This window comes from Megalobrama amblycephala, linkage group LG5, assembly GCF_018812025.1.
Source record: "Megalobrama amblycephala isolate DHTTF-2021 linkage group LG5, ASM1881202v1, whole genome shotgun sequence".
Classification (NCBI taxonomy): Eukaryota; Metazoa; Chordata; class Actinopteri; order Cypriniformes; family Xenocyprididae; genus Megalobrama; species Megalobrama amblycephala.
The window spans coordinates 8061220-8322571 of NC_063048.1; the positions used below are offsets into that span (position 1 = coordinate 8061220).

At 38.8% G+C, this 261352-nt stretch overlaps 5 protein-coding genes, 1 long non-coding RNA gene and 1 pseudogene across 15 annotated transcripts; 3 read left to right on the forward strand and 4 right to left on the reverse strand.

Annotated features, from left to right (window-relative positions):
• Window positions 1–2499: 2499 nt before the first annotated feature.
• Window positions 2500–20265, reverse strand: mocs3 (molybdenum cofactor synthesis 3). 2 transcript variants are annotated; one of them, XM_048190550.1, is made up of 13 exons: window positions 19998–20262; window positions 19515–19647; window positions 19326–19418; window positions 16653–16773; window positions 16507–16581; window positions 16288–16405; window positions 13362–13470; window positions 11350–11412; window positions 11070–11233; window positions 10302–10349; window positions 9962–10058; window positions 4716–4823; window positions 2500–2718 (listed from the first exon to the last, which is right to left on the reverse strand). In XM_048190550.1, exons 1-13 carry the CDS (start codon window positions 20088–20090, stop codon window positions 2561–2563), a joined length of 1380 nt encoding a protein of 459 aa, XP_048046507.1. In that variant the 5' UTR covers window positions 20091–20262; the 3' UTR covers window positions 2500–2560. The 2 variants fall into 2 exon arrangements, with proteins under 2 accessions (XP_048046507.1, XP_048046508.1); XM_048190551.1 differs by lacking the exon at window positions 4716–4823 and having other exon boundaries at window positions 9933–10058; window positions 19998–20265.
• Window positions 20266–21097: 832 nt separating this feature from the next.
• qpct (glutaminyl-peptide cyclotransferase) lies at window positions 21098–42426 on the forward strand. The gene is made up of 7 exons (XM_048190552.1): window positions 21098–21275; window positions 27274–27420; window positions 27500–27781; window positions 33543–33710; window positions 34129–34228; window positions 41156–41272; window positions 41576–42426. Exons 1-7 carry the CDS (start codon window positions 21180–21182, stop codon window positions 41749–41751), a joined length of 1086 nt encoding a protein of 361 aa, XP_048046509.1. The 5' UTR covers window positions 21098–21179; the 3' UTR covers window positions 41752–42426.
• Window positions 42427–48577: 6151 nt separating this feature from the next.
• Window positions 48578–141330, forward strand: LOC125268391 (connector enhancer of kinase suppressor of ras 3-like). 4 transcript variants are annotated; one of them, XM_048190553.1, is made up of 25 exons: window positions 48582–48940; window positions 76589–76752; window positions 86455–86657; window positions 90550–90637; window positions 94215–94256; window positions 98711–98830; window positions 102026–102085; window positions 104096–104164; window positions 104464–104610; window positions 107022–107146; window positions 107802–107983; window positions 108364–108450; window positions 111129–111382; window positions 115212–115249; window positions 118104–118149; window positions 126700–126753; window positions 126876–126915; window positions 127027–127196; window positions 127441–127514; window positions 127700–127771; window positions 130020–130081; window positions 130864–130982; window positions 131952–132303; window positions 132526–132722; window positions 140635–141330. In XM_048190553.1, exons 1-25 carry the CDS (start codon window positions 48889–48891, stop codon window positions 140815–140817), a joined length of 3000 nt encoding a protein of 999 aa, XP_048046510.1. In that variant the 5' UTR covers window positions 48582–48888; the 3' UTR covers window positions 140818–141330. The 4 variants fall into 4 exon arrangements, with proteins under 4 accessions (XP_048046513.1, XP_048046512.1, XP_048046510.1 ...); XM_048190554.1 differs by having other exon boundaries at window positions 118107–118149; XM_048190555.1 differs by lacking the exon at window positions 132526–132722 and having other exon boundaries at window positions 48581–48940; window positions 140635–140773.
• A 1557-nt stretch (window positions 141331–142887) lies between these two features.
• On the reverse strand, window positions 142888–155242 carry LOC125269401 (annotated as a pseudogene).
• Window positions 155243–170938: 15696 nt separating this feature from the next.
• Window positions 170939–187972, reverse strand: LOC125268392 (B-cell receptor CD22-like). 5 transcript variants are annotated; one of them, XM_048190558.1, is made up of 13 exons: window positions 187409–187972; window positions 187278–187316; window positions 178808–178915; window positions 178352–178705; window positions 178014–178262; window positions 177690–177944; window positions 177345–177602; window positions 177007–177258; window positions 176676–176918; window positions 176482–176596; window positions 176278–176323; window positions 173523–173780; window positions 170939–173396 (listed from the first exon to the last, which is right to left on the reverse strand). In XM_048190558.1, the coding sequence occupies exons 3-12, from the start codon at window positions 178866–178868 to the stop codon at window positions 173523–173525; spliced, it is 2091 nt and encodes a 696-aa protein (XP_048046515.1). In that variant the 5' UTR covers window positions 178869–178915; window positions 187278–187316; window positions 187409–187972; the 3' UTR covers window positions 170939–173396. The 5 variants fall into 5 exon arrangements, with proteins under 5 accessions (XP_048046515.1, XP_048046517.1, XP_048046516.1 ...); XM_048190560.1 differs by having other exon boundaries at window positions 178361–178705; window positions 187409–187969; XM_048190559.1 differs by lacking the exon at window positions 187278–187316.
• A 5146-nt stretch (window positions 187973–193118) lies between these two features.
• On the reverse strand, window positions 193119–224383 carry LOC125268393 (zinc-binding protein A33-like). Its single transcript, XM_048190563.1, has 6 exons — window positions 223745–224383; window positions 220935–221030; window positions 220472–220702; window positions 220372–220394; window positions 220172–220290; window positions 193119–193978 (listed from the first exon to the last, which is right to left on the reverse strand). The coding sequence occupies exons 1-6, from the start codon at window positions 224144–224146 to the stop codon at window positions 193485–193487; spliced, it is 1365 nt and encodes a 454-aa protein (XP_048046520.1). The 5' UTR covers window positions 224147–224383; the 3' UTR covers window positions 193119–193484.
• LOC125268394 lies at window positions 201172–207714 on the forward strand. Of its 2 annotated transcripts, XR_007184874.1 has the most exons (4): window positions 201172–201209; window positions 205987–206023; window positions 207295–207370; window positions 207513–207714. It is a non-coding gene; the product is annotated as an uncharacterized LOC125268394 (long non-coding RNA). The 2 variants fall into 2 exon arrangements; XR_007184875.1 differs by lacking the exon at window positions 201172–201209 and having other exon boundaries at window positions 205967–206023.
• Window positions 224384–261352: the final 36969 nt, after the last annotated feature.

Below are 261352 nucleotides of genomic sequence, written 5' to 3' on the forward strand. Positions count from 1 at the left end.
CACAGCTCATTTAGAGGGAACGCCTCCCAAAACTCGTGCACGAGTATCGGAAACACGAGTGTTTACCACCGGCATTCGCTGTGTTATTAAGCCGGGCACACATTTAACGACTAGCTAAAACATTCTGACTATGCTCAACAAACAGCGATTGTTTCCTGCTCCTGAAGCAGATTTATATACTTTCAAATGGAATTTGAACACCGACTGTAATCGCAGACTGAAAGCAACTGGCTCTGACTGGACGCGTTTGAGCGCGATCAGTCATAAGTATCAATTTACATTCATAATCGGCCTTACAATCGTTAAGTGTGTGCGCGACTTAAAGCCGTGGATTCATTATGTCGGACTCACCGCATGTAACTCATAATCTGCAGTTGTTACTCCTGTCTCCTGACAAAAACATTGCATGCAGCGCCTGTGGAGTGTGGAAAGTTACTGGAGCGCGCAGCCGCACGTCTCTCACATGGATCGTCATGGCAGTGATTGACAAGCCAGAGGGCCAATCCGCGCACGTCTCTCACAAGGAACGTCATGGCAGTGATTGACAAGCCAGAGGGCCAATCGTTTACACGATGATCGCGTAAACGATTGGCTGATGTTTTTAAGGCCCTACCTCGTGCACAGATGATGTATATTAATATTATCACTTTCAGTACACCTAATAAATAGTCTTTTATCAGTTAGTAAAGACAGTTTCAAGTAATATTGCAAAAATGTATAAAACAAAACATCCTCTTTAGCACCTTTAATATGACCATAGATTGTCCTTTTTATGTTCTCAAATTGAATTATGTCTCATGTTAAACCACTATAAGAGCCAGCGCTAAATCCCCGAAGCACTGCCCGAGATGAAGCTGTTGTTGGTGCATACACGATCAATGAACGTTAAATATAAGTCACATAATTCAGGTCTAAACAACTACATTCTCGCCTTAAAAAACTATTAAAACTACAGTTCGTGGTACAACAAGTAGTATTTGTAAAAATTACGGTTGATTTGATTGGCCGCCATGACGGTCACTTCAAGCGGAGTGATACAAACGGTGAAAAGGTAGGAGTGCTGTTATCACTGAAATATCGCACGGCTATCAGCCAATCAGATTCGAGAACCAGACAGAACTGTTGTGTATATATATATATATATATATATATATATATATATATATATATATATATATATATATCATCACACACACACACATCAGGCTTTTATGGCATATATATGCAATTCATTGCAAATCAATAGTAATTGGGAGATGGACAAATAAATGTTCCCCAAAAGTCTGTTGTGTCATATTTGACATTTACATTAACATAAAAAAAAATGTCAAAAGAATGTTTAAAAATTCATGCATTAAAAAATAATGCATGAATAATCAAGTAAACTCAAGTTTCTTCAGTACAATAAATGTTTATCTTATATTTACTTCATAAAAATCATTAAAGATTTCTGAGCAAAAAATGATCAATCAGAGGGCAGAAGGCTTGAAGTAGATTGCGTAAAAATACGTTTTTTCAGCAAAGTTTTGGTCGTAGGTTTTAAGTTTTATAGGGCTTAGGAATCTGCGTATTAAATATTATACAGCATTATACAATATATTCATAAATAGGCATTATACTTATTGTTCAAAGATTTTTACAAAGAATGTTTAGTTAAAGTTATGAGAGAATAAATGTTTAAAAAACCTGGCTATGTTGTAACATGCATTGACAAACATGCATTCTGTTTTCAATTGATTTATACTCCCAAACGGCAACGTCACATGGGTGATACAAACATTTACAGACGAATTATGAAAAATGTAAAAATTAAATTCATAAAATTTCAACATTAATGTAATAAGTTAACACTCAACAACAACTTTTTAAACATGTAAGTCCCCTCCAAATATTGTAAATATGTGAAATATATCAACTTTTATCAGAAGGTTAGTAGATTTCCCACTACAGGTGGTCATGCTGTTTTTAAATGCTGCCTGTAAGGTAAACAAAAACTGTATGAACAAAGTCAATATATCTAAATATTCAAAACAAACACCCTTTCAACATGAAACCAAGTAATGAGACCTAAACGTTCCCTTCCTCGCCCCACAGCCTCTCAAATGTTTGTATCCCCCATGTCACGTCGCCCCTTTTAGGGTTAATGACCTGATGATAGCTATACTCAAGTAATCATTATAGGTAAAGTTTACATACACTTAATATTGTAAACTCCTGATCACAATTACATTGTAAATGATCACTACAGATGTACTTTATAAAATTTACCATGGGATAATAACTATAATGAATATTTATTTGAGTAGCTTAGTATGAAATTAAATTAAATGCAGAGTAAGAATAACTACTAGAATCAATATAAATGAGAAATCAGATTGTATTACACACATTAAATGACACAACAAAAAAAAGGCAGGGGAGTGATGAGGTGCCATAAAAAGAATCAAACCAATAATAGCATAAATTAAGTAAAATGACTAAAAGTAAATAGACTAAAAGTGAAAATAATTCGAACTTTATTGCTTTCGTTCATGAAATCAGCACAGGCGATTAATGACGGTCAGTATTGAGGAAAAGAGCGGTCTATGTTCTTCGCCCAGGCCATCAATCCTCCACTGATGTCCTTCACAGTGATCTGCTCAATTTCCAGGCCAGACATTTTCTCCAGGAGCTGAACTGCCTTCTGGGAGTCATTGCCAAGTTTGCACACCACAAACACTATAAGACAATAAAAGAAAACATACAGAAAAATTAAGATTATTCAGTCCAAGCTCATTCACTCCAATAATACAGCACAAGAAGCGTTTTATCAAAAAATTATTTGCCAAATTATATATATACGGGTCAATGATGAATAAGGTTTTTAAAACTGTAAAAAAAAAAAAAAAAAACATAATGGAGATATAATTAATTTCGAAGTTTTATTTATTGTTAACAATGAGTTTAACACTGCTTTTAGTCATTTTTTACAAGATGGACAAAATTTGTCACCAAAAAAAGTCATTCGGTTTAACCAAAATTTCGGTTTTACCAAATGACACTTTTGGTTATACCGAATGACGATATTTTCAAACAATGCTAACAGGCTGATATCTAGCTAGCTAGCAAAAGGACAGTCAAACATTTTATATTTAGTACAAGTTTTTAAAATATTACAACATTATCCATGTTTTATAGTGGAGGTACCGAATGACCTGATGTTTAGGGACATGCGCATGAATGAAAACATGAATTTTTCAAATAGTAAAAAGAGAGTTAGTTACTCTGCTTCACGACCATGTGGTCCTTTGCAGGTGTCTGAGTGATGTCACATCCTGTCACATGATATTGACCGCATGACTTGGTCATTTTATATTTGGTTACTCTCAATGACATTCAATGAAATTCATTTTTCCGGACATTCTTTCTCATAACAAAGCAACGACTTCTACACATAATTTTAATACCATTTTGCACTATGTTGATATATGATGTTATAAAATCATGCCAGAATAAAAAATATATACATTTATTACATTTTAAGATATTTTAATCACAAATTAAATGACTGTATTTGCCTTTGTACGGTTAAACCGAATGATCTTTTGACTCTTAAAAATCTTTAAAATACCTTTATATGGAGCAAAATATAATTAAAAACATTTTGGATTCAATAAAAGAGATTGTACTACCTTACATACTTTTGATGTCATATCTTTGTTTATTATTATTATTAACGCCCTTGGACAAAAAATTACCCGTCATGTCATTGACCCATATACAGTGTGTGTGTGTGTGTGTGTGTGTGTGTGTGTGTGTACAAGCATACATAAACTCTGGAATAATTCACATTTTTTAAATGTTTTTGAAAGACGTCTCTTCTGCTCACAAAGGCTGCATCTATTTGAGCAAAAAAAAAAAAAAAAAAAAAAAAAAAAACAGTAATATTGTGAAATATTATTAAAACATAAAATAATTGTTTTCTATTTTAATATATTTTTCAATTTAATTTTGTCCTGTGATGGCAAAGCTGGATTGCCGGTCACATGATCCCTCAGAAATCATTCTAATAGGCTGAACTTGTGCTGTTACCAATTTTTATTGATGTTCAAATATTGATAATAGTTATTATTATCAATGTTCAAAACAGTTATTAGTGCTTTATTATTATTGCTTTATAAAATTAGATTTTATTTCAGTATTCTTTGATGTAAAGAAAGAAATCAAGGCTTATACGATTAGTTTAAACAGACTCATCTCATTTTTAAACAAATCTAAAAATACAAGACTAAAAACTACATGATTATTCAACACGAGGCCAGCTTTATCTGATGACTAAGCCATTTCTGTGTTGGAAAATAATCGCTTAGCAACCTCATCATCACCACCTTCATCGTCCATCCAAGAAAATCGAGGTAGCTGTCAATACTCTGCCCCAAATGCTTAATTAGCTTGAGAAAACTCAGATTACGCCTCCTCTGTGCTCAGAATACTCAACACGTCTAATGAGGGATGGCATTTGGCATACAGTCGAGCGCTTATTGTGGATAAAGATAGGATCACTATGTACGGCTCAACACCATCAATTTCCATGCCTGCACATAGTGGCGTTCAGTGCGCACTTAATTTTCACCACCACGTTTGTTTGAGCAGAAAGAACTGAGATGCAGGAGAAGGGAGTGTTAAACATTAATGACCAAAAAATGGAATATAACTAAAACGATGTTGGTTCTTACCTGGGACTTGAGATTTGATGTTCATCTGTTGTTTGAGGTTGCTAATAGTATCTTTTAAAAGTGTGATGTGCTCAGCCTTTCTATCCTCTAAACTAGCAAGTGGAATGTCTGTCATGCAAGGTAAGAAAATTAAACTGAAGGAATTAACTCTCACGCCACCTAAAAAAATCACACACTAAATAACCAGGCGAAATAATCACTAAATCTGCTCACAGGATTCTAAAGCACCAAGATTCTGAACCAATCAGATCTCTTCTCGCACTACACAAGGTCTACTACAGATCTGGCTCTTTACAGTACCGGACCAAAAACATGAAGAAACGAGAGTACAAAATGAACACCCGCTAAGTGAAATGGTCATTATGGTGGGTGATCATTTCAATAGCCAGGTTTCCATCCAAGGATTTTGGAAGCTGATTATCGATAGCCAATTATTGATAATTTTTTGAAAATGCCAACACAATCTTTTTCCATTTATCTTTAGCATATAAATTCTATGTTGATACTTCAAATGTCGTGCAAAATTAGTTTGGAAACACTTTTTGTCAAGAAAAAGGGCTTTAACGCAAATAAATTTGGTGTCACATGACAGAATTAGCCTATATTCTGCTCCCGTTAAAGCACCGTTTCTGTAATATTCAAAGGCGCATTAAATCTATTACATTCATATTATTAAATTGTATAGGCATAACAATTTTTTTATTACAATTGGTAAGAATACACTGTAAACCAGAATAAGTTGGGCTAACTCAAAAAATCTGAGGTAATCAGTTACAACAATTTTTTGAGTTATGATGTTCCCAATTTTAAGTAAGCAGAAATATCACGTTTTGAGTTTGTAGTACTCATGCATGATAACTGCTCCTAACTTGAAGTACTGAGTTAGCTAACTCATACATTTTGATAGCAATTAACATAAAATATTTAGTTAATTAACTTTTTTATTTTGAGGTCTTCCAAATCAAATGAGTTATTTACTTCATTGTCAACCCAAATAAGAAAATTTTGAAAATGCCAACTTGCTAATTTGCTAACATGTTAACAAAAGCATGGTGCACTTATTGAATGAGTACAGAAACTTAAAACATGTAACATACCTGATCTCAAACCAAGCCGCATGCGCTACTTGTCACCATGACTGAACTAATTTGTTAAATTTAAGTTTGTCCTACTCAAATCAATTAAGTATTTTGAGCATTTGGGTTTACAGTGTAAGATGCACCTCTCAAACATCATTCATCCTTATTTTTGTAATTGTATGTTTTTTCTTGATTGCACATCATAATTTGATGTTCCATTTAATATGTATCATTTGTTTTATTCTGAAGATGAAAAAGTCAAATTGCATTCTGTACACTACAAAAAAATGTCTTAACTTAAAGTGTTCATGCTGCCTTAACATTTTAAATTTAGTCAACTTAAAATGTGAAAGTGTATTAAGCGACAACTTGGATATTTGAGTTATTTTAAGTTAAATCTGGGAAAGCTATTCTGATGATAATTTTTAAGTTGCGATAGCTAATTGCAACAATATTTTTTACAGTGCATACATTCTGAATAGGCAGACGTTGCTCCCATTTTAAAAATAATAGTCTAACCCTATTTCCAAGCATTCTTTTCAATCTACAATCTAATAAAAGTTCATCAGAAAAATAACAGCTAAAACTGCACCTGTTTCTGAATATGGCTTGATGATCAAGTATTGATCTTAATAGTCTTTATAATGAAGTACTTGTTAATAAAATAAAGTTATGTAGGCATATACAATTTAATAATAGCCTATATAATAAAGTTTTGTTTCAAATGGATGAGGAAAATATAGTGCCTTGAAAATCTCTGCAGCTCGTCAAAAATACGTTTCCAATGCAGACAAAAAGAAAAGTAAAATACACGTTACTTCTCTATCTGAATAAAAAAAATTAATGTCATAAAACTATGATTTCATGCTCAGAAGCTGGATACTTGACAAATGAAAATCACAAACATGCTTGTCAATAAAATAATTTTATAAACAGGACTACTCTTTATTAATATGTAATATAATTTTATCTCAAACAAATTAGGATAATAAAGTGGGTTGAATCCAAAAAGCTCTAAATGAATTTAAGAATTGTTAGGATTGCATCAGTTAAGCTATATCATTTAAAAAAGTTACATTTAGGTCTAAACAAATAAAAGCTGCATCTGTCTATGAAGAAAAAAAATCTGAGAACAACTCTGAAACCAGACCGAATGGGCACGGCCACGTCAAACCGCGATTGGCTTGACTGCAAGTTTGAGGCTTACAATAAAGATGCCCGAACATTTCACTGTACCAATCTTTTTTATAGACCCTAAAATTGTGTACAGGACAAATGAGCTGCCCTGTGTCCAAACCCATGGGCTTCGTCACATAAAGGCACTTGTTCCATGCTGTCCCACTTCGCCGTGATTTTTGATTTCCTAATATTTCCTAATTTATTATTAGGCTTATTATTCATGAAAATAGAAAATAGTGAATTCCAATTGTCTCATTACTCTCTGTGTTTTACAAATATTTGGGATGCAAGAGATACGATATAATTTGCGATATACGTGAAATTATGAATGGAAATGAATCAAGGGCAGATTTTTTTAAGCACTACAACAAAACTTATCTGACAATGTGGGTTTTTTTAGGGATGCCATCATTATTATACAAACCATTGTATCGATAAAAGGCCAACTGGGTGGAAACAGTCTGGAGACTGAATCTTTTTTTTCACACATTCACTTTGTCGATAAAACAGCGCAAAAAGTGGATGGAAACTTGGCTACTGTCAACTAGTTGAGTATGTGTGCTGTAGCATGAAGAGCCTGTAGCGAGAAATTAGCCCAAAAATTTAGCTTAAAATATGCATTTTCGTGCATCATAAACTTTACACAAGAATTTGTAATGCGATCTTAATAAAGAGTCCCTTACATTAACAGGAAAAAGAAATGACAGTAACATGTTACTGTGTTGAGTTGAGAGAATATGGGTGTTCCTGCAGAACCACCTCTGTTAACAGTTAGACTGTGCTTTTGTTTTCCTTATATATAATTTAGTGAGTTTAAATATTTTAACATTTATGTATTACACTTTTTTGCAGTGATAGTGTAAAGAATACATGTAAAATATTTTTATTTTACTTTTTTAATACATTAGCCAGTATGAAATCTGACTCACTGGTAAGTTGTCTGAGAGGCAATAGCCACACAACTAGTCAAACGTTTGGAACAATTAAGATTTTTAATGTTTTTAAGTCTCTTCTGCATTTATTTGATCAAAAATTCAGTAAAACCGTAATATTGGGCACTATATTACAATTAACAAGAACTCTTCTATTTTAATGTATTTTAAATTTCTGATTTGGTGCACAAGAAAGACATGACACTTATTAATATCACTGTTGAAAACAGTCGTGCAGCTTATACTTTTGTGGAAACTGTGATAGACTACTATTTAAAGTTTAAGAAGAAGCAGCAAAAGAAGAAGAAATCAATCATTTTATTCAGCAAGGATGCTTTAAATGAATTTAAAGTGACAGTAAATTTAAAATGTTACAAAAGATTTCTTTTACAAATAAATGCTGTTCTTTTTTTTTTTTCATCAACACATCCTGAAAAAAAAAGGTAACATGATTTCCACATAAATATTAAGCAGTACAAAAGTTTTGAACATTGATAATAATAAGAACTGATAATAATAAGTGAGCAGCAAATCAGCATATTAGAATGATTTCTAAAGGATCATGTGACAGCTTTGCCATCATAGAAATAAATTACATTTTAAAATATATTCAAATACAAAAGTTTTTTTTTTTTTTAAATGTAATATTTCACAATATTACAGTTTTTACTGTATTTTCGATCAAATAAATGTGCATAAGTCTTTCGAAAAGATTAAAAAAATCTTAAAGGTTCCCTAGAACGTTCTTTCACAAGATGTAATATAAGTCTAAGGTGTCCCCTGAATGTGTCTGTGAAGTTTCAGCTCAAAATACCCCATAGATTTTTTTTAATTAATTTTTTTAACTGCCTATTTTGGGGCATCATTAACTATGCACAGATTCAGGCTGCGGCCCCTTTAAATCGTGCGCTCCCTGCCCCCCCCGAGCTCTCGACTATAATACAGTGTATAAACAAAGTTCACACAGCTAATATAACCCTCAAATGGATCTTTACAAAATGTTCGTCATTCATGCTGCATGCATGCATCGGATCATGAAAGTATATAGTATTTATTTGGATGTTTACATTTGATTCTGTATGAGTTTGAGGCTATGCTCCGTGGCTAAAGCTAACATTACATACTGTTGGAGAGATTTATAAAGAATGAAGTTGTGTTTATGAATTATACAGGCTGCAAGTGTTTAATAATGAAAATAGCGACGGCTCTGGTCTCCGTGAATACAGTAAGAAACAATGGTAACTTTAACCACATTTAACAGTACATTAGCAACATGCTAACGAAACATTTAGAAAGACAATTTACAAATATCACTAAAAATATCATGATATCATGCATCATATCAGTTATTATTGCTCCATCTGCCATTTTTCACTATTGTTCTTGCTTGCTTACCTAGTCTGATGATTCAGCTGTGCTGCTCCAGACGTTAATACTGGCTTGTCTAATGCTTTGAACATGGGCTGGCATATGCAAATATTGGGAGCGTACATATTAATGATCCCGACTGTTACGTAACAGTCGGTGTTATGTTGAGATTCGCCTGTTCTTCAGAGGTCTTTTAAACAAATGAGATTTACATAAGGAGGAAGCAATGGGGTTTGAAACTCAATGTATGTCTTTTCCATGTACTGAACTCTTGTTATTCAACTATGCCAAGGTAAATTCAATTTTTGATTCTAGGGCACCTTTAATTATTTCAAACTTTTGACCGGTAGTGTAGCTAACCAGTATAGATGTGATGAAAAGCTTCTAAAAAAAGTGCTAGTACACTTTCTAGTACAACATTAATCATATAGGTAATTTGCAGCATTAACATAAAATTAAAAATGAATTGAAAATGAATGAAGGACGAGTTACAGTAGGTTTTTGGTTAGGGATTTGAACAAACTCATAATAATAATAATAATAGTATAACACCTTAGCAGGCGCAACTAATTAGGAACATTTGAAATTCTGTAGTGCACTTCTGACTCACTTGGTTAAACTTATGTATATTTTAATGAAGCAAATATCTAATACTAAACTGTTGCAGGGAGATCATGGGAAAGGATACTGATTGAGGTTGACAGATGGCAAATGTCCACCTCTACTTTGGGCCGTACGTCAAGGAGGAGATGAGGGGTTGAGCTGTCCAAAATGGCTCTATACTCCTGTAATGAAAGACAAATATATGTGCAATATTTGAGGCGGGAAGCTACACAGAAATGCAAGGTGACAGACCAGATCTGCTTTATATAATGACCAGCTGCACACACTTCCACAAAAATCAGTAATGAACTGGCTAACATAGAGCGGTTCTGCTAAAGATATAATCTAAACTACCAAATGGAAATTCAAACTCCCCTCATTACATTCCTCTGCATGGCCAGAATTATGACAAATAACTGTACTACCTGCACAGAGACTCTCTGTTCTTTGGTTAGAAGATTCAGCCTCCGACACTGTAAATGAAATGAAACAGAAATAACAGAATAAATCAGCAGCGGTTTTCATTACACATCATTTAAAACAAATCAGGTTCCCGTCTCAGACTTTACCTTAAACCTTTTTGGTTTTAGAGTTGATTTTTGACTGAATGTGTTTGCCGTGGATGAAAAAAGTTTCCTTTTCCTAAGTTTAATAATACTTATAAAATTATTTTCCTATGTTTAATAATACAGTTACGTTCAATGTGTGCTGCAGTGTTGGGGGTAATTACACTACATTACACTTAACGAGTTATGTAATCAGATTACTTTAAGTAACTAGTAAAGTAATGCATTACTTTTTCAATTTACAACAAAATATCTAAGTTACTTTTTCACATTTATTGACTGATATCTTTGAGAGAAATAAGGTGTAGAGGTGTTGTGTGCACTGTGTGAACATGATGGTTATTGTAGTTCTAGACTAAATGCAAACATGAATTTATTATCTCACTTGCATGAAAACATTCAAGAATTCTTCAAAATGAATAAAAACAGTGAAATGCAATCTCAGAATTTTATGCCAACCTGTAATTAACTATATTACACAAATATACTTCAAAGCTCAAGAGTGGCATTTAGCCGCAACGCAAGCAATCTCTGCAAAACACACTTTCCATAATAAGTGTGTGACATAATCAACCACAGCTATTATGACTATAGGAAGGAAAGTGGGAGATTTCCTCATCCTCAGACCTTATCCGTAGCGGCGGAGCCACAGAACTGCTCATAGTCCTGGAGCTCTGTGACCGTGGGCGTCTCTCCACACACCGCGCACTCAGCCTGCCTGGGCCGCAGCCGTATGGACCGGAAACGCCCCTCCTGGCCATCAAACATCAACAGCTGCTGCTCAAATGAGGCTGAACTGAGCAGTTAAGGAGTTCGTTCATTATGTTATGCCTACAGTATGGTAATAAGTGTGCTTGAAAGCTGTAATTGTTTCAGTTTAGGATGTCATTAAGAGTAGAAAGGATACATCCTTGGCCGGACGCAATTTTCAGAACTTCTAATGCTTGAAGGCAGCCCATTATACCAGGCACTGCAAAGTATCAAAACAAGACACTTACAATACAGAACATTGCAACATGAACTTATAATAATGGGATTATGGGATCATTACAGAAGAAGAATTCATATTCACTTTTTTAAAAGTCAGAGATAACTTAAAGTCCACTTTTAAATAAAATTTTCCTGATAATTTACTCACCCCCATGTCATCCAAGATGTTCATGTCTTTCTTTCTTCAGTCGAAAAGAAATTAAGGTTTTTGATGAAAACATTCCAGGATTATTCTCCTTATAGTGGACTTCAATGGCCTTCAGACGGTTGAAGGTCAAAATTACAGTTTCAGTGCAGCTTCAAAGAGCTTTAAACGATACCAGATGAGGAATAAGAGTCTTATCTAGAGAAACGATCGGTCATTTTCGAAAAAAAAAATGTAAATGTATATGCTTTATATAGACAAATGATCGCCTTCCAAGTGTTTCCGCCAAAAGTGCACTTTCGTATTCTTCAAAAAGCTTACGCTGAATGTCCTACGCCTTCCCTATTCTACTTACGGAATGAACGCAGCGCCAGTTCCATTTTTTCCGTAATAGAATAGGGAAGGCGTATACATTCAGCGCAAGCTTTTTGAAGAATATGGAAAGCGGAAGCGCATGCCAGGCGATCATTTGTGTTTATAAAGCATATACAGTCATATTTTTTTGAAAATGAGCGATGGTTTCTCTAGATAAGACCCTTATTCCTCGTCTGGTATCATTTAAAGCCCTTTGAAGCTGCACTGAAACTGTCATTTTGACCTTCAACCGTTTGGAGTCCATTGAAGTCCACTATAAGGAGAAAAATCCTGGAATGTTTTCTTCAAAAACCTTAATTTCTTTTCGACTGAAGAAAGAAAGACATGAACATCTTGGATGACATGGGGGTGAGTAAATTATCAGGAAAACTTTATTTGAAAGTGGACTGATCATTTAAAAAAAGTTATCAAGGTAAGATCTACAGCAAAAAAAGGACATATCAGTGCTTGCAAAATAGGAACAGTATTGTCGTTTTAGATCATCAAAGAATTTAGGCTTCAGTTTTGTGTGAAAGAAAGAGAAGCTTCGCCTTTGTCGAGACACTCAGCATACGCCATACAAAATTCAGTATGGAAGACCAACTACAATTTAGTAAGTAAATGTTACAATGACATCATTACTTTCCGTTGTCTAGCGAACAAAGTCAGTGAATTTCAAACTTTATTCTTAAATTACCTTAAATAGGACCCATTATGCTTTTTCACATGTTCAACTCTCTTTAGTATGTAATGTGCTGTTTGAGCACAAAAAAGCTCTGCTAAGTTACAAAGTCACTTCAGCAGGGAGTTATTCTCTATTCTCTACTCGCTATTCCATCATAGTCTTGAGTTTTCTTCCGGGAATAAATATGTCACAATATTCCTCATTTAAATAATTTACGCCCAAGGAATACGCAGAATAAAGGGCCGGGGCCTGGTTGAGTTAGTTAGTAGTGTGTTTAAACTGGTGGTTATGGTTTCCCAAACACGAATGAAGCACTTGACCATTCACTACACACTGGTTCAGCCGACCAATCAGAGCACATTGTGCTTTTCAGAAGATTCATAGAGACCGGAACTAAACAGAGCGTTACTGACAGACTGGGAAGAGAGGTTCTGAAAATATGAAAAATATGTGAAAAATAATGTATTTTTTTACCTATTCTAGTAGAGCCCAAGAACAAAATCAAGACTTTGTAAAAGGGCATAATATGGCCTCTTTAAATTGAACAATTATGAAAACCAACAGCAGATGGCACACTACAGATGACTGAAACTATCTACAAAACAAAGTTTGAATGGACTCTGTGCAATAAGCCAGTAGTTCTGGCTAAAATAAATATAGAACACTGTGGTGGAGAAGATGATGATGAAGAGGAAGAAGCAGCAATCTCTGAAACTAAAATCGTGTCAAGTAGAGGCAGACTGACCCACTCCCAGAACCCCTCCATCAGAGCAGTTGGTGACAGTCTCAGGAGGAGGTGGTGAGGGGTACAAACACCTGTAACACGGCCCTCCTCTGTAGTTGTACACTGTGAGCTACAAGAGAAACATTTAAATCATCAAGATCTCCCCATTAACTCAAAAGACACTGAATCAAATTGCATATATACTATCGTTCAAAAGTTTGGGGTCTGCAAGATTTTGTTTTCTTTTTGGAAGAAATTAATCATTTTATTCAGAAAGAATGCATTAATTAATCAAAGGTAACAATAAATACATTTACATTCCTACAAATCTATTTCAAGTCTATTTCAAATAAATGCTGCAGGGTTTTTTTTAGAATCCTGGAAAAAAAAAGTTTATTAAGAAGATATTAAACTGATTTCCATATTGATAATGATAAGAAAATGTTTCTTGAGCACTAAATCAGAATACTAGCATTATTTCTGAAAAATCATATGAAGTAATAATAATTTGATTACAGGAATAAATTACATTTTAACATATAATCAAAAAGAATAAAATAAATAATAATATTGCTGACTTTACTGTATACTTCATCAAACAAATGCAGCCTTGGTGAGCATAAGAGACTTACTTCAAAATAATCTCAGAGACCCCAAACTTTTGAACAGTAGTGTGTGTATGTACAGTGCCTATAGAAAGTCATCATACCCTGTGAAAATCTTAACCCTTTTGTCACATAACCCTGGAAAAGAAATTAAGTCTAACTTTTTTGAGCTGTATGTACGTTATAAACCTCATCATCAGTGTGAAAATAAAATTAATTAGTGAAATACCTGGTTTGGTAAAGTCATCAGGCCCTTTAGGGTATCCCATTATAAACTTGCTCAGGTGCAACTTCCAGATCAAACACCAGGCTAATTGCCCCACCTGACATCAACTGAAGTGGTTTTGATTACTTCAGAATAAAACCAGCTGTTTCTTGATTCCACTGTTAGTAGAGCATGGTTCTGCAACGAATTCACCATGGTCAGGAAAGTGCTTTCAAACGGCCTCCGAAATAAAGTTGTAGAAAGTCACACGTTAGAAGAAGGTTATACAAAAACATAGTTGTCCCTCTGAGTACTGTTCAGAGCATCATTAAGAAGTGGAAAGCATATGGCACCACAAACACATTGCTTAGATCAGGCCGCCCATCCAAACTGGATGACGGAGCCAGGAGAACATTGATCAGAGAAGCTACCAAGAAGCCAAAAGCAACTTTGAAGGACTTGCAAGGCTTTACAGTTGGGACTAGTTGGTCAGTGCATGTGACAACTATCTCAAAAGCTTTACACAAAGCTGGCCTGTATGGCAGGGTGGCAAGAAAGAAACCTTTCCTGAAAAAATGCCACACTGAGTCTTGTTTGCACTATGCAAAAACACACCTGAAAGACTCTGATGCCATTTCTGTGCTATTGTCTGATACCAAAACTGACCTTTCTGGACTGAACACCAAGTGCTATGTTTGGCAAAAAGCAAACACAGAACACCACCCAAAACACACCATACCTACTGTGAAGCATGGTGGTGGCGGCATTATGTTGTAGGGGTGTTTCTCTTCAGCAGGGACTGGGCGATTGGTCAAGATTTAAGGGAAAATGGATGCCGCCAAGTACATCCAAATTCTTGAGGAAAACCTGTGTCACTCTGCTGGACATTTAAAGATAGGCATGTCATTTACCTTCCAACACAACAATGATCCTAAACATACCGCCAAAACAACAACGCAATGGCTTAAGGATAGGAAAGTGAATGTCATTGAGTGGCCAAGTCAGAGTTTTGACTTAAATCCCAAAACCTGTGGGTGGACTTGAAGAGAGCAGTCCATTGCCGCTCACCACGGAATTTAACTGAACTTGAGCAATTCTGCAAGGAAGAATGGGCAAATATTCCCAAATCTAGTTGTGCAAAACTAGTACAGACATATCCAAAAAGATGAACGGTTGTAATTAAAGCAAAAGGTGGCTCTACGAAGTATTAAATGAGTGGACTGATGACTTTTCCAACAACGTTATTCTTTTTTGTTGTAAGGTAAAATTTGAAAATAAAGCTGGCAAAGGGTTTTTTTTGTTTGTTTTTTTGGAATGGGTTTTGATTTCAGGATGTACGACAAATAAAGTAGCTATTTCAAAAGGGTTTGATGATTTTCTATAGGCACTTATAGAAAATTACACTCAATGTAATAACACTAATATCAAAAGAAGTGGCCTTTTTTGTAAAGAAAGACACTGTTTATTTAAAACAATTCACGATAAAATTAGGTTACAAAAAAGTTGCTAGACTCCTTGTGTATACAAAACTCTTACTAGATTATTACAAATAATGGTAAAATTAATGTTTGGAAATGTAAATTGATATTTCCTACTGACACACTACAGCAAAAGATATAAATAACTGGCTTTTCTGGTGAAAATACTAGACTTTTACATAGTACTGTAAATAATTTAATATATTAAGTTATATTATATAATTTTTAAATAATTTAATCTGAAGATAATTGAGGCTGCAGAATCGGTATCTGTATTGGACATGAAAAAGTGGTCCTTAATGATTTTATAAATACACTAAAATTCATCTGTACTTTCTTTGTTCTTGTCCTTTCTTTCTTTCTCAACTTTCTTTCATCGGAACCACACAAACGAAGATATTTTGAAAAAAAACATTGCAGCCCATTGACTTCCATTGTATAGACAAAAAAAACAAGAATTTTATGTTCTACAAAAGAAAAAAAAAAAGTCTTACAGTTTTGGAACAACATGAGGGTGAATAAATTACTACAGGATTTTCATTTTTGGCTGAACTGTCCCTTTAAGAATGTGTAATCAAATACTGTAAATAAAAACTTCAAATATCAATGTACAGCTCACTGGCTGCAGGTTTGATTCAGATACTGAAAACAGAGCTCACCTGTCCTTCCATTCGTAAAGCACTCGCTGACACTAAAGGCTTGCGGGCCAGAACACAGGCATCATTCACGAGGTACCGTGTAGGAACGTTGTCCGAACAGTCTGCCACAATGTCATACATGAAGACGCAAAGTCAAGGAGCCACATGAATGGGTTTTACTGTACAGATCTGTAGAAAAGTTCAAGATGCACTTTTCAATAGCAGGTAATGAGTGGATACTGTTGAATGAGCTGTACGGCGTTCTCTCTGGAGAGCTGGAGGTGATACGGAACACACTGAACCGTCGAGTTCAACCTGGAAGAGATCACAAGCCGTCAACTCTCAGTCGTTCACACCTCTCCTTGTTTTGTGAGGTAAGATGGTACCTGCTGATGGCCTGGGCGGCAGACAGGGCTTTAGGCTGACCTTGAGTCAGTTCTGAATGAAGCACCTGTCGGTGCAGGTTACTCAGCTCCACCACATCATAGTCCAACAGACCCAAACGTCCTGAAAACACAAACTACATTAACAACTGCCAACTAGTGCCACAGTACTACAATTACAGCTGTGGCCTGCGTCTTCATGAAAGTGTTAGCTTTGGGACACAAACAAAAAATTTATCTTAAATTAAAGGGTTAGTTCACCCAAAAATGAAAATAATGTAATTTATTACTCACCCTCATGTCGTTTCACACCCGTAAGACCTTCGTTCATCTTCAGAACACAAATTAAGATATTTTTGATGAAATCCGATGGCTCAGTGAGGCCTGCATTGACAACAATGACATTTCCTCTCTAAGGATCCATAAAGGTATTAAAAACATATTTAAATCAGTTCGTGTGAGTACAGTGGTTCTACCTTAATATTATAAAGCAACAAGAATATTTTTGTGCACCAAAAAAACCCCAAAATATCGACTTTTCAACAATATCTCGTGATGGGCCGATTTCAAAACTGCTTCAGAGCTTTACGAATCGAATCGAATCAGTGACTCGGAGCGCCAAAGTCACGTGATTTCAGCAGTTTAGCTGTTTGATAGGATATCCGAGTCACTGATTCGATTCGTAAAGCTCCGAAGCAGTTTTGAAATCGGCCCATCACTATATTGTTGAAAAGTCTTTTTTTTTTTTTTTTTTTTTGGCACACAAAAATACTCTCGTCGCTTTATAATATTAAGGTTGAACCACTGAACTCACATGTTTTAAATATGTTTTTAGTACCTTAATGGATCCTTAGAGAGAGGAAATGTCATTGTTGTCAATGCAGGCCTCACTGAGCCATCGGATTTAATAAAAAATATCTTCATTTGTGTTCTGAAGATGAATGAAGGTCTTACGGGTGTGAAATGATATGAAGGTGAGTAATATATATATATATATATATATATATATATATATATTCTTTTTACTACTGTTAACAAAGATTAAAAAATGCTTATAAAATATATTGCTCACTGTTAGTTCATGCTAGCTAATGCATTAACTAATGTTAACAAAAGACAAAAGAGACCCTAAAATAAAGTGGGTAACACTTTATTTTACAGTGTCCTTGTTACACGTTACATGTAATTACTATAGTAATAACTATAAATTGCCCTAATCCTACCTTAAATCTATAGATAGTACAATTAGTTAATTAATGCTACTCAGCGAGTTAGTACTGCCACAAATAGCCAGGGGGATACATGTAATTTAGGATCTCTTTACACCCAGTATTAAGATGCATTTTGTATGATCGGATCACAAGTAGACGAGGCAGACACATTCCTGTTTACACCTGGTGTTTTAATCAATTTCTTTTGTCCACTTTCAACCACTTCTGTCCTGATTTTTTCTTTGGGCGGGTAAATGAATAGGCTTTTTCAGATCTTTTGATCTAATGTACAATATGTTTGCACTATTTACATACAAACGTGAAAGGACACTATGAAAAAGCATGGAGAGCAGCTTTCGTTTTCAGACCTCAGCGAACACTGTGAGCGTGTGTTAGAAATCAGGAATGGTGAGAGAACATTGTGCTTGGTATGTTTTTTGTCTTCAAACCAAACTTGGGTCTTCAGCCGACAAAGTTTAAACCCCGTCTGGCCAGCGTGCTTCCCATAATGTTTACGCACTGTGTCAGTAGCCGGAGAGTAGGTGTCTTTTGTGGCTGTTCGAACACATTCGATCACATGGGCATTTCCACTATGAATGCAATGCGGTTGAATGCGTTTTCAACTACCTCTGGAAGTGGACAAGCGAGAAAACGTTTTACACCCTGTTTACACCTGTATTTAGTGTCGTCCACTTGTGATCCGATTGACGAAAATGCTTGTTAAAGGATTAGTTCACTTCAGAAATAAAGTTTTCCTGATAATTTACTCACCCCCATGTCATCCAAGATGTTCATGTCTTTCTTTCTTCAGTCGAAAAGAAATGAAGGTTTTTGATGAAAACATTCCAGGATTATTCTCCTTATAGTGGACTTCAATGGGGTTTAATGGATTGAAGGTCCAAATGTCAGTTTCAGTGCAGCTTCAAAGGGCTCTACATGCCTTTTTTGTAAAGGGCGTTTGACTTAGTCTTTGCATGCTCGCTTTGTAGACACTGGATTGGTACTTCTGTCTAGGTCACGCATGACCTTTCCAACATGATTACGTAATGTGTGGCACATCGCAGAGCAGTGCAAGATGAGCATTTGTGGTTAAAAAGTATATCATTTTTATTATTTTTTAGAAACTGACTGATTGTTCCTCCAGATAAGACCCTTATTCCTCATCTGGGATCATGTAGAGCCCTTTGAAGCTGCACTGAAACTGACATTTGGACCTTCAACCCATTGAACCCCCGTGAAGTCCACTATATGGAGAAAAATCCTGGAATGAACCTTAATTTCTTTTCGACTGAAGAAAGAAAGACATAAACATCTTGGATGACATGGAGGTGAGTAAATTATCAGGAAAATTTAATTCTGAAGTGAACTAATCCTTTAAAACCAGGCATAAACAGGGTCTTACTTGTACAGATAAACTCCTATACTATACAGCACTATGTACATTATAAACACACGTTCACTTTACCTATTCCAGCTGCCGCCAGATACTGCGCAAGAGGACAACCTAAACCTCCACATCCCACAACCAGAACAGATGTATTACTCATGGCAACCTGGCCTGTGGAGAAAAGATACTTGTTTATATAATGCAAAGAAAAGAAAGGAAAAGAAAATGAGTTACATAATAAAGCTTAAAGCCAAAATATAGTTTAACCTTTAACCCCCAGTTCTGGTAGGAGAAGCTGTCTGCTGTATCTCATGATGTCCTCATTGTTCAGTGTTGCGTTTGATTTCAGCGGTGAAAGATTGGCAACTTTCTCCTGTAACTCTGTTAATATTGAGTTTCCCTGAAAAAAGGGAGAGAAGCAGGACACTTTTTCAGTTTTCAGACAAGAAAATGCTCTGCACTGAGAAGAGCTCTTCTTATATATTTGACCATAATTATCTCTGTCATTCTATGGTGCCTTTCTATTTTAAAAAATATGATTCTGTCCAACAAATAATAAATAATTTGAGCTGTTCTATTAATCCATGCCTTTAGTATATGTTCCAATGGTATGCCTTCAGAAAGATAACTGTAATAAGGTTGAGTTTAAGTGTCTGACATTAACATACACATAAAAATAATGGTTAAACAGTAAATAATCACACAAAGGCTTTGCTATCTGAATATTTGCTCAGAATAACGACTGCAGACCTTTTCCACTTGATGAAGTTTCTTCTTTAAAGCTGCAATCTCCCTCTCTCTTTCCAAGAGCTGTGTCTTCAAACTTAAAATTGTATCATCCATCACGAACAGTCACCTCGATATCAGTTTATTGTTAAGAAGCAGTTATTATAACGAGCAATTACGAGTGTAGCGTCTATAAGAACAGCACAAGCAGAACTAGAAATCACACTGCAGAAGACTTCCGGGTTCCACGCGTGTGCGAGCACGTGTAGCGCACGTACTGCGTGATTACAACAGACCCATAGAGAGAGATAATGCAGACTGTATAACACACTCAATATCATTAGATTCATTTTGAAAAGACTATATTGAGTATTAAAGGGACTCCGAAACAATAAGAATCTCGATTTGTAACACGAGGGTTGCAGTTGAACAATATTACTGAGATTAACAATTGCTCTTTTATCGCTGTATTTTGCTTCAGGCGAACTGTTCCTACAACAGTTAGTGTTTTATACACTGATTATGGGTGAAAATCGCCTGCTAAATGGGCAGTCATGTCACAAGATCACTGGCATTATTTTTAATATGCACTTGAGTTTTCGTAAATAGCATATGTTTATGGTATGGTATGGTTCACTAAAATAAACAACAGTTGGGGTTGAATTCATTTTACTCGCTTTATCGTTAGAAATGCACCACTTTATCTTTATAATTCTTTATTTTTATTTTTTATAATGTTTTTCTATCTTTGAAAATTAATTGAACCATTAATACAAAGAAAAGAACTCAGTATAATATAAAATGTTTCGTTATTAAAGGACAGGAAAAGGAGTCGAAGTAACAAAACAAAACTCCAGCGCGAGATAACAGCTGGTTCTTTGTGCCGAATCGAACTCATGAATATTAATAACGCCGCTGACGTTGCCGAATCGAACTCATGAATATTGATAAGGCCGCTGACGTTGCTTGGTAACCTTCATTGAGCGGTCTGTCCTGTTAAGTGATTAATATTCATGAGCCAAGCCTTCAACACGCCCGCAGCTAGAAATGTCCGTCTTTCAGCAAATCAGCTTGTCGAGCGTCACGGAAGGTTATTAATATTCACGAGTAAGGCTTTCTCCATAGTAGGATTTGTAAACTGTTCTCTCACATGATCCGAGTTGTCTGGAGTCTGCGGGAGACAGTCGCGCGGACACAGCGGAGGAGATGGCCGAAAGACGCTGGAGCACGAGACTGCTGGCTTTGACTGGCATCCTCGCGACACTGGCGAGCTGCGACACTGTTCCCTGGCAGGAGAAGAAGGTATCAGTCTTCACACAACTGACTCTTTATTTTGCATTATTTTAACCATTTATTTTAAGAGAGCTGATATAGAGAAGATATCTAAACAATGTTGAGTTAGACTTATTTATTTTTCGGCGTCATGAATTCTATTATTTTCATGAAGGGAGGGTGTTTCTGCCTTTAAATGTATTATATGGAATGTTTGTTTGTCTTTAATACACACCATGAAGCAGTTTAATGATTTACAGTCTGTTTTATTTATTCATACATGAATGCATTCATCTATTTGTTGTATGTCTTCTTTTATAATTTCAAATCTCCAATAGATGTGTGACAGTGATCAGGAAAGTAAGGTTCATTGGCTTTACAAGCACATGATCTGGTCACTCGCATCTTTAGACTTCAGTTCATGTCTCTCATTGTCTAGTTGCTATGGGAGCAAGATCTCCGTCATTGATCCACCAGCAGGAGATCTTAATATAGACTTTCAAACTCTTTTGAATTGATTCTCTGTGTTCAGTTCTAAAGATCAGATCAATACTCAGATCAATATTTTGGGGAAATTTATTATCAATATTTGTATGATGCTACTGTTGCACTAATATTATTTCAGCATATGATCAGATAAGTGAAAATGTCAAGTTATACTGTATTTTCCTCACCTTGACACGTAACTTATTATATTTTTTGTCAGTCAAATGACTACAATGTATAAAACATATCTGATCTGCCAGATGTTATTAATAACAAGCTACATTTATTAAAGGCATAGTTCACCCAAAAATGAAATCTTATACTAACAATATTGAAATGGGTGATTCAGAACATCCCGTAAGTAGATGAAACAATAACATTGTGAATAAGTTGAACATTTTGGATGAAAGCAATGGCTTGCATGTAGCCTATTATAAATGTAATATTTTCGATAACACTTTACAATAAGTTCCCATTAATTAATGCTTTTACAGACAATAGCAAATAATGCGCTATTCTAATCTTCTTTCAGACCTCCAAATAGTCCTCCAATGTTTATAATGGTTGTGAATGGGGGGCCATGTTTTGAAGCTTGTTTACTGCCATTATAAAGCTTGGAGGACTAAGGATATTTTTAAATCTATCTCTGATTGTGTTCATCTGAAAGATGCACCTAGGATGGATTGAGGGTGAGTAAATCATGGGGTAATTTTTATTTTTGGGTGAACTATCCCTTTAAGTGACTCAAATAACACATGCAGAATCAATAATCACGGCACAATTGGACTTTGAGACCAAACAAAACCAAACATATTTGTCATCAGAAGAACAATATCATGTTTAAAGCAGAAGTAGTTTGATTAGGTGTTTCTATCCATCTTAACATCGTTATTCAAGAAAGATCATACAATCAGAAGCCTTTCAGACTCCTCTATGAACGTCCTCCAGCTGCGTCATTTCAGAACCCTTCTGTTGCCATGTGTAGTGTAGTTTGAACACATAATTATCCTCTAGACATATATGCGGTGTATAATTTCTCCTACAAAGAAAACTACATAGTTTGGTTGCAACATTACCATTAAGCAAGAGTATAATCGTCATGTTGTTTCTGACTGTAATAGGAGTCACTGAATTAGATTGTATTGTAAGTTGGGTATTTTGTTTTTTCAGCTTTGTATATTGAGTAAGAGTAGACTTTTTAATATATGATTCATTACAAGTAAAGAGCATCACGAATTCATTTAGCTGAAGATGTCCCAGCCACCTAAAAGGGTAGTCAGCCCAAAAATAAAAATAAAAATCTCTCATTAATTACTCACCCTCATGTCATCCCAGATGTATATGACTTTCTTTCTTAGGATGAACACAAAAAAAGTTTTAGATAAAGATAATGCGAGAGAATGGGTGCCCAAATGTTGTTGCTCCAAAAAAAAAAAAAACACATACAGCCATTATGGCGGTAATTCTTACGACCCCAATGGATGAAACTATGACTTCTGAAAAAAAAAATAGTTGTATGTATGGAAAATACTAATATTTTAAACTTTTTGAACTATAAACCATTGCTTCTGGCCAACTGTCCACATGTCCACATTCACCAGAAGGTTGAGTTTATGCATGATTTAAAAAGCATGTTGTGAAATTCCCACAAGAAGTGACACAGGAGCGCAGAGGATGTCACTAGTTGCTTCAAACCATGTGCAAATTCATATGTCAACATCATTGCTGAGTATGTTCTCCTTAAAACCGCAATGATCTAAAGACAGTCTCAAACCCGTGGTTTGAAGTCGCTGGTGTCTGTGATATCGCAAACCTTGTAACCAATCACGTCAACATGCCGGCAGGCTTTAGCATATCATTAACAGTGAACTTCAACAGCAAAGTCTCGAGAGAAGCCAGGTTATACTGGTATATTTTTCTGTTGATATGAAAAATCGTGTAGATTTAGCAATGTAACGGGTGTTTGACGTTATACGATGTTATTACGATGTTATGATGAACTATATGCCTTTCTCCACTGATGTTCTGAGTTGTTCAAAGCGTTTTTAAGGATACTGATTGTTAGAAGGCAGCCGTCTGACTCTGAGATGGTGAACGGGAACATGGTTTGTGTTTAACACATTATTAGCTGTTTGATAACATAGTCAAACAAAAGGCTAAACATATTAATTACAGTTATGTGTCCGATGTTGTAAAAAGCGATACTATTGTGAAGCGTTTACCTCAGTAAGTTGACCGAGTGGATCTATCGAGCTCGTGCGAGTGAGTGGAGGCGGGGCTAATTAGCATATTCATAGATCCCTGTATACTAAATGAGGTAAGGGTGCATGTAACTCTAGCATGAAGAAATTTTTCACAGGAAAAAACATTTAAATATGTTATTTTGGTGATCAAAGATGAGTTTTAAGTGCTACATTTATTGACTACAGGGGGACTTGAAAATGAAAAAGAAAATGTGCCATTCTTTGTAAAGGCCAATTCACACCGCACAAACGCCAGCAAAAACCAACAAACATGTTGGCCATTGGATATATCATGTTCACATTGCCACAACAGACACCGACAAACGCTGATTGATTGAACATGTTCAGTTGGGTTAAATAAACCCCGATCAACACCAACAGACGCCGACACACGTAACACACTGATCCGACAAAACCAACGTGTTTGTTGGGATTTAATTGGCCTTAATCCAATGAGATTTTATGGTCTGTTATGCATACATTTAAGAATTAGAATTAGAATGGGTTGAGGTATTCATTTTGGCAAGTGAAGGCACATTTCAAAATTGGTTTCCCCACACTACTTATTCCACTCTGCCCATTGTCTTCCATTGTTCAGACAAACTATATGTATGTAGTTGTCTCTGCACATTAAACTGGTATAGGAGAAAATATTGCAGCCAGGGCTCAATCTATTAAAATATTTAATGACACAATTTTGTAATAGTTAATGCGTTAACACTAAAAACTAAATAAATGGTCTTTTGAGGTTTTTAGGTTCATCAATTTGCATGGATAGGATTTATTGTAGCAGAGCTCCTAAATCCTCATTTATTATGTCAAATTATATAAATGTGTTAGTTAGTTAGCTAGCTCTGGCCATTAAATGCAGTTAGCAGAGCAATGTTTTTACTGTTTAATCCTGTGAAGTAGTAGTGGGAATTTTACTCCAGTAGATGGCAGCAAGTGACTGTATGAATGAGTCACTGAATGATTCACTCAACCGATTTCATCAAAATACTGATTCATTCAGGAATGATACACTACTGCTGTGCTCAGGGATGCAGCGCTTCATTCTGCTTTGGAACTATTTTGGCGAAGCAAAAATACTTAAAGTAAATGGCAATAAAAGAAGCTACTTTAAGCTTACTAAAGTGTTATAAAAGCAATATCAGACTCACAGTCATGCTGATGCTCTGAATATCAGCACGACTATGATTACCTGCAGCCGAATCACAGCTGTGCTGATATTCATATACACTAGAGCTACCATTGTCGGTTTTGACTTGATGACATACCTGAAAGGAAAGCTGACAAATATGTGAGAAGAGCTTGACTGAGGTGTTTATGATGCTTTTCAATCCAATTGAGCCATCAGTCCAATTACTAATAAATTATTTAGGTGCCTGTAAACGTAGCTAGTGTGATATTGCTTAATTTTGTTCTGTTTTATCAGACAGAGGATGTTTGCATTAAATGTTATTTACAAGTGAAAATAGCAGTATTTTCTTTGCACTAAGTGTAAATAGTTGTTGGATACAGATACTATTTGCACCACAATGTATTGTAGAACATTATAAAATAGTATGCAATAATAAATAATCAGTGTATATAATTCTATTTATTAAAATCATAAATGAATGCAGTCTTAGGACATTACTTGTCCCTGTCTCTAAAGCCCACCCCTACACCTACCCGCTAAACATATTATACCCACTATTAAATACCTGTTAGGCACTTGCACTTTTTTTTTTTTACTTTTCAAATATTTTCTTGATTGTTATTTAAAATAAATGCCTCTCCGAGCTGATATGCAATGGGAAAAGGGTGAAGAATGAGTTCAGAAAAAGGCAGATTCAAACCCACGTCTATCCCATCAAAAGCCAACGGCACCCGCCTTACACCATATCATTATTTTGTAATTCTGTCTCAACCAGACACTCCCTATTCTTCCGTTTCTGTAAAAGAAATGGAAGATTGCCTCAGTACAGATAATCTTGCAGAATATAGTGAACGCACACAAACAGTGTTGTAGTCGAGACCAGCTCATTTGAGTCCAAGTCAAGACCGAAACCAAGGGCGTTTTCAGACCTGTAGATCGTTTGCTTTGTTCCGAAACAGGGACTTAATTTGCAACAACGTTGCATTTTTTTCTTGGTTCGGTTCGCTTTCACAAGCCAACATTTCAAAGCATACTAAAATGTGTTTATGCAAGTCACATGTAAGTACAACTGTCCTCTTATTGGTCAGAGTTTCCTCTGCGTCATCCATCGGGATGATTGACAAGTTCGCTCCATGAGCTTATTGCGTCTTATTTGTAACTGTCGACACACACGCAAACACTATACAAATGTAGCTGTCATTCCCACTGTGAAATTATATACTAATTTCATATTAATACTCCGGCAAATTCAAACATGCTCTCTCTGGATCTCCCAGAGCTGTCTGGTAGGCTAACTGTGTCAAGACCATATATCAGTGTTACAATGCAGTAGAACAGGAATCAAGGCTTCATTAGGAAAGCACAGAGAAGCACAATTAAACAACATTTTAAGATCAAGAGGTCCGCTTTGGTTTTCAACTACAGTAATTAATGTACTCACTCACAGAATCAGACACTATTGCTTTATATATAACACATTTCCCATTATTGCTGTTTATAAGTCTATAAATATATGTCTTGTTTAAGTTTCTAAATATATAAATATATGTCTTTATATTATTACTGCATTCAAACCTGCCCAAACGAACCACACTAAGGGGGAAAACAAACTCTAGTGCGATTCAGCTGAACTAAGTGAGGCAGGTGTGAAAGCCTAAACATACCAAACTAAGCGAGAAAACGCACCAGGTTCAGAAAGAAACGCTCCAAACGAGCCAAGTGTGAGACACAGGCTCCAAAGTCCATGACAATACAGAGACCATGAAAATATGGTCTTGGACACAGACCATATTTCAATGATCTTGGTCTTTTCATTGACTAGGAAGCATTGTGGACTTGTGATTCAGACTCGACCGTCTTCTGGTGCCAGTTGCATAAACACAGTCACTCTGTTAAGACTGTCTTAAGAACCATTCAGCCAAACTGTCAGTCTTGCAGTTTGTCCTAACTTGATCTCAACGCTCTTCTAGTCTCAGCTTTTACTCAGACTCAAGTATGCTGGTCTTAACCACAGCACCGCTCAAAGATACAAATACACACAGAAAGAGTGGATACACACCACAAGCTCAAGATGGATGAAGATTGATGAGCAGCATCTGCAAAAATCCACTGTGCAATAAATCAACGAATACAATTTTTTAATTCCTTTTCTCTTCAGCTAAAACATGAAGCAACCACACTGAGCTCCAGTGAACTGAGCAGTATCATAGCTCATACCGATCTGGACCGAATGTGGAAGAAAGACCTGAAGCCCATGCTTGTTGTGCGGTACCCTGGTTCAACTGGAAGCCAACACGTTCAGCAGGTCAGTGTGTGTGTGTGTGTATGAAAGCTCATGTTTAAATGTGACAGTGTAATCAGTTTCTGAGTTTTTCTCTCTTCAGCATATTAAATCAACCCTCGGCTCGATGAATGCGGGATGGGAAGTGACAGAGGACGCCTTCTACGCTCATACTCCTTACGGCCAACTTCCCTTTACCAACATAATTGCTACTCTCAACCCTGCTGCAAAACGTCAGTTAGTGCTGGCCTGTCACTTTGACTCCAAATACTACCCTCCGCAGTGGGACGGCCGCGAGTTTTTCGGAGCAACGGATTCTGCTGTGCCCTGCTCAATGATTCTGGAACTGGCAAGAGCCCAAGATGACGAACTAAAGACCCTGAAGGTATGGCACTGTACACAGAAATTAGGATTGGGTCACCATGGTTGAACAGCTGACTAGTTGATTAGTAAGGTCATCTAATGTATGTAGATTTTTTTTTTTTTTTGCTTATATTTGTTTTTAGTTTTAATATTTTTAGCAAATGAGCTTCGATGACAGAAAAAAGCACTGCCACTTGTTTTTATAATAAAATTTTCTTATACTCCATTAGAGGTCTGTGCAGGATGGATTTTTCAATCGCGCTTCTGCAAGATTATATACTGCTTCCACCAAAAATTGCGTGGTGTCAACAAATTAAAAAATGCTGCGTGAACTCAACCAATAAGCATGTTCAGAGCCCAAGTCCCACCCCCGCCCTCCTGAACTTTGAAAAAGTACTACCTCGTGAACAGGGACTTTCTGAGGGGGAATTTTTTTACCCAGAACTTCATTTAGACCCTGGTCCCTGCGGTCGAAACACACATACCCCTTTTCCACCAAGGCAGTTTGAGTGCTGGTTCGGAGCCAGAGCCTAGTTTCAAATCAGTTCTTTGTCTTTCGACACACAAAGCACCAGCTCCGAACCAGGAAAAGTGGTTCGTAAGTAGCACCAAAACGTTGCTGGGCTAGAGGTAAGAACCACTTGCGTCAGGGGCTGGGGGCGGGGTTACCGTGACCAACAAGACACCTGTGACCGCCATTTTTGAAATAGCAGCTAATCGAGCTAATAGCAGCTCGATCGCTTGTTCGAGATGCATCGGAGCAGCGCGGACCGATTCGGCAGGTGACATCGAAGTGCCGCGGGTCCACGGGAGCGTTTGTAGAGCATACGACTCCTTGTACTTTTGGATCGTTCTCACAGTGCTTTGATGCCATGCGCCGATCGCTCTGCGGGAAACCGATGCATTTCGAACAAGCTTGGTGTATTTGTGTTTGGCGCTGTGGCGCTAGCTTTGCTGTGAAATATGAGACGTATACAGTGACGTAAGACCTGGCTCTGTGCTGCTCTCTAGCCCATGGAAAGGCAAACCGGTTCTTAGAAGCCTCGTCAGTTGAACCAACTCCGAACTGGCACTAGCAGTAGCTCTGAACTAGCACCCGGTTCGTGCTTGTGGAAAGGGGGTAACAGAGTACCACCCCAAAGTCCCTAGTTCCTGGGGAAAGTTCCTGTGGTGGAAACGCGGCTTAAAGGTGCAATATGTAATATTTTCTGTCCGCAAGAGAGGTCGCTAGAGGCCTGTTTAAAACAAAGGCGTAGCTTGATGACATCAAGTTTGAGTGCAGAATCTTGGGACATGTGGTTCACCTCAACGGCCAGTGGAAAAGAATTGGGATAGGACTTGGGAAGAAATCATGTTCATGGATGCGATTATTAACATTACTGTAGTATGAACCAGAGCAGGACCGAGTGTTGTGGGAGCTGAACGAGGCCGCTGGAGCGATTGATCAACACACGCCTCACGAGCAGCGGAACTTTTATTATGCCACAGTCGCCGCGCCGTTTCCGCTTTTCCGGTCATGAGTATGAGGTAATGCAGCTCTGTTTAACATATTAGCAGGGTTCCCACGCACTTTGAAAGTACTTGAAAGTACTTGGATTTCAGACACATGAATTCAAGGCCTGGAAAGTACTTGAAAACAAATATTGGTCCTTGAAAGTGCTTGAATTAAATTTGAAAAAATTTATTATAAGATGCCCCTCTTAGTCCTAGTATATTTGTTTTGGAAAATTATTTTACAATCAGTTTCCTAGTGTTTTCCATTGCGGTAGGTACTTCCCCTTGCTTGTTATTTTACATTTGAGCTGTGACACTTGCTGTGTCCAAAATGAACATTCTTATAGGGATGTGCGATTTTGATCGTGGACGATTAAAATGTCTCCACGATCTGCTTTTGAAGAAATGTTGCATCATGCTATATCGCTTTCTGTCAGTTGCAGTCCTGGCGCCGTCTCAACATACTGTGTAGTACAAAAAGCGACATACATTCACATCACATGTTAACACAGCGGTAGAGTTATACTCACGGAACACTGCAGTTATTCACAATCACAAAAGTTTATTGTTTGCATGCGTTTTAAAGCCTTGCCGGTTAAACATTTTATCTGCGTGCTCGTGTGCTTTTCTGAGCCGAAGCGCGCACACTCTAAAACCTTGTCAAACACTGCATTTGCTTCGCATCTTATTGTGCTAATACTGTCAATACACACAAGGTTTACACCACTGGTTAAGTGTAAAGTTAAACAGTTGAGAGAAAATCAAATCCGTGTCAATATATTAAATGCGCGCAAGAGCCTTAAAGGGACAGACAACAAATGCTGCGACTTGTCCTTAAAGGTATAGTAAACCAAAAATGAAAATTCTGTCACTCTAAAGTTGATCCAAACCTGTATTAATTTGTCTTGTGCTGAACACAAAAGAACATATTTTGAAGAACGTGGGTAACCAAACATTTGCTAGTACCCATTGACATCCATAGTATTTTCTTTCCTATATGGAACTCACTGGGGACCAGCTGTTTGGTTACCCACATTCTTCCAAAAAAAAACTTGTATGTTCAACAGAAGAAATGTATTTGGGTTTTAAACAACTTCTACGGTCGGTAAATAATGACAGAATTTCCTTTTTTTTTAAATACAGTAGCTTTAACAAGAAACTCATAAGTATTGTGATATATAAATTGCAATTCTGATTTTTTCTTCTCAGAAGTGCTCATTTATATCTCTCAATTCTGACTTTCTTTTCTCAGAATTGCAAGCTTATATATGATGTTTTATTAACAAAGTTCAGGAGGAGCAAGTTCAGATAATTAATCTAATTAGCACAGGTGGAGAGCTTTCAGTTAACTCAGCCATTGTCAAGAGGTATAAATTCATCAGACTTACCTCTGTTCATCTGAGAGTTTATAATTTGTTACATTTATATAGCGCTTTTCTGGGTACTGAAAGCACTTTACATATAGTAGGGGGAATCTCCTCAACCACCACCAATGTGCAGCATCCACCTGCAATTTATCAGCATCCCTCCTCCACCCCATCTCCTCACTTCTAGTTCTATCTACTTTTACCACACCAGGGGGAGTACTCTGGGTTCGGGCCACAATTTCGAGCTTGGAGCCCTCTCCCCGGACAGCACACCAAATACACATAACTTTACTCTATTTAATTATATGGATATGTGAACTCGTGAACTATAATATATTGTATATATTCTGACTTTAAGCCACAATTACGATCCATATAATCTAACCAATAATAACCAATAATTTTTTTTTCACTCAATTGCAAAATGTATTTTTATAATATTCTCTCTATATTTTAATGCTTTTACTCAAGTAATTATTCATAAAAAAATGAAAACCAAAACTAGTATGGAATAATTATTAACATTAGGGATAAGAAAGCTGCCAAACAGTTTTAATATATTTCCAAAATTAATGTACGAATTATTCTGTTCCTCTTCCGGGTTAAAATGGATGCAAATGCAATAGGATGATTAAAATGTTAAGTACTGCAATAGGTCTTTCATGACGCTTTATATGTAATGTGAATTTGATAGGTGCTTGATATAAAATTAACGGTGCTTGAATAAGTCCTTGAAAGTCCTTGAATCTGGTGTTAAAGGTGCCCTAGAATTAAAAATTGAATTTATCTTGGCATAGTTAAATAACAAGAGTTCAGTACATGGAAATGACATACAGTGAGTCTCAAACACCGTTGTTTCCTCCTTATTATATAAATCTCATTTGTTTAAAAGACCTCTGAAGAACAGGCGAATCTCAACATAACACCGACTGTTACGTAACAGTCGGGATCATTAATATGTATGACCCCAATATTTGCATATGCCAGCCCATGTTCAAGGCATTCTGGATGTGCACAGCTGAATCATCAGACTAGGTAAGCAAGCAAGAACAATAGTGAAAAATGGCAGATGGAGCAATAATAACTGACATGATCCATGATTACATGATATTTTTAGTGATATTTGTAAATTGTCTTTCTAAATGTTTCGTTAGCATGTTGCTAATGTACTGTTAAATGTGGTTAAAGTTAAGTTTCTTACTGTATTCACGGAGACAGGACTGTTGTTATTTTCATTTTTTAAACACTTGCAGTCTGTATAATGAATAAACACAACTTCATTCTTTATAAATCTCTCCAGCAGTGTGTAATGTTAGCTTTAGCCACGGAGCACTATCAGACTCATTCAGAATCAATTGTAAACATCCAAATAAATACCATACTTACGCGATTAGACATGTTGCATGACGAACACTTTGTAAAGATCCATTTTGAGGGTTATATTAGCTGCGTGAACTTTGTTTATGCTGTTTAAGTCAAGCACAAGCTCCGTGGGCGGGGAGCGTGAGCATTTAAAGGAGCCGCAGCCTAAATCGGCTCATATTTAATGATGCCCCAAAATAGGCAGTTAAAAAAAAATCTATGGGGTATTTTGAGCTGAAACTTCACAGACACATTCAGGGGACACCTTAGACTTATATTACATCTTTTAAAAAGACGTTCTACGGCACCTTTCATGAAAGAGTGGGAACCCTGTATTAGATACATTTGAGTGTTATAACATTACTCTGTGCGTTCGCTCGGCGGCTGCTGTGAGACACACGCAATTGACAGGCGACTCCTCACACGTCCCGGAGCCTTGGCTAAAATTGCAATTTTCTCATGATTTACAAATAGTTGAAAACATTTGGGATATTGTAAGTACACAAGTGAACAAAATATGTAACACTGGCCTAGTGGTTTTTGGATATTTTACTGCAAAATTCTTACATATTGCACCTTTGAGGTGATTTTCAGACCTGGTCCGCTTAGATCCAGTTAACGCGTTTCAGATCTCCAGTTACAGACTTATGTGTGCTGTTATTATTAGAAAATTATATTTTGTGGGAGCCCACGAGTCATTTCTTTCTCCTGCTTCCTGCGCACATATCAATATCTTCCCTCCCGCTGTCAGCCATTCAAAACTTGTCCTGTGGTGCATTATGTTACGTCAGGTCCTGTGGGATTGCAGTGCCACTACAAACATAACCATGAGCACTGAAATTAAAGAGCAACGCAAGCTCATTGGAAATATGTCTGTACTTACAATTTTGCAAAACTTAAAAAATGTGCCTATGCATACAATTCACTGCAGTTTCTAGCTGAAATGAACACTAAAACAGCAACAAATTACAGAGGCAGATTATCGATTAATGAAGACTTATTTTTGTGCAGTTCACTGCACAATACTGTGTTATGACGTCAAAACACTTGTAAACTAATACATTTTAATGTTTGCATCACATTAGCAGCTTCATATGTATGTCTTTATGTAGTAAACTTGCTACTGTAGCTCACAATGATTCGGAGTGCTCAGGTACGAGTCCAAGCAAAAATGGCATTGTTGCCTCAGCATAAGCATTTTTATCTCACATTTGCTTTTAACATTATCGGTTAGGTTTAGGGCAGGGTTAGAGTAGGTGGTACGTTATTTTCAAGCACCACTCACCAGACATTTTATTTCCGAACTGCTGCGATTGGGTGTTCTTTGTGGTTGCTTGGATGTGGCAGCGCGGTTGCTGAGTTATTTTCAGTGGTTCAGTACAGAACTCTCTTTGTAAATTGGGAGCTTAGCTTTATTTTGTGCCAAATTATTTAGTCCCATATTAATTTGATTGGAATCATGGGATTGATTATGAATATAAACATTAAATGATATTATTTGTGCTGTATTCTGTAGTGTCACAAGTAGATGGCAGTATGTATATGTTTTTTTCTTCACAGGACTCTGGGTCAGATCTGTCTCTGCAGTTATTGTTCTTTGATGGAGAGGAGGCTCTTTATCAGTGGACCTCTGAAGACTCTCTGTACGGATCTCGTCATCTAGCCCACAAAATGGCGACAACACCACATCCACCGGAAGCCACCAACACCAGCCAGCTCGACAGCATTGTACTGTTCTCTCATAAACAAAGATTAATACATAAAAATAGTTGACATATAGCCAAATTGACATTCCTCCATGGATTACAAAATGAGATATTTTGATATTTAGCCTGTGTAAGATTTCTTAAACTTTGTATGAGGAACAGACCAATATTTAAGTTGTTATTCACTGATAATTTGTACATTCATACTTCCTCATGAGATTTTAAGACCGTAAAAGACTTCAATTTAGGATTACATACTGCTGTGCTATCAGCAGATATACATTTAGATGGCACATGTACACCATTCACCATGTCAATAGAATTTGAATTAGAATTATGTGTAAATGAGCAATCATATATTGAGAATGTATACAGCTAAAAAATATGAATGCAAGCACACAACAAAACTGGTTAAAGTCCTTCATTCAATTTCTCCCCAGGATCTGTTTGTTCTACTGGACTTGATTGGAGGTCCTAATCCACGCTTTGGTAATCAGTTCTCTAGTACGACCCGATGGCTTTCCAGACTACAAAATATTGGTTTGTAATTTTTCTGCTCTGTTTTCTTGTGTCACATGTTTTCTCTTTCTTTTCCTCTGAGACTTTTAGTTAGGTTTGGTTATGGATGACAATAAGTCTAAACCAATGTCTATATGAAAATAACTGATGCATACACTTGAATGGTTCAATTCAATCATATATGTGAGTCATTGAGTGAATCATTCACTCAGTTATTTATTTATTTTTTTGACCAAAAACACTGATTCATTTAGAAACGAAACACTGCTGCCGTGTGTTGCTTTTGTGCAGTTGATTTTCATTTGCCTTCATTCAGAGCTTTTTTCATTAGCAGACCCTTGTGAAAAAAGTAAGCTTTTGCATACTTGCATACTAAAAAGACTTATCACAGAAAAATATACTTTCAAAGGATATACTTACAGTGGGTACGGAAAGTATTCAGACCCCCTAAAATGTTTCACTCTTTGTTATATTGGAGCCATTTGCTAAAATCATTTAAGTTCATTTTTTCCCTCATTAATGTACACACAGCACCCCATATTGACAGAAAAACACAGAATTGTTGACATTTTTGTAGATTTATTAAAAAAGAAAAACTGAAATATCACATGGTCCTAAGCAATGTTCCCTCTAATTTTTTTTTCTCGCTGAGCAAAACTTTTCTCTGTTGAGCGCACATTTTGGCCACCTGAGCAAAAACATATTTTATATCAGACCTGTACAATGAACGTAAACACACACACAAAAAAATTGGTTTTATCATGCAACTGTAACATTTAACTTCAATGTGCCGTTTCTATTTTATTTGACCCTTGATGTAACTTAGTGATTTATTAAATAATATGTTTGAAAACAAGCAGTTCAGTCACTAAATTAAGCACATTTTAGGTTACTTGAGATTTGTCACATTGCTGTATTAAAGGCAGGGTAGGCAAAAAAATGTATAAAAAACTTTTTTTCAAAATTTGTTTAAACTTTATTTATATATCAATACATAATTAAAATGTAAGTACTCTGAAAAAGAAAGTATAAAAATCGAGTGTCTGTAGACCTCTCACGACTGTTTTAAAGACAGCTCATTATTTCCATTCACTCCACCCCTCCCTTCTGGGCTCCTTCCAAAGCCACGCCCCCAAAACGCATGAACGTGTGACTCCGACCACTGAGCTGGAAGACGCATTATTTACCTGAGACGAGCGGAGAGGAAGGAGCACAGTGCATGTAGTGACATCATGTCAGAATCACATGTAATAAAAATAACTTTAAAATTATGAAGATAAACAAACAAGATGTATTTTAGTACTCACTATCAAGCTAGCATATTGATATTGGTAAAGTTTAAAATATATATTTTTTGATTCGCTAACGAGCTAGTTATCTATAAGGCAAAGCTAAAAACAGGTTGCATGATACACGTTTTTCCATTACCATCATTTACACTGTGATGAAGATGAATTTCGTGTAAGATTCATAACATATACGTTGTTCTACAGATCAACAGAGTAACATACACTCAAATATCAACTCACAACTGCATTGCAGACACAAAATAATAACACACACATACAACAAAGTGTGTACGACACACACAGATACAAGATAAAGACATCAGTAAACATAGGTAGAGAATATAAAAACAAAACAAAGGCGAAAAAAACGTGCAGGTAAACTTGCAGGTGAACATGGTAAAAGACTTAGACAGAGGGTAAAATTATGCACAATTCAACACTATAGCTATCATTATTTATCGTCTCTACTACGGCTCGCTAAGTAATGTTATGTTAGCTATATTACGCAGCTACGTGTGCTAATGACACATGCTTCATGAAAAAATAAACAAAAAAATATGTATGATCAAAATACAAAAAGAAAGATTTACCTGTCCAGCAGAAATAAAGCCATCAAGGAGTCACTTTTCAGCCCCTTGAGTTCCCTCAGTTCTCGCCATCGCTGGAAAGCCACGCCGATATTAACTCGCGTTTTATTTCTTTGTTTATCCAAAGACTTTTTGTTCATTGCCTTTTCTTGTACTGTTACTGTCTTCCTTTTTTTGCCTGGTTTGCCTTCACTAACTGCATAGGCCGATACTGTGAATTTAGCTTGCTGTTTCTCTGCCATTGTTTTGGTATTCCTAGGATCCGTGCCTCTTGGATTCCCCAAATCAAACGTGCGCGCGCAAGTGGGCAGGTCATGTGTGGCAAAAGGGTGGTTGCCATGGTTGCGAGAGAGTGACAGCCGCCTAAGCCAATCCTATGTTTCGTCCCGGATGGAAATAATGAGCTGTGTTTAATACAGATTAAACGGTCTAGAGTCACTCGATTTTTATACTCTTTTTATCAGAGTTCTTACATTTTAATTATGCATGTATATATATAGAAAGTTTAAACAAATTTGGAACAAAATTTCTTACCTACCCTGCCTTTAACTGTACCAGTCTTTACCAAGAAATTCTATTAAAAAAAAAAAAAAATTCTTCAGAACAGAAATTTTTTGGAAGCAAAAAAAATGTGGGTGGGTCCTCCCTCCAAATTTTTTTATGCAATTTATATATATATATATATATATATATATATATATATAGATAGATAGATAGATAGATAGATAGATAGAATGCCATCAATCGGTAGTTATTGATTTTTTTGTTTAATAGAACAACGAGACACAAACCTTTACATTCAATCGCGTTTTTGCTCCCATTTATTTTGACACACTAGTGCATATAAAGTGCGCACAACTGGAGAAATACACAATTACCTTTGATTTCGTTAGATAGAAAAGAAGCAGGGCCGTACGCAGGGTTTTATATTTACCGAAGTCACAAAATATATTATGCTAGGGGGGTTCGGGGGCATGCTCCCCCGAGAAAATTTTGATTTCCTTGGTGTACATATATGCATTTTAAGACGTTTTAAGGCCAACAAATTGGATAACAATAGCTTTAAAACCATGTCAACAAATACATACATGCACGCAGTTTTGAGGCAGCTTTAATCGCATGTTTGGTAATTCCATGACTTAATTTACCTCAGAATAATGATGGCGCATACCCGTAGTTTATTTAGCGCTTTAGTTAAACTATAATAAAGTAATATGCAGCGCGCGCCGGCGCATTTGCGCAAGCAATTCTTGAGTTCACGCTTCGAGCACGGTAGGCTATAAAGTGCGTTCACGCGGCCTCGTAATTCCTGTAGTTACGAGATTCTAGCTTGTAAAATGCGTTCACGTCCTCGTAGAGATCGTAATTACAGCTTATAAGCTGGGGGTTTTCTGAAAGCTCCCACATGTACCACGTGGCCGCTGTACCACCTGACCGTTGTAGATTCATTTAGGCGTTGATAGTGATGCCATGGAAACGCTTAATTCCCAGTCAAAGGACGTGAACAGCTCCGAATATAACGTCACGTGTTGCCATTTCAAGATACCGGTAAATACGAGGTGACGTGAAGGCAGCTATAGCCTAACGGCTGATTGGAGCTTTACTGACATAGCCTGACAACATCTCATCTGACCGCAGTTCACTGTTGTTAAACTGAAGCTACCTTTTCCGCGCTCGTTTGACTTGCGCCTGGCGCTGAGGCGGTGGAATGCGCGTCTGAAAAGTGTCCCGTTTGTTGTGGTCGTAAAGAGACATTTCTTTATGAACGCAGCGTTTTACTTGGCGATGTTTTAAAAAATATTTTTATTTTTGGTATTTTTTATGCTCTGTTGGTGGTTTGTGGAGTAGCATCACCGGAGGGGGATTAGACAAATGCTGAATTAGAGACGGTAAAAGTGAGTGGGTCCAATATCATTGGTCTTAAAAAGTGGGTGGGTCTTGTCCCACCCACATACAATGGTTCCGACGCCCATAATATAATATGATCAGTTACAATTATGGTTTGGAACAACCATAATGTGTTTTTGTACAGTCAGTTATTAGCAACAGACAGTGTTAAACCATCAAAATTACATGTTTATTGCTTATGAATTTCCCAGATTTTATATACCAGGAGGTTAAGAGTTTTCGTGGCAAGGAGCCCTAAACAATCCCCTTGTGAGATCATTTTTTTTATTAGGCTTACATTATAATATAATAAAATATAATATAATATTTAAGTATTTAAACTGATATACAGTATTATATCAGTTTAAATGCTTCCATTTGTTTTAATATATTATATAGTGAAAACAAACTGAAGCATTTAAACTGATAGCTAAATATTTTTAAGAAAAGTGAACGTTAACTCGTTTAGTTATCTAAACATCCCTGAAACCCACACCATCACACACAAAAATCTATTTAAACTGAGGTATATAACTGATGTATTTTGAGTTTGCAAGCTACACCTGTGGTGGGTGTGTGATTGTAAATTCTGTGCCCATCATCCGTTATTTCCACCACTTTTCATTAAAACATGATGTTTTATTTCACATTTCTTTTCGTTTCGCGTTGCCTCTCGTATTGATGTATTTAGTCCGCAAACATGACAGTATTCTTACCGCGACTGATTTGGCTCAGGGCCAGCCAGCTCACACGCGCTCAATCGTTCTCTTTCTATGAAACCTGTAAACCGCATTCACCGGTTCTAACTCTATAGCGACAATAACTCTATAGCGGTTGTCCAGAGCACTGCAATTATTTCTCATTTAAACTACTACAATCATTTTCATGTCTGTTCTCTCTCTGCGCGGCAATTATTTCTTCTGCGCGGCCGCGGCTTCAGAAGTGCGCGGCCGCGCACGCGCGCAGCTTAGAGGGAACATTGGTCCTAAGTATTCAGACCCTTTGCTGTGACACTCATATATTTGACTCAGGTGCTGTCCATTTCTTCTGATCATCCTTGAGATGGTTCTGCACCTTCATTTGAGTCCAGCTGTGTTTGATTATACTGATTGGACTTGATTAGGAAAGCCACACACCTGTCTATATAAGACCTTACAGCTCACAGTGCATGTCAGAGCAAATGAGAATCATGAGGTCAAAGGAACTGCCTGAAGAGCTCAGAGACAGAATTGTGGCAAGGCACAGATCTGGCCAAGGTTACAAAAAAAATTCTGCTGCACTTAAGGTTCTTAAGAGCACAGTGGCCTCCATAATCCTTAAATGGAAGACATTTGGGACGACCAGAACCCTTCCTAGAGCTAACTGAGCTATCGGGGGAGAAGAGCCTTGGTGAGAGAGGTAAAGAAGAACCCAAAGATCACTGTGGCTGAGCTCCAGAGATGCAGTCAGGAGATGGGAGAAAGTTGTAGACAGTCAACCATCACTGCAGCCCTCCACCAGTCGGGGCGGAGTGGCCTGACAGAAGCCTCTCCTCAGTGCAAGACACATGAAAGCCCGCATGGAGTTTGCCAAGATAGTGAGAAATAAGATTCTCTGGTCTGATGAGACCAAGATAGAACTTTTTGGCCTTAATTCGAAGCAGTATGTGTGGAGAAAACCAGGCACTGCTCATCACCTGTCCAATACAGTCCCAACAGTGACGCATGGTGGCGGCAGCATCATGCTGTGGGGGTGTTTTTCAGCTGCAGGGACAAGACGACTGGTTGCAATCGAGGGAAAGATGCATGCGGCCAAGTACAGGGATATGCTGGACGAAAACCTTCTCCAGAGTGCTCAGGACCTCAGACTGGGCCGAAGGTTTACCTTCCAACAAGACAATGACCCTAAGCACACAGCTAAAATAACGAAGGAGTGGCTTCACAACAACTCTGTGACTGTTCTTGAATGGCCCAGCCAGAGCCCTGACTTAAACCCAATTGAGCATCTCTGGAGAGACCTAAAAATGGCTGTCCACCAACATTTACCATCCAACCTGACAGAACTGGAGAGGATCTGCAAGGAGGAATGGCAGAGGATCCCCAAATCCAGGTGTGAAAAACTTGTTGCATCTTTCCCAAAAAGACTCATGACTGTATTAGATCAAAAGGGTGCTTCTACTAAATACTGAGCAAAGGGTCTGAATACTTAGGACCATGTGATATTTCAGTTTTTCTTTTTTAATAAATCTGCAAAAATGTCAACAATTCTGTGTTTTTCTGTCAATATGGGGTGCTGTGTGTACATTAATGAGGAAAAAAAATGAACTTAAATGATTTTAGCAAATGGCTGCAATATAACAAAGAGTGAAAAATTTAAGGGGGTCTGAATACTTTCCGTACCCACTGTATGTGCGAACTGAACTTAATGTTTTCCAACACTTATTTGCATGTTATTTGCAATTTAATGAAAATGTATTATTGTATAGTTTTGTTTAAATTTATATTAAATGCAGTTTTTTGATCCACCTACACATTATTATGTGTAATTTCATAATGACTTTTATTGTTTTAGTTGGAGGGTACATTTATGCTAACTAAAATCTTTTATGCCATTTTTATTGGAATTTGTATTTAAATATATTTTTAATTATACATTTGTAATAATGAAGTTGCAGTTTATTACATTTAAAATATATTACGTTTAAATATTATATTTAATAATGCATTACAGTTAAAATTATAATCAAGTACTATAGTCTACACATCAAAAAATCTTTGAAGCACAATTAAACATAAGATTTAAAATATATTTTATGGTAAAACTTTTAATTTGCACTTAAGTGGCTTTTTATTCCAGTAATATTTTACAGTACAGTTCAATACAATGAAGCACACTTTTTTTCTAACAAGGTGAGCAAAAATATACTGTAACTGGTAATATTCTATCTAAAATCAAAGATACTCAGAATTAATTTGCCTTATAAAGATTTATCTCTGTAACTCCTCTCTAGTACTCTGTTGTTTACTGAGAGCTGGTGCTTTTGCATGTACACCACTAGGTGTCAGTATAATCAAAGACAGCTGCCATATTAACAAGCACAACATAAACAAAAACACTACCATATGCACCTTTAACCTTTATAAAATAATATATGAAATATTCCAACTGAACTGATTTTGACAGGAAAACTCTTTTCTGTTGTCTAGAGCGTCGGCTGCATGCGCTCGGTCACCTACAGAATCACCCTAATGAGGTTCAGTACTTCTGGCCTGGCCTGCATGTGGGTCTAATTCTGGATGACCACATACCATTTCTCAACCAAGGTAAAAGACTTCCTGAGATTAATATGAATGTTCATATAAAAAAGCATTTATAGTAAGCTTTATCAACATATTTTGTGGGACAAAATTTCTGTCTGAAAATTGAGTCCTAACCATATCTATACCCCTAAAATCAGAGGGAAATGATAATAACACTGAAGTTGAAGCACCTAACCCTGGTTGTAAGCCTAAACCTCACATAAACTGTAAACTTGTCCCCTCAAATCTGATTGGTTGATTGGAACGTTGATCCAGAAACATGTTGTACTTGGCGAAACCACGTTCACCATTTCTCTGCCCTCACAGGGGTCCGAATTCTTCATCTCATTTCGACTCCTTTCCCTTCTGTGTGGCACACTTTTGATGACAACGAGGATAACCTGGATCGTACCTCCATCGGAAATCTCAACAAGATCCTGCAGGTCTTTGTTCTTGAGTACCTCAACAAGAAAATTCAGAGCCCTGTCGCTGAAAGCTCCTAATACTCCCAAACCTGACCATCAGACCCCTATGACATTTCTCATACTAAGCATTACAATTTAGCCAGTTTCACCAATTCCAGGTTGTTTTTGACACAATTTTTGTCACACAATCAGTTTTGGTCACATAATCAGTATGTTCTTCTGTAATCTTTGAGTTCCAACCAGATGCACAATACTGCAACTGAGGCTGCATTTGTCTTTGGACTGTTAAAATTCAGAAGACATTTAAGTGATTCAGGATCTGACTCGGTATGCAGGGTTCACTGTGTGTCAGGAACAGTGTTTGTTTTTTTGTCCCCTTTTCATGCTGTCCCTGTGCAACAAAACCAGGACATGACGGCAAAACGAAATACTTACAAATAAAATGTTGGTACTTAATATCTTATTTTTGCTGGTTATATACATAAATAATAGAATTTATAGTAGCCTTATACTGTGTAGCCTTTTTGACTTTAAATGTACATTTATGAATCATCAAACATGTAAAGAATCACAGTGTTTCATGATGCCCATGTGGTTCTGCGAGCTGCTGCTATTGTCATGTGTTTCAGGTGTCAATGTGTTCCTCACTGTCCGGTGAGGTCTGAAATGTTACTTTAAACATGTATCCATTTTAAATAGCTGATTATAATGCAAAACGGCTAATAAACAGTTTACAAAGCAGTGGTAAAACCATTCTTGGCTTCTGAGTGTTCATTCATAGCTTTAGTTTCATTACGGATTTAGGCAAATGTGTATGGTTACATTCATTATGTAAATCTTAAAGCATTTAATGGGTGTTTTTTTTTTTTTCCTAACGCATATAATATATTACAGAACAATATTAAGTAGTCTCAAAAAAAAAAAAAAAACTTTTTGAGTGAATTTGTCTTTAACTCCATTAATTCCTATAGCTGTTATTGATTACTTTAAATATTTGGATTAGATATTTTTCTTAATTCATACATTTTGTTAATAAGCTGAAATTAAAAAATATATATAAATACTATATGGAAAAACTTGACAAAACAAAATTAGAAAATGAAATAAGTTTAATTTGAAGCAGTAACTGGAATAGTGGTATATTGCTAAAACTGGAATATTGCTATTTAAAAAAAAAATACGGCAAAAGCACATACAGTAAAATGACTAAAAAATTTAATTATGATGAAAACTGAAAATATATTTAAAAAAGCTAATTCAAAATATTAATAAACTCTATAATAGTATATAACTAATGCTAAATAACACTGATCTGGAGCATAAAATAAAAGGTAGAGTATATGTTGTTTAAAGAAATAAAGTTGATTTATGTTCACTTCCAGTTCTGATCTGTTTTTAGGACATGACTGATTGCAATTATTTTGAATGTTTTAGTATGTATGGTTCATTTAGACGGAAGCGTGAGTCTGAAAATGTCTATAGGCAGGAAGCTCTTAATGTCTATGTTTGTCTATAAACTGTAGCATAGACTGGTGTCATCCCCCTGGAACTGGGTGTTCCCAGCATAAGAACTTACAGACCACATGATCATGATGCTGCCATGAATTCCAGTGTCAAAAGTCCACTGATTTATTGTGCCCTCACATAGAAATAAGGGTTTTCATGTGCTGGGTGTAGTTATAGTATTCATTTCAAAAATGTAGTCACTGCAGTGTGGTAAGATTAAAAATTTACTTGCATACTACCACAAATCTGCAATGTTCAGTCCAGTGTTATTTTAGTGTTAATCATATACTGGTTTAATTTTATGAGCTTTGTAATTTTTATTGTTTTCTATTTAGCTTTAATTTATTTTAACACTTTATTTTTATTTCAGTTTTAGTATTTTTTTTTTTAGTACTTCAGCTTAAAATTATTTTAGTTCCGTTAGTTGCCAAGACAACATTTCAAATTTTCTTTTAATTTTTTTTAAGCTTATTTTTTTCATCTCATTATATACTTTTTATATATATACTTTATACTTATTTTTATACTTATATACTTTTCGATATAGTTTTATTAATTTTAATATTTTTGTTTATTAACAAAAACAACACTGGTTCAGTTTAATAAGGGATATACAACCTCATGAGTGAAGCGACATTTGATGGGATGAAACATATGTCATTGTAGGAATATTCATTACAGTTAACATGATACAATCAATAAATCAGTGAATAGCTCAAAGGCTTTGAATACTTAAACCACACTTAAAACATAGCCTATGCATTTCACTGCATTAAATAGCAACATATAAAACTAAGGGTCATCTGAAAACAATTGATGTTATAGTTTTTTTTTTAGACCTAACTTGACTTTTTTTTTTTTTTTTTTGGAGCAATTTTACCTAAAGTAATAGAGCAAAATATTTAATTGTAATTAGTTTGGACTAACATAATGTACTAACATTTAAATGAATCACTTGATACAATGCACTTATTGTATACTACATGTTTTACATTCTACAAATAAAAAAAAATACATCTGAATCATGATGGTATTACAGCTATAAATAATTTATGTAATTACATCTATGATTACACTGTTTACCCTTTCCTAACCCACCCTTAAACCTAACCATACCACCAAACCTGTCCCTAACCTCACCCGTGTCCCACCTCAGTAACAGCAAAAGTATTCAAAACATCAACACTATGGGCGAATTCCAATTAGAAGTGAGCATCCATGCCTTACTTAATCCGAAGGGTAGAGCCCTTGAAGTGAGGACTTTGGAGGGAGCAGGGCACTTGTGTGTCATAATGTATCCATTTGTAACGCATTTGGTGAAGGGATTAGTGGAAGACCATAGCTAGGTCTCATTCCGAAGGTCGCACTTGTCGGCTGCATACGTCATTAAGGCTGCTTCATTTCAGTAATCTTACTACTACATTTGAAAGTCACTAAGAAATTACATCAATTTATACTAGAATTACGGTCAATTTTGTAATGGTTAAATGGCAGATGACGGCGCCCCAGGAAGCTATGAAGGACACCCAGACCAAACATTGTCAGCTACTGTATCTTCAGGAAGCGCTCTGTGTGAATTGTTTGTCTTATTTGGTGTTGTTTGAACCTTATATTATCCTGAAGAGAACAGCATAAGCAAAGCATCGCTACTTGAGCCCTCCTCAGAGACACTGGGGGTTGAGCAGCACACCCAGCCAAAGTCCTCCCTGGGCGGATGGATCTCTTGAGGAAGGCTTCAGTCTTGATGCCGCAGGGCTCAGGACTTCGAGGGCAGGCCCGTTTGTAGAGAAGTGGTCCACGGCAAGTTTTAGTGTGCCCACTTCTCCTCTGTGCTCTCGGGAGGCCGGTCTGCCAACCTCGAGCACCTTTGGTGTTTCAGGGTGCAGTGGTTTCCAGTGAGTTTTTGGCCCAGTCTCTGCCCCGGAAATGTTGCAGAACTGGGAAGCTCACTCCCTCCAAGGAGGGTGTTGGAGAAGCCGTTGGGAAGCCGTTTCAGGGGACCGGACATATTACTGATTCCTCTTTCAGACTATCATTCGGCCTAGCCTTGTCAGGGCATTCCTGGGCATTCCTGTACTCAACATTTATGACAACATTTAATATCATTTATTGTAGCTCAGTCTGGGAAGATGGCGGTTCGGCACCGAGGTGTCACCCTCGCTCACATAGGTGTAAACTGCAATAACAATGTGCTTTCTCCATTACAGAGAACCAACATTTCTAGGAGTGATATGGGACTTCACTACGATGCAGGCACGTCTGTCTTATGCTCACATCAAGTCTCATGGCAATCATTTCCAATGTGATTCTTTTGGGCCTTCTAAACATGAGACCATTGCAGTGGTGACTTAAGCCCAAGAAGTTTTCCCTAGGGGCAACCCATTTCGAATCATCAGGGTTACGTGCAGATGCCTTCGTACCCTAGAGATGTGGAAGAAGCCTTGGTTCTTGGCCCAGGTTTCTGTGCTAAAGGCCACCTGTCATCTCAAGATGCTAACGACAGATGTTTCCCTCACAGGCTGGGGTGCAGTCCTAGATGACCACTCGACTCAAGGTCTGTGGAGAGGTCACCATCCTTTATGGCACTTAAATTGCCTAAAAATGATGGCTGTATTTCTAGCACTGAGATACTTTCTCTTGGATCTCAAAGGCTACCATGTCCTTGTCCACTCAGACAACACATCAGTAGTCTCATTCATCAATCACCAGGGGGGTCTGCGGTCACGCCCATTGATGCAGACTGGTGCATCAGATACTCCCCTGGGCCCAGGGTAAACTAATTTAAATGGGGGCAGTATACATCCCTGGGCACCTGACTCATGGAGAAGACATCCTATTGAGGCAGGAGCTGAGGCCCGGGGAATGGAGACTCCATGCAGAAACAGTGGAGTTGATTTACTGGAAGTTTGGCCAGTTGGACTCCAGACAGGGTTCCTCAGTCTCCAAGCAATGCATAAGCAAGTAGATCGTTGAGGCAATTTCTGTGGCTCACAAAGCATGTGATCTTCCTTCACCTTAGTCATCAGAGCCCATTTTACTAGGCATATGGCTTCCTCTAAGGCAGTGGTTCTCACTGTCCTGGTGTACCACCAGCCCTGCATATTTTGAATGTCTCCCTATGTCTGACACCCATTTCAGGTCTCGGAGTCTCTACTAATGAGCTCATGAGTTGAATCAGGTGTGATAGATGAGGCAGACATACAAAATGTGCAGGGCTGGTGATACTCCAGGATAGGGCTGGGCGATGTATCGAATGCTTTTGTCACGCGCATTTCTTCAGTAAAGCCGGTTCCCTGATTACCGCTAAATCGCCATCACCTGCTTTCAAATGGAGCGGCATTTAATAGACAGAGCCGTAGATCACTGATAAGCCACGCAATATCGCGTTCAATATCGATATGTATCGCCGTCGATGCGCGTGACAAAAGCATTCGATACATCGCCCAGCCCTACTCCAGGACAAGTTTGAAAACCACTGCTCTAAGTGGTTTCCCCTCAAGATGTTTATGATGCAGCAGGCTGGTCCTCTCCGCACACCTTCATCAGGTTCTATAGCCTGGATATGGAATCTGCTCCAGGCTCTCAAGTGCTTGTGACTCAAGTTTTGTGCTCATTATGATTCACAACTTTTGGGCAGGCATTTGTTCAGTATGGCTTAGTGAGTATGAACATTCTGATGCAGTGTTGAGTTCCTTCAAAAGCAAACGTCTCGGTTACTTGGTTCCCTGAGAAGGGAATCAGAAGATGTGTCGCTTTGCCATACTTCTTGCTTGCCTGAGAGTGACTTATTTCAGCCAGTAAGAAGCTGACAATGTTTGGTCTGGGTGTGCTTTATAGCTTGCAGGTGCACCGTCATCTGTCACATGACTATGTTTCGCCAATGAGATTGGAGTGATTTCAGGAGCATTCCCATAGTGTCAACATTCTGACACATACCCCTTTTCCACCAAGGCAGTCTGAGTGCTGGTTTGGAGCCAGAGCCTAGTTTCAAATCAATTATTTGTCTTTCGACACCCAAAGCACCAGCTCTGAACCAGGAAAAGTGCTTCGTAAGTAGCACCAAAACATTGCTGGTCTAGAACTGAGAACTGCTTGCGTCAGGGGCTGGGGGCGGGGTTATCAGAAACTTGTGACCACCATATTTGAAATAGCAGCTATTTTAATCTCTGTCTATGCAAATTACAGTGAGCCGTGTTTGGATGCCGATGTAGGTTCGCAAAGCCATAAGCGTCAATAGTAGCAAACGTCTGCCATTGTTGATGGAAGGCTTGTTCGATCGCTATGCGAGAAGCCGATGCATATCGAACAAGCTTGGTGTGTTTGGCGCTGCAGCGCTAGCTTTGCTGTGAAATATGAGACGTATACAGTGACGTAAGACCTGGCTCTGTGCTGCTCTCTAGCCTGTGGAAAGGCAAACCGGTTCTTAGAAGGCTCCTCAGTTGAACCAACTCCGAACTGGCACCAGCACTAGCTCTGAACTAGCACCCGGTTTGTGCTGGTGGAAAAGGTGTAACAGAGTCTTGTTCCCTTCTTAGGGAACCAGGGTTACAGTCGTAACTGAGACGATTCGCCACCCTGCATTACATGACCGTAAAAGTGACCATCGCATGTACCCTTTGCTAACAGACTTGTTGAAGGGATTTAGTTGTTCAGTTGCCCCAACAAATGACGTCCCCTTCCCGAAGAGCTCTTGAAGGATGCAATAACAATGTTTGGAATTCGCCCTTCTTTTTGTCAAGTAACAGAAGTTGTGATAGTCTTTTCTTCCCTACTGTGACGTATTTTGAAAGAAACGACAAGAAAAAAAAACTTGATTTTGTCCATGGGGAATTGATTGGATGGTTGTGGTTTACTACTGGTCAATCTCCTGTGAGTGACAGGTTGTCCCACCCTTGTGCCGGTAAACACTTCATCAAGAGAAGATATGTCGCTGCATGAGGGAGGGGAAGTTATTTTGACTTATATTATGAGGCACTTGATTTTTTAAAACATGATGTGCACAGATAAAACTTAATAAATACTGCAATATTCCATTAAAAAAAAAATAAAAAAAATAAGAATTGGCCATTTTGATTTCATGGTGACTTTAAAAGACACCTAAGTTGGACTACTAATTTAAATTAAATTCTGTCTTAACAATACAACAAATATTGTAATACTTTTTTGCTTTTACTTTTTAAAGTAAAAGCAAAAAGTAATAGTTAAAGTGAAAAGTAATTTCCCTCCTCCACAAACATCTGATAGCCAGAAGTTTGGTACTTTACAAGGAATCTCCCAAATAAATTCCTTTGTTTGGATCACTATACTGATGTCATACCTTTGACTCATGCATTCCTAATTTGAAAGCTGATGATTAACTGAAAGGTTATATACTATATATAAAAGCAAACTCTGGAGACACAACTACTAACAGTGGGTCCCGACAGTAGCAGATCTCCATGCTGCTCCTCCTCCGTTCGGCTGAGGGGAGGATCACTCACTGAAATCTGATACATGTGCTTCCTCGTGAGTTTATCCCGATCGCTCAGTCCATGTGAGAGAATCGGCTGGTTCAAATGGAGATATCTCGTGAGCCGTGCTTACTCCTGGATTTCTAGAGGACAGACTGAAAGAATGATCTCATTTCACAGTGCCGATCACACACTGCTGCTTTACGTGCTTCATTGTTAATCTCCAGCTCTTGAGAAGGACTGGACTCAAATTAAATCAATGGATCCAGTAACGAGGTGGACACCAAAACAGGTTGTTGACTGGATGAGAGGTGAGTTCAAGATGTGTATTTCCTGCATGATATGTATGCTGGTCGTTTAATATTAAATATAAATGGCCTCTCTCTCTCTCTACATAGCCAGTGTAAGAATCTAGTGTGCTTTGTTTACCTGTACTTTCGACGAAACCAAGATTAGTGTGTCAGCAATATTCGAGCACCAACAAAACAAACTCCTGTGTTTAAAGAAACTATGGTTCTATCGCGTGGCAGAAAACACAATAGCTACATTTATGAAAATAACATCCCGTTTTTTTATTGTTATGCACGCATGTTATGCAGGAGTATTTTACTCCCACAGTTCTTATTATTGTTTTACACAGATTTATCAAACCGTTGATCGTTTTTCACTTCCAGAAAATGATTATACCCTGCCAATTGTGTAAATGATTGACACACAAAAGCCCATTTTCAGTGTTGAGAACTTGTTGTGTAGCTGTGGATTACAAACGAATTAAAAGTGAGTGCCAGTCAAATCTGATCGGTCATGTGTGAATTCGAGTCGTGGTGTTTCACCATACAATCAGGAAAGATTAATGTAATAATAGTCATAATAATGTAAGATTCAAATGTGAACTGGCCACCTGTCCTTGCATGAATTGGAGTAAAAATGCACTTATTATTATAAATTGTTTGTGTCTGTTAAGGTCACTTTGGAATCTGACAGTTGATGTGACATCTTGTTTGCACTGCCCCTCCATGAAAAAAAAGATATTAAAATATTTAAGTATATCTGGAGAACAGGTAAATAATAATGTATAATTGTATTATAAGTTTCCAGCTTTCTTAATATGTCTCAAATTTTAATCGTAATTTTGAGAGAAATATGCATCGCTCTCAATTCATAACTAGTTCTGCTAATGTTTTGGTGAATTGGTGACAAACTTATTTGTATGTTGTTTTCATGCAGTAAAAATGTGTTTTTACTATTCAAATTGCAAAGTGCAATACATAATTACCAACTCATAAGAATTTTCTCATGAGATCGGGTTGGAAATATGGAAATATAGCCACCTCTAGCCGTCCCATGTTTTTAATATCTCAATAAAATCTCTCAATGAATAATAACAATCATTATTTTGTTAAACTCAAATGCGTGTGCCATTATATCAGTGGGTTTTACTGTCTTAAAAAGTTGCTCTAGATGTGATTCATAGGTGGGACAATGTAGTTGGTTAATTGGTTCACTTATTCCTAAAGTTTTTTTAAATAATTTTTTTTTTCTTGCACATCTCTTGAAGTTTACTAAAAATATATGATTTTACCTCTCAAACTACCCAAAAACAATCATACTGCATTACTTTATCATTAATATTAAGGTCCTGCTTATACTAATTACTTAATTTGATGGACACAAGTGAATGCGTTTGTTATCTGACAGTACACTATTGACTCAGTAGGATATCCTGGAGTTATAACTTGGGGCACAATGGTGACAGTTAATGGATCAACCGTCGCAGGGTTTGAACCAACAACATTTGGTAACCAACCTGGATGTTTAGACTAGACTGCTATGCCACATGACTCTAAATGAAATTTAAATACACTTTGAGCACTATGTTAGTGTAAACTGTACTACTACATTGCAAACATACAGAAACAAACAAAACAACAAAGAGCATCAGTTCATCAGATGAATAAAATGCCCGAAGGCTTTAAAGGTTTGTAGTGGTTCTTGTTGGGCTTTTTTTTTTCCCTCAGCGCTGCTTCATTTATTAATTATTGGATTTCTTTATGCTCACGAAAGTCAGTTACATTAAATTTTTTTTTTTTTTTTCCATTGAAAAATAGCCTACCTGCCAGATGTAAGTAAAATATACTTTATTTTTGCCAAGATGCATTATGTACTTTGTCTCGTGTTATGCCAATATCCGCTTTAGATCTGTATCACTTTTTATTTATTTCTTCTGGTGCAAACATGCGTGAACAGACAGTAAAAGTTGAATGCCAAGTCTTTAAACCTTTTGCTGGTTTGGAGTATATGTTCATGGAATGCTCTGCAGAAACTGCAGTGAATAATTTCACACTTACGAATTGAGTTTCATTCCTCCCCTTCTACTCCCACACATGTTGAGGGACAGCTGGGTGCCTTACATTCTTTTTCAAATCTTCAGAAGCATCCAAAATGATGATTGAGTTACAAAACCTCTAAATGACTTAAAAGTACCATAAAAGTATTATAAAAATGTAATCCACTCTTCATGAGCACTATATGTGTGAGGAACAGACTAAATTAAATTCATTGTTCACTCATTACCTGAGCTGTTAACTGTTCCAGTTCTCAATTTGAAAACCTGATCCATTTTTTGATTAGTGAATGAGTTTCAGTAATATTTTTTTGTAATACAGTTTAGCTAATTCATTGCAATGGTTCTACTCAGAGCAATTAATCTACAAATTGGGCATCTCCGCTTTTCTTGCAAACTTTTATAAATGCAAAAAGTGGATGTCAGTATTGTAATTCATGTAATATTTAAGGGTTTGAGTCGCATTGACTTGTTTTATTCTGTTTTTGCCTCATTGTTGAAGATTGAAAGGTCTAAACCCCATTAATTTAATTGCATGAAAAAAATTATCCATTAGTGTGTTCTTTTGTTCTACAGATGCAAGAAATTGGTGCGGTTTTGACATGACGTGGGTGTGTAAATAATAAAAGAATTTTCATTTTTAGGAACTAGTCCTTACTAGACATTCAAGGTCTACACTGATTTTGACCATTACCCAAGATGGTGATTATTGTAAAGACTAATTATATTAAATTATCCAATTACTGAAACTGTGCATTGTGGATATAGATGGTTCTTTATAAAGTGTGTACTTTTTGTTGCTAGCAGCACCAAATGGAGTTGCAAAAATAGTTTTTTTCAAAAGTAGTTTTCCCAAACCCTCCCCAGTTTCAAACAGAATTCTTGGGCCCACTTTATATTAAGTGTAACATTTAAATTAATTATTTGATTTGAATTATTAGAATTATTAGATTTTAATTTGAATTACACTTAATTTGCACATACTTGTTTTTACATTGTGTGTGTGTGTGTATATGTATATGTGTATATATATATATATATATATATATATATATATATATATATATATATATATATATATATATACCTGCATATAATTACATCTGTAATTCATTTCTGAAATTACATATATAATTACACTGTTGACCCTTTCCTCAACCAATGCTTTAACCTAACTATACCACCAAACCTGTCCCTAACCTTACCCTGCAATGATGCTAAATGCTAAAAGTAGAAAACTGTTTTAAAAGCAGAAATGCAATCATGTGACTGCAGAAAGTTCTTAAAATTTCTGAACCATACGTCTGTGTTGTTGTGTTGTGTTGTTTTTATGGATATCATAATGAAGGGGAACTTCTAACAATGATCTCATTGTTGAAAAAGCCTTCTGTGTGGTGCAATTTAGTGGATTTCCAAGGCTTGACATCTAATAGACGTGTCAGTCCTAGTTTGTTAACAGTTAAGAGACCTCCATCAACCTGGGCATGGTTGAAATTGTTAATATTTTCTTTGCTGTAAGTATGATTACTTGCTTTCACAGACTACACAGTTACCATGCAGACTTCAACAGTGCATCACTCTACAGTAAATATCACCAGATCTGTAAGCTTGAATGATAAGAATATATTAGTGATGAGGAACCACTGAACCAACAAGTATACCTTTTCCATAGGTACTGTTAATTATATTAATGCTTTAATCCAGTGGTTTCCATCCATGTAACCACAACACCATATGTCAACCCTTAGATCTTGATATCGCCATATGGCGTCTTCATGAGATTCTCTTAAATATTTAATGGAGACTCTCTGTTGAAGTTTAAATGGAAGAGGTGCCTGGTATTTCCTGTTCTCTTCTTTAATTTTATGGGGCTGCATTTTTGGAGCCTGCATTTTTCTTAAAGACAATGCAAAGTCGCACTTGCAGACACAAATACAAAACAAAATTGTATGCCGTTGATCTTTTCTGAGATGCTTCCACAAAAGACATTTGATCCCTCTTTGACAATCCGTTGATGTTTGCATGAATCCATGCTCCGTTTAAAACGGCACTGAGGTGACGAGGCGTGATCCTGCTGGCTTTTGCATTCAGAACTGAACAACCCAATGCAAATCTCCCAGATCACAGTAGCTTAGTAGTGCCAGAATAAGAGCAGTGATCTCTACAAACACGTAGCTTAACTCAACGTGGGAAATGCAACCTCAGGTAGCACATCACGCACAGTTCACTGCCTCACCATGAGTGCCTAGCCAGGCAGAAAGTTGGACGGGACACTATGGGCACGTTGCTGCAAAAAGCCTAATCCTCAGGATCAAATGGAATGCCTATTAAACACACAAGTTCACCAATGAAAGGCATAGAATTGAGCTCTGGGCAAAGTTAGATTTTGATGACCATCTTATGTTCTTGTGTAGAAAATCCCTTTATTATAGGGGAAACTTGGTGTTCATGTAAATTTCATACAATTGCAGAAGCTTGAGGTTATCTTTAAAGGGTGGTTCACCCAAAAATGAAAATTGTTTCATCAATTATTCTCCCTCATGTCATTCCAAATCCTTTTGACTTTTGTTCATCTTTGAAACACAAATTAATTAGTCCATTCTACCAAAAAAGAATCCATGTGAATCGAGCAGTTTAATCCAAGTCTTCTGACAAGACAAAGTTGCTTTGCATGAAAAACGTATTTCATTTAGAATTTCGTATCAACATTGATCATTGCACTACTACTATGGTAAAAGAAGCTCAACCCCACTTGCTTGACTTGAATCGTTTTCATACGCAGTTATGATTACAGGGTTAGATTATGGATTAATAAACACTTGTTTTCATGTCTCCTTGCACAATATTATGTTATGATCTCAAAACACTTTTTAGGAAAGTGCATCATTTGTAAACAAATACATTTTGGACTTTGCATTGCTTTACCAGCTCTATATGTTTCACTTTTCTGCTGGTATGAAATTTTACTTAGGAAGCCTTGGGTATTTGAAACATGACTCACGATAAAAGAGCTCAGAGATGAGAGATCAAAAACAAGCTAAAATGGCATGATTATGATTGTGTTTTATGTCACATTTGCTTTTGTTAACACTATCGGGTAGGTTTAGGTGTAGTGTTGGTGGTACGTTATTTTAAAACATAATGGAGCATTAAGTTTACCGCCAATCATGGGACATTTCAAATCAAAACTGCACGATACGTATAAATTCAACGTAATAAAAATGTACCATATTCATGTTCATCTACATTTGCATGTTCATGTACAGCACTTTGCTACCCATTGTGTTTTTTGAAAGTGCTTTAAAAAAGGAGTTGAGTTTAATCTGTTTCGGAATAAAGCTGGACATGCTTTTGGTGCCACTCAGTGGACATTTCACATTGAAACGTCACAAAACGTACGTGGCGCTATGTATTTTTGTTTTGCAAAAATGTTCCCACATTTACGTTTTTCTTATGAGCCTAGGGTGGAAGATTTGCACAGCAAAGAGTCACACCTACCTATTACGTAATCACCACGCACCAATGGTAGTTCGAAGGTGTTTAAAAGCCGTTGCCAAGCTGTTTCAAACTCCTGGAACAAACTCCAAACAAACTTTGATTTTGTTTGAAATGATGTCACACTAGTTCGTTCCTTGATTTTGTAATATGGGTGATTGACGAATAAAGTTTTTAAAAGTGTAAAAAAAAACATAATGGAGATATAATTAATTTTGAAGTTTTATTTATTGTTAACAATAAGTTTAACACTGCTTTTGTCATTTTTTTACAAGATGGACAAAATTTGTCACCAAAAAAAGTCATTTGGTTTAACCAAAATTTCGGTTTGACTGAATGACACTTTTGGTTATACCGAATGACGATATTTTCAAACAATGCTAACAGGCTGATATCTAGCTAGCTAGCAAAAGGACAATCAAACATTTTATATTAAGCACAAGTTTTTAAAATATTACAACATTTTCCATGTTTTATAGCGGTTGTACCAAATGACCTGATGTTTCGAGACATGCTTATGAACAAGTGAAAATATGAATTTTTCAAATAGTTAAGAGAGAGTTGGTTAGTTTGCTTTATGACCATGTGGTCCTTTGCAGGTGTCTGAATGATGTTACATCCTGTCACATGATATTGACCGCATGACTCGATCCAAAATGGTCCCTTTATATTGGTTACTCCGAATGACATCAATTAAATAAATTTTTCCCGACATTCTTTCTCATAACAAAGCAACGACTTCTACATATAATTTTAATACCATGTTGCACTATGTTAATATATATTGTTATAAAATCATGCCAGAATAAAAAATATATACATTTATTACATTTTATGGAATTTTAATCACAAATAAAATGGCTGTATTGGCCTCTGTACGGTTAAACCGAATGACCCTTTGACACTTCAAAATCTTTAAAATACCTTTTTATATGTAACAAAATATAAATAAAACATTTTGGATTCAATAAAAGAGATCTAGTTGTACTACCTTACATACTTTGGATGTCATAGCTTTGTTTTTATTATTATTAAGGCCTTTGGACAAAAAAAAATGACCCGTCATGTCACTGACCCATATATCGGGGCTTAATAGTTATGCTTTTCCTCAGCAAGTCACGCAATTTGTGGTATCATTCATGTCTGTAGCACAAATAGTATGAGCAATAGAAATGGAATGAAAAAGTGTATGTTCATAAATATTAAATCAATATATTATAACAATTATACTTAAATCTGAGAACAGTTTAAACAAAATAAAAGTTCAGTTGACTGCGCTGGAGATTTACAGTGCTTATGTTCCTCTGCTGTGTTTCCACTACTTGCAAAAACACAAAAGAATTGGGCCTCCCATTGCACGGTGTAAAGGTCACATTATAATACCCCTCATCCAGCACCTGCAAATGGGTAAACAGAGGAAGGGTGTTACTGTGCATGCACAGACAAAGAGCCTTAACTATATCAGGGCATCATGGGAAATCCTGCTCTCGCCTTCATGTGGCCACTGCTGTAAAAACATACCTTAATTTATAGAATCTTTTTTTATTGCATGTCTGCATATAATCATTCGAACGCCTGTATTCTGACAAGGTTAAAATAAATTTGCTTTTTATTTAAACATCTTTTATTAAGGAAAAATCAACATACATATTGCAGAAAGACCAGTCCAATATGTCATATTCATAAATGCATGTACATGCTTGACATCGGTCTCCTGTGAGTGGTTTGTGTTTTTGTGTGAGATCGGAGAGTAACAGCATCACAGGGTTTAGTCAGCCATGCTGTCAATGACTGAGAACAGCTTGGTGGATGTGACTCATCTACAGCAACAACTTTCACACACTTTGAAAGACACCAGCTATAATATCCTTTGTCCATTCTCTCATTATTCATTCAGGATCTATTCAGACCATATTGATTTACTGTATTTTCATACTTAAGTATAAGGAGTTAACTTTCATAACTTCAGTGAAATTGAATATGTCCCTAGAGTACTTCATTATGCACTACAATTGATCAGTAAATGAAGACATTTTTCCTTTGTTACACTGTAGTGTTTAAAGTAGGGTGACCAGATTTCTCATGGGATGGATGGGAAACACCCCCCATTTTACGTGAGTGCTTCTGCTATGTGTCATTCAGCGAGATAACGCAGAGTTTTTTTTTCACAACTTACTACGCATAATAACTTGATAAACTCTTTTTGAAGATCCTTGTTAAATGACCACACACACACTTCTTTTACATCTTCGCGTCTGACTTGATCTCCTCCGTGCTCTCTAATATCCTGCCTTCACTAATTGTAAGTTAATTGATAACGGATTTTAATTGGATGGTAATTTTGTTTTCCAAAATATACAATGATGAGATTGGCTTTCTTTGATTATAGACTATCTTTGTGTGACAGAAGAATTGTTTTTATGATCACCTAACAAAGACAATGTGGGAAGGAAGAAATTAAGGACAAAACATGATTTTTTCATAATAAGTCGGGACACTAAAAATAGGGCTAAAATATGGGACTGTCCCAGGGAAAAACGGGATGTCTGGTCACTCTAGCCTAAAGTCCATTTTTCATGGGAGAGAGCTAAAATAACAGACATAGCAGATCATAGTATTCCTCATTTAAAGGGGACATCGGATGCAAAATTCACTTAAATGTGTGTTGACAGTGTGTCTACACAACCACCCTATAATGATAAAAACCTGCCCAGTGCTTTTTTTTAATTCCCACAAATCATAAGCACTTTGTCAGATCAAGCCGTTCACAGATTCTTGGCAAAGTGATGTAAATTTGCACAGGCCCCTCCCACGACTCCTGATGGACGCTGCCGTTTTAGCATAGACCCGCCCTGAGTGAGCTGTAAACAGTCCGCCATTGTTTCGACGCCACACAGGTGTAGACAAGAATGTCTCCAAAGCAGCTCAGGCGTTTTGTTATTGGATATAAGAATGAACACAGCAGTCGTCCTTTACTCTCGACATCTGAGCTGCTTAAGATGCAGTGGATTCGTTTTATTTTTGAAGGGAATGCGCCCCCGGATCTACCTATATGTGTTTATATCGGCGCTAAAACGTTTGTTTTGCTAAAAAGTTCCTGAAGGATGGATCGGTACCTCCAGAAGATGCGAGTAACCTTTATAGGTTTTTTTATGAATCTTTGCAAATCGCCTTCCTAATGTGCTAGTTAGCAAGTTCCACGACGAATCCGGCTAAAGTTAAAGGCCAGTTCACTGTTGCTGTTGGTCGGAGTTTGTTTTCACCCGACTGAACATGTTTAACCCTTATAGGGTCTTTGGGGTCCCAAACGACGTTTGCTCAATTAAAAAAAATGTTCTCTTTGTCCAAATGACATGAAACTTTGTACAGTTGTTAACATTTTCTAGATCTACAAAGAAAAAAAAAATTGGAGTGATATCTTGTTTTTATGTTAGTGTAAAAAAAAAAAAAAGGTCACACTCAGGGTCTTCGGGGTCTCCACAGACCCCAGACAACAAAATGTAATTTTGTAACAAATTAATTATTTTTTAAAAAACAAATGTAATTTTACTCTGTTTATTAATGAGGATTTGTCATATCTTTTAAATTTATATAAATAAATAAATAAATAAATAAATAAATAAATATTTTTTTAATACAAAAACAGCTTATTATGTAAAATTCACTTTATAAAAGACCCACATTTCTAACTTTCATTTATGGGGATAACATGGATAATTTGACATGGTTTAGTGTAAGATTTTTGCCCATCTTTTGGAAAATGCAGTTTTAAATGTAAAAAAAATATCACTTTTACCAGTAGACGGCTGCAGAGCTCCACTATTTGCTATGTGCTATTTGACTGACGGAAAGACATCTTTTCACAAGTATTTTTCAGTTGGATTTATATCTAAATATTATGAAATCACAATTATGACAATAAAAGACAATAAAAATGACTTTTTGTCAAAGTTTAGCATCTTTTTATACTGAAAAAAATAAGTTTTTCAAAAATGTTGATTTTGAGGATGAATATTGTCCATTCTCTAAGTGGAGTCTCATCATAATGTAACAATATTTAAAAACAGATTTTTTTCATTACAAAAAATACTAAACTTTGACAAAAAGTAGGCTTTCAGCCTGATTTCAGAATATTTAGATATGAATCCAACTGAAAAAAAACTATTTAAAAAAATATTTTTAAATTTATTTATATAAATTTAATAAATATGATAAATCCTCCACAAACATGGAGAATAAACAGAATAAAATTACATTTGTTTAAAAAAAACAAACAAGTATTTTGTTACAAAATTGCATTTTGTTGCCTGGGGTCTGTGGAGACCCCTGAGTGTACTTCCCAAACGAAGACCGCACAAGGGTTAATCAGCGTTTGTTGGGTCGGGGAATGTCTGAGCAGTGTGGTATGATTTTCCAGCAAATGACAACAAACTGACGTAATTTGACCTGGCCACGAACCGTTGCCATGAAGATGAGGAAATCCCTTGCAAAGACTACTGTTTGATCGCGCCGGCGCCTCACACATGCACAACAAAGCACTACAAACATGACATCGCTGCTTGTTCATTATCAAAATAATACAGTCGAATAAACATATGTCATCATTTCTATTTAGAACCTTTTCACTGTAATTCGTATCTGCACGTTTATAATGAACAATGCATTACGGTGATTGTGTAATTACAAACTGTACATTTTATGTAAAGATAACATGGTAACACTACAAAAGGTGTTAGTTAATGACTAAGTATTTTCAAATGTATTTTAATCATTTTTGAGCATTTGTAACTGCATAAAAAAGAATGGTGAGTTCAATGCAATACCTGCCATATAGTGTTTACAGCCCGCCCACGGAAGATAGGGGTGGGGTGAACAGTAGCTCATTATCATTTAAAGGGTCATGCACCGAAACGGCTCGCTGTGAACAGAGCTGTGTTTGACAAGGTAAAAAGGGTGTTTTTTTTTTTTTTTTTTTTACACAACCATTCAGAAATTTTAATCAAAGGATGTTATAGACTTTTAATGAAGACCCTAAAGAATCATACTAACTTGTGGAAAATTGGCATCCGATGTCCCCTTTAAATAATTCCCGCCCAAGGAAGCAGAATAAATATGCAGAATAAAGGGGCAGGGCAGTTACTTGAAACCAAGTGGAAACCTCCCCCAGTTTCTCTTGAAGCCAATACAGAAGTGACTTAAGCTGCAATTCATCAAATGGCCGCTAGGGACAGGCTCCAAAAGAAAGCAGAATCTCATTGAGTCCCATGTTAAAATGCCCAACTTTACAGCAGAAAAAAACATGTTTACAGCCTGGTACAAATTGTGGTTTAGGTCTATACTGCTAATTTTGCCCTTCATGACAACTCTGAGGGGGGGTGGATGTTTTTATAACTCATCTGTTTAAATTATATTAAGCCTCTGCATAATTAAGGGTGTGGCCACTTGAGTGACAGGTGGATTGCCACTGCTCAGCTAATTCCAGCCACTGAATTTGGCATCACTGCCGTATTTGTGCTTTTTCTGGATTATTTTATACAATTATCAAATAGTATAGCTTGCTGTGCGGAGATAGGGTCGAGACAGATGTACGTCTGTGTACGTGTGCACACATGCGGAAGATAAACAGAACACGTGTTGTTGGATCGTCTTGGCATTGGCTAAAAGATTTGTCCGTCAGATTTACTACAACGACAATGGCTGGAGAATATGCCTCTCAAGACACCACAAAATCCGACAGCACTGCTTGGATATTATAACTAAAACTGCTGCACTATTTTGAAAAATTATACTTTGGACGCAGGCTCATTTGTTTGTCAGAATCTAATGTATACGATCGTATACAGTTTTACAAAATAAACGCTGCTCAGGTTGTATAATTTCTTGAAGAACAATGATTTTGCGTGTTGTCATTTGCACAGCACACCCAACACAAATTACTGTTGCTGGAGCATCGATATTGTAAAACAGATACCGTAGATTGACAGTAAACCTTTAAAACTTTCAAATGATATAACTTGTTATCTTTATTAATATTTTAGATGGTATCTAAGATAGACACCTCAGTTCCAACCACGTCCCGCCTCTTTTCCCATTTTCAGATACGCTGCATTCACACGGGGCGTCAGCATCAACGCTTGATGGAGGGTGTGTCTGAAGCTTATGTTGACGCAAACATTATAGTGATAACGGCCAATCACATTACTTTTCAGTGTTGCACGAACGCAATTGGCTAGCGACTGCTGTAGGGTATTTGCATAGGGAGATCTGATTGGATGACATCTGCGTTGGCGCTTGAAAAGTTGAGAAATCTTCAACTTCTGCTGCTTGCAACGCGAGTGATGCGACGCGACGGAACCCACAATTCAGTTCGGCAAAGCATGACGAATTATCAAAGTAAATGAGAAGCGTTAACGCTGGCGCCCCGTGTGAATGCAGCGTTATCCGGGAGTGATGCGCTGCCAAGATAGCCTACAGTGGGCCGTCGCTTCAAAAATGCTCTTCAGAAACTTACGGGTGACATCACGGACGCTACGTCCATATTTTTATTTACAGTCTATGGTTGAAACTTGCAGTTATGGTAAGGGCTGTGACATTTCCCAAACAAGCTCGAAACGCTTGACCAATCACAACACACTGATCCAGGTGACCAATCAGAGCGCATTGAGCTTTTCAGAAGGAGGGGCTCCATAAAGTCCGAAATTAAACAGAGCGTTACTGACAGACTGGGAAGACAGGTGCTGCAACAATGTAAGAGGTTTTTTTAACATTCAAGCATGAAAACCTATTCTAGTTTGCAGTTTGCTGAAGGTCAACAAATGGACTGTGGTCACAATGCACATTCAGTTATGACATGTCCTATCCTGATATCTTGGGCAGATAGTAGCAAAGGTGACAGGCTTTACTTTTTAGCTGGTTATGACATGAGCTGAGAGATTGAACAGACAAGGATGATAACAAGTCTCATGAAAACATGTGTAATGTGTTATACTTCCTGTCTTTCTGTCCTAATTTTGTTTGTTGTTGTTGTTGTTGTTTTGTGATAATTAACAATCTGACACCCTATTTTCCATTATTTTTTTTTTTTTCCCCTTCATTTTCAACCCATATTACATTGAATATCATTTAACATTTTCATTGTTATTATTAAAGGCATTAAAAATTCTGTGGAGTGGAGTCACCAAATAGTAGGCTGTAAGATTTACACACATTACTGTTGATTCATTATTTTTCTTTCCTTATGGAACTAAAAATGAATCAAACAGTGTGCCTCTGGTTGGAAATCACTGCAGACAATTCACAATTTTCACGCAGAACAAAATTACTAGGGGTGTGCACGAGATCTTGCAAGATTAAAATGTGACAAGATTGTTGGTCGGGGTGAAAAGCTGTCTTGTGATATTGCCATGACAAAGTGTGAGCGTTAATTTAGGATAGAATATGCCACGCTATGTTTACATTACTCCTCCATTGTCATTTTGCTTTTTATAGAAATAAAACTCATTTAATTCAGTTTGATAACGGTCGCTTCAGTCCCATCCAGATCGTCCAAAATAAGCAGCAGAGTCATACTTAGTGCAGCAGGAATCAGAGTTCACAGATCACGTGACTAGAGTAAGTGGCGTGATGACTGACAAGACCATGGCGAAGGATTCGTTGCATAACAGAGCCTAAAAGCATCTAAAAAAGCGTAAACAGAGCCTAACTAACATCTTATCTTGTAGAGTACATGCTCAGCATTTGGTTTCTATTTGCACTTTGAATATTGATCAAGTATTTTGATTATGGTTGCACACTTGCACTTATTGTTTGCACTTAATAAGACTAAGAGAAGCCTGTGTTATTAATTTTTATTAAAAGTGTTTTTATTTCTATGATCAATTTGTGGAAAGGAGTTCAGTTAGGAGGTCAAAAGTTGTAGAAGCTCATAAATCATGTACAGATCTGAAGAGACTCAGGTGAAATCATACAGGAAAGAAGCCAGTCTGTTGAGTTTGTGGCAAAAACTTTTACAGTGCTTGCGTATTGTTGTCTTGTACTGCATATGATAATTCATACTCAGAAAGAAGAACTGAAATGACATTCATTACAAGATGATCAGTTAAAACATTTCAAATGCACTTGCAGACTATTTTTCTAGTCATGTATTTTGTCATTCAGGATTTCTTTAAAATACTGTGTAAAAGTCTTGTCTCATCACGTTCTCGTGAACTCAATCTCGTGTCTCGTCTCGAGCTAATTGTCTCGTCACAACCCTCAAAATTACCCATTAAGTGTGGTGCATTTTTCTTGTTCATAGATTTGTTTTCATCAGTTATTGACATTACCGAGCTACCTGTACAGCTCTTGTTTTGGGTTTGGAGTAGTTTTTCTGTAACTGTAATGACACACTTAAGTAATTTTGTTTAAATACAACAACTAAACAGAAGTGCAGAGCACAGTGTCGTCGCCCGTGGATACGCAAAAAGAAATTGGAGTATTCTTTTATATTCATTATTGTGTCTTGGCCTTTCAGCAGGAAGATCCACAGCACATTCCCTCTCCTCAGAGGAAAGGTTTATGTTATCTCTATATTGGGTCTGTTTGCAACATGCAAGTTAAAATATGATGCAGGAATTTCATAATTGTGATCTTTTCCATTGGTCCACTGCATGTTTTATGCTAAAATAAGGGTGTGACAAAGTAGTTGTTAAGATATGGGAAGGTTTGTCTCTGTAATTATGGTTTGGCAGAAGGCGATGTGGCAAAGTTTGGTAAGGGTAGACCCGGTCACAGATGCCTTTTTGTTTTCAAAGCTACTTCTGATTACAGGTCTTTCATCCCCTAGTGTCTGCACTGTTCAGCCACAACAATTACTGTATAAGGAGTTAATGAGGAGATTTTGGCAAGTGTGTGATCACTAAGCGGCTCTTACAGGCAGAAACCCAGTTTCTGTGTGCAGACAAGTGGAATGTGTGAAACCACCTGCATTGTATTATGTAAATTCAAATTCATATAAAGAAGTGATTAAATGAAATCAGGAATTGCTGTTCTCAAAATGGAAGTGAAGTAGGGAAGTTCTGCCAGTCACCTTAAGCACCTTTAGTATTGTTTTTGATGTGCGTGGTTAGCATATAGACATACAGTCCAATGCAAAGCCTTTTGAAGTATACTTCATTTGAACTCATGCTTAAGCACAGGCGGTCCACGCATGCCCACTAAAAAGTTTTATCTTTGTTCAGTGTCTGTGCTATTTCTCTTCAGAAGTTATGACCGATAAAATGTCTTTGTACTTTTTTTGAAGTAGAGTTGCAGGATTCTCTCTGCATAAATTGTTTTTGTCTTCTTTTCCATTTCTTCTTTGACTGTGAACCAGTGGCTGGGACTGGGGGCAAATAATACTAGAAACATTCACAAGCACAGTGCACAGACTGGTGTAGGCCCAAAATATACTTCATTTTTGATGCAAATGCTTGGCATCCGGAGTGTACAGCTGAACACATGGTCTTGTAAAGTGTATTCTGTTTTGGTGCACGAACGTGGGCACTTGAAAGTTTCATCCTTGTTTAGTGTCTGGGATTTTTCTCTCCAGAAGTTATGACCGATAAGAATGTCATTGTACTCTTTTAAACTAAAGTTGTGAGAATCTCTTAACCCTATAATACAACCGTTCTTCAGCGGGGCATCTATTGTTGTTGCGTCCAGAGTAGGGCTGCACGATTTATTGCAAATTTATCGCACACGATTTGGCAAAGGCTGCGATTATTTCATGCGTAGTAGGGCTGGGCGATATATATCGCATGCGATTGTCACGCACATTTCGTCAGTAAAGCCGGTTCCCTGATTACCGCGAAATCGCCATCACCTGCTTTCAAATGGAGCGGCATTTGAAAGCAGGTGATGGCGATTTCGCGGTAATCAGGGAACCGGCTTTACTGACGAAATGCGCGTGACAATCGCATGCGATATATCGCCCAGCCCTAATGCGTAGCTTGTCAGAGTTGTACGTCTCTGTGATCAGTAGTAAATGCTTCTCAATCTGAAAGCCAGAGGGCGCTCTTGGGCAGAAACTGCAAATGTGCCTTGCTGCCGAAGTAGAACACGCATCATTCCAGGAAATCTTATACAATCGCTGTAGCTGAATAAACAGAAGATTGAAACGTTTTGATTGATTAAACATGATTAATAAGCACACGACTGCCATATTCTGTGTAAGAAACCACTTCATCTGACAGAAGGATGCTCAACTGTTATGAAGTGAGTTTGGAGTAAAACATATTATTAAATGTTTTCTTTTGTTGGACATGATGTTAATAAATGTCTGGAAAGATGTTTGACGTGTGTTGTTTTTTCAATTGCACATTATAAGCGATTCAATCTTTCAGATGTTTTCAGATGGATTAGCATTTGGAGCCATAATTCATTGACAGGCCACGCATAAAAAAATAATTGCAGCTATGCGATTTCATAATCGCACTAAGACAAATCATTTAAGCGTGATTTCAATGGGTTTTTTTCAAATCGTACGATTAATCGTGCAGCCCTAGTCCAGAGTAGATTGTTGTTATTCCATTTCTTAAGTTTTTTTTTTTTTTTTTTTTTGACTGTGAAACAGCAGGCCAAGACAGGGTTGCCACCTTGTGGACCTTGTTGGATTAGAGCAAAATAATTCAAGGCATATGCTCGAATTGTAGTAGTGTTATCAAAAGTACCAACTTCGGGAACTAAGTCGGAACTGAAATTTTAAAAATGTGCCGATACCAGCATTTCATTCATTCACTGTTGAGTGGATTCTTAAACAACTCTGATTGGCCATTGTGTTCATGCACATATATGTCTATGATTGGCTACAATTATCAACGCTTCAAAAACATGTTGTAAATAGACAACTTTGATACTGTTTACCGAGCGCTTACACAGTTACACATGAAGCATTTTGAAAGCAGGTGTCTTATCAGGGGATCCGTCTATCCATCTATATATTAGGGATCCACTGATAAACGCCTGCTTTCAAATGCTCCCGTGTGTATCTGTGTAAGCGCTCATTCCAGAGCATTAAAAGTTGTCTATTTACAACAAGTTTGATCATTGTAGCCAATCACAGACATATCTGTTGAGTGTGTGAACACAATGGCCAATCGCGATCTGGTCGCCCGATTAGCAAAGAATTTAACAATATTCTATTAGTTATTCCACAGGAAATCTGTTTCTTTTCCTAAATCTTCATTCACGCCGGGGATTATAAACGTTTCTTTCGTTCGCATTTAGGCCTATTATATTTGCATTATTTACTGTGGTAAAGTAGAAAAAACACTGTAGGACAAAAACCTTTTTGCCGCTCGTGTCCTTCATCCCTCTCAAAGCGCAGAGCAGTAGGCTAAGTTATATCAAAGACTATAATAACGGGACTTTGGCTAGGCCTATATGACGCATCTTTGTGTGGAAATAAAAAAACGAATGCTTTTTGAAATAATATTTAACTTTCTTATTATTTAGGTTACCATTATTTACTGATATTTATTTCATAGTTTTCAGGCTGTATGTGTTGTTAAAATAAACATGCACGTCTGTTGCCCCTGTTGAAAAAAACAGCATATGTTGGTAAGGTAGGTTTTGAAGCTGGTATGCTGGTTTGAGCTTGTTGATGCTGGTCCTACGCTGGGACCTTCCAGCATATGCTGTTTTTTTCAACACTATACGGATGTTTGAGCATTTTTTTTTTTTCTTTTCAAAATTTATTTAATTGAGGTAGCCTATACATACACACACAAACATAAACACACACTCCAAATCATATTTAATTTTAGTTTTTAAAATAGGTATATAAATAGGTATTTAGCTATATAAAATAGTAAAATAGTTCCAACAGATTTTGCTGTGGTACCGAAATTGGTACCAAGAACCGTAAAATTTTCATGGTATCGGTACCAACTACTGGAATTTTGGTACCGTGACAACACTAGTTCCAGTACCACCTACACTAAGACCTCCCCTAAACCTAGCTGAAAGTGTTAACAAAAGCAAACGTGAGATGAATAAGCATTTGCCGAAGCTAACTATGTCATTTTTGGGTGCTTCTGCAAGACTTTGATCTATTTTATCGTGACTCGTGTTTCACGAGACTCATATTCAAGCACTCTGCAAGTGCAGTGCTGTATCAGGTGAGCTACGGAGCAAGTTTACTACATACAATTGGTGCTGATTATGTGAAACAAAGGTTAAAATGTTTTAGTTTTCAAATCGTGCACTATGGTCAAAGTGTTTCGAGGCCTATATTGTGCAAGGAACCGTGCCTCTAATCATAATTTGTATGAATAGGAATAAAAGTTTTTATTTTACTGGCTCTAGTGTTCATTTTATTTTTAGGGGTTTTACAAAAATGTAGACCTATTAAAAAAAAAAAAAAAAACCTAAAAAAAACTTTGTCTATTATCAGTTAGGATGTTGCCTTAGAAGGTTTGACGGTACAAGAAATAAGACATCAAGGCAGCTCACAAGTTTTTGGAACAAAGCTTGCTTCTTTACAGAATAGTAGGAAAAATAAGTCTTTAAAAAATGTGCTGTATTAAAGGACCTGGTCAAGAGGTAATTCTTAAACTCACTGACGCAAAACTAGTCCTCCTTCTTGTCAGTTAATCCTGAGAGAGTTTATGCATGTAACCCTCAGCAAACCTGTCAGTTTGTCCTTAAGGTCTTTTTTGCTTCTCTTCCACCCTGTCTTTTCATCTAAAGTGACAAACATGATAGCAAAAGCAGCCATCTGCCCAAGAGCATCTTCTTTATGCCTGTCATTCGAAAAGCTTTTTGTTTCTCTTTATCTCTTTTATCTTTCATTTCAAGGATGAGGGTTTAAAAACCCTACCCAAATGCCTTTCTTTTCTTTGGGATTTGTATTTTTGCCAGCAAATTTGCAAATCAGATTAATGGCATTGATTGTTACATAAGCTGCTGTACACCAATCAATACAAGTGACTTTTTGTTAGATCGAAGCTCCATGCCAGGAAAATTGGATCTAGTCTCTTTAGCAGATCCCGTGAGAAGATATCCATTTTGTTTGATATCCAGGCAGCAGAGTTTTGTCTGATACCCAAGACAAAAATGTTTTTTCAAAGTTGTAAAACAAAGATTACTGGGGTATGTTTTTACAAGAAAATACTAGGGATGCATGATATATCGGCCACCATATCGGTATCGGCCGATTATATGTTCATTTGTAATGCTATCGGCCTGATAAGAAAATTTGCCCGATATATTAAAGCTAATAAATAGTGGATTATTTCCTTTAGATAAGACAATATATATATATATATATATATATATATATATACACACTGTCCTCCATTATGGTTTTGAGTTGCATGAAATATGATTGAAATAACTTCACAAAGAAAAATACAGTTAAGTGCAACATGTACAGCGCAAGTCTGTCATTAAAGCTACATAATATTATAATCATGTGATTGGGACATGGCTTTTAATGATTAGACTTTTGATTTTGTAATCAGGCTCTCAAAAATTATTTAAAAGTTTTGATTAAATTTATCAGCCAATATATTGGGTATCGGCTTTCAAATAGAAAGTGTTATCGTTATTGGCCAAAATTTTCATATCGGTGCATCCCTAGAAAATACTATTTTAGTCTTTCTACTTCAAAATTTCATTTTTAATTCAATGTGTTACTTGTTACAGTTAGTTTCTTGTTATCTGTAATTAATTAGTTGTGAAATGTTCCAGAGTGAAAATTGTTTCAAATGAAATGGTACACCAAATCATTTTTCAGTGTTAAAGTCTTTGCAATTGAAATGAAGCAATGATTATAAAAAAATGAGCAGGGTTTATTGAATAATCTTAGTTGTGTACTGAGAATTTTTAGATCCATAAATTTTTCAAATCTTGACACATACAATGGAATTTACCACTCAGCACTTGTCTTTTTTATTTGATTTATTATATTTTTTTACACTAACCATATCTCTGCTGCTCTGTTTACTCATTTGGTTGTTGCGTCTAATGAGAGGTTTTGCACACAAAGGATTTTTTTTCTAATTATTGCCTTCACAATAACAAACGTCTATCGAGATAGCACCATTGTGGAATTCCCACAAAGGGTCAACGCCCAAAAACAATGGACATTCCTTCATTCCCCTCAGGTTTACTGGAAATCTCAATAGAACGAGAGAGAGAGAGTTCCAGTGGCAGTGGCTATTGTACACGCTGCTTATGAAGGCACGGAGTTTGTGTGGAGAGAGGGGTCAGAGTCCCACTGGGAGGCCCTTCATTCTGGATGGTGGAAGGGCTTTCTCTCTCATGTAATCAAACCCCTGAGAACCACAGCCTGCCATTCTGTTGACATGGGGCCTGTGTGAGCGAGTCTCACACTAAGAGAAGGGTTAGATCCGCATTATACAGAGAGCTGGGGGCACATCCCGTCAGAACAGATGTGCAGGTTTTAGTTTCAGAGCACAAGGTGTTGGGTTTATCAGTGATCACATCAAAGTCTGTTAGAGCAAGAACAAGGTTTGCAAAAACATGACTTTAGACTGATCCAACTGTGTAATTATCCAATTTTGATCAGGAACATGATACTTTAACAAGACTCAGACAAAAGCCACAGTTGAGGAAAGAACATGGTGTAGCTGAAGTAAGTGTTTTTTAGTAAGGGCTAAGGTGAAAAAACAACCAGGCCCTTATTTGCTCTGCAGATATTTGACCTTTTTTTTTTTTTTTTTTTTGCCGGAGACACACAAAATTCATAATAACCCTTGGTTCTGTTGTGGTGTTGGGCGACGCAATGGGAGCCTATCTCAAAGCAATTTGTACGTATTTTACGAGGTGGCTATTTCGTACGAATTCGTACGACCCTACATATATTTTTGGTACGATTTGTCTTGAACCCAGTGACTGGTAGGTTTAGGGGCGGGGTTAGGGGAGGTCCTTCCTTGTGACACTTTTTGGAGAGTGAGGTCCTACGAATTAGCTACCTTGTAAAATATGTACGAATTGCTGTGAGATCAGGTTGGAATCATGAAATCCAGTCATAAAAAAATGGAATTGACTGTATAATATGGAATGTTACAGAATTTGGGATGAATAAATCAATATCTTTAAGCATGTTTATAAATGCTAAAAACTAGGGATGCACCGATACCATTTCTTAAGGACCGAGTATGAGTACCGATATTTTTTTTTTCTGGTACTCGCCGATACTGATTGTCTCAAGATGCACACCAGTGATGTGTTTTTTCTTTGGCATGTTTATAAAAGCTACTTAAATGTCCTAATTTAACTAAGGCCTAATCCTGGCTTAAGGGACTTCCACACCGAATAGTTCTAGGAACTCAGGTATAGATAGTTCCCCAAGAACTATTTACTCCCCCGGGCCATGTGGTTGTATTCGCACCCGGGAATAGGAAATCTGAAGCGTCCGACAGCGGGCATCTTTAAGCGAGGCATTTACCAACACTAAAAACCGGTGTAAGGATCGGAGCTGTTTGTTGTTTGTCGTGGGTTTCGTGATAACGGAGATGGAATGTAAAACGCATTATTTACTTGACAAAAAGAGCAAAATGTAGGGCAGAAGCCTGGGACACATTGCACGATATTTGTCTGTCCCATACAAAAGATTGCCATCGTGAAACAATCGTGGCTCTAATCAGTGATCTTATGTCGTAGAGTGAGAGAGGTTCAAAGTCGGCCGTTTTCCCGGTCTTGCGAACAAAGATAGCCTACGATCATTTTCTGTGAGTGTCAGAAATCCAGCATGATCAACGCACAGTGTGTTTGCTGCTACGACCAGCCAATAAAAATGTGACATGAAATAAACGCGACATGGCGCCAAAACTTAAACCCCGCTTACCTCAAGCTCTTTTCCCTTCTTATTTTGCTGCTTGCTTTTTATTTTCAGCACATGTAAAATCTGCAACTGCCAAAGTGTGATTCAACCATAGACTGTAAAAAAAAGACATGGTGTTTTTGTTAACCACTAGCGCATGCTGATGACATTTTATTCTTCTATAGAAACTTGCATCGAAGCCTACGAGTCAACAGGTGTCATCATCGTACAGTCTACATGCATGTCGTGCCCAAGTTTAATGGATCCATGTGGCACAGTGTGATATGTAATGATCTTAACGGATTGCAAAAATTGTGCAGTGTATCCCAGGCTTAATAGACGAAATCTCAAAACTTTTAGTATTACATATCATCGAGGAGGAGAAAGAACACAACCCTGCAGACAACAGATAAATGCCGTTATCGCCGTTTTCCATGTTCGTGAAGTAAATATGTTTACACGGCTTTTTAAAAATGCCGGGTGCTGGTGTTTGACGCTCACGTCACTGATAGTTCCTATAGTGCTGGTTTAGACCCAAGTCTAATTTAGTTCCCTAAAAGGAGTTCCTAGAACTAAAATCGTAAAAAAGAGCAAAATCCGGGTACTTCAGCCAATAGTTCTAGGAACTATGATAATGTTCCTCGTGTGCGAAAGCCCCTTTAATCTAAAGGCAGGAACACACCAAGCCGACGGTCAGTCGTCGGGCAGTTTTTGTTCGTCAGCCGACTAAGTTTTCTCAGTTACCCCATTTCCACCAAGGCAGTTTGAGTGCTGGTTCGGAGCCAGAGCCTAGTTTCAAATCAGTTCTTTGTCTTTCGACACACAAAGCACCAGCTCCGAACCAGGAAAGAAGGTTCGTAAGTAGCACCAAAACGTTGCTGGGCTAGAGGTAAGAACCACTTGCGTCAGGGGCTGGGGGCGGGGTTACTGTGACCAACAAGAAACTTGTGACCGCCATTTTTGAAATAGCAGCTAATCGAGCTAATAGCAGCTCACTTGTAATCTCCGTCTATATACAAATTACGGCGAGCCGTGTTTGGATGCCAATGTAGGTTCGCAAAGCCATGAGCATCAACAGTAGTGAAACATCCGCGATTGTTGATAGAAGGCTTGTTCGAGATGCATCGGAGCAGCGTGGACCGATTCGGCGGGTGCCGCGGATCCGCGGGAGCGTTTGTAGAGCATACGACTCCTTGTGCTTTTATCGTTCTCGCAGAGCTTTGATGTCATGCGCCGATCGCTATGCGAGAAGCCGATGCATCTCAAACGAGCCTGGTGTGTTTGTGTTTGGCGCTGCGGCGCTAGCTTTGCTGTGAAATATGAGACGTATACAGTGACGTAAGACCTGGCTCTGTGCTGCTCTCTAGCCCATGGAAAGGCAAACCGGTTCTTAGAAGCCTCGTCAGTTGAACCAACTCCGAACTGGCACTAGCACTAGCTCTGAACTAGCACCCGGTTCATGCTGGTGGAAAGGGGGTAAGTTCCGCACCGTCGGCTGAAGTTGGTCCTCGTCGCCTTTTTTTTCAGCCGATTCGAAATGTTGATTCGGCGTCGGAGCTCGTCGGTCCATCTGATCATTCTGATTGGCTGTTCAGATACTGCCACCTGCTGGTACAGAAAGGCATTTCATCTCACGCAGGCGCAGAACTGATGTGCTACTTGGCCGTCGACTGTCTAGCGTTGGTTTAGTGTGTCAGGCCAACTTTGGACACAGACGCTGTTGACGTGAACCAACCCCACAGTCTGCTTTCATCGCCACTAGTTCGTCGGCGTTGGCTTGGTGTGTTCCAGCCTTAAAGGGTTAGTTCACCCAAAAATGAAAATTCTGTCATTTATTATCGCCCTCATGCTGTTCCACACCCGCAAAACCTTTGTTCATCTTCAGAACACAAATTAAGATATTTTAGTTGAAATCCGATGGCTCCCTGAGGCCTCCATAGGGAGCAATGACACTTCCTCTTTCAAGATCCATTAGTGTACTAAAAACATATTTAAATCAGATCATGTGAGTACAGTGGTTCAATATTAATATTATAAAGCGACGAGAATATTTTTTGGAGTGCCAAAAAAAACAAAATAACGACTTATTTGGTGATGGCCGATTTCAAAACACTGCTTCAGGAAGATTCGGAGCGTTATGAATCAGCGTGTCGAATCTGCTGTTCGGAGCGCCAAAGTCACGTGACTTCATCCGTTGGCAGTTTGACATCTGAATCATGATTCGACACACTGATTCATTATGCTGCGATGCTTTCTGAAGCAGTGTTTTGAAATCGGCCATCACTAAATAAGTCGTTATTTTGTGTTTTTGGCACTCCAAAAATATTCTCGTCGCTTTATAATATTAATATTGAACCACTGAACTCACATGAACTGATTTAAATATGTTTTTAGTACATTTATGGATCTTGAGAGAGGAAACGTCATTGCTCCCTATGAATGCCTCACGGAGCCATCGGATTTCAACAAAAATATCTTAATTTGTGTTCCGAAGATTAACGAAGGTTTTACAGGTGTGGAACGGCATGAGGGTGAGTAATTAATGACAGAATTTTCATTTTTGGGTGAACTAACCCTTAAAGCCCTGTCTGTGAAACCAGGCCATAGAGTCCTATCAGACAATCCACACACATCACAATGAGGGTGATGTGCACACCGTCTATGCGTCACTTCATGTGTTTTCTGATCAGGTGGCTATCAGATCTTGAAAAGACCAGGTATTTTCACATTCCAGACAAAACTGGAAAAGTGTAACCTGGTTGTTGAAGTCACATATGTAAATTTTACTCTTCCCAAAATGGTAAAGAACGCTACTTCAGCACGCATCACCACAGATCAACACGAAATCTGCTGCAAATTAAACTGAAAGTTTGGCATGGCATCTTGAAGCTCAACACAGAGTCGTCTTCATTCAGAGTACTGAGAATAAATGATCTTACCAGTGCTGATGCCGCTTTCTCTCCTATTGCAGACAATCTTTGAGCTTGAAGTTAGCTGATGATTAATAAAATGAAGCTAATATATCTGTTGCTTTCATTGATGTCAAATCCATGGAATTTGCATAAAGCATGGAATTGAAGAACAGATTCCTTTTCATTTTGCAGAGACACATTTATGTGGTAAAGTGTAAATGGAACGTTTTAACTCATTGGATCAGAAAAACACATTAAGAAATCCCACTGGAAATCTGTTACTCAAAGTCTAATATAAACCTGAAAACAAACCAACTAAAGGATTTTGACAACTTTAAAACAAATTGGCAGAGAGATTTACTCAGAAACTTAAAACTTCATGACAAAAAGGTTGCCGACTAGTGTCTGAGTATTAAACCGCAAAATTGATACTGCCATTTAAATATGAAGTCTGCATGTTTTGTGTGTCTGTGAATGAGCAGCATAGTTTTGTATAAAGTATATTTTATATAAAGTGCAACTTCATCATTACAAAAGTTTATCATGGATGCTTCTCAGCACATTCAGCAGTACGTTTTAACCATATTTCAGACAAGACAATAGAAGCAATTATGAAATGACAAACATGTACTGAACTTAATTAGGTCAGAAAAACACTCTAAAGTCCATTTATATTAACATTTAATATAAATATAAACTATAATACATTTTCATTTAATTGCTAAACTAACATGCAATTCAGTGTCCGAAAACATTCACACTTAAGTATAATCTTTTAAAGTATATAATTTCCATAATGAGTACTCTTTGTAAAAGTATACTGAAGTGTACTTCTTTTCCACAAGGCAACGTTCACTGAAACAGCAGAGCCTCAACTTTGTTTGAGATTTCCAAAGATAAATGGAGGTGGACTGTGTATTGAATATTAAGGTCAGTGATTTTGTCTGGGCTGTCAAGCCGTTGAGTCCGAGGGCACAGGGCCAGACCTTTGCAGCTGCTCTCTCTGTAGTGCCTTTGACTGGGTGAACAGTGAACGCCCATCCCCCTCTCGTCCCACAGGAACATCCTTCACCGTCCTTCACTGGTGGTGCAGCCTGGGTGACTGAGTGCATTGTGTGTCTGTTGGATGCTCTTGTCAACATGTCAAGAAATCAGACATACATTCCTTTGCTAGCTCAGCAAATCCTACTTGTAACTAAGTTTCATGTGATTTACATCAAAAGGAAACAGAAGCAGGAAATATTTCCCACATTTCCAAACGGATCTACACGTAAAGAAACTGAACAAGGCATAACAAAGCCCTGAAGAATCCAGCTAAACCAGTCCGCTGACATTAGTTTCCTTTGAGCTGTGCGTTCTTTGAGTTGGTAGGCTTGCTGTAATTATAGTTGACCCTTTGCAAAAACAACAAAACCTGTCGATTGTTTAACCAGCTTGACACACATGTACACACTCTAGCAGGTGGAAACAACATGATGTTTAGTGTCTGAAAGCTCTACACACCTGTTGCAGTGTCAAAGAAGGAAGCACGTTGTTCTTATAAATACCTTATGTAGCTATCTTACTTAAAAAGTCTCTTATACTCACCAAGATTGCATTTGTATGATCAATAATGCAGTAAAAACAGTAATAATGTGAAATATTATTTCAATTTAACTGTTTTCTATTTAAAATGTAATTTATTCCTGTGATCAAAGCTGAATTTTCAGCATCATTACTTCAGTCTTAAGTGTCACATGATCCTTCAGAAATCATTCTAATATGCTGATTTGCTGCTCAAGAAACGCTTAATATTGTTTAAAACAGTTGTGCTGCTTAGTGTATTTGTTTAAACCATGATGTTCTTTTGTTCTTTTTTTGACGTACAAAAAAACTTTTATTTAAAACTGAAAAATTTTTTAACATTACTGTCACTTTTGATCGATTTAATGGCTTTCTTTAAAGTATTAATTTCTTTCAAAAACTTTTTTTTAATACCTTTTTTTTTTTTAATTTTCCAACTCCAAAAAGGTCTTACAGTGCATTCAAGTTCATTGTGTTTTACAGGTGTTATCACCGTTCCCCCATAACTTTTCTTAGCAGTCCTTAACAATCCTTAAAAAGTCAAAAGTCTTACATTTTATGGGCCATTTACACAACACCTTTTTCAACTAAACACATAAAACTTTTTATACGTTTTGGTCATTCATTTATATGATAACAGCGTTTTGGGGCTTTAAAATGCAAACTTTTGTAAACTATACCATTATCATCTCCGTGTAAACTACAAAAACATCAATTTGTGAAACTGGTGATGTCATGCGAATACGTGTTCAGTCTATATGTGCGTAGTGTTTCTTTACAAAGTGACATCGCCAACTACTGGCCTGGCATGACAAATACAGCATTTTTAGTCATTTTCGCGGATCCATGTGAACAATGTTGTCGTCTGCACGTGAAAAACTTTTCCGTTTTTAATACATTGTTGACGTTTAAACTTGCACTAAGTTTGATGAAAGTTGAGGCCATAAAAGGTCTGAAATGGTATAACAGAAGTCTTAATTGAAATTTTAAGATGTCTTAAATTTGGGGGCGGAGAAACAGGAATTCAGATATGGCCTAATATGATTATTATGCTTCAAAGGGAAATGATTTAATTCAATATGAGCACTGCACATTTAAGTCAAAACAATTAACACTTTCCAGTGCCAATTTTTTTGGAGGAAACTTTCAAACTTTCAGTGCCACTTTCCAATGCCCAGAAAGTTACTAAAGACATATTATGTTATTAAGCAACGAGAATACTTTTTGTGCACATTTCCCCGCAGCATTTTGAGCATTTTTTTCACGCACTCAACAGATATGACTGTGATTGGCTTCAATGATCCACTCAATTATCAAGCGTTTGAAAGCACATGAAAGTGTATGAAAGCATTTTGAAAGAGGGAACCTTTGAAAGCAGGACCAGTGGACCAGTCCGGTGATAGACACCTGCTTTCAAATGCTGCCGTGTGTATCTGTGTAAGCGCTCCGTGAAGAGCATCACAGATGTCTGTTTACAACATGCTTTTGAAGCGTTGATCATTGGAGCCAATCACAGGCATATCTGATAAGCATGTGAACACAACGGCCAATCAGAGGTGTTTAAGAATACACTCAACAGTGTTCAAAATGCTAGAGGGAAATGCTGGTATCGTCACATTTTTAAAATTTCAGTACCGACTTGTTACCGAATTCAGTACTTTTGACAACACTATAGACATTTTATTTGTGCAAGTTTTAAAAAAGGGCTTAAATTTATTTGATAATTCTGCAGATACCCTGCAGTGTAAACAGTGTGGCGCTATCAGAACAATGATCTGATGTTTGTGATGCAGAAGTTACATTCTTTACCTTTCTCTTTCCTCTTCTTCATGTGAAGGTCTGGATGACAGCCTACAACAATATGTGCACAACTTTGAGAGAGAGAAGATTAATGGAGAACAGTTACTGAAGATCTCCCATCAGGACCTTGAGGAACTGGCCGTTTCCCGCATTGGCCACCAGGAACTGGTTTTAGAGGCTGTAGATCTCCTCTGTGCTCTGGTTAGTGTTCTTATTCACATTTGTTGTGCCTCTAAATTATGACCTCTTTATTACATATTTACTGTTGTAAAAGATATTTAACTCCCTCGGTCGGTGGTCACGCCGGCGTGATCACCGCGTTTTTTTTATAACCAGTGTGAAAGAGACTCAAAATACTCTGTCAATGTTGTACATACAATTAAGAGTTATACACCATTTTAATCTGTGGAATATCTTCTTTGTGTACACTCAGAGTAACAACAAAATGTTTTTTGTAAAATAAAGAAAACTAACATGATGCGTGATCTCTCGTCTCCCTCTGAACGAACTCCAATCTGATAGTTCTCAGAAAATGAACTGTAACTTAGTGAATACTAATCACAAAAAAATTAGACTTACGTCTAAAAAAAACGTTGAAATGTCAGGTTTTAAATCGTGTAAGTCAAATCGAAAACAAATATTCTGTGTTTATGTAATCTGTATGAAAAGAGAGCCATGTCAGAAGTCCGTGATTCAGCTCATTATCCGCTAATGCGGCCACGCCCACGGAGCCAGCGCTATTCAGAGGCAAATTCAGAGGCAATACATGCATACATCGTCTCAATCGTGTATTTATTGTCTTGAAAAGTGTTTTGAATAGCCATAGTTAGCGATCTCTGGCCTCTGTTAGTTCGGTTAGTTCCTGGATTGCCTATTCTTCTTTAGCAGGCAATTGTGGACAAAAGGGGCAGAGCGCCCTCCGGCTGCAAGTATGAATTGAAAACACAGTATCCAGCACTCATAGTAATGACAATAAATCCTGAATAAATATTACTCCTCTGTATAGAAAATTGACAAACATATGAGAATCCATCAATATTTCTCCAAATGTGCATGCTTTTAAGCTAAAAGGCTATATGAAATGCCATAGAGGTAACATAATTGTTCAGACACTTTGCATCACAGAAATACATTATATTTTAAAGAATATAATAGAATACCATTATTTTAAATTGTAATAATATTTCACAGTATTGCTGTTTTTTCTGTATGTTTGATTTACACCATGATGAGATTTGAGACATGATCAACAGAGGGTTTTTTCACAGCCTACCTGTCTGGAAGAGCTCATTATTTATGCAGCTCATTAGAGCTCTTTATGCGATTCTTTTGTCTTCTCAGGTGAGAATCACCCATTATTCATGATTATTCACGCCTCCACGCATACTGTGTTTCTTGACCAAAGATGTTTTAGAAAATTTAAATCTCTCTATTGTTTTATATGAACAAGCAGGCAGCATAATTTTTACCTCATTTTGAAGCAAAAACTCTAGTCTACAACCTCAAATACACAGAAGTCTTGTGAACAAAGATTTAATATATATTTTTTGGCTTTATTTCAGTGACTTAAGTTTTTTGTTTTTTCAATAACCACGCATAAACGTTATTCCTTCGAAAACACAAACATGCATACATCGTCTCAATCGTGTATTTATACATGTTCCTCACATATTATTGTAGCCTAGTTTGTGCTGAATACAGTGTAATGACACTTTTTCCATTAATATGTTTATGAACAACTGAAAAAAGCACAAATGTCAGGGCATGTCAAAACTTCTCCAGGGCCCCAAAAATCCTCAGACCCCTGAGGGTTAAGGACTGCTAAGTTAAACTTTACTAACCAACTTTATATTAGGCATCTTTTACTACTATGTACAGTGTGTTTGAAAGCCTTGGTGAGCATAAGACATTTCTTTCAAAAAAAAAAAAAAAAAAAAAAATTGATCGGTCAGTAGTATTCAGCTTTAGAAATCTGCTTAAGACATGTAATGTGCACTTCTGGCTTTGGAATAATAATGCTGTTTACCACAAAGAACAGTATGATTTTGAGCGGGGGGAAAAAAGCAAACAAGGAAGTCATTACATGAGAATTGACTATGGCTCAGACAGACATTGTTTTCTATGGATGGGTGTTGTGTGGTAGAAAATTCAAAGACGTGATATGAACACATGGAAATGCTTAGGTAGAAGGTCTTGGTGGCTTTGACTGATGGTCATGTCAGTGCTTGTAAAAGATACCGTACATCCTACTGTCCAGCACTGAATGCTATAATTGTGCCCAGACCCCTAGCATCAAAATCAGACAGTGGCCACAAATCTGTTTTGGTTCCCCAAAGAAACTTTCAGTCAATGGAGTGGGATTTTTTTTTTAAAATAATCTAAAGAACCTTTTTCCACTTTAAAGAACCTTTTGTGCAATGGAAAGATTCCTTTGATGTTAAAGGTTATTCGTGGAGATTGTATGTAATTTCACATCCATTATTCCAAATACTCCACCACAGAATGCCTAATTGACCAGCTGCGATCAAGCATCCCAGGGAGCCATGGAATAAATCTTCAGATAAAATAATGTAGTAATATACAGGCAGAATCTCAGGAATTTACCAAGATGTCAGTTAACACGTTTTATGAAATGCATCATGGCAAGGATCATTGTCTAAGTAGAATTAATGATTTAGAATGAGATGCATGATGATTTTTCCAGATCATCTCCCCAAACCTTATACATCTGTTTTGTCCCTCCTTGACGTAAAGAGTCTTCTATTGTCTCATAGCACTGGAAATGATATTAAAGGCACTCAGGCCAAGTATTGGATGCAGAAGTGCAACGTGTTAGCAGCAGTGCTCCAGAGCTCTCCCTGATGAGGTGTCCTCAAGTCTGTTTCATGCTGAACAGGAAACAAATTCCCGCCCCCATCTGTGAGAGCGTCTAGGAACTTTGTCTGTGCGTTGATGGAGGAAACCAATCTCTCATTTCCTGTAAACCATATCAGGTGTAGGTAACCCTATCATTTGATAAATAAAAACCCTCAAAGGACCTTGGGGAGTTATAACACTGTCTTATTTCAGGACCATTTCTGATCATTCTATTGTCTGGAATGAACGTTAACTTGTCACCAGCGTAACATTGCCTTGCTAATATTAATGTTGAATCCAGTACCTCTAGGAAGCTAATTACGCTGGCTAGCTTTGTCTTTGTGCAGCATTATGGGACTGTTCAGAGTATCCGTGAGAATCCATATGTTCTCAGATGAACATGATTTGGCAGTGTGAGCAGAGACTGCAGTGCTGCCATCACCAGTGGTCAGAAGGCAATAGTGTTATCCTTAGGAATATTAGACTTTCTTGATGTGCCATATTCATATATTGACAATCAGGGCAACTATTTAAGCTTCTGAAAAGTTTGGAATAATTATGATTTTTTTTTATGTTTTTGAAAGAAGTCTCTTATGCTCACCAAGGCTGCATTTGTACTTGATAAAAAAAAAATACAGTATACAGTAATATTGTGCAATATTATTACAATAAAATAGCTTTTTTTCTACTTCAATATATTTTCAAATGTATTTCTGTGACATTCATATTTATCAGAAAATCCTAAAAGAATGTATCATGGTTTCCATTAAAACTTGAAGATGCGGAACTGTTTTTAACCTTGATCAAAAACATAAAAAATAATTATTAAAAACTGATTATTCTAAACTTTTTTTTTTTTTAAAGGAGACCTATAATTCCCTTTTCACAAGATAAAATTCACAATAAGTCTCTGGTGTCCCCAGAATGTGTCTGAAGTTTCAGCTCAAAATCCCCCACAGATCATTTATTATAACTTGTCAAATTTGCTCCTATTTGGGTGTGAGCAAAAACACGCCGTTTTTGTGTGTGTCCCTTTAAATGCAAATGAGCCATCATGTTAATCCAGCGTTGAATTGACCCTCGTTTGTGAACCAGTCCGGCGTAAAATGACAGCATGTCAACAAAACTCTACTACAAGAACTCTTCCTCTTCTCTAAAGCAGCCCAACATGGCCTCACCCCCTTTGTTACGTGTTCTCATGGGCGGGGTTTATGTCAATTTTAGGGTTAGTGATGTCACTAACCCAGGAAGAAGCTCATTGTAGTCCCTACCAGCCTTTTGTTGTAGTCCTTCAACGGCAAAGAAAATATCTCCGTTTGCATTGAACTTTGAGCATCGTTTTTGAGCGTGCAGATGTTGTTTATGATCAAACGGCAACATTACACACTAACTAAAGTTAAAAAAGTGAAATAATAATTAAGGACTCCTTTAAAGGAACAGTTCACCCAATATAGTTCTATCAGCATTTACTCTCAACATTTATTAGTGAATGCATGCAGAGACCAGTGGTTGTCCAGAGCTATAGTAAAAGTCGTTCATGTACTATATCAAAAGTTATCAGAAGCCATATGACCAAAATTGGTTATTTAGTCTTTTACATCTTGATCATTATACCTCAGAAAGCCTTGCTTTAGTTTTTACATCAGTAATGATAAGGTTGCAAGAAATGTGAACCAATTACATTTGATTTTATTGACATAAGCCTGGCATTTTCTGAGGCGCCACTCTGTGAGGAGATGATGATTTTTATTAATGGGTGAACTATCCTTTCTAGACCATAGCATATAAACCTGAAGCAGTTTTTGTTTTTTTCTTTTTCTTTGGCTTGGATGCAGTATACTTTTGCAAACTGAGATTTGCCAGACCAGGAGGAACGCTCTTGTCCTTTCCAAGATATTAAAAGTAGAGCACAGGGGATGCCAGGTTTAGCAGCTAAATCAAGAAGCACACTTTCTAAATAGGGCTGTGAAATTTTAAACAGTCCAATTGCTTTACATCATATAACAGTTGAGCATGGGGTGTTGAATTTAATACCTTCTAAGTGTGGATTGAAATTGCACTGTATGCAATACAGTCTGTTTGCTTTTTGCTGCATCTGCTGAACAAGCCTACATTCATTGCATTCCAGAAGTGGATAAATTGCCTATACTAAATACATGGAATTGGACAAGTCAAGTATCGAGTTTTTATTTACATATCAAGCATTTTAAATCAATGGCATACAAAAGGACGCCATAAAAACAGAAGTGAAACGCAAACATGTTGTTTATATCCATTAGGTGGTGTAATGTGCACATCTCTTTGGCATGGAGTGCAACCTGAAGAATGTTTCACTGCTGAAGCAATTAGATTTATTGCTCTCTCTCTTTAAACTAAAATGAAATAAATAGTGAATAAAGGATACAATCTGGTTAAAGAATGTTTCTAGTAGAGCTGCTTACTGAATATATTTGGAACAAGAGAAAATAGAATTGGGATGGGCATTTTTATTCATTTTAGCTGCTTGAGTACTCAACAGATAAATCATCTAAATGCCTGTTTTGGGAAGGTGAAGCTGCTCAATGCGTCAGACTTGCACCGTTGCTTCGTGCCTTGCTGTTTTTTCAGCATCTCAGTCCATGAGCACTGCATTTAAGACAGAGTGTCAAGTGAAAAAGCTGTTCAGCTTTCAAAAACGTATCTCAAGACCACTGTGGTCTGTTCTACTCTGTCAGTTGTGTTGTGTCAACTGTTTTTGAATGCATGACCGCATTCCGTGTACCTTTTGCATTCTGTATCCTCTGCCACCTGATGTCACCTGTTGGAGTTTGGGTTCCTTGCCGCTGGCGCCTTTGGCTTGCTTAGTTGGGGACATTTGACTCGACATTCGATATTCAACAGTGCTTTGATCTGCCTGCATTGACACCATTCTTTAAGAGCTGCTGTGCAGCCAAAATGATATACCAGTTATCAATGTAAAGCTGCTTTGACACAATCTGCATTGTAAAAAGCGCTATATAAATAAAGGTGACTTGACTTGACTTGACTCTGCAAATAGTGTTGCACTGGCATATACAGTGGGTACGGAAAGTATTCAGACCCCCTTAAATTTTGCAGCCATTTGCTAAAATCATTTAAGTTAATTTTTTTTCCCCTCATTAATGTACACACAGCACCCCATATTGACAGAAAAACACAGAATTGTTGACATTTTTGCAGATTTATTAAAAAAGAAAAACTGAAATATCACATGGTCCTAAGTATTCAGACCCTTTGCTCAGTATTTAGTAGAAGCACCCTTTTGATCTAATACAGCCATGAGTCTTTTTGGGAAAGATGCAACAAGTTTTTCACACCTGGATTTGGGGATCCTCTGCCATTCCTCCTTGCAGATCCTATCCAGTTCTGTCAGGTTGGATGGTAAATGTTGGTGGACAGCCATTTTTAGGTCTCTCCAGAGATGCTCAATTGGGTTTAAGTCAGGGCTCTGGCTGGGCCATTTAAGAACAGTCACAGAGTTGTTGTGAAGCCACTCCTTCGTTATTTTAGCTGTGTGCTAAGGGTCAACCTTAAGGTAAACCTTCGGCCCAGTCTGAGGTCCTGAGCACTCTGGAGAAGGTTTTCGTCCAGGATATCCCTGTACTTGTCCGCATTCATCTTTCCCTCGATTGCAACCAGTCGTCTTGTCCCTGCAGCTGAAAAACACCAACACAACATGATGCTGCCACCACCATGCTTCACTGTTGGGACTGTATTGGACAGGTGATGAGCAGTGCCTGGTTTTCTCCACACATACCACTTAGAATTAAGGCCAAAAAGTTCTATCTTGGTCTCATCAGACCAGAGAATCTTATTTCTCACCATCCTGGAGTCCTTCAGGTGGGCTTTCATGTGTCTTGCACTGAGGAGAGGCTTCTGTCGGGCCACTCTGCCATAAAGCCCCGATTGGTGGAGGGCTGCAGTGATGGTTGACTTTCTACAACTTTCTCCCATCTCCCGACTGCATCTCTGGAGCTCAGCCACAGTGATCTTTGGGTTCTTCTTTACCTCTCTCACCAAGGCTCTTCTCCCCCGATAGCTCAGTTTGGCTGGACGGCCAGCTCTAGGAAGGGTTCTGGTCGTCCCAAACATCTTCCATTTAAGGATTATGGAGGCCACTGTGCTCTTAGGAACCTTAAGTGCAGCAGAAATTTTTTTGTAACCTTGGCCAGATCTGTGCCTTGCCACAATTCTGTCTCTGAGCTCTTCAGGCAGTTCCTTTGACCTCATGATTCTCATTTGCTCTGACATGCACTGTGAGCTGTAAGGTCTTATATAGACAGGTGTGTGGCTTTCCTAATCAAGTCCAATCAGTATAATCAAACACAGCTGGACTCAAATGAAGGTGTAGAACCATCTCAAGGATGATCAGAAGAAATGGACAGCACCTGAGTTAAATATATGAGTGTCACAGCAAAGGGTCTGAATACTTAGGACCATGTGATATTTCAGTTTTTATTTTTTAATAAATCTGCAAAAATGTCAACAATTCTGTGTTTTTTCTGTCAATATGGGGTGCTGTGTGTACATTGAGGAAAAAAAATGAACTTAAATGATTTTAGTAAATGGCTGCAATATAACAAAGAGTGAAAAATTTAAGGAGGTCTGAATACTTTCCGTACCCACTGTACAGTTCTCGACTCCAGTTGAACTATCAGGCATCGCCCAATATGCTATTGTAACCAATCACAATAATGAAAAGATTTTTAGTTCAGAGTTCTGACATATGCCCATACCTATATAGCTGATAGTATATGTGTACAGCTGAACATGAAGCCACATGGAAGTATATTCCATTTGATAGCATGCACAAACACAAGCACTCAACACACGCACACTAGAAAGTTTAATTTTTGTCCAGTGTATGTGCTATTTCTCTCCATAAACAATTAAATAATTAGTTCAGAATTAAAATTTCCTGTTAATTTTTTAATTTACTCACCCCCATGTCATCTAAGATGTCTTTCTTTCTTCAGCTGAAAAGAAATTAAGGCTTTTTAGGAAAACATTTAGGATTTTTCTCCATATAGTGGACTTCACTAGGGTTCAATGGGTTGAAGGTCCAAATGTCAGTTTCAGTGCAGCTTCAAAGAGCTTTAAATGATACCAGATGAGGAATAAGGGTCATATCTAGCGAAACGATCGGTCATTTTCTAAAGACAAATTAAAATGTATATACTTTTTAACCACAAAAGCTCATCTTGCACTAGCTCTGCGATGCACCACGCATTACGTAATCACGTTGGAAAGGTCATGCATGACGTAGGTAGGGCTGTCACGGTTAAGTAATTTCCCTTGCGGTATTTTTGAATGGCTCAATAGCACAATATGCGGTATTACCGCCGAGGTCATATTCAATAACGAAACTAAATCGAGCGTTGAAACAGGAAGTGAAGTAAACAGAAGAAAATGTCAATATAAGGGTCTACATAACAGAATATAAACCTGACAATAAGATCGTAGAGCTATTGTTATATGTATAATAGTTAGTTCCGATCCTCGAATTTGACTAAACAAGAGTCTTTCTGCTGATATTTCACGAGTATAAGCAGAATTACTCATCTGCGCGTTCTAGATGGGCTGTCAGTCAGTGCAGTTACATTGTTGCGCCACAAGGTGGCGGCAAGGGACTGTCTTTGAGTCTTTAAATAGTTCATTGAACTACATGTTCAAAACGCTGATTCATTCAAAGAGAGATGTAAAGAAACAAGCTGTTGAAATCACTTTAACTTTGAGTGCCACTTTATAAGTCTCAGTTGACCAGTAATGCGTCGATGCTCAGGCAGAGATTTCGCTTTCCTTGGACACGAATATATGTCTCGGCCTGAAGGACAGATGCAGGTGATCGCACGTGCTCAGTCGATCTCTCTCACATTCACTGTCTGTTTAGGCTTGTTTAGTCCAAATCTACGGAGCCTCTGTACAAATCACCATGGTACACATTATTCTATCATTATTAACTTATTTAATATTTAGTACGCATGCATGAAGTGTAAAACCAGAAAGACATAATCTTTCAAAAAAATAGGTAACATGCAAAATCGCGGTTGCTGCGGTTTTTGCAGTCCTCTGCAGTTGGCTCGCCAATAGCGCGGTATTACGATATTGCGGTTATCGCGACAGCCCTAGACGTAGACGGAAGTACCGATCCAGTGTCTACAAAGCAAACATGCAAAGACTAAGCCAAACCGACTTTACAAAAAAAGGTAAAACAACTATGTTGGACGATTTTGAAGGTTAAGGAGAAAATGAGTTGGAGTTTTTCACCCTACAGTGGTACTTTCACCTACATCACACGTGACCTTTCCAACGTGATTACGTAAGAGCATACGCTCAGTATGGCTGCACGATTTGGGGTAAAATCGAACTACATTTGTGATTTTTTTTTTTTTTTTTTTTTTTTTTTTTTTTTTAATTTATTTTTATTAAAGGTTTGTGTTGTTTGTAAGGCTGAGCGATTTTTCCAAAATGTTATGGCTATAAAATAATAATAATATAAAAATAGTAGTAGTAGTAGTAGTAGTAGTAGTAGTAGTAGTAGTAGTAGTATTACTACATTTTATCAAAAAAGGTTTGATGGTTTAACATTTGAGCATGAAGGAGATAAGACAGCCATAAATATTTGTATTGTAATTTAATCTTATCTTCATGTTCAAATGTTAAACCATCAAACTTTTATTTTATTTTGAACCCTTAACTTCTCTTTTGTTGATAAGCTTCTCATTACTAAAATTGGAAGATGATTCACAAATAGACATTAGAATGACCCGAACGCTTCACTCTGAAACATGCAACATGTACATTTAATTAATTCACAGCCTTTTCGTTTTCATAATCATGATTTAGATTTTATTTTGATTAATTGTGAAGCCCTAACATGTGGTTCTGGCTGTGAGTGTACAGTAAGCATGTACTATACTGATAACGATATTTACATCATGCACACTGTACGCATTTCCTAGCAGATGCGCAAAAAGCAAGTATACTTTAGGCTTTACAGTAATGTATGATTCTCTGCCTCTTCCTCAGAACTATGGTGTGGAGACGGATAACTTGAAGAATCTGGTGCTGAAAATGAGAGCTGTGACCAACAGCCTTCAGAATGCAACGTCAGAACGCAGGAAGAGTCCAACGTATGAAAGCAACACGTCGAGCAAACTCCCAAATGAATTCCTCTCCTCTGTGGTTGAACTTATTGGAGCAGCCAAAAGCCTCCTGGCATGGCTGGACAGGTACAAACATCCATATTCATCATTTCTTTACATATTTCTATTGCTCATTTCTATTTCTATTGCTCCTTTATTTCTGTAAAGGAGGCGTATGGACAAGAGTTCCCAGGGAATTTAAGCATGTAAAAGGCTATCTTGTGTTACGCACAGATGATTTATAAGGAGCTTTTACTCTTAAAACTGATGGTAATCCTCTGGAAGGTCATATAATTGACTGCAGAGTCTGAACTTAGACTTGCATGAGCAGCACTTACATTTAGATTTTTCCAGACAGGGCAGACAGTTGTAACCAGATACAATCCGCCTTTCTTTCCTAACCACTCTGTGCACAGCTAACCACATCTTTCTTATGCAGGGTGAACAAAAACTCTGTTTCAAATCCTAGTTAGCTGCCTTGTTATATCCTCTCTACATAGGCAGCATCCTTAAACCCTGGGTATACTTTGTTTTTTACGCATACGCTTTACTTTATATACTTCACTTGACTTGTACGCATACACACGATTGACGCATGCTCAGTTTTGAGCAATCTCTCTCCGTGAGTTACAACCCATATAAACATCTTTGTGTTCTTTCATGCTAGAGTTGTACAAATGAGGGAACTGTCTAACCTCTTCACACAATCTCTTGTCTATGTAGGCCTCCATCGTCGCTGTAGCTTGCATGTGTTCCAGTTTGTTCTGTGTATCCAGTTTTTCTTCGACTACCTTGTGAATCGGTGCCCCCAGGGCACGGTTGCCACCTTGTGGATAAACTAATTACTGCAAAAAAAAATTAAATGCACATCTGCATCCTGTACGTACAATTATGCATGGTTATAAAAATCCGACGGTGCGCGTAAAGTATGCGCATACTCTCATCACGCACACGTGTACGCGTAAAAAGTGAACTATACTGTGGGCTTTACTGAAGTAGAACCTGATAAGTGACTGAATTGCAACACTCTATATACACTAAAAAAAATGTTGTAGGATTTATTTTGAAACTATTTTTCACTTGAAATTGCTAGTAAATTTCACAAATAATTACAAAGAAATGACTAGTGACACATTGGAATAAATATGGAATTTTGAAGTATAAAAGACTGGATAATCTTTGAAAAATCATAGTTTTACAGTGCAGCTACTCCAAAAACCACTCAAATGTTCCTCTCAAGATTCCAGAAGATTTTGACTGTGAGAGAGATGGTCCACCCATAAATGCATATAAATGTGAAGAAAAAAAAATGCGGCTGTTTTCCTACTTTAAATTTAAGAGTCAGTTGTGTTTTTCACAGAAGCATGGCTGTAGTACAGTGCATTGAAAGTTGATTTTGTGTGAAGATGCAGAATGCCATAGAATTGGAATCCAATCTACAGAAAAAATGTAGTATTGCTTTTTTCCTATATCGACAAACAGTTTACAGAGTCAGAGTCCCCATTCAAGTAAATAGTTGCAGTACTTGCATGACTAGAAAGTGGTGATTTAATTCATTAATAAAGCAGCCATATCACCCTGTAGCCCAAGACTGGTTGCCCACTGAAGTTAAGCAGGGCTGAGCCTGGTTAGTACCTGGATGGGACACCTCCTGGGAAAACTAGGTTGCTGCTGGAAGAGGTGTTAGTGAGGCCAGCAGGGGGTGCTCACCCTGTGGTCTGTGTGGGTCCTAATGCCCCAGTATAATGATGGGGACACTATACTGTCAAAAAGCACCGTCCTTCAGATGAAACGTTGAAACAAGGTCCTGACTCTCTGTGGTCGTTAAAAATCCCAGGATGTCCTTCGAAAAGAGTAGGGGTGTAACCCTGACATCCTGGCCAAATTTGCCCATTGGCCTCTGTCCATCATGGCCTAATGATCCCCATACACTGACTGGCTTCATCACTCTATCTACTCTCCACCAATAAGCTGGTGTGTGGTGGGCGTTCTGGCGCAGTATGGCTGCCGTCGGATCATCCAGGTGGATGCTGTACATTGGCGGTGGTTAAGGAGATTCCCCCTTCCATATGTAAAGTGCTTACCCAGAAAAGAGCTATATAAATGTAAGGAATTATTATTATTATTATTATTATTATTATTATTAATTAGTTTACCAACTTAACCTTAACATTTGCACATGCTTACATAAGTACTTTTTAAAATAATTACAAATTGAAAAACAATTGTATATTAAGAATTTGAAACTAATATAACTTCAGAACATACAAGCAAGTAGCAAATAATAAAGAGAAGCAATGAAACATGTTACAAGCAATAAATACTGAAAGAACTCTTGTTTAAGATTATCTGAACATTTTCTTCCTCATGTTTACTGTCGTTTGATTGTTACATCATAGACAGCGGGAGATCTAGTAGGTTGCGTTCACGCACGGATCTTTTGAAATATAAACCATTTTTAGACTCAAGTACATTAAACCACTTACACGGAGTCGCGCACTGCCGCATGCGCGAGCACTCTTCACAAACAAAGCGTCAGAATTTGAAATTGAAAGCAGCCTTCTGTAAGTGACTTTAATATTTTAAATATATAAGTCCACTGCATTCCAAACGACATAAATGATGCCTTCGTAGAGCATTTGTAAGGAAAATACAGACGGGCAAGACCGCGCACAGCGACATCAAACATCCTGTTCAATGAAGCCCTCGAAAGTTGTTGTAATTCACTTCAACCTTTCCGATCTTTATGAAAGATTTTATGGAAAATTTGAGTGGTGTATGTGTGTGAGGAATCGGAAGCAAGCAGAATCCGAGTGTTTCTAAAGCACACTCAGCGCCATTGCGCATCTGAATAAAAACTCAGAAATTCTCAGAATCGATTTTTTTTTTTTTTTTTTTTTTCCTCCCTTCTCCCACCCCTAATAAATATGGCCACAGAGTGAGCTGACTTTCCTTAAAATAATTTTGGTTTGACGTAGCATGTTGTTTAACTAAGATACTAATCATATGCAGAGCCTAAAATTAACACTGGCCTAGCGCCAAATGTGAGTAAAAATCGCTGTTGGCGAGTAGATGAACGTGAACAAACGTAAACAACACTCTGTACCATTGACGGGTCAGTGCTGCGTCATCTCGAATGTTTAAGCCTTTTTAATGAAAATATTTAAGTTCAACATCCGAAACATCCGGAGGTGGTAAAATAATTTTGGCCTGTAAATTTTCGTAAGTCACTGGCCATTGGCAGGTGGCATTATATATATTTTAACTGAGCTTGTCGCCACATATTCTGGCAAAAAAGGGGAAAATTCCCAACACAAGAATTATGCTGGGTGTGAGTAAGATTTTTTTTGTCTAGTTTCATCTAGTTTCTTTCTAGAAGTTTGTCCACCCAAAAAAAAAAAAAAGTAAAAAATTGTCCAACCGCAAAAGGACTTAAATATATATATTTTTTCTTTCTGAGAAAAAATATTTAAGGAAGAATTTATGCAAGTGTTTTAACAAAAATACAAGCTTTATATTTCTGCTTTTAAACCCTTGAAGTGCAAGGCCCTGTTTTCAAGTGCCTTACGGTAACCACAATTTAGTGTGTATTTTATGACACAAAAGATACTGACTTTAAATTCAGAACATTCCTTTAAAGTCAAAGCCACTGGTACTATTATTACTATTATTATAATGTTTTAACCACAGAAATTCAGTGATATCTTCTCAAGTTATATGGTGTCATTGTTCTGATCTGTCTGGAAAAAACAAATGGAAACTGTTTGACTGCATTTAATAGGTTTATAGGGAGCTACATGGTAATGTGTTTAATCGCAGCTCCAGTTTTTATGACCACCGATTCAGAAACTCCAGACACGCAGTGATGGAAATAAAGTTCTTTGCTATTGTAAGGCCACATCAGAAAATCCTGTGCAAGAAGTTTGTTGTCCTGTCTTGGTATTAATTTGATCTTTTCAATAATTTCCTCTGTCTGCAGAACTCCATTGACGGGAATCAGCGATTTCACCACCACCAAGAACAAAATCATTCAGTTGTGTCTGGAACTGACCACTACAGTTCAACAGGTCAGTATGATTTTTAGGACAGACACACTAGAACATAAACTAATGTTCATTTTTAAGCTCTAATGCATTTCCCAGTGCGGGATTTAGAGCTGGAAAGCTGGATTCAATCCAAGCCTGAAGCTAGTTATCTGGCCATGTGTTGCCTTGCTGTGTTTGCTTTGGGGGATTTACTTCAGACAGTAACAAGCAGACCCCCCATCACATCAGTCACAGGTTCTGAGTTTACAGTTTCATTAAAACAAGCCAGGATGCTTTTGTAACATGGCCGCCAACATTCCTCCATGTTATCTTCCTTGCTTGTGGTTGCCTTCTGCAAGATGTTCTCAGTGGGAGTCTTGTGTTCTGTGTGCTTTCAAAGCTGCCATTATCAGAGATGCTTCGAGACGGATGTTGGTTTGATAGGAACTAGAGCTGCACGATTAATCGTTAAAAGATTGCAATCTCAATTCGAACTCCCACACAATCTTATTCCTAAATGTCAACGATTCTCCCGTGTCTATTAAACCTTTGAGAAGTACGATCACAGCGAGCGTTCAAATCTGCGTTGGTGCTGCCGCTGATCCAGAGAGATCATCATGCATAGATATGAAACAAACAGTCTTTCAGCCACACAGTATTATTATTTCTGTCTTTTACAATAATTCATATTATCACAGAAGTACTGGAGTAAATTTTATAGTTCGAATGTCTATGGTAGCGATCAAAATATTGCAATTCACCTTTTTGACACATCAAATAAAGATTGAATCAATTACATCGTTACATCAGTAGGTGGCGACAAGTGACTGTTAAAAAAAATTATATGTCATTGAATCATTCATTCAAAAGATTTGTTCAAAAATGCTGATTCATCCAGTAATGAAACAAAGGAAGTCTTTATTCGGTTGTTAAGTCTGACGTCACGCTGCAGCGCTTCAGGGTCCAAACGCTCTATCTATACCACAAGAAAACAACAAATGGTGCTAATATACACACACAATGTGGTGTAATACTTCCAAAACATTATAATCATAACCTTTATCTCCATACCAAAATCCCAGATGGCCAGACAGTGATTCATCTTTTATAAATCATTAAAATATTAATGTCTGTGAGGCTGTGAGCACAGGAGACTGTTGTGTGGACTGTAAGTATTTTAAATGTTTAACTTTAAAATGTTAAATGTTTAATATGAATAAATAGCGCTCATAAACGGCCATGGAGATTCTCAAGTGAAACGAGTCGAGGCTTGGACCCAGAAACGGCGTTCCTTACGTCACGATTTAACAAGCGGATGAGCAAGTCATTGAATCGTTCACTCAAACTGATTTAAAAAAAAAATAAATAAATAAATTATTTTTGTAATATACTGTATTGTTTAGTTGCCAATCCAGAATCGTGCAGCTCTAATAGGCACATACTCTCTCCTGTCCACATTCTTTCTCGCCTAGTATTTATGTTTAGGTGGTTAAATAGTATGTTTCAATATTGTTAAGTTTGATTTTTTTGACATTGACAAATTACAAATTTCTTTCAAGAACTTGTTTTGGTGGATTTGACAGCCCTGCATAGATTTGTTTTGAAAATGAAGTATTCTATGGAAGCTCTGGAATGACTACATTGTTTAAGTTTGATCTTGGCTGTCTATGTTGGGCCCTATGATTTCCACAATGTAGAAAACGTGGTCAGAATCGTGTCTCTACTACACATACTCATACTCATGCACACATGATGCTCGTTGTGCTTTTAGTGTCTGTCATCTCACTATATGAACACATGAACACATGAACTTCATCTCCAGAGCTGCTTGGAGAGTTCACCAGCATTTTACCATTTAATTTGATAAAACCATCATCATATTCATGCAGAAACTTATAGGATTAGTCCACTTTTAAATACACTTTTCCTGATAAATTTACTCACCCCCATGTCATCCAAGATGTTCATGTTTTTCTTTCGTCAGTCGAAAAGAAATGAAGGTTTTTGAGGAAAACATTCCAGGATTTTTCTCCTTACAGTGGATTTCAATGGCTACCAAAGATTGAAGGTCAAAATTACAGTTTCAGTGCAGCTTCAAGGGCTTTAAACAATACCAGATGAGTAATAAGGGTCTTATCTAGCGAATCGATCGGTCATTTTCGAAAAAAATACAACCTGAATGTTCTACGCCTTCCCTATTCTACTTACGGAAAGAACGCGGCGCCAGTTTCGTTTTTTTCCGTAACTTGAATAGGGAAGGCGTAGGACATTCAGCGTAAACGTTATGAAGAATGCGGAAGCGGAAAGTACGTTCAAGGCAATATTTTGAAAAATTTTAAAAAATAAATAAAACAGATAAATAACATATATATATATATATATATATATATATATATATATATATATATATATATATATATATATATATATATATATATATATATATATAACAATCACTGTCTGTGATAGTTGGGATACTTATTAATTATATTTATTTTTCATTTATACTACAGGGCTGTTAAATGCTTGATTCTAATTGGCTGATGAACGTTCTAAGTTGTGCAATTATTTTTCATGAAACGCACGGCTAAAGTAGTTCCGGGCAGGTCCTGAGCGCATTACAGTTCCACATCACTTTGACCAATTAAAGTTTTGTATTAGTGATCGGAAAGTGCAAGTAGTTGGGAGAGAAAAGAACCAAGTTTTTATAGAGAAGTAAACTGGAGCCAATAGGGATCTTGCCTAGGACCGAAATGGTCAGAAACAGCATGGTTGTTTTCAAGAGTGTCTGGTACTCCATATTAAAGTTGAGTTTCCAGCCCAGTCAGGAGTTTAATGATATGGGATAAAATCATTAGAGTGCATAGCCTCTTACTGGAGAACAGGAATGCAGCCTGACAAATGCGGAAGAGTGACAGATTAACACAACAGCTTCTGACATCTCCCTCTGATTCCCAGTCAAGTGGAGTCAGAAATAAGAACACAAACACATTCCAGACATGAACTCTTGTAGTGGACTGAATTTAGGACACATGTAACTTTGAGTGGCTTCAAGTAAATTTACTCTGAGCCATGTTAGGTCATGTGACATGCGAGAACCAATGAGGTTTGCACTTTAGTTGATGTTTGTTTGTATCAAGTACTGTATGCATGTGTTGTTTATCATTGCTGGGTGAAATATCCCTTTAAAGCTGTCATAGGGAATGTCCAGCAACCATTGGACATTTAAAAATGATAAACTTCTTTAGATCAGGACTGCTTCCTTTTCAGTGTACCGTCAATTTGAGCTCCGTATGTGGAATCTTAGATATCAAAATGCCTTAAGTGAAGCTTTCTTTCCCTTCTACTCTTAATGCACCAGACGCTGGGTTATTGTCTTGTGTCCTCTTCCCTTCCTCACTTTGGTGTACTCCCACGATGTGTTGTGTAATTATCTTGTCTTGGAGTGGACATGGAGATGTATTTCAAGGCTGAAAGCTGTTTATTTGAGGCTGGAGGTCATTCACTGTTGCTGTGTCAAGCTCTGTAATTATACAGCATTCCTGAATCTGAACTTTTTGTTTTTATTATTCACAGTGGTTCAAACATGCTCTGCGATTTTTCTTTCTTTCCTGCACAGGACTGCACTGTGTATGACATGGAAGAGAAGGTTTTGGATGTTGTAAGTATCTTTTTGTATTTCCATTATTACTTTTTTAAATAGTCATAAAGTTATTGGTTTTATTTCTTTCACTTGTGTAAATGGTGATAATGTGTCTAGTTTTGGTTAGATTTATGTTTCTCAGGTTGTCAGGCATCTGGGTCAAATGCGATAGCCTCATTACCTTTTATCGTGCATCATTTCATGTTAACAAAAATTTAAGCTCAACCCCCAATAAAGACTATTTTTGTACCAAACATATTTTTGGAACAACATTGATAATAATAAAAAATGTTCCTTAAGCATCAAATGGTTTCTGAGGGCCTGTTTACACCTGGTCACTTCATGCGTTTTCTCTGATCAGATTTATAAAAACGGTTGCATTTACACTTAGCCACATAAATGTGTCCCCGCCAAAAACGGATATAAATCCGATCTTCAATTCCTGCGCTATATGCAGATTTCATGGAGTTCACGTCACCAAAAGCAAGAAATATATGCTGCATTTTATTGATCATCAGCTAATTTCAATATTAAAGACCGCAATAGGAGAGAGCGCAGCAACAGCACTGGTAAGATCATCACATTATCACATTTTGATTAAAAATTACAAGCTCAAACAAATTAAAAATAAATGAAACATATGCATTGATGAATTGTTCACACCAAGACCAATAAAATGCATTTAGAAAGTAGATAGGGGGAATTTCCATTTTATACCAACTTTCAATTAAAGGTGCCCTAGAACTTTTTTTTAAAAGATGTAATATAAGTCTAAGGTGTCCCCTGAATGTGTCTGTGAAGTTTCAGCTCAAAATACCCTATAGATTTTTTTTTAACTGCCTATTTTGGGGCATAATTAGAAATGAGCCGATTCAGGGTGTGTGGCCCTTTAAATCTGGTGCTCCACGCCCCAAGAGCTCGCGCTTGCCTTAAACAACATAAAAAAAAGTTCACACAGCTAATATAACCCTCAAAATGGATCTTTACAATGTGTTCGTCATGCAGCATGTCTAATCGCATAAGTACAGTGTTTATTTTGATGTTTACATTGATTCTGAATGAATTTGAGGCTATGCTCCGTGGCTAACGGCTAATGCTACACTGTTGGAGAGATTTATAAAGAATGAAGTTGTGTTTATGAATTATACAGACTGCAAGTGTTTAATAATGAAAATAGCGACGGCTCTTGTCTCCATGAATACAGTAAGAAACAATGGTAACTTTAACCTCATTTAACAGTACATTAGCAACATGCTAACGAAACATTTAGAAAGAGAATTTACAAATATCACTAAAAATATCATGATATCATGGATCATGTCAGTTATTTTTGCTCCATCTGCCATTTTTTGCTATTGTTCTTGCTTGCTTACCTAGTCTGATGATTCAGCTGTGCACATCCAGATGTTAATACTGGCTGCCCTTGTCTAATGCCTTTCATAATGTTGGGAACATGGGCTGGCATATGCAAATATTGGGGCGTAACAGTCAGTGTTATGTTGAGATTCGCCTGTTCTTCGGAGGTCTTTTAAACAAATGAGATTTATATAAGAAGGAGGAAACAATGGAGTTTGAGACTCACTGTATGTCATTTCCATGTACTGAACTCTTGTTATTTAACTATGCCAAGATAAATTCAATTTTTGAATCTAGGGCACCTTTAAAGGATTAGTTCACTTCAGAATTCAAATTTCCTGATAATTTACAAATCTCCATGTCATCTAAGATGTTTATGTCTTTCTTTCTCCAGTCGAGGTTTTTGAGGAAAACATTCCAGCATTTTTCTCCATATAGTGGACTAGTGGACTTCACTGGGGTTCAACGGGTTGAAGAACCCATTTGCAGTTTCAGTGCAGCTTCAAAGAACTCTACATGATCCCAGATGAGGAATAAGGGTCTTATCTAGAGGAACAATCATCATTTTCTAAAAAAAATAAAAATTAAAAATTATATACTTTTTAACCACAAATGCTCGTCTTGCACTAGCTCTGCGATGCGCCACGCATTACGTCATCACGTTGGAAAGGTCACGCGTGACATAGGTGGAAATACCAAGCAAGTGTTTACAAAGTGAACGTGCCTTTGACTACGTCAAATGCCCTTTACAAAAAAAAGGTAAAACAACAATGTCTTTCGATTTTGAAGTTGGAGGAGAAAATGAGATGGAGTTTTTCGCCCTACTGCGGTACTTCTGTCTACATCACGTGTGACCTTTCCAACGTGATTACGTAATGCGTGGTGCATCACAGAGCAGTGCAAGACAAGCATTTGTGGTTAAAAAGTAATATATATATATATATATATATAATTTAGAAAAATGATCAATTGTTTCTCTAGATAAGACTCTTATTCCTCGTCTGGGATCATGTAGAGCTCTTTGAAGCTGCACTGAAACTGACATTTGAACCTTCAACCCGTTGAACCCCATTGAAGTCCACTATATGGAGAAAAATCCTGGAATGTTTTCCTCAAATCCTTAATTTCTTTTTCGACTGAAGAAATTCTGAAGTGAACTAATCCTTTAATGTTATTGCACTTAATGATATTGATAATAAAGAATGAAATCAATTTTTTCCTCTTTGTATTTTATATAAAAATGGTAAGATTATTCTATTCAAATATTTGTGATTTAAACAATTTGGTTAAAAAGTAATCAAAAAGTAACCAAAAAGTAGTCTGAATACATTACCGAAAATGTGTAATCTAAAAGATTGCATTGATGACTATAATTTTCTTAATGTAATTTGGAATCAGTAACAGATTTTAATTAATTTGCAAAACATTGTAAATTAGAATTCGTAAGTGCAGTAAAATGTGAACATATGCAGTTATACATGTGTAGTATTTGGCATTGGGAAGGGTGAAGGAAGTCTGGAATTTACATGCAGGCACACGTTAAGTCTAGGCATAATAGGCTGGCAAAATCAGACACACAAAGCATGAATGGGTCAGATCCTGTTATGTATTCCTTCCCTGTCACGCATCTGCGACAGAAAGAAAGGCGGCCCATTCATGAGAAGTCGATTAGTATAATTGGTCTAGTATAATTCCTGCGATCAAAGCTTAATTTTCAGCATTGCTCCTGTCTTCAGTGTCACATGATCCTTTAGAAATGTGATTTGGTGCTCAAGAAGCAAGTCTTATTATTGTTGAAAACAGTTTTGCAGCTTCATATTTTAGTGGGAATTGTGGTACACTACACTGGAAAAAAATGGTAACACATAAAATAACTGTTTTTTAGTCAAAAATATTATTTAACATCACTGACCAACCTATACCCATCAATTTATACCACCTAAACTCATTTTCATAGGTTATTGTCATAGGTTTCATAGGTCTTTACTGTAATAATTGCAGCTTAACACTTTTCACAGTTTACCATTCAAAAGTTTGGGTTACGTGAAAGTATTAAAGAAATTAATACTTTTATTTAGCAAGGATGCATTCAACTGATCAAAAGTGTCAATAAAAACATAATGTTTCAAAAGAATTCTATCTCGAATAAATACTGTTTAATTGAACTTTCTATTCATCAAAGTATCTTGAAAAAATGTATCACAGTTTCCACAAAAATATTAAGTAGCAAAACATTGATGATGATGATAATAATAATAATAGGAGCCATTATTAATAATTGAGCAACAAATCATCATATTAGAATGATTTCTGAAGGATCATGTGACACTGAAGACTGGAGTAATGATGCTGAAAATTCAGCTTTGATCACAGCAATAAATTACATTTTAAAATATATTCACACAGAAAACCGTTATTTTAAATCATAATAATATTTCACAATATTACTGTTTTTACTGTATTGCAGCCTTGGTGAGCAGAAGTGACTTCTTAATTATTTCAAACTTTTGACCGGTATAGTGTAGATGATTTGTGTCTTGTGTTATGTTGTACTCTGGCTATGTAGAAAGAAAAAAGTGATACTCGTCAAAACCATCTGGCTGAACATTCAACTCTTCAAATTGCAACCTAGGTTAAATTTTGAAAGAATTCCGGCAGTGACTTATTAATAAATCAAATGAAACCGGATTGTTTATTGCTGTTCCCTCCAGTGTTTGATCCAGAATGTTACTGTTCGGTTTGCTTACACTCCTGTCCTTGTGCACTGAGCGGAAAATTAAATCAAAGCTCAGATAGCATGTCGTTTGTTTATGTGTGCCCTATGGTTTGTTGGACTTATTTATGGGCTTGGCTTGGCTGAATTCATGTGGAATTTTTTCATAACTGAAAATTCAGATAATAGCTATTATCTCAACTCCTTCCTCTTGGGACTTTACTTCTGTAATATTCTCCCTCCACCCGATACTTTGCCATGCAAACGTGGAGATCAGCTGATATGCTGAATTATCTGTATTTCTATTGCATAGCCATTATGCACAGAAATCATCTTGACTGACAGAATTTGAAGATGCCGCCCATTCATGCAGGACTAAACACTCTGTTCTCCTAAATTACAGTCAAAGGTGTTGAACAGTATTTGTGACCAGACTGTGAGAACCACCTCTGATCCTCTCATGAGCCAATCAGCGTGTCTGGAGGAAGTTCAACTGACCAACATCAAACCAGGAGAGGGACTGGTGAGAACTATTATTTATATATTGATATTCATAATGTTTTTATGTCATTCCTAAGAGGACATCTCAAAACAGGTCATAACGACAAAAGTTAAAATTTTCAGTTCAGTAAAATGAGTACTCAAATTTCATTAAAACAATTATGACAAGAAAAAAATAATACAGCTAGATTATATATCATCAGTGTTTCTGGGAGAAACATATAAAAGGAATATGATCGTTTTAAATGAAATACATTTTTAAATAATTCAATATTATACAAGTTTCATTTAATTCATTCAAACTAATAATTCTAGATTATCTAATCTAATAAGATTATATAAAAAAAGCATAAACATAATATTACAAATTCTATCTATCTACACAAAATGACACGAATGCATAAGTGAACTTGAACTGTTACATTCTAGTCAAATACATTCATACAACTTAAACAACTTAAAGGGATAGTTCATCCAAAAATAAAAATTCTGTCATCATTTATTCACCTTCAAGTTGTTCCAAACATGTATGAATTTCTTTCTTCTGTGTAACACAAAAGAAGATATTTTGAAGAATGTGGGTAACCAAACGGTTGATGGACCCCATTGACTTCCATAGTAAAAAAATACTACAGAGGTCAATGGGTGCCCATAAACTGGTTAACGACATTCTTCAAAATATCATCTTTTGTGTTCAGCAGAAGAAAGAAATTCATACATGTCTGGAACAACTTTAGGGTGAATAAATGATGACATTTTTGGGTTAGTTCACCCAAAAATGAAAATTATCCCATGATTTACTCACCCTCAAGCCATCCTAGGTGTATATGACTATCTACTTTCAGACGAACACAATCAGAGATATCTTTAAAAAAATATCCTTAGTCCTCCAAGGTTTATAATGGTTGTGAATGGGGGGGGCATGATTTTGAAGCCAAATATAATGCATCCATCCATTTAAAACAAAGTAATCCATACGACCTTCTGAAGTGAAGCGAAGCAATGCATTTTTGTTAGAAAAATATCCATATTTAAAACGTTATAAATTCAAATAACTAGCTTCCGTCAGACGACCGTACGCAGAATGTGCAAGTCGATTTGTGCCAAATGAGTAATCCTCTGACGCGATGTATGATGCAGGATGTAGGAGTATTGTAAGTTTAGACGCCTCTTGTGGTTCAAACAAATAGAGCTGGGCAACAAACTCAAGCTCCTCTTCTCTTATATCGAAATCCTCCATCATTTCTCTTTAAAAATGTTCATTTTAGACTTATAATCCGTGACTATAATTTGTTTTGCTCTATTTGCTCCCTGTTCATCATTACATTGTGCATCATGTCAAAGGTTGCTCTTCCGCCACAAGTCGACTTGCACATTCTGCGTACAGTCATCCGCCAGAAGCTAGTTATTTGAATTTATGAAGTTTTAAATATGGATATTTTTCTTACAAAAATGCATCGCTTCTCTTCAGAAGGCCTTTATTAACCTACTGGAGTCTTGTGGATTACTTTCTTTATGGATGGATGCATTATTTTTGGCTTCAAAACGCGGCCCCCCCATTAACAAGCATTACCTTGGAGGACTAATTATATTTTTAAATATATCTCCGATTGTGTTCATCTGAAAGAAGATAGTCATATACACCTATGATGGCTTGAGGGTGAATAAATCATGGGATAATTCTCATTTTTGGGTGGACTATCCTTTTAATATTAGAACTTTCATCTGCACAAAAGCACACTAGTGCCATGGACTTGATTTTGCTAGTTAGAATGCACAACTCCTGTTGTGGATGCACTCTTCTAACAGCACACTAAAACAAGGGCAACCAAAGCACAAATAATTTGCAAAATTTAATTGCAATATAGTTCTCGTTATAATGTCATGTATGCGACAGATTGCCACTGTATATCTTGCACTTAACTAGATTTTCATTATCAAAGTGATTCCAGGCATCGCTGAACTTTCATAGTCATAGTTGCACTTCAGTTGTCTGGTCTGGACAGCATGTCTCCCCAACACTAACCAATCAGACCTCAAGGTACCGCCCAAAATGCCATCATAACCAAACAGAATAAAGTTTCACTTCCACTTCCAAACATTTCACTTCCAAGAACTCAAGAACTTGTTCCCATTCCTAGAATGTAGTGCACATTTTTTTTTTACATTCTGTTCCTATTAATGTGTACTGGAGAAAAATCAAGCTTTGAAATTATGAATTCAGAAGTCTTAGAAAACAGTAATGTGAACAGTTTTTATGACTCTTTAATGGTGCTTTTGCATCAGTCAATGAATTACATGGAAAAATTCTTCAGAATGTTTCCTTTTGTGTTCAATGTAATGAAAAAAAGGTTATATAGGTGTCAAAAGGGGTCCAAAATGAACAGGGGCTTGGGGCACAAAAGCTACCAAAATGAACAGAAAATAGCTGGGTTTCCATCCAAACATGAAGCGAATCTTTTCAAAGTTCGCAAAAAAAGAAAAAAAGACAAATGCGAATTAGGTGCGTTTCCATCAAGTTGTTCAAGCGGGTGGATTGGTGACCTAGTAATCAACAGTCAATAAAACATTGTGACTGAGCGTTCGTGAAGGGTTCGCATAAACACTTATGAAAACAATAGAAATGAAGAAAACGATAAACGAGAGCCGTCTTAACTCTTCTCGACTTTATTAAGCGTCACACACATGAGAGGACAAGCCTGAAAATCCTGTTACTTTAAAATGAAAATTACCCCAAGCTTTACTCACCCTCAAGCCATCCTACTGTAGGTGTAATGACTTTCTTCTTTCTGATGAACACAATCAAAGATATATTAATAACTATCCTGACGGATCCAAGCTTTATAATGACAGTGAACGGGACCAACAAGTACGAAGAAAGCGCCTTCATCCACATAATAATTATTTTTGTCATATTATTGCAGCCCTAACCTATAATGCGTTCCTGTTTTTTAATGTTCTGTAAAGTGATCAAGCTGGTTTTTGGAACTTTTTTTTTTATTGCTGGTCAAAGATGGTCTACCAGTATAACCAAGATGACCAGCTAAGTTAAACCAATTGCGTCAGAAAATGAAATCAGCAAGTAGAATATGAATCAGATTTCTATTTTCTCTGTATGTTTGCAGGTTCCTGTCTGCCAACTTTATATAGTGCTGCTCTCTCTCTCTCTTTCTCTGTTGTTTTTCATGTTTTCTCTTCCTGTCTTCCTGTTACTCAGGGGATGTACATCAAATCCACCTACGATGGGCTTCATGTCATCACTGGCACCACTGAACATGTGAGTAAGGGCTTCAGTGACGAAAGCCTTTGATTCATCGCATTTCGCTTTTTGATGCCAATGGCTGAGATAAATTTAGCCTCTTTGTGCACGTAATGTTCAGTCCAAATGAACAAACTCAGAGAAAATAGATGGGGCTTCTTTTAGTTTGCAGACTGAAGGTCTACAGATGGCACACAGGAAGTTGTGGGAATTGCACTTTCTCAGTAAGGATGTTGCCATACATGTTAAGTTTGCTTATTCTTTTTTTCAATTAGAACTGATACTGCAAAATCTTGAATGCAATGCAAGTCACTTTGAATAAAAATGTCTTCCACATGCATAAATGTAATTTCAGAGGTTTTTGAGCACTTTTCAGCTTGTCTGTGGATTCTTAAAGTATTTAGATTAAATTCACAAAATAGAAAGCTGGTAAAAAGTGTTAAATAGCATAGAAAAAGTATAAAGATGGTTGTACTGATTTATATGCCTGCCATCATTGAAGACCACAATTAGTAAATCATGAATGTTAGTTTAGTCTTAAAATTTGCATCAAAAAGTCTTAAATTTCATTCCCTTAAACATACAGATGACTTTTTGTGACCTGTTTAACGACAGATATTTTAGACAATGCTTTCAAAATTACACAACGCTTCTGCTCCGAAACTAAACTCCCACTGCTCAAGTGATGATTCATCCACCACAAACCACATGATGATTAATTACAGTCTGTTAATCATGCTGACATTTGCTTGACTGTCATGTTATAGTTTTTTTTTTTTTTTTTACAAAACAGCAAAAGCTTGTATTTAAGCAATATCACTTGTAAAAGTAGTTTAATGAACAAGCATGGCTGTTTCATCCATCAGCACAAGGCTTCAGGTGATTGATAGCTGTTCTCATTTTCAGTCCTAAAAGCGTGATTGCAAATGTCCTTTATTAACAATAAGTTAAGGGTTTGTCCACTTTTAAATACACTTTTCCTGATAAATTTACTCACCCCCATGTCATCCAAGATGTTCATGTTTTTCTTTCGTCAGTCGAAAAGAAATTAAGGTTTTTGAGGAAAACATTCCAGGATTTTTCTCCTTACAGTGGATTTCAATGGCTACCAACAGGTTGAAGGTCAAAATTACAGTTTCAGTGCAGCTTCAAGGGCTTTAAATGATACCAGATGAGTAATAAGGGTCTTATCTAGAGAAACAATCTGTCATTTTCGAAAAAAATACAACCGTTTATGCTTTATAAACAAAATATCGCATTGAACGTACTTTCCGCTTCCGCATTCTTCATAACGCTTACGCTGAATGTCCTACGCCTTCCCTGTTCTACTTACGGAACGAACGCGGCGCCAGTTTCGTTTTTTTCCGTAACTTGAATAGGGAAGGCGTAGGACATTCAGCATGAATATAGCATATATTTCTTAGTAACTAAAACCCACAGCTTCACTATCAGTAGAGAGACGCTGCCAGGTAGAATTAATTCACACACAGTCATTCTCTCACTAATGCATTCATATAAATTTAATCTTTAATTAGAATGAGCAGAAATCTGTGAGAAATATAATGACCCAAAGACAAAAGAACTGATAAAAAATAAGCTGTTATGTAGGAGCAAAAGCCATGTGGGCAGCGCTGTGTCATATGCCATAGCTGTGCACAAGGCGACCCATGTTTGTGTCTCAGCTCGAGGTTATGACGTCATTAACGACGTCATCAGTGACTAGTGTGTGTATAATATATATATATATATATATATATATATGTATATATATATATGTATATGTATGTGTGTGTGTTTGTGGTGATGCCTTTTTATGAACCCACAACATAAGCTTAACAGATCTGCTATAAATGTAGATTTGATTCATAAGTAATAAAAAGGGGGATTTTTTTAAGCAATCTTTTTTATTATTATTTATATATTTAGTGATGGGACTAGGATTGCATCTTGTTCACAAAATTTACAAATGATTTTGACAGAAATGTGAATATTTAAAGAAAACAAATGCTCATAGAATGTCCCCTCTAGTCTCCAGCAGATATGACACGTAAGATCCACGCTGGAGATGAGGTCATCCAGGTCAACCAGCAGACAGTGGTTAGTATTTCTATGGTATTTTCTATTAAAATAAACCTTTCTTTTTCATCTATACATTTTAAGTACTGAATGCAATGCATGTTTATGTAATTTCTCTCCACCCCGTCTGCTATGTTGGATCATTTTCTTCACGATTTGTTGTATTTGTGAAGAATTAATGCACTGTTGTCTTAGATTATGTTCAGAAGTGCATTCTCTGTGGGATTGTGCCTCATGCTCACCAGGCTTTGTTTTAATCTGAAAAGCCTGAGCAGTATTCTTTTCAGTAGTGCTTAAGGGCTTGTGCTGGTTTACTTCAGGTGGGTTGGCAGCTGAAGAACCTGGTGGCCAAGCTGAGAGAGGACCCTAAACGTGTAGTGCTTCTTTTAAAGAAAAGACCCACAGGAACCTCAGGATTTACCCCAGCACCTCTCAAAAACATGCGCTGGAAACCGCCCGTGCCTCAGGTGTGTCATTCGTAACGGCTTAACCGTCATTAACTCAACAGATGAACGGAGAAGTCAACTGAATTGTGTTTTCTGATTGTACAAATATTAATCAAAGATGACATGCATGAAATATTTTTATACTATATGGCCAACCATACACTATTGGTCAAAAGTTTAATGTTTTTGAAAGAATTTTCTTATGCTGCAAGACTGCATTTACTTGATCGAAAAAAAAACAGTTAAAAAAAGTAATATTGTGAAATATTATGACAATTTAAAATATTTTAAAATGTAATGTTTTCTTGTGATGACAAAGCTGAATTTTCAGCATCATTACACCAGTCTTCAGTGTCACATGATCCTTCAGAAATCATTCTAATTGTTTAAGGCCTCTAGCAACACCAAAGGAATGTCAGCAATATTATTTGAACAAAGTGCTGTGGTTTATTACAGAGCCCCACACATGACGTGCAGGGGAAAAAAATATATCGTGGCCATGAATTAAGAATTCATTCCCACACCACGACTTAATAATACATCAGCATGATTAACTAATTTGTTCCCTCATTTTAAATAAATTGTGCACACAATATAATCAATCCATTCATTTTACTTAATTGTTGGCCTCGTTGTAATAATTCGTTCCTTCAGAACGTGTGGCCATGATTTACTAAAGTTAAAAAACGAATTCTTAAAGAGGTCCTTGATTTATGATTTCACTTTTTTTAACTTCAGTTAGTGTGTAATGTTGCTGCTTGAGCATAAACGGTACACTCTAAAAAATGCTGGGTTAAAAACAACCCAAGTTGGGTTGAAAATGGACAAACCCAGCAATTGGGTTGTTTTAACCCAGCGGTAGGGTTAAATGTTTGCCCAACCTGCTGGGTAGTTTTATTTAACTCAACTATTGTTTAAAAATTACTGTATTGCTTAATTAAAATTAACCCAAAGTATGTTGGAAATGAACATTTATTAATGTTCAATGAATAATTATTAAACAATAAACATTTATTAAATTGCTTATTAGTAAATTTATATTAATAAACTATTAAACTATTAAATTTATATTAATAAAATATTAAAGCTTATTAATAAACATTCACCTTTTGTCTATTATTGTTGCCTCTAATTGCATCTGTTTTTAATTTCCCAACTATTTTGGGTTCATTTTAAGCTAGCCATATAGCAATTTTTAAACAATAGTTGGTTTAAATAAAACTACCCAGCAGGTTGGGCAAACATTTAACCCAACCACTGGGTTTGTCCATTTTCAACCCAACTTGGGTTGTTTTTAACCCAGCATTTTTTAGAGTGTATCTGCAAAGTTACGACGCTCAAAGTTCAATGCAAAGGGAGATATTTTCTTTTACAGAAATCACTTTTTAACGACTACAACTTGTAGGTTGGTGACATCACAAACCCAAAATTTACATAAACCCCGCCCCCGAGAACACATAACAAAGTGGGTGAGGCCAGGTTGGGCTGCTTTAGTGAAGAGGAAGAGTTGTTGTAGTAGAGTGTTGTTGACATGCCGTTATTATACTCCGGATTGCTTCACAAACGAGGGTCAATTCAACGCTGGATTTGCACAAAACATTATCATGACGGCACATGCTAGTGGATGAGTTGAATCAACTCCACAGCAACTACATAAATTTATCCACTAACCATTCAGAAACGTCCAGTTTCATTCTAAAATGTAAGGCTGAACACCGTTACTGACAATCCTCATTTTGGCTGCATGAGATTCTCCTGCTTTGTTTTTGTTGAGCAACAGAAGCGTGAGCTGTTAAAGCTCCGCCCTCTTCTGGAAAGGGGGCTGGGAGCAGCAGCTCATTTGCATTTAAAGGGACACACAAAAAACTTTTTGTTTTTGCTCACACCCAAGTAGGGGCAAATTTGACAAGCTATAATCAATGATCTGTGGGGTATTTTGAGCTGAAACTTCACAGACACATTCTGGAGACACCAGAGACTTATATTACATCTTGTAAAAGGGAACTTAAAGGTCCCCTTTAATTTGTGGCCACGACATATACATATACATATACATATACATATACATATACATATACATATACATTGTTTGTTTGCATGTCATGTGCGGGGCTCCGTAGTTAATAAATCTTCAAATCAATTTTAAAACTTAAGTGTATATGCCATGTTTTAGTTTATTCAGTGGCCTATCTATTGTAGATCTAATAGATCTATTGTTATATAATTTGAACCATATAATTAATCAATATATTATAATGTATATGTATAATTAATTTCCTAATACACATCATATTAAATATTTAGTTTGAACAAATGTTGCTGCTTTGATATATCAGTTTATTTTTTGGCGCCCTCTTTAGTGATGTCTTGATGATATATGCCTTTTATTTATGAAGAGATGTTTTACAAGATGTTTTCATCATGTTCTGCAGAGCTCCACCTCTCCTAGTAAGAGTCAGTCACCAGACGGATCTGCCCAACTCTGCAGTAGGAAGGACAAGCCTGCCATCCTGGACCTGTACATCCCTCCTCCTCCCTCAGTGCCTTACACTCCACGGTGAGCCTGAAAGCTAAAACCTCCGTCATTGTTCTCTTGTAACATGATGTAACAAGATATTCAAATACCTTGTAAATATCATGATATTTTGATAATGGTAAACATTCTGTACATTGGATCTATGAAAGTGTAATGGTATTTGGGGCCGCCCCTAACGATTATGTTGGTAATTGAGTAATCGGTCGATTATTTTGACGATTAATCGAGTAAAATGTAAATTTTTATTACCACCAAAAAAGTGAACAATAGCTTTTAAAATGACTTAAAATGCATATATAAGATGATACAATAAATACTGGTTCAAATAAAGAATCAAAATCATATGGTTTTATTGAACAACACTGTTAAAATACTTAAAGTAATATACATGAAATAAACAGAATCAATTTATGTACATTAACAAATGCCTGCAGAGGGCACCAATGGCATGCTGATTGTTGTTACCCTCGACAAGGGAAAATTGCAATCAAGGATTTTTTAAAACTGAATTGTTTTGATTGACAGCCCTAAATTACCATCAGATTCCATCACTTAATACCAATGCAGTACTTTTATATAGAATTCAGACTTTTCCAGGCTCTGTATTTCTGAAATTACAGTAACTATATTATTTAATTGTTCCTGCTGATTAATAAACATTTGTCTGCTGTTATAGGGAAGTACGGAATGGCTCGTACAGCAGTCTCAATGCCAGGCCTAAAGGCTCAGAGTCCCCAAACTCCTTCCTGGACCTGGAGAGCCACCGGCGCTTCACAGTTACAGACTACGATAAACTGTCTGTTCACCCAGTCGAGGTCAACGTGCAGATGCGTCCAAGAGGAACATCCTCATCACAAGGTCAATATTTCAGATTTACAGTCATTCATTTTTTTATTTTCATCATTGTCAAATTTTATTAATATAGCACCATAAAAATACAACATAGGCTGACCAAGGTGCTTTATAGTGCTAAGACAAATCTGTATTACATCACATACCGTATTATAGCATACCGAGAATTAGAATAATAGTAAAAAATACCTGATTTATAAAAAATCAAGAAACTAAACAAGTTTTTTAACTTAAAATCACTAGAGTTGATGCTGTTCTAATAGATAATGGTAGTGGTATCGTTGCAGTGTATCTTAAATCAAACAGTACCTTTGGCTTTGCAGGTCGTCTTGTATGTTTTCATTGAGTGTGACTGTAATTGTCTGTTTTCATGAATGTACACACAGGTAAACCGCGACCTCTGTCTATGCCAGTGGATACATGCTTGAGCGTGGCAGACCTGTATGCGAAGCCCTGGACACAGGGACGGAAAGGTACAGAACATGTGCCACATTATATAATCTGGTTTAGCCACTTCACAGGCCTCAGAGAATCACATGGAGAATTTGAGGGTTTTTTTACTGGAGAACTTGTGTGTGTTCACACTTACCAGGTTTGGTTCAATTAAAACAAGCTTAGTGCGGTTCATTTGAATAAGTCTGAATGCTGCCATCTGAACCCAAAAACAGGATGCGATATCACAAGATGCAAACCTAAAAAAGACAGAATGCTCAAGCATACCTGGTTCTTCTCATCATAGGATCGATGTTGCCCAACTGCCATCTTCTTGCAGCAGAGCTTCATTTGTGTGTGTAACGGAGGAAATCCTGGCACTGGTTTGACTCCTTTACACATTTTAGAAGCTCTCTCTGAGTTCTCAGCTGGTAAAAAATACCACCATTTGCACACAGATACCACCAGCAGGGTTCCCACTCGTCCTGGAAAACCTGGAAAATTGATGACAAATGAAAAATGTCCTGGAAAATCTTGTAGTTGTCCTGGAAAATTATTTTTTTTAAAGTTCTTGGGTTTTTCTTTAGAGACCAAAGAGCTAAAAGAAGCCAAAAAGAGATTTATCTCAGACTGAAAGGTCAAAAAATATTAAATCCCCACAAGAAGGATACAATATTAATGCAATACTAGAAATTGCAGTTAAGGCATGACCATTGGACAGCAAAATTGCTCAGTGAAGAATTAAGTGTGAAACCATCAGGAACCCTTTAGTCTCTAGCAACCTACCTGCAGTCTCCAGAAGTGTGAGGTGTCAGGATCTCAGAGACTTAGAATAGGTAAAGAATCCTAAAAAATGCCCCCCATTTAAGAATCACATACTGAACTGTAGTAAAATACAAGACAGATTTTTTTATAGGCTTTATAGACAGACAGATTGAGAGTGACTCTTGAAGGACCAGCACCACATCCTCTTGTACCACTGAATTTATTTTCCAGAATCTAGCTGTAAGGTGTTGGAGTTTATTTTTAGTCCATCTCTTACCCTGAAAAGTCTACCTTGCAGAGATAATGATCTTCCAAAACGTACTGCCAAAAAAATAGAAATGTGCATCAGTAGTTAAGTAATGACAATAAACTATGGAATCTTGTTTCCGCCACTGAATAATAAATAAAAAAAGTCTAAATATTTTTCTTACAATTGCGAGTTTACATTATTGTGATTTAAGCTCGCAATTGTGAGGAAAAAAAGTCAGAATTGCGAGTTTATATCACTCTCTCATCTTTTTTTCGCATTTATTACTTTTTTCTGGCATTTGACAGTTTATATCTTGCGATTCTTACTTCTTTTCTTAGAATTGTGAGATATAAACTTCCAATTGCGAGAAAAAGTCAGAATTATGAGGTTCTATCACGCAATTCTGACTTTATATCTTGCAATTGCGAATATCAAATCACAATTATGTAAACTCACAATTGCGAGGAAAAAAAAAGTCAGAATAGGGAGATAAAAAGTAAAAGTTGCAATTACCTTTTTTTTTTTTTTTTTTTTTTTAACAGAAACAATCTTCCATGGTCATAATGTATGATTAAGAGCTCATATTAAAAACTGATTTTATAGTTAAGTCATGGCAATAAACCTTTTAAAGACTTAGAGAGCAATATATTACTTTAGGGCGTAATCCCAGTCTTTTATTCCCATTGTTGTAAAATTGAAAATGTCCTGGAAAAGTCCTGGAAAATGATCGCTGAAAAAGAGTGGGAACCCTGCACCAGTGACAAAGAAAGAACCAAGAAAAAAAAGAACCAAAAGAAGCAAACTACAAGTGTGAACACACCATAAGAATCAATATTATTGTTCCTCCAAAAACTAATTTAGACCTGTCCATCAGATTGTAAAAATCAAGAAAATCAGATTCCGAACTGTAAAAAGCCTTCATGTGCTTGTGTAAACTGGTAATTTTCTGAGAGCTATGACTACGATCTGTACCACCAATGCAGATTTAAGGTGTGTTCGACTTGAACCGTTTGGTGTATGACATTAAAGTACCGCGAGAGCGATTCGAAAGACATTGCTGCGTTCACGCCATGTCTTAATTACCGTAAAACTTCATATATTTTTTAATCGCTCTCACGGTACTTTGATGTCATACACCGATCGGTCTGCACAGTGCCGCTTCAAGTCGAACACACCTTAAATCTGCAGTGGTCAGGTGGTACAAGTCGTAGCTCTCGGAAAATAACATGGTTATACATTGTTATGTCCTACAAGTGCATGAAGGCTTTTTACTAGGGGTGTAACAGTACATGTATTTGTCCCAAACCGTACGATACAGACATCACAGTTCAGTTCATGCAATCAGACGACGAATACAGTCAGTCACAGGCGATCCACACTCCAATCCAGAAGGGGGCGCATGCGGTAATACGCCGCTGTTTGCTAACTGCCACAACAGGAAAAAGAGCTGCAGAAGTACAGCGCATACGTAATTGACTTGAGCACTTGATAACAAAGTCCACTAGCTAGTGCACAAGCGTCGAATGTGTCTTTCTGCGCTCATGGACAAAGGAGAATCATTTGAATAATTCCCCACTGCAAATAGTGGATTACACATTTGCAGATCAAATAATAAACATTTTTTACATACCATATGATTGTTGAAACATGAATTTGTTCAAAGGATTTTAAAACATCTGGGATCTTTTTAATCTTCTGGTGTAGGTGAAGATCTTCTGTACAGATACCTTAGCAACGAGCGCATACCGACTATCGCCGAGGAGGCCTCGGGGCCGGGCTCGTCGTACAAGTTCACCGCCGAAAGACCCGCTTACGGGATGGACTGCTCGCGGAACAGCCGATTCCTCGTCAATGCAGATCTGCACAACAGCGCCACCATTCCTTATCAGGAGGACTTAGTCAAAAAGACGCCCATGACATCCACCCCCAAACGGCCGCCCGCGGAGCCCTCGCTACTGGTCAGTTGGATCACACGGCTTAAGCTATTGACTCACTAATGTCAGCTTGCCTTCTCCCTTTGTCCAGCTGTGTGCGGTGACTCTTTTCTCATGTACTTTTTCATGCTTTCGCTCTCCTTTTCTTGGGATATTTCTTTGTGCCTCTTATATTACTACTTGACTAGATTGCCTTAATGTGTCTAAAATGACTAGAATTTAACCTCAGAAATGTATGTTTGGAAACACGTGTGGGGAAAAAATGAAATGCATTATCTCTGGTTTGCTCAGAAAAATTGACTTGTATGCCACAGTATTAATTTGTATATGAAGCCATTTGAAAATGTATATCTACCTCAGCTATTTCCACTGTGGTATCCATGAAATTCTTTTACATAGCTTATGGTTGGAAAAAATCAATCTGGTGCAAAAAAAAAAAAAAAAAAGAAAAGGAAAAAGTGCTTTCCAGACATTTTTTTTCCTTTCATTTCTGCTAAACCCCCATGTGTTTCCAAACAGTTTAGTTAGTCAACTAATTTCTAATCAGAGAAACAAATGCATCATGTTGTTTCTCTTGTCTTTTTGCTTTGGATGTGTAACCTTCAATAGATGTAATTGGAGGGTTGAGCAAACTTTTTTTCAAAGTTTCTATGAGTTTCATCATGGTTAAACTGTGTTGTCTCCTTTATGTGTTAGGAGTATGAGTTGTAAGTAAATTATTTTGACAGATTTTTTTTTTTATCATTACATTACACCAAAGTATATCCGTATCCTTTTTGGAATTTGTGGTGCTGTGCTTTGCTTTTGTGACATGGGTAACATGGGTATATTAACAGTATTTTTTTTTTTTTTTTCAAATGCTTATTATTATTTTGTAAAAACAATATTCTTATTTTTCATTAAAGGGTCAGTTCACTAAAAAAAAATTAAATTCTGATGTCATTTACTTACCCTGTGTCATTACAAACCTGTATTAATTTATTTCTTCCATGGTAAACAAAAAGGAATGTATTGCAGGTTGTTTGAAGTATTCTGTACCACAAAAGTGGACACTGCATACAGTCAAGCTCCAAAAATCCACAAGCTTCGTCATTAGAAGACTTGGAATATAGTGCACACTAACACTCAGTTTCACAGACAAGGCTTAAGCTAGTCCCAGACTAAAATGCATATTTGAGTTGTTGTAACTGAAAGCAACTGGACCTGACATAAATATGTCAGTGCCATTGTTTTGTCTCAAGATTCACACCAGTAATGTTTTTTCTAGTGAACGTTTAAAAATAAAAGCTAGTTAAATATTGACCTAAGGTCTAATCCTGGCTTAATCTAAACCCTGTCTGTGAAACCAGACCTATGTTTATGATATATACATATAGCTCTGGGATTATTTTAAAGAAATCTCCTTTTGTGTTTCACAGAATAAAGAAAATAAGGTTTATAATAAAGGTTTGAGTTAAGGGTGAATCAGTTATGACAGCTTGTCACTGTAAACTCTATGCTTTTTAGCCTGTGCAGATATTAAATTGTATTTGCTTAGGATAAATAGTAGCACAGTTTCAAAAAATAGAGAGAGAATGAACCAAATATTGCATATAAGATAAAATTTAGATTTTAATTTTTTTCTAAATTAACACAGTTCAGCTGCGACAACAGCTGTAATTGTTTTTTAAATGCTGAGTGTTATATCAGTATTTTGCCATATCTAGATTATGCATTATTAATCTACACTGTAAACCCAAATAAGATGTCAAAACTCCAAACATTTAATTTTTAATAAAATTGAATTCAATTCATACATTGAACATAAAATTATCTATATATATATAAAACTATATATATATATATATAGGGAGTGAGACATCTAAATGACATCTTAAATTATATTTTTAGTAGTGGAAATTTAGCTAGCTATAACTTCTAATTTAACAAATGCTAATTGGTAACACAATGCTTTGATAACATTAGCATAGCAATTGCTGAAAGAGTACGGCAATATAGAACATTTAACATATACCTGTTCTCAAACTAAGCTTGTTATCCATTTGTCACCATGATGGTAACCCCCTAAAACCCCAACATAACAGAAACTCTTCTAAATTAGGATGGCAAAGCATTAAACACTAGTAAATCCTCCATTTAACAATGATCTTGCACAAAAAACAAAACAAAAAAAACATTATATAACACTTAATGTTAGCATTTATTCTCCTTTTCGGGTGTCATGGCAAAGCATGCTGGGAAATAGAAATCCCAGCCAAGTTTTAGGTAAAAATTTGTCTAAATTAAAAGAAACAAGTTCATAAAACTCAAAACAATGAACAATTCAGATTACTTAAAATGTGTCAGTTTCATGAATTTAAAAGAAAATGAAAGTTGTTAATACTCAAAAAAAAGTTAATTTGATTAAACTAATTTGTTTAATTTGAGTTTGTCCAACTCAAACCAATTAATTATTTTGAGCGTTAGGGTTTACAGTGATAAGCTATTGTTCTTCACATAGAGTTTTAAACCACATTTATACTTTGTATCACATTATTTGCTTCTGCTCATTAAAGCTGCTATTCCAGATGTTTTTGTTTTGTCTTCATTTGAATTATAGTTGTCTTCATTTTAAAATGATGCACCGTTTGTCTGTTACGTCAGTAACAGGTAATACTTTGGCTTTTACTACAGATTTAACTCCATAAGAGAAGACCCAAGCAGTGAGTAACAGATGTAATCGCAGCAGTTTAAAGATTTATTAATAATAACAACTCGAAACAAAACACACTTGACTGAAACCTCAAATAGAACAACCCTATAAACCTGACGAGAACAGACAGAAACACAGAGCTTAAATACAAGCAAAACAAACAACAAAATGAATGACAGGTGCGCATGTTAATCAAATCAATGAGAAACATAGAAACGAACTGGAAAACTAGGAAACAGAACTAAAACATGTGACAAACCCACCCAAAACAGAAACGAACACAGATTACCCGTAACAAGCAGAAGGTTTTCATTTGTGTGCAGTGATGCATGATGTAATAGTATTGTAAAGGTTTATGAAATTACCCAAAATTATATTCATGACACATTTTTGTGACATTTTTCCACGACGTGCTGATCTTAAAAATATAATAATTGTGTGGCATGGTACAATATGTACATTTTACAAGAATTTAAAAGTAAAACAACTTCAGTAAGTACTTAATTACCAGTGATTGTTCCTTCTGAAGGCAGCTGGGAGTGGTTTTGTTCAGAATGATACAGTTTTCTCTCTTTTCTCTGCTCCTTTCCTTTTACATTAAGGTTACAGTCTGTTTCTGTGCTCTGCCTTTATCTATTAATCCAACTTACCCTAATATTTTCACCTAATAATTCATTCATACTGACCTTTTCATATTTGTTGCATTACCCTTTTTCACAAAAACTAAAATCTGCTTGTTGGCAAAATGCTCAATGAAATGTACTTTTATTGAAGAAATGCACTGATCTTTGCTGAGAAAATTAACAAATAAGCAATGTCCTCTAGCTTTGCATGGAATTCACTCTTTAAATTATATTATTATATTATGCACACATAAATATGAAGCATGTTTTGCGAGTGATGCATGGGAATAACACTTTTTGCTTAGAACCTTGTCTTTTGGACTTTTTTTAATCTGATATATGTATATGTATATATATAATTAGTCAGCAAAAAACCTTTGCTTGTAAAGGGTAGCCATCCACTTCTACAAGAACTGATTGTTCAGCAAAAACTGAATGTTTAAAAAGTTATAAATGCACAGAGTCAGTAAGTCATTAAGGATCAGTGGCATTGTCCATGTGGAAACATATATTAACTGTTCTTTGTGTCCTGCCACAGGATCCTGACTGGGCCTCCAACAGCGCATTCATCAACAGGTGGGTGCAGAACTAAATGAGCAGCGTCCATCCCGGAGCGCACAGCCACTGTGAGCCAAAACAAAAGCACGGGAAGAATCTTAGCTCAAGTAGTTTATGCTCGGTTATCAGGAATGTGCTCTTCCTGCCAGGATGCGAGAAGCTCTGTGGCTTTGCTTCTCCGTCATGTATATTTTTAGCATGCACTAGTGTGGTGACATGGTTTAAATTCCCCATGGATCAAAAAAAGAGACAACCCCAAGATCTGGAACAGTAACCATTACATGTGGAGGTTGATTATTGTACATTTTCTCAGATAGTACCTTTAAATGTTTCTAGATCAAATGTTCCAGCCTATGGCAAGCCGTTTTGACTTTTATTCACATCTCAGGATATGAATTCTTGATGTCAACAATTCAGTTGTTGATATCAGGAATTACATTTCCACTAGTAACAATGTTAATTCTTGATATCAACATTTGAATTTCCCCTAATGAATTCTTCATATCTGTAATTTTATTTTCACTAGTGAAATGTCACCATAGGCTGCCATTCAAATTCAATTGTTGATATCAAGAATTGATTTCTTACTAGTTGAAATTCCAATTTCACATATCAGAAATACAATTCTTACTAGTAAAAATCGTAATTTTTGATATCAATAATTACATTGCTACTAGTAAAATGCAAATTTTTGATATCAAGAATTCAATTGTAACTAGTTGAAATGTCAGTTCTTGATATAAACAATTGAATTGCTACTAGTAAAAATGTTCATTTTTGATATCTGAAAATGTATTTCTGATATCAATATAATTTCAGATATCTAAAATGGCTTTCTTACTAGTAACAATCACATTCATGATATCAGAAACTAACATTGTCACTAGTGACAATTGAATTCTTGATATCAAAAATTCACATTTTTAGTAAGAATTGTATTTTTGTTATGAGAAATTTGAATTTTAACTAGTAAGAAATCAGTTCTTGATATCAACAATTGAATTTGAATGGCAGCCTATGGTGACATTTTACTAGTGAAAATACAATTGCAGATATCAAGAATTCTAGTTTTTACTAGTGGAAATGTAATTCTTGATATCAAAAATTGGAATTTAAACTAGTGAAAATTGAATTGTTGATATCAAAAATTAACTTTGTTACTAGTGGAAATGTAATTCCTAATATCAAGAATTATCTTTTTAACTAGTGAAAATTGAATTGTTGATTATCAAGAATTCATATCCTGAGAATGAATAAAAGTCACAACGGCTTGCCATACCAGCCCAGGATAAAACTAGTGTCAAAGAAATCATTAGACCTATTACCACATCTTACATAAATGTTAAAGTTAAAAATTAAACCTTTTAAGCAGCAAACATTATTTTTATGAGTTCTGTTGACATAATGTTGATCATGACGGCAACTTAATATTGTGTGTATTTTAAACTTAATTTTCTGTAACTTAAAGGGTTAATTCACCCAAAAATGAAATTTCTGTCATTAATTACTCACCTTCATGTAATTCTACACCGGTAAGACCTTTGTTCATCTTTAGAACAAAAATTAAGATATTTTTGATGAAATCTGAGAGCTCTCTGACTCCTCCATAGACAGCAATTGAACCACTACTTTCAAGGTCCAGAGAGGTAGTAAAGGCATTGGTAAAATAGTCAATGTGACTGCAGTGGTTCAACCTTAATGTTATGAAGTGACGAGAATAATTTTGTGTGCAAAAACAAGAAAAAATAATGACAACATTATTCAACAATTCCGTCTCTTCCCTGTCAGTCACCTATACACAGCTCATTGTTGGTTCATAGATGATGCATTAACTAATGTTAATGAATGGGACAATACTGTATAGCGTTACAAAAATTTTAATGTCATAAATTGTTCTTGAAGGGCAAAGCAAGCTCAGTAATCTAGTGCTTGGTTAAAAAAACATCTTGAAAATGAACAATATTGGGATGGTTCAACACGAAAATAAAATTAGGGGTGAAATAAACACTGCTGGTCAGATGAAATGGGACTGAAGTGATTGTGATTTTCCTAATGTGTAGTAAGCTTTTTGTCTTATAATCATTCTCTTTTTGTGAAACCATAAAACGATTTAAATATAAATTTGCAACATTATGGAAGACATTGCCAAGTAGCATTTGTGAGACTTGTAATACTTTCAGTCATTTATTTATTTCTAGTTTGCGTCTATTAATCATATATCTGAAAAAACAGTGAGACACACGTTCATAGAAATACAGCAGACAGAATACAAGAATGTGTGATGGACCACAAGGAAAAAATTACCTAGAAAAAAATGTCTTTGATTGCAAAATAACTCAATATGGTAATAAAACAAAAAAATATATGAACTTCTTAAGCTACTTGTAATATCTATTCAATGATTAATTCTGCCACAATATTACAGGATAATGCCTTTGAATTATATCAGTTTGTTGGCTTTTTATGTTATTAATTGTTGTACTTTTGCATATGTAAAAGGAATAGATGATTTGAAAAGTCTTGCATAATGCATGAATCTCTAGAAAACAGAGAACAGACAATCAAATATCTAGATGAACTGTATGTAACACTGAAATGTAATACATTTTATGTTTATAATGAGAATGTGCTCTGAATTGCTCTTGGAGTTCATTGCGTACATCTGTTTACACAGACACAAAACAATCTCATAAACCACAGTGTATATACATATACAAAAATATATGAGCTTAAGGAAAATCAAATGGATTTCATACACCAAGTGATTTTTACTTGACATAACCTCCTGTTTGTGTTCTAGTATATTAGCTTCAGACATACAATTTATCTTGCCATGTCTGCTCCTGTATTAAATCCGTCATCGTCTCCCCAGCAGGTACAGCAACAGTGCCATGCGGTCCTGGTCGTTCTCTCAAGCGGTAAGAGCCACATCTGTACATGCTTCTCTTTTTAGAGCAACAGATAGTTTGCAGATAGTGAGCTGCAAATCTGTGCAGACAACTGAATTATTATGACTTCATCTTTTCTGAGAATATCTGAACACTACAGTTTTCAAAATATTTGTATCTGGGTTTATATTAAACATGTCCAAACTCACTCAGGCTAATATAAACTCATGCAGTCATGGTGTTCCAAATATCCACGCACAATGCATGTTTATCCAAACTGTCCTCTGATTCTGTAGGACAGCCATTATTATTTCATTGTCATTCTCCAACCCATATTTTATCCTGAACTCAGACAATGAACTATCATTTTTCTGAACCCTCACATTCACTGTTAAAAATAAAGGTTCCAATAGGGGGGTTTTGCAGTGATGCCATAGAAGAACCATTTTGGTTCCCCAAAGAACCTTTCAGTGAACAGTTCAGTAAAAAAATTTTTTTAAATCTGCCAAAAAGGGTGGTATGGTTCATGTGAAATCAGATACAGTTCACTGATATGAACACAATCGTACTAAATCGTGGAAGTGAACCGCTATTGAAGTAGTATGATTCAGTTAAACTGTGTTTGTGTGAATGACACACTGCAAACAGAGAATATATAGGCTATCTCATTTTTGCTCACCTTCAACAGAAATGGACTCTTGCAGAAAAGAGATGCAAAAGAGATGCAAGTGCCAATTTGCGCTCATGCTTTGGTTTGAACCGAGCAATCAAGTGTGAACCAAGTGTGAATGCACCCTTAGAGGGTTTCTTCATAGTTGTCAAAATATCAGATCTATTTTGAGTGTGAATGTGTGTATATTTCTCCAAAGATCTCAAAGTGGGGAATATGCCATATAAAGGAAACAAGGCTTTTTCTAGACAATGGTCATGCTGGTGCCATCCTCCTCTTGAGTACTCAGTGAGAAACACTGGTGTAGAAGCAGCTCTTGCTTTGAGAAACAGCACACAGACAGAGCAGAAGAATGGACCCTCTGTGCCTGGCAGTGACATGACTTTCCCTCAGGGGGATATTTAGTTAAGTGGTGTGACAATCACTTGTTCAGAACATTGTGAGAAATTAGTTAATCCCATGAAGTCAGAGACGGCAGAGATAGGGGTTTCTCACTCACACAGACACCATTTCAGCCGAGACATAAATGTTAAATATGAAGACACTGGAAAATGGGCTTTGTCCACTTTTCACCAATATCTTTCAAAGCATCGACAATATCACAATGTTATTGTGGTCCTCCTGGAGCATTAAAAGAGAAACATCCACTTCTGAACCTCTGTAGTTTGCGGACTTTGGTGACCTCTGGTGGTGACTTCTGGTAACTAAACTCTTCAATCCAGCAAAAACAATTTGTTGGATGAGAAAATATTTTATTTGCTTCATTAAAATGTATATTCTATGTTTGTTAAAGTCTATAGCCATTTGCCTTGTGCCATATGAGCGGAAATACATTACAGTGCAGCGAAAACTTTAGACTGTAATTGAGAAAATTACATTTTCTCAGCATTGCAAACAACATAATTAGCCTGGATGCCAGCCGAACTTAGCCCCGCCCACAACATTTTGAGGTCGGGGAGTTCGGTCTGGACTCGATCCGTAGAGGAGTAATTATGCCCGAACAGAAACTGTTCGGACCAATCACATTGTCAGGGCGATGATTGACAGATTATCACCAGAAACGTGACCAGCCACGTCATCAAAGAGCGCTTGGGGAGTTTGATTGACAAGCGATCTAACCAATCAGAACGCCGCATCCGCCATTTTGTCCGACAAAGCAGTCAGGAGTTAGAAGATTAACCTCGGTGGAGTTAAACTTGAAAAATTGTGCATATTGACGTCTTTCCGCGTTTGAAACAACATTCATTCTCATGTTCATTCATGTTTATTTGATGCTATAAATGAACTAGTAGGAAGAGATGATCGGTTCACGAGCCTCTTGAGCTGAGGCGCTACAGCAATCTGTCACGATCATGGTCACAACACATTAAAGAGCCACAAAACGTTTTTTATTGTTTGAATTTTTTTAATAACTACACAGTTTGAAAGCTGTGACTTTGTTTAATATCATAAGTAACCTGCTCTGTCTCGTCTGTCGATGTGTTGTCAGTTTCCTCTTTGCTCCGCGATGTATGTTCCACTCTGTGTGGCGTGACAGCGCCACGACTTGTCGGACAAAGCAACAGTAACTAAGGGCGGCGGGTCTTTGCGAAAGGTCAATTAGTTTACAACAATGATGGCTGTTGAAGAACTGAGATGTGTAGATTCCGCCATCGCATCCGTTATAGAAGATATCGACAGCGCATTAATTTTAAAAAAGGAACAGAGGACCGCGATCAAGGCATTTGTAGATGGGAAAGATGTCTTTGCCGTCCTTCCTACGGGATTCGGCAAAAGTTTGATTTATCAGCTGGCCCCGATGGTCGCTAAAGCCGAGTTCAGACTGCACGATTTTCAAAGTAGTCGGGTCACTGTTCTTTTCACACTGCATGACTATCTTGGCCAGCATTCAGTCGCTGCTGTGTTCAAACTGCACGATGGATCGGCGACAGAAGGTTTCACACTGCACGATAGGAAGAATCGCCGACAACTGTCTGGCACGCAAACTACGTTTCACAACCAAAAACACGCGAGATGTGACAAGGAAACAACGCGATATCACGCATGCAAGACCGGAGTTATTATTATTATTATTATTATTAAAAACGGTAGCCCGCAAGAAGCTTGCAATACGAATTGCCTGTGCGCTGATTTGCAGCGAAAACAAGAAAAAGAAAAGAAGAATATGGAGGAGGAAATGGTTGGGGAGACTGTGATTGTGTGTTCTGCAATGAGAGTTGGAGGTAAATAAATAACTTTTCAATGTGCTGCTGTTGGATGGTCAAGCAAATGTTTGTGCTTTGGTTCTGTTTGATATAATTGTAATGTTTATGTGTACAAAGCCATGCTTGCTGATATTGTGGTCTATAACTCCTCCCCGAACTCCACGCTGTTCTGTATCTTGCTCTCTCATTGGCTGTCGGTCATCGCCGATGTGGTTTCCAGTCAGAACACTTTTCACACAGCAGGATTTTGAATCGCCGACAGGTCCAGATATTTAGCATGCCAAATATCTCACGGGTGTCGGCGACTCGTCGGCGATTCTCTCAGATTGCGTCTTTGCTCATTCACACTGCGTGACTGTCACTCACGTGAACGAGCACCGATTTGCCTGTGATTTCGGGCATTTGTCGGCGATTTCTCAAAACCTGTCGGCGAGCCAAAATCGGGGCTAAAATCGTGCAGTCTGAACTCGGCTTAAGAAGAGTTCTGTTGACAACTATGCGTCGCTCAACATACGTCACTTACTCTGTAGCTCTGATTGGTTGTAGGTCTATCCAATTGAGGACTTTCCTGGATCGGTTGAAATACGCCCCCATAATCAAAGCCCAATGGAGCAGTATCAGACTCATATTCGAACTAGAATTGAGTATGACCACGTCAGGCTACAACATAATGGCATCAGTAATACAATATTAATGACAGAACTTTGCACAAAATACATAGGGGAGACTGGGGCTACTTGTCACAAGGTTCTTGCATTCTCTATACAAGCATTTGTTTGTTGGTATCAAATACCTAATCAAATATAGAAAAAAAGAACACTTTTCATGAAATCTTTCCCTCCAAAATTCTAATATCACATAATTCTAATTTAATGTTACAAGTAAACTGTAGTAATCCAAGGGAGAATGACTTTTAATAAACCCTCGGCAAAACAACATACTACACACTATAACATAACGTTAACACTAGACAAGGAAAACTCAGGGATTAAATACACAAGGAGGCTAATCAACAGAACTAGAGACAGGTGTGTAAAAAATAATCAGTAACCATAGAAACAAACAAGGATCAGGAACACAGGCAAACCGAAACAGAACAGAACCAAACCAAAACACAAAGAACTTATATTTATACTTTTTCATAACAGTCATAAATAATCATACACAGTTTTGGGGAAAGTTACTTTTAAAAGGAATGCATTACAATATTGTATTACTACCTAAAAGAGTAACTAATTATGGTACACTTTTTATGGTAAGCAATGTGTTACGTTACTTTTTCTCACCTGGGCTGGGCTTGCTTGTTTGTTTTTTAATAACAACCAAAAAGATCTAATTTTGGCAAATGTAAAAAGTGAAATGAATAAGCCTCATGCAGAAGGAAATGCATATTTATGCCTGTACAGTAGAGGGCGCAGCTCAAACAAACCTTTCAGTTACAATGCCATTCTCAAATAGGACACAGGAGAATAAATATCATCACTCTTACTTCAGCAATAAAGTGAGATTAAATACATAAAGTATATTTGTTTAATTTAATTTAATTTAATTATTGCAGTTATGTGCAATATTCTGAGATTGCATTTCACTGTTTTTATTCTTTTTTTAGGAATACTGACTCTGTTTTTATGCAAGTGAGATGAGTAAATACATGTTCACATTTAGTCTAGAACTACAATAACCATCATGTTCACACCTCTGCACTTTATTTCTCTCAACATAAGGACAGGAGAGCTGTCAGTCAATAAATGGGAAAAAGTAACTTGGATATTTCATTGTAAATTTAAAAGTAATGTGTTACTTTACTAGTTACTTGAAAAAGTAATCTGATTACATAACTCAAGTTACTTGTAATGCGTTACCCCCAACACTGATCATACATAACAAGGATTTCTAGCCATGTGTTTTTCGAATAAAATTTAAGTTACATTTATTTAAAAGTTTAACTGCTGGATTTGGCTGATTCACTGAACCGTTTTACACTGTGACGAGGTGTTTCGGCCTTAATTAACAATGTAATAAGCAATCTTTCTCATATTTTCAATTTTTAATGAATTAGTGTATATTTATGACATTTGTTGTATTACAGAGGAATGGTAGTTTGGCATCTTTCTCTTTTATGACTGATGTCATTTACCTCTTATTATTTATTTCCTCTATTGGAAAGATATGGATTTTTGATGTTGGAGCCAATAGGAATGCAAAAATTATATCTGCTGTAGTCTCCCGTTCCACACAATAGAAGTTTACTTCTGAAACCCCTGAAAATATGATATGGGTCGATTTAATTTAAAAAGCCAGAAACAGTCACTGTTTATGTTTTTGTTATTTGTTCAGTTTGCTTAAGTTTTGCCAAGGCAAAACAGTTGTTGAACTTTCTATTTGAAACTATAAAATGATATTGGCTTGGTAATGGCTTTGCATTGGGAGAATAAATGTTGAAATTGTCTATTTTTGTGTTTTTGAGCAAGATGAATGAATGAGTGAACTTTGTGATTAATGTTCTGTTAAGTTGGATTTAAATGAGATTCTGTTGTTGAAGTTTTGGGGTTATCATTGTGCTGAGGAGTGATGATTGAGCTTCAGAGTTTGTGTTTTTGGTTATACAGGTCCTGGTCATATAATTAGAATATCATCAAAAAGTTGATTTATTTCACTAATTCCATTCAAAAAGTGAAACTTGTATATTCTATTCATTCATTACACACAGACTGATATATTTCAAATGTTTATTTTGATGATTATAACTGACAACTAAGGAAAATCCCAAATTCAGTATCTCAGAAAATTAGAATATTGTGAAACGGTTCAATATTGAAGACACCTGGTGCCACACTCTAATCAGCTAATTAACTCAAAACACCTGCAAAGGCCTTTAAATGGTCTCTCAGTCTAGTTCTGTAGGCTACACAATCATGGGGAAGACTGCTGACTTGACAGTTGTCCAAAAGACGACCATTGACACCTTGCACAAGGAGGGCAAGACACAAAAGGTCATTGCAAAAGAGGCTGGCTGTTCACAGAGCTCTGTGTCCAAGCACATTAATAGAGAGGCGAAGGGAAGGAAAAGATGCTGTAGAAAAAAGTGTACAAGCAGTAGGGATAACCGCACCCTGGAGAGGATTGTGAAACAAAACCCATTCAAAAGTGTGGGGGAGATTCACTAAGAGTGGACTGCAGCTGGAGTCAGTGCTTCAAGAACCACTACGCACAGACGTATGCAAGACATGGGTTTCAGCTGTCGCATTCCTTGTGTCAAGCCACTCTTGAACAACAGACAGCGTCAGAAGCGTCTCGCCTGGGCTAAAGACAAAAAGGACTGGACTGCTGCTGAGTGGTCCAGAGTTATGTCCTCTGATAAAAGTAAATTTTGCATTTCCTTTGGAAATCAGGGTCCCAGAGTCTGGAGGAAGAGAGGAGAGGCACACAATCCACGTTGCTTGAGGTCCAGTGTAAAGTTTCCACAGTCCACAGCTTCTGGTTTGGGGTGCCATGTCATCTGCTGGTGTTGGTCCACTGTGTTTTCTGAGGTCCAAGGTCAACGCAGCTGTATACCAGGAAGTTTTAGAGCACTTCATGCTTGCTGCTGCTGACCAACTTTATGGAGATGCAGATTTCATTTTCCAACAGGACTTGGCACCTGCACACAGTGCCAAAGCTACCAGTACCTGGTTTAAGGACCATGGTATCCCTGTTCTTAATTGGCCAGCAAACTCTCCTGACCTTAACCCCATAGAAAATCTATGGGGTATTGTGAAGAGGAAGATGCGATATGCCAGACCCAACAATGCAGAAGAGCTGAAGGCCACTATCAGAGCAGCCTGGGCTCTCATAACACCTGAGCAGTGCCACAGACTGATCGACTCCATGCCACGCCGCATTGCTGCAGTAATTCAGGCAAAAGGAGCCCCAACTAAGTATTGAGTGCTGTACATGCTCATACTTTTCATGTTCATACTTTTCAGTTGGCCAAGATTTCTAAAAATCCTTTCTTTGTATTGGTCTTCAGTAATATTCTAATTTTCTGAGATACTGAATTTGGGATTTCCTTAGTTGTCAGTTATAATCATCAAAATTAAAAGAAATAAACATTTGAAATATATCAGTCTGTGTGTAATGAATGAATATAATATACAAGTTTCACTTTTTGAATTGAATTAGTGAAATAAATCAACGTTTTGATGATATTCTTATTATATGACCAGCACCTGTATAGTGGGAATATGTTGATTTTTTTTTATTATTATTTTTTTTTTATTTGTTTGTTTCATTATAAGTTTGAAACAATTTAAGTGTTTCATTTATCATTTTAATTTTTTTTTTTTATGCAGATGTTTTGGTTCATTCATGAACATTAGTCATCTATAGTGGCAGAGACTACACATAACACACGTTCAGACTGTTGCACAAGTTAACCTCTACTTCATGTGAAAACCATTCACCAGTAATAGTTTGTTAATCAGCTTTCATGTGATCATGATTGCTGCCCTTTGCCTCTGTATAGAATAAGAAGTGGAGGATGTTTTGTAATGTTTCTTGCATAAGCAGAAGTCCCTTTTTCTCTAAAATGATCCGGCTGTGTGCTCGACCTCTTAACACTGACTGTGGTAGGAGGACAGTTACATGCCATTTCAGAGTCTAAACAGACGGTCAGACACTCCACCTTGCTCAAGTCTGGTGAACAGGTAAAACAGATAATTCATTAATATATTATATACATGTACTGTAACACAGTATTATTATCAATTGCAGGCTGAAGAGCATAAAAATGTCTCTTCTTAATAATCTCATCTAATTATCTAAACATCTAAATAATTAAAAATTATTTTATAAATAAATAAAATTATTTAAATGTTTTAGATATAGACAGCAGATTTTGACACTTAAATCATATAGTGTGACTTATAAGACCCATTATTGTAGCCTATATTGTTTATTATGGTTACAATATAGGCATATTGAATAGGTACAGTTTATTCATGTTCTGTTCCAACAAACCTTCCTTTTTGGATGATTATCAGGTGTGAAACATGATATATTTGCATGTGAAGAAAATGCTCTTTCACAGTGTCTGCTATTCTGTTAAACATGAAAGAGGAACTTGATATGTTTGAGGAAATTGAGCAATAAGTTTCATTTAGCGTGTGTCTTTTTCCACTCTCAGTTTTAATGCATTGTTTTCTACTCTTTTTCATAGCTTCTTTATTGTAAATACATTTTTTTGAGGTTGATAAAGCAGAGAAAATATGCCTATTAATGAAAGAATTTTTTTTTTCTTTGTGGCCATATTTCAGTTTAGCTTTCATAATGGATGTGCATAATTTGTATTGCATAACAGTTAAGTTTTGTTTCATTGTGCCAATGTGCTTTACTATCAGCTCAAAACATTTTAATCACAATTAAGTCCTTAAGGGCCGTGTTAAGAGAAACTTGCAGAAAGACAATCATCACTGCAACAGTCCATGGATTTTGGTTTCCATCTGGCAGAGCGGCCAGATGGAAGCCCCTCCTCTGTGAATAGATATAATTGCCCACTTGGAATTTGAAGGAGAAATATAAGCATATTTACAGTTATTGCAATTACTATAGTAAATACAGTAATATGAACATGCCGGATAGGACTGTAAAATAAAGTGCTACCAAGTGCCCTGACTGAAACTGATCATAATGATCACTTTGAATGTGTCTACTTTGGTCTCTTTCCAGGCCTCTTTCCCCATTTCTCTGGCTCCCCGTCTTGCTACTGATGAGTACAATCCGGTAATTCTTGTGAACCTATTGTACATTCATATTATCATTTTTGTCTGCATTGTGAAAGTGCCAGAAATCATAATTACAAGATATGGTGTGGTCATGATAATATCAACATATTTCATATTCAGGTGTCTCTCAGACAGAAGTCAAAAAAGAAAAATTGTGGAGGTATGTCTTGCACTGCACAAACATCTCAAAGTTTTAATCAAATATGATGCTTTTTTTTTTCTGTGTCATCATTTCTGTTTTATTGTGGCATTTGTACACTTGTTCTAATAGGAAGTCTAAGAATGAGCAGAAGGAGAGTTTCAGTGAAAGATCTGGACCCAGTGGACTATCAGGGCTGGCTCTATAGGAAAAAAGATGGGAAGGGATTTCTGAGTATTAAGTGGAAAAAGTATTGGTTTGTGCTAAAGAAAACCTCTCTGTATTGGTACACAAGTCAAGTGGTGAGTATCTGAATGCCATCTATGTGCCAAACTCTTATCACGCTGTTATATTAAATATTATTTATAAAGGTCAGCACAACATATTTTCTTAGATATTTTAGGATTGATCTTGGTAAAATAAGAAGTATATACAGCTTCATGTGAGATGATGAAAAAAGCATTTAACTTTAAATTTTTTTCTCTGCTTTGATAATAATGACAAAAGGATATAGTACAGACAACTTTTGTTTTGTGTTTTTCCCAGGCCGAAAAAGCGGAAGGCTTCATAAATTTGACTGATTTTGTAATTGACAGAGCAATGGAATGTAAGAAAAAATAGTAAGTGGCATCATAATTTCTGTTAATATTCTGTTTAATTGCTCAAAATGATTGGTTTTCCCAATGAAAGGGCCTTCAAGTGGAATATAATGTGGTTCTTTTCTCTACTGTTTTTTATATAATAATGATTATGAAATGTTTTTCAACTGAACAACCCTTCACACTCTTTTTTGTGTTTCTCACAGTGCGATCAAAGCTTGCCACCCCAAAGTCATGATGTTTTACTTTGCAGCTGACAGCAATGAGGAGATGAACTTGTAAGCCCATTGACACAACAGTTTGACAAAAACGTATATTCTTTTGGTAACACTTTATTTTACAGTGCCGTAGTTACATGTTACTAGATGTACTTATGCATAGTTACAAGTAACTAACCCTAAACCAAACCCTAACCCTAACTGTAACTCTATAGTAAGTACATGTAGTTAATTAATAGTAGCCAGTACTTATTTGAGTAATTACAATGCAACTACGGCACTGTAAAATAAAGTGTAACCATTCTTTTTAGTAACATCCATGATTGTATTTACAGTAGTTACAGTAATGTTTTGCATAAAATACTGATATAGATAGTTAACACATTCAGTTCCCTTTTAAAGGAAAAAACACGATGATGGGTGTAATTATTGGGTTTGGCAATTTGCGTGGATGTCACAAGAATATGTGCGTAATCTAATAAGTAAATAATATAGCATGCACTTAATGTTAAATGTGTAACAAGCTCTGATCCATCCACTTATCCAGAATCAGGTGATAGTGGCAGTAGGCTAAGTAGGCCCTGATACGCCTCCCTTATTGCCCACCACAAAACACCCTGGGGAACATGGTCATAAGTCTAAAAAACACACATAGAGTCAAAAAGCAAATTTCCATGCCTTCTCCAGGATCCTTGCTAGGGTAAAAAGCTGGTCCACAGTATCTGCATTGTCCCTCTTCCAGGTGAGGTTTGACGATTGGACGGATTCTACTTTCTAGCACTCTGCTTGCAACCAGGCTTTCCCCTGGAAAAGTCCTTCTCCATGGCTTATCCATGGCTTCTCCTTGGGTTGCTGGTGGATTAACAACTCTCCAGCCACAGCTCCAAGCAGCCTATTCGCAGTGGAAGTTTTGAACAGGACCCACTCAGACTCTGTGTTTCCAGCCTTCCTTGGGATGAAGGAATAACGTAATGTAAACACAGAACATAGTCAGAGTCTTTTCCTATGCATCATGAAGTTGGCATGAAACCATGGCACAGTCTGGGACTTGTCTCTCACTCTGGGTTACTATATCTATATCTACCTGGTGTCGTAGTATCCTGTGTGTGTGGGCCCCCCTCAGCTTCTCCTTGCAGGTGGTGATCCCACAAGTAAAGGCCCCACATTATTCTTTCAGGCTGAGCCTGACTGGGCCCCATGGGCCAGAGTCTGGCCACCAGGTGCTCGCCTTTGAGCTCCTTTCCCAGACGTGGCCCCAGGGAGAGGGCTCCGGTGTCCCTCTTCTGGTCATGGTCTTTCTCTCTGGGCCTGTTTACACCTGGTATAGATGTTTTGTTCGATTGGATCACAAGTAAACGAGGCAGACACACTCATGTTTACACCTGGTGTTTTAATCCGTCTCTTTTTTCCGCTTTCACCCACTTCTGTCCTGATTTCTTCAAAGGGGAGGCTCTATGGGCAGGTAAATGTATGTTTTTTTTGTTGTTGTTTTTTTTGATCTAATGGACAAAATAAGCTTGCACACTTTTCTTATGAACGCACACGGAGACCATGTAAAAACATACAGAGAACATCAGCTTTTGTTTCTGCTCTGACAGCCCCAAGTGTGTTAGAAATCAGGAATGATGAGAAAACATTGTGCTTGGTACGTTTTTTTTTTTTGTCTTCAAACCAAACTTATGGCTTCAGCCGACAAAGTTTAAATCCCATCTAGTTAGCGTGCTATTTACGCATTATGTCAGTAGGTGGTCTTGTGTGGCAGTTTGAACACATTAGATCACATGAGTGTTTACACTACGAAAAACAATCTGGTCGAATGCGTTTTGGACTACCTATGGAAGCGGTCAAAAGTGGACAAATGTTTTAGACCCCGTTTACTCCCTTTGTGATCCAATCGTCCAAAATGCATCTTAATACCAGGTGTAACCAGGGCCTCTGTTATCAAATCACTTTCAAATAACGTATTAATGTTTCTATAGGGGACGTATTGAACCACTCTTTGTCTCCCCTCTCACCTGGGACCAATTTGCCAAGGGAGAGCCTACCAGGAGCTAAAGCTACTCTGTCATTTGGCATGTTTTGCTTTGCTGACATAGAGTCTTTTGGGGGGGTTTACAGAGAAGGCATGTGGTTGAAGTTGAAGGAAGGTGTAGGAGGTTAAAACAGAAGGAAACTTAAAATTAAATGTTTAATTTTTAAAAAGAATTGTGTTAGACAGTTTTAATTAATCGGTTGTATAAACACATTTATTTTAACAGTCCTATGGGTCATTGTTGATGACTTGTTGTGATGTTTTTTTTTATTTCAGATGGTTAAATAAACTCGGTCTAGCATCTATTCAGTATGAACCCGCAGAGGGTCATACAGCAGGTAAGTTGTAAGTGTGCTAGTGTTATTCCTTAAGGCCCGCTCACACCAAGATTGATAACTATAGCGATAACTATATTTGCATCCACACCAGCAAGTGATAACGGTCTGTTTATTGTAAGCTCACGCGCTGCAGTTTCAAAGTGTGTACAACATGTTTTTGCTGTTTTTGTTGCATTTACACAGCTTTAACCAGCAGATGTCCTCAGCATGTTATGTTTCAAGTGTAATCCATCTAATCTAACAGTGAATTTAGCTGACGAAGTCAATAGTAGAATAAAAACAACACCTAGTCTTTTTCACTGCAAGACAAAGTTGTCGAAACTAGCGATGGATATCTGAGGTAATGTTATGTTACACTGTTTGCTAGCCTGCCATAATGATCTCATTTCACCATTTATTCTGAGGGTACGACCAATTGTTTTCCATACATCCATTTTCTTTAAAGTATCCTTCAAAAAGGAGGGACTTGTCAAACATTTGTGGCTTTTTCTGGACCTTGGCGATTAATTTCTCTGCAATGTTGTCTGCCATTTTAAATGCACAAACCCTTGAATTAGAATGGATTCTGATTGGCTGTCAGTGTTTTATCATTCAATCATTCCGAATGTGATCCCAGCAATATTGTTTCTCTATATTGTTATTGTTATAGCTGTGGTGTGGACAGTGCTATTCTTTTATATTTAGAATGATTTTTAGAACTTGGTGTGAACGGGCCTTTAGAATATTCATCTATTTATTTACGTTTCCTTTTTTTTTTGCATCTTTGTTTTTCTACTGCACAGAATGCTACAGTGAGGCCAGTGATCATGAGGAGTCCACTGACACACCTCCTCCACCATATTCTGAGCACCGAACCCAAGCTGTAGCAAGTGTGAACAGACCATCGGCTGCTGTGCACCAGGCAAGTTCAGAGTTGCATAATCTATAATATTTACTTTAGTCATCATCACTGTTGTTAAAGGTATTATTCACTGCTATTAGGAGAACAGGTGTGTCCAATCCTGCTCCTGGAGGGACAATATCTAGCAGAGGGTGTCTCTCAAACCACTCCCAAGTTCAGTAGTCAGGGCACTGATCAGAGAGTCTCAATTGTAAATCATTCCATGCACTGAAACGTTCACTCCCTAAAAAGTCCCACAATCCTTGCAAAACTAAGGGATTTGAAAACTAGGGAGCATCAATGCTCACTCTTCCCTTCTGAAGGGGATTAGGAAACTCACTATTCCCTCAAAAGAAAACTCTGAAGTGCGAAACATAAAACACACAAGCCATCTCAATACACATGACATGTGATAGACGTTTTTTAAAATACAAACCATTATTTAAATATATTTCAGAATCTATATACATTGTTGAACAGCTACTGAACATAATCAAGCTAACATTTACGGTTGAAATATTGCAGGTATATGTAACGATCAAAGTATTTATCATAATGTACTTTTAAATTACATTTAAAAAATTATGTCAGTAAAATATCTGCTGTTTTTCTAAATACTAGTAAAGAAGTACGAGGACATTGTCATATCGCCAAAAATAAAGTGATCATTGTCCCAATATGTGGTGAGCCAGGGTCCTTACCAGTGGCCAAATTCGTGTACATGATATACTGATTCACGACCTAGGCTGATTGAGATGGACCCAGAGTTTAGCTATAGCCCTAATTAAACACACCTGAAGGCTTTAGGATCACCAAAAACTTCCAGGCAGGTGTGTTGGAGCTAAACCCTGCAGGAAAGTGGCCATCCAGGAGCAGAATTGGACACACCTGATCTAGAAGAATTGTGTTTGAAGACATTTGCACCAGACATGTATTATAATAGAGCATGCTATTGTCCCTGCATTACTCTGATGTATCTTTCCCATTTAGGAAAGCCTTCCTCCTCCATATTCCTCCCCTGTTCCTAGTGAAGCCAATGGAACCCTATCCTCCCCCGTCAGTACAATGACCTCCCACAGCTCCGTCTCCTCTCTGGCTAAGCATAGACGCTCTTGGTTAGACCTTGTCTCCCAGGCAACACCTACTGCTGGGGAAACAGTGGTCTGCTCTGCTGTGGTCCATACAGTGAACCCCACAGTAAAGGAAACCTCACAATGCAGGGAAATCACTGCTCCATCTCAAGGCCCCTTTGGATGTTCATCAAGAACAACACCTATGGCAATATCCACAGAGCCACAGAAACCAGAAACGCTGCTGACATCAATTGACACCAGGCCTGAAAGTAAGCAAGTTGGGGAACATCATAAATAGATTTAAGTATGATAGGAAATGACATTGTTCAGCCAGTGACATGACTATTGATGAATTTGGAGCATATTCGAAATTTATTATTAGAATATTTTATTATACACTATTTATTATCAATAATAAAAACTTCCACAGAAGTTTGATTGTTTAGGTTTAAACATAATTCTTGCTATAAAAGTTATAATTGTTTTAATAGCTCTAGATGGACAGGATGGAACTGATGATGAGATGGAAAGATTGTACTTGCATTTGAAAAGAGCAAGCCTGTCCCCAACGGGCGAGCGGAAGCCATCATCAAAATGGGAATTACGAACCTCCTTTATAAAGCGTTGCAAAAACCAGACGCTCAATGAGAAGATACATCTCATCAGAACCCTCAACAGCACTCTAAAGGTTAGAGGTTCAGATAAACCTTTTCTAACATATAAAAAATTTCTTCTTAAAATCTTAGTTTTTTACAAAAAGTATTAAGGTATGGAAGCCCGTTTCTGCCACTAAATAAAAAAAAATAAAAACAGTAATTGCGACATTTTATCTCAGAATTCTGACATTTTATCTCAGAGTTCTGACTTTTTTATCTCGTAATTGTGAGTTTATATCTCAAAATTCTGACTTTTTTTTCTCACAATTCTGAGATATAAACTCGCAATTGCATGATATAAAGTCACAATTCTGAGACACAAACTCACAATTGCATGATATAAAGTCACAATTCTGAGACACAAACTTGCAATTGCATGATATAAAGTCACAATTCTGAGATATAAACTTGCAATTGCGTGATATAAAGTTTATATCTCATAATTGTGAGAAAAAGTCAGAATTGCGAGAAAAAAAGTCAGAATTGTGACTTTATATCATGCAATTGCGAGTTTATATCTCAGAATTATGACCTCAGAATTGCGAGATATAAAGTTTCACACAATTGTGAGTTTATATTTCATAATTGCGAGAAAAAGTTAGAATTCTGACTTTATATCACGTAATTGCGAATTTATATCTCGCAATTCTGACTTGATAACTCGCAATTGTCAGAAAAAACGTTGGAATTCTGAGATATTCGCAATTACCGTTTTTATTATTTTTTTTAGTGGCTGAAACGGGCTTCCATATTCCATAAGGCCTATTTACATCAACTGTGAAACAAAAACACTAAACAAATCACCAGTGAAAGATCTATGCACACCAAGACCAAAACATATAGTACCAAGCATGTGTACTAAGCATTGGGTTGCATTATATTTTGTGTTTTGATTACCTTGACCTGATCTGTACAGCAGTATTATCATCCATATAACATTTTTGGCTTCTAGGCCATGCATTTCACACTGCCACTACAAACTCCAACAAACAGTTGTTGGGTGAATGGGTTAACCCTCTTGTTTCTGTGACATTGAAGCCTTGGGTATGCCTCATTTATAGTTCCAGTACAAAGCAGCAATATCTCTTTTCAACATTGATACTATTATTAATAATTGAGCCTAGCACTAGTAATAATATGAGCACCAAATCAATATATTAGAATGATTTCTGAAGGATCATGTGACACAGAAGACTGGAGTAATGATGCTGAAAATTCAGTTCCCTTTCGAAAGGGAACTTCTACTCTGCACTGACTGCGCTAGGGGAACGTCCTCCGTGACCCGTGCTCGAAATGCCAAAAATCACCACACTCCAATCCTATTGGCCGGCGACAGCCTATCACGTCAAACGGCGCGAACCGTGACGTATAAAGGGAGCGCCTGGGGAAACAGCCGACATCCTTTTGTCTTTTCGCGACTGCTTTTGCTCGTGCCTTTTTCACTCTGCCTAAAGAAAATATGTCTGCTAAATCATTCAGGAAGTGTGCTGATCCTTGTCCCAGGTTTTCTGACACCGGAGGACACACACGACTTGTGCGTTTTCTGTCTGGGCGAGGAGCACGCACGGTCAGTACTCGAGGGTGCTGCCTGTGCTAACTGTGAGCGTTTTTCTATGAAAACGCTCCGTTCTCGTTTGGCCCTCTTCTCGAGGGGAGAAGTGCCACCACCACTGCCTGGTGGTTCCGGCCCCGCTCGTGCTGAGGCTTAGTGGCGAGTGAAATCATGGGGCTCGCAGGTGGAGCTCGCTGAAGAATTTGAAAGGGGTGTCTGTCTTTCTCAAGCTGAAGCGACTGACGAGGACGCGCTTCTGGCGGATGACGACGATGTTTATCTTTAACATCCTCGGACCCAGGAGCGAGTGCTCTCTTGGTCCAAAGCCCCGGAGAGCAGAAGATGGCCGAGGTGGGGGAAGCGGGCGAGCCCGCGGCTCCCGCTCGGCCTCCCTGCGCGGCGTTTTTCGGAGTTGATGGAGGTTATGAGACGCGCCTCGAGCAGACTGCAGCTGCCCTGGGAGCGCGTGAGGAGGGAACCCGCTCGCAGCAGGTTAGACGATCGTTTTCTCTCTACCCATGGCCCGGCCACTCCGGCGAGGGCCCTGCCATCCAAAGCGTTGAAGGTGATGTCACGTTTGAATGGCAGGGCTTACGCCGCTGCAGGTCAGGCTGGTGCGGCGTTGCACACTATGACGGTGCTGGTAAGCCAGGTCCATTTTTCATTCTCAATATAGACCTTGCTTTTCCTGTATAGCTTCCCGTGCATATAGTTGTCATCTGTTCATGTTTTTAAGGGGTTATTTGGGCAAATAACTGTATGTTAGGCTGACTGTTACAGGCAGGCTCTTTTTGCTGGCCGTTTTTCTGCCCTTATTTCCCCTTCATATGTTTATGCAGGCGTGTTATGTGAGCGTGCTTGTGCTGCCACAGGTTACACCTGTTTTTTTATGATAGCAGGCTTTATCCGGCCTCTATATATGAATACGGTGTTGTTGTTGTACTCCCCGGTTAGGGTTTGTGTTTCACTGAGTGCATCACCTGTTGGATCGCACACTCAGGATGAGTGTAGGGAATTTTGTTTACCCGACCTCTCCCGGTCGTTTGCACCACAGCATCTGGGGTTCATTGCTGTTTGATTGTTGGCTACTTGTTTTTAGCCTCTCTGTATGCAGCTTGTTTGGATACAGCGCTGTTGGTCTACGATGCTGGTTACGCTCACGCTGTTTAGCATGATTAACATTGCCTGCTGGAATGTGTATGCCTAGGCTCAGGTTGTGTAGCTAGTTCCCTTAAATTTGTCATTTTAGGTTATACTGGCCCTTCCTTGTAGCAAGGGGCCTGTCATGACCACGGGCTAGTGCCACATGGTTCTTTAAATAGCAGGCCTCTCCAGGCCTCTTTTATAGCTTCCTGTTGGCCCAGCTACGCTGGTCATGTACGGGCATCATTCCATGATGAGTCATACGTCACTCTGTTGTTGCCAGGTGTTTATGGAAGTTGTTGGCCCCCGTTGGGGCCTCCTTTCATGTTTTATCTAGCATGTTGGCACTGCTTGTATGGGTTTCTGTATGTCTCATACCCCTTGGGTGTTGTATTAACGCACTAGCTATCGCCGCGCATTTTTAAGGTTACAGGCCGTTTCAGGCCTTCCTTTGCTAGCATGTCGGAGTTTAGCTTGGTACTCCTCTCGCTGAGAGTAAAAATTGTTTTTACTGAGTATTTTGTGCGTTTATTCCCTTTAGCTCTAGTCGAGCTAAAATATTTTCCCTGTCTAAATTAACGGGTTCTATTTTTGCTCCTAGAACTTTAGTGGCTGATGTCGCGTGTGACGGGTAGGCCGTAAAGGCCTCCTGTGGAGCGTGCTGACCTTCGACAGTAAAGGGATGGTTTCGCCGGCTGGCCGGGTCTCGGGTTGACTATGACCTCCTGTGTAGTCGGTCTGTTTAGCCTGAACCCTGATAACACTGCCACGAGCTGATGCCACGTGCCTGCTGGGATTATAGGCCCATGGGGCCTTTCCTTAGTGCATGATGGCGCATGTTGTACTCCTCTTGCTTAAAGAGTAGAAAGGTACTTCACCGAGTGCACTGCTCGTTGGTTTGTGTTGGACTGGCTGTCTCGTGGGCACTTGCAGCTATGATCTCCTGTGTAGTCAGTCTGTTTAGCCTGAACCCTGATAACACTGCCACGAGCTGATGCCACGTGCCTGCTGGGATTATAGGCCCACGGGGCCTTTCCTTAGCGCATGATGGCGTATGTTGTACTCCTCTTGCTTAAAGAGTAGAAAGGTACTTCACCGAGTGCACTGCTCGTTGGTTTGTGTTGGACGGGCTGTCTCGTGGGCACTTGCAGCTGTTATGTCTTGGTGTTTGCTCCACCTTGTTATGCAATAGGGTGTGGCCCTACAGGCCATCCTGGGCTACCGCCGTCTGCATTCAGTTCTCTGGTGAACTCTGGTTATGTTGCAGGCCCTTTTTCCCGGCCTCCATGACTATGTGCCCGCTTTACGGTCTGTCTGTTAGGTTGAGCTTTGTACTTCCCTTCGGGGTTAACTGCGTAATTGTGCTTAGCTCCCTAAGCTGGTTTGGTTGTAGACTTCTATGAAGTCTCCCGTTAGACCGGCCCCCAGGCTGATTTGTGCTCCCCTGGGTCAGGGGTCTTTAGCGCACAGCCTCCTCAGCACCTTGTTAACGGCTGAGTAGATCCTTGGATGAGTGGTTGTACTCCCCTCATACGAGGGTCCATAGCGTTTAGCTGAGTTCCGCTCTCCAGGATGCCCGTCTCTGCGTGTGGGTTTGAGTTGCTTACTGCCTTTTGCAGTCGCTCTTTCCTGCTCTCCTCTTTGGAGTTTGCGCTTGGAGATTCTGTATATCAGACAAGGTTGGCTTGGCCAGATTTAGCTTCGCTGGATCTGGCTAGGCCTCCTTGGTGGCAGCGGGATGGATTTCCCCCCCGAGTGACTGGCCGAGGTTCCTTTGGTTCCTTGGCCACATTCCCTTAAAGGGGCCACCCCCCTCTCGGGGTGTTGGTTCCAGATGCTCGAGCAGCCTTGGTAGGCTTTTTTTGGATGGCCTCTTTTAGGCTCAGCTTGGGCTGTTGGCCGTAGGGAATGCTGTCACTGACAGCCTTGGAGTTCTGCCCCCGGTTTTTCCCTGGAACTGCCGGATGTGTGTCCAGACATTTGGACTGGCATTCTCCTCTAGCATGGCGGCGTGGGTATATCGTTCCCCTAGCGCAGTCAGCGCAGAGTAGAAGTTCCCTTTCGAAAGGGAACGTCTCAGGTTACGTATGTAACCATGGTTCCCTGAGAACAGGGAACGAGACTCTGCGCTTTCATGCCATGCTGCGGGATGCCTGCTACAGTCGCTCAAAGACAAAAAGATGTCGGCTGTTTCCCCAGGCGCTCCCTTTATACGTCACGGTTCGCGCCGTTTGACGTGATAGGCTGTCGCCGGCCAATAGGATTGGAGTGTGGTGATTTTTGGCATTTCGAGCACGGGTCACGGAGGACGTTCCCCTAGCGCAGTCAGCGCAGAGTCTCGTTCCCTGTTCTCAGGGAACCATGGTTACATACGTAACCTGAGACGCTTTGATCACAGGAATACATTACATTTTAAAATATATTAAACACTCCCATGAAAATCAAGTTTTTAATGCTGTTTATATGTCTGTGTGGTGTTTTTAATATGCTTTAAGACAAACCATGTGCAAATTCATCAGTCAAAACCATGGGTAAATTTTTTTCTCCTTAAAACTGCAGTGCACCAAAACACGGTTAGAAAATCTACCATCACAAACTGGTAACCAATCCTGTCAAGAGTTTTTCCTCCTTTGTTTAAAAAAAACATGAAACATGAAAATGCAAAAACATGCTATGAAGCACGGTCAAGAGCATGGCAAACCAACAGGTGGCGATATAACCCTAACCGTTAAGCCATATTGGCCAATCAGAAGCCTGGAAAAAAAAAAGGTTATTACTGGTTCTGGTTCTGATGTCACAAGCCAAAATCTCCGGTTTCACCGTCTACACAACATCACTGCAACTGGAGTTTCTAAAAAATTTCACCCTGGCAGGAGTTTTCAAAAAAAGTTCGGTTTCAGTGACCGGATACTGCGTTTGCATGTAGACAGACGGCCAAACCACAGATTTTTGGAAATCCCCATGTTCGTATGGATAGGGATGGTGAAAGGGAATGGTGAAAGGGAACAGGGTTTGTGTAACATTAGCAACACATTATTAGCTGTTTGATAACATAGTCAAGCCAAAGGCTAATCATATCAACTACTGTTATGTGCTGACATATATTCAAATTCTGAATGGATTATATTATAAAGCATGCAAAGACAGCACCTTTTAAAACAGGGGTATTCAAACTAGGTTGGGCTCCACCTTGCCTCAACACACCGGCACACTTCTAGTATGCCAAGTCAGACCTTGATTAACTGGTTTAGGTGTGTTTAATAGGGGTTTTAACTGAACTCTGCAGGACAGTGGCCCTCCAGGAGCAGGACTCGACACCCCTGCTTTATAATCAATAAAAAGCTGTCACTCTTCTCAGTTCGCGATTTCACAAAGATCCATTATATTCAATAAAGTTGTCTACATTGCACAATTAATCTTTCATTTAGAGATTACACTGTGTCTTTGTTTGTTAATGATTTATGAGAGTGCAGAACTTGGCACTGAACAAAACCTGTTTGTTGACATTCTCCAGAGCGCAAGCACAAATATGCATTGGAGCATTTACCAACTCTTTTGCTTTTGTTTGTCCCTTTAGCACCCCAGTTCCAGTTAAAAGATAGGGTAGGAGTAGGGTATTTTTGGAGAGGCTAGCAATAGCAAGCTAACTTTGAAAGCATAAGATCCCACCCTCCCTTCAGAGCGTCTCTAAAGCCACGTCTCCTCCAAAACACATGAATGTGTACAGCAGGAAGCAAACAAAAGCGTCACGAGAGACTGCGTTAAACTACCTCATCTCTCAAAGCACTTAACATTACAATAATAATGAACATAAACAACTTAAAGAGCTCTGACCTGTACCACCTGACTGCTGCAGATTCATTTCAGTGTCGATACTGTTGCCATTGAAACGCAGCTGTTCAGTCAGACTCGGTATTATGTGTATCCATGTCAAAAGTATCAACACCGAAATGAATCTGCAGCAGTCAGGTACAAGCTCTCTAAGTTGTTTACATTCATTATTGTTGTAATGTCATGTACTTTGAGGCATGAAGTAGTTTAACGCCGTCTTTTGTGAAGCTTTGCCAAGAGCAGCTATGTGTGTGTGCGTGTGCATTCCTGTGTTTTGGAGGAGGCGGGGCTTTGGACGGCAATTTGCTGGGAGGGTGGGATTGAATGCTTTCAATGCTATCAGGCTAACGTTGGCATTTCCCAGATCACCTACTGCACCTTTAAGGCATGAAGAATTTATTTTCACAGAAAAAAAGCTTTTATTTATTATCATATAAAATGCAACTTTGGTCAGCATAAGAGACTTAAAAATAGATTAAAAAATCTTAATTACTTCACACTTTTAACCAGTAGTGTATATAAATGGAAAAACATGAGGTATCACATATTATAATAATAAAAAAATACAACACATGATGTATCAACTTAATTACAAAAATATTTTAAAGAAAGCATTGGAATTTGGAAATTAATTAATTCTGTAAGGTGTAGGGAAAGTTGCTAATTATGCAGATTTGCTTGCAGTTTTTGCATTTATGCACCATGATGCAATCTTAGAAATATTTTTGATCATGGGACAAATAAAAGAGCACTGTTGCAGGAATACACCTCTGTCTAGAGCTTTTATGTTTATGGAGTGATTATTCGCACATATAGATATTATATTCATTCATGTTTATGATATGCACATATATTATTAGAGGACTTTAAAAAGAGACCAGAGTTAAGCCTGTGGTAAAAAGGGTGAACTGCAACTATTTGTAGACAATGTCTTCAGGCTTGTGCTAAAAAAGGTGTTATGCAAAGACAACAGCAGCTCTATCTTCAGTACCAGTACTGATTCTTGCTGGTTCTTTCATTGATTGGTCAAATTTATTTTCCAATTAACCTTGATCTGAATAGGTTTAGTTTAAAATATTATTCATGCTTGGTGTGAAGAGGCCTTTAGAGATGAAAAAAGTTCAGTTGGTGACACCAAATTTTCGCTGTATACGGAACTGTCCTGCATTAGTTTCTACAGTTTTTAGTGTTGGTAGAAAATTAATCAGACATCATTTGAAAATTGAGGTTACTGACACTTGGCAGAACGATGTCAATTCCAAAACCTACTCAACATAGTTGGATGGACAAAGTATATTTTAATAATTTTTACAAAATATTTTGTAAAATTAAATTTTGTGTTCATCCAATTTGACTATTATATCATACAATCTATTGTTAACCACTAATTTTTAACAAAAAAATTGTCTTTGATTTAGGCTAAAGAAGCAGATCTGCAGACTTTGGAGCAAGTACTGGCTGACTCCGCTCTCACTGCAAGTAAATTCAGGAAGTGGAAAGAGACCAACACAGTTCTGCTGCAGGACTTTATTTTGAACCACCCCCTACAGACTGAACCCCTGAACACCCCTAGTGCCTCAGATGTGCCTCCCTCCACATAACAGTCTTCTGTACACACTGAAAGAGTATACACCAGAACACAAACAATGCAAAAATTGAGTACATTTTTGAATCTTGATGTAAGAATTAAAACCCTCTCATGAACATCTTATCTAAGATTACCGTTACTTTCACTTGCCATCATTTTTCTATTTATTTTTTACTGATGTCAAATCGGTCTGTTACAAATGTAAAGTTGTTGTAAAATCCTTGTTGTTACTAAAAGACACCATTTCCAAACCTGTGAAGTCTCACTGATGTTAAGATACATTCTTTTAAATAATTTTAGATGTCATGAAAAACCAAATGTGCTCAGTCAGATGGTTAATATGTGATTTTTATTGCTGATATTTTTTAGTCTACATTCAGTGCAAACAATTAAGCTGGTAGTAAATGAAAGTGCTGTTCACGTGCAGTCTGTATAGTTTGTCATGTTTCCCCCCCATTTTTATTATTGTAAATACATCTGTTTTGATATATTTATTGATTAAAAGTATGATGCCACTGTCTTCAAAGCCAATTTAAAGCTGCTGATAATGGTTGGAACCCTTGATATGCTAACTTCCATTTTCTTCAGTAAGCATCTCCACCTCCCCTGCAGCTGTCCAAATACACATTCAACAGTCATACTTGTATGGCTCAAACCTCTCTTCACTAGACAGATGACCGTGGTCTGGAAAGCCGTTCATCAAGAGTGGGTATTCAGGTTGAAGACATGTCTTACGGTTGGGAACAGGTTGCCATTCTCTGCCAACTGAAACAGGGGACTTCTGTAGCACTCGGGCATCATGCACACTGCCAGGCCACCCCACATTAATGTTGTAAACCTGTTGATAAGCAGACAGACTTTTTAGCTTGCTTAAAAATAAACAGCATAAATCAGCAACTAAAACAATATAGGTGAATTACTAATTACTCACCGTGATCTGTGATCGGCAACTGTCTGTAATAGGATGGAGTAGCTTCCTTTTCTGTTGAAATAATCCTATGCATCCTTTTATTAGCTAAAAACACAAGCAGCAGTACTCTGATGTACTATTAGTGCAGATCGAAATTTAACCCTCCCGCTGGTGTTTTGACGAAAGCAGAGGGACTGCATCAGAGAAAAGCTAGATACCATCAGGGAGAGATAAATAATGGTAAAAAGAAAGGGAGAACGTTCCATTGTTTTAGGAATGTTATCCACAATTTTAGCTCAACATGGCATGAATGAGTTAGGAAGACTTGGTCCTCTACCGCAGTAACAGAGGACGTAAGTGAGAGAAGATGCAAAATAAAGGGGTGGTCTTGCAGGGATTATACACATAGCGAAATTTAGATTAGGGGGAATTAGGCTGTTAATGCTTGGAAATATGGCTGTTAATGTAGCCACTCCAATAGGGGTGATATGGAAAGACTCAAACGGGGGTGTTTCAAAGGGGCCAGTCATGAAGCCTGGTTCATCTTCTTTTTGAAACAAACTATACTATCAACTATATCTAGTTCAGTGAGAGTGGATTAAAGATTATCACAGATAATGCTTGGAGAGGGCAAACTGTCTACACTGGAGTTGAAATCATGTTTGAGAACAAATAACAGGTAGTTTGAGAAATTGTCAAGGTGGTCAAACAATTCAACAGCAAGATTAGAAATATTGATAGGAGATAGACAAATAGTTTTAGGGTCTTTATTACTGATGGCAGACTTCAAACAGTAATTACAGACATGTAAGAAACGGCAATGGTGTATAGTACATTTCACATCATTGAAATTGTTGCAGACCTGTCTGCCTGATGAAAAATGAACCACTCTGTCCTTATCGTTGAAACTGGTGGAAGGATTTATATATACGCACACGATTACAGTTATTCTAATTCTCAGTGTTAAGCGTGATGATATGGAAACATATTACACTGAAGTAGGCTGCTTTTAAATGAACATTTATTTAAATGCAAAATTTCTTCTTTGGCAAAATTACATTTCCTTAATAGCCAAAAAACAGGCTTTACTCCCTTCAAACTTGACATTCCAATTTAATGTTTCTGTCACTGCAACTTCCTGAATACACACATAAAAAAGTAAAAGGCTGGATATGGGCTTTACTGGTTTATTGTCTTATACATACAGTGCTTCACAGCTATTACATAGCACATACCCAGCACTTGATTCATCCCGATACTGATACTGTAATCTTTATTAAACCCCAAGGGGAAATTTACGTCACAGCAGCACAATAATAAAATAAATAAAAAACATAGAAAACAGCAACAACATGCTCCCTCGCCACACTTTTCTTTCTTTCCTTCCTTTTGTTTTGTTTTTAATTTTTTAACAGTGACTCCATTGGGCTGTGCGGACGGTGCACTTATCACACAGCTTGTTGTAAGTATCAAAAGCAAGCTCTGCAATTATAGATAACGATACAAAGCGGGTTGAAAACTCACTCAAAGTAATTGAACTAACATTACCACAGAGTAGAAAGTAATACACAGTCATTCTTAATTATGAGAATATATAACTATTTACAAAAGGTTGGCCAGGTCACAGACAACACTGTGCCTAAGTGTCTTAGGCAAGTCTGTACACTGACAAAATTTGGCGTAGATACAAAACTCAGAAACTTTTTTTTTTTTTTTTTTTAAAGTGGGGGTCTTTATTCACCATCAGCTGATCCTGATGAAACTGGACTGACATCTAAATACAGAGAGTCCTACAATAAAACACAGTCACATATGAGACATTACTGCTGTCACATCACATCAGGAGATCCATTTTACAGCCAGAGATATTAATTGAAAAACTGCTAATACCAACTGTTATCAAATTACCAACATCCCTCTCTTTACCACTTACACAAAGAGACACTTGTAAGAGATTAAAACATTTATCTATTTATAGATCAGTCACATCACAGAATTAAACAACAGAGAACAGAGATGAAGTGGAGCAAAATTATTATCTTTTATCCTCCGGTTACACACATACGAGGCCCATCACTGAACCTGGGTTCATTTAAAAGCTTTAAATAAAAATATACTCACAATAGTATAGTTCCTTCAGTTTATAAAGTCGATCATCCTTTAGATCACAAAGTAACTTCACTTCGGACTTTTGAAGTTTATTCTTAGACAGATCCAGTTGTCTCAGGTGTGAGGGGTTTGATCTCAGAGCTGAGGCCAGAGCAGCACAACCTTCATCTGTGACACCACAACACATCAACCTGTAGAGAACAACTGACAATTTGTAGTTCACGTGCCTGAAGAATGTTATTCCTTTATTCAATCAGCTCTCAGGGTGACAGTAGGTATCCATTCAGAAAAAGACACTGACAACACACAGACAAAGTAGGAGAGGAGATATAATGGTAAGCATTGCCACATACTGCTGCAGGATTTTACAGTTGAGCCCAAGCCTCCACTACGCATTCTAAAACGTCACTTTAGAACTAGCAATGAAGGAACGGTGAGATGCTTAATTGAAGCTATTTGTATTATGTAGAGTTTTATGAGAGAGGTCGACGAAGCGAGTGTATTATCTGCATGTGATAAAGCATTCATTCTTCAGGTCAATCATATATCAATAATAATTAGGGCTGGGCGATATATCGCATGCGATTGTCACACGCATTTCGTCAGTAAAGCCGGTTCCCTGATTACCGCGAAATCGTCATCACCTGCTTTCAAATGGAGCGGCATTTACTAATAGACATCGCTCCATTTGAAAGCAGGTGATGGCGATTTAGCAGTAATCAGGGAACCGGCTTTACTGACGATCTTCTTGAAGAACATCTAACTGTTGTATAAAATAGAATAGTCAAGCGTCAGAATAAATTGTTAGACATTAACCGATAATCAATTAGCATTTCAACCTAAATTCAAGCTAATAATAAAATTTAAGTCAGATAAGGGTTTACACAGGAAACCTTCAGCCACACCATTGGACTCTGATGTTGGGCCAATTGGGTGGACCTTACAATAGTGATATAAGGATGATTTTGTTTTGAGAAACAATCGCTTGCACCTCTAATAAAACCTACAAGAGGCCATTTCCTTTATAGGACTCACATGTTACCCATTACATATGATTTATTAACTCTTGTGATCAAACACATAATTGTGTCATGTTTGTTCTCATCTGGCAGCATACACACTGAATAGAAATGTGATGAACTCAGTAGAGATATTCAAGGTCTTAATGAAAAATGTAATTATGGAATTATTGCCTACACATGCACTGAGATCATGTTCATGAGCTTCTTTTCCTCCAGATCATCACCCATTTACCTCCAGGTTTATGGTCTTTGGTGTTTGTATTCCACTTTGATCAACTTTCCTTTCTGAAATAATGTTTTGCATAGGATATACAACTAAAAGGAAACTATTGATGGAGGAGAAAGTATGAAACTCTGCTGTTCTCAGACACAAGTGTGTTGATTCATACAGATGTGTTTCTATACAGTATGTTGGTTCATTCTACTATACTTAAAGGCAGGGTAGGCAAAAAAATGTATAAAAAACTTTTTTTCAAAATTTGTTTAAACTTTATTTATATATCAATACATAATTAAAATGTAAGTACTCTGAAAAAGAAAGTATAAAAATCGAGTGTCTGTAGACCTCTCACGACTGTTTTAAAGACAGCTCATTATTTCCATTCACTCCACCCCCTCCCTTCTGGGCTCCTTCCAAAGCCACGCCCCCAAAACGCATGAACGTGTGACTCCGACCACTGAGCTGGAAGACGCATTATTTACCTGAGACGAGCGGAGAGGAAGGAGCACAGTGCATGTAGTGACATCATGTCAGAATCACATGTAATAAAAATAACTTTAAAATTATGAAGATAAACAAACAAGATGTATTTTAGTACTCACTATCAAGCTAGCATATTGATATTGGTAAAGTTTAAAATATATATTTTTTGATTCGCTAACGAGCTAGTTATCTATAAGGCAAAGCTAAAAACAGGTTGCATGATACACGTTTTTCCATTACCATCATTTACACTGTGATGAAGATGAATTTCGTGTAAGATTCATAACATATACGTTGTTCTACAGATCAACAGAGTAACATACACTCAAATATCAACTCACAACTGCATTGCAGACACAAAATAATAACACACACATACAACAAAGTGTGTACGACACACACAGATACAAGATAAAGACATCAGTAAACATAGGTAGAGAATATAAAAACAAAACAAAGGCGAAAAAAACGTGCAGGTAAACTTGCAGGTGAACATGGTAAAAGACTTAGACAGAGGGTAAAATTATGCACAATTCAACACTATAGCTATCATTATTTATCGTCTCTACTACGGCTCGCTAAGTAATGTTATGTTAGCTATATTACGCAGCTACGTGTGCTAATGACACATGCTTCATGAAAAAATAAACAAAAAAATATGTATGATCAAAATACAAAAAGAAAGATTTACCTGTCCAGCAGAAATAAAGCCATCAAGGAGTCACTTTTCAGCCCCTTGAGTTCCCTCAGTTCTCGCCATCGCTGGAAAGCCACGCCGATATTAACTCGCGTTTTATTTCTTTGTTTATCCAAAGACTTTTTGTTCATTGCCTTTTCTTGTACTGTTACTGTCTTCCTTTTTTTGCCTGGTTTGCCTTCACTAACTGCATAGGCCGATACTGTGAATTTAGCTTGCTGTTTCTCTGCCATTGTTTTGGTATTCCTAGGATCCGTGCCTCTTGGATTCCCCAAATCAAACGTGCGCGCGCAAGTGGGCAGGTCATGTGTGGCAAAAGGGTGGTTGCCATGGTTGCGAGAGAGTGACAGCCGCCTAAGCCAATCCTATGTTTCGTCCCGGATGGAAATAATGAGCTGTGTTTAATACAGATTAAACGGTCTAGAGTCACTCGATTTTTATACTCTTTTTACCAGAGTTCTTACATTTTAATTATGCATGTATATATATAGAAAGTTTAAACAAATTTGGAACAAAATTTCTTACCTACCCTGCCTTTAAGTGTCACTTTCTTGTTTTAAGGGACTTTCCATATTCAAAGCTATTCAAATTTAGACTCTTGTCAGTTCATCTCTAAAACTGAGTTAATTGTCCCTGAATCACTATTTTACACATTAATGTCATCTAAACATTAGAGTATTAGATGCAAAACCAGGCATCAGGTCATGTTATGTGATGGAAATTAATGACATTAATTTCCATCTGAACATTTATTTTACAAGCTTTTAGTCCTAAAATTTACATTAAAGGACAAGTCTTAGTAAATAGTACATATATATGACCTAGTAAGAGATATGACCTTACCACAGTTTCTCCAGTTTACAGTGAAGATCCTCCAGTACAGCAGAGAGAAGCACACCAGAATCTGGTAAATTATTCCCAGATAGATTCAGATCGCTTAGGTGTGAGGGGTTTGATCTCAGAGCTAAGGCCAGAGCAGCACAACCTTCATCTGTGAAACCACAATTACTCAACCTGTAGAGAACAATGACACACTCCAGTGTCAGTTCAGATCAGTTTTGCAGTGAATATAATATGAGTATGTGTGTGAAAACAATTATGTAATTACCCAATGTTAATATTTTCTTATTTCTTAGGCTCCACTTTTGACTATTCTTGTTTAAGTCTGCCCTTGTCTACCTTCTTTCTGTTATGTTATGTGCACACCATGGACAAATTTAGACAAAACAAGCACTAGGCCTCGGACACACTTATACACTTGCAAGCAAACAGGAACTCAAGACACGCACATACATTTGAACATCTGACCTCTCTTACTCATATTTTTTAATATGCCATATAGGGTAGAGGTTGATCTTTGAGTATTCTGATTGGATGGCCTGGCCATCATGGATGATTCTGCTTTATCTTATGTATAAATATGACCATTCTTCATAAACATGAGAATTCTTCTTCATAAACATGAGAATGTTAAGGTATTACACTGTCTCTGTGTCTACTTGATCATTCTCCTGAGATCTCACACTGCTGAAGCCGCAACACAAGAAATTTTAATGTTGATTGTGATGTAAAAGTGTGTATTTCATTGTTTGAATCTTAGTCTTTCAGTATCATGTTACTGAGGAGCAGCTCATGTGTTCAACCATTTAGAGCTCAATCAGCTGAACTCACAGAAACAGAAAGTATATACTTTACATTGTGTGAGAGTCATACATGATCTTACCACAGCATCTCGAGTTTACATTGAGGAATACTGAGTACAGAACAGAGAAGAGTCACTCCAGAATCTTCTATTTTATTATCAGACAGATCTAGCCGTCTCAAGTGTGAGGGGTTTGATCTCAAAGCTGAAGCCAGAGCAGCACAACCTTCATCTGTGATACCACAATATCTTAACCTGTAGAGAACAATGACACACTCTTTACTCTCTCAGATCAGATCAGTTTAGCAGCAAATCCATTATTAAAGTGGAAGTAAAAACTTAAAACATTCATGAAATAGAGAACCAAAATACCCATATAAGAGGTTACTCTACAACAGTGGCGGCTCATCAGGGGAGGCAAGGGAGGCACAGCCTACCCAAATTTTGAGGAGAAAAATGGGAGAAAGGATGATTTAATGTAGGCCATGATTACTACACAGCACACATAAAAACTACAATTGCCAAAGTGTGGTTCAACATGGTCTTTTTGTTAACCACTGACTAGCGCATGCTGATGACGTTTTATTCTTCTATAGAACTTGCATTGTAGCTCACGAGTCAATAGGTGTCATCACCATACAGTCTACATGGGTTGTCGTACCCAAGTTTAATAGATCCATGTCGCACAGTGTGATTTATAATGATCTATAGGATTGCTAAAATCGTGCAGAGTATCCCAGGCTTTAGAGACATTGTTCTGTCAATGGATGTATAGAAACTCCAAAAACTCCCAAAACATAGCTTTCCTAAATATCTGAGCACTGCAAATGCATTTTTTTGTTTGTTCTTCACATTTCAGAATGGCCTGTTTTGTGAATTATTCTCAACATGCTGCTGGTTTTTCAAAATATCTTTTATTGGAAAATAAGAAAAAATACAGGTTCAATCCTCAATACCAACGGGAAATGACCGAGGTGCCCTTGAGCAAGGAACCTAACCCCCAAAGAAAATTTCTCCACCTTAAGGTACAGATGATATTCCCTCAGCCTTTCCAACACAAGCATGACATGTTGATGTTGGTTGGTCTCATTTCAGGAATACACCAGAATGTCATCAATGTAGATTAGAATGAACCGATGGAGATACTCCTGGAACACCTCATTCATAAACTTCTGCAACACAGAAGGTGCATCGACCAGGAATTTCTGCATCACCCAGTATTCACCGTGGTCTGTGGGGGTCACAAAAGTGGTCGTCCATTCACCCCCCTTCCAGATCCAATTGAGGCTGTATGCACTACAAAGATGCAGCTTGGGTGACTACTCTCAAAAGTTCCAGGGCTGCTGGGATGAGGTGAGGCAGATAGCAGAACTTGTTAGTAATCTTGTTGAGGAAGTGGTAATCTATGCAAGGCTGCAAGCCTCCATCTTTGCAAAAAAAAATAAAAAGCTTGAAGCAGCAGGGGATTTGGATGGATGAATACAGCCCTGGTTGAGGGCCTCCTCAATATACTCCTTCATGGACTTTTGCTTGGGGATGGAAAGATAAAAAATAAAAAAAAATAAAAAAAAATAAAAAAAAGGGAGTAGTAGGGTGGTATCGCCACAAGAGTCTGGATCACTGAGCTTTCAATGAAAGTGGTATTCAACTGAAGAGGAGGTGACTTGACTGGAGGTGTGGTTCTTGGAACAAGATTGGGAAAGCAGGCAGGAAAACCAGCACTTTATCACATCTCTGGTGGATAAGGAGATACAGGAGAATGTTGGATTAACCAGGGCTGGCAGCTAGTATCACCTCAGATGTGGAGCTTTCCAGAACCTTATGCAGACAGCCCACTTGAAGCCTGATGGGACTAACACAGTGATGATTCTTCTCCAAAAAGGCTTTCCTATTATGGAGTGAATTTTTTATTTTGTTTAATTCTTATGGTGATGATCTGTGGGACGATAGGTCAGTATCAACAATAGCATGTTGCAGTGTCAATAGATAGCAGAATAATGATGTTTGTCTTTCATCAAGAATTGGAGAGTCTTTGATGAGCCAACACACATGAACAGCAGACTTGGACACAAGGAGAGGAGAGATGAGAAATGGAGATTGCTGGAGTGGAAATTAGGAAACGTTGTTAGAGATCCCTGGAGTGGAACAGATAAGTATCACTGGAGATCATCAGAGAACAAGCAAGTAGCCGGTAAGTGAGTCTGTATTCCATTGGAGACCAGAAATCAACTGAACTGTTGCTGCGTTCACAGCATTAAATAATCATCGTAATTTCAAGATGACAGCAAGTGACGGTCTACTCAGAGCTGTTCACATGGGGGGTGTTGGGGGTTTGAGCCCCTGCCCCTTTGATCGCTAAACTGAAAGTGCCCTTTGTGGTCGCATTGCGGTGCCCCCGCGTTCCCATTTTTTTCCCAGTGTTTTATTCAGACACACCACCAAGTTTCTACAACTCTGACGAACTTTGGATATTTAACATCTGATATCCAACACTTAGTTCTGACTGTTGAGGTCAAGAGATTAAAATGTTAAGTGTGATGTGAAAGTGTGTATTTTAGTGTGGCTCTTAGTCCTGCAAATGTAATTTTACTGAGGAGCATGATGTTAAAGTGGTGGTTCATTGCGATTTCACTTTTTTTTAACTTTAGTTAGTGTTTAATGTTGCTGCTTGAGCATAAACAGTATCTGCAAAGTTACAGTTCTGAAAGTTCAGTGCAAACGGAGATATTGTCTTTTAAAGTTATGGCAGTTTAATGCCTACAAAAACAACTGGTTTCGACTCCAACAAGCTTCTTCCTGGGTTGGTGACATCATAAAGCCTGCAAAACACTTCCCCCAGGAACACACAACAAAGTGGGAGAGGCCATGTGGCGCAGGATAATGGAAGCGGAAAATTGTGTACACCGGACGCGAGCGACGCGTCAAAAGATAACAGAATCCATTATAATCAGTGATATCTTCTACACTGGATGCAGTGCTAAAGACAGCTTCCAGAATCTACACGAGTTCAATGCTGGATTTGCACAAAGGCTTTTACTGAAAGATGGAGCAGTTCCCACTTTAAAAGCAAAAGCTGCTATTTATTGGCTTCAAACTGTAAGTACGTTTTATTGTTTGTACATGTCTTTTAAACATATAGTTCTGTTGCCATTTTTGGTTGCATCAAGGATGTAAACAAAGACCAACTCGTTTTTGCTTCACTAGCCAGTTAGCTAAAGTCTACTGCATACTTCGACAAATGCCAACAAACACCAACAAACTTTATGTTCATAGACAAACAGTTGTTCATGCTATAAATTAAATGCTACCTTTACAAAAATGCTACTACTCATTCATGTATTCGGCTACAGTAAAGCTTTAGTCAGGATAAAACTGTATATTGAAATCTAATAAACAGCAGTGACAGCATATCTAAACACTTTGACACAAATACAAAAATGAAATACCATTCATAAACGTCCTTTAAAAGCCACGATTACAGAGGTTCTGCTAGACCCTCTTCATCTGGGTCTCCTTCAGGCTCAATTTGATACAGCAATATAGTTGCCATTATTTACATTTCCACTGATGCATGTAACAACAAATGGTAAGGGGCGTGGTGTTTCTGGACTTTAAATATACTTTACATTTTGTTTCACGTGCGAGAGTGTTATGTGATATATGATCTTACCACAGTATCTCCAGTTTATAGTGAGGATTCTCCAGTACAGTAGAGAGTAAATTCACTCCAGAATCTTTTAGTTTATTCCAAGACAGATTCAGTTCTCTAAGGTGTGAGGGGTTTGATCTCAGAGCTGAGGCCAGAACAGCACAACCTTCATCTGTGACACCACAATAACTCAATCTGCAGAGAGATCATACTTGTAAAAACTATGAACTGAAAATAAAAGCAATAAGATAACTGCAATAAACAGCAACTTATTATAATGCAATTTATAAACACAAATGATCGCCTTGAACGTACTTCCACTTTCTGCATTCTTCAAAAAGCTTAGGCTGTATGTCCTACGCCTTCCCTATTCTATTTAAGGAACGAACACGGCGCCAGTTTCGTTTTTTTCCGTAAGTTGAATAGGGAAGGCGTAGGACATACAGTGTAAGCATTTTGAAGAATGCAGAAATCGGAAGTACGTTCATGGTGATATTATATGTTTATAAAGCATATACAGTTGTATTTTTTCCAAAAATGACCGATTGTTTTGCTAGATAAGACCCTTATTCCTCGTCTGGTATCGTTTAAAGCCCTTTGAAGCTGCACTGAAACTGTAATTTTGACCTTCAACCATCTGGAGGCCATTGAAGTCCACTATAAGGAGAATAATCCTGGAATGTTTTCATCAAAAACCTTAATTTCTTTTCGACTGACGAAAGAAAGACATGAACATCTTGGATGACATGGGGGTGAGTAAATTATCAGGAAAAGTTTATTTAAAAGTGGACTAATTCTTTAAAATCCTTCTTAATTTTTTGAAGAAATCTTACCATGCCACTATAGAAAACACACCAAAAATACTGACTAGTAAACTCTGGGCAACATCTGCAGCACTGAAGATTTATGAGCTTTTAATTTTTCTTTGAGTTTTAACAATGAAGCATTTTGCAAGTGATACTTACTGAACTGATCTAGATTCTTTAATCACAGGCAGCAGCTTCAGAAAAACTTCATTTTTTTCGGTTTTATTGTATCTTCTAACAAGTTTATCAGGATCAAACTCATCCAGATTCTTGTCTGATGTCAACAACACAAAAACTATAGCTGACCACTGAGATGAAGAGAGTTTGGCTTCTTTCATTTTTCCAGATGTCAGATACTGTTGTATTTCCTCCACTAGTGAATGATCACCCAGTTCATTCAGACAGTGGAACAGACTGATGGATTTCTCTGGAGAGTCAATGATCCTGATCTTCTGCTTGATGGATTCAACTGATTTGTCATTTCTGTCAGAGCTGCCATTAGCTGTCATTAGTTGTTGTAGGAGAATCTGATTAGACTCCACTGACAGACCCAAGAGGAACCGCAGGAAAAGGTCCAGGTGTCCATTTTTACTCTGTAGAGCCTCATCCACAGCTCTCTGATGCAGCTCAGAGAATGAAACACGTCTAAACAGGAATTGAAACCAGTCCTTAAATTTAGAGAACAAACTTTGTTTGGTAATCTGGTCAAACACATTGATGTTCTTGTTTATAAAGGAGAGATGCACATATAGAGCTGCTAGATGTTCCTGAATGCTCAGATGAACAAAGCAGAAGACTTTCCCCTGATACAAGCCCAACTCCTCTCTGAAGATCTGAGTGCACAATCCTGAGTACACTGATGCTTCTGTCACATCAATGCCACACTCTCTCAGGTCTTCCTCACAGAAGATCAGGTTGCCCTTCACAAGCTGTTGAAATGCCAGTTTTCCCAGTTTGACAATCATGTCTTCATCTTTCACTTTCTTCTCATAGTCCTTATCATGTTTGATGTTGGTCTGAAGGATCAGGAAGTGTGTGTACATTTGAGTCAGAGTCTTGGGAATCTCTCCACTCTCTGCTTCACTCAACATCTTCTCTAGAACAGTGGCTGAGATCCAGCAGAACACTGGGATGTGACACATAATAAAGAGGCTCCTTGAGGACTTCAGGTGTGAGATGATCCTGTCGGCCAGACTCCAATCACTGATTCTCTTCCTGAAGTATTCCTGCTTCTGTGTGTCACTGAAGCCTCGTACCTCTGTCACTTGATGGACACACTCAGAGGGGACGAGATCAGCTGCTGCTGGTCTGGAGGTGATCCAGATGAGAGCAGAGGGAAGCAGATTCCCCGCAATGAGGTTCGTCAGCAGCACGTCCACTGAGGCTGATTCAGTCACATCACACAACCTCACATCGCTCTGAAAATCCAGAGACAGACAACACTCATCCAGACCATCAAAGATGAAGGAAACTTTATACTTATCACTGGATATTTCCATTTCTTTTGTTTCAGGGAAAAAGACATGAAGAAGATCTGAAAGACTGAGTGTTTTGTCCTTCATCAAGTTGAGCTCTCTGAAAGGAAGTGGAAATATGAGCTGGATGTCCTGATTCTCTTTCCCTTCAGCTCAGTCCAGGATGAACTTCTGCACAGAGACTGTTTTTCCAATGCCAGCGACTCCCTTTGTCAGCACAGTTCTGATGGGTTTGTCTTGTCCAGGTAAAGGTCTAAAGATGTGACTGCATTTGATCTGTGTGTCCTCTGTTTCTGCTCTCCTGGACTGTGTCTCAATCTGTCTCACCTCATGCTCATTATTGATCTCTCCACTTTCACTCTCTGTGATGTAGAGCTCTGTGTAGATCTCATTCAGGAGTGTTGGGTTTCCTTGCTTTGTTGTTCCCTCATACAAACACTCAAACTTCTTTGTCAGATTTGACCTAAATCTGTTGAGGACTTCATGGCTGTAAAATGAACATACCACATTATTACATGAGTGCCAGAGGTAAATGTATAAAGCAAAATGTCTCTTTTGTTTTCTGTATTATGGGTTTATAAAATGTGTCAAGTATTATGTATTTTTGAGTAACAAATTATGATGCATCGTAACAAAACAATCCCACAATTTACCTGAAACCAGGATATGTGCTTTCATTAAAGTCCTCCAGTTGATTCATAGACTGGTCATTATTTTTACAGATGGGTTCTGTTACGACTGATCTGGATGGCAGGACTGACCTTGAGCATCGTGAAGAAAATCAAGAATCAGACACTCTGTTATTGGTGGAATTTTTGTCATTAAACAGTTTAATATACAGTTGAACTGAAAATATACTATAATAATAATAATAATAAATAATGGTATACCTGTGTCTAAGTTTTGTGTTAAAATTAACTGGAATCCAAATAGACCCACCACTCCTCATAGACACACAGCTGGGCTCTGGTTCTGATATCTTCTGCTGAACTGGACTATAACAAAGAGAGAATGAAGTGAATTATTTGAGTTACTGTATTCATATTAATTTATCATTAAAACACTTATGATATTATCATTTAAATTATGTTGATATAAAAACCATAAACCAAACTAAGTTCTTTCATAGACATGTCTCTTTGCCTAAGATCTAAAATGAATACCATAACAACATGAATACCTATTATAAAAACGGCATAATTTATGGTTCGGATTTCTTCTGCTGAACTGAACAGATTATCATTCTATATGATGATAATTATCTTAATATAGGACCAAACAATTTCATTTTTAACTTAAAAACAGACATAAAAAACATAAATGGAGACTGCAGTCTTTTTCTATGATTTAATGTGATTTAATATAGTGTTTTTACCTGAATCCTGGAGAAAAATCTTCACCTGTAGAAGTCTGTGTCTCATCCATGATGAAGCTGAACAGTTGAAATGGAATCTGATCTCCACCACTGACTCAACAAACACAATAATTCATCTTAGCGGATCCTGTGATTTGAGGAAACATTGCCCAGTTGTTCAAAAAGTTTAATCTGACAAATTACTTTTTCTATATTACCAACAAAAACAAATATACATGCAATAAGGGATGCAGTTGTTGTAAACTAATTTTGACTGGTTCATCTCTGATGTTTGTGCCAGTGTAGTTAAATACAATGATTTAAATATATGAAATATATTATTTTTGTTTGATATGAATGCTGTTTGGGGGGGCACTTATTTTATGGCATCAAAATCTCTTATAACTTGACTTAGCTATAGTATAACTATCTATACTATTATGTTGTATTTTGTTGTAAATTTAAATTTTAAAGTTACATTTTTGTTCCTAAAATCCACCCTTCTACTGGGATCATGATATTCCTGATTTTTTTTAATCAAAAGTATCCCAATCATCTACCTAAAAAGTTTTAAACACATCACGTGACAGTTTGATCCAGACCATAACCAAGGGCGGATTTTGTGATTAATCGCATTTCAGAATCCTTTTAATTTTAACAAAACGGTTTCAAAATCTGAAAACCAATTAAACTACATTAGTTTGCTTTAAAGTAAAACTACCAAACATATTTAAGAACTATACGTCTTGAATGATGAAGTCACCTTGTAAAACATTTCGACTGACCACTCACCTTGATCAACACGTAGCCTACAGATTCACAAAATCCACCACCTTTGCTCTCAAGTAGCCACATGTAAATTCATTATAAAGGTTCCGATAACAATTATTGCTCACTTAAGATAAGCCTCGCCTCACGCCCTCACCTAGCCTGAAATGTAGGTGAAAGTAGGCGCTCAGACGACTGCAATGAGTGAGAGGAGGAGTGAAAAAAAGTGCAGATATGTGTGTGTGTGTGTGTGTTGACACAATCTACATTGTAAAAAGCGCTATATAAATAAAGGTGACTTGACTTGACTTATTAAAATGTATATTTTAGAATTATTCGCTTCTATTACGTTCCGTCTGTTTAGCGCGCATGCGCGCAGCAGCGCTCGTTCACTGAAGTTTAGCAGCAAAATGGAAATATTTGCATGACTTTCTAACATTTACAGATGAAGAATAAACTTGTGAAAAGTAAGTTATGCACTGAGGAAAACACCATGTCTGAAACGCATAAAATAGCACAAAATGTATGCTGTTCCCTTTCGATATTTCACTCGTACTGCGTATGGGGGAAAAGTCTCCCTTTTTCCCCGCCACTGAAGCCTTTTCAATAACGCAGTGTAACTGCACCGTCATTGGTTCACTCATAGACAAGTTGTTGAACCAATGGCGGCGCGGCTCAGCTGCGCGGCTTATGAGAAGAGAGCGCGCGCACTTTCCCGCCAAAAGGGCCGGGGTAATGTGCTATATAAGCGGGCGAGTCGCCATAGGCCATCAGTCCTTTCTCCTTCAGCGACGACTGAACTTCTCTTCGCTGATCCTCGCCGAAGCCTGCTCGCCGGGAAAGAAGCTCGCCGCCTGAGAAGACGCTTCGCCGCCGTTGAAAAGGCCCTGCAGCGGACCCAGCCGACTCGCCGGATCCTTGCAGCGCCCGCGCCCTTGCCGACTGCCGCCTTCGCGCTGTCGACGAGCCGCCGCCTCCCGCTTCCTGCGACCGGCCGCTTCTCAGCGGGTCTCCTGCCGCCATCCGGCGCGCCCTCTCTGCGTCCTCCCCGCGGTTACAGTAACTGCTTTCGAGCATTTTTCCAGCGGTTTTCACCACTTTGAGCACCGGCCCTCGCCGTTAGAGCCTCCCAATCGCCGTTTTCACGGCGCACGGCATTTCTAAATGCCACACCACTCTTGTGGTATGTGCAGAGCCCCTCTGCACGAAGAAGACGGACACAACGAGTGCATCGGATGCCTGGGCAAGTCTCACGCGGATAACGCGCTCGTTGGCGGCTCATGCTCGCACTGCGAATCCATGAGTCTCGCGTCTCTGCGCTCTCGGGCCGCCTTCTTCAAACAGGAAGACCCCGCCGCTCGCGCCCTCCCGTCCCCTCTCTCTGCTGCAAGGAAGAGACCGCGGGGCAGAGCGGTTCAGCGCATGGAGATGGGCGAGCCCACGTCGGCTCAGCACCCGCGTGCCTCGCCCTCTCCCAGCAGAGAGCAATCCCCCGTCTTGTTCTCCCGCCCTGACCAGCGTCCCTCAGCAGATGCGAGCGACCTCGTCTCATTTGGCGGATCCGACGAAGAGCCCCTCTTCGACTCTGTGTCCATGGCAGCCTCTGAGCCTGAAGCCTGGGTTGGCGAGTCGGACGACCCTGCCTTCCTTGGAGCCCATCGACCACGGTACGGGCATGGACGCCGAGCTCTTCCGTGTCCTGTCCAAGGCCGTCGAAGACCTCGACCTCGATTGGGCCCCCCCAGAGGAGCCATCTAGGAGCCGCCTGGATGAGTGGTTACTCCCAGGTCGTCGTCAGGCCCCTCGCCAGCGCTCCGCTCCCTTCTTCCCAGAAGTCCACGAGGAGCTAACGAAGTCGTGGCGCGCCCCTTACTTTGCCCGCCTGCATACTTCACACCGCTCAGCCCTCACCTCTGTGGACGGCTCGGAAGAAAAGGGCTACGAGCATCTGCCGCCGTTGGATGAAGCAGTGGCCGCTCACCTCTGTCCTCCCGCGGCTGTGGGATGGAAGACGAAGAGAGCCCTCCCGTCCAAGCCCTGCAGGACGACCTCCGCCCTGGCAGGAAGGGCCTACGCCTCAGCGGGCCAAGCCGCTTCAGCACTACACTCCATGGCCATCTTCCAAGTATTCCAGGCCAAACTCCTCCGCTCATTGGACGAGTCCGGCACTGATGCGCCTGCTTTTCGGGACCTCCGCAGCACCACAGATTTAGCCCTGCGGGCCACGAAAGCCACGGCCCAGGCCATTGGCAGATCCATGGCCAGCCTCGTTGTGCTGGAGCGCCACCTATGGCTGAACCTGACGGAGATAAAGGATCAGGACAAGACGGCCTTCTTGGATGCTCCCGTCTCCCCGTCAGGGCCGGCAGTGGAGGGTTTCACGGAGCGCTTCACGGCTGCACAGAAGTCGTCTCAGGCCATGAGACACTTCCTACCCAAGCGCTCAAGCTCTGCGTCTGCTTCTAGCCGCCCCAGGCCTGCGCCGGCTCAGCAGACGAAGCCCGCTCCCTCCGCTTTCCAAGCAGCGCCGCCCAAGGAGCACCGCCAGCGCTCGCGCCCTTCTAAGCGCCCACCCTTCCCGAGACGCCAGGGACCCCGGCCCAGGATTGCGCTGGACCCGGCGACTCCAAAGTCATCCTGATCTGTTAAGGAAGAGGACTGGGGCATGTCCCGCCGCGGCCGGACCACCCCAGAAGCTCCTTCGTGCAAATTCCCCTCCGCCTCATTTATCTCCGGGCGCGGGAATAACACAGCCTGCTGCCACAGGGCCCACAAGTATTGCGCCCTCCCCAACCGCCGTTTTAACGGCGACCCTATTTTTAAACATTTCACAAAAGAGCAAATTTCCTCTTCCATCACTCCCGGTGTCCGGCCCGCCCTCTCTCGGGCTGTCACCCGACGTAATCCTCCCTCTTGCCACATGGGCCGAGGCTTGGAAAGCCATCCCCGGGGTGTCAAGATGAATTCTAAAAGTCGTAATCCAGGGTTACTCGCTCCAGTTCACCAGAAGACCTCCGCGATTTGGAGGGGTCATCCAGACCGTGGTACAAGCGGACGACGTTCACGTCCTCCGAGCCGAGGTCGTAACTCTCCTCAGAAAAGGGGCTATAGAAACAGTCCCTTTTCCAGAGAGCGAGTCGGGCTTTTACAGCCGCTACTTTCTGGTACCCAAGAAAGACGGCGGTCTCAGACCCATTTTGGACCTCAGGTTGTTGAACCTTTCCCTTATGAAGCGAAAGTTCAAAGTCCTGACACTGAAACAAATCCTCGCGCAGATTTGCCACGAGGATTGGTTTTGCTCGCTGGATCTGAAAGACGCTTACTTTCACATCCAGATAGCCCCCCATCACAGGCGATTCTTGAGATTCGCATTCGAGGGTGTGGCTTATCAGTACACGGTCCTTCCCTTCGGGCTCTCCCTGGCCCCCCGCACTTTCACGATGTGCATGAATGCGGCTCTTTCCCCTCTGAGACAGATGGGAATACGAGTTTTGAATTACCTCGACGACTGGCTCATCCTGGCCAGCTCGCGTTCGGAACTAGAACACCACAGATCCGTGCTCCTCAGCCACTTACAGTGCCTGGGTCTCAGGGTCAACCTAGCCAAGAGCTCACTACTCCCCACTCAACGAATTTCGTTCCTGGGTGCAGTGTTCGACTCGGTCCGCATGACGGCCGTAGTCTCACCAGAGCGCGCTCTGGCTATTCAGCAGCTCGTGGCTTCCGTCAAGAACAAGGCCTACCTCCCTCTGAAGCTCTTCCAGAGGTTGCTAGGGCTCATGGCTTCTGCCTCCCCAGTGCTCCAGCTCGGCCTGCTTCGCATGCGGCCCCTGCAGTTCTGGCTGAAAACCCGGGTCCCTCCTTACGCTTGGCGTCACGGGCGCCTTCGCCTCAAGGTCAATCAGGCCTACTTGATGGCTCTGAAACCATGGATGAACCCTACTTGGTTCACTTTAGGAGTACCCCTACAGGCAGTAACACGAAGGACGGTTCTCTCGACAGACGCATCCAACTCGCGTTGGGGTGCCCTGTGCGAAGGCAGCCCGGCTTTCGGCTCGTGGACACACGAGGAAAGCCACCTTCACATCAACTGCCTCGAATTGTTGGCAGTGATACGAGCCTTCCAAGCCTTCCATTCTCGTCTGACGGATCGCCACGTCCTAGTCCAATCGGACAGTATGACAGTGGTCTCATATATAAATCGCCAGGGGGGTCTTTCGTCCAGCCGCTTATGCGCTCTGGCGAAACGCCTTCTGGAATGGGCTTCCCCAAGTGTTCGCTCACTCAAAGCGACTCATATACCTGGGAAAAGCAATCTGGGAGCAGACATGCTGTCTCGGAACAACATCCCCTCGGACGGGTGGATGCTCCACCCCCAGACTGTTCAAACCATATGGGAGTTCTTCGGGAAAGCAGAGGTGGACCTCTTTGCCTCAGAAGACAACTCTCATTGCCCAACTTATTTCTCCAAGAAGGACGACGCATTGGCCCACATCTGGCCCAATACCCTTCTTTACGCCTTTCCTCCGATCGCCCTGATCCCTCAGGTCGTCAGACGGATCAGAGAGGACAGACACAAAGTTCTGTTGGTGGCCCCACTCTGGAGGAGCCAGATTTGGACCTCGGAGCTGTTTCGGCTTTCCACAAAAGCCCCATGGCCAATTCCCCTGAGAAGGGATCTCCTCTCTCAGGCGAACAGAACAATCTGGCACCCACAGCCAGAGCTTTGGGCTCTACATCTGTGGATCCTCGACGGGAGCCGTCTAACCTCCCCAGGAATGTGCTAGATACCATTTCACAGGCAAGAGCTCCATCCACGAGATGCCTCTACACCCAGAAGTGGTCAGTCTTTGCTAGCTGGTGCTCTACACGCAGCATAGACCCAGAGGAATGCGGAGTATCTTCCATACTAACCTTCCTCCAAGAGCGACTGGACTCGGGTCGAGCCCCTTCCACGCTCAAGGTTTACGTAGCAGCCATTGCGGCGTTTCACTCGCCCATTGCTGGACAATCTGTAGGGCGGAACGACTTGATTATTAAGTTTCTGAGGGGTTCTAGGCGATTGCATCCTCCTCGTCCCCTCACCGTTCCCCCCTGGGACCTCTCTTTGGTCCTCAGGGCTCTTAAAGGTCCTCCTTTTGAGCCATTAAGTCTAGCAGGCCTCAAGCCCTTAACGTTTAAAACCGCTCTGCTACTTGCTTTAGCATCGGTTAAACGCGTTGGCGATCTGCAGGCACTCTCCGTGAGCCCTGCATGCCTTGAATTTGGGCCTAACGACTCCACGGTCGTGCTCAAACCAAGGGTTGGCTACGTTCCCAAAGTGCTCTCTACGCCGTTTAGAGCACAAGTGATCTCACTCTCTGCGCTCCCCCGTTCATCGGACGAGCCAGGGCTAGAATCACTATGCCCCGTTAGGGCTTTGCGCATCTACATCGAGCGATCACAGCCCTTCCGGCAATCTGATCAGCTATTCGGTTTTTTGGTGGCCGCACCAAAGGGTCTCCGGTCTCGAAACAGCGTCTATCACGATGGATCGTTGACGCCATAGCCCTTTCTTACTCCTCTGCAGGCGCTACATGCCCCATTGGAGTTAGAGCCCATTCCACTAGAGGCATGGCTTCTTCATGGGCCTGGTCCTGTGGAATCTCTATCAAAGACATCTGTGAGGCGGCCGGCTGGTCCTCGCCGTCCACTTTCGTCAGATTCTACCAGTTGGACGTTCCGACCTTGCATGCTCAGGTCCTTTCAGTGTAAAATTGCGGTCCCTTAATATTCCGCTTTTTGCACATCACGAACTCAGGAGTTCTCTCCTCCGTAGTGTAACAGGGTACGACGGCTTCGGCCTTCACTTGTCCTCGGCCCCTTCTGGTGCCTGCTCAAGTTCAGTCGTTCCCCAGCCGTGGCACGGCGCGGTTGAATTCGTTCCCCCATACACAGTACGAGTGAAATAACGAAAGGGAACGTACTCGGTTACTAACGTAACCTCGGTTCCCTGAGATATGGAACGAGTACTGCGTTACTTGCAGTGCCACGAGGCTGCGGCTTAGGTCGTCGCTTCAGTCGATATGGCCTGATGGCCTATGGCGACTCGCCCGCTTATATAGCACATTACCCCGCCCCTTTTGGCGGGAATGTGCGCGCGCTCTCTTCTCATAGGCCGCGCAGCTGAGCCGCGCCGCCATTGGTTCAACAACTTGTCTATGAGTGAACCAATGACGGTGCAGTTACACTGCGTTATTGAAAAGGCTTCAGTGGCGGGGAAAAAGGGAGACTTTTCCCCCATATGCAGTACTCGTTCCATATCTCAGGGAACCGAGGTTACGTTAGTAACCGAGTACGTTTCCTATGGTGGATCGATTTGATCCACGATCGACCTCTAGGACTGCTTAAAAAAACGTGCACGCGAAATTATATTGACTTATTAAACCTGGATCAAATTAGTGGGACTGCGTGAACTTCAGTTATCTTTTATGAAACCGTTTTAGCCCCAGCTCATTTGTTAGGTTAATTCAAGTCAGTTTTTTGAAGTTTAATCCTCGCTTTTCTTAGCATCTTTTATGAAACAGCCCTCAGGTCTATCATTAGGATAGGCTCAGAGTAAATGAGGCAACAGCCATGGTTTGTTTTTAGCCTATAGGCTACTGCTGTTTTGTTTTTATTGTCTTTTAGTTTGTTTGATAAGATAATAAATGTATCTGTGCTGGCATGATAAAGTTTCAGTTGTGATTATTTTGTCATTCCCTATTGTAGTTTGTAGGAGCCAGTGTTGTGGATGTATTTCGGGCTGTCACCAGGTGGGGGCAGTGTGTGCACAGGTGTTTCAGTACAGTAGTTTTTTTACCACACACACAAACAATAGAAGCCACACATTGGATGTCCACTATCATCGTCAAAGTATGTCACCATGTTTGCATTATGTTCAATAAAGTAGTCAAAAAGTTAAGATTAGACTACAAGAGGACTTTGGTGTGCGTAAAGCGTGCGTTGTATAGATCCAAGCCATCAGCAGCTATAGGAGCTGCTGTATCACAGTTGATAGCCTACATAGCTTTATTATTAAAACACAATGAGAATGTTAGATTTATGTTATGTTTATGTTTTTGACATGCATGAATTAATGCATGTAAACCTTTTTCACCTTTTTCTGCAAATAACACAATGCACTATATGATTAGAAACATGCTGAGATGGTAATAGCTTCTCTGCACCACTTTCAAAAGGTTGTAGTTCAATTCTACAACAATTCAGATGTTAAAATTGAATTACAAGTGGATAATGGATCAACTAAAAAACTAAAAGTTACTAATGGGGGTTTTATCTATTTATGTTTATATGGAGAAGACATAATTGGCAAAGTATTATTATGGGGATAATTAGACATATACACACTGCTGTGATTGTTCTGTCATTTCTCAATTGCTTGCTGAGTTAGTAAATTTCAGACACTTTATTAAATCCTAAAGTAAAGCATTAAATCTGAAATAATATGAAGCACTGTGAATCAGGATTCAATTTAACACAGCGGCATTGGAGCTAAGTTGGGAAATGAGAAAACCTGCAGTATATTCACAATGAAATGTTTTAGTTTCCATAACAATTAAAATTTATATTTTAATGATATTTTGAGGCTAAATCTTGCTTATCTGTAATATCAAAGATAAGTAAATAATGAGAGTAGTTTCATTTTGAATTAAAAAAAGCAACTGATTCGGTGTTGAAATTTTATTCTCAAAGAAGTCATGACATATAATTAGCAAAAACACTTCCCTGTGTACCGCCAGAGCCGGAGCGTTAGCATTAGCCGTTACACTTTACTGGCTAAAGGTTGAAGGCTTGTCTTCCAGTGGCTTTTACACAACATCTATTGTTGTATCTGTAAACAGTAATGTTTAATATTGCTGTTGGTAATGCCGTAAATACCTGTTGCAACCTTTACTAGTCTGCCTTCTCAAAAAAACCAAAAAAACACACACACACACAGACCACAACAACAACAAAAAAACATCAGTTCATAGAAAAACAACAAATAGTCCAAGGGGGAGTGGAGGGTGGGAGGAGGCAAGGGGAAGCCAGGAGCAGGAGGAGCCGGATGTTACCCCAGATGTCAGCCAGGACGAGGCCCCAGGGTAGAGTCGCAGGTGGGAGCCATGGTGGAGTCAACTTGAGGGCAGACGACCAACGGAGATTCAGCTGGAGACCCAGATGTAACTGATGAGTCAACGAGCCCACGCGCAGCCGATGGTCCTGAGACCGAGGAGGAGCCATGGTGACGAGCGTCCGAGGAGGCGGGCATCCAGAGGGCGGAGGCTGAGCCGGTGGGACCGAGGATGTAGGTGGAACTGGAGGGAAGGAGGAGCCAGACAGGACCGTAGGTGCAGGCAGGTGGACGACTGACCAAGGCGAAACCGGAAAGACGAGGGAGCCCGGAGAAACCGTATGGCCGATGGTGTCTGGTGGAGCTGAGGGAGGGAGGAGCCAGGGTGACACCAAAGCGTCGAAGGGCCAAGGTGGAGCAGGAGGCGTGGAGGCTGGAAGAGGAGGCAGGGTAGGGACTGAGGAACTGAAGGGCAGAAGTGATGGTGGGACTGAGGAACTGGCTGAGAAACTGGGTGACGGAGGAGGCGGTAGAGGGAGGCTGGGTGGGCAGACAGGGAATTCAGGAGATGTAGGAGATTTAGAGAACGCTGGAGAATGGTCCTCAGGAAGCTCAGGGAGTACAGTAGATTCATTAAAAACAGGGAAACCAGGGGAATAGGAAATCTCCGAAAAAAATCAATTAAGGCAGCCATAAAAATGGCTTTCAGTTCCTCAGAATATTTACCAGTGTCAGTCATTTCAGCCATCGTGGTGGTGATGTGGGCGGAGCTTTTCTCCCAGCCCTCGAGCTCCACAAGCACTCCCTCGACGTCACATGATGTAACCGGCTCGTGCACCTGGTCAGACCCTTGCTGTGAGGTTGGCTCCGGGGCGATGGTACCGTCTGATCCTTTCCTCGGTCCAGGCTCATCCATCGCGGCAGGCTGGCCTCCTCGGTCTGCGGTGGGCACGTGAAACATCTCCGTTGCGACGTTCGTCGGTGGTGGCTGACTGGCTTCTGGCAGTGGAGTGGGACTGGTGGCAAAGTCATCCTCCGCGGGGCCGACGGTGAAGGGTGAGAGGATGTATAACAATCAAGGCAATAATTTCCACTCACAATGTCTCACTGTAGCACTGACTTTTGCATTTTCTTTATGTGAATGAGTCAACATGTGTTGTTGTTTTTGTCTTAGCTGATAAACATTATGGCAGTGGCACAAACTTCTGTGAACGAAATTCAAATTTCATTGAATCGAGAATATTTTATGGGGATAAAAAAAAAAAAAAAAAACACTTTTGAGGGGGAAAAGGGGAGGAGGGGGCTGTTTCTCTTGCAGCTGCAGCCCGGGACGTGATCAATGCGGTCTGAGCCATGTAGGGGTGCTGCTGGTCATCGGTGGGCCTTCTTTAAAGCTGCAGTCCATAACTTTTGCCTCTTGGTCGCCATCTCTGTTTGAAACCTGAAACTGCAGTTATTTGTGGATTTACCTTCTTTACGTGGGTTGTGCATCGGCACACTCCTCAGCATGTAGTTTTGTGTCGAATGTGTGAGTTGTCATATCAACGCATTGGTGTGGACCTTCACTGTACTTTGGAATTACAGACAGACTACTACCTCTTGGAAGTATGAAATCTAAAATAAGAAGTTTCAGCAGAAAATGTCATCTGAAGAAGTAAGTAACATGTTTGTCAGTCAATCAGTTTCTTTGTATAATGTGTAACAAATGAAAGACTCAATTTCACATTCAGACAGTTTGATGGAAACAACAGATTACATGGCAGAGCAGATAACATGAAACAAATAACATAATCATAGTGCTATGAACTGAACTGTGTATGAACTGGTATGAACTAAATTCATGTTATGCATAAAAAGTGTTTTACATAATACAACTCTTCCACAAACATCTTACGACAGGAATAAATTTATCTGATTCAGCTTCAGTTCTTGACAACGGAGGCGGATATGCTTCTCTTGGATTAGAGGTGAATTGCTGTCTCTCATAGCTAGCTCAAAATAACTAAAATTTACCATAATGACCAAAGCAAGAAAAAAAGCACAACAAAGGAATGCTATGTGGCCAAGAGAGCAGGGACCAGCCAGGATTAGACAGAACAACGGTCAGAGGAGACAAATTGAGTTGTGGTGTGAGGAGAACGAGAACAGGACAGGTGTCTTGGTAAGAGACCAGTGTTAGCTTATAGATAGGCTATATACAAGTTAGCTAACAATATGTAACACTTTGCTTAGATCACAATATAATGCAGATCATTATCATGTATCAGGCAATAGCAAAGCTAGTATTGGTCATCTAGGAGTATTGATACTTACCAATAACAGAAACTAATAAGCTTTGATCAGGCATATGTCAAATTCAATTAAAAAATTAATATCTGTCCACACTAACGTTACTTGATAGAGCAGTTTCTCATCGCCACAGAAGAGAGAGAGAGAGAGAGAGAAGGAGATAAACATTTTCCTGATACACGTTTTGTTTAACGAGTTTGTTTGCCCATATAATCTTTAGGGTATTAGGTTAGCTAATTTGGCTTGCTGTCCACTGAGGAGGGGCTCGATGAAGCAGCTTCAACTCGAGCTCTGATATACCCCCCCAGTGAATAAATATAGGATATGATTACATAGGGCAAGGTACCTGAGATGAAGGTGGAGTTTGGGGAGGTGGAGGGATGCTGGAACAGCTGAGACTGAAGAGAGGTAAGCAGCTGCTTATATACTCTGGCTGTTGATTGGAAGATTAGATGGGCTCGCTCCTCCCTAAATTACGTTTAGGAACTTCACTTAAATATTTTTATTAGGAATTTTAGCAGACAGTCAATTATTCTAATTGTCTAATAATTACATTCTAATAGGCATTAAATAAAAGAAAAAAAGAAACAATAGAGTTCTAATACATGTTTTGTTTTCATAGGTGGTAAGTGCGAGGCCATGGCCACAGCTGAGGAAAGTCAGTGCTGCAGGGAGATGGATGCTTACTGGGCCTTTTAGGCCATAAGGTGAACTAGGAAAAAGTGGCTAGAAAATTATTTTCGTTCCCACACCTGGGCACTACTTTTTAAATGCATTTTTTCATAGACAACACCCTTATGGACTTTATGTTAAAAGTTCTCCGCAAAATATCCTGCAGTTTTTTGTCACGATCCAAAAATGAAAATCTTATGCTGCTGTTTTTGCTTATAACTTTTGTAACACAGATCGTAGATACGGGAAGGAGGAGGCGGGAACTGGCGAACGTTCAAACGTAACTTTAATACCAAAATAAACAAAGAACAAAACGAAAGTAATGCCACACAAACATAATAAAACATAAAACAAAGTCCAGGCCTGGTCCTCTCTCGTCCTTCACTGTCGTCGCTCCTCCTTTTATGCTCCTGGAGCTCCTCCGTGAGAGACTCAAGGCTGGTGCGCCTCGCAGGTGGAGCTCGTTATCTCGCGCCGTTCCCTCACGGCTCTCGCCCGCCCTGCTCGCCACAACTTTATTTATATTCATTTTAGCAACACAAAATCTCTCTCAAACTGACCTTTATACATGTACTTAAACATCTGAGACAGGTATTGGTGCATTATATACTAAAGTGTGAATGTAGACAATGAAATATGGCAAATTTGTAGAAAATACACTTCAAATTCACGTATTGCTACCAAGCAAAATTAAATACATACATTGTAAATTTAGCAAAACTGTGATGTATTATACATCAAAATTTTCAGTAGGCACTGTGTAATCACAGAAATATAAAGAAGCAGCACACTTTGGCCCAAGTTGGCTGAAATGACTCAAAATGCGACCACACCCCCCTTAATAATGAATAATGCAAGTCAATGCAAGTCAATCCACACAAAATAATTGTTTGGCTTCGTAATATTTAATCAAAATCTGAAAATGCTCCTCCCCTCTGCAATGGTGCCCCTTCTCTGATGACATTAGTTTGATGGCTTGGGTTGAAATTGCTTAAACCACTCCCCTCCAATCGTTAGTCTGCTATGAGCGATAGATGGAGAGGAGGAGCGCTAAAGTAAAACTCTGCCCTCTATTCAATATTCTGTTTCACTTGGAAATACGTCACAGCACTGGAGAAAAGTTGTTTGCAACTTCTGGTTCACGCAGACTTTAATATGCAATTCTGTCATTATTGTGCTCTTATGACAGTGAGAGTTTGTCTATGTGAAGATGCTGAAGGTCTTTCCCTTAGACTCACAGCTGCTCAGTCACCTGAAGGTGTTGGACCCAGCCTCTTGCCTGGAAATCTCTCCTAAAATAGGATGACCTTGTTATTTTGTGATTTACCTACCTCCTCAAATTATCTTATTATTTTAAGAATACCAGCTCTGTACATTTAAGTATGAAGTATTTAACCTAACTGATAATGTGTTGGAAATCTGTTCATTCCACATAGTGACAAGGCTAGGTTGCATGTTTCCACAACTGAGGCTTGTTCCAGATGAACTGAGAGAGGAGTTCACAGACTACCAGGTCACAGACAGCAAAGAGTTAACCCAGGAAGAGAGAGTGGACAGATTCTGGGGCCTTGTAGGGAAAAGTGAGACGGAGACCAGGTTTAGTCAGCTGGCTAGTCTGATGAAGGCACTACTTTGCATTCTTCATAGCAATGCCTCCTCAGAGAGAACCTTCTGGTTAGAAAGATTGTAACAGAAATCGAATGAGCATGAATAATAGCACACTTTGTGCTCTCTTGTGCTGCAAAAACAACTATACAAACCCTGCACAGAAGTACACTCCCTCCAGGGGGGCAGCAAAGTCATGTAAGATACATTAAGCCATACTCATGCAACACATACTGAAAGCACACAATGTTAAAGGATTAGTCCACTTTCAAATTAAATTTCTCATAATAATTTAATTTCTTCTCGACTGAAGAAAGAAGGACATGAACATCTTGGATGACATGGGGGTGAGTAAATTATCAGGAACATTTTATTTAAAAGTGGATTAATCCTTTAATGGATTAGTTCACTTTCAAATGAAAATTACCCCAAGATTTACTCACCCCTCAAGCCATAGGTGTATATGACTTTCTTCTTTCTGGTGAACACAATTGAAGATATTAATAAATATCCTGACGCATCCGAGCTTTATAATGGCAGTGAGTAATACCAACAAGTATGAAGCTGAAGAAAGTGCCTCCATCTACATCCATCCATCATAAACGTGTACTCCACATAGCTCAGAGGGGTTAATAAAGGCCTTCTGAAGTGAAGTGATGCGTTTGTTTAAAAAAATATCCATATTTAACAAGTTACGAATTTAAAATATTTAGACCGCCTTCTGTATTTAACTTGTTAGTGGTATCATAAAGTGGTAGGCCACGTAAAATCACAGAGCGGGGTCAGCCCATGCTGAGGCGCATAGTACGCAAAAGTCGCCAACTTTCTGCAGAGTCAGTAGCTACAGACCTCTAAACCTTGTATAGCCTTCAGATTAGCTCAAGAACAGTGTGTAGAGAGCTTCATGGAATGGGTTTCCATGGCCGAGCAGCTGCATCCAAGCCTTACATCACCAAGTGCAATGCAAAACGTCGGATGTAGTGGTGTAAAGCACACGCCACTGGACTCTAGAGCAGTGGAGACGTGTTCTCTGGAGTGACCAATCACGCTTCTCTGTCTGGCAATCCAATGGATGAGTCTGGATTTGGCGGTTGCCAGGAGAACAGTACTTGCCTGACTGCATTGTGCCAAGTATAAAGTTTGGTAGAGGGGGATTATGGTGTGGGGTTGATTTTCAGGGGTTGGGCTTGAACCCTTAGTTCCAGTGAAAGGAACTCTTAATGCTTCAGCATACCAAGATATTTTGGACAATTTCATGCTCCCAACTTTGTGGGAACAGTTTGGGGATGGCCCTTCCTGTTCCAACATGACTGCACATCAGTGCACAAAGCAAGATCCATGAAGACATGGATGAGCGAGTTTGGTGTGGAGGAACTTGACTGGCCTGCACCAACCTGATAGAACACCTTTGGGATGAATTAGAGCGGAGAGTGTCAGGCCTTCTTGATAACATCACTGCCTGACTTCACAAATGCACTTCTAGAAGAATGGTCAAAAATTCCCATAAACACACTCCAAAACCTTGTGGAAAGCCTTCCCAGAAGAGTTGAGGCTGTTATAGTTGCAAAGAGTGGGCCAACTCCGTATTAAACCCTATTGATTAAGAATGGGATGTCATAAAAGTTCATGTGCATGTAAAGGCAGGTGTCCCAAAACTTTTGGCAGTATAGTGTATAACCTGTCCATAGGGTCCCATCAATGAACAGTAATTCACAGATCAAGCACTAAAGGTCCTACTAGTGCTGTATTCCAGTAAATACACTACATACTTAAATGGCTTGAAGGTTAAGCAGGTTAATCGAAGCATTGTAAAAACATACAAAGTAAAACATGCAGAGGAAACTTCTAATACAATACATTAATAAATCAAATAAAACACTTAATGCATTTGAATATTGATAAGTTGTGCAGATATCTAGGGCTTCATTTATGAAGTGTGCGTACGCACATCTATGAGTGTGTGTATGCTTAAGTGTTCCTGTGGTTCAACTTACCCTAATGTATTTTAAAAAATCAAAATTCAGAATGTCTGATCTGTTGAAAGAAAGTATTGTTGGTGAATATAATCTATTAATAACAAATAACCACTTTTGGTCCGGGATAAGATTAATGAATTATTTTACTTTATGATGCTGAAAAGCATATCACCTGATCATCTTTGTTTTAGGGTTTCATTGCAACAAATTATGTGTTTTGGTAAACACTGTTACAAAAACCACAAACTGACCAGATATTTTCAATGAAACTGAAATTTCATAATTCATATTGTAGTACTCCTGAAAAGAAGTATAATTAAGATGAATAAAGAAAAATTAAAGAAGAGCGCTGCAGTGATGGCTTCCTTGATGGCGTATTTACTCTGAATGAATAATGAAAGCATATGCACATTAAGCTCAGTACATTACAGTATCAACACGCCACTTTTTCACAGTAATGACTGAATAATGATTTCAAACACTTTCCATCACAATAGAAAAATTAAGAAAATATGATCAACAGGTTATTTAACAAACTTAGTTCACATGCTCTAGTCCTAAAAATACATTTGTGGCATTGACAACTAGCACAGTGACACTCAAATCTTATGTTCTTTGCAAAAAGAATAGAATGTTCGGAATGTACACATAAGCACCAAAACATATATAACATATTAATTCATATTTACTCTCAACAATGGAATAAAATAACTAAACTGACGATACAACAATATAGCTGGGAATGGATATTAACCACATGCTAATTTTTAAACGCTATTCAATCCTTTGTATCTGATGTATTTCATACAACATAAAGACACATAAATTATTAATTAAGATGCACAACTTAGATACAAGGGGGTTAAATTACCTAAATGTGCAAGTTTAAGATAACTCATAAATCTGAAACAACATCATGAACTTTTATACACTCAAATAACATCGACATGCTGACCATTTATCACATGTAGCGGCTATCGCGCTAATCGTGAGGCACCCGTGCTAACCATGTGCTCAAGCCTGCTAAACTCATGACACACTATCAGTATAGTAAAATGAACAGCTTTAAACACACTTAAATCATCACTATCGCATTACACAGTGTTTATATTTACATAAAAGTGTTTTGTATCTTGATTTGCAGTTACCAGAAAAGAAGTATAATAAAGATGAATAAAGAAAAATTAAAGAAGAACGCTGCAGTGATGGCACATCACGGTATGCAGGTATGCGAAATGAAAATAATTAATTCAATAAATGCACATAACACTTTTGTTTTACATAAAGCACAAATAGTAAATTAGACACTATTTAGCAATATTAGAAAAATAACATTTAACAATTTTATAATGGATTTAAAGAAAATGTACCACATAAACATAACTTGTACTCAATAGTTCAGAACTTGTATTCAGTATATCATAACTTGTATTCAATTTCACTATATCACAATATCACCAATTTCACTATCATTTAAAAAATGAATACTAGCCTAAAAAACTCTCAAGTTTACTGAAGACAAATAAACAGTGATAAAGAAAGAGCAAAGAAAACAAACAATAGAACAAAGACACAAATGAAATAGACCTACCCGAAGAAAAAAACACTTCAAGCCCTAGAAATACTACGTAAAATGTATAAAGTAATCAAAAGTATAAAAACAATGCATAGTCTTTACAGTGTAAATTAAACATACATTTTATTTTTATTAAAGTTACAAAAAGCAAGCAGTGAGAGATTTTCTCTCTCTTTTGTTGTTGTTGTTTGTTTAGCATTAATAATGACAGAAAGTAAATTTGGATGCTGTCCCTTTAAGACTGACTGCACCGATCCATTATACTCAAGCCTTGTCTTTCTCAACTGTACCTTCACCTAAGACATAAATGGCTCAGTTTACTTCCAAAAACATGGTCACTTTGACACCTAGGTATGTGTATTTAACCGTTCAAGCTCAATTAGGTGGCAAAAAGCACTCAGTTCAGTCCTTGCGCATTGCGTGTCTCTCAGAGAGTGCGTGCATATGCTGAAATGAGTTGTCTTTCGCTGCAAATTGCACTTCAACAGTTTAAAACCACTTGTTTTTTTAACCGTAATGCTTAAAAACTCATGCAAATTATAAGCTTTCATGACCGCGCAGCATAGCAACCTCACGTGAGTGTAACCATGACAGAAATGATAGCCCAAAATCTCTACCGGTTGACAAATTTCTACCAGCTAATCGTGTCTACCAGATTATCCCCCACCCCTACTTATTGTGCTTAATAACACTTTAACATCAAGCACGTCCCTAATTCACAATCTCTTTCTGAGAGTTTCAGGTTTCTGTGCACACACTTTGGCGGTGTGTCAGCGTGAGTGCTGCACCGAGTTCCTTTTCAGGATATATTGTGCTTATAACTCTTTTTAACATCAAGCATTCATTCTTTTGTGGGTGCAAAAGTGATGTTGATTCAGTGCAGTTAACATTGACACATTAACACAGATTTAATGTTGTTTTGATGGTTGCTTGCTATCTGGGTCTATAGTACTAACAGATTAAACGCAAACAAACTTAAAATGAGTCAAATTAAAAAATATACACAAAACAAACATAAAACAAATAAGAGACTGTCATTCTCTCACAAAAGTTCAAAGAGAACAAATGAGTCTCAATGTGGGTGATGAACATGTTTATATCTTATGGTTGTGATCTGAACAGATGGATAAATTATTTCACAACTATCCAGTCCTCCATTTCCCAGCAGTCCAGGCTTTACGACACTCACTTATTTGCTGCTGTAGATCACTGATGTTTCTTTCACATTTTCAACAGTTGATCGTCTGAAAACACAGAACATAAAGAAATAATGTTACATCTCAGATTATGTAATCTGTGCAGATTATATGATCTGTGCTGGTTAATTTGGTGCAGGTTAAGATGGTGCTGGTTAAATTGTTCTTCCTCACCTAAACGGCAGCCTCAGGCAGATGAACTCTTATATCGTCATTCTGACATTCAGTCTCTTCCAGTCTTTTCTTCTCTTCCTTTCTGAGATGTTGGGCAGTTGTGTACTGGTCCTCCTCAGTGTCTCTAGATTCGGGAGTTTTTCCTCCAAATCTGTTTGGTTTCACACTGTCATACGGAGCGTCATTGGCTGAATCCGGTTCAGAAAGAGGCTCGTCATGGACTGAAACTCTCTGTGATGCGTCAGAATGGAGATTATTCTGAAATACCAGAAAAGACATACATCAGTCTAGAGCAGTTTTCTCAAACTTTTCAGATCAAGTACCACATCAGAAGATATCAGATCAATGTACTGATGTAAAATACAGAAATATAATTGTACAGCAGAGGAAGAAAGGAACAGAATCAGTATTTAAAATACAATACACTGCTGATGTGAATGCTAATGATTATCAAATGATTAAGCAACCAGTCTGCATCAAAATATATTAAATATATTGGAAATTAGAATTAAAGGGTTAGTTCACCCAAAAATGAAAATTCTCTCATTAATTGCTCACCCTCATGTCGTTCTAAGACCTTAGTTTATCTTCGGGACACAAATTATCTTAAAATCTTAAAAGATTCAAAGCAGTGTTTTGAAATCAGCCATCACTAGATATTGCTATAATATTAAAGTAAAACCACTGTAGTCTCATGAACTGATTTAAATATGTTTTTAGTAGCTTTCTGGGTGCTGAAAGTGTAAATTAACTTGTTGTCAATGGAGGCCTCACTGAGCCATTGGATTTGATCAAAAATATCTTTTTTTGTGTTCCGAAGATGAACGAAGGTTTTACGTGTGTGGAACGGCATGAGGGTGAGTAATTAATGACAGATTTTTCATTTTTTGGTGAACTAACCCTTTAAACCATGGAAGAATAATGCTGCATTTATAGCTATTGGAATTATCACAAATTTGAGTTACAATTACAAAATATAGCTGCAAGCAGCAATTACGGGGCAACCGCAAAGTTTGGTGTCAATATGTCAAAGCATTGCAGAGATACAGCTTCAAGAGTGTGTTTTGCATCATGCCTCAAATTCATTGCTCCGGTATACGAAAACGGTTTGACTTATCAACTTGAAATCCATAACTTTTTGTCAGCATTGTCTGAAGATGACACGATTCCCCAAATCCAACGAGACCAAATTTATGATTTTTGGACAAACCCATCAGAAGTTATAAGCAAAAATATCCATTTTTCATATCTCCGCACCAGCAGGTGACACTGCGCCCAAACACTGCATGATGCCTCAGGTCATGCTTGTGATGACATGTACCAAGTTTGGTCTGAATAAGATAAAGCATTGCGGAGATACAGCCTTACTTCTATTTTCGCAAGCACTATGTACAATTCGATCATGTGTTTTTGGAAAACGGTTTGAGGAATCAGCTTGAATTCCATAACTTTTTGTCGGCATGGTCTTAAGATGATCTGGTTCAATTTTCGTGAAAATCGGAGTAACGGCCTAGGAGGAGTTCGAAAAAGTAGGTTTTTCCAGAAAATTCAAAATGGCGGAAAAATTTTCATGACAGAAAATGACGTCATATGGTGCATTCGATTCGTCTTGTTTCTAGCCCTTACGGTTCAAAAGTTATTAGCATAAACATAAGTGCAAATTTGGACAGCTGGTGGCGCTAGAGGGATTGAGTTAGAGACTCCAAATTTGCTATGGACAAAGGTCAGTCTGTCCTCTAACTGTGTGCCAAATTTCACAACTTTCCCGCAAGTGGTTCTATGGGCTCTCATAGACTTTCAGAGTGGAAGAAGAAGAAGAAGAAGAAGAAGAAGAAGAAGAAGAAGAAGAAGAAGAAATAAAAAAAAGAACACCAACGGATACAATAGGTGCCTCCGCACCTTCGGTGCTTGGCCCCTAATTACACATGAACACCTTCTCAAGTTGTATACCATTGGGAAGCATGCTGTATGTTTATATGATTGTCAATGAATGGGACACTATATATCATTGTGACTTTAAGAAGATTCTTCCAATAAATAGCCAATAATAAACCCAGTGTCCTCCATGATTCCTGTTCTTTCGGACAACAAAGCACTTTAATGTGACAAGCTCTTATGCTTATACTTCACGTGCTATCGGAAATTTGATAATTCCCACTTCTCAAGTCGTGATTACGAGCATATCGCATTCAAGTTTCTAATTGGGAGAGCATTCATGTGCAATTTTTACCTAGGAAACTCGTATTTACGATCATTCCGAGAGTGTGTGAAGGCTTTAGAAGTAGGAAGTAGGAAATTTCTGATTGCACATGAAGGCAGCATTAGGGGTTTATTTTTTTTCTCCATGGGTCACACTACATGAGGGCGCTTGACAGAGTTTAATATTCATTTAAAGCAGGGGTTCCAATCCTGCTCCTGAGAGCTACTGTCCTGCAAAGTTTAGCTCCAACCCCAATTAAACACACCTGAACAGCTAATCAAGATTATACTAGGCATACTAGAAACTTCCAGGCAGGTGTGTTGAGGCAAGCTCGAGCTAAACTCTGCAGGACAGTGGCCCTCCAGGACTGAGTTTGGACACCCCTGATCTAAAGGGAGGAAAATTTTAGATTATGAAAGTTTTTACACATTGTGTAGATAAAGACTTTGATAATGTTAGTTTCCCATCTATTTGTACAGTTACAGTCTGAAATACTGATAACAGCTGATCGATTGATTATCTGCATCTGTAAAGTCATGTGTCTGAATGATTTACCTGTTTCGCTGTAGGATCTTCAGTTTTAACACTCCTTTGTTTCTTTCTGTTATAATGACAGACATTAACAGCATATGGACAACTATCAAATTAATACAAACTATGTATATTAATTTTTAAGAAATGGTCTGATAATCAAACATAAATCAAACATTGTCTTCGACATCAGACCAAAAAATGAACTTTTTTTTAAACAGAGCTCACAATATAAAGAAGATGATGATGATGATGATTATGATGAACATGATGATTATGATTACAATGAATCCTCCAGATGCCGCTGTGTTCTCAATCACATTCCTACCAGCACCATGATGAACTGAAAGAGGAAACCATCATGATCTCTCCAAACTGATGAATGATGTGAAGATACAGGAGTGTGTTAATAAAAGCTTCACCTGTGACAGTTACAGCGTCTGATCTCTGAGATCCATGTTGATTGTGAGCCTGACAGTAGAAGCGTCCACTCTGTAGTGCACTGAAACTCTGTCTAGATCCAACAGCTGAGCTTTCATTCTCCTTAAACCATCTGAAGTTCAGAGCAGGAGGGTTTGAATCACTGCTGCAGATCAGAGTCACTGAATCTCCTGGCATTATTTCACCAGATCTCTTTATCAACACTGAGACGTTCCTGGGAGGGTCTAATAATAGACAAAAATGACAGTTCACAATAAATATTAGAAAATGAACTTGGATTTGTGAACAATGTGCAGATGATCATTAACTCACACATGACGTTTAAAGTCACAGCATCAGAATATTTCTCTCCATGTTTATTGATGGACTTGCACTTGTATTGTCCACTGTCATCAGAGCTGATCTTTGAGATGCTGTAGATTCTTCCAGATACAGACGTTCCTCCTTTATACCAGCTGATTTCTGCTGGTGGGTTTGAATCACTGCTGCAGTTCAGAGTCACTGAATCTCCTGACACTATTTCACCAGATTTGTTTATAGACACTGAGATGTTCCTGGGAGGATCTAACACAGGCAAAAATGACAGCTCGCAATAAATATTAGAAAATGAACAATATTTGTGAACAATGTGCAGATGATCATTAACTCACACATGACGTTTAAAGTCACAGTATCAGAGTTTTTCTCTCCATGTTCATTTCTGGATCTGCACTTGTATTCTCCACTGTCATCAGGGCTGATCTTTGAGATGCTGTAGATTCTTCCAGATCCTACAGACATTCCTCCTTTAAACCATCTGAATTTCAGAGCAGCAGGGTTTGAATCACTGCTGCAGTTCAGAGTCACTGAATCTCCTGACACTATTTCACCAGATGGACTGATGGACACTGAGACGCTCCTGGGTGGATCTAAAACAGACAAAAATGACAGTTCACAATAAATATTAGAAAATGAACTTGGATTTGTGAACAATGTGCAGATGATCATTAACTCACACATGACGTTTAAAGTCACAGCATCAGAGTATTTCTCTCCATGTTCATTGATGGACTTGCACTTGTATTCTCCACTGTCATCAGAGCTGATCTTTGAGATGCTGTAGATTCTTCCAGCTCTTACAAAAGTTTCTCCCTTAAACCAGCTGATTTCTGCAGGAGGGTTTGAATCACTGCTGCAGTTCAGAGTCACTGAATCTCCTGACACTATTTCACCAGATGGACTGATGGACACTGAGATGCTCCTGGGTGGATCTAAAAAGGGGGAAAAAAATCCTTAAATGATCTCCAGTTTATAAAAAGAACAAATGAATCTGTACTCACACATGACATTGAGCTGAACAGCAGGAGAGGTGTGATTGTGTCCGTGTACAGCACAGCTATATCTGCCTGCATCCTTTCGTCTGACTGACTGCAGCAGGAGTTCATTGTTTCTGTCTCTTCTCTCAGTTAATGGCTGTGAGTTTCTGTACCAGATGAATGTTGCTCTGTCAGTCAGAGTGCAGCTGCTTTTACATGTCAGACGGACTGAATCTCCCTCTGTCACTCTCTCAGGAGACTCCACCTGAAGATCTGAACACAACACACACATTATATCTAGTGCTGCTGTCATACACTGATTATTATTCAACATAATGCACGGAAGAAGAGAGAAACCTCACCAAAGTCATCTGTGACAGTAAGAGTCACTCCTGGAGTGCCAATCCATTTACCATCAAATTTATTAGTGATAAATCTGAAATAGTACTTGTTTGAATCCTTCTGTGTCACATGACTCAGTCTCATTGTGCAGTTCTGCTGTTTATCTCCCAGATACTGAAGCCTCTGACTGTATTCAGGGTCCTCAGACAGATCTGGAGGCTCTTTACCCCTTACAGTGTCTTTAGTCCAGAACACTTTCGAGATCTGATGTCCAGTAGGGTATGTAAAAGTGCAGCTCATTATCACTGATGAGTTATTTAGTGCACAGATGTGTAAAGGTTTGTAACTCACACCCCAGTCAGCACTAGAAACCCCTGAAACACAGAATTCCTACTGAACAAAAGTAGCAGCAGCTTGTACATAAAAAATTCAGTATGCAAAATCTATAGAGTTTCTGTATTGTAAAAGAGACTTACCGTGAATCATGAGCAGAAAGATCAGAGGAACAGGAAGAGCCATTTTGAAGCACATCAGCATTTATTTCTTATAAACTCCCACAGTAATTTTTATAGTTAGTTAAATACCTAGTAAAAATGAAAATCAGTTAGTTGAGTGTTTGGTGGTGTTTTGCACTAGTGTTTGTTGAAGTTTAGGCAGAATCACTGTGACTCATCCAAGATGTTTACATCTTTCTTTCTTCAGTCGAAAAGACATTTCTGAGGAAAACATTCCAGGATGTTTCTCCATATTGTGTAGTTCACTGGGATTTAACGGATTGAAGTTCCAGATGAGGAATAAGGGTCTTATCTAGCAAAATGATAAGTCATCCTGGAATGTTTTCCTGCAAAACCTAAATTTCTTTTGAACTGAAGGAAGAAAGAAAAGAAAACATCTTGGATGCCAGGGGGGTGAGTAAATTATCAGGGAATTTTCATTCTGAAGTGAACTAATCCTTCAAGAGAGGTTTAGATGTTGATGTTTTATTGAAAATATTTGGTCATCATTTCTGTCACGTTCCTAGTCATTCCTGGACTCCATTTCCCATAATCCTCCCTGGCTATCACCTGCACTCACTCCACCAATCAAAAATCACCACACCCAGCTGCAGCACATTATCTGGACTATTTAAACCGCTCACATCCTCACACATGTTGCGAGGTCTTGTTTACTCTGGTTGCAACTCTGAGCGTTAGTTAGTATCTTGTTTGTCTGCCTGTTACTAATCCTGTCTGTTTCCCGTGTACGATTCTCTGCTGCCTGCCCTTTGGATTATCTGCTCTGTCTTGGACTTGTGATTGTTATCTGCCTGCCCTGATTTATTGCCTGTTCTCCGATTACGATTCTGCCTGCTCTCTGCCATACCTGTCTGCTGTTGTTCTACCATTGCCTGTCTGACTACGAACACTGTTTAATAAAAGCTTGCACATGGATCTCACCTCGTGTCCCGCCTCATTACAATTACGGTAATCGGGGGTTCCTTTAGTTGAGCAGTTTGACTCTTGGCTTTTTATGTGAGTTATGGTTTTTGTAACAGTGTTTAACAGAACACATAATTTGTTGCAAAGAAACAAAAATGATGATCATATGATATAATTTTCAGCATCATAAAGTAGAATAATTGGCTAATCTTATACTTGACCAATAGTGGTTGTTAACAGATTTTATTACACAGCTCTATGTACTTGATTCTGATTGGTCAATCGTGTCATCCAGCAGTATGTTATCACCAGATAACAACCGCTGAAAACAGATAACACAGGCTCATCCGGGTTACTGAAGTCAGCAGCGCTATATGCTTGCTAGGAACGGCTTTTCTTCATCAAATTTTGCATTTGCTGAGCTAATGAAATATTCAAACTCAGCCAAATCAATATTTTGTATACAGTTATTTAATTGTCATCCGGTATCACAGACTCTCTCTCGTGTTTCACACAAATGCAGCTGCTGCCATTTTGCGACTATTGTTTTGCACACTGTTGGATTATAAGATTAAAAACAGGTATGATCTCAGATCAATATCTCTTATCCCCATAATTATTTATGTGGCAAAATGCTGTTTAATAAGCAGTGTTGGGGTAGTTACTCAAAAAATGTAATTAGTTACTAGTTACTAGTTACTTCTGTAAATTGTAATGAGATTACTTTACTAGTTACTGCATTTGAAAAGTAACTTCACTACTTATTACTTTACTTTTTCTTAATTTACCGTGTAGATACATGGACAAACATCATAGCCCTATCATCACTTAATCTTTCTGCATAGAGTTTATTGTATAAATATTGAACCATATGAAAGAACAATAACCCCGTCTGCACAAAGAAATATGCCTCACCGTAAACAACAGAAATAAAGAAGGCTATGGTGGGGTCATTTTAAAATGGTGTCAACACACAAGTTTCAAAACACAGGCTTTGAATCGCTAATTCAAAAGTGAAAGTATAATGCTCACGGCCGCATGGGCATTCATAACGGCACCGCGCCAGTGGACACGCACGGTTATGAACGACCGTGAATGCATTTTAATGATGGGTTCATTAATGATGAGTTTATTATTATTCTTAATAAAAAAAACAACAACAACAAAACAATACAATCAATGACAAATTCGCTTAAATAGGCGCTCAGTCAAAGGTGAGGCGAAATGGGCAAAGTTAGGTGCGACTCTCGTTCAGCCCACTTTGAATTGAGCAGACGCGTTCAGTTCTGTAACTGAATGGTCACATGCAAAATAAAGAAATAAAATATTAAGTTTTGTTAACCAAATTAACAAAACCAAATTTTTTATTTGAATATTATTTAGTCTATTTATTTGATTTGTAATGATTTAATTATAATTTAATTAATTGCTTGTCATCAACTTGCAATTCCCTTGCGAACCCCCGTTTGGGAAACCCTGTTTTTTTAGAACATTATTTACATTCATTCTGGCGACGCGTCATGCAGCCAAGCTACAGGTATCGCGTTTATTTTGTTTTTCCTTTTAAAAATATTCACACTTGTTAACTAGGCTATATCATGAATTATATGATATTTTCCGATTGTCATATATGTGGAAGTGAATGCGTTTTGTTTAAACACCTATAATGATCATGTTAGTTGATAAAACAGAGTATCTGTCGGTATCTGTATCTGTTTACATTACATAAATTCATAAATTTTTCCTGAAATAAACGTAAGTGGCTGGTGAACTGGGATGAGAGAGTAAACTTTGTTTCATACGCATTGTATCTGATATGAATAAACAACTTCGTCAAATTATAATTTAAAGGATTATAGCAGCTTCCATATGAGTGTATGGAATCTGCATTTAACAAACTATAAATGTCTTTTTTATATATAGCTTAGTCCTCATTCAAACATCTGAAACCTCAAATAAACATGTGGTTGAAAACGTATTTGTGAAATATGAAAAGCACAGAGCGCGCCAGTCTCTGGCTCAGCGCCAGCAGCGGGAAAGCAGGTTTGAATTTAGCGTATTGAACGTTCTCATCACACCGGTGTTATCGTACACGTTAAAAAAGTTAAAATCGATCGGGTGAAAGGAGACAAATTGAAACTGAGGGGGCACAAATCAGATCTGAGGGGGCAATATGCCCCCTTTTGCCCCCTCGTGGCGCCGGGCCTGCTGAAACCCCCTGTCTCCATCTCCATTTCCAGCTCCAGCAGCTACGTCAAATCGATCTCTATGGCAACGGCACACATACAGGCACACGCATGCACGCACCACTTAAACAGACAAAACTTTACACACAGGCAAACACGGCTTGGGTAACGAAGGAAAGCGCGTTCCTATAGTCTAATAAAGTAGTGTAGTTACCAATATTATTAGTGTAATGCGTTACTTTACTTCGTTACCCAAAAAAGTAATATCGTTACTGTAATCCGTTACTTTGTAACTCGTTACCCCCAACACTGTTAATAAGTGGTGTGACTATACCATCATTTAAATGTCTGTGTCCGTCTAGTTTGAACTTGCCATGCTAGCAACTGCTAGTGCTCTAAAGAGCTAATAAAATATTTCAACTCAGATCAATATTTCGTGCTTAATTATTTACTTATGTGGCAAGTAGCCGTGTAATAAGAAGGGATAATGTACATCCAGCCGGTTGTTATCTCAGAATAAACCCCTTCAGGCTGATAGAAGACCCCTCTGCTTCACGTCTAGATGTATACAAAAAATTCTGGCACACAAAGACATCAAGAATCAGCATATCAGTCTCAACAATGGTGACAATACATGCTGGGAGTCATGAGTTTTATACTAAGGTGGCTCCCAGCATGCATTGCGGCATGAAGCATGTCACCATTGTTGAGATTTGGCATTCTTCTTGATGTATGTGTGTGTCTCAAGATTTATTCACATAATGTATTTAAAAATCAAAATTTAGAATGACTGATCTGTTGTAGGGCTGGGCGATATATCTCATGCGATTGTCACGCGCATTTCGTCAGTAAAGCCGGTTCCCTGATTGCCGCTAAATCGCCATCACCTGCTTTCAGATGGAGCGGCATTTAATAGACAGAGCCGTAGATCACTGATAAGCCACGCAATATCGCATTCATATCGCAGATGAATCGCCTTCGATAATGAACGCGATATTGCGTGGCTTATCAGTGATCTACGGCTCTGTCTATTAAATGCCGCTCCATCTGAAAGCATGTGATGGCGATTTAGCGGCAATCAGGGAACCGGCTTTACTGACGAAATGCGCGTGACAATCGCATGCGATATATCGCCCAGCCCTAATCTGTTGCAAGAAAGTATTGCTGGTAAATATAATCTATTAATAATGAATATCCACTTTTGAGATTAGTAAACTATTTTACTTTATGATGCTAAAAACTATATCAACTGATCATCTTTGTTTCTGTCTTTCTTTGCAACAAATTACGTGTTTTGGTAAACACTGTTACAAAAACCACAAATGCAAAAAAACAAGAGGAAACCCAACTAAAGGAAAAACTGATCACCATAATTGTGACCTAAAATATTTAATAAAACATAAACATCTAATCCAGTGTTTCCCAACCACTGTGCCATGGAAAATTATCAAATGTTTGTGTAATTTTATTTTAGTGTTGATGTGCCGTGGGATTGTTTACTTATCAAAACTGTGCTGTGGCAAGAAAAAGGTTGGGAAACACTGATCTAACCCTCTGTTAATTCTCAAAAAGAACTTCTGTAGATGTATGACAGAAATAAAGTCAAACTGGTTAGTAATAAGGGAAGCTGGTAATGCTCTTTTTGGAGTTGTTTAATCCTCCTCTGCTGTGATCTTGAGAGATTTATTGTCTTCTTCTTATTTTCTTCTACATTTCAGGCTGTGTGGCTTTAAGTGAGTTGTAGTTGTTGTGTTTCATTTTCTGAGAATGCAAGCATGATGACACCTGATGACAAGCAGAATCACTGAAGGAAAGAGTAACACAAGAACTACAACTGACTTCCAGCCACAACCTTAGATTAAATCAACAGAAAAGACATTAAATGTCTCTTATTACAAACCAGAGTGATTTTTTTCTGTAATTCGTCTACAGTTCTTTTTGAGGATTAACAGGTTTAGATGTTAATGTTTTATTGAAAATGTTTGGTTGCCATTACGGTGATTGGTGTTTACTTTAGTTGGGCAGTTGCTCTTGTTTTTTTCTGTAAGTTTGTGGTCTTTGTAACAGTGTTAATGGAAGCACATCATTTGTTTCAACGGATACTATAAACAAAAGCAATCAGGTGTTATGGTTTACACCAGTGGTTCCCAACCACGTTCTTGGAGGCCCTCCAACACTGCATATTTTGTATCTCTCACACCCATTACAAGTCTTGGAGTCTCTACTATTAGCTGATGATCCAAATCAAGTCTGTTTGATTAATGCCAAGTTTACACTGCAGGATTTTAAGCCTGATTTAAGCCTGATTTGCAAGTTAACGAGCTCGCCGACAGGTCGGGCTGTGATCAGGGGAAAATCAGCGAGTGATCTGCGCTCGGCAATCTTTATGTGTGAACGACTCAACAACGCATCAAAGAGGCTCGCTGAAACATCGCGACACCTCGCAGATGCCAGACAAATATCTAGCATGCTAAAAATCTGGAGCTGTCGGCCTACTCGATATCCTGTGGTGTCACATGTTGCGATGCAACATTCATTGAAATATACACTGATGTCTATGGAAGCAGCAATAACAGTCCATTCAAACATTGTGTCCTGAAAGCGCATCCTCTCTCGCACAGAAACATTTGGTCAGCGCTGCTCTGACGAATTAATCAGTAAAATGCCTCACCAGCAAGGTAATAACTGTGTGATTCTTGAGGTAGATAAACTTATAGTTTCGTTTTCGCTATTAGTAGAGACACTGCTGCTGTGAGAGAGGCACAGACACTTGCTAATTCGCATATGCTCTCTCCCTCTGTCACAAGTGCGTTAATAACTGTATCAACGGTATTATTCTGCTATCAAGGCTCAAGCCACCATTACTAGTTCTGAAATTACTTGTACAATTAGTAACGGAGGCTTAGGATGAGATGCGTAAGAAATTAGTCACACACACAAAAGTGTTTTAAGGACAAAAACCTGACAAATGTCTTGAAATACACCATCAAAACAGTGTCTTGAGGTGTGGTAACTGTAGTATAAGCGGAATAATTGACTCCGGGCCATTGAATTCTTAGAAAATAATGCACACCCGAGGAGAATTCAATGGCCCGTCGTCAATTATTCCTCACATATACTCCCAGCATGCATTGCGGCATGAAACATGTCACCATTATTGTGATATATGCTGAAAACTAAAGGAAACTAAACTAAAGGAAACACACCAAACATTTTCAATAAAACATCAACATCTACCTGTTGATTTCGAAAAGAACTACGAATTACAGAAATAAAGTCAGTCTTTGTAATAAGAGACATTTAATGTCTTCTCAGTTGATTTAATCTAAAGCAGCGTTCAGACTGCATGATTTTCAAAGTAGTCGGGTCACTGTTCTTTTCACACTGCATGACTATCTTGGCCAGCATTCAGTCGCTGCTGTGTTCAAACTGCACGATGGATTTGCGACAGAAGGTTTCACACTGCATGACTTTACAATAGGAAGAATCGCCGACAACTCTGTCTGGCACGCAAACTACGTTTCACAACCAAACACACAGGAGAAGTGACAAGGAAACAACGCATTATCACACGTGCAAGACCGGAGTTCTCACGTGAGACTGGGATTATTATTAAAAACGGTAGCCCGCAAGAAGCTTGCAATACGAATTGCCTGTGCGCTGATTTGCAGCGAAAACAAGAAAAAGAAAAGAAGAATATGGAGGAGGAAATGGTTGGGGAGACACGAGGAACAAGGATGTGTGTGTTCTGCAACGAGAGTTGGAGGTCAATACATAACTTTTCAATGTGCTATAACTCCTCCCTGAACTCCCCGCTGCCGTCTATTTTGCTCTTTCATTGGCTGTCGGTCATCGCCGATGTAGTTTTCAGTCAGAACACTTTTCACACAACAGGATTCAAACACCGACAGGTCCAGATATTTAGCATGCCAAATATCTCACGGGCGTCGGCGACTCGTCGGCCATTCTCTCAGATTGCGTCTTTGCTCGTTCACACTGCGTGATTGTCACTCACGTGAACAAGCTCCAATTTGCCTGTGATTTCGAGCATTTGTCGGCAATTTCTCAAAACCTGTCAGCGAGCCAAAATCGTGGCTAAAATCATGCAGTCTGAACTCAGCTTAAGGATGTGGCTGTAAGTCAGTGGTAGTTCTTGTGTTTCTCTTTATCTCTTTATTTCTCGTTATCATCAGGTGTCTTCAATAATCAAACAATCATCACTTAATTAACCACCTAAGTATCTAACTAACTCTAACACTTCTTCTGTGTTATTTTAACACTATGGGGCCAGTTGTTCAAAAAGTTTAATCTGGATCAGAATGATCTGGATTTGGAAATCCGATCTTTTGCTATCCAGGATCAGGTAATCCCTCTTACTTTTGTGCTGGTTTTTCAAAGCAAAATTGGATTGGATCACCCTGATCCAGATACACACTTTTTCAGATTACCAAATCTGGATTACTAGTGCTCTAAGGAGTCCCTAAAGGGACATGATGATAGAAGGAATATAGAAAGGAAATTTAATGATTTTGCGTTCTCTCAGAAAATTTCTGCATAGTGTTCACAGGAGAAACTTTGCTTTCGCTCACAAAGAATTTTGTTCCTGAAACCCACCCTTCTGATGGGATCAGTATAATCCAGATTTTTTGGAAATTTTTTTTTTGAACAGCTCAAACCGATTTTATCCAGATCAAAACCAAGATTGGATTATGTGATCTAATCTGATTTTTTTTTTTTTCCTTTTAAACAACCCATTTTCAAGATTTGATCCAGTCCGATAGCTGAAATCCTATCAGATTTAGATTTAGATTCACATTTAGTTTATTCATTTGTTTATGTTAAAACTATGTAATCCAAATGGATGGAAAATTTATTTGCAATCCAAATACATAAACCTTAAGTTTGGTTCACATTTTTATTGAGTGTAACCTTCTAAGTTCCTCTAACCTCAAGAGAACTGGACATTTTAACATTCCCATAACCAAAACAGAATGTTTGGAAAACGTTCATAGAACAACAATTTGTTAACTGAGTGCACACATACACATGAGGATGTTTGTCAGAATGTTTCAGGAACATCATGCTAACCTTACATTCTATTAACATTTTAGGAAACTGGACATTTTTATGTTCTTGGAATGTTAATCAACATTCCTAGAATGTTGAGTTGTTAATCAAAAAGTTCAAAGATCGTTTTAGGAACATCATACCTTTGAAAACAAGTTCAGCTAACATAAAAAAAATAAATAAATAAATCTTATCGTTCCCAGAACCAAAACGAAGAATTTGCAAAACTTTTTTTTGGGGATGACACAGAAGTGAAATGACTGAATAGGTCTTACCAAATGATTTAATGCAATCTTCTTTTGAAATCAGAGGTTCTATGAAAATACAAAGACTTGATATTTTAAAATAAATATATATAATGAATTCATATAGGATACATGCAATGTATAATTGTAAATGTACTCACCTCTTTAACTCATTTTCTTTCCAGCTGATGTTGACTAATTCAGAAAACTTTAAATACTTCAATTACTCATTTGTTGTTATTATTATTATTATTATTATTATTATGAACACAGAGTCTGTTAAAGACACACAAACAACCTAACCTGAGAGTCACTCCAAATGGAAGTGAAAAATATTTGTCTTTTTATCTGGAAATTCTTGTGAATGCACATCCCTCATGCGACTTGACCAATCAAAACATGACACTAAGATATGAGGTCTTTTGTGCTGTTTTTTTTTTTTTTTTTTTTTTTTTTTTTTACGAACGAATGTGACTGTACAATCACTATGTAATATCCCACTTGTACACTGAATTATTAAAAGATAAACTTTTCTATTTTATTGTCAGTGACAAAATAGGAACGAAAACGCAAAGTGTATCAGGAATATGTTCTATTTGAGACTGAGATAAGAATATCTATGTTTTATTTCTATTTTTTTATTTAGAAAGATGACAAACATTGATTTAGTGATTTCTTGGTTGTTAACCCTACTGTCATTCAGATGTAAGAATAGCCAAATCTAGCCTAAACCTTGAAGCACTCACCAGAAATGATGTAAAAATCTCCCCTTGTAAGGTTCTGGCTGAGAATGAAGATGAGGTTGATGAAGCAGATCAAAACTTCGGCATGTGCTTTATTAAAAAAAAAAAAAAAAAAATGACAATGACAATGAGAAAACTGAATAGAGGGGCAATATTTACATCATCAACTGATGATGAAAGAGGAGAATAAATGACTGAATGAATGAATGAACTTTACAATCAATGACAGATGGCAACATAAGAACTAAGGAAATATGAAATAATGAGAATCAAACTGAAATCCATGAAAATGAATATGACATCCATGTTTTTGTACTTGTTTATGACTTGGTTTGTAAAATGTCAATGTCGTTGCATTTTCAAATTAGATCATTTATTCTCAAAGCTGTTTCTGCCACATATGCACCATCAGCTGAGAGGGAGAAACCATCCTTATTATTATTTTCACACATACTCAGATCATGAGACAAATTTTATTTCTTGATGAAGACTTTCTTAAAATCTGAGCTGGCAAACCATTTGGACTAATGTTCATAAACTAACATGCAACATATTTCAAGCAACCCTTTCATTCCCAAAGCTGAAAGCTCTTACAAAGCACCTACCAACATGTTACCACATGCCATGTTTGTAATGGAAAATATGAACCTTCAGGAGAGCAGATAAGAGTTATTTTGTTTTGTTTTGATCATAATCATCATCATCCAAAAATTTAAAAAAATACCATGTCGTACCACGTGCTTGACCCATCAGGACATCACATATCGTGTTTTCACAGAAGTCATTTCACAGTTAAGAAGCAACTCCTGAGGGTAGACAAAGGTATTCATTCTGCTCTGCACAACTTTGTTTGTCTTATGTCCAAAATAAGTAATGCAAAACAGCTTCCTAAAGCACTTGGACCCCAAAGCCTGAATTCTCTTCTCAGTGTCTGCCAGAATGGTCCTGACACCTGTAAAGAAGAGATTGTTTAGTTTGGTGCTGCATTTTAGAAAGGCAATAAACAACACCAACTAAACGGGACTGGAAAAACAGACTGACAAAATGCTGTCCACTCAAGACATCTGGAAATCTCTTTGAAAAATATGTGAAAAAATATTACATTTCAAATCTTGTTTTTCATGCCCTAAGAGCAATAAAAACATGTAGGAAAAAAATCCTGACAGAGGTTATCATAATTCATGCATGAAAGGGTTAATGTGTGCTAAAAACAAACTCATCTCTGACTGAAACACATGCTTGCCTCATCTTGAATATGTATTATATTCATAAATGTGACCCCGGACCATAAAACCAGTCATAAGGGTACATTTTTTAAAAATTGAGATTTACAACAATTTACAACAATTTACATTTACAACACCTGAATGCTGAATATATAAGCTTTCCATTGATGTATGGTTTGTTAGGAAAGGACAATATTTGGCCGAGATACAACTATTTGAAAATCTGGAATCTGAGGGTGCAAAAAAACCTTTAAAGTAGTCCAAATGAAGTCCTTAGCAATGCATATCCACTCACAAAAATATTTTTTTAATATATATTTACGGAAAATTTACAAAATCTTCATGGAACATGATCTTTACTTAATATTCTAATGAATTTTGGCATAAAAGAAAAATGGATAATTTTGACCAATACAATGTATTGTTGGCTATTGCTACAAATATACCTGTGCGAATTATGGTTTTGTAATCAAAGGTCACAAATTAGGTTTGGGTAGCACTAGTAATATTTGCAAAATGCTCCTTAAACTTATAATGGTGGCACACTCTGGCCTACACTGTTGTAAATCAGTGGCGCAGACTACTGCAAGGAGAGAGAATAGTTGTCCAATTTTCATGTGGATGGACTAAGGAATAATAAGGAATAATAAGGAATAATAATAGTTTACTCAATATTCATAATTATGTAGGCTAGTTGTCTCTTCCTAAGGTCTGTGGGCCCGTATTGATTTTAAAATTTGCACCTCTTCTGTGGCTAATATTAATTTCATAATGATTCTTCAAGTCAAGCAGCAGAAGTTAAGTGACAATGTGCAAATACTGCTGGCCCATTTGGAGTTAAATAAATATGCAAGACTGGTCTTACATGTCACTGTTTATAACACAGGTGTTCATCCGTTGCTGGGCCGCTTAAAAAAAAAAAAAATGGGGGCCTAAATTAAGAGTATCCCCACTTCTCTTAAGAGTTTTATACGTCCTGATGGCAGGGGAATCCTATGATGTATGAGGGAATCCCTAGTATTAGCCTACAACACAGTGTGGTGATATAAAGTTAAGGAAACTAAAGAACAGAAAGAAATATATGTCTACCTCAAACTTAACGTTTGTTCTGTACATCAGCATCGGGGAATAACGTTATAATCTCGTTCACTGGAGAGAAAGCTGCTTATGTAGAACAAGTTCAGTTTACTTAAAAAATGTTTGGAAACCGATTGCCTTATTTTTGCAACGCAAACTTAAAGGGAAAACTGAAGTTAAGTTAATAATCTATTAAAAGTAAAGAAATCTAACTCTTCCCAAGTAAATTAAGTAAATAAATATCAATAAATATTTAAATATCAGTAATAAATATCAAGTTAGTTTAATGTCAACTTCTAGTTAACATACTCTAGAATATTTACTAATCTTACTTAAGATTTAATAGTAAGATTACACAAGAAATTCCATTTAACTAACAGTGTTATATTGTGTTCTGCAAACATCTTAAATACTATTATTCTCAACATGGCTTTAATCTGCCATTTTATGCTACGTAGACTTAAAAAACTATGTGCAATCGGTTTCCACATTTTCTTCAAGTAAAGTGAAAGAAGAATAGTATGTTGTACTGACAAAAGCTTTGTTAGTATAGTTCACTTACACGAGAGTACTACTAACTAAAAGAAGAACTGTAGAGAGTACTTAATTTACTTTAAATAAAATTTTATTGTCACCATTGTTATGGTTTGCATGGTTTGCTCAAGTGGTCAGCTGTAAGCTACTGTTACAGATACTCATTAAAAGTTTAACAAGATGTTGATAACATAGTGTTGCACAAATATTTTAAAACATTACTACTGAATACGAAAATTAAACATCTAACTAAACAACATTCAGTTAGAAATCAGATCATCTCTTAAAAATTATCTTTTCATTATTTATCTTCCTTTGAAACCACAAACAATGATTTCTTGATGCATGGTTGCACCAAAATGGAGAGAATTATAAAATCTTTAACAAAGTTCCAAGTGCCCAACCAAAGGGAACATGAATCACCATCATGGTAAGTAAAAAAAAAAAAAAAAAAAAAAAAAAAAACTTTTTTAGGAAAATCAACATCAAACTAATTGATCTTAACTTGGGTTTTCTGAGTAAACAAGCCATTAATAGACAGCAAGAATAGCTTTTACTTTTATTTCACCGAAGTAGATCCACTCTGCAAACATAACGTTGAATCCTCAGTCCGTGTGATTCTGCACTGTGTGGAGGGATGTCTTGGCATGTCTTGAAAATTTTTTGTAATTTTAATCAAATTACATTAGTTATGGGAACTATCTGTTCTAAAATTTCAGCAACAATTACAAATTTGTAATAAAGTCAACATTTTGGTTAAAGCTGCAGTCCGCAACTTTTTTTGGTTAAAAATGATCCAAAGTCAACTTTTGAACAAGTACATAACCAGCCAGTGTTCAAAACTATCTAATTATCTTGTCTCTATTCACAACAGTAAGCTTGTAATAATGTTTTATAATAAGAGCGACATGGCGGATTTCAGTGGGAAATTCAAGCATGCAGCAGTTCCTCTGTGTGTCATTACATCACGTCCGTAAACAAAGGAAGGAGTCCTGTCGAGTCAGTTATATTGTGAGGAAGCTGGCAGTAGCGGCACATTTATAGCCTTTTCTCACAGCAGCTGAAATAATTAAACTTATCATTTTGATGGCGGATTGTAAACCAGAAAGGTCCAAATGACAATCATCAGTAACAGCTGGAGATTCAGCCATAGTCAAAAAGCAAAAGACTTTGGACTGTGGAGTGGCTACAGAAATTGAAATCTACAGGTAATGCTAATACACACTAAATACACAGTCACACAGTGCTGATGTTGTTAACATTAACAATTTGAGAACAATATAACAGTAATAATAATTTGCACGGTTTGGCGTGATCCGAGCTAAGCGATCGTTAGATTTAATCATCATTGGCAGTGTGATTTATTGTAAGCCTAATGCTTTTTCCTCAGTTGGTCAAAACAAAAGTGGCAGACATGTTACTTACTTGTTCAGATGATATTTTCCAATGAAAATTCTTATATTGGTCATACTTTCAAGACGTAGAATCTGTGATTCTGAAGTTCAGTATCCACACCGGTGCGGTGACTGACAGCAAGCATTAGATTCATCCGCGATGACGAGCTGTGCCGAGGCACAACGCACGTACAGATAACTGTTCCGCATATGACTGCAATCGCATGTTTCAAACAGAGATGGCGACAAAGAGGAAAAACTGCGGACAGCAGCTTTAAAATCAAGTAAACATACTAGTGTTTTTATAGTAAGGAATACTATTTGAATTTGAATTAAACATAAATGCAGCTTTTGTGTCTTTATCAGCTTTTCTGCATTTATACTGGCCCTGATAATCAACACACATTCACTTACCACTTGCTCCAGTTCTGTAAATCTGTTTTTATGAATGAATGATGACTTACTAGCAGTTGCTCTGGTCTTTGTAAACAGCCACTAGCGGCACCTGCTTGTGAAGCCAACTAACAGCAGATGGAGATCATGCATCGGTACTCTACTGCTTTTCCTGCAGTTCTTGGATGTGAAATGTTGAATTTTCTGCCGAATTTGAACCACTGAATTTGTGGAAGCGAATTTGTAAAGCGAAATAAAACGGACCAAAAATTGCTAGTCGAATATTATAGGTTGTATTTTTAAACAGAATGAATATTTTGGAAGTGAAATCTGAAAGGTGAATATAAATTACTGAATTTTTAATACTGAAAATGTGTGTGAAATATTTTGAATTGAAATATTCACAGCTTAAATATACGACCATGTTGAATTCCAGCCCATAAAAATGCAAGCTTTAAAAATACAATGCATCAAAATGCAAGCACAGCTAATGTAATGCTTTTTTTTTTTCAATTAGTGCAATTCAACAAGCTTTTTATTTTAAAAACATTTGGCATTAATTTACTTCCATAGAAAATTAGCAAAGTGACAAACTTCACTGAAATAATAATCAGGTAAATGGTTATTATCCCAAAATTGTAAAATAATTGATTGCTTTTTAATCTTCTTCTAAACTCTAATTAAATAAACTTTTTGTTTATTGATCTGTTGTATTAAAGCAATATGAGAGTGTGTGTGTTGCTGTAGTGCTGATATCAGTCATGTGATCATCACGGCCCAATCACAGACACAACAGCACTCTTACTCATGTGATCTGGATTAAATAAAACACGATGAAAGCAGGAAGATCCAGACCTACAGGAGTAACGATTACTGACTATTGACTGGTAAGATCCTGAGAGAGGGAGAACTGTAACACCAGAAGAATGGAAAGAGTGTGTGAGTGAAGGTGTGTGTGAATGTGTGTAGATGTGTGTTAGTTACAGGATCAGAGAATGACACCGTTCCTCTGTCATAGTCCAGATTCACTCTCACACGATCACGCTTCTGTTTGACACGAAAACTAGAACCTACAGTACATCTGTACGACACACACCAGACATCAGTGTTGAAGAAAACACCTCCCTTCCTCTGGTTTGATGCTGTAGTTACTCCAAGAATCCAGACTGAACTCTCTTTAACCTCCACATCCCAGCAGTGTGTTCCTGAGTTAAAACCCTCTGAACCCAGGACACAGAAATGACAGTCAAATCTCTCTGGATTATCAGGAAGAGGTTGATTGATCCAGCTGTATCTCACTCTGGTCAGATCATCAGACAGGACGAGATGTGGATAAGCCGTGTTTGGATCCAGAATAACAGGAGCTGATGAGACACAATCAACAGATGCTTTTATTCTGATGTTCATTTCACAAGTTCACACTTACAGATAATCAGATAATAAATAGTATTTGTAATTGTATGTGTATTTGGCATGCTGTCCGAGGAGAGTACTCCGAGCTCAGTATTTGGCCTGAACCCAGAGCCTTTGATAAGAAGGAATGTTTGTGAATTGGCTATTTCGGAAGATGGTGAGCCAAATATATGTTTATGGAAAAACTGGATTCCGCTTAGGTAGCCCTTAATGGAGCTGGCTTGGAGTTTCCTAATGCTGTTTAGGTAAGATATAAATGAAGTAATAGTGAGGAGAGAGAAATCGGGAAAAAAAAGACTGTGTGTGAGGTGGAACGACTTAAAACATCTCCAAGCAGTCAAATACGATTGTGGGGTTCTAGGAGAGGCAGCTTGAAGAATGTAGTTAAGAGAGGTGTGAAGGAGTGTTTTCAGTGGGTGGTTTATGGGAATATCAGCTCTGAATAATAAGGTACTGGGGTTGGGAATGGGTCCACCTTTGGTGCCAACAGCTTGAATTTCTGAGTGTTCTGATGTTGTTGGTAACAGGGTTTGGTTCCAAGGCTGTAGCATTTGGTGGGATTGGCATCAGCATTGCAGTGGACAGGGTGAACAGCGTTTTGCTTGTGGGACAGTGAAAGGCCAGGACCGAGGCTGTTAGCGGAGACAGCCTCACGCTCGGGTCGGCTCCTGGAGCAGGGGAGGGATGAGGAGGTTAGAAAAGAGGGAAACTGAGGAGGAAAATGAGGCACCTGGGCCTGCACCGTTAGCGGAGGCAGCCTCTCGCTCGGGTTGGCCCCTGGAGCCTGGGGAGGAGCAGGGTGGTAATAAAAAGAGGGAAGCTGGGGAAAAAAATAGGACGTTTGGGTCTCATGCTAGGTTGAACTGTAGACCAAAGACAAAAGAGGTAGGGTGAGAGACGGCGGGTTGAAATGGCTGAGACAGCTGAGCTTGCATCCTCACGCTAGGATGGAAGGCATTCGCTGAGAGGGGCGGGCATTGTTGGATGGGGTACGGTGCCAGGGACAGCCACGGTGTGTGGCTAAGTGGAGGGAGGAGAAAAGTGGGGAATCTGGGGCATGACCCAGGCTTGCTGCTGCTGAATTGAAGATGCAAGAGTGAGGAGATGTGAGGCTTCCATTAAGATGGTGGTGTGAGAAGTCCAGAAGTTTTCTGCTCCGCACATTTCGTATTGTTAATGATTTGTTTATCATTTATTAGACGACGCAGTTTGAAAATAGAGCTTTAGCGGAACAACATGCAGAGAAATAATCCAAAAAAAACCAGCTGACATTACTGAGGATGTTGGCGATATGCAGTGTATAGACGGGACCGTCGCAGGCCAGGAGGATATCAGAGAACTCCTCGGTGGTATTAGATCTGAGGTATCGGCGCTCAGAGTTGAGATACTTGCAGAGCTTAAATCATCTATCTCTGCAGTGAAAACCTCATTATTAGAGCAAGAACAGAAGCTGAAAGATGCGGAGGAATCCCTTACCGACGTAGATGGTCGTGTTACGTCCTTGGAGTCTATGTGCTTAGCGCTGTTGAAAGGTAACGGAAAAATAAGGGTCAAACTCGAGGATTTGGAGAATCGATCCAGGAGGAATAACGTTTGTGTGATCGGTATCCCCGAAGGCACAGAAGGGAATCATCATCCTTCTGCATTTATTAAAGCACTGTTACTCAAGGTATTCGGTGAGCAAAGTTTTACCAGAAAGCCGGAAGTGGACGGGGCTCACCATTCCTCAGCACCCCCGCCGAAGCCAAATCAAGCCCCTAGACCATTCATCGTGCGAATTCATCACTATCAGATGAGGGAATTGATTCTCTGCCTGGCACGGGAAAAGGGACAGGTGTTGTACAAAGGATTGCGTATACACTTTTACCATGTCAGCGCCAAGGTTGCAAAGAGGAGAGCGGCTTTTAACCAGGTCAAAGCTCAACTCAGAGGAATGGGTATTGAATTCCGATTGCTTTTCCCTGCACGTCTAAAGCCTCGTTTACACTGCACACATGTGCGGTGCATTATGGCTGCGACGCGGCTACCGGAGCTGATATGCGGCCAGTCAATGCTCGCGTTTACACAAGCCGCGTCGCGGTGCGTTTGAGAAGCGCCCCAGAAGCGGCTTGACGCGCCGCTTCGCTAAAGATAGGCGCAGTTTAATTCTACTGGAGCAGAAACTTGAGCTGGTAAGTTATGGTAACGTTATACCAGCAGTTGTTTGTTTGAGGTTGTCATTGTGACAAGGGTGGGTGGTGGATGGTGGAGATTGTACAGCGTTTTTCTTTTTAGTTCTCTATATATTGTTCAGAATCAGTATGTTTATGTGGTTTTTGACAAATTCAGTATCTTTTTGTTATTCATTTAAAATTACTTTTTGATAATGTTTAGACACTGAATAAATGTGATGTAAACATTATAACTTGGAATGTGAAAGGCATGAACAATGTCATTAAAAGAGGTAAAATTCTTTCTCACTTAAGGCAATTAAATGCTGACATCATTTTCCTACAAGAAACTCATATTTTGAACTCGGATGTAATTAAACTAAGGCGGAGTTGGGGAGGACAGGTATTTCATTCAAGCTTTAATGCTAAAGGCAGAGGTATGGCTATTCTTATTAGGAACAACATTTCTTTCACTAGCGAAAAGGTCATTAGCGACTCATCTGGTCACTATGTTATTGTTGCAGGTCGCCTGCTCGACAAAGTTATTTTTGTTAACATTTATGCCCCAAATTTTGATGACGTTAACTTTTTCCGTAAAGTCTTCACATCTATTCCTCCAGTCGATGATTATGCGTTAATTATAGGTGTTCTGGATACCCATGGATAGATCCTCTTCTAAAATTATACAGCCCTCTAAGGCTGCAATATATATTAAGAATTTCTGTGGTCAATATGGACTATTAGATCCCTGGAGAGTTCTTTTTCCCTCATCCAAAACTTTTTCCTTTTTTTCTCCTGTTCATCACTCTTATAGCCGCATTGATTTTTTTTTAGTCGATAATAATCTTTTGCCTTTGGTCTCATCCAGTATGTATCATAGCATTGTTATATCTGATCATTCCCCTTCCTCATTTGTGCTTAGCTTACCAACCAAGTATTCTTATTTTAAGCCCTGGAGACTAAATCCTTTGCTTTTGGCAGACAAAGAATTCATTGCTTACTTAAGCAAAGAGATAACGTTTATTTGTAGCTTAATGATACCCATGATATATCAAGATCTATATTATGGGAGGCATTAAAAGCATACCTTCGGGGTAAAATAATTTCTTTCTCCTCTTATGCTAAAAGGCAAGAACTCTCTAAACTCAGGGATATTTCAGAAGCTATCAACAAGCTGGATGAACAGTATGCTATCTCTCCTTGCCCCCGTTTATACAAAGAAAGAATAAGTCTCCTGTCCGAATATAATTTGCTGTCAACTTCGCGTGAAGAAAAGAGACTATTGAAACCAATTTCGCTCTTGAATGTAGATTTCAAAATTTTATCTAAAATCCTTGCGTTGCGCCTAGAACCCATTCTTTCTACTATAATTTCAAATGATCAAATAGGATTTATTCGATGCCACATCCCTTTCAACAATTTATGACGCCTATATAATGTAATATATACAAAGTCTTGCCTAGGTGAAAATGAAGCAGTAATCTCTCTTGACGCAGAAAAGGCGCTCGATAGAGTTGAGTGGGAATATCTTTTTTACTCTCTTAGACAGTTTGGCTTTCCTGCAGACTTAATCTCATGGATTAGATTATTATATGTTTTTCCGGTAGCCTCAGTGTGCACATACAATGTTTACTCTGAGTTTTTCTCTTTACACCGAGGCACTAGGCAGGGATGTCCTCTATCCCCCTTGTTATTCACTATATCAATTGAACCTTTGGCTGCTGCGCTTCGTCAATCTTCTAACTTTAAAGGTATTATGCGGCATGGTACAGCGCATAAAAGTTCATTATATGCGGTATATGTGTCGAGCCCAGCCTCCTCAATACCACAAATGATCTCATTATTACAGGAATTTAGCAATTTCTCTAGCTATAAACTTAATATGAGTAAAAGCGAGTATTTTCCGATCTCTTCGACTTGTAGAGACTACTCCTTTATTCCCTTCAGAGTAGTACATGAGGATTTCAAATACTTGGGAATACAAGTTACCAGATCATTTAACAAATTGTTCAAGGCCAATTTTTGCCCACTTCTGGATTGATGTAAAAAAGCCTTTGTGAAATGGTCCTCTCTGACCTATCTTAAGCAGGTCATATGAACCTAATTAACATGCTTGTTCTGCCACAGTTTTTGTATTTATTTTCAAATATACCTATTTTTGTTAGAAAGAATTTTTTTACTAAGCTGGATAGTCTAATTACTTCCTTTTTGTGGGCGAATAAGACCCCTCGCATTAGGAATTTTTTTTTTTTTTACAGAGATTAAAATGTCATGGAGGGATGGCATTACCCAACTTTTTATTTTACTATTGGGCAAGTAACATTCAGAAGATAATCTATTGGTTTTCTAGTGTAGATCCTCAAAATACCCCTTTGTGGGTGCAGGGGGAACAATCGTGTACAAAATTCAAACTTAGCTCCTTAATTTGCTCCTCACTCCCCCTGGTGGGGAGAAATTACATCTACTCCCCTAATCCTGCACTAATTCACACTCTTAAAATTTGGGCCCAATTCAGAAAACATTTTGGTTTACAGTTAGCTTCCATTTTAGGACCTATTGCATCTAATTGTTTATTCCCACCATCTTATGTAGACTCTGCCTTTTGTGTTTGGGAGGAGAAGGGGATTAGATGCCCAAAAGATTTATATTTTAATAATACTTTTTGCTCTTTTGAAGATCTTAGACATCATTTTTCTTTACCTAGTTATCACTTTTTCAGATTCTTGCAGATTAGGAGTTTCATCAAGAAGGTCTTTGTCTCCTTTCCTGAAATTCCCCCTATTTCACCTATTGAATCTGTGCTTGATTTGAACCCACATAACAGAGAACTCATTTCAAACATATACTCTTTGATAATTTCTATAAATCCACAGAGCCTGGATGATATTCGTAAAGCCTGGCAAAGTGATTTGGGTAGAGAATTCACAGATGAAGAATGGCAAAATTCTTTAAATCAGGTGCACTCCTCCTCTCCTTGTGCAAGGCATGGATTAATTCAATTTAATGTTCTTTATAGGCTCCATTTCACTAACTCCAAACTAGCCAAGATTTATCCAAATGTCAGCCCTGCCTGCAATAGGTGTTCACAATCGCCCGCTACAACCGCTCATATGTTCTGGGTGTGTCCAAAGTTGGAGGAGTTTTGGAGAGAGATTTTTGAGTCATATAAACATATATATGATATCCTGATTGATACTGATTCTATGATTGGTATTTTTGGTGTGGTGCCTGAGGGTATAGAACTCAGGAATGATATCTGTTCTGTTATTGCTTTCACTACACTACTAGTGAGGCGTTTAATATTATTTCAGTGGAAAAGGGCAGACCCTCCAACCAATAGCAGCTGGATAAAAGAAGTAATGTTTCACATTCAGTTGGAAAAGATTAAATATATGATTCGAGTTTCGAAGCGTAAGTTTCAGGATATTTGGCCGCCCTTCATAAGATATTTTGAACAACTCTCCTCCTCCTCAAAGATGGAGTGACATGCCTGAACCTCCTCTTATTTTCGTACCCCCCTCCCTTTTATTTCAATTATTATTATTATTTTTATTATTTATGTAATGTACATATTTATGCATATGTCTTTTCTATTTCTGCTAAAACTAATGGGTGTAGCTCCTCAGTTATGTTTTTTTTTTTTTTGTCTAATATTCTTACAGGATGTACTTATTTAGTTAGTTTTTATTTATTTATTTTTGATGAGGGTATACCCCTTTTGTGAGCTTAGTGCCATATTCATCATGTTTATTAGCCATGTTCTGGGTTCACGCCCCTTCTCCCCAGCCCCCGCTGTTGTTCTGGAATTTTCTCACAACAGTTGTTTGAAACAAACGACATATTCATCATGTTTATTAGCCATACGTTTCCTTGTTGTCAAGCCTTTCTTTTTAAACGATCATTTATGGACTAAACAAACATACTTACTTCCTGTAATGTCAGTTTTGAACTCTGGATTGCATGTTTTTTATTATATATATATATATATATATATATATATATATATATATATATGCCGTCAAGGGGTGGGGTGATGAATGTGCTGTAAATGTTAAAACTTAATAAAAAAAATCTTCAAAAAAAAAAAAAAAAAAAGAGTGAGGAGATGTGCAATGAAAGAGTGGCCTTGCGGGATTACTCTCATCATGAAGTAGCTGAGCGAAGATAGCAATTCCTGTTTAGAACAGTTTGGACTGTTTAGGAAGGTGGAAGCGAACAGAAATATCCTATTGATTCCTTATGCCGCGAGGCCTGGAAATGAACTGTATTCAAGTTAAAGCCCAGAAATTTAATGGATGTAGCTGGACACATCGTTTTATCCAGGGTGATTGGAAACCTGAGCTCAGCAAAACTGTGCAGGGCTGAGAGATCGATTATTAAACATTGTACGTATTCTTCTTTTCTCAGAAGCCTAAAATTCTAGTAGCTAATGTTTGTACTGTCCTTGTTTGATGTTGAATGATCAAACAGCAAAGTACAATCTGATTTAGATGATCGTTTCTTCTTTTAACGGTTGCTGGTTTGAAAAATGTGCACCTTGAATTTATTCAACTGTGTTCAACAATCACTAAAGGATCACTAAAATTTACCATGAACACACTGCTTGTATGATATTATTTAATTATTTATTTATAGGTTTGTTTTTTGTTTTTTTTTTGTTTTCTTTCCATCCAGACCTGGAAATTACTCAAATCAAATTCCATACTTTATAAAATGCGTATGGACCGCAACATGTACGCATTTTGCATAGCGGGTACGCATTTTGACCTCAAAGTACGCTGGTACGATTTGTCACTATATACTACGCAAAAACCCGGTGACTCCTCTGTGCACGCGTAGTACTCAAATCCAGCAAAAGAAAGAGTTCGACCAATCATAGCGCTGGGTTCATTTGCCCAAATAGCAAGAGGGGATGATTGACAAATGCGTACGACCTATCAATAAAAAGAGACTGCAACACAAAATCCCGCTCGATCCCTCCTTCCACTCCCGCCGTCTGACGGAAATCTCAAGGGACTTCTGACTCCTTAAGGTAAACGGGTATAAAATGCTCAAGAAATGTTGAACAACAAATCTAAATAAAATGGAAATCGCTATATGGCTTAGTGATTATGAAAATGTTGTGATGTGTGACTGACTGACAAGCGCGAGTCTGGAGAAACAGGCGTTTTATTCTCAGTGTTGAGAAACGTATAGCCTACATGTGTTGGGTTATTGTGTCAATACTAACTAAAGTACCTAATTATGTTACATAGCCTACTTATTTTGTATGAAAACTAGCACATTAGTTATGCATTTAAAAGTACCTCAGAGCTGCGCGAGCTCTCTCTCATACACAATCGCGCGCGAGTACAGAGAGGAACTCATCGTAAAATGAAAATTGCTGTACTTGGTTTAAAATTTGTTTTAGCTTGTGTTATTTTTTGTCAGGAAACATTTTTAATTATCTACCCATGTTTTTAAGATTCGGTAAATGACGGACGCTTTAGTTAACACAGACTAACTTTTTTATGTTTTGCTCTTATTGGTCTTTTCTATTCATTGTCAACTGTTTTATATAAATATGTTTGTATTGGCTAACCTTTATTCAGCGAATGTTTGTCTTGTTTATAATTCAAAGACAGCATGTTACAAATAGAAACCATATTTTTTCTGTGGGATTTAGTATCATATTTGGATATTGGAATAATAAATTAAGTATTTTAAATGAATCACATGTAAACTCAATGTTTACTGTTTTCTAAGGGTTTCTTAATTTTAGACTAGTTTTCATTACAAAACCTGTCTAAAAGACTTGCCTGTCAGGTTAGTTGTATGTAAATATAGCCTACTTGAAATTGCAAACAAATTTTTTTAGTCCATATTAAAGGTGCTAAAGAGGATGTTTTGTTTTATACATTTTTGTAATATTACTTGAAACTGTCTTTACTAAGTGATAAAAGACTATTTATTAGGTGCACTGAAAGGAATAATATTAATATACAACATCTGTACATGAGGTAGGGCCTTAAAAACATCAGGCCCTCTGGCTTGTCAATCAGTGCTGTGACGTTCCTTGTGAGAGACGTGCGCGGATTGACCCTCTGGCTTGTCAATCACTGCCATGACGTTCCTTGTGAGAGACGAGCGTGGCTGCGCGCTCCAGTAACTTTCCACACTCTACAGACGCCGCATGCAATGTTTTTGTCAGGAGACAGGAGTAACAACTGCAGATTATAAGTTATCTGCGGTGAGTCCTACATAATGAATCCACAAACACAACACAGTGAATGCCGGTGGTAAACACTCGTGTTCCAATACTCGTGCACGAGTTTTGGGAGGCGTTCCTTTGAAATGAGCTGTGAAGGAGGGGGGCTGTTCTTACACTGTAAAAAATTTACCCGTAAATTTACGGTAAAATACTGGCAGCTGTGGTTCCAGCACTTTACCGTAATTTTATGGTTTTAATGCCGTTTTTCCATTTTACGGTTTCAACACCGTTTTTCCATTTTACGGTTCAACACTGTTTTTCCGATTTACGGTTTTAACACTGTTTTTCCATTTTACGGTTATAATACCGTTTTTCCATTTTACGATTTCAATACCGTTTTTCCATTTTACAGCTGTGCTGTAATTTCACAGTAAAATACTGGCAGCTGTGGTTCCAGCCATTTACCGTAATTTTACGGTTTCAACACTGTTTTACATTGTACTTGCAGCAATGGTTACAGCTATAATTCTACAATACAGAAAAATTAAAACAATACATAATACATAATTAACACATCTCTAGTATATCTAGTATATAATGCAATGTCAAACTATTTTTCAATAGATGGAGATAAAATAAATATAGAAGAAATAGATTATGGTGCATCATTTGCTATTTATTAAAACATGCAAAAAATAGGCATTGACAAATTGACTGAAACTGACCCAAACTGATTATCAACATAAATACAAACAATAAGTTAAAGGGTTAGTTCACCCCAAAATTAAAATTCTGTCATTAAGTACTCACCCTCATGTTGTTCCAAACCCGCAAGGCTTTCGTTCATCTTCCGAACACAAATTAAGATCTTTTTGATTACAGAAGCTGTCAGATTTCCATCCATTGACTGCCTTTTTATCTACCACTTTGATGCTTCAAAACCTTCATAAAGAGATAGGACAACTACTCCATATGAATCGAGCGGTTTAGACCAAATTTTCTGAAGAGACTTGATTGCTTGTTATGATGAAAAGATTTAATTTAGGTTTTTACTCGCATGTAAACATTGATCAGCAAACATAAGCAGAAGCTCAACATAACTTGAATAATGCACAAGAACAAACCTCTTCCGGAAGCTCAAACGTGCTGATTAACCAATGAGGTTTATTCTCAAAGCAGGTTAGGTTGAGCTTCTGCTTATATGTTCTCTGATCAATGTTTACGTGCAAGTAAAAGCCTAAATTAATTCTTTTCATCATAACAAGTGATTAGTATGCTCATAAGGATTAGTTTTCCAATCTCTTTATAAAGTTTTTGAAGCGTCAAAGTGGTAGTTACAAAGGCAGTCAATGGATGGAAATCTGACAGCATTATATCATTAAAAAGATTATAATTTGTGTTCCAAAGATAAACAAAGGTCTTACGGGTGTGGAACGACATGAGGATGTGTAATTAATGACAGAAATTTTATTTTGGGGGGAACTAACCCTTTAAGAAAAGGGAAAATAGCACTTGCTTTAACCAACACAAATATTTTTGAATTTGTTAAAAAAATGTTTTTTAAATGTTTCATTTTATCCCACAATTGCCTTTCTTCAGCAGAACACAAACATTCTTAGAATCAGTATCAGAGCCCTGGTGAGAAGCACTAGTTTAAAGTTGAGAATGTTTTAGTTATTGATTTGTTTCTTTAATCACAATGGTGGAAGCCATTTTCTTGCATTGTATGCATCCTACAAAGCTTAAATTTCCTCCAGATTAAAAATATGCTTTTGTGTTCTTATAAAGAAAGTCATATACACCATTGGATGGCATCAGGGTAAGTAAATAATGAAAATATTTATTTTTGAAACCAAACTGCAATAAAACAATGAAAAACAATGTCAAAGAGAAAAGTGTAAATTGTACAGTCTGATGAGAGAAACTTTAAGTTAAAGGATTAGTTCATTTTCAAGTAAAATTTTCCTGATAATTTACTCGCCCCCATGTCATCCAAGATGTCCATGTCCTTCTTTCTTCAGTCAAAAAAAATGAAGGTTTTTGATGAAAACATTCCAGGATTATTCTCCTTATAGTGGACTTCAATGGCCTCCAAATGGCTGAAGGTCAAAATTACAGTTTCAGTGCAGCTTCAAAGAGCTTTAAATAATACCAGATGAGGAATAAGGGTCTTATCTAACATAACGATATGTCATTTTCGAAAAATGCAAATGTATGTGCTTTATAAACACAATTGATCGCCTTCCAAGTGGTTCCACCCAAAGCACACTTTCGTATTCTTCAAGCTTACACTGTATGTCCTACGCCTTCCTTATTTAACTTACGGAACGAACGCGGCCATAAGTAGAATAGGGAATGCGTAGGACATACAGCGTAAGCTTTTTGAAGAATACGAAAGTGCGGTTTTGGCGGAACCACTTGGAAGGCGATCATTTGTGTTTATAAAGCAGTTGTATTTTTTTTTAGAAAATGACGATTGTTTCTCTAGATAAGACCCCCAGGTAAAAAAGTAGTATACTTTAGTGTATTTGAAATATGAATGAAGTACATGAATTATAAAACAAGTATACTTCTACTTGTTGTACTTTATTTAAAGAGTATTTGATTTGTACTTTTTAAAAGTATACTTCAAAAAAGATGTAATTAAGTTCAACTTAATAGTCCAAACAGTAAGTATACTAATTTATCAGTAATCAAATTATTTTTTAAATGTACTTTTTGAAAGTGTACTTTGTTGTTAATGTATTTTAAATTGTATTGAAGTTTATTTTTTTAAGTGTATTAAATTTGACATACTTAGAGTGGCAATTCAGTGTACTTATGGGAAGTATATATTTTTTGGAAATTAATTGTTAGTATACTTTTTTTTAAAGTGTACTATGTTCTCACTTCATTAGAAGTGTGACTTCTGTACACTTTATACAGTACACTCTAAAATAAGTGTATTTTTAGTGGCATATCAGAGTACTCTCATAAAATATGTTAAAATACAAAAATGTATAGTGGTAATTTAGTGTACTTTTAGTAAGTACGCTTATTTGTAATACAAAGTATAATTTATTAAAGTGTACACTGATTTCACTTCATCTGTAGTGTAATCTTAGAGTCAGTCTGTTGTTCGTTATCTGGCTCGGCTCGGTGTTCATCAGTTCTCTCTTCACAGCAGTTCAGTCAGTGTACTGTTTGAGTACATGAATTACTCGGGGATATTGGTTTGTTTGAACTCAGAGGGAGTGTCAGCCACATTAAAAAAGTTAACAGCTTAAGTCATTTGTGGATTAATGCGTATTGGAGACGCGAACCGTTTAAAACGATTCAGTTCGATTTGGTGAACTGGTTCAAAAAGATCCGGTTACATCGAATGATTCGTTCGCGAACCGGATATCACAAACTGCTTTGTTTTGAACTCTCTCTCACAACAGACACGGAAAAGAAGATAATGCTGAATAAAGTCGTAGTTTTTGCTATTTTTGGACCAAAATGTATTTTCGATGCTTCAAAAAATTCTAACTGACCCTCTGATGTCACATGGACTACTTTGATGATGTTTTTCTTACCTTTCTGGACACACAGAGAGCTCTTGGACTAAATCTAAAATATCTTAAACTTTGTTCCAAAGATAAACGGAGGTCTTACGGGTTTGGAACAACATGAGGGTAAGTTATTAATGACATAATTTTGCTATTTGGGTGAACTAACCCTTTAATTTGAAGAACATGCATGTTCACGTTATGTCTTGGAATACAGACCTGACTTCCCAGATTACAAATTTGAAAATCCACTTAACTCTGCCATTTTTGCCGTCATTGATAATACTTCTTGTTTCAATTTCACAGATTAAGCAATATGGTAAAAGTGACAGTGGGTTGGTACGGATTAGGGCTGGGATAAACGATCATTTTTTTTTTTTTTTTTACGATTAATTTAGCGATTATTTTTCGGTGCATCGATTAATCTAAGGACTCTTTTTTTTGTTTTTGTTTTTTTTCAGTCCGATTCTATTTTGTTTTGATTCGATTATCGATAATCTCCCCATTAATTGACTAATACCAATTTATAAAAAGTCCAAAATAAAAGACTATACAAGTGCAAAGTAATGCATTCTTAGTCAGAGGTAGCGTTCGATAAAACCTTGAAGCCTTAAACACATAGGCCTAGCTTACTAAAAAAAAAAGTGCATCTTGTAATTCTTCTTTCAGATGAAAATAACAACAAATTGATGTCTAGCATTCAATTAAAAAAAAAAAAGTCACCCAAAATACTTTAGAGCAATTGAAAGAATACAGTAACCAATGTAAACTTGAGGGCTTTAAGCTAACACAGAGAGTGCTTTTCCAACAAAAAATAAATAAAATTAACAGCGACAATGGGAGCCAGCAGCCTGTCATGGTGTCCTTCCTGAACCAACAGAATTTAACATTTGTTGAAAACGCATAGCTTACTGAAAAAAGTGCATCTTTTAATTCTTCATTCACATAAAAATAACAACAACGTATAGTAGTAATACACTCTGCCACTCACTCACAAAATACTAATGTAGGTAACTAGAATTTAATAAATGGAACATTATTGTAAAGTGTACCAATTTGTTATACACCGATTCAGACGTCTCATGAGTTCAGTGTTGGACAGATCAGTTGTTTTAACCATTCATTTAAGTGAATCAGTTCAAATGAGTCATTAGTTCGCGAATCGGACATGTCATTATTGGACGTGTAGCCTACGGCAAGCGCTGTGTGATTATCCCGGCAGTTTATTTTTTAGCATAACTTACACTCCGCGGTAATTCAGCAAAAAAAAAATATCTCAGAATGCTCCACGTGAAACTTTGTTCATCCCAGCCCTGGTACGGATATAACTACAAGGCCTCTGGCAAATTGGCGCAGGTACCAATACTGTGACCACAAGTGACATATTGCGTTTATAGGCAACCCTCACAGGGAAAGGAAAAAAAGGCGAGCTGAAGGAGCAGCTTGAGCCAGAAAAAAACAACGCAATTTTAGGTACAGTAATGTCATAGTTATGAATCCAAATCCATTGTCATGATTGATTGACAAATCCATTATAATCAATGATTGTATTTCAATGTTGTACATTGTCTATCCTGTTTTAATTCATCCCCATGTCTCTTTCTTGTTTTCACAGATGCAGTGAGGGAGCGATTCCCCAACACCGAGGTGGCAGAGATCCGGGCCCTTCTACGGAGGAAGTGCAACAATGAGAGCTAAAAGGCCTCTAGTAACTCAAGTCAGAGCTACAGGTGCTGGTCATATAACTAGAATATCGTGAAAAAGTTCATTTTTTTTATTCTAAATTATTTTTAAAAATGAAACTTTCATATATTCTAGATTCCCTACATGTAAAGTAAAACATTTCAAAAGTTTGAAAGTCATGAAAGTCCAAAATCCTGTATCTCAAAATATTAGAATATTTTCTAAGATCAATCAAAAAATGGATTTTCAAAACAGAAAAGTTCAAGTTCTTTAAAGTATGTTCATTTGTACACTCAATACTTGGTCGGCAGCACATATTACAGCAAATGACTTGCTCCTAGCACAAATTACAGCATCAGTGAAGTGTGGCATGGAAGTGATCAGCCTGTGGCACTGCTGAGGCACTATTGAGCCTTCAGATCACCTGTATATTGTCGGATCGACTGTTTCTCATCTTTCTCTTGAAAATATCCCATAGATTCAGGTTGAGGCATGTTGGCTGGCCAATAAAACACAAGAATATCATGGTCAGCAAACCACTTGGAAGTGGTTTTTGCACTGTAGGCAGGTGCTAAAGTCCTGCTGGAAAAGGAAATCAGCATCTCCATAAAGCTTGTCAGCAGATGGAAGCATAAAGTGCTCCAAAATCTCCTGGAAGATGGCTGCATTGACTTTGCACTTGATAAAACACAATGGACCAACACCAGCAGATGTCACGGCCCCCCAAATCATTACTAACTTCAGAAAATTCCCACTAGACTTCAAGCAGCTTGGATTCTGTGCCTCTCCAGTCTTCCTTCAGACTCTGGGACCATGATTTCAACATGAAATGCAAAATTTACTTTTATCTGAAAAGAGGACTTTCGACCACTGTTCACTGTCCAGTTCTTTTTCTCCTTAGCCTAGGTAAGAAGCTTCTGACGTTGTTTCTGTTTCAGAAGTGGCTTGGTAGTCCTTTTCCTGAAGATGTCTGAGTGTGGTGACTCTTGATGCGCTGACTCCGGCTTCATTTGACTCATTGTGAAGCTCTCCCAAGTGACTGAATCGGCTTTACTTGACAGTATTCTCAAGCTTGTGGTCATCCCTGTTGCTTGTGCACCTTTGCCTACCCAATTTCTTCTTTCTAGTCAACTTTGCATTTAATATGCTTTGATACATCACTCTGTAAACAGCCACCACATTCAGTAATGGCCTTCTGTGACTTACTCTCTTTGTGGAGGGTGTCAATGATTGTCTCCTGGACCATTGCCAAGTAAGCAGTCTTCCCATTAGTGTGGTTTCAAAGAAAAAGAGATACCCGGCATTTATACTGTAGGGATGGTCATTTAATGAAACTCAAAAGTAAATATTCTAATATTTTGAGATACTGGATTTTGGACTTTCATGAGCTGTACGCTCTGATCAACAAATTAAAAAAAAAAAAAAACCTTTTGAAATGTTTTACTTTACATGTAGGGAATCTAGTATAAATTAAAGTTTCATTTTTTAAAATAATTTACAATGAAAAAATGAACTTTTTAACGATTTTCCAATTATATGACCAGCACCTGTAGATATGCATGTGTAGTAAGTTGTTTGCCATTGTTCTGTTCCCGGCATTTCAGAGAAAGTCGACTGTTCAAGGTTCCTTCTTTTGCCAATATCTGCTTTTGTGTGTTACTTTTGTGTTAATAATAAAGATCCTTTTCTGAAATGCAATTTGTAATCTGTTGATTTAATGTACTTGAACTGAATTGTAATGTAATACACTTGTAGTGTAATAACAACATTCATGCTTAAGTATAACAAAATGGGGATAAAATTACAAATGAAATGTACTTTCAATTTGTTTCTACCTTACACTATAATAACATTGCACTGAAAGTACGTGTCTATGATGTTTAGGTTGTAATTGAACTTCACTTCAAAAACATTATTATTGTCATAGTGGGACACTTTAAAAGCACTAAATATAGTTAGGAAGTGCATTTGTAGATCACTTGAAATGTTACAGAGGCATACTAAATTAATAGTTTATAGTAATTATAAGTATGATAGCAGTATGCACAAAATGTACTTAAACACAACTATAATTTGCACTTCAATGCCTTTTTAAGTGTATTTCCATTAGAATGGCAATACAGTGCAATTGTACTGTAAGTGTGCTTAATTGCTCATGAATCTTGATTTTCATTAGTGTATTTTAGTGCACTTGAAGTTTTAAAAAAGTTGTTCCATTTTAGTATACTATTTACACTAGGAGTGTAGTTAAATAGATGTTAAGTTGAAGTTAATACATAATTGAATACACTTAACTATACTTGGATTTGACGAAAATAGTACAAAATGTAGAAAATATACTTAGTACACTTTATTAAAGTATATTTTTAATAGAATTCTTTTTCACCTGGGCCCTTATTCCTCGTCTGGGATCACTTAAAGCCCTTTGAAGCTGCACTGAAACTGTAATTTTGACCTTCAACCGTTTGAAGACCAGTGAAGTCCACTACAAGGAGAATAATCCTGGAATGTTTTCATCAAAAACCTTAATTTCTTTTCGACTGAAGAAAGAAAGACATGAACATCTTGGATGACATGGGGGTGAGTAAATTATTAGGAATAATTTATTTGAAAGTGAACTAATCCTTTAACCTTTAGAAAAGATTACATTACACCAACTTTGGATAGATCTGGAAAGAGGTCTGATGAAACTGGTCAACACGTCCAGGTCTGAGAAGAAAACATATTAAGAAAATGTTAGTGACTATATATATTGCACATGGAAAAGACAGTTATTATTAACACTACACACAGAAACAGAAACAGAAACTGAACAGAAACTGAACTGTTTAGTTGAATGTTTTTTTAACATAATTAGAAACTTGTAAACTACATAAAAGAGGGTGTTTTTTAAATTAGAAAAAAAAAAACAAGACAAAATATCATCTTAACAAAAGCAGGGGTGTGCAAAAGATTGTGTGAATGTCTGTTTTCCAGGTAGCCACAGAAGAGTGAATACTTATTGATTGATTGATTGATTGATTGATTGATTGATTGATTGATTGATTGAGTGTGTGTCTGAAAGCTATGGGTGTATTCTGCATATGCTACTGGAAACATGCATGTGAATTTGCATGTGCCTCATAAATGCACAGATAGCACTGCATGTGTTACATGTGTGCATAAAGTTTGCAAAAGTACATAACTCTGATTTTACTAGGAATACATGTGAATCAATTTAAAGGCTCCTATAAAAGAAAATCAAACCACTTTTGCAATATTACCTGTTTATACTACAGCTGTTCAAGGCAGTAGTTCCAGGCATCTTGAGGATTTATTTGACCGCATTACAGTTCCATATCACTTCGCCAAACGATTTCAGTTATCTCAAAGGTCCTTAGAGCCTAAAAACTGCAAAAGAACCAAACCCCACAAAGAAATTGATCAAGCAAATAAATATAACAAACAAGAGGATAAAAATGAAAAACCTTTTCCATGTTTTATTGTCTAACCCATACTCTCATTCTCCCGCTCTTTATCACATACAAACGCACGCACATAGACTTAAACATACACTGAAACTTTATCAATAAAATAATTTTGCAATTAAAAAGCACTGTGACATTTCTCAAATGTGATGTAATAACGTAAGTTCTAAAATGATGATCTGAATTAGCAACGGATGTGTAATAAATACATTTACATACAATATTGTTTTAAGAACAAAAACCTGAAAAATGTCTTGAAATACAACATCTGAACAATATCTTGTGGTGTGATGACCGAGGAGGAATACCTGACGACGGGCCGCTTCGAGTCGTGGTTACAATCTCGGATAGGCCTATGCATTGTTTTTCTAATAATTCAGCAGCACGTCGTCAGTTATTCCAAAACCTAACGTTAAAATCGGAGTTTGGAGAACACTAACTACTGAAATGCCTCACCGTTGATAACTGTCTATCTGTCTCTTTTACAGTCTATGGTCTGTCTTTCAGTAACACGCGATTCGCGCTAACAGCCAAAAATATCTCAAGAGCCACAAAAAAGGCGATTTTACAAGTTGAGTGCAACATAAAAGAACAACAAAGAAATAATCTTACCTTGAACAGTTTCCTTCTTTGGCACACGCAGACGAAGAGATTTCGTCGGTTGACCGCAGCGCTTTCTGCAGGAGTTTGAATGAGGCTCGTTGAAGATGCTCCGCCCCCATGTGCTGTTTTTTACAGTATTAGACCGTTTTTCTCAGGAACAAACCTTTTTACTGTTAAGTGCTGTAAATTTACTGCAAGTAATTAATTTACCAACCATTAGCTGTAAATTTACAGGATTTAACTGTTTATTGAAATTACGGTATTTTACTGTTGGAAATTGGCTGTAAATTTACAGCCATTTTTTACAGTGTACGCATGCGCTCATTTCAAAAACCCACTAACAGTCTTTGGTTTCTCAGTCGACGAAAAGATCCTCTTTAGCACCTTTAAATATATGAATGCGATTCACCTGTGGTTGTCAGTTTGTATAAGAACACATTATGCAATGCAATATTAATCATGAATTAAAAAAAATGCTTTTGAGCAGGTGTAGTGAAATTTTTAATTGTGTCAAATTAAACAAAAAAACTTTAACAGTCAAAATTATATTAACGAAGATGGGTGTGTGTGCTTTGTGCACTCTAAAAACTCCTGGGTTATTTCTTTAACTCATTTTCTGGGTTATTTGTGTTGGGTTAAAATTATGGGTTATTTTTTCAGAGAGTAACCATTTTCTGGGTTAAAGGGCTAATATTTTGACTCAATTCCTGGGTTGTTTAGTTTTCTGGGTTATTTTTCAAAGAGTAACACATGTTCTGGGTTCACGCCCCTTCCCCCCGCCCCCCGCTGTTGTTCTGGAATTTTCTCACAACAGTCGTTTGAAACAACCGTCACTTGAACGCGCTCGATCCGTTTTGGCCTGGGCTTCTTCGGTGCAACTTCGTCGCTTATTCAAGGTAAGCAAGTATTTTAAGTGTCAATGTAAAGTAAACTTTTCTGTGTCCATGTCCCCGTTGCTAGTTTAGCACCATTTGCTGAAAAAATGACCATGGCTTACCGTGGTAACGTTAATTCTGTGGTTAGCATGTAGCCACCCGCGGATATCGCGACAACATCTAACTACTTTAAAGTCCGTGTAAAGTCAAAATAAATATGTGTTTTGAGTTTGTCAGACTAAAATAAGAAAGTGTTATTAACCACCCAGACAAATTTGAATGATTAAAAATAACGATAAGTTCACGAAATTATGTGTCAAAATGGTTGAAATGCTTTTTACACATCGTTGAGAAATACGTATGACCTATTTAACTCCCTCGGGTCGGCAGTCACGCCGGCGTGATCACCGCGTTTTTTTTTCTAACCAGTGTGAAAGAGACTCAAAATACTCCGTCAATGTTGCACATACAATTAAGAGCTATACACCATTTTAATCTGTGGAATATCTTCTTTTATTTGTGTACACTCAGAGTAAAAACAAAATGCTGTGCTTTTTGTAAAATAAAGAAAACTAACATGATGCGTGATCTCTCGTCTCCCTCTGAACGAACTCCAATCTGATAGTTCTCAGAAAATGAACTGTAACTTAGTGAATACTAATCAAAAAAAAATTAGACTTATGTCTAAAAAAACGTTGAAATGTCAGGTTTTAAATCGTGTAAGTCAAATCGAAAACAAATATTCTCTGTTTATGTAATCTGTATGAAAAGAGAGCCATGTCAGAAGTCCTTGATTCAGCTCATTATCCGCTAATGCGGCCACGCCCACGGAGGAGCGCTATTCAGAGGCAAATTCAGTCAATACATGCATACATCGTCTCAATCGTGTATTTATTGTCTTGAAAAGTGTTTTGAATAGCCATAGTTAGCGATCTCTGGCCTCTGTTAGTTCGGTTAGTTCCTGGATTGCCTATTCTTCTTTAGCAGGCATTTGTGGACTAAAGGTGTACAGAGCGCCCTCCGGCTGCAAGTATGAATTGAAAACACAGTATCCAGCACTCATAGTAATGAGAATAAATCCTGAATAAATATTACTCCTCTGTATAGAAAATTGACATAAACATGAGAATCCATCAATATTTCTCCAAATGTTCATGCTTTTAAGCTAAAAGCCTATATGAAATGCCATAGAGGTAACATAATTATTCAAACACTTTGTATCATAGAAATGCATTATATTTTAAAGAATATAATAGAATACCATTATTTTAAATTTTAATAATATTTCACAGTATTGCTGTTTTTTCTGTATGTTTGATTTACATTATGATGAGCTTGAGACATGATCAACAGAGGGTTTTTTCACAGCCTACCTGTCTGAAAGAACTCATTATTTATGCAGGTCATTAGAGCTCTTTATGCGATTCTTTTGTCTTCTCAGGTGAGAATCACCCATTATTCATGATGATTCACGCCTCCACGCATACTGTGTTTCTTCACCAAAGATGTTTTAGAAAATTGTTTTATATGAAGGAGTAGGAAGGATAATTTTTACAAAATTTTTAAGCAAAAACTCTAGTCTATAACCTCCAATACCCAGAAGTCTTGTGAACACAGATTTAATATATATTTTTTGGCTTTTTTTCAGTGACTTAAAGGTGCTAAAGAGGATGTTTTGTTTTATACATTTTTGCAATATTACTTGAAACTGTCTTTACTAACTGATAAAAGACTATTTATTAGGTGCACTGAAAGTAATAATATTAATATACATCATTTGTGCACGAGGTAGGGCCTCAAAAACATCAGCCAATCATTTACGCGATCATTGCGTAAACGATTGGCCCTCTGGCTTGTCAATCAGTGCCGTGACGTTCCTTGTGAGAGACGTGCGCGGATTGGCCCTCTGACTTGTCAATCACTGCCGTGACGTTTCTTGTGAGAGACGAGCGCGGCTGTGCGCTCCAGTAACTTTCCACTCTCCACAGGCACCGCATGCAATGTTTTTGTCAGGAGACAGGAGTAACAACTGCAGATTATGAGTTACCTGCAGTGAGTCCGACATAATGAATCCACAAACACGACACAGCGAATGCCGGTGGTAAACAATACTCCAATACTCCTGCACGAGTTTTGGGAGGCGTTCTCTTGAAATGAGCTGTGAAGGAGGGGGGCTGTTCTTACGCATGCACTCGACGAAAAAATCCTCTCTATCACCTTTAAGTTTTTTGTTTTTTCAATAACCACGCATAAACGTTATTCCTTCAAAAATACAAACATGTACATACATGTTCCTCACATATTGTTGTAGCCTAGTTTGTGCTGAATACAGTGTAATGACACTTTTTCCATTAATATGTTTATGAATAACTGAAAAAAGCACAAATGTCAGGGCATGCAAAACTTCTCCAGGGCCCCAAAAATCCTCAGACCCCTGAGGGTTAATGTGCTTAGAAGAAAATGACTGAATTCACTTTACACGGTCGTTAAATTCTATTTTTCATAAACTGTGCTGTACTTATCTCATTGTTATAATACTGGTAATAATACGATAATTACAGTGCAGCTAGTGGCGACTTCATGCCGCGTTAAGGGGGTCCAACACCGGACGAGAAGCGCCGCGCCACATCTAGGACAACTCGAGGTATCACGTACTTTCTCAGTTTATGGCCAGCAATATTGTTATGTTTTAGGACATTGTGGAATTAAGATAATGTCAGTACTATGTTATGATTGTACTGTATAATTAAATACAACCGTTGCTGAGTCTGCAGTTTGAACACTTTACCTCAGAGCGTCCGTTAACTGAATGAATTGAGAATATCACCTGAAAATCCAATAACATCAGCAATTTTCATTCAAGCAGCTGATTTCTGTAAATTAATGTAAAACTAAATTTATATTGCAGCACATGAAGTCAGTATATACATTATCGACGATTTGAGACAAATGTAAATTTAATATAAATATATGTACATGGCGCTCTGTGTCGCTGCAGGATTTTGAACAAGGTCCTGAACTGTTGCTGGGCGCCACGGACAGACGCCGAATGGCGCCGCCGGTGTGTGTACACTCATAGAGAATAATGTGTTTGAATTTTAAATACGCTTCTCTTCCAGTGTGCGACCCCCTATAGCCGTGGCTAGAGTGACGAGGCAACACAATAGTTGAGTTATGTTAACCAGCTGCGCTGTGCTTATCATATTATATAGTGCTCTACTGGCTTAAGTAGTGAGAGTTAAAGAAGCGTGTCAAGTCTTCAAATTGTTGCTAACCTCTATTGCTGTGTTTTCTCCAGGTCATTTTAAATGGACAGCTTTGTCGCTGATAAGCTAACTGAGTGGCGGATGTCTGAGCTGATACAGAATTTTAGAGATGAGCGTTTTACTCTTTAAAGGGATAGTTCACCCAAAAATGAAAATTTGATGTTTATCTACTTACCCCCAGGGCATCCAAGATGTAGGTGACTTTGTTTCTTCAGTAGAACACAAATTATGATTTTTAACTCCAACCGTTGCCGTCTGTCAGTCTTATAATGCGAGTGAATGGTAACATAATTTATAAGAGTAAAAAAATATGCATAGACAAATCCAAACTGAACCCTGCGGCTCGTGACGAAACATTGATGTCCTAAGACACGAAACGATCGGTTTGTGCGATAAACCGAACATTATTTATATAATTTTTTACCTCTAAAACACCACTATGTCCAATTGCGTTCAGGGTTCATTTAGTGAGGTCTGGTCGCGCTCTGACAACGGCAGTGATGTCTCGCGCTTATACTTCAATGAGTGCTAGACATCACTGCCATTGTCAGAGCGTGATCAGACCTCACTAAGCGAAAACTGTAAGTGTGAGTCTGATCTTCAGCAGCATCTGATCATCTTCATGTTATCGGCTCTTATAGTCTGTGTTGATTTAAATCAGTTTATTCTCACTGTCTGTTGAGTTTCACTCACTAATTATGTTGACTTGAGAAATTATTAGTGAGTCTGAAAGCTGAAGTTGTGCTGTGACTTTTATAAGCGATCGGGTGTACGATGTTCCCCCGGCGGGAAAAACAGTCCCATAGACTTTGAGACGAACTTTGACGGGTCATAGCTCTGAACGAGAGTTGTACCCCTGGGGTGTAAGAGCAACCCAAATGTGCTCCATTGACACACTATGGTGAAGGGAATGACCATTGTGCACACATGATTTTCCTACTATGGTAACTTCCATAGGGATTTTGTATTGGACATTACTATTGTGGTAGATTTTCCCCTACGCACATGACTTAAGTTAAACCGGGTGTCCCAGACACCTATGAATTTATACTCTACTAGGCACCATCACCTGGTAAAAAGCTCTTTAGTGCTCCCCCACTAAACACTATATAGAAGTAAGATCTCTAGTGCCTAGTCTGCTGCACAGCCTAAAAACCAAACAGACTCCAGACTATGCGTTAGAATATGTTTTAATCACGTCCGGATCTAATAATTATACTAATACTAACCTCATATCACAGAGAATCCCACCAGCAAGAAGAATACAGCAGTTTATATATGATAGGAGCATGGTAAAGCATTCTACAATAAGATTGGTTCTTCATATGTCAAACCGTTCTGTTACTAGGTAAAGCAAGATCTGCCCAAATCATGTGCTTATTATTTCGTTGTTTACTTAAAATCATGGGGCTATTATATTTAGATGGTTGTCCAGCTGTCCCTAAGTTTAATTTCCACTTTTCTTATATTTGGACATGATTCAGACACTCACTGACCTAGGCCCATGCAAGGTTTGAGGACATTTAGGTTTCAAAAGCATATAAATGTTATTCCTGCAAGGAAAAAAAGTTAGTTATGATTAATTAAAAATTTCCATTACACTATGCACCACACAAAGACAAAGGTGTGGGCTCATTTAACTCAGGCAGCCAATCAGTGTCTCAGGATCATTGTGAAGCTATCAAGCCACGCCCTAGCAACCATTTAGAACACCCTAGCAACAAGTTCCATAGACTTCCATTCAAAGAGATCAAAAGGGAATATCTTCAGATAGAAGTGTCATAGAAACATGAGGGTCTTGTTTGACTCGGGGCAGCAAACAGCCAATCACGAATCACCTTAAACACTTCCTAGCCACTCCCTAGCAACATTGTCAAGCACCCTAGCAACCGAAACCCAAAGAGGGATATCTTCATATCTGAAAGTCAGAAGCTTTATATTATTCATACTGACAAGCAGACTTTGAAGTATCATGATTGGCATGATTTTTCTTCAGGAAATATACAAACCCGATTCCAAAAAAGTTGGGACACTGTACAAATTGTGAATAAAAACAGAATGCAATGATGTGGAAGTTTCAAATTTCAATATTTTATTCAGAATACAACATAGATGACATATCAGAGATGCAGGCTTCTGAACTGAGCGCTGATAACAACTTGGATTGTCCTTGTCCTCTTTAGTCCGGATGACATGGCGTCCCAGTTTTCCAAAAAGAACTTCAAATTTTGATTCGTCTGACCACAGAACAGTTTTCCACTTTGCCACAGTCCATTTTAAATGAGCCTTGGCCCAGAGAAAACGCCTGCGCTTTTGGATCATGTTTAGATATGGCTTCTTTTTTGACCTATAGAGTTTTAGCCGGCAACGGTGAATGGCACGGTGGATTGTGTTCACCGACAATGTTTTCTGGAAGTATTCCTGAGCCCATGTTGTGATTTCCATTACAGCAGCATTCCTGTATGTGATGCAGTGCCGTCTAAGGGCCCGAAGATCACGGGCATCCAGTATGGTTTTCTGGCCTTGACCCTTACGCACAGAGATTGTTCCAGATTCTCTGAATCTTTGGATGATATGCACTGTAGATGATGATAATTTCAAACTCTTTGCAATTTTTCTCTGAGAAACTCCTTTCTGATATTGCTCCACTATTTTTTGCTGCAGCATTGGGGGAATTGGTGATCCTCTGCCTATCTTGACTTCTGAGAGACACTGCCACTCTGAGAGGCTCTTTTTTATACCCAATCATGTTGCCAATTGACCTAATAAGTTGCAAATTGGTCCTCCAGCTGTTCCTTATATGTACATTTAACTTTTCCGGCCTCTTATTGCTACCTGTCCCAACTTTTTTGGAATGTGTAGCTCTCATGAAATCCAAAATGAGCCAGTATTTGGCATGACATTTCAAAAAGTCTCACTTTCAACATTTGATATGTTATCTATATTCTATTGTGAATAAAACATAAGTTTATGAGATTTGTAAATTATTGCATTGCACTCCTAATAAGTAGCGTGTTCACTACTCACTATTCCTGATGCGTGTTCACTACTCATTACTCCTGATGTGTGTTCACTACTCACTACTCCTAATGCGTGTCTTTGGATAGAAGTGTCATAGAAACATGAGGGTCTTGTTTAACTCAGAACAGCAAAGAGCCAATCACGAATCACCTTCAACACTTCCTTGCAACTCCCTGGCAACCATTGTCAAGCACCCTAGCAACCGAAACCCAAAAAGGGATATCTTGAAATCTGAAAGTCAGAAGCTGTATATTATTTATACTGACAAACAGACTTTGAAGTATCATGATTGGCAGCTGGCAAACCTCTCCCTAGCAACCAAACAAATTACCCTAGCAACCATTCAGTAAGAACATCTCTGCATCAGAACATTGTAGAGACATGGGATTGGCTCTTTTGACTCATGCTAGCAAAGTGGACTTCCAACATGTTATACGTGTTAGCAGTGAATAACTATGCTAATAGAGATTATCTAAGTGTTAAATCAGGCTGAAAACATGCTAAGAACTCTATAAAATAAAAAACTCCATAGTAACCACTTGTGACAACTACCAATCACCTAGCAACACTATAGCAACCACCAAGAACACCCTAGCAACCACCCAGATAACCTTAACCATCTAGCAACTGCCTAATAACAACTCATAACACCCTAGTAACCATCTAGTAACACCCTAGAAACCACCCTTAACAACTTAGCAACAGTCATGTAACATCCTAGCAACCAGCCAGGATGCTCTAGAAACTGCCTAGCAACACCATAGCAACTACCCAGAACACCCAAGCAACCGCATATCAACAATTCATAACACCCTCGAAATCACCAACCATTATAATTGATGGAATGTTCAAATGAGCCAAAACTGTTCAAACTCCAACTGACAAAAATTCACATATAAAAACTGCAAAAAGGGAATCTAACAACACTAAAGGGGAGCTTTAATAAACTCTAAAAATGACCAAAGTGTTTCAGCTGAAGAGTCTTTTTCAGGATAAACAACAGACACAATGAACATTGTGCTGTCCGAGGAGAGGGCTCCAAGCTCTGTATTTTGGCCTGAACCCAGAGTAACTCCCCATTTTTTAAATGGGAGATGTGAACTTGTTTGATGACTTAATTTTTTATGATGTAGAAACTGGTAAAACATGCCAATTTGATGAGGACGTTTTCTAATTGTGTGATTGTTGCATTTTGATTATTAACAATTTATCTATCTATCTATCTATCTATCTATCTATCTATCTATCTATCTATCTATCTATCTATCTATCAGTTTGTGTCATGATCCTTTATCTCTCCACCCCTCCATCATTTCCAGTGTGTGTGTGAGAGCTCAGATCTTCTGCAGTCAGACTCACTGTTTTGGACGATGTCCTGCATCTTCTTCCAGACTCTGAACGGCAGGTTGCCCAAGTAACGCGGCACATGAATCAAAGCTCCAGAAGCCATCTGTGGATCCGGCTGTGAGCTCTGGACTCTGGAAGAACATTCAGGAGTCAGAACTGCAGTGGCTTTGGATTAGAACCAGAGAGACCAGAGACAGGAGCAGATCACTCACCTTTCCTTTGAGACTGGAAACTCCTGCAGAACAAACACACCATTTATCATCAAGAACTCAATCAATGAACCAATGATCAACCAATGATCTGAAATCAGACCTTCAGAAAGCAGACGTCATTGGCTTTCATCATCTCCTCCATGTCTTTGATTGTGTGTGAAAGAGCTGAGATGTGTCTGTTCATCTCCTCCAGCTTCTCCTTCATCATCTGCTTCTTCTGCTCCTCTTCCTCCCTCAGTGCAGTGATTGTAGCTTCTTCTTCATCTCTGAGAAACTGATGAAGCTTCTCAAACTGCTGTTTAATCTGACGCTCTGTGAGCTCAGCTTGAGACTGAAATCAAATCACATTCACTTCAATCATCTCAATCGACACACAACACTTCGCATCATTCATATCAGAGATAAACTCGGATACCGACATATAACAGATCCAGAAGCAGATCGCTGCTCGTCATTTACAGAAATAATAAACTGGAATCCATTATATTAAATATATCAGATCATAAATGTATATAGTGATCCTTCTGCTGTAATGAAAATGACTCTCGATTCTGTTTCCTCACCTTGATGTGTTGAACTGTTTTCTCAAACTCTCCTTTCATTTTTTCATTGTGTTGAAGTTTCTTCTGTAAGGACTTCAGTGCTGTATTGAGCTCCTCCTAGAATTGAACAAAAACACATAAAACACCAGATTACAGTGAAGAGAAGAAGAGAATACAGTGATATGATCATATAATGCTGTGAAAAAGTATCTGCCCTCATCCTGATTTCTTGTTTTTGTGAACATCTCATACTAAATTAATTCAGAAATTAAAACCATAAAACAAGGGCAGCCTGAGAAAACACAAAGTACAGTTTGTAAAAGACAATGTTATTTATTGAATCAAAAAAGTTATCTGATGTTATCTGCACCTGCATGAAAATGTATTTTCACCCATAATTACTAATTGGTTCAAATTACCACAGCGATACAACAGCAGAATAACCTTCTGAAGACCTTCTCAAATCTCTGTGAGGTCTAAATGGGATTTACAAAACGCGAATAAAGATGGGACAGTACCCACTTTATTTGGATCAATCTGGTCTTCAGAATCAAGTATGATGAATTATTGATGTATATATTTTCTACCAAGTGTTCAAAATACATAGTTTTGTGATTTATATTGTGTAGGTCTAAACGGCTAACTCACATTATTACTGTCTTACTGAAATACTTCAGCTAATCATCTGTGTCCCACTATTACCTAAAACTGTCCATTAATGCAGATCGTCTGTTGTTCTTACTACTCTGAGTAATGATGAAGGATGGAGCAAGATTTGTTTTACAAACTTTAATGTTTCATCAGTCATTCACGTTAGTGCTCGGATAATGTATGTGCTGTTATTGATACAATTAATAATACTCATTACAATTAATAATACTCACTAATTAATATTCCCACATGTGTAAATCAGAAATACACTTGTTAAAGGTGCTAAAGATGATCTTTTAGTCGACTGCGAAACCAAAGACTGTTACTGAGTTTTTGAAATGAGTGTATGCGTAAGAACAACCCCCCTCCTTCGAAGGAACGCCTCTCAAAACTCGTAAACACTCGTATTGAAACACGAGTGTTTACCACCGGCATTCGCTGTGTTGTGTTAGTGGATTCATTATGTCGGACTCACCAAAGGTAACTCATAATCTGCAGTTGTTACTCCTGTCTCCGGACAAAAACATTGCATGTGGCGCCTGTGGAGTGTGGAAAGTTACTGGAGCGCGCAGCCGCGCTCGTCTCTCACAAGGAACGTCATGGCAGTGATTGACAAGCCAGAGGGCCAATCGTTTACGCGATGATCGAGTAAACGATTGGCTGATGTTTTTAAGGCCCTACCTCGTGCACAGATGATGTATATTAATATTATTCCTTTCAGTGCATCTAATAAATAGTCTTTTATCAGTTAGTAAAGACAGTTTCAAGTAATATTGCAAAAATGTATAAAACAAAACATCCTCTTTAGCACCTTTAATGCTGATGGTGAGGAATTACAGTTGCAACATCTCAATATACGTCAAACTGAGTGAATCACTGAGAAATGTCCTGCTCAAGCTGTTTTTATGATGGAGGTGCAGGATGAATAACTTCTTCTTCCAATGTTTCATCATCGGACTCGCACTCGGATTGATATGGTAAAATTGACGCCATTATTACTGTCTTTACACTGTGTACAATCGCTGAGCTTAATTTATTAAGCCTCCGGGGCTGAAGTTCTGTTATGGTAATGGTTGTTTCATTTCTGACAGGCGCTGTAAGTGGTCGACCAATCACAACAGACTGGGCCATCTGGCCAATCAGAGCAGAGAATGCTCTCGGAAATAGATATTTTAGAGAGACAGAAGCTGCATTCACGTCACCTCGTATTTACCGGAATCTTGAAATGACAACACATGACGTTATATTCGGAGCTGTTCACGTCCTTTTGGTCCTTGGACTGGGAATTATGCGTTTCCATGGCACCACTATCAACGCCTAATAAGTCAATCTACAGCGGCCACGTGGTACATCTGGGAGCTTTCAGAAAACTCCCAGCTTACAAGCTGTAATTACGAGCTCTACGAGGACTTGAACGCTTTTTACAAGCTAGAATCTTGTAACTACAGGAATTACGAGGCCGCGTGAACGCACCTTGATTCAACTAACAAGTCGTTTGAGAATCATTGAAAAATGTGGTGATGTGCAAATACTGTATGTTATGAGAAAATTAAAGTGTTTTTGACCTTTGATGGATGTAAACCTGTTATAGGAGACTCCATATCAAAATTAGTAATCTTTAAAATAGCATAATAAGGGCACTTTAAACAGTAACACGCTAGGTCAAAAGTGAAAGAAACTCCAGAAATAATGAAGGTGATTGAAATACATTTGTCTGCACATAATTGCAAAACTATTTCAAAGGCTCTTGGACTCAAAGAATCACAGCGAGAGCCATTATCTCCAAATGGAAAAAACTGGGCACAGTATCAAAACACTGCCCCTGATGTGTGTTCACTACTCACTGCTCCTAATGTGCGTTCACTACTCACTACCCCTGATGCGCGTTCACTACTCACTACCCCTGATGCGCGTTCACTACTCACTACCCCTGATGCGCGTTCACTACTCACTACCCCTGATGCGCGTTCACTAATCACTACCCCTGATGCGCGTTCACTAATCACTACCTCTGATGCGCGTTCACTACTCACTACCCCGATGCGTGTTCACTACTCACTACTGCTGATGTGTGTTCACTAACTTGAATGGTTAAATGCAGAAGGTGAATTCTGACTGTAGGTTACCATACGTGGCCTTCACAAGTCACTTATATGTGAAGCAAGAGACATTTGTCTTACCTTATATTCTGAAACCACTTCACTGATGGGTCTGAATTTGTGATTGTCGTGTTGTTTTGAAGTAAAGCACACTACACACGCAGGCTGTTTGTCCTCCAGACAGAAGAGTTTGAGTTTCTCACTGTGTAAACTGCAGATCTCCTCAGATTCTGATGAACTCATCTCATTTCTCTTCGTCAGGACCAACTCACACAAGTTTTTTAACACAAGATTAACTGGAAGATCAGATTTTGAGGATCTTCTCCTGCAGACAGGACACTCCTGAGTTTTCTTTGTTCTCCAGAACTGTTGAAGACACTCTTTACAGACACTGTGACTACATGATAAAATAACAGGAGTCTTGAAGATTTCACAGCACACGGGACAAGAAAGTTCTTCAGCAGATACATTTAGTGAAGCCATTTTCACTGTTTGAGCTCCAGCAATATAAACTTTACTTTCACTTTCTGAATGATGGTTTTAAAATGAATCACCTTGAGAATCACAATGATCTGCTGTCTGTTCAGAAACAAACGTCTCAAAAATCCTTCTTGAAAGTGTTTCTCTTCATTCTCCACTGATCACTGATTCTTTATTGCTTTTGTCAAGAGAGAAGAGAGTCAGTATGACAGAAAAGAGAAATAATAAGTCAGTCTCTTCCTGGTAAGTGTTGGAAGAGGGTGGAGTTTATGATCATATTTGATTCAAAGAACAACATCAGGATTTCTTCAAGGTAAATTTGAACAAAACTTGTATTAAAACTTGCTTTAGTATAATGCTATAAAAATACTATTTTATTTATTGCTCTTTATTTGTACATATTTATTTGTTCAAGTATCCAGTGAAATGACTAATCTGGGTTTAGTTTGTTTAATAAATCCTTTTATTTTTGTTATATATATATATATATATATATATATACATACAGTGGGTACGGAAAGTATTCAGACCCCCTTAAATTTTTCACTCTTTGTTATATTGCAGCCATTTGCTAAAATCATTTAAGTTTAAACAGCACCCCATATTGACAGAAAAATACAGAATTGTTTACATTTTTGCAGATTTATTAAAAAAGAAAAACTGAAATATCACATGGTTCTAAGTATTCAGACCCTTTGCTGTGACACTCATATATTTAACTCAGGTACTGTCCATTTCTTCTGATCATCCTTGAGATGGTTCTACACCTTCATTTGAGTCCAGCTGTGTTTGATTATACTGACTGGACTTGATTAGGAAAGCCACACACCTCTTTATATAAGACCTTACAGCTCAAAGTGCATGTCAGAGCAAATGAGAATCATGAGGTCAAAGGAACTGCCTGAAGAGCTCAGAGACAGAATTGTGGCAAGGCACAGATCTGGCCAAAGTTACAAAAAAAATTCTGCTGCACTTAAGGGTGCTCTCCTAAGAGCACAGTGGCCTCCATAATCCTTAAATGGAAGACATTTGGGACGACCAGAACCCTTCCTAGAGCCGGCGTTATTCCTTTTTCGACCCTCATCCAACGTGTTTTCTCCTTCTTTGTCGCGGCTTGTGAGCCGGCCATGACAAATGGGGGCTCGTCCTTTAATTTTTGAAAAATTCCTGTTGTTTTTGACGTGATTCGAAAGCGCTTTGTTTTGTTTGCGTTCGGTTATTTTGTAAGGAAATTCGGCATGTTGATTAACCGAATGTAAAACCGGAAGAGCGATTGTTTGTATAGCGCTATTGTTTGGGATGTTTTATGCATAATTTTGAAGGAAACACGCGTTGGATTTGGCTGTTTCAAGGACGGAGTGCGATGGATTGCTGTATCCGTAATTTGGCTGTCTTTTGATGTGAAGTTTTAGAAGGTAAGTGATTTTGCAAATCCTATCGTGGGGGAATTTTGAATGGTATTGGTGTTCCCTTGTTAGGTGTAGCTGCTCGTTCCCTTTTGGAATGAGTAGGGTAATGTAATGTTTTTTATTTTTGTGTTGGTGACCGTGAGTAGAACAGTTGTCTCAGGAGCATATCTGTGGTATGAGTGAGTCGCCAGCATGCTGGTTGCTTTTCTTGTACCAGCAAGAGTTGGTGCTTAAATACCCCTCACCAGTAACCACACGAAGATTAGGGGTGAGTTAGTTAGATTTTCATGTAGATAGGGAACTTGTTGTTATTCCTCCTGCTGGGGTTTGTAAAAACATGTTTTCTATTTTGTAGTGTGTATTTAGTGGTAGCATGTCTACTCTAGTCGAAGATTTTATTAGTTCTCCTTCTGAAGCTTTACTCGATTCGATCAATTATTTAAAATTGCGGACCACTATGGAATTGAAATTGGAGATAAGAGGGTAAAGGACAGTACAATTAGAGAAACGCTTAAAACAAAACTGATAGAGCAGTCCATACTGTTTGAAATGCCAGCTACTGCCAGTCAAGTTAAACCTCATGTTGGCTCTTTAACTTTTGAGCAACAGGAACACTTATCATTGTTACAGCTTGAACAGGAGCATTTGATGTTGGAAGTAGAGCGTGAAAAAACTAGAAACGAACAGACAAATATTGAGCTCGAGTAATACCGTTTGGACATAATAAGAGAAGGCAGATTGAATGCCAGCTCAGTTGATGCTTTTCAGGGTGCTTCTCAAATGTTTGACACTGCTGGAAATTTACATTTAGTTCCTAAATTTAAAGAGCGAGACCCAGATACCTTCTTTATATTGTTTGAGCGGATAGCGGAGGCAAGAGGTTGGCCTAGTAAAGAACGTACACTGCTTTTACAATGCGTGCTCACTGGCAGGGCTCAAGAAGTCTATTCAGCTCTTTCACTCTCTGACTGCCAAGATTACGATACCGTTAAAGCTGCTGTTTTAAAAGTGTACGAATTAGTACCAGAAGCTTACAGACAAAAAATTAGAACGTTGTCTAAGGGAGTTAATGAGGCTCATGTTGAATTTGCTAGAGAGCTTACCACTGCATTTAATCATTGGTGTATGGCGTCAGAGGTAACCACGTTTGAGGAGTTAAGTAACTTGATTGTGCTTGAACAGTTTAAAAACTCTGTTCCTGCTTGCATTGCGACATATATAAATGAGCAGAAAGCTGACACACCTGCTAAAGCTGCTGAGTTGGTGGACGATTATATTTTGACGCACAAGAGTAGTTTTGAGTTTCGGAAAAGGGATGAAATGTTTGAAGAGAAAGTAGATCGTACCTCCAGAAATTCATCTCTGATCTGTAACTACTGTCGTGGTAAAGGCCACTGGAAAAATGAGTGCCCTGTGCTTAAAGTGAAGAGTAAAGGGGGAAAAGCTCCTTGTGTTAAGCCAGCTGTCCTTGTGGCACCAGTGTTGAATCCTGTAAACTATTCTTCTTCTGAGGTTTTTCCCACAACAGTGAACCCCATAAAAGATGGAGATTATTCACCTTTTATTACCTATGGACATGTGTCGATTGTTGGCGAGGATACAAAAGTTCCAGTGACGATTTTGAGGGACACTGGAGCGTCTGAGTCCTTTATTTTGCAGGTGTTGCCATTTTCCTCTTTGAGTGACACTGGTACTAGTGTGCTTATTAGAGGAATTGGGTTAAATGTCTTATCTGTTCCTCTACACAAAATAATGCTGTCATCTCAACTTGTGAGTGGAGAAGTGGTGATTGGTGCGCGTCCATCTTTGCCAGTGGATGGTGTTGACATAATAATGGGAAATAATTTGGCAGGGGGCAGGGTTTGGTTTGATACTTTTTCAACTCCTGTCGTTTCAACTTTTCCCATCTCAGATTCTGATGAGAGCAGCAAGAATTTTCCAGAAGTATTTACTGCGTGTGCTGTGACTCGATCCATGGCCTCTGTACAACCAAAGTTGTTCTCTGATTCTACTGTAGTAAGATCAACATTTTCATTGCCTGATAACTTTTCTGTTTCCTTTTCAGAATTAAAACAGGAGCAACAACTTGATTCTTCTCTCCAAAACCTTTTTGAGAGTGTGATGTCATCTGATGAAGTTAGACATGTTGCTCATGGTTATTTTTTGCAGGATGGAATGTTGGTGAGGAAATGGATTGGGGAAATGGATCCACATGGTAGTGACTTTGCTGGTGATCCTATTATGCAAGTGGTAGTGCCAGAGAAGTATCGTTCAATTGTGTTGAAGATTTCTCATGATGAACTTGCAGGTCATTTAGGGGTTAAAAAGACCTATGACAGAATCCTTCGTCACTTTTTTTGGCCAAAGTTGAAGAAGGATGTGTCAAAGTACAGCTGCTGGTCATATAATTAGAATATCATCAAAAAGTTCTTTTTTTTTATTGTTTATTATTTTTTAAAATGAAACTTTCATATATTCTAGATTCCCTACATGTAAAGTAAAACATTTCAAAAGTTTTTTTTTTTTTTTTAAATTTTGATGATTAGAGCATACAGCTCATGAAAGTCCAAAATCCAGTGTCTCAAAATATTAGAATATTTCCTAAGATCAATCAAAAAATTGATTTTCAAAACAGAAAAGTTCAAGTTCTTTAAAGTATGTTCATTTGTGCAGCACATATTACAACAAATAACTTGCTCCTAGCACAAATTACAGCATCAGTGAAATGTGGCATGGAAGTGATCAGCCTGTGGCACTGCTGAGGCACTATTGAGCCTTCAGATCATCTGTATCATGTGTTGGATCGACTGTTTCTCATCTTTCTCTTGAAAATATCCCATAAATTCAGGTCAGGCATGTTGGCTGGCCAATAAAGCACAGTAATATCATGGTCAGCAAACCACTTGGAAGTGGTTTTTGCACTGTGGGCAGGTGCTAAAGTCCTGCTGGAAAAGGAAATCAGCATCTCCATAAAGCTTGTCAGCAGATGGAAGCATAAAGTGCTCCAAAATCTCCTGGAAGATGGCTGCATTGACTTTGCACTTGATAAAACACAATGGACCAACACCAGCAGACGTCACAGCCCCCCAAATCATTACTAACTTCAGAAACTTCCCACTAGACTTCAAGCAGCTTGGATTCTGTGCTTCTCCAGTCTTCCTTCAGACTCTGGGACCATGATTTCAACATGAAATGCAAAATTTACTTTTAACTGAAAAGAGGACTTTCGACCACTGTTCACTGTCCAGTTCTTTTTCTCCTTAGCCCAGGTAAGATGCTTCTGACGTTGTTTCTGTTTCAGAAGTGGCTTGGTAGTCCTTTTCCTGAAGATGTCCGAGTGTGTTGACTCTTGATGCGCTGACTCCGGCAAATAAACTCCTGCATCTTAAGGTTGAGGTTCAGTATATGCTTGATCACGACATTGCTTAATAAGTTAATAAGTCTGATGGAACTTATCGGTTTTGCACCGACTATCGGAAAATAAATAAAGTGACAAAACCAGACTAATTTCCAATCCCTCGTATTGAGGATTGGGTTGATCGAGTTGGGTCAGCGAAATTTGTTAGTAAATTTGATCTGCTTAAGGGCTATTGGCAGGTTCCGCTGACCCAGCGAGCTCAGGAAAACTCTACCTTTATTACATCTGAAGGATTATTCTCTTATAACGTTATGAGTTTTGGCCTCAGAAATGAGCCTGCAACCTTTCAGCGACTTATGAATAGGGTAGTTTCTGGGTTGGAGGGAGTTGCGGTTTATCTAGACGACGTGGTAGTTTTTAGTGATTCATGGGAGCAGCACTTGAGTCGTATTGCGGACCTCCTTTCTCATTTTAAAGAGGCTGGTTTTACAGTCAATCTGGCTAAATGCGAGTTCGCTCAAGCCACCGTGACTTACTTAGGTAAGGTGGTTGGACAGGGCAGTGTGCGGCCAGTTCGAGCCAAGGTTTCCGTCTCCTACCACCAAGAAGGAGTTGATGCGATTCTTGGGGTTAGTAGGTTATTACAGGGGTTTTTGTAGGAATTTTTCTACTGTGGTAGCCCCACTCACGGATTTGCTTAAGGCAAAAGTGGCTTTTGTCTGGTCTTCTGTCTGTCAGGAAGCCTTTGAGGCAGCTAAATCGTTACTCACTTCCGCTCCTGTGTTGGCAGCTCCCCATTTTGATCGCCCTTTTAGGTTTTGTGTAGATGCTAGCAACATGGGTGCAGGAGCTGTTTTGTTACAGGCCGATGATGCAGGCATTCACCGCCCAGTTAGCTATTTTTCAAAAAAGTTCTCCTCTTATCAATTAAACTATTCTGTAGTTGAGAAAGAGGCTTTAGCTCTGATTTGGGCTCTGCAAAATTTTTAGGTGTATGTGGGTTCTGTGTCGGACCCATTGGTCGTGTACACCGACCACAACCCGCTCATTTATTTACATTCTTTGCGGTGTCCAAACCAACGATTGACCCGTTGGTGCCTCTTTCTTGTGGTGGCTGTGGTCATATTTGTTGGTGGGTTGTTTTTTCCTTGTTTTACAGGATGGTGCTAGGGTGAGTGACGTCATCATTACTGAAGACTTACACCTGTGTGGAGCTGATGCCGGCAAATTTAAGCAGCTCCCTTCAGTGTGATGGCGCTCGCTCTCCCCTCCTTGTGTCGTGCTCATTCTTCCTTCAGTTGTCTGTTTTGTTTTCATTTAGTCTTTTCCTAATTTTATTCCAGACATCCCAACCTACAAAAAGTCATTTCAGGGAGGATAGTACTGTAATGTTTTATCATATTACAAATACTCTTATGTTGCCTAAGCAAACTGACATTTATGTCAAACCGATAGATAGATAGATAGATAGATAGATAGATAGATAGATAGATAGATATTTTTTTTATTGGCTGCAATAGATATTTGATAGTTATTATAGGTTGTTTCAGGGTCAGTTTGTCTCTGATATGACAACTGTACAAAACAGTACAATATGAACTGTCAAGACTGAAATCATGATTATGTTAATTTCCAATGTCTGTGGTATTGAAACACTCGAGGAAGAAGAGGAGGACCACCATTCGTTTCCTGATCAGAACACAAGAGAAGAGTGAGTAAACATCAGCAGGACATTTTATGTTATAGCATGCATTTCAATTTTTTTTTTTGCAGTCAGGAAAAGTGAGTCAGGCTGTGTTGTGAGGGCAAGGGCATTTTGCTCAATGTGAAAAAATTATGCTCCATACATAGTGCAGGTAACAGTTACATGAGTTTAAGTTCAGAAGTTCAGGCACTAGTTCAAGTGCCAAAGTTCGTTTCTCCTTTTTTCTCCTTTCTGACTTTCTGAATTAATCACCTTTTTTTTTTTTGCAATGAGACTGGTTGTAGGAGGACTGGACAATTTGACACCTGTATGTGTGTGTATACACAAGTCAAATTGTCTGATAGATAGATAGATAGATAGATAGATAGATAGATAGATAGATACGCACATATATAGTGTGTGCACATAATTATTATGCAAGTCGATATTCTGATCGAATATTGTTTCCTACAACCAGGACCAAACATAAGGTGAACAGCGAACCTGTTTAGTATGAAAGTTTGAGTGTTCCTTGACTTCCCACAACTTGCTGGACCTTTTATATTGTCAATACTTTGAATAAATACTGACTCATCTATTTTGTTTCTTTATTTCCAGATGGAATTTCCATCTGAAGGTTCCTTTGTCATCGGACAATCAGAATGCAACTGCGAAGCTGGCCTGGGTCACTGCAATCAACAAATTAGGCTACTGTATACCCTGGCTTACTATATCAAATTAGAGTATAAGTCTGTTCCACCTATCGTTAGTGTAAAAAAGGCTGTAGATAATATGATGAAACTCCAGTCTCTTTAGAATGGGTCTGTTGAAATAATGCAGGCATACATTTTATGTGGAACTTTACTGACTTTTATTTGTCAGCCTTCAAGCATGAAATCAACTCACAGCTCGCGTCACACACTTCTACCTCTACACATCTCCTGTGTATCTCTCACTATCTCTCTCACTGTGGATTCCATTGTGCCAATCCACCGCGCATTACGTCACATACATAAACAAACCAGATTATACCCCTTATATAACAACTGAATACATACTACAAAACAATAAAAATAAATCTCACATTTTTCCCCCCTTAGCAAAAGAAATGTCCTCATTTCAAATATAATAAAAAAAAACAAATAAATCTTACATTTTGAAATGTCACAGTTAACATGAGAGGCATAACACAATGTCATAACACAATATCAAATAGTTTATGACCATTGTACAAAAATAAATGTTATCATCAACTTATGTTTTTGTTTTTTTTCTCTTTAAATCCTCCTCATTATGACAGATCTTTGGGCAGTATAGAAAAGAATTTACATAAAGTGAAAATGCAAGTGTTTTTACATTGTAAAACAGTAACAAAAGTACAAGATATGCCCAATTTTTTTTAATCAGAAAACTTTCTAGGCCTTTTAATAACACGCCCTGAACGAGTGACCACACATTTGGATGGATGTTTCCCACCTACGGAGGAGGTATGTTCAATCAATCGAGCATGAGGAAGTTGCACGATGCGACCTGAAGGCCTACGTACATGAGGAACAGAAGAGAGTACAGGAACCTCATTTTCACCAACCCACGGCCCTCCTGATGACAAAGGAAGAGACCCAGATAAAGCTGGTCTCAACTCTTGAACTCTTTTGTCCTTATCTTGACCAGCACATGTGGAAGTAAGTGCTGGGTCTGTCCACTTGGACCTGTAGGGCTTCAAACGTTCATAGTGAACTACTTTAGGTTCTGCCTTTACATTTCTCAAATTCAACACAGTGTAAATAACACCAGCCATGTCCACCGTAACCACTCGATATGGTCCTGTCCATTTTGGCTCAAGTTTCTTTCTTTGTGTAGTTGGATCATTCATCCACACCAGGTCACCCACTTTAAAAGGTCTGAATTTCTCATACCAGAAGAAACAAGATGGCGCCGCGCATGGCAGCCACAGTGCTTAGCTCTTCAGTGTTTGTTCTGTTTTTGTTAGTTTTTCCTGTTTTCTGTTTTTCAAACACCATCAGTTTTACCAGGGATGAACTGCTGAACATTCGGCAGTACACACCACAAAATCTTTTACCGGATTTCGATTATTCAGACGTTTTGTTGAATGTTGTAGTCGGCGGAGCGGCAGCGCTGTTTAGACGCTTCAGGACGCGCAGACGGGGAAAGCGCGCCGGCGCCCTCGTGAAGCTCAGACAGCGCGGATTAAGAACGCCGCTGCCTAGCATCCATCTGGCGAATCTCCGCTCTCTGCCCAACAAAACGGACGAACTCCTTCTGCTCTCCGGACAAATAAAGATTTCTCGAACTCGGCTGCTCTGTGCTTCACGGAAACCTGGCTGAACGACGCCATTCCGGACAGCGTGTTAAGTCTGCCGGGCTTTCAGCTGTTTAGATCAGATCGCGACGCAGAATCAACGGGGAAATCGCGCGGCGGCGGGACGTGCTTTTACATCAACGAAAGGTGGTGTTCAGATGTAACGGTGTTAAAGAAGATGTGCTGTCCAGATCTTGAAACACTCTTCATTAACTGCAAACCGTTCTATTCGCCGCGGGAGTTTTGCTCGTTCATTCTGGTGAGCGTCTACATTCCTCCGCAAGCGCACGTGAGCTCGGCTTTACAGATACTTGCTGATATGATCACAGAGAGCGAGCAACAACACCCGGACTCTGTTCTCATCATTCTCGGGGACTTTAATAAAGCGGTTCTCTCACGTGAACTTCCAAAATACAGACAGCATGTTACTTGTCCCACCAGAGACAGTAATACACTGGATCACTGTTACACAGCAATAAAGGATGCATATCACTCTGTCCCACGGGCAGCTTTGGGGCTCTCTGATCACTGTCTAGTTCATCTCATACCAACCTACAGGCAGAAACTGAAATCAGCTAAACCTGTAGCAAAGACTGTAAAGAGATGGACCACCGAAACAGAGCGGGCTTTACAAGCCTGTTTCGAATGGACTGATTGGAGTGTTTTTGAAGCTGCTGCCACCGATCTGGACGAGCTCACAGAGACTGTTACATCATATATCAGTTTCTGTGAGGATCTGTGCATTCCTACAAAGACTCATTTATCTTACAACAACGACAAACCCTGGTTCACTGCAAAACTCAGCCAGCTCCGTCAGGCCAAAGAAGATGCTCGCAGAAAAGGGGACAGAGTCTTGTACAAACAGGCCAAATACACACTGGAAAAGGAGATCAGAGTGGCAAAGAGGAATTATTCTGATAAACTTCGGAATCAGTTCTCTTCTAATGACACAGCTTCAGTGTGGAAAGGTCTGAAAGTTATCACCAACTACAAGACACCATCCCCCAGCTCTGTGGAGAATCAACAACTGGCAGACGATCTGAATGGGTTTTATTGCAGGTTTGAAAAATCACCATTCACACCTCCATCAACCCCCCTCTCCCCCACACCTGCAATTCAGTTCAGTGAAGATGACGTGCGCCAGGTCTTCAGAAAGAACAAGAGAAGAAAGGCACCAGGCCCAGACAGCGTTTCACCAGCCTGTCTGAAAACCTGCGCTGACCAGCTGGCCCCCATCTTCACACAGATCTTCAACAGATCACTGGAGCTGTGCGAAGTCCCCTCATGCTTCAAACGCTCCACCATCATCCCCGTCCCAAAGAAACCCAAAATTACTGGACTAAATGACTACAGACCTGTGGCTCTAACGTCTGTGGCCATGAAGTCATTTGAAAGACTGGTTCTGGCTTTTCTGAAGGACATCACTGGACCCTTACTGGACCCCCTGCAGTTTGCTTACCGAGCAAACAGGTCTGTGGATGATGCAGTCAATATGGGACTGCATTATGTTCTCCAGCATCTGGACAGACCAGGGACTTATGTGAGGATCCTGTTTGTGGACTTCAGCTCTGCTTTTAACACCATCGTCCCATCACTCCTCCAGCCTAAACTAACTCAGCTCTCCGTGCCCACCTCTGTCTGTCAGTGGATCACCAGCTTCCTGACAGACAGGCAGCAGCTAGTGAGGCTGGGAAAATTCTCATCCAGCACCCTCACCATCAGCACCGGCGCCCCTCAGGGCTGTGTTCTCTCCCCACTGCTCTTCTCCCTGTACACCAACGACTGCACCTCAAAAGACCCCTCTGTCAAGCTCCTGAAGTTTGCGGATGACACCACACTGATCGGCCTCATCCAGGACGGTGACGAGTCTGCTTACAGACTGGAGGTTGAACAGCTGGCTGTCTGGTGCAGTCTTAACAACCTGGAGCTCAACACGCTCAAGACAGTGGAGATGACCGTGGACTTCAGGAGAAACCCCCCTGCTCTCCCCCCACTCACCATCATGAACAGCACTGTGGCAGCAGTGGAGTCATTCAGGTTCCTGGGCACCACCATCTCCCAGGACCTGAAGTGGGACAACCACATCGAGTCCATTGTGAAAAAGGCCCAGCAGAGGTTGTACTTCCTTCGCCAGCTGAGGAAGTTCAACCTACCACAGGAGCTGCTGAAACAGTTCTACTCTGCCATCATCGAATCCATCCTCTGCACTTCAATTACCGTCTGGTTCAGCTCAGCTACCAAATCTGACCTCAGAAGACTACAGAGGGTAGTCCGGTCTGCTGAGCGAATCATTGGCACAACCCTCCCCACTCTCCAAGAACTGTACTTATCCAGAGTGAGAAAAAGGGCAAAGAAGATCACTCTGGACCCCTCACATCCAGCACACTCCCTCTTTGAACTGTTGCCATCCGGTCGACGCTACAGAGCCCTGAGCACCAGAACGACCAGACACAGGAACAGTTTCTTCCCTCAAGCAATCCATCTCATGAACACTTGACAAACACGGAACACATAACACTATTACACATTATTTACTTAAAACACTTATTTATATCTCAATTTGCACACATAATTGTACATACAATTGTCTATAATATATATTTTCTTTTGCTTTTTTTGCACTTTGTCTATCTTGTAAATTTGTATATTATTATTTTATTCTTTTTATTATGTGTCTTGTCTTGTCGCTGTTACTCTGTTGCACTGTGGAGCTTCTGTCACTAAAACAAATTCCTAGTATGTGTAAACAACATACCTGGCAATAAAGCTCTTTCTGATTCTGATTCTGATTCTTTCTATTAAAGTAGTACTCTCGCTTAAGTCTCTGATCTGTACTAATGTTAAGTACTTCTTGAAACACCGTTTCCATATGATTGACTAGAGCTGAACCATAAGTCTGCGGAGTGTCTGCAGCTCCATCTGATGGAGAATCAAGGTATATGTGTGCCGGCAAACGAGGTTCACAACCATGGGCCAAGAAGAATGGCGAGTACCCAGTGCTAGAATGAGGTGTAGCATTAAAGGACAGTACAACTGCAGATAAGTACTAGTCCCATTCGCCACCACTATGAAAGAGAACCTTCGCCAACTGATCCTTCAATGTTCTGTTGAACTGTTCTACCATTCCATTACCACGAGGAAGGTACGGTGAAGTTCTCTTTTTATTGATGTTTAATCTCTTACAGATGTCCTGCAAAATCTCTGACTCATACTGACGTCCCTGATCAGAGAACAATTCCTCTGGAACACCGTGTTCAGGTATGTACTGTTCACACAACAACCGTGCCACTGTACTGGCTGTTTGGTCCACCATAGGATATGCGTTGACATATTTAGAAAAGTGATCTTGCACAACCAACACATACCTATTACCGCTGGACGTGACAGGCAGTTCTGTGATATCATTACACACAAACTGAAAAGGTCGCACAGCACTAATAGACTGGAGAGGTGCCCTTCACTGAGGAACAGGCTTCTTCCGAGATTTACAAGCTTCACATGACTCACAATGCTGTTAAATGGCACTTCTCATTCCTGGCCAAAAACACAAACTCTGAGCTCTCTTCAATGTACGTTCAGCACTGTAGTGTCCAGAGCAGTGATCACCATGCAAATAATGTAACATGTCCTGAATGAGAACATCAGGAATGACCACCTGATAAGTTTGGGATTTACCTGGAGCACTACAGGCTGTACGACACAAGACTCCACCCTTCAACACCATGCGGGGAACTTGCCACCAAAGTTGTCTCAATCTCCCCTTTACTTGTCTAAGATTAGGTCTCTTTTGATTTTCAACCCAACTACAGACCTGTGAGAGCAAAGCATCCGTTTTCTGATAGTATGCAATGTCCTTTCCCTCATCACCCAAAGAGGTACACAGCATCTGCACAGTAGACTCAGAAAAACCCTCATCGATTTCACATTCAGTCAGACAAATCTGTGATTCCACCTTAGGCTGACATTCTGTACCATTGCCACCAACAAAAACAGCAGTCTGAGTAGTGAGAGGCAAGTTATCTGTTTGAATGGATACGATCTGCGTGAGAGGCGTCGGAGTCGTAGATGAATCTACAGGAATACGAGACATAGCATCCGTCTCTTGCCATCTTTGTGAACGATCACCCATTCATACGGATCCAGCTCCATAGCCCACCACCTCTACGTCCTGTAGGATCAACATCAAAGTTCAATTTTCTCAGGCCAACAAGAGGTTTGTGATCGGTGACAATTGTTTATTTGTTTATTTGAAAAGGATCCCCATTAGCTGATGCCGAAACAACAGCTAGTCTTCCTGGGGTCCAAACAATACATACAACATCCAATAATTACAATCACAATTACTACAAAAAGTACTACAAAAAAATACACAAACAACATGGCACACAATCCAACCTTACTCAACCAATCCAAACAATATTATGATGTTGAAAACAAATACAATCTTAGTCTTTTTTTAAAAACAGTTTTTCCCTTGATTTCACGAACCTCAACTGGAAGATTATTCCATAACACAGTTGACCTGTACATCACAGTTCTCTTCATAGAGTCAGATTTAGGTAGGGGTAAAAAAATCTGTCCACTATTCGCCCCTCTTGTATAATGTAAATGCATATCAGAATAATATATTATTTTGTCATAAAGAAATTTAGGAGTCCGAGTGTTAATGATTCTATGAAAGTATACTAACATATTGACAGATAGTCTCTGCTTAATCATCAGCCAAGCAAGACGTTCATGCATCTCTACTACACTAGTTCTCAAAGAACACCTTAGAACAAGCCTTGCAGCCTTGTTTTGAGCCACTTGTAATTTTTTTAAATGACTACTAGATGCAGCAGACCATACAACAGAACAATAATCCAAATGACACAAAACCAATGTACAAACAACCCTACTAAACAACTGTGAATTTAAAAAATGTGCACATTTACACGTTACTGCCACAGCTCTACCCATTTTAGCCACAACTTTATTAATGTGATCAGACCATGATAATGTAGAATCAAGCCAAAGACCAAGAAGCTTCACCTTTTTTACTTGCTGTACATTTTGACTATTTACTTGTAAATTAATTTTAGGATTATCAGATAATCTATACTTAGAACCAAATATTATACTCACAGTTTTTGAAATACTTACAACAAGTTTATTTGTCTTTATCCAATTATACAATTTGCTAATCTCACAAGACAGAACATTGATTAAGCTCTGAACATGTAGAGGCTGCATAATAAAGAGTAGAATCATCAGCAAACATAGTCAACTTAGCTTTACTGAGTATATATGGCATTTCATTTATGAAAATTAAAAATAATAAAGGTCCAAGGCAACTACCTTGAGGAACACCACACTCCAGGGACTTGCTACCAGATAATGCACCATTAAAATAAACTCTTTGCGACCTCTCCGACAAATAGCTCTTAAACCACTTAATTGCAGAGGAAGCAAAGCCATAACTAATAAGTTTGGAAATCAAAATTTCATGGTCAATCACATCAAAGGCAGCACTGAAGTCTACACTGTGTACAGAATTATTAGGCAAGTTGATTTTCTGATCATATTTTTTTTTCCAAGCACATTTTACCAATTCCAATCCACATCAATCTTAATAACTACTATTAATATTGTTTTTAATCATTTATAAGTGATATATAATTGTTCATGAAGGCTGGAAATGAAAAATGCCTTATATTTGTTACAACAGAGACACGGAGGCAGAGATAATAACAATCCAGGTAAGTTTATTCACGTATAAGCAGAGCACAGGGTGATGGTAAGCAGATAATGGAATGATGAGAGATGAGGAGAATATGATACTGTCCTGTTTATGTCTTGCAGATGCAGATGATGGAAGGAGCTGGCGGAGACACTCACACACACAAGCAGGTAAGTACACACGGGGAACAGGAGACGAGGGAGCTGGAGGAGACGACTGGAGCAGGTAGATATGGCGTTGGGAGTCCTTAAGGTAAGCATACATAAGACGTAGTGCAAACGAGACCGGACAGTGAGTGTGTGTGAGTGTGGTGGCTTTATGCTGGTGCTGATTGCGGTGCTGATGAGTCACAGGTGGCGGTGATCAGTATGCTGGTGATTGAGTGCGTGGGTAAGGGAGTGAGGTGGAACCTGACGTGTCTGTGACAGTACCCCCCCTCCCACGGCCCGCTCCTGAGGGCCGCGGACCCCGACGTCGTGGTGGTCTTCCTCTAGGGCGTGGGGCAGGTCTGACTGGGTGATTGGCGTGGAAGGTCTGTAACAGGATAGGATCAAGGATATCATTCTTGGGAACCCATGAGCGTTCTTCGGGGCCATAGCCTTCCCAGTCGACGAGGTACTCTAGCTGACCACCACGGCGCCGGGAATCCAGGATTTCATGAACCACGTAAGCTGTGCCGTCCTCCAGGATGAGTGGAAGGGGGGGCTCGGCGGCTGCCACGTCAGGTTCTGTGGAGGGAACAACAGAAGGGTGGTGAGGTTTAAGCAGTGATACATGGAATGTAGGGTGGATCCTACTGTACTGTGCTGGGAGTTGAAGACGGTAGGTGACGGGGTTGATCTGCCGGATGATGGTGAACGGGCCAATGAAGCGGGGACTCAGCTTCTTGCAGGGCAGACGCATCCTGATGTCCCTGGTGGACAGCCAGACCTTCTGCCCCAGTTGGTATACTGGAGCTTCGGAGCGCCGAAGGTCGGCTGTCGTCTTGCGTCTGCGCAGGGCTCTCTGCAGTTGGTGATGAGCTGAGTCCCAAACCCTCTCGCTCTCCCGGAACCAGTAGTCGACTGCGGGGACGTTGGAAGGTTCCCCATCCCAGGGGAACAGTGGGGGTTGGTAGCCGAGTACGCACTGGAAGGGTGTCAGTCCAGTTGTGGCTTGGCGGAGGGAGTTCTGTGCATACTCGGCCCAACCCAGGTACTGGTTCCAGGAGTTCTGGTGGCCGTGACAGAAGGTACGCAGGAAGCGGCCTATCTCCTGGATCTTGCGTTCCGTCTGCCCGTTCGACTGAGGATGGTATCCAGATGACAGGCTGACGGTCACACCCAGGAGGGAGAAGAAGGCCTTCCAGACGTGGGAGACGAACTGGGGTCCTCTGTCAGAGACTATATCTTCAGGTATTCCATAATGACGAAAAACATGATTAAACATCAATTCAGCAGTTGCCATGGCGGTAGGTAGACCCTCCAGGGGTATCAGGCGGCAGGACTTTGAGAAGCGGTCTACCACCACCAGGATGCACGTGTGACCGTCAGACTCAGGGAGATCTGTGACGAAGTCCACTCCCAGGTGTGACCAGGGTCTCTCAGGAACGGGCAGAGGTAGGAGCTTGCCGGTGGGAAGATGGCGTGGGCTCTTGGAGATGGCGCACTCCCTGCAGCCCTGCACGTACCTTCTGACATCGTTGGCCATGTTGGGCCACCAGAAGCGTTGTTTGAGCAACGAGAGGGTCTCATTGACCCCCGGGTGACCAGTGCCAAGTGAAGAGTGGGTATTGTGCAGAAGTGGAGTGCGACGTGCCCGTGTGACGTATTGCAAGCCTTGAGGGCAACCCGGCGGAGTGCGTGTGGAGGCATTGGAGGAGGGAATGGTTTCTTCGGACCACTGGATGGGGTTCACGAAGATGGACTCCGGCAGGATAGTTTCAGGATCCTCAGGCTTTTCCTCAGGGGAATGGAGGCGAGACAGAGCGTCAGCTTTGGTATTTTTTGAACCAGGGCGGTAGGAGATAGAGAAATTGAACCTTGAGAAAAACATGGCCCAGCGAGCTTGGCGAGGGTTGAGTCTTTTGGCAGCCTTCAGATATTCAAGGTTTTTATGATCAGTGAGAACTTGGAATGGATGAGTAGCTCCCTCCAACCAATGCCTCCACTCCTCGAGGGCTAGCTTGACGGCCAGGAGTTCGCGGTCACCGATGTCGTAATTGACCTCCGCCGGGTTGAGCTTGCGGGAGAAGAAGGCGCATGGATGGAGTCTACTTGGTGTCCCCTGCTGCTGTGAAAGGACCGCTCCCACTCCGGTGGTGGAGGCGTCCACTTCCACGACGAATGGGAGCTCTGGATTGGGGTGGACGAGGAGGGGAGCGGTGGTGAAGGCTCATTTAAGGGTCTCGAAGGCGTTGGTGGCTTGTTGGGACCAGGACAGAGACTTGGGCTGGTTACGGAGTAGGTTGGTTAATGGACTGACGATGGTGCTGTAATTCTTGATAAACCGGCGGTAGAAGTTGGAGAAACCTAGGAAGCGTTGGAGTTCTTTGATTGAAGATGGAGTGGGCCAGGACTGAATGGCGGAGACCTTCCCCTCGTCCATCCGGATGCCACTGTGATCTATTACGTACCCCAGGAATTGGACAGAGGGCTGGTGAAAGGAGCACTTTTCAGCTTTGAGGAAGAGGTGGAATTGCCGTAAGCGTTGGAGGACCTCCGCAACGTGGTGGCGATGTTCGGCCAAGCTCCGGGAGTAGATGAGGATGTCGTCAATATACACCAGAACGAACTTGTGGAGAAACTCCCGGAGCACCTCGTGTATGAAATCCTGGAATACGGAGGGGGCGTTGACCAGGCCATACGGCATGACGAGATACTCGTAGTGTCCGGTGGGCGTGACAAAGGCGGTCTTCCACTCGTCCCCCTCGCGTATCCGGATGAGGTTGTACGCGCTGCGGAGGTCCAGCTTAGTGAACACAGTGGCACCACGGAGATGTTCCAGGGCCGCTGGGACGAGGGGAAGCGGGTAGCGGAATTTAACTGTGATTTTGTTGAGGGCACGGTAATCAATGCAGGGCCTCAAGCCTCCGTCCTTCGCCACAAAAAAGAATCTTGAAGCAGCAGGGGAAGTAGACGGGCGGATGTAACCTTGGTTGAGGGCCTCTTTGATGTATTCCTCCATGGCCTTCTCCTCCGGTATTGACAGGGGGTAAATGCGTCCCCTGGGCACTGGTTCACCCGGTAGCAGATCGATGGCACAGTCCCATGGCCGGTGTGGAGGAAGCTTGGAGGCGCGTTGCGGGCAGAAAACGTCACTGAAGGGGGCGTAGTCCGGGGGAACATCCACGGAGCGTTTCTCGACAGGGCTTTCGATAGAAGTGGCATTCATGGAGAGAGACTTGGAGAGTGGAGACTTTGGAACAGGAAGCGTTGGGAAGCAATCTGGAAAGCAGTGGTCGCCCCACTTCAGGACTTCGCCCGTGCGCCAAGAGATGGTAGGGTTGTGTTGTTCAAGCCACGGGCGCCCTAGAACCACGTCAGCGGTGGATTCCTCCAGAACCAGCAGATGTATCTTTTCAGAATGCAGAATGCCCACGCAGAGTTGAAGTGGTCCCGCACAATGACGGATGTTCTTACGGCTCAGGGGTTTGCCCGTGATGGAGTGGATCTGATAGTTAACCGGAGACGGGGAGATCTTGAGCTTGAGTTGTCGACAGAGGGCGCCTGAGATGAAATTTCCTGCTGACCCTGAGTCGAGGAGCGCCACCACTGGAACAGAGGTATTTGCAGCAGTAAGGATTACAATTGTCGTGAGTGGTTTCATTTTCTGAATGGAGGGGAAAATAGCACTCACCACGGGCCGAGGAGGACGGGTTGGGCATGTGGAGATAACATGCCCCGGAGATCCACAATATAAGCATAAGTTCAGGGTCAGCCTTCTTTGTCTTTCATTGGAGGTGAGACGTGAATGGTCGATTTGCATTGGCTCGGTGGCTGGTTCTGGGGAGCTGACGGGTTCAGACCGACGGAGGAGGTTGGTGGCAGACGACTGGCCCTGGTGCTCGAGGAGACACGACTGCATACGAGAACCCACGCGGATGGCGAGTTGGATGAAGCGTTCAAGTCCCATTGAGTCCTCGTATGCAGCGAGATGCAGCCGCACGTTGGGTTCCAACCCTTGACGGAAAGAGGTGATGAGGGCTTGTTCATTCCATCCGCTGGTGGCGGCTAGCGTTCGGAACTGCAAGGCATAATCATTTACAGAGAGATTCCTTTGCTTTAGATTATAGAGTTTCTCACCAGTGGAAGAATCCTTCAGAGGTTTCCCGAAGACCTCACGGAAGTGAGAGACGAACGCCGAATATGATTGGACAACAGGGCCTTTCTGAGTCCACAGGGAGTCTTCCCATTGCAGGGCCTTACCTTGCAGTTGCGAAATGATGAACGCTATTTTTGCCGTGTCGGTAGTGTAGAGGTGCGGCTGCATCTCCAGGACCAGTTCGCATTGAAGAAGGAATCCGCTGCATTCCTCCGCCGATCCTGAGTAGGGCGCCGGTTTGGCCATGGGACTGGCGGTGAATGCTGGCGAAGGAGTGGTGACGGAGGGTGCGGAGGCTGCAGCGGTGGATGGTGATGGTGAGGATGGCTGTGGTGTGAGTGCTCGGCGCAGTGCGTCCACGAGCTCTTGAAACGGGTCGTTGGTGCTCATGCTGTGAAGTTGTTAAGGTCCGGTCTTCTGTTACAACAGAGACACGGAGGCAGAGATAATAACAATCCAGGTAAGTTTATTCACGTATAAGCAGAGCACAGGGTGATGGTAAGCAGATAATGGAATGATGAGAGATGAGGAGAATATGATACTGTCCTGTTTATGTCTTGCAGATGCAGATGATGGAAGGAGCTGGCGGAGACACTCACACACACAAGCAGGTAAGTACACACGGGGAACAGGAGACGAGGGAGCTGGAGGAGACGACTGGAGCAGGTAGATATGGCGTTGGGAGTCCTTAAGGTAAGCATACATAAGACGTAGTGCAAACGAGACCGGACAGTGAGTGTGTGTGAGTGTGGTGGCTTTATACTGGTGCTGATAGCGGTGCTGATGAGTCACAGGTGGTGGTGATCAGTATGCTGGTGATTGAGTGCGTGGGTAAGGGAGTGAGGTGGAACCTGACGTGTCTGTGACAATATTCAGGTGTGCAGAATTATTAGGCAGGTTTTCTTTTACAGGCAAAATGAGCCAAAAAAGAGATTTAACTCAGACTGAAAAGTCAAAAATTATTAAATACTCATGAGAAAGACGCAATACTAATGCAATACTAGAAATTGCAAAGTTAAAGCATGACCAAGGGACAGTAAAATGCTCATTGGGTCAGCGGGGTCAGACAAAAACAGGTGGAAAAGAAAAGACACATGTTAACTGCAAAATAATTAAGAATTAAGTGTGAAACCATTAGGAACCCTTTAGTCTCCAGCGCCACCATTTTCCAGAACTGCAACCTACCTGGAGTCTCCAGAAGTGCAAGGTCTCAGGATCTCAGAGACTTAGGTTAGCTAAAGAATCCTAAAAAATGACCCGCACTTGATAAGAATCACAAGCTGAAGTGTTATAAAATACATGAAGACTGGGTTTTTATAGGCCTTATAAACAGACAGCTTGAGAGTGACTCCTGAAGGACCAGCACCACATCCTCTTGTACCACTGTTTGAAGAATTTATCTTCCAGAATCTGGCAGTAAGTTTTGGAAGATCATTTTTAGTCCATCTCTGCAAGACAGACATTTCAGGATAAGAGATGGACTAAAAGTGAACTCAAACACCTTACTGCCAGATTCTGGATAAATTCTTCAAACAGTGGTACAAGAGGATGTGGTGCTGGTCCATCAGGAGTCACTCTCAAGCTGTCTGTCTATAAGGCCTATAAAAACCCAGTCTTCATGTATTTTATAACACTTCAGCTTGTGATTCTTATCAAGTGCGGGTCATTTTTTAGGATTCTTTAGCTAACCTAAGTCTCTGAGATCCTGAGACCTTGCACTTCTGGAGACTCCAGGTAGGTTGCAGTTCTGGAAAATGGTGGCGCTGGAGACTAAAGGGTTCCTGATGGTTTCACACTTAATTCTTCACCTTAATTCTTAATTATTTTGCAGTTAACATGTGTCTTTTCTTTTCCACCTGTTTTTGTCTGACCCCGCTGACCCAATGAGCATTTTGCTGTCCCTTGGTCATGCTTTAACTTTGCAATTTCTAATATTGCATTAGTATTGCATCCTTCTCATGAGTATTTAATAATTTTTGACTTTTCAGTCTGAGTTAAATCTCTTTTTTGGCTCATTTTGCCTGTAAAAGAAAACCTGCCTAATAATTCTGCACACCTAAATATAAGGCATTTTTCATTTCCTTCCTTCATGAACAATTATATATCACTTATAAATGATTAAAAACAATATTAATAGTAGTTATTAAGATTGATGTGGATTGGAATTGGTAAAATGTGCTTGGGAAAAAAATATGATCAGAAAATCAACTTGCCTAATAATTCTGCACACACTGTAATAATAGTGTACCCACTAGCCTAGATTTATCAATCGATGCTTGCCAGCTATCCAACATTTGTGTCATAGCAGTGCAGGTTGAATGACCCTTCCTATATGCATGTTGAAACATCGTAGTCAATTCATTGTTAGAAAAGTAATCTTGCACTTGCTCAAATACAATCTTTTCCAACAATTTACTTAGAACAGGCAAAATGCTAATAGGCCTGCTATTTAGACCACATAAAGTTGCTTTTGTGTCTTTGGGTAAAGGAATTATCTTACTCTCTTTCCAAAGTTTTGGACACTCACCACCTATCAAACATCTGTTAAAAATGTGACAGATTGGTTTAGAAATATGTCTAGCTGATAATTTCAACAGCCTACTATCTAAGTTGTCCAAACCAGCAGACCCGCCCACCTTCAAAGATCTCAGCAGCATTTCCACCTGCACAACATTAACCCGCTAAAATTCAAATGTACACAGTTTATCTTTCATAATACACCTTTCAATTAGCTCATTCGAGTTAAAATCAACAGTATGTTTCATTGTCTCTCTAATGTTAGAAACCTTAGTAACAAAGTAATCATTAAAATAATTCGCAATCTGTATTGGCTTAGTCAAATAAACTCCATTCAATTCAACAAAATTCAACTCTCATAAAACAATCCATAAATAAATTGAGTGATGTACCATGGAACGGAAGCAGCAGGTTCACAGCAGACTTCACTGGAGGACTTTGTCAACAGCAGCATTCGTCGTATGGAGTCACAGGAGAGAAATCTCAACAAAACGGGAAGAGCCGTGCAGGTTTTAGTGGCGCAGGTAAGTGAGCTCACCCAGCAAGTCCAGCTGCTTCGTGGTCCCGCTGCGCCACCCACACCGGCCGTCCTCACACCCACACCAGAGAGTGCCGCCACCTCGGAACCTCGACTTCCGGTGCCCGAAGCCTATTCAGGTGAACCAGGTTTTTGTAGAGCCTTTCTGACGCGCTGTAATATGCATTTTGCTCTGTAGCCCCGCACTTTCAACACTGAACAAAGCAGAGTGGTTTTCGTATTGACGCTCTTGACGGGGAAGGCGTCGCTCTGGGGGACGGCGGTGTGGGAGAACCAAGACCCATGCTGCGCCTCGTTCCAGTCACTCTCCGCTGAGATGAAGAGGGTGTTCGACCGGTCGGTCGCGGGGAGAGAAGCCGCCAGGCAGTTGGCGGAACTAAATCAAGGAGAGAAGTCGGTGTCTGATTATTCCATCGAATTTCGTACCCTGGCGGCAGAGTGTCACTGGAACGAGGAGGCGCAGTGGGACATGTTCCTGCATGGGCTGGCTGACCGTGTTCAAAGGGAGATCTACGCGCTGGACCTCCCAACTACGTTCAACGGTCTCGTCGACCTGGCGCTCCGGGTGGATGCTCGGCTGACCAGGGCCGAACGGAGGAGTCCAGCTTATAGGAGGGAGGAGACTATGAGGTCCAGCAGCGCGGACACGGTCAGTCCCATTCAAGATCATGAGCCCATGCAGGTGGGTCGAGCTCGGCTTTCCCGGGAGGAGCGGGAGAGGCGGAGGTCCCAAGGACTTTGTCTGTATTGTGGTAAGGCTGGACATTTCGCTTACAGTTGTCCGTTAAAAGGGCAAGCCCGACAGTAAGTTTGAGGCTACTGTCGGGTGGGATCTCCGCTGGAAAGTCCTCAACCACATCCACCCTCCTCCCGGTGAGACTGGGATGGTCGCATCACCTCCACAACTGCAGTGCACTTCTGGATTCTGGCGCAGAAGGTAACTTCATGGATCAGTCTTTTGCCACTAAGCATCACATTCCGTTCAACCCACTCACCAACAGAATCGCTGTGCATGCACTCAACGGACAAAGCCTTCCCACCATATCCCACATCACAGAAGATATCACCCTGATCATCGCTGGAAACCACTCTGAACTGACTACATTTTTTATTTTTGATTCCCCACACACCCCCGTCGTCCTTGGTCATCCTTGGCTCACCAGACACAACCCCCAGGTAGACTGGATCCAGAACTCCATCGTGGCCTGGAGCGAGGAGTGTCATAAGTCTTGTCTTGTCTCTGCCTGTTCGTCTGTTTCTGGTTCTGTCTTACAGGAGGAAGCAGTGGATCTGTCTAACGTGCCTGTCGAGTACCAGGACCTGAAGGAGGTGTTCAGTAAGTCTAGGGCTGCTTCTCTTCCTCCGCATCGTCCCTACGACTGTGCCATAGACTTATTGCCAGGGAAGTCTCCGCCTAAAGGCAAGTTATATTCACTTTCGGTTCCCGAAAGAGAGGCTATGGAGAAATATATTTCTGATTCACTAGCAGCCGGGTTCATTCGCCATTCCTCTTCTCCAGCGGGGGCGGGATTCTTTTTTGTGGGGAAGAAGGATGGTTCCCTGCGACCTTGTATTGATTACCGGGGGTTGAACAACATTACGGTAAAGAATACCTATCCTTTGCCGTTAATGTCTTCAGCTTTCGAGTGGTTGCAGGGAGCGTCCGTTTTCACAAAGTTGGATTTAAGAAATGCTTACCATTTGGTCCGCATCAGGGAGGGTGATGAATGGAAGACCGCCTTTAACACCCCTAGGGGGCACTTTGAATACTTGGTTATGCCGTTTGGGCTTTCCAACTCCCCAGCGGTCTTCCAGGCACTCGTCAACGACGTGCTGAGAGATATGGTCGATCAGTTCATATATGTCTACCTGGACGACATATTGATTTTTTCCTCATCTCTCCAGGAACATGTACAGCACGTTCGACGAGTGCTTCAGAGGTTGCTAGTGAATGGGCTTTTTGTCAAGGCGGAGAAATGCGTTTTTCATGCACAGTCTGTTCCTTTCCTAGGGTACATCGTGTCGACTGAGGGAGTGCGCATGGACCCTGAGAAGGTTAAGGCTGTGGTGGATTGGCCAAGTCCAGATTCCCGTAAGGCCCTACAGAGGTTTCTGGGGTTCGCCAATTTTTACCGGCGTTTCATTCGCAACTTCAGCCAACTAGCCTCGCCTCTGATTGCCTTGACCTCCCCCAAGACTACGTTCAGGTGGTCAGACGCAGCTGAGGCTGCGTTTGCCAAACTGAAGGCTTGCTTTGTTTCGGCCCCTATTCTCGTTGCCCCTGATCCATCACGGCAGTTTGTGGTGGAGGTCGACGCATCAGAGGTGGGGGTAGGTGCAGTGTTGTCCCAGCGTTCTCCCGCAGACGATAAGATGCACCCATGCACGGTTTTTTCACATCGCTTATCTCCCGCCGAACGTAACTACGACATTGGTAATAGGGAGTTGCTGGCAGTCAAGTTGGCCTTGGAGGAATGGCGCCACTGGTTAGAGGGTTCTGGGGTACCCTTTATTGTCTGGACCGACCACAAGAATCTAGAATACATTAGAACTGCCAAAAGATTGAACTCCAGGCAGGCTCGGTGGGCACTTTTTTTCGGACGATTTTACTCTCTCGTACCGCCCGGGTTCCAAAAACATCAAACCCGACTCTTTGTCTCGTATTTTTGACCGTTCCGAACGCCCGTCTACTCCCGAGTGCATTTTACCCGAGACATTAGTGGTCTCCACACTCACATGGGAGGTCGAATCGAGAGTCAAGTCGGCTCTAGAAGGGGTAATGCCTCCGCTCGAGTGTCCACCGAACCGCTTATTTGTGCCGGAGGGATTACGGTCCATAGTCATCCAGTGGGGTCATTGTTCCAACGTAGCGTGTCATCCAGGAGTCAGTCGAACTAAGTTTTTGGTCAAGCAACGATTCTGGTGGCCTCTCATGGCTCGTGACGTTTGCGATTTTGTCTTGGCTTGCTCAGTCTGCGCTGTTGGTAAGACTTCCAATCGTGCCCCGGATGGGTTACTTCAACCGCTGTCAGTCCCTTCGAGACCCTGGTCCCATATCTCACTAGATTTTGTTACCGCCCTCCCACCCTCCCAAGGGTACACGGTTGTTTTGACCGTAGTGGACCGGTTCTCGAAGGCGGCTCATTTCATCCCCTTGCCCAAATTACCCTCAGCCAAGGAGACAGCGGTTACGGTCATTGATCACGTCTTTCGGATTCATGGCCTCCCGGTAGACGTGGTCTCTGACAGGGGTCCCCAATTTGTTTCCAAATTTTGGCAGGAATTTTGTAGATTGCTGGGGGCGACTGTTAGTCTGTCCTCAGGGTTTCACCCCCAGAGCAATGGCCAGACTTAGAGAGCCAATCAGGATTTGGAGCGAACGTTGCGATGTATGGTCTCTAAGAATCCTTCCTCCTGGAGTCAGCAACTCTCAATGGTGGAGTACGCACACAATACTTTACCAGTGTCGTCCACGGACCTATCTCCGTTTGAATGTAGTGTAGGTTACCAGCCACCTATTTTTCCCAGTCTGGAATCCGAGGTCGCGGTCCCCTCTGCCCACGCCTTTGTCCAGAGGTGCCACCGAACTTGGACGAGAGCCTGAGAGACTCTCCTCCAAATGAGGGAACGCACCAAGGCCAAGGCCGATCGCCACCGGTCAAGGCCTCCCGTTTACGTCGTTGGTCAAAAAGTGTGGCTTTCTACTAAGGACATTCCTCTCCGATCCGTTTCTAATAAGCTTGCTCCTAAATTTATTGGTCCGTTCACTGTCACCAAGATCGTTAGTCCGGTGGCAGTCCGCCTCAAACTCCCTCCAGTGTACAGGAGGGTTCATTCCGTCTTCCATGTTTCCAAAATTAAACCTGTTTTTCGTTCTGAGATTAATCCGCCAGCCCCGGTTCCTCCACCGCCGCGTCTCGTAGATGGGGAACCATCTTATTCGGTAAATCGTATTCTGGACTCTAGGCGGAGGGGACGCGGATTTCAGTACTTGGTGGACTGGGAAGGTTACGGTCCGGAGGAGAGGAGTTGGGTTCCTGCCAGAGACATTCTGGATCACACCCTTATCGATGATTACAATCGACAGGTAAGGGAGTCGGGGAACGCCAGGAGGCGTTCCTAGGAGGAGGGGTACTGTCACGGTTCGCAGATACATTGTTTCCTTCTTGTCGCGTGCTCTGTGTTGTGACAGCAGTGGGTGTGTTTGTGTTGGTATGCGTGCGAGTGTGTTTGTGTCCAGGCCACGTGGATCATTAGTGGATCCATCTGCCACTCATCACCGTCCCCACCTACCGCTCATTCCCTCACCCCTTAAATACTCACCTCATTCTCATCTCCATTGTCAGATCGTTGTTTGGTGTCCTGTTCGTGGTTGTCTGTTCCTGACCGGAGTTCCTGTTGTTCGTCGTCAGTCCCTGGTTGATTGTCATCGTGTCTCGTCTTCTGTCTGGATCCTGGAATCATCTCACCGCCACTCTTCACGTCACCACCTCGCTTCACCAGCCGATCATCCCAGTCCCTGCGCCAACCGAAGCCTGCACATTTCATTGACTGTGACATTATTCTGCTTGTTGTTCAATAAACGGCGTTACCTGCAATTGCTTCCTGTGTTCAATCATGACAGCCACATCCATTGCATTAATACCCGCCGAAGAGAAAGTTCACTCACGCGCCGTGCACGTCGTCTAAACCCGCTGCCACCAGAAATGTAGAAATAGGGCTGTAGATAATATGAGGAAACTCCAGTCTCTTTAGAATGGGTCCGTCGAAATAATGCAGGCATACACTTTATGTGAAACTTTACTGACTTTTATTTGTCAGCCTCCAAGCATGAAATCAACTCACAGCTCGCGTCACACACTTCTACCTCTACACATCTCCTGTGTATCTCTCCCTATCTCTCTTACTGCGCATGTCATCGCGCCAATCCACCGCGCATTACGTCACATACATAAACAAACCAGATTATACCCCTTATATAACAACTGAATACATACTACAAAACAATAAAAATAAATCTCACATTAGTAAAATTCTATGGGTCTAACCCCTAAACCTATTAATACAGTTAAAATATCAAAATTGAAGCCACCAACAGCTAATCCACCTCAAACAACCTACAAAAGATCTAGTCATGAAATCATACCTAACATGTATTGTCCTATTTCAACCCCTCAACCAAGTGATCAGTTTGCTAATGACCTTCATGAACACCTTGCTAAAATTGGAAGCAACATCCAAATGTACAAATGGCTGCAGGCATCGAAGACATACCCAGTGGACAAAGTTGAAACTGAATTCGGACATCTGCCTCATGGATCAGCATTGACCTACCAGGTCGTCGGGTTGCCCACCACCTCCACTGATCCCTACCCACCTTTTCCTCTCCCACCACAACTGTGCACTTATTCAACAGCTCTGAGTGAAAAGAAGAGCACTTTTTATGGTGGTATGACTGTTATTTTTTCTGATTCTGAGGCACTAGAAAAACAAACAAGGGGACAGAGCAACAGTAAGATGTGGCACCGCATTCGTTCCCAGAGTCTGACTTCATCCAATTTTAAGCGGATAGCCTCTCGAGTTGCAGACTTCAACAACCTTGACACCAGTGTGCAGAAGCAGAAAAGCTCAGTTCAGACAAAGGCAATGAAGAGAGGGCTGGAACTGGAGTCCGATGCAGCTGTGCAATATAAGCAGGTAACCACCAATCGTGTTTACCCTTGTGGCTTTGTTATAAATCCCCATGCACCACATTTAGGCACATCTCCTGATCGGAAGGTGGTTGACAGCACTGGTGCTCTGGGGTTACTTGAAATCAAATGCCCTGATGTAGACAGTGTCCTAGAGTGCAAGTACCTCTCTGTAAGAGCAGATGCTATGCTTACTCTCAAAACCAGCCCTGAATACTATTATCAGATGATTGGACAAATGGGAATCACAGGGATGACATGGTGTGACTTTTTTGTCAAAACCAGAACGGACTTCCACCTGGAACGCACTCACTTTGATGGAGAGAAATGGGAGACAGTAAAAACTAAGTTAGACTCGTTCTTTTTTAACTACTGGCTGCCCAACCTGTGTTATAAATCCGTGCTTATAAACCCAGGAATAATCGCACACACACACACACACACACACACACACACACACTTACTCCAAACATGCAATGTACACATTAGATAAGTTTTAAGTAAATATTTGTACAGTTTTAGAACATTTCTAGATTAAAGAAACTGAACTCCACTGATTGTACAAAAATATAGTTTTTATTTATTTATTTTTTTAATGATTTATTTATACTCTTTAAACATTACAAAAACATGCAAACATAAAAGAATAAAAATAAATAAACAAACAAACATTAACAAACAGGGGAAGATGAAAATACACAAAACATTACAGTAAGAAGATACACTGAGGATTCTTTTCCCCTCAAAAACAAAAAACAAAAAAACATACAGTACAAACATGCATACAGTAAACACAGCAGTGTAACGGCCAGGCAATACAAGATTAGTATCAACATCTAGACTGATGCGCACAGCTTCCCTGTCAAACAAATATATTTACTGTATAAAACAAATTAAAAAATTACTATATCAGGTCGGCTTTGTCGAGTTCAGATGCCCTCACTCCGCGACACGCCATTCATACCCGCCCGCACGCACGCACGCGCGCCACGCCCCACCTCACCTCGAGTTTGCTGCTGGATGAAAACTTGTGACAACTATTCCCGCGAAAATGCAACTGCTGTCTGGCGATGAGAAAAAGAAAAAAGCCCTAGATGGATGCATCCCGTGCATTTCTTTAAGGTAGCCTAGCCTATGTTCACAAACCTGAAAGTTTTGGCTATTTAAGGGTTATTTATACATTTAACGCTGCATTAATAGTTTGACCACCATCAACACATCTGCCTGATTTAATACTAATGAAATTTATGTCATATTATAATTTAAATTATTTTATTGTGCTATGCATTGCGTTTTGAACCATGGTAAAGATATCGGTTGGGCTGTCAATACCAGAAGAGGAGCATCCATGAACCACATTATTAGACATCCGATGCACGGTTTATTAAAACTATTTAAAAATCATAATACAGCATCAGCTACATAATGCTATTCTTAAATCTACGCTTACACATGATAATACATCAATAAAAGTTTAAACCCTCGCTCTGTCTTTGCATGTTTGATGTCCACATATTCTTGTTGAAGAAATTACAGTGGCTGTAGCATTTCTATCACAAAGAAGTGGCAGAATATTTTTATTTAACTAATAATATATTTTTAATCATGGTTGGCTTTGATCGTGGATTTGATCCTGCTGTGCTGTCTAACAACAAAAATCAGCAGGCTTTTGGCGTCCTCTGCAGGCATTTGTTATAATATATAATGTATTAAAGGGTTAGTTCACCCAAAAATGAAAATTATGTCATTAATGACTCACCCTCATGTCGTTCCAAACCCGTAAGACCTCTGTTCATCTCTGGAACACAGTTTAAGATATTTTAGATTTAGTCCGAGAGCTTTCTGTCCCTCCATTGAAAATGTATGTACGGTATACTGTCCATGTCCAGAAAGGTAATAAAAACATCATCAAAGTAGTCCATGTGACATCAGTGGGTTAGTTAGAAGTTTTTGAAGCATCTAAAATACATTTTGGTCCAAAAATAACAAAAACTACAACTTTATTCAGCATTGTCTTCTCTTCCGGGTCTGTTGTATATCCGCTTTCAATCCACAGTGCTTCTTCTTCTTCTTTCCTGTTTTACGGCGGTTGGCCCCCTTCTGCTCTGGACAGTGACGCGATTAGGACATCCACGACATGCACACTTACGCACCATTTTAAAAAATATAGCAATAGCAAAATACAAACAATGCAGAATAGCTTAAATACAGCATGCGTCTCCCTCAGACTGTAAACGAAGCTTGGGCGCACCAGATAACACGTCATTAGCGTCACTGTCTGGAGCAGAAGGGGGCGGAAATGCATCAATAAGCTGGATGCCAACCGCTGTAGAAGAAGAAGAAGCAAAAAAATAAAGTCGTAGTTTTTGTTATTTTTGGACCAAAATGTATTTTCAATGCTTCAAAAACTTCTAACTAACCCACTGATGTCACATGGACTACTTTGATGATGTTTTTATTACCTTTCTGGACATGGACAGTATACCGTACATACATTTTCAATGGAGGGACAGAAAGCTCTCGGACTAAATCTAAAATATCTTAAACTGTGTTCCGAAGATGAACGGAGGTCTTACGGGTTTGGAACGACATGAGGGTGAGTCATTAATGACATAATTTTCATTTTTGGGTGAACTAACCCTTTAACAGTTCAGGAAAAAAAAATTATTGATGTGTTTAAATATGCAGATTAGCTTATTTTGGTTAATTTAGAATAAATCTACAGATGCAAACAGACGGAGGGTAGTAGGCTTAAATCAAACTCCATCTAAATATGTAGGGTTAGTTTTCTTTCCATTAGAGTAAAAGACATGCCAGCAAAAATGGACCTTAAAATTGATAATTAATAAATATTAATAAAAAAATAATAATTCCAATAACACCAAAAAATTAAAACAATTTATTGATTTGTGCAAAATAAACAAATTATTAGTGAAACTATGTCTCTCTCCTTGGTCCAGTCATTTATTCTAAATATATGTAGCTACTTGAAAATAGTTGTTGTTGACTTCTCTTGGATAAACCTAGTGAATACTAAAGAAGACCATGGTCTCTGTGTGAACTAATTATTTTGTAGAAATCTGTTGTCACATATCCCTTGTTCCCCGGACTCCATTTCCCATCATCCTCCTGTTTCCACACCTGCACTCACTTCCCTCGTCATCTCCCCATCTTCACGGATCACCTGCACCTGGACTCTCTCATCAGCACTCCCTTTATATTGCACTCACTCCATTCACTCCTCGTCCGTTCTCTGTTTTGTTAAAGTGTATGTTTGGTGTTCCTGCCCTGTGTTTATTAAAGTAGTATCTATATTTGTGGAAATCTGTATCTGCCTCATCTCTACACCAGCTACCTGTAACAGAAGAACGGACCCAAACGCTGGATTTCCACAAAGGAATGGAGACTTTCCTCTGCTCCCTGGCTCCTGCTCCTCCAATGCCTCCCACTCCTCTGTCAACCGGCGATCGCCTCATCGGGCTCCTGCAGGTTGGTTGTTCGCTGGAGAGGTATGTGGAGGAGTTCGTTAAGCTCGCTTTTCTGTCTGACTGGCCTGATGCTTGTTTAATCTCCCTGTTTCTGGATGGACTGGATGATGACACTATCCGTTTCGATGAACCTGATTATCGTTTCTCCTTAAGCGAAACTATCAATTTAATTTTGTGGTTAAATGGCTCCAAATTCCTCGTTGATAAGGTTCAGGATGAGTGTTTGTCTCCAGTCCATCCAGAAACACGGCTGGCCGGGCCAGTCAGTCAGCCTCCGTCTTCCTCCGCATACCCCTCCAGCGAACTCCCTGCCTGTCCCATGCTGGACCCACATTCCTCTGCTGGGTCCAGAAGGCGGAGGAAGAAAAGAAAGCCCAAGCCCTCTCCAGTCTCCGCCGAGCTATTATCTCCAGTCTCCGCCGAGCTATTATCTCCAGTCTCCGCTGAGCCCGCTCCCGTTCCTACGGGAATTTTGATTGTACTTGAGGGGATGGACGGGCCCTCTGCTCCAGCCGCCGAGCCAGCATCTCCAGTCTCAGCCGCCGAGCCCTCAGCTCCAGAGCCCGTTACGAACATTGAACTGTGTGTTTCCCCGCTGGTCTCCAGCCCAAGAACTGTGATCCCTCCCTGCCTCCCTCTCCCACCTCCTCCCATTTGTCTCCACACGGCACCTCCACCTCAAGCCTCTTCATCCAGAACTCCACCTCGGTCCTCTGTTCCATTACCTCCACCTTGGCTCCAACCTCCCTCGTCTCCACCGTGGCCCATCAGTCCACCAGTTTCACCAGTCTCCATCCTTCCTCCGGTCGAACATTGGTCACTCATCAGCCTACCCTCACCTCTGGACTTCACTCCTCCGTATTCACTCCGTCCCTCCGTCCCTCAGTTCTGTCGGCTTCTTCACTCCCTCCTGTTCTCCCTTTGTTGTCTGTCGTCCTGCTTCCACTGCGGCCTTCTGGAGCCCCGTCTACGCCTCAGTCGGCAGAGCCGCCGGTGTCGCCATGGTCCGCCGGACCTTCAGCATCGCCTGGACTCCATGCCTTTTCGGCAGGCCGCTGCACCTGACTCGCCATGGTTCTTGGACCCGCCCTGGAGACCTCCACTCCAGCCTACTCCTCCCCCTGCTCCGGCATGAGGTCTCCAGGGCGCCCCCACTTACAGGAACAGTGCACTCCACAGACAAAAATGTGTTTATGAAAACGGAAACTTTATTCAACCTCATGTTGTATAATGTACACCGTTTTATCTTTGAAACACACAAAAAAAATAAATTTAAAGAATTATTTTAAAGAATATTACTGGATGCTGATTTCCATGCTTAATTCATTTACATTAGTCATGATACATTTGTGTGCAAAAAACTAATTTAAGTAATTTAATTTAGTAATTTAAGTCATTAAGGGTAATTTTTTTTTCCAAATGTTTAGAGTGATTGAACTCACTGGGTTACACAGTAGTACACTGGCAAGTACTGTAAAAAACATTTCGGTAGTACTTTATTTTACAGTACGTGTACTTTCCTGGTACATATATAGTAATTATGTTGTACATACAGGTAAAAGAGTGGTAACACAAGGTACTTACCTGACATGTATGTACATGGAAACTAATAAGAAACACTGCTGTAATTTCCAATGGTACAAATATGGTAATTACTTTGTACCTATAGACAAGTGTCGGGTAATAACAGGCACTTAAATATAGTGTCCGTATATGATAACAGACACATTACTGTACTTACTAATGTATGTACATGGTAACTATTTTGTTCTTATGGACAAGTGTGGGTAATAACAGACATATTTATCGTAACTTGTAAGACACATTACTGTACTTACTAGTGGTATGTACATGAAACTATGTTGTACTCAGGGACAAGTGTGGACACAAATTACGGACACGTGTGTGTACAGTGTGTGCATGTTAACAACAGTACAAAACAGAGGCTTACCTAATAGTGTTGTTTTCTCACTGATGCCATTTAAAAAAACAAATTCTCAAGAAATAAATTGTTTTGCTGCACTATGTATGTACTTTATGTAGTGTTTTATGAACTGGTAATGCTAAATTGCTCTCCACAACAGTGCGTCTTATTTTACAGTCCTTACTAGTTAATATGCTTAAGCTTATTATTACACAGTTTAAAGAGCTGATAATTCCTATGTAATGTTTATGTACAAGGATGCGTTTTATTTTATTTTATTTTATTTTATTTTATTTTAAAGCATGGTACAAGATACTTCTTGAGTACTGGATGATATACTATTGCGGTTCAACTTGCCTAATCTTTACAGGACAATAATTCACTTAATAGGGTTATTTTGATGACATACATACAGATTAGTAACACTACAACTGTACATGGTATACTCAGTTGTTATGTGTCAAAAGCCTTGCTTAAATGGACTACTTGATAAGTATTAACATTATGAAGTGCTGTAGTTACTGCAGTGTATCATTTTGGTAAGCACATTTGTTTCACAGTAGTTAAATAAGTGTCTGTTATGTGTTCACACTTGTCGGTGAGCACAACATAGTTACCATGTATATACCACTAGTAAGTACAGTAATGTGTCTTACTAGTTACCAGACGTAAGTGCCTGTTATTACCCACATTTGTCCATAAGTACAACATAGTAAACATGTACATACCTTTTGTAAGTACAGTAATGTGTCTGTTAGTTACCATATACGGACACTATAAGTAAGTGCCTGTTATTACCCAACACTTGTCTATAGGTAAGTAGTTACCATGTATGTACCATTGGAAATTACAGCAGTGTTTCTTATTAGTTTTCATGTACATACATGTCAGGTAAGTACCTTGTGTTACAGGTAAAAGAGTGGTATGTACAACATAATTACTACATATGTACCAGGAAAGTACACGTACTGTAAAATAAAGTGCTACCACATTTTCAAACAAACAAAATAGCATGACGACAAACAATATTTGTAACAAACTATAAAATAAGAGTTCACTCATTCAGTCTTTATATAATTTATAGATGTGATTTATATCATTTATATGAGCTGTGTCATAAAGGTACAATTACATTTCAAAACTAACACAATCTCCAAATGATGTGTTATTATTTGTAAGTCTTAGCTTTCTATTGATATATTACTATGTTGGCCGTCATAAAATCTTGTTTTGAGAAAATGGCTTCTAAGGATTCCAAACAATTTTAGACATAATTTGACACAATTGAGTGATTTATGCAAACATGCATTAACATTAAAGAAGTAAAAAACTATATATAGTAGGGGTGCAATGGTTCAGATTACTTACGGTTCGCTTTGTATCACAGTTTTAGGCTCATGGTTTCGGTACTGTTCGGTATGTCAAATAAAAATAAAGAAAATAAGAAATAATTAAACAGCACAAACAAATACAGTAAAGCAATGATACAAATAAATAAAGCTTTTCAGGTTTTTCATGTATCCAGTTTTAAGGTACAGAAATTGAATAAATTATCTAATAAAATGTAAAACAACATTGCATGTAATCTTCACTGTATAAATTAAATAAAGATCAATCATTATTAATTATTAAGTTACTATTCCGTCATGAGCAATGAGTGATTTCCTTGTCTTTTGTTGTTTGATTAACATTAAAACACATTCAGACAACATTGACGCCTATCAAATCAGGTGAATGTGTTGCTGGTAGTCAAATTAACATTATTAAACGTATAAATAATCTTAGCCTTAAATAGGTGAAACTTTCACATGTTTGTGAACATACATAGGCTACCTGAAAGAGATGCACGCGATTTATCTTTTTTTCTTTTTCCCTTCTCATTCTTCTCATAGCTGTTGTCTTTTCCAGGGCATAGTTGTCACACATTTTCAGCTAGCAAATATGAGTTCGAACGTGGCGCGCATACGTGCGGGAATGAATGGCATGTCGTGGAGGGATGGCATCTGAACTCGACAAAGCCAACATATAGTATTTTTTTATTCAGTAAATATATTAGTAGTTAGACAGGGAAGCTGTGCGCAAACAGGAATATGTAACCCAGTTAAAAACATGAAGTAATAAGTAATGCTTGTAGTATCATTTAATAAGAGTATATAAATAGTGTGATTAAAAAGGTTGGAATTCATATGATAAAAATGTTAAAAGCAGTTTTAAAATGATTATATGTTGTTGACTTTCATTTGATAAGTTAGGTTAAAACTGTTAAAATCATTTTAAAAATGATTGTATGTTTATTGTTTTATGTAAAAGATAAGGTATTTCTGAAAACTTTCTAAACCAGCATTTATGGGGTTAATAACAATCGGCAGTAGAGTGATGGTCGGGATTGCAGCACGGAGTGGTGAAGGGGACTAAAGGAGGCGGTAGTGAAGCAAAAGAGTGAGAGTGACACAGAGATTTTCTGAGTAAAAAGGTAGAATTAGTAGTGCACAACTGAGTATGTAACTTGTTTCTGATGATTGTTTGCTCGACAACCAGATGAGAAGAGTGACAAGGTGCATATTGAGAAACGGGAGGAATTTCTACGCGAAGTTCAAAGACTGTTTACTTTTGTGCTGTTGCTAATGCTAACGCTGAGTTACATTGAAGTACATGCTGGAGTCAGTTCATTACAAGTGAACGACGTTTTCTAGTTAAAGTTTGACTCTCAGTTGAACTTTTTGAGGAGGTTATTTGCTGCTTTCGATCTGAAGACAGAGAGAGGACTCATATAGAGCTTGAAGCAACCAGGATTTCGCTCGTGAGCTTTACTGAAAACTTGGAGGAGAAAAGAGACCGACTTCGTGTTGTAATGCTGAGCGGATGATGCGACTGCACCCGTGACTGTTGGTGAAAGGCCGGGACAGAAACATTATCGCAAGGTATCTTTCGTTTTGTTTGCTCGCTGACGAGTGAAGCGGCCATTAAGTTTTGGGCCACTACAAACCCAAGCCACGCATCAGGCCTGCAACGGTATTTTAGTTTTATAATAAATTTGGTTGCCGGCTTTAGAATGCATTGAGGTGTGTTGTGGGCCCACAAAAAGTCTAAAAGTGATTTTAAAGGTGGTATATTGAGGTTTTCTGAATTAATCCATCTGAAGGTTAATAGAGTTTACATTGTTTCCTGTGCATTTATACATGATACAGTATTGACAGTGTTTATATTGTTGCGTTAAAGAGAGGATTCATAGTTTAAATTGATTTCTGTGCATTTATAGGGTACAGTATTGACCGTGTTTACATTGTTGTGTTAAGAAAAGAGACAATTCAATTACAGTATTTTCATTTAAAAAAGAGGAACATTTTATGTTGAAGGTTTAAAAGGAACGATTATATTTTTATTTAATTTGCTTATTTACTTTGAGATAATAATTTATTTTTTAAGTAAATAACTGAGAGATATTTTCTAAAACATTGTGTTGTGTTATTTTATTACTTACCTGGAAAGAGGTTATTATTTTATTTGGGGAGAGACATACACAGACACACGGTTAAAATCTTTATTAAGACTACAACTTAAGAAAGGTGAATTCATAGTTAGGTTAGGAAAACATTTCATGTGTGTACTTTAACCCTCTGGAGTCTGAGGCTGATTTGGGGCCTGGAGAAGTTTTGACATGCCTTGACATTTGTGCTTTTTTCAGTTGTTCATAAACATATTAATGACACAAGTGTCATTACACTGTATTCAGCACAAACTAGGCTACCATAATATGTGAGGAACATGTGTGTACATGTTTGTGTTTTTGAAGGAATAACGTTTATGCGTGGTTACTGAAAAAACAAAAAACTTAAGTCACTGATATAAGGCCAATAAAAGTATATTAAATCTGTGTTCACAAGACTTTTGGGTATTGAAGGTTGTAGACTAGAGTTTTTGCTTCAAAATTATGTAAAAATTATGCTGACTACTCTTTCATTTATAACAATATACTGATTTAGTTTTGTAAGACACTTTTTGCCAAGAAACACGGTATGCGAGGAGGCGTGAATCTCCATGAATAATGGCTCATTCTCACCTGTGAAGACAAAAGAATTGAATAGTAATGACCTGAAAAGACTTGCATATTAATGAGGCATTTCAGTCAGGTAGGCTGTGAAAAAAACTTCTGTGATGTCTCAAGCTCATCATGGTATATGAAACATACAGAAAAATTTTATTACAATATAAAATAATGGTTTTATATTATACTTTAAAATATAATGTATTTCTGTGATG

What these genes read in the sequence shown, in the direction of transcription:
- LOC125268393 (XM_048190563.1), bottom strand. Translation starts at nt 224,146, where the DNA reads ATGGCTTCACTAAATGTATCTGCTGAAGAACTTTCTTGTCCCGTGTGC. An exon ending in AAGTGGTTTCAGAATATAAG is followed by an intron (nt 221,031 to 223,744) that starts GTAAGACAAATG and finishes GTTCAATTCTAG; the next exon opens with GAGGAGCTCAATACAGCACT. An exon ending in ATGACGTCTGCTTTCTGAAG is followed by an intron (nt 220,395 to 220,471) that starts GTCTGATTTCAG and finishes TTTGTTCTGCAG; the next exon opens with GAGTTTCCAGTCTCAAAGGA.
- qpct (XM_048190552.1), top strand. Translation starts at nt 21,180, where the DNA reads ATGGCCGAAAGACGCTGGAGCACGAGACTGCTGGCTTTGACTGGCATC. An exon ending in GAAGCCAACACGTTCAGCAG is followed by an intron (nt 27,421 to 27,499) that starts GTCAGTGTGTGT and finishes TTCTCTCTTCAG; the next exon opens with CATATTAAATCAACCCTCGG. An exon ending in TTCCAGACTACAAAATATTG is followed by an intron (nt 34,229 to 41,155) that starts GTTTGTAATTTT and finishes TCTGTTGTCTAG; the next exon opens with AGCGTCGGCTGCATGCGCTC.
- mocs3 (XM_048190550.1), bottom strand. Translation starts at nt 20,090, where the DNA reads ATGGATGATACAATTTTAAGTTTGAAGACACAGCTCTTGGAAAGAGAG. An exon ending in ACCAGAACTGGGGGTTAAAG is followed by an intron (nt 19,419 to 19,514) that starts GTTAAACTATAT and finishes TTTTCTCCACAG; the next exon opens with GCCAGGTTGCCATGAGTAAT. An exon ending in GCCGCCCAGGCCATCAGCAG is followed by an intron (nt 16,582 to 16,652) that starts GTACCATCTTAC and finishes GATCTCTTCCAG; the next exon opens with GTTGAACTCGACGGTTCAGT.
- LOC125268392 (XM_048190559.1), bottom strand. Translation starts at nt 178,868, where the DNA reads ATGCTGATGTGCTTCAAAATGGCTCTTCCTGTTCCTCTGATCTTTCTG. An exon ending in TGTTCAGCTCAATGTCATGT is followed by an intron (nt 177,945 to 178,013) that starts GTGAGTACAGAT and finishes CCCCCTTTTTAG; the next exon opens with ATCCACCCAGGAGCATCTCA. An exon ending in TGTGACTTTAAACGTCATGT is followed by an intron (nt 176,919 to 177,006) that starts GTGAGTTAATGA and finishes GTCTATTATTAG; the next exon opens with ACCCTCCCAGGAACGTCTCA.
- LOC125268391 (XM_048190553.1), top strand. Translation starts at nt 48,889, where the DNA reads ATGGATCCAGTAACGAGGTGGACACCAAAACAGGTTGTTGACTGGATG. An exon ending in GGAAACCGCCCGTGCCTCAG is followed by an intron (nt 104,611 to 107,021) that starts GTGTGTCATTCG and finishes CATGTTCTGCAG; the next exon opens with AGCTCCACCTCTCCTAGTAA. An exon ending in AGGAACATCCTCATCACAAG is followed by an intron (nt 107,984 to 108,363) that starts GTCAATATTTCA and finishes ATGTACACACAG; the next exon opens with GTAAACCGCGACCTCTGTCT.